Consider the following 288,358-nt stretch of genomic DNA (forward strand, 5'->3'; position numbering starts at 1 on the left):
TAGATTCTATTGGTAGTATACAAAAAAAATCAACCAAAGATACTTCATTCTCGTCTGAACAACAACTGATTGGACGAGTGTGAGAATACATGTGAAAATATCGTGCAGAATTCGGCTGCCGAACCCCCCCCCCCCCCCCCCCCCCCCCAAGTGATGTGGCAGCCGAACTTCCCCTCATAATTTTCTCGTTCACCATAGTTAAAGATCAAGCCTTGAAATCTTTCATCCTCTATTCATTAGTACTCTTACATACAGACAAGCAGCAAAATTTTTTTGTATGGCGAAAATGTTCGACAGCGCGATAGAAAAAATTATAAAAAATCAACGCGATTCTTAAGTTTTTTCCATATTACATTTTATTATACTAAAAATCTTCTGGAAACTCGAATTAAAACATGAAATTTGAATGAAAAGTTCATGAAATTTTTCTAATTTTTGTGTAAAAAATGTAAAGTGGATTTTTATGGCTTTTGTTAGGCAATACGCAAGAATTTAATACACAAATAATGAACATTCACAAAATCAAAATGAAAAAGTTAAAACTTATGTGCTATCGTTTTGTCGCGTGGTGTACACCATAATTTTCACCAAGTATTGTAAAGCTGCGCGGCGCCTAAAGAAATACCTATAATTTAGAAACAGTTAAACAAATACGGCATATATATCCCAAGATTTAATGTATTTATGTATGTATGTGTGCAAGTTGCGTAAATTCAGTATATTTTCATTTCAAAGTAGGGCCAGCTAACGTAGTTAAAAATTGGTGTCAAAGCTAATGTTAAAAATACGCTACACCAAGGCCAAACCTTGGATAGAGGTAAAGATAAGGAAACAAAGATAAATATATAAGTGAAATGGTATAAAACAACTAATTACAATGGGAATTATTGGTCGAATTGGTCGATCACGTGATACTAAAAATTATAATATTTCAGCGAATATAAATAATATGTAGTGAAAATAGTTAACGCTAGTATTGACTTTGAATTTATGATTTTATTAGTTTGTTTTACATAGCTAATGCAAAGGTATGTACATACATACATTTACTTTGTAAATAACTGGCTGTAGTTCAGCACACCACTAAACGGTAGTTACATTTTAATTTTTTTTTTTAAGATGAGTGGGCCTAATAACAAATTTCCAATAAGACCAAAACTGAGGTAGTTTTACAGATTATTTCGGAATTAAACAAAAATACCTATACTTATATATACATTTACATACATTTACAAATTCTCTAATTTATGCCTGCTATCGAGTATGTTAAATTTCGTAACTACTAAGCAACTGCTGCGAAATGATATTAAAAATGTTGTTTTTGTTGTAGCAGCATAAACAATGCACATAGATGTTTGAGGAATGCTGCTGGAGTGACGGGCCGTGGTCGAATATAAATCTGGATCGTCCAGGTAATGTAGAATAGACGGTACGGATAAGTATTTAAGTAAATCCAGATCCTATAAATGTAAGCACAGGAAGCTTAGAGGAATGAAGTAAATTTTGCTAAGCACGCTACATGTATGTTCATTAAATTCGGTTCGTTTCAAGAAAATCGATATCCTCCTCTTCTACCACGCTATAAGCCATCTTCCCCTTATTTTTTCGAGCTGGGTTTTCTAAATGTGTCTCGAAGAATTCATCAACCGTATCCGTGTTCCATTTAGTTATCGAAAGTGTCTCCTGCACATTACCGCTCGCGTCCAACAACTTCACAGTCGGATCAAGGCCACGCATATATTTGATTTGCAAATTCGAATATTTCGCCGGCCTTCCACTCTTTATGAACGCTTCAATTTGTGGATAAGCACGGAACTTGCAAGTGCATACTTCAAGAATGGCTTTAGGCCAGCGCCGCTGGGCTGCCGGCAATTTATCGGGTGTACAGCACTCCTTACAATGTGATCTGCATATATACATGTGTCAATCGGCTCACTTAGTATTATTCTACAAATGTATATTTAAAGGAATATTGACCTACTTTATCGCATCTAAACCGAAATCATTTAATTTCTCACAGGACGAGCACATCAGTTGAGCTTTGATAAATCCGAGTTCACGGCAATCTTGTGATGTGAATTCTGCTAAAATGCTGCACTGAAATTTTTTTGTAGAATGAAGCATCCATATATTGCACACAATTGTTTAATACTTACAACACATACTCCTAACAATAATAGAGTATATTTAATCATTATTATAGCTTAAATACTTAATCGGAAAGCACAAAACACAAAAGACACGTACAAATTGAAATTTAGAAAACAACATAAATACTGTGCATTAAACATACCTCGCAGTTGACAGTTGCAGAATATTTCACAGGGTGCTAGAAGATTTTACTTTAAATTATAATTTGCAAGATTTATAAAAGAAAGTCGGCAACATCCAATTGGTAAGGCACATGGAAAAATGGTTAAAAAAAAAAAGAGTTTGTCTGTAAAGTCGGTTTACTGACGATAGTTTAATGTGACAACGTCTTAAGAGAATACTAATGTAACGGTTGCAATTTTCAAAACAAAATTTTAATTTTATTTGTTTGATAGATATTTTGTAGGGAGGAGTGGACGGGGGGCAACACTTGGGGACAGGGCCTCGGTAACCTGTTCACGGATGGCTCGAAGCTGGACGGTAGGGTTGGAGGAGAAGTATTCTGCAAAGAGATCCCCATCAAACTCAAATTAGGGCTACCGGACCACTGCAGTGTGTTCCAAGCAGAGGTGGCCGCAGCTAAAGAAGCAGCTGACTGGCTACTTACTTGCGTAATAACTGTTAAGAAGGTAAATATATATTTACTCCGATAGCCAAGCGGCAATTAGGGCCCTAGGCTCTATTATGGTGCATTCGAAGCTGGTCAGGGAATGCCTGACATAAAGATAATTTGGGTACCTGGTCACAGTGACTTTGCAGGAAACTGCGAAGCTGACGAGCTGGCCAGACAAGGGACCTGTGAGGTAATGTGCCCGCGAAAGGAGAGGATCAGGATCCCCTTGACAACCTGCGCTCTAATCCTGGGAGGATGGGCTTTGCACCAACTCAGCGAGCGCTAGGCAAGTACACGAACGTGTAGGGTCGCGAAGTCCTTCTGGCCATGTTTGGATAGGAGGCGTTCGAGGGATATTCTGGCGATGACAAAATCTCATGTCTCAAATTTCGTGGGCATCCTCACGGGGCACTGTCCGCGGAATTTCTTCGAGTCCTTTTTGCGTCAGCTGTATGGAGGATGAGGTGGAATCATCTCGGCACCTGCTCCTTACCTGCCCAGCTTTCAAGCATCTTGGTTCTCACTTCTTTTCTGCGCGTGCTGATATAGCAGGTGTTGATAACAAAAATCTGATGAACTTCATCAGCAGCATAAAGATGTTAACACAACCGCAGACTAGTCACCGTTCGTAGCCCACAAACACTCAACCTTCCCCATCCCTTCCCTTTCTCTCCTTTTTCCTTCACCTCTTTTTCCCCTCTTGCAATGGTATCACAAAGGATGAACCAAACTTCTTTCGTCCAAGTGCGCCCTACTCTCTGGGCAACCATCACTACCTAACCTAACCTAGATATTTTGCATGGATATAGAGAGGGAGGTAAATGGAATCACAATGAAATATGTCAAGTTACATTTACACAAACGTGAAAAATGACGAAACATTTATCAAATTCATGAAAGATATGTTCAATTTCGATTGCGCATCAAACGTTAATAAGGCAACAACACTAAGAGGCAACATCATCGATTTGACTTTTTCAAGACACTTTACACTCGAAACACTCCCTTTCATTTCCTACTTTTTCTATCATCGTGCTATTTTCAACAGAGAAATGGAGCATTAACATGCACACAGGAAGAAGGCACATGCAAATACAAATATGAACTTATATAATTACATATGCGCATATACATACATATATATGCTCACTCAAGTAGGAGAGAGCCAGATGTTGAACGTTGCCGAACGCGGGGTGGTCTTTGTCGTTCGTGCCGCGCCCTCGCTTGCAGTTCATGCAAGGTAACGGCGCATGAGCAAGATAACGACGCATTGCAGCCGGCTAAATCGAATTATAAAACGTTATCACGTCAAAAATCAACAGGAATGTTTATATTGGCCCCCGTATAAAAGATCTGAAGGAGCGATATAATTTTTTTTCTCCGTTCAAAAGTTATTAACAAAAAATATGGGTGGGGTTGAGTATATGACATGGGCAATTTTAGGCAAAATATAATGACTTATTTAATGAAACTTGGTGGAGTCGTTAGGGCGTGGTTCAGGAACAATCTTTATAACTTTCAATTATTCCGGAAATAAAAGTTTTGTAATTATTTGCCTTCAAAGTGCCCTCGGGAACTTTACTATAGATTTCCACATTGTGAAAAAATTGAGGGAATAAATGTTTGCGAATTTAACTTTCTGTGCGTGCGTTTATTTCGCAGTGTGTCTATCTACTCCCTCCGCTGGCTAACGACTGATTTTTTAAATTGTACCAGTCATTAACGCAGCGGCAAATTCGGCGAAGGACACACTGCGGTATTCATATGCAAATTCCCGCTAATTCTATATATGCGCGTTTGTACATATGTATGCGAACAAGAAACAACGAAATAGGAACTCTGCATTGACCGTTACCTATTGTGCGGACATACTAGTTGTGTACAAACACGCATACACAGAATTAGCGGGAATCAAATACATAAAGTATACAGTACAACATATATATATTTTTACAACTAATCAAGGGTTCCCAACATTTTACAAGTATCAGGGGTTCCCAATATTTTACAACTAAGCAGGGGTTTCCAACATTCCCGCCTCCGTGAATCAACCCGATTCACCATAATCAACGTCCAGAACTGCCAATTTGGAGACGGCACGGCGCTTTAATCCACTCGAGGTGCGTACGTCAGCTCGTCTGACCTCACCATCCGCTCCTGCATACAAGCGTTCCACCTTGCCTCGACCCCAGTCCCGACGAGATATATTGGGGTCGCATATGAAGACGAGGTCCTCTATCTGCAGAGGTTTTGTTCGTTGGCACCACTTAACCCGGCGTGTCAATGTCGGAAGGTATTCCGCTATCCATCGTTTCCAAAAATGGTCCCTTAGTTGTCGAGCAAGACGCCACTGTTGTCGAAGAAAGCATTTGGTTTCCAGAACTTCGCTGGCAATCGGAGTTCGCGGTGTGTTGGCTTCACCGAGAAGGAAGTCATTTGGAGTCAGCGGCTGCTCCTGGTTGACATAGATGGGCAAGTGCGTCAACGGCCGAGAATTCACAATATTTTCCGCCTCGATTAGGAAGCAGTTGAGCGTGTGCTCCCGTGGCGACGTTTCCTTCAAAGTGCATCGTAGTACTCTCTTGACGCACTGCACCAATCGTTCCCAAGCGCCCCCCTCTGCCGGGTTGAAAGGCGAGTTAAAGATCCACTCTACAACCCTTTGCGACAGCTCACCCTGCAGGCGATTGCAATCGAAGACTTCGCTGAAGCGCTTTGCTTCCATGTCAGCACCGACGAAGTTCTTCCCATTATCGGACCTCACACGTACGGGAACGCCGCGACGATTTATAAAGTTGCGCAATACGATTATACATGAGTGAGTGCTGAGGTCATGAGCCAACTCCAGATGCACAGCCCTGACTGTCAGGCACGTAAATAACGCCACCCATCTTTTTTCGTTGGCGCGGCGAACAGTTACTGTTATCGGTCCAAAGTAATCGAGGCCCGTATAGCTGAATGGCCTGACATAAGGAGTTAATCTATCAATCGGAAGAGGGCCCATCAGTGGCGATACGGCATGGATTTTTCTTAAGCGGCAAATGGCGCAATTGGCGACTATACTGCGCAGCAAACTCCTGAGACGTGGTATCCAATAAAGGCGACGTATCTCACAAATAGTGGCTTCTAGATTTTGATGATGCATTTTGACGTGGTAGTGCATGGCGACCAGATTTGAGAAACAATGCTTTGGCGGTAGTATGATAGGGCGTCTCGCGCTTATTGGGAGCCAGCTGGCAGCTTCTATGCGCCCTCGTACACGAAGAACACCATCTTCGTCTATATACGGCGAAAGTTGAATGAGCGAACTGGTGCGTGGCAGGTTGCGACCGCTTTCGATGTGTTGAAATTCTTCGGCGCATTCACCGCGTTGAACGAGGCGGCACAAACAAAGCTTTGCAGTCTCAACTTCTTTGGCAGTCAACCCATAGCCTCGGTCTGGCGGTTTACGGCGGCGGCAAACGTCAATGAATCGCAGGACCCATGCTGTCGTTCTCACCAGTTTACTGAATGTAGAGAATCGGTTGCAGTCTAGAAATGTACAGCTTACGATTGCAAGGGCGAATTTAGGACGTAGTTCCTTGTCAGCTTCCTCATGATGATTGCATGTAGAGCTCTCTGTCGGCCAATACTGCTCTTCTCGTAACAAAAATGGTGGTCCGCAGGACCAACGGGCGGATGAGCTAAAGTCGACAAAGTTATTAGCTCGAGTAGCCTCGTCAGCGACATTGTGCTCGGTAGGTAGCCATCTCCAATTTGCAGTAGTAGTTGTGGCTAATATTTCAGCGATCCGATGCTGTACAAATGGCTTATAGCGCCGATGTTCACTGCGAAGCCACTGGATCACTGTTTTGGAGTCACTCCAAATGACGCAGTCATCGATGTGCAAGGAGTGCTCCTCTCGTAGGCAATTCATCAAACGCGTACCCAATACAGCTGCCTGAAGCTCCAATCGAGGGACCGTCAATGACTTCATCGGCGCGCATTTAGTTTTGGCAGATATAAATGCGACTTCAACCTCACCGGCGGCATTAGTTGACCTCCAGTAGGCTACCGCGGCAAAGGCATCCTCGCTGGCGTCGACGAAAACATGGAGCTGCAAAACTTTAGGTTTCCCATTTCGATAATAGTATCGAGGGACGGTATATTCGGCGACCATTGGCAGTTGTTTACGCCATCCTTCCCATGCGGTGTTTACGTTGCTTGGCAGTGGCTCGTCCCACCGGATGTCATTCTTCCACACTTCCCGCATGAGGATCTTAGCGCTCACTACAAAGTTGCTAAGAAAGCCCAGTGGGTCGAAGATCGACATGACCACACTGAGAAGTTCTCGCTTCGTCGGACGGCGCTCTCCGTCCAAAACGTTGGAATCTACGTTGTTGAATCTCAGTTTAAACCCAAAGGTGTCGGTTGATGCCTGCCAAAACAAACCGAGGACTCTGTCCACCAGTACTCCTTCTTTATTTGCTATTTGACGGATATTCCCGTCACCACTAAGTGCTTCTGTCACTCTTAATGAGTTTGACGCGAAATTGCAAAGATCGAAACCGGCCATCTTATGTATTGCTCGAACTTGTTTCGTTATGTCAGCTGCTTCTTCCTCTGTGTCAAAGCTATCGACGTAGTCATCGACATAATGGTAGTCCAGTATCGATTTCACGGCTCGGGTAGCACCCTTGACTTTGTTGCCATACTCCAACGCATTGATCGTCTTCACATAATTGGCGGCACAAGGCGAACATGCTGCTCCAAAGGTCATTACGCGCATCTCATATACCTCGGGCTGTCTGGTACTATCACCTTGACGCCAAAGAAATCGTTGCGCACATCTGTCGTCACGTTGAACCAGCACCTGGTGAAACATCTCTTTGATGTCCCCACACACGCCCGTTGCTCCTTCCCGAAAGTGGAATAGTATAGCAGGCAAGGACCGATACTCTTGCGGACCCTTCATAAGCTGTGAATTAAGGGACACACCGTCCACTTCAGCAGCTGCGTCGAACACCATGCGTAACTTGCCTGGCTTATTTGGATTCTTCACGGCAAAATGAGGCAAGTACCATGTTCTGTTGCAAGTTAAAGCAGCTTCTTCTGGCGACAGCTTTCGTGCGTAGTCCTTCATGACGTAGGAACTTATGATGCGGTTATATTCAGCGGCAAATACTGTATCGCGCCTCATTTTTGCTTCAACACCCGCTAATCTTTTCAAAGCCATAGAATAGCTGACAGGTAGCTGAATGTCGGAACGTTTCCAGAGCAGACCAGTCTGGTATCTTCCTTCAACGCGGCGTGTAGTAGACTTCAATATTTCCCGAGCACGGACGTCAGCTTCACTCTCCATGATAGGCGCAGCTCGAACCCCAAAGCTTTCCGTCTCGAAGTATTCAGCAACCATATTATGAAGAGATTGATCAGTGTGGCAGTTAACGAATAAGCATGATGGCAATGATGGATCGGAGTTCATTGTTGACCCAAATACGACCCATCCTAGTTCAGTATTCGCAGCGAATGGCCCACACTTGTTTAGCTGCATTGTTGTTGACGGCAAACCGAGGTGGCAGTGGTCGAGTCCGATTAGCAGCTTTGGCTTGACTTGTGCGTATGGTTCAACTGCCAGCTTATTCAATTGGCTTTCATGGCAACGCAAATCGGCTTTATTCAGACTCTGAGAAGGCAGCTGCAAGTTTGAAACACCATAAACCCTTCGTAATTTATGTCTCTTTTGCATACCGGCACCACTCACGAGTAGATCTACCACCATGGCCGACTCCTGAGCGGCACGTCCTCCGAACCACTGTAGGTTCAAGCGTTCAGTCCGGCCACGTAGGCCGAGCTCTTCAATTAGTGTGCTATCAATCATTGTTATTGACGAACCTTCATCTAAAAGTGCGTATGTCTCAACGCGCTTTTGGTTCCCATACAGCACGACCGGCAGAATCCGAAATAATAACTTACTATTGTTATCTGTACTGCAACTAAGGACCGCTGCACCCGCATCACCTTGCTGTTCAATACGAGACGCTGGCTGCGTCCTCGTACTAATACCTGTATGTGTATCGGCAATGGAAGTACGTCGTTGGCGATCTCGAGGCCGCGGTGACTGGTTTGATGACCCATCGATTATTTTCCCAATATCGTGCAACAATTTATGATGCCACCGTTTGCACCCGTCAGTTGAACATAGTTTGCGCCGTTGGCAATTGCGCGACCCATGTCCAACGTTGAGACAAGAAAAACAAAGGTGACGTCGTTTCACCTCCTCCCACCTTTCCGGCACCGTGAGTTGACTAAACTGCGTACAATTGGCTGGCTTATGTTGGCCCTGGCAAATAGGGCAGGCTGAGTGACGTTGAGATTCGGCAGCGTGCAACACAACCCGACGCTTCGAATCTTTCGCTGCTTCCCCATCGTAAACCGTACAGATGACATTGGCAAGTTGAGTGAGCCAATCGCTAAAATGCTGGACAGTTGCGTAAGGCTGTAAAGATGACGCAAAGACTGCCCATTCGATACGCTTGCTCATGGGTAACTTTCCGACGAGCTCATCGAGGAGTGTTGGATTCACTAAATACTGCTCTCCGCCACACGCGGAACGTAAAAATGCACAAACGTTGCTAATCTTCGTCGCAAATGGTATCAACTTTACCACTGAGCTTTCCGATATCGGGGCAATTTCTCGAACATGGGCTAGCTGGCTTCGAATTAATTGCTCTGGGCGACCGAATCGGAACTTAAGTTGCTCTATGATATTGGCCACGTTGTTTGGATGGATTAGTAGCGATTTAACAGCTTCTCGGGCTTCACCCCTTAAGCACTTCTGCAGGCGTAAGTTGTTTTCAAAGCAACTGTACCCATAGACAGTGGTCGACTCGGTGTAGGCAGTAAAAAATATCGGCCAGTCCTCTGGTTTCCCGCTAAACTCCGGCAAATCTTGCAATTTCCTTGGCTGGGTTGAAAACTGCAAGGGTAAGGAGCCCACGTTAGCGGAAATTGGCACCGTTGACGGAAGACTGCTAACAAATGTGTCGCACGGAGGTAAAGTCGAGCTGCTGTACGTCCCATTTGTTGAGGATGTGTAAATAAGCGGTGAGGAACGAGTGGCGGTGTACATCTGATAACGTGTAACGTTCTGAAGTGGCGGCGGCGGCGGCGGCTGCATCGTATGCACACAGGTAGCAGCACATGTTATTAACGGCGATTGCGGCTGAAGCAACTGGATCTGTGTCATCGTCAGGCTTGATGACGGCAAGGCAGATTCGTTGGCGGAACTGTCGCTTGGTGCACTGGCTATGCTTTGCGCATCAGCGCGCTGGGCTTCGTTGGTTAACTCGTGTTCCCTTATTTTGTCTTGGGCAACTTTCAGGCTACGTTCAAGCGCGGCGATGCGTTTTTGCATAGCCTGAAACATCACTTCTTGGCGGGCGGCAGATGAAGCACGAGTGGTGACTCCCTCGGCAACGGGAGCACTTGGCAAATCCACTACACCGACGGCAGTGCCAGCATCCGACACCCTTTGCTGGTCGGGTACTGATGCAGGTGTAGTGGCCTTTGAAACTGGTGTCGCCATAGTTACCTAGGTCCTGGCTGGAACAAATGGCGAACAAATGTACTTTCGAACGGACTTGCGAAATAAAAGTTTTGTGAAAAAATTGAGGGAATAAATGTTTGCGAATTTAACTTTCTGTGCGTGCGTTTATTTCGCAGTGTGTCTATCTACTCCCTCCGCTGGCTAACGACTGATTTTTTAAATTGTACCAGTCATTAACGCAGCGGCAAATTCGGCGAAGGACACACTGCGGTATTCATATGCAAATTCCCGCTAATTCTATATATGCGCGTTTGTACATATGTATGCGAACAAGAAACAACGAAATAGGAACTCTGCATTGACCGTTACCTATTGTGCGGACATACTAGTTGTGTACAAACACGCATACACAGAATTAGCGGGAATCAAATACATAAAGTATACAGTACAACATATATATATTTTTACAACTAATCAAGGGTTCCCAACATTTTACAAGTATCAGGGGTTCCCAATATTTTACAACTAAGCAGGGGTTTCCAACACACATTATAATATATATTTTTCTCAACTTCACTTGAATTCACAAAATATGCACTCACACGCGTATTTTTACATATTTTTATGTTTGTATTCGAAATATTTCAATGAAAATTAAATGCAAATGCATTTACCAATACCAACATTTTCCAATTTTGAACTGAATATATATTATAACAATTCATTGGAATTGACATCAGTATTGTGTTGCCACATGCCTGCAAATGAAAATAAAATGAAATATTTTAGTTCAGTATTGATGATGGGGATGGGGATTATTGTATTAACCCATTTTCGGCAGCTGGTCGATTTTTCGACCACCAACTTCGGACTCCAATATCTCAGAAACTAAATGTAAATTTATTGATCAGTTTTCACAAGTTTTAAATTTGGAATTTAGTTAATTTCCAGAGCATAATTTTTTAATAAAAAAAGGTTCAGGGCAGATTTTTGTAAAAGAATGAAATTATCACTAATTTTACATGTTTTTTGTGCAGATGAAAAAATAATGAAAAACAAATAATTGTTACTAATTTATTGTGAAGAGAAAAGATGAAATTAAGAGAATCAAAAAAGTAACATATCGATATTGCAATAATTTTTACTGTTTCATGGACGTAAACTTTTAGGTAAACTTTAGTGGTCGAGAAATCGACCGCTGGCCAGGAACTGTCATGTAGGATAGAACAAAATCTAGCAATATTTTTTTCTTATTGAAAGAGATGGAAGTGATTATCTTTGTGGTATAGGAAAGGTACTACCCCTGCAGGGAAAATCACTACTAGTGAACCAAAATTCTAGTTCAGCACTAGTACCTTACCTCTAAAATCGAACCTGTCCTATATTGGATGGTACGGGACTATTAGAAAATACCTACAAATCGAACTAGTTCTCATTCGTCTAATATCGAACTAGGGCGGAACTATCCTAAAAGGGATGCAGCGGTGGAATGTTGGCATTCCGCTAAGATTTTTAGTTCTAGAGTGGCAAATTATAGAATAAAGTCACAACAGAATTATTGAATTACGACAAGGACGAGGACGAGTATGAAAACGAACAAGGAGATAAAGGTCCGTCGAACCTTCCTCGGATCAATGAAAGGGTACACGCCGTCATGAGAAGCATTGAAAACTAATTTCGGCGGTGTAAATTTTGCAAGAAACATACTATTTTTACTTGCAAAAAATGCAATATTCCTTTACATACTAAATGTTTTGATGATTATCATAAAAATTTGTAAGCTGACTTTTCTATCAATAAAACAACAAAAAAATATTTGTATTTGAAATAAAATGAAATAAATTGACTTCGAGTGCTAAATTTTTTTCATAAATGTTGCATTTTTTTTTTTTTTATAATATATTTGACGGTTTTTAGCCAGTGGTCGATTTTTCGACCAGTCCATATCTAAAACACCGATGGTCAGAATTTTTTTTTTTTAATTTTTCTTGATTATGGTCCTATAAGCACTGACTAAAAAGGAAATGGAAAAATTATGTCGAATTCTTGTAGCGGCCGAAGATGAGTTAAGGCCACCCACGTGGAAATGAGTTCTATGCAGTCGACGCTCCTGTAAAATTAAATTGTATATGTTTATATTTTCAAAAATGTTTGTCAATTTTAAACTAAAGCAACTCCAACTTTCCGCTAAATTACACAACTTTAACAATAAATTACTCAAACACTATAAGCCTCCTGAGGGTGCGGTTTTCAGTTTGAAGAGATAGATATTAGATATTATTTATATTTAATATAATATCTAAGTATATTAACTTTCGTGTGTTTAGTGATTGAATTGAACAACGTTACAAGAGTGATTTTTGTTAACAAATTTTGAAGGAAAAAAAATCCTTTCGCTCAATCTGATTATTAGTACTGGGATCCATATGTATAGATTTTCTTTTTGGGTAAATTGTTCCATGTGCCCAAAAATATATTACTGACTCAATGTTTGATTAGAAGCAAATTAAAAAAAAAAACATATGGCATATAGTGGCATATTTTTCCAATAATTATAAAAAAAATTAACCACATAACATTTTTTTGTATATAATTGTTTTATTTGAAAGAGCAAACATTCCTTTTTTTATAGAACACAATTTCATTGTGAACCATTTTTTGCACTAAAATTATCAAAGATGCCGCCAATGTGAGCGTTACAAAAAATACCAATTAGCTGCCAAATATGCCAAATGGCAGCTCATTGGTTCACAGATGTTGGTATTACATGACTTAAAATATTTCATAACATGTGCCAACTTTTCGATTGCCAATTTCATTACAGTTGACCATTAAAAGTCATCAAAAATTGTCCTGGGGCTAAGTAATAAAATTTTATTCGTTAATTTTAAATTTCATCCTGCCACAAGTAACACATATACATACATATGTATGTATTCAAGCACTCATAACCAAATGCATATGCGAGTACAATGCATTAACACATAAAGAGAGTTCAACAAAAGGCAGGTAGATCCACCACCACATCCCCAGAGTGGAGGAATAGCTTGAAAGAAAGCTCGAAGAAGTCGATTACTACCTTCCCCAAATCTCTAGTGGTTAAGGATGTTTTAAAGCATACTTTCATCGCTTTTGGCATGAAGAGGCTCCATACTACGAGTCAGGAATCGACAACGATGTGGGGCATGAGCTTTTCGTATGACCCCGTTTCAGAGGACTTAGGAAAACTCTTGAAGATAACCTCTGCTGTAGCGCACCTCTGGTGCTGAATAGCAATGTCGCCTGGAACGACGTCTACTGAAGTAATGCAGCAGCGATCAGATAAGGCAAAGACGCGAACGGCCTAGTAGCGTTGGACTTGAAGAAGGCTTTCGACACGGTCAGCTATTCCACGCTACTAGATGATATTTATAAGTCGACACTCCCGCCAGGACTGAAGTGGTCAACCAATAATTTCAGCGGTCGTCACTCGTCAGTGATTTTTCGTGACCAAACTTCGAAACAGAGGAAGATCAAGCAAGGTGTGCCGCAGGATGCTGTCCTTTCACCCTTTCTGTTCAACTTCTACATCTGGAAACTCCCCCAGCCACCAGAGGGAGTCTCCCTGGTCCAATACGCTGAAGGCTGCTCGATAAAGGCCGTCGGGCAATGACATCGATGGCCTGTGCTCCAAAGTGAACAACTACCTCACCGACCTTTCTCGCTTTTTCACTGCGAGGAATCTCCAACTTTCCCTCACTAAGTTCATTGTGACCTTTACCACCTGGACAAAGGAGGTTAAACTGCCCCTCAAGGTAAAAGTCGATGACACACCAATTCCGACTGAAAACAATCCCAAAATTTTGGGTGTAACCTTCGACAGCTTGCAATCCTTCTCTGCGCAAACAAACGCAATTGCCACTAAAGTCCAAAAGCGCAGCAAGGTCCTCAAATCGCTTGCCGGCAGCACATGGGGCAAAAACATTTGTTGCTATCGACATTTAAGACAATTGGTTGGCCGGTTCTAAACTATGCTGCGCCTGTCTGGTCACCTGGAACCAGTGACACGCAGTGGATAAAGCTTGAAATATGCCAAAACACAGCGATGGGTTGCCTCCTGATGTCCCCAATACAACACCTTCATGACGAGGCCCATATGATATCTGTCAAGGAGCATAACAAACTGCTCAGCAAGCAGTTCCTGTTGGGGTGCTACCGCAGGTTTCACCCTTGCAGACACGTGCTTGAGCCAGAGCACACTCCTAGGCACGTCAGGAGACACCTTTTAAGCTCGTTCCCACGACAATCGGTTCTACGTAACCGCAACGACCCGGATTTATATCCGGCCAAGCACTGTCACTTCAGCAGCATTCCTCGTATATGCACGGAAATGTTTATGTTGCTACAACAACAACAACACCTTTTAAGCTACGCCGACGAGATGCAGGACAAAACTAACAGACATTAAACGACATTCCTTGGGAGACCATTACCACCTTCTTAAGCTCCCGCCCACCGAATGCCGTTATTGGAGTCCAACCACCACCTACAGCAGATGAAGTGCTCCACGAAAATGCACGCAAACGATACTGAACTGAAAACTTACCTCTCTATGGTATGGACAGGAACATGGTGGGTGGGAAAGTACTGATACGACAGGGTTGGCTCTCTCCACAAATGATTTAAACAATGAGTGGCAATAAGCAGGCGCTACTTGCGACGTATTGCATCAGGACAGACACGTCTTGCACGCATGCCGCCTCCCGACGATATATCATACTTAATGGTAGTACCGGGGGATCGATACCTTGGCGGTAGGAGGTTTAGTTCGGGTTAAAGACCCACACAGACGGGATTTGGCTTTCGATGCTTTCTCCTCGTAAAAAAACACATACACATCCAATTGTATGAATATGTATGTATTACACCTGAAGAAACTCTTATCAGCACAATCGAACAAAGCGGAACTGAAAATTTTGTTGTTGTTGTAGTAAAATTTTGTAAATTTGTTGGGCCTCTGAAGTGGCAGTTTAACATTTTTTTATGGTAAAAAGTGAAGTTCGTTATTATTGTTTAATGTTCAAATATGTACACGTTTTATTCATGCTCAACTATGTATGCGTTTAAAGTGAAAATGCAACCCAGTGTCCCCATATGTAGGTATGTACCTCTCTACTGTTTTGGCCTTTAATGAAATAGAAGAATTTGAAATGTTTACTGATGCACAAAGAAATATGTTAGTATCTTATTTACCTGGAGAATAACTCAGCAACAGGTACAGGGTGTTTAATGGCAATATCGCTCTCGTTAGCCGGACTTTCATAAGCAATGATCTGAGTCGGTTTAACGCTAGCTAATTGCTCCAGTCCAGGTGTGTGATTGGGAACTTCAATAGGCGAAACTGGCTCTTCTGTCTTATCTTTGGATTGATGCTGCTGCTGCGCCGTCTGCGCATCCGCTGCCGGTTTAATGTCTAACTTATCATTATGTACTTCTGCGGGTGGAGGTATGTGAGATTCAGGAAGCTGTGCAAATTGTGAATGCAGTTCCTGATGGATTTGCTGTGAATTTTGAGTGGGTGTTTGCGACGCCTTTTCTTTAGAATCCTCATCGCTCTCGCTGCTTTCAGATGACTCACTGTCACCGACCGGACTTTCGTTTTTCTTTACGTCAACTTTATTAACATGGATTGCCTCGCTTTTTGGCGACTCTTCAGGGTGGTGGTATTTTGGCACTAAAGGTACTGGTATATCACGTTTAACTGGTGCAATTTCATGGGTATTTGGCTCCAATGACGGTGTGGTTGGTTCTTCAGGCGTAGTTTCAGGCGGCGCTTCAGCATCGTGCGGCTTCTTGTCTTCGTCATAAATGAAAGGTGCCACTCCAGCTGTAGAAGCTCCAATAAGATGTGGGTCCACTTGACGACGCTGCCGTGATTTTGGCAAATCACGTGCTGGTGCTGGTGACTGCACGTTAGTACTCAATACTGGTTTACGAGCTAATTTTATTGTATCTCTACCTTGCTCTTTTCCCCGCTTTTGACGACGATGAATAGAATCAGTTTCTTTACTATGTTTTTGGTCGGATTCCGGTGACTCGTCTTTTCCTACTTGACTTGCGGGGTGCACAGTTGGTGCAAATCGAGAAATATGATCATATGGGTCATCTTGAGCTTCTCGTTTATGCTTTATAATCTCTTTTGGATCGGTGATCTTAATGATTTTCTCATCAGGCTTAGGGTCACTTGGTACATCAGGATTGATGGGACTCGGACGCTGTAACAGTACACTATCTCCTTTGTGTTCATGCGAGGACTGTTGTGATGTTGGAGCTGCTACGCAGCATACTATCAAACTGCCTAATATAATCTATATGTTTCTAATTTTATTAGTCTCACTTTATGGCATAATAAAAAATGTACAACTTACTAATTTCCGCATCGTTTGGAACCTTTTACTGTAACCTTCGCGATATCAACGGATACTGTTTTTGTAACCAAAATGTCGTGGCTTTTATACATAAACAGAAAGTTAAAGGAAAATAATTTAAAACGGAAAACCAACAGTCAGTGGAGAAGTGAGAAAATGTTTTACACTGTCGTGATGTGTTTACTCAAATTGTTAACTTTTCAGTAATTTGCGCTAATTGAGGCATAAAGTATTTGGTTCGATAACGATGCGCATTGGAAAGGGGTAGTAAAGCATTGCTTTCGAAAAGAAAAATTAAATATCAATATGAATTCAGGCAGATTATCGTATTTGTATATTAAACTAAAATTGATATTTATATTTTGACCTAATTTTGGAGATATATATGTAAATAGTATGTCCATATATAAACGGCTTGTACACTTTTATCGCGGTTTCCCCCTTTTATAAGCAACAGTGTTAATAAGTGGAAAATTAACAATCTTCTCAATCTGTTTGCAAACGTCTGTCTATTGTGTGCATACATGTACTATATGTGAGTGCATATGCTTGTATCGTATGGACTTAAGTATTTATTGATTAACATATTTCCCCAATACCAACAATCGGTTATGTAATGAATCACCACTTAGTATGGTTTCGCTAAAAACCTTTCCGAATGCCTAATTCAACATTTCAGGTCCGCCGTTGGATGTACGCAAAAGTATACATAAATATTAGGGTGGCATAATTTGACTGAAAAGAAAGAATGATCGTATAGAAAATTATCTAAAGCATGCAGAGCAATATCATAAGTACATTTAACTTCAGGCAAATGCACCAAGTTTTATTTTATAATTTCAAAGCTTATTTTAAATTCAATATGAAAAAATGTTCCCATAAAGTACAATGCAAAAAACAAGCAAAACAAATAAACAACTGGGAAAAAGTCGGCCCAAATTGGTTTATATATTTAATGGTATTAATAATTTGCTCACATCATTTTAACTATAAAGCCGTTGGCATCTCCAAGCGAAGTGGTATACGATTGAAGTCTCGTTCCCACGACAGTCGGTTCTACGTTACCGGAACGACCCGAATTTATATCCGGCCAGGGACTGTCACTCCAGCAGCACTCTCTGCACGTGTATGGGGAATGTTTATGCTGCTACAACAACAACAACAACGATTGAAGTCTGTCATACGCGGACTGAAAATATGCTAACGCCTTAATGTGCATACATAAATACATATATTTGAAAATTTACTTTGCGAGCTTTAAGATATGTACATGTACACAAATGAATTAATTAGTTTGTTGATCTGACCATATTAATTAACAAAATCAACTATATACTATACTATATAAGAGTAAATGATTGGCGCCTACACCCTTTTTTGTGCTAGGCCGGGCCCCTCCTCCTATTTATGGTGTGCGTCTTGGTGTTGTTGCTCAAATGAAGGGACCTACAGTTTTAAGCCGATACTGACGTCAGATATGTTTTTAAGAGGACCTGTTTCATGGCAGAAATATTCTCGGACGTTTGCTATTGTCTGCCGTAGGGTGACCGCTAGTAGAAAAAATTTTTTCTATCATTTTGGTGTTTCATGCACGAGATTTGAGCCTACGCACCACCAAAAAAAATTTATTTTTGTCAGAATTGTGAATGCTAATTCCTAATAATAATTCCATAGCAAACATAGACGCAAACATATAAATTCGTACTATTATTGGAGTTCTGACTAAAGTCATTTATTTAATATTCCATAAATATATCTGTAATAGTTGAGTATATACAACGATATGTAATACGTACGTAACTTAGCAAGTTTTTTTATTAATTCATAAATTATATTGCAATTATTCATGCTTACGGATTAAGTATTTGGAACTAACTAATATAACTCTTTACCTCATCCCTCAATCGAACTAACTAATTTTTTCTCCATTTTCCAATTAAATATGCTATAAACGAATACCTGTAGTATAATTTTCTTTAAGGTATTTGCAAATTGTCGAAGATTTTCATTGAGTAGGAAAATACGAACGTTCCAAATTTGACTAGCTTTCCTTCATTTCCTGAGCTTCTTCGCTATAGCTAATTTGACTGCCTCCAAAGTGGAGGTTGGTCTCAAACACTGGTACTGACTGGAATTCGCCATCTTTTAAATTGCTTTGTGCCGATTGCTCCACTGTCTCGGAGCCTAACGCTGTTGCTTTGGCCTTGGCAAGAAGTGGTTTAATAAGTAAACTCTTTAAGCTGTAATCTGTTACGTTGAGCTCAAGCTCTGCAATATCCACCGACTTCTCTATTTCATATACATTAGTATTTACCATATCCACGAACTGCTCCAGCTTATCGATACGTTTACATAGATTGTGAAAATGATCACTAAATGCAATTATGCCACCAACGTGATTTTCTAAAATATTGTTATTTTCGGCGCGTACCTGCAAAACAATCCGTTTGTTTACATATTTAGTTGTTTACAAATAAAAATGAAGGTCACTTACGCTTGAAAGCAATGTTTCGAATTCATCAAGTCGTGTTAACATATCCTCGATATTTATACAAATCGGATTAATCTGCGCATATACAAGCGAGTTAGGTAAAATTGGGAGTTGGGTATATACAATTATGCTAGGAAAACTATTAAAATCATTCCAATTCTCACCTCACGATCTAAATCTATGCTTTGCAAAATTTTTGCATAGTCCTCCGCTGCACGTTCAACCATATTTTCCTTTTTCTTTGTCAACAAATATTCCTGCTTGCATCAATATCAAATAGTCAGCTGTTTGCCTTTGAGCTGTGTTTCGTTATCTTTTGCAGTGCATGCATTTTTTTACTATCTAAACATATCTAACCTACAACCCTGCAGGCATACTTATAACAGACAATACATAGCCAACGAAAACTTTTTAGGGCTAATGAAAAACATTATATTATAGCATAAATAACTCGTTAATTATTACATATCGTAAACTGTCAGTTAAAAAATGTAACAGCCAATTTTTCATTTTGACGAAGTGTTCATCGTGGCAACACAATTGAAATGAGCGAAAAAAATTGGCCGACGGTATTTTGCTTTTCGCCACTTTATTAGCATACAGTTTCTTCGAAACCGTATTAAAAATGGATTACAGCTGAAGGTACATATTTTTAATGTGAAGATTTGTTTGTGCGTTGTCGCTTTTAAAAATTTGCTGAACTCCCGTCATCACATGCGGACGCGGATCGCAATCAAATCATCCCACACGATATAATGCAAATAGTGACCTCCATCGCATACCTCATGTAATAAATCGCAGAGCTTATGGCAAAAGATTTATTGCATACAAAGAACTGCCACTTTGGTGCTTTGACATCTATAGGCTTCTTCTTTTTGCCAAGCGTTAGCAAATGGCGAATATATAACGCCACTGCTATCTGGCTGCTACAGCTGCTATAAATGAACACATATTGGCAACGCGGAAATAGGGCTGTCTTAAATAACATGCGTTTGTATGATAGTGAGTTATAGCAGTCTAATGAGGTATGACCATAGTCCTAGCGGCGTATCTTGCTTGATAACTTTGTTGTGGCTTTCGCATACAAATTTTTCGCTAAGTTTACCAGGCATAAAAATAGCGAGCGGGGAAATAGTGAATAGAAGAGCCCTTTCATTTGTACGAAATTTTCGCAGTGGCAACATATATAAGAATGTAATTTCTGTAGTGTACCCAATGGCCGATATTTCGACCTAAAAGATTTTTTGTGTCCCAATGGCAGCATAAAATCACAAGAGAAATTAAAAAAGAAAATTTGAATAAAGAATTGTTTTTTTTTTGTTTTGATTCCACTAGCCCGTTAAACAGTTTTATCGCATAAAGGCCACAAATAGATTGATTTGTCGACATTTTTTGATTAATTTTTCACTTTAATCCAAAAGTTGTTTTTCCTTTTTTTAAGCAGCTTTTTGAAATTTTTAGATGAATTTTTTTCTATTTATTTGGCCTCTAAATTGTTAAATTACTTTTATATCACTTTGAACTGTCAATTTTTGTTCACAGATTTTGACAATCAATCAAAATTATGCTTGATCTGCGCGACCAATTTCAGCTTGATTCGCAATATCTGATTGCCAGTGGAGATGCACCGTAAGTGAAAGCGATTGTTTCATTTTTTGACATTTTTGTTTCTTCATCGATCAGACTGCAAGTAGTTTCTGTACGAAAAAGTTAATTTTCATCCGTTTATTTGTTGAAAGTGAATTGAAAAAAACAACGGTATTTAATCGAAAATGAGTAATTACCGAGGCATTGGCGGTGGTGGTTTTCCATATAAAGTTAACCAAAATCGTAATGCCGGTGCATCTATGAATGCTGTGCCGCCACCATTATCGCTCAATAGTCGTGGACATCAACGGGGTGGTGCCAGCGTTCGCGGTGCCGCAGGCTTCTTAGGGGCTACCAAGCACGGATATACATCACTGGACTCAGTAAGCCAATTTACTGCATCCCAGAATTTTGTCGGCAAACGGAAAGCTCATACTGAAGATGAATATTTTGATGATGACGAGGACCAAACACCTGAGCGTGCGTACATTCCAGCTCCTGGTTCACCGGGATATGTACAGAATAACAAGGCAGATAGCGAATCTGATGAAGATCCCCTTGATCAATTTATGGCCGGCATTGAACAGCAAGTGCAAAAGGAAAAAGTGCGCAAAGAGCATGCTGTTGTTTCGCCAGTGGAAGAGCTTGCCGGCACTAGGAACACAAAAGGTGTTCGTGGAGATATAGACGATGAAGATGACGAGGAAAGTTATTATCGTTATATGGAAGAAAATCCCAATGCCGGTCTAAGAGACGATGGTTCTGATGTTGAAATAGACTATGACGAAGACGGTAATCCAATAGCACCTCCCAAGAAGAAAGATATTGATCCTCTACCTCCAATATACCACTCTGAGATTGAATATGAACCTTTCGAAAAGAACTTCTATACACCACATGAGGAAATTGCAAACCTCTCGGAAGAGCAGGTGCGGGAATTGCGCAAAACGCTTGGCGTAAAAGTAACTGGACCGGAACCACCAAAGCCAGTGTCCTCGTTTGCGCATTTCGGATTCGACGAGAGTCTAATGAAAGCAATACGTCGAGCTGAATATACCCAACCAACACCTATACAAGCACAGGCGGTACCAACGGCACTTGCTGGACGAGATATTATAGGTATTGCAAAGACAGGTTCGGGTAAAACAGCAGCCTTTGTCTGGCCAATGCTTGTACACATAATGGATCAGCGGGAATTACGGCAAGGCGATGGACCCATTGGACTGATTTTAGCGCCGACGCGTGAGCTGTCCCTGCAAATATACAATGAAGCTAAGAAGTTTGGCAAAGTATATAACATTAACGTAGTATGTTGCTACGGAGGTGGTTCGAAATGGGAACAGAGTAAAGCACTTGAGCAGGGTGCAGAGATTGTAGTGGCCACTCCAGGTAGAATGATCGACATGGTAAAGATTAAAGCAACGAATTTGCGGAGGGTAACGTTTTTAGTTCTTGACGAGGCAGATCGCATGTTCCACATGGGCTTTGAGCCACAGGTTTGATTTAAAATATTTCGCTTAATTTTTATAAGCTACATTAATGTTTCTTAACAGGTGCGCTCTATTTGTAATCATGTGCGTCCCGATCGTCAAACTCTGCTCTTCTCTGCCACTTTCAAAAAGCGTATCGAACGGTTGGCGCGTGATGTGCTTACAGATCCAGTGCGCATCGTGCAAGGTGACCTAAATGAAGCCAATCAAGATATTACTCAATATGTTTATGTATTTCCCAATCCACTTCAAAAGTGGAACTGGCTACTTTGTCATTTGGTAAAATTCCTTTCCGAAGGCAGTGTGTTGGTGTTTGTTACGAAAAAAGCTGATGCCGAGACCGCGGCAAATAACCTCATGCTAAAAGAGTACAATTGTTTACTTCTACATGGCGACTTAGATCAGGCTGATCGTAATAAGGTCATAACACAATTTAAGAAGAAGGAATGCGATATACTAGTAGCCACGGATGTGGCTGCGCGTGGTCTTGATATACCACATATTCGCAACGTTATAAATTATGATATCGCACGCGATATTGATACTCATACACATCGCATAGGTCGAACTGGGCGCGCCGGTGAAAAGGGTACTGCATATACTCTGGTCACGGATAAGGACAAAGAATTTGCCGGCCATTTGGTGCGCAACTTAGAAGGTGCCGATCAGAAAGTACCCGATGATTTAATGGAATTGGCAATGAAGAGTTCATGGTTTCGAAGTTCGCGTTTCAAACAGGGGAAGGGCAAAAAAATTGCCATTGGTGGTACCGGTTTGGGCTATCGTGAACGCAGTGGAGCTAATAGTAGCAGTATAAAGTCAAATTCATCAAACGAAAACTCATCGTTTGCATCGATAAGCAAATCTCTATCAGCTGCTGGTCCAGCAACCGATCGTTATGCGGCTATGCGCGAAGCATACAAGGCCCAATACATGTCCCAATTTCGCGCCTCCAGTGATCGCACCTGGGAGAAAACAGTGCCAGAGACCGGCGTGTTTGCGGCGCCCGCACCTATATTGCCAGCATCACAGCCAACATCCAGTGGAGCAGGTGGCGCCGACGAAAGTGGCAAACCACGAAAGAAGAAGAGTCGTTGGGATTAGATAGAAGCGGCACAATTCTCGTCACCATGTAGCAGCGAGATGCCTGGATGGCGTCATTTAGAAATAAGTTTGTGCATTTTAAAATTAATTATGCATTGATGCGTACATTAAAATTATATGGCACATTGAAGTTTCACGCATATTTTATATTGACTTAAACTACGTTTAAATAATTTTGCACTTTTACATAAGAAAATTAAAACAAAATTAACAGAGGCACAGATACATATGCCCACATGCATAGCTGTAATTTAAAGGCTTACTCATTATGTGTTGACATGTTGTTTCTGCAAAATTTTAAAAATGTAAATACATACATACATATATATGAATATAAACATATAAACTTAGTATAAGATTTGATTGATGATTTGAAGATAATGAATAAATGCCAATTGTTCAACGGAACTAAATTCTGCATACAGTTTTAACCGTATCCGGTTTAGAGCTTAGCTATATTTTATGTTGTAGTAGCAGCATTCACGTATCCTAGATATATACGAGGAATGCTGCTTAAGTGACAGTCTCTGGCCGGATCTAAATCTTGGTCGCTCCGATTACGTAGAAGCGACTGTCGTGGCAACGAGCTATATTTAATAGTGGCGGCCGCCGTAGCCAAAAGGGTTGGTGCGTGGCAAACCTTCGGTTGTGTTTTCCCCATGAAAAAACACCATTTGTCGTTCGAAAACCATTTGTGGAACAAAAACAAGACGCACACCACAAATGGGAGGAGGAGCTCTGCAAAACATCTAACAGAGGGGTACGCGCCAAATATTTATTTATTTTTTAAACTTAGTACCTACAAAGATTTGCAGATGAAGAATAAATGTCAATTGTTCAACGGAACTAAATCCTCCAGATTTTTAAACAAACTGTTTTACTGTACCTCGTTTAGAGCTTAGCTATATTAAATAGTGTTTTATTTTCTCCGAGAAAATGTGGCTCCAATATAAAGTAGACATTACGAAAATATGGTATTGCTATATGCCCTGTGAAGACGGGTGCGTGTCATTATTCTGTTTTACAAAATTCTGGATGACAAAATTCTGTAAATTGCCAAAAAATTCTGCCGAAGGCCACCCACGCGAAAAGAAGTTCTACGCAAAAATACTGTGGATTCTATCGAAACTGAAAAAAAAAAAATTATTATTATTATTTTTTATTTAATATCTCGAATAATAATAAAAAATAATAATAATAATCAATTAAATAATTACATTACCTCTTTAACATTGTTAACATTGTATTTTAATACAGAATTTTGTAATACAGAATTTTGAAAGCAGAATTTTAGAAAGCAGAATTTAAAAAAAGCAGAAATTTTAAAAAGCAGAATTTTGTTTTTAGAATTTTGTACAGACAGAATTTCGACACCAACCCGTGAAGACGTTTCGTATTTTATATAGGAATGGAAAATTGTTTATGCACACATATTTATAAATTACACGGTGCTACAAAATAAAAAAAATCGAAAGAACTCTTCAAGTGATATAGTGCACGTTTTAGGTCAAGACCAGTATAACACAAAACTGTGTTTAGAAAATTCAAAACACCCTCAAATTTTTTATTTATTGTTAAAAAACCGATTTATGGTGTTTTTGATGAAGTAAAAATATTATACATAACTAACCCATTTTTCAACCGAGTTTTTATTTCAATATGGTCTTGGGAAGGGGACTGTATGTGCGTTATGAATGTATATAATTCTAAGATTGAACGATTGATGTTCAAAAGAAATTTTCAGTAAAAAGCTCTGTTTTTTGCAATTTTTCCACGTTTTTTTCAATGTAATGCAATTTTTCGGCCACTATTCTCCAACGGGCACTACAAATATATACATATTTTTAAACTGCAATAAAATGTGCTCGAAATAAGCTATTTTTCATCTTCATGCATTGAAAACTGTAAAAGTTACGATTTTTTGAAGTGAAAACTTCTTTAGAATCGTTGGGAGTGATTTGAGACTCGATGAAACGAAAAAGCGACACCAAAAAGAAGAAGAAAAAAGATATACGTATATATATGTATGTATAGAAAATGCTTCATTACCAAGCACACAGAAGGATGGCATAAGCAAATTTAAATTTGTGAATTTATATATGTATGTATATATGCGGATATATCGCTCATTTGCTGCAACGTCGTCATAACTCAAAAATCGCAAAATTTTAGTTAACATCACTAATATATCGGAAATAATATGTTTGATCAACTGACAAAGTATTATATCCGAAGTTTTAACATTTCACGCAGCATCGCGATAGATGCCTTTCGCTCTAATTACATATCCTATAGCGTCGTATTAGCAACAACGTATTATCTCAGTTGTGCGTCGGTTTTTATGTGGTTAACATCGTGAAGTTCTCTAGAAAAGTGTCATATTTCGTTTTGTGACAATATTAATAAAAGGTAAATTCACTTTTATATCTCTTTCTCTATCGTGTATATTGCATTATTTTAAGATATGACGTTGTGCATGTGAAAATTTGAGTGAATTCCTGTAGTGTTTTTGAGTGTTATGACGTTTTTGCAGAAAATAATAATTTTTATTTCAGTACTATTTTGTCTTGAAACACTATTACAAATAAGATGTATTAGTGAAGCAATAGTGTATTAAAGAACTATTCACTGTTATGACATTCTTGCACTAAATATTTTTTAAGTATAAATTATTTGCTATGAATCATTTCCATTTATGTCAGTATTGTTGTCATTTTCAGTCAAAAAATAATGGAAACTAATTCTCGATCCGCCAAAATGGTGGGAATGGCTTTAAAAAAACATGATGGAAAGGGTAAAGAATGCCAGATAAAAAGTACATCAACAGTGAATTTTGTTGAAATGAAATCAGACTCATTAAGCTCGAGCTCATTTTCTGAGGATGATGATGATTCCGTATGTGATACCACATAAATTCCACCCGATATTGTCAGTAAGAGTAACAGTCACTGCGAACCAAATTCAACATCAGACAGTTCTGAGGCTAACACAACCGGTGTCGAAACTCCGATGATTTTAACGAGTCCACGAAAACGAATTCAAGGTGGCAAATAATATCATTAAAAAGAAATGAAGGATATTACAATGACAAGAGCATTTTATACAAAACCTCAGATAGCGGACCGCAAAAAAAAAGATCTGCTGGAATTGATACAGAAAAATCACATTCCTAAGTATTATAGATCTTTTTACGAGCAATTGTAATCCTTATTCAATTCATTTTTTTATTTAAAATGAATATTATTTTTTACGTGAATGCTTCTTTATTTTTGTACCTGAAGTAATATGTTAATTTTTATGTTACAATAAAATATGCAATGAATGCAATAAATTTTATTTAATATCCATATTTTTTTTCTCTTATAATGTTTAGTAAGGTGCAAATATAATACAGTCACAAGTCAGAATTTGCAATAGGTTTTCAGCTATAAAACTTTTTGTTATTTGCAGTAACGTCACAATTTTAATTATGTCAGACCATAAAACCTATTTTTGCAGCAACAACGTCATAAGAAAAACTCGGAGTACTTTTGAAGCTACAGAAAAAAGTCCATTATACATTTCAACCTTTAATTTACATATACGTCTTAACCAGATGCTATTTCAGCAAATTTGGGCATAATCTTCTTTTCATATACAATTTTAATATATGTATATAAAACCATTTAAAAACTGAAAATGCGTCTCCTGTAAAATCACAATTTTTGAGTTATGACGACGTTGCAGCAAATGAGCGATATGTATATATGTTGTGTGTATGTACATATGTGCCGCGCCACAGAAAAACATACGGTAAAATTTCTCAAGAAATCCAGCGCGCATTCATAGGCACAGCGCACATTCATAGGCACAGCATTGCATGTACAGTAGGGCGGGTCGATTTAAAAATCGCTCATTGCTCTATGAAAATCGTATTTTAGGGATCAAAATAAGAAACTTTGCCGAAGGAACCATACCTCTAAAACGAATTCTGATGTCCCCCAATTTAAAAATATCACCATTTTTGGCCTTTACATGAAAAAATCAGCTAAATGGCTATGTTTTTTCTTTATTTTTATTTATTTATAATATTATCTATTTTTTCTCTTAAGAAATTTATTTAGTCAGAACATATGTAAATGAATGAATGTGAGTTATAGAAAAGAAACTAAAAAGTTCGACCCATATTGGGGGACATCAGAAATCGTTTTAGAGGTATGGTTCCTTCGGCAAAATTTCTTATTCTGATCCCTAGAATATGATTTTCACAGAGCAATGGGCGATTTTTTTGCCTTCCCACAAATCGACCCGGCCTAATGTACAGTAACCTTGAACAGGCAGCTGCCGTTGTCGAGCATTTAGAAACATATATTTACATACATATATGGGTGCAAACATATTTACGGAGCCGCGGGCACTCGACTTGACAAAAATTGAATATTGGCAAATAATTCTACGCGAAATATTCCAATATTGACTATTCTCGAATTGTCGAGAAAATTAGCATATGGGCAGCTCGTTTTATGAATAAAAGTACTTGCTCTTAGAACTATGAGCTCGAATTTATAAATCAATTTTTTGATGATGAGTTTTTGTTGCACAGTACAATAGTTGAAACTGTTCGGCGCCGCCGCGACTGTTCAGCGCTATGGCAACTAGGATGATGGCCGCTACGCCTGCGCCTATTCATGCATTTTGTTCTTGTAGTCGCTAGGCATAGAATTTTAGCTTTGGACGACATACGCATTTACAGGAATAAAGTGGCCACAGGCCACTGTGTGTGCGGTTGTATGTAGATGCATATGTGTATATTAATAAGCATTGTTTTGCTGGAAGTTCAGAACACAAATATGTATGTACGTACATAGGCTAGGCCATAGTATAGCACACATACATATGTATAAAAAATTCAAACCAAGCGTCCTACGAATGTTTGCGTGTATGTTAGTACGTCTGTGTATTATACGCGTTACGACGCTCATAATAGCAACCGCGTGTGCTGTATTGCGTCCGTATTTTTATATTCGTAAATATTTTCATTTTTAAATATTTACCGCAATTATGCCGAAAAATAATGCAGAAAAGTGTCGTGAATACCGACAGAAAAAAAACAACAATTGACGCGGTATTTCAAAGATATGTTGACCACATCGAAACCAAAGCATTTGTATCATATTGTAGCTATCATAAGCCACTCGTATCATTTGTTGAAATTGAAAACATTGAGGATGAATAATAATAAAATGAAGAAAATAAAATATGAACTTTATAGCAATATTATAATGAACCTATAATTATCCCGCCCCTAATGCTGCTTTCGTCTCATTCTCTCTCAGTTTGTTTTACGGAAGGTTTCACTTCTATCGCGTCTAACCGTTAGACTGGTATTTTTTTTTTAAGTTTTTTTCCACATTTTTTAAAATCCAGCTGTAACGAAACTGCGAGAGAATACCGCATGACCGATGGTGCTTTACTGCTCATTGTGGCTAATTTTGAAAGACAGCAATAAGTTTGTTGATAAAAAGCATCGTTTGGAATTCGCAAAAAGTATGGCCGTGATTGAAGGATATAACCTTCTTTTTGAACGCACATACATTGAAAGTCAGTGGTTTGATCCTGAATATGTTTGCTCAATGTGCACTACTACAATTAAAAAATGGAAATATGAAAAACACGACACGCGGCTTTTACCGATAACGATTCCGATGGTTTGGCATTATCAGAAGATCCACAAGCAGGAAGATTGCTACTTTTGTCAGATTAACGTCACAGGTCATCACTACAAAACTCGTGACCGTATAAAGTATGCGAATGTTACAACTATTTATCTCCAAACCAGTTTTACGAAAAATCCAAGACGAGCAAATTTCAACAAAGAAGACAGAAAATTCTTCTGAATCTAGTGACAGAAATTTAAATGCAGATAGTGTAGATAGACCTTATATTCCAATTGGAGCAACTTTAAATGAACGCCATTTAGTATCAAATGAAGACTTTCGTGATCTTGTACGAGATTTAGGACTATCGTCAAGACAAACAGAAATTCTCGGGTCCAGATTAAAGCAGTGGAATCTTGTGGAAAATGGATTCAAAGCGACATTTGCACGAGACAAGGATGTAACATTCTTTGAACAACTTTTCAAAGCTGACGATGTCGACCATAAACGTGTACCTATATTGCACGGACCCAGATGAATTGTTTTTCTGCCTCAATCACGCACACCGACCAGATTGACCCCTCTCCCACTGGACCCATCCCGTCGAAACAGTATGTTTCCTGGGCCTACCTCTAGATGAGCTAGACGAAGACGACCGGTGATATGCCCGACCCTGGCGGGGCTACTATTACTGTTAACAAACAAACAAACCAGATTGGATAGGTTGACATTGCAAACTAATCAAAATGGCTTCCTTTTGCAATGCAGAAAAGCAGCACAATGGGTTCGATTGTCTCACATTGTGTACGGTTGGATTGATTTCGATAACATTAGGTTAGGTAAGGTTTAGTTAGGTAATACTAAGTCAGATTCATAATCCGGATAAGTCAGAAAATTGCAGAAGTAAGTCAGCAAATTGCGTTAATTTTTGCATTATTTTTTTTTTTGACGTTATAATATTCTCCTACGGATGCATTGGGTGTGCTCCTGAACATACCACCGCTTCCAATTCTAATTGAAAGGGAAGCTCGCTCGAGTGCCTTAAGACTAAAAGGTATATCTGAACTTAAAAGTGGGGATATGAAAGGACATTTAAAGATCTTAGAAGACTTCCTACATAGTCCCATTCTTCATAGGGATGATATACTATCACCCGAACCAATACTCTTCAGGAACTTCCAAGTTATAATTAATGAACGAACAGACTGGAGAATTAACTCTATCACTTTCAAACCTGGCTCCCAGCTATGGTTTACTGATGGGTCCAAATTGGAAAATGGTAGAACAGGGGCAGGAATCAATGGACCCAAATTCAAAAAATCGATTCCGATGGGATCGTACCCAACAATATTCCAGGCAGAAATACATGCCATTGAAATATGTGTGAGAGAATGCCTTAGAAGGAAAATGAGAGGTACTCACATCTACATACTTTCAGATAGCCAAACGGCTCTAAAAGCCCTTCTATCAATGGTAAATGATTGCCTAAACCTCCTAAACACGTTAGGAAACCTCAACATAGTAACACTATGTTGGATTCCGGGACATGAAGGACAGGAGGGAAATGAAATGGCTGACGGCCTTGCGAAATAAGGAGCAAATATGCAACTTACTGGTCCTGAGCCTTTCTGTGGACTGACAAAAGGCCACATTAATGAATTCCTTAAGAAATGGGAAGAAAACTTGCCGCACACTGGCTAAACTGTGCCGGTCAGCGTCAAGCCAAACTATTCCTATGTCCCAACAAAGGAATATCTGACAAACTTCTCTCACTAAACAGAGTAGATCTGCGTCTTTTAACCGGATACCTTACAGGTCACTGCAGCCTGAGGTACCATCTAAATAATATTGGTCTATCCGAGCCCAATGTCTGCCGCTTTTGCGAAATGGACATAGAAAGCTCAGAACATGTGCTTTATGAATGTCCTGCGTTGGGCAGACAAAGACTTCACCACCTTGGTGGTATCGTAGTATCTCCATGCAATCTTTGGAACAACAAACCCAAAACTGTGCTAAAATTTCTAAAAAGCCTAAAACTCTAGGGTTTCAAAATAGGCCTTTCACAATAGATCAGCTCTGGTCGCAGTGCGTAAAAAGGCCTTCTAATAATAATAATAATATTCTCCTACGGTCTCTGTTCAACTCGAGAATGTTCTGTTGTTATTTTATTTCTACAAAAACGTTCTTCACTTGGAAAATTTCTTATCAATTTTGATGAGCATTATGCTTGCTAGATTCGGAGTGGACACAGGTATGAGTAAATATACTTAATTATACACGTATTTCGCGAATAATAACAGAGAACCGCAATCAATTTGCAAATACGAAAGTAATGAACAAAACTTTCAGTTTATGATTTTTCAAAAAAATCCGTTACTTTGACACATTTTGATCGATTTTTGAAATTAAATGCTTTTTACATTCGGAAAAGACGCAGCTTAAGACTTTCTACTAATAAATAAACCCTTCATTTCAATATTATCGACAACATCTAGTTAAACTCGCAAAAATTGGAAAAATTGACTATAATTTAAGCTTTGTGTTGAAAAATCAGTGGTTAGTTTTGCTTAGCGTGAAAAATAAAAGACATACGTCAGAAGGACTAACATTTACCTCAACAAAACTGTTTCAAGATTAGAAATCGGGTAATTTGCCTGGTCAGAGTATGAAAGTTTGAAAAAAGAAAACGAAAATTTGACAGAGACAAGAAAACACCATAAGATAGTTTTTACTTACCCTTCTCTGATAACAAAAATACACAACCGCATTTTGAGTACTTATTTTTCGTAATTCTTTTATTCTCTTTCCAAACTTATATCGGCTCGTATTCTCCGCAATAATCAACACGTGCAACTGATCATCACTCACTTATGCTAAAATTTAAATTATGCTTGTATATTTATTTTAAATATGTACACAATTTTTTTTTTTGTTTTTATATTTTTATTTATCTCTTATTTTGCCATTACTTCCTTTGCTTAACCAGTAATTTTGTTTTCCTCTTTTTAACATAAATTTTGTAAATCGGCATTTTGCTCGAAATCTGTGCATTTTTATTTAGAATAAAAATCACATTTTCGCATTTTATTAACTTGCTTTTAATTAAATTTAATTTAATCTTTAATTTTTTTTTTTTGGATTTTTATAGTTTTTTATTTGTATATATTTTTTAATGTTTATTCTTTTAATTTGCTGCTACATACATTCATATCCGGAATTGTTTTTATAAAGCAGATATTAAACGTGCTAAGTTTGATGTAGCCATATTTAAACCAAATAATAATTGTAGCTAAAATTATTTGATTTATTTTTTCATATTTTTTTATGCAATTGCTATTCATTTTTTTTTTACTTTATTTTACAAGTACATTGAAACCACTACTAAATTTTTAGTTAAATCTTTTGAGTGCATTTTTGTTACTTAATTTTTATTTTATATTCTATATGTTTATGTATATTTTTTTTAATTATATTTTTTTATATAATATTTGAATCTCCGATTAAACGTCATCTTGCTCCGTGTCAGGAAAAAAGCTAAGATTTATTTAACTACAGTAGATAAATTAAGTATGCATCCATACATACAGCGTTTTTGTTTTTCATTGTGAGTTGAATTTTTTTTACTACTATTTGCAAAGCATATTTTTTGGCTTTTTCTCATTGATTTTAGTGTGAAATCTGATGCGTTTAGTACAACGAAAGGCTAAGAGTTTTTATTAACAAAATTGTAAGTCCAATATTTCTGCATGTTAAAACTGTAAAATATTTTAATATATTCTAAAAACTAAATAAAGGTATATATAATATATTAATATTTCACTTTTTAATGAGTGGAACTTGTGAAAAACGCGCTTTTAAATATAGCCTTATTGCCAATATATTTTGATAAATTCGGATTATGAGTTATCAACAATTTTCAAAATACTTTGTGTAGTATCAAAAATGAAAAAAAAACGCTTCCTTGCTAATTAGCAAAGGCTGACGAAGTTAGAAAGGATTTGCGAGAACGTTTTGCCGAATTAGTAGCTTACCAAATACTAAAATAAGTTGTTTTTTTTTAAATAAAACTGAGAGGTATGTGTCCAAATTGTGCAATTAAATACAAAACTGAGCTGTAACTGCATAAAATTTACTTTTCGAAAATCGTTCAATGGCTTTTACAGTCAAAGTCACTACCGAAGTAAATATTTTTGTGTCAGCCTAAAAATGTCACAAGGACAATCTAAACAAGGTGAAGCTACTGCATCTGCTGACTGCGATTTGCTGCTTTGACTGTCAAAGTGCTCTGTTTATTTGTTATTGCTGTGGTTGTTTACATGCTGTTCGAAACTTTTACATGCAAACCGCCAAATACATGCAATTGTTGCTGTAGCGACTTCACCTTTCATAGATTCGCCTTGATTTGGAGTATCATGCAAATTTTTAGCTTTGTTAATTACGCTGCCCAATTCTATGAACATTGTTTGCCCTGTGTTTTTCTTTATTCTGCATTACAAGTTGCCAATTGGAGTTGAAAATTAATTTAACATTTTTTTAATGGTTTTGTTTTTTTTGTTTTTGTCCTTAACTGCTTACAACGTCTTCTATACTTTGTGCCAGTTTCATTATCGGTAGCGAACAGGTGTCTATGAATGGTCAGTGTTTAGGCAAAAAATAAGTGGAAATGAAAAGAAAAATCACATTTTTTGTTGTTGTTTTTAATACTTTTTTATTTTTGTGTACTTTGTATCAATTTCAATTCTCTTTTTATGTATGCCATCATTTTTTCACACAAAACTATTAATTATTTACAATATTTCGGTTTACTTTTTCATCAAATACACACACAAATACAGGCATGTATGTATGTAAATGGTTTTTAAATACTTTAAACATACTATTTAAGATTTATTACATATTTAGTTTTACTTTGTCACTATAATTTTACTGTTTAATATTTTCTTATGTCATAAATATTTATATATTTTTTTTTCTTTTTAACACCTTAAAATGTTAATTCCATATTGTTTGCATACTTTTTGTTGATGTAGGGATTTTATGATTTTTAAAATTTTTATTTAATTTTTGTTTTTAAATTTTCTTTACTTTAGTTAAATTTTAAAGTTAAATTAAAATAAATTTATATATGTAAGTATGTATGTATATATTATTTATACTTAAGTATAGGATTTTAAGATTTTAGCAATAAAGTTCTCATGTATATATGTATGTGTGAATGCATGTGTGTTTTTGTTATCCTATGCGTGTTCTCTTGGATACTTGTACCTACATATGCGAACACATGCATGCATAACTAAGTATGTTTATGTATGTGTGCATGCAAGTGATGTGTTTATTTGTATACAGATTTTTGTAAGTATGAATGTTTATATCCTTTATGTATATATACACGTTTAATGCTAGAATTAATTAAAAAATATTTATTAAAATTACGCAACAATTAAGCTTTACTTTTTGTGTTTCTTGTTTTTTTGTCACCCACTTTCTCTCTCTCACGCACATGCTCACGATATTTAGAAATTTACTGTAATTAAGCTTACACACATTTAATAAATACAATGCATACATATGTATGTATGTATACATACACACACATTCAAGTATTTATGCATGTAAATGTATTATATATGCCATTCTGCATGGGGTTTGCATATGCATGTTTTTTTTAATATTATTTTATTATACAAGTAAATTAATCAGTTTTTAATAGTTATTTTTATTTTTATTTCTATTTCCTTCTTTTTTTAATTTTACTTTAATACTTTGCACAGTAGAAACATTAAAAAATGGTTGCATTCATCACTTTTCTTCTTCAGCATTTTTTTCATTTTTTGTGTTTGCATACTTTGTTTACAAAAAATATTTAACTCGCCAAAGTTTTCATTGTTTTTGGAGTGTAAAACGATAAAAAAATGTAAAATATTTATTGAATTTATTCAAAAACTATACTTGCACGCGTATGAATATAAAAAATTAAAAACTTAACGCAATCAAAATATCAATTATTTTTTTTTGTTTAAAAAAAATAACTTCGTTTTCGTTGACCTTCGTGCTGTATCAAACTATTTATGTATGTTTGCAAGCCAATGTTTATAAAGCGCTGAATTTTGTACATGTGGAAAATATAACGAAAAAATAATAATATTTTTGTGTATCCTTTACAGTTTAAAATCACATTTCATTGTTTTTGAAAATCGATAACATTAATTGATGCGCGCGAGTTAGCGTTTAATTAAATTTTATGCTTTTGTGTTTAACTACACACCAAAGCGCTCATTGTTGCAGTTGCCAGTGCAAGCTTTATCTCGAATGAAAGCTATTATGACTGAAGCTTTCACAATCTGTGTGCAATTTATACGTATTCTTTATATTTGTATTTCTGTTTGTGTGAGTATGTATGTAAATAGCATCGGAAATTTGGCAAAATTGTGCAGATCCGCTACAACGATCGAACCGAAGTCCTTTCACATACACACATACATATGCAAGTTCGAAGAAACTTTGTAAAATCTTGTTCTGCTCTTAACTTTGCTAACACATTAATAATACTAAGTATATATGTATGTATGATATATACAGCTCAAAAAGTACTACACTATATAAATATTTTTACAAGTGCTTCTGCAGATTTTGACTATTTGTTGGTTCTTTACAATGGATTTTCTGGTGTTTGTTGATTTGAATGATGCCAATGCTGATTATGATGAGATGAGCAGAATGCCTAATGGTCGTGTGATTTTAGAGTTTGTATTGTAAATACATACGCAGACTAAGCGCATTTCTGTCAACTGTTGTCTACTTTATTTGATTAAACTTTGATTTTCACGAAAAAATGTTCAAACATGTTGACTTGGCATAAATTACAGCATTTTTCGTATGCTTCAATTTTGGATTTGTTTGCTCTATTATTTTATTTCGTAGAATCATAAAAGGCTGCTATTCATTACACTTTTGCTTACAATATGGCCAAATGCTTTTGTAACATTTTTGATTATCAACGAAAGTAGACATGCCACGAATTAGTCCGATTTATTTTTTCCTCTATTTTGGATACCCTGTTGATTTTGTGCAGCGGTATGTATTAGTATCGTATTTGATGCTTGCGAGAATAGAGCATTCGCATCCATTTAACGCTTTCGCTTGAGGGTTTGCTTTGTTTTTGTTGTGGTTTCCATTTTATATTTACAATAACTCTTGCAACAGATTATCTCAATCGAATAGTGTTGAAAGTATATCGTCATTATTGTTGTTGTTGCTGGAGCCGCTAGATGGGGGCGTATTCAGATCTGGTTGCGGGTCCAAGTATGAAAGAATTTCCATGGGATCAACATCTGGTAGAAGCTGTAAGAGTAGAATAATAATGAAGAAGGAATTAGTATATAGAATTTTGAAGTAATATTAGGCAACATTTACTTTCGTAATTCTTAAAAGGAAATTTTCATAATCCAAAATCTCATATCAATTCAATGAACGAAACTTCTGTAACTTAACGATCATAAAACTATTGTGAATTGTAGACATCTGACGTAGGCGAATAGAATCATAGGCATATGCTGCCGCTCAGACATGCAAATATAATTTTTTTTGTTTCTGAAATGCTCTTAAATAAACTATGGAACACTGTAGAACCCTTGGTGCAACTTTAAACAATATTTAATTTGAGGCTAAAATACTATCCATGGGCAATTATGAGTTCTTATAAGAAGGCGAAATAAGCATTTATCCCTTTTCAATTTAACTCAACTGAACATTCCAATATTCTGCGCTGCATTCACGACCACTTCGACTTCCTCGCAACAGCATATTTCTCAGACGAAGCTCTAGATGGCCAACCGACTCACTTTCTATGTGATTTTTTTTTACACAATTTTGAAATAACTTACTCATTTTCGTTCTTAGACGAATCTCAAAATAAAAAATTATGTCTTATTAAATAAATTTTTTTCATCTAACAGCAATAAGTACATTTTAGAGCTAACTAAACATAGTTTGCGCATTATTACGGATGGCTCCAGGACCGAGCACGGCGCCGGCTCTGGAGTCTACGTGGAATCCATCGGGACAAAAATGCCCTTTGCTCTTTGAATGCATGGACGCATTGGAATGAATCAAACGGAGGTGTATACTGTTGAAAAAGCGATAAAATTTGTTGTAGAAAACAGATGGAGAGGTGGATCTATATGTGTCTGCAGCGACAGCCAAGCTGCGCTCATGACCTTAGACAGCCCCCCAACCACATCAGGGGTAGTCGAGTCCTGTAAATCCAGGCTGAACTCTGTCGGTAGACATAATAGCCTGATGCTAACATGGGTTCCGGGACACGTGGATAACGAGACCTCTGACTCCTTAGCTAAGAAGGGCCAAAGAAGTTGGCCTCAGAGCCCTATCTGCCACTCCCTACTACAGCCATCGGAGCCACGGTTAGCAAATGGGTTACTACAACCCAGAAGCGAGCTTGGCAGGCTTAAGAGATGCTGCTCTGTCATGTCCGACCACTATCGCAAATCTTCCTGTCATCAATCAGAAGGAACTGCAGACAGCTGGTTGGACTGATGACGGGCCACTTTCTGTGGGCGAAGCACATTGAAAAGGTAGGTATCTCAGATAGTGTACTCTGCACAGCTTGTGAAGAGGAGGATGAGACGGCGGACCACTTCCTGTGCGTCTGCCTCGCCTTCGCTCGAATCAGGTTTGAGGAAGCGACCACCTTGGCTCCGTGGCACCACAAGATCGACTCAGATTTCTTCGGAGGTCAGGTCGATTTAAGGAAATTTAAAGGGAATCCGAGTGCAGTACAAGGGACTTAATTGTGTCTGAGTGCTGCACTTGCTAGTTCTCCCGACAAAAAAAGCGTCTAGCTGAATAGCATGTATTGTACAAGGTGGCGCAAAATTAATCATCCAATTTGGTTTGGAGTGATGGGAATATTTATTTGACCTATAAACTGTATACTGCAGCTGTCTACTTCACAAGTGTCAAAGTGGGATGGGCATATACATAGTTTCTGACATATATCGCACCCTAAATACAAAAGGGTCACAACTCAAAATGTACCATTTGCTCAAATATGAATGAGACGTTATCAATAAAACGGTCCGCGGATGACATATGGCAAAAATAAATTTTTTGTTTTTTGGTAGGACTGTTATAAGCTTACATGGCAAATTTCAGCGTGATATGTCACATAGTTTGTTTTCTGTGCTACTGTAAACAAGTCAAGCTCGAGTGTGGAAAATTTTGAGTTGTGAGCCTTTTGTATTTAGGGTGCGATATGTATACTGATGATAGCATTTTTGGTCCAGTCCGTGCACGCTTGTTATCAAGTAGCGCTGATTGATTTTGTGTTCTAATTTCAATTTGAATTTTTATATTTTTTGTACTCATGGATTGAATTATCACCGGTCATTGGAATTTGTTTTGTAAAAAAATGAATTGTTCTTGTTTTATAAATACCTATGTAATAAAATATATAAATGTAATATGGATTTCATTATTACTTCCTTTGCGCGGTTTTTTTGAATAATTGTTTTTTAGAGTTTTTTATCTTAAGCGATTTTTTAAAGTATATCCCCAAATATACCATGTGTCGCATGTACTTTTTTCACGATTTTTTTGCACGCATTTCTAAGAAACATATCTACCTTGTAAAAACTGAGTTGGTGTACGAACTATAAGTGGAATAAAAGCTACACTTACATTCAAATCCCCAGCACCATCATTGTTGTCCATATTCAATTCCGCATTCAAATCCGTTTCATTGAGATTCGACAGGCCATTGGGCTGGGAGTTTATTAGCGAATTTATGATTTGCTCTTGCTGCGATTGCTGGACTGACTGTTGTGTATGCTGTTGTTGTTGGTGCTGCTGCTGATGTGATTCACTCGCAGCACCTCGATTGGATGCTGGCCCGCCGGGTTGTCCGGGTGTGCCAGGTGTTTGTGGTGAGGAGTTCGAAATATTCGCATTAGGTGTTGAGGGTTCATTATGGGCCGAACTTACACTTGGCGGACCACCGGGTGTCATCGGATGCATTGGTGTGTGCGGCGTGTGTGGCATCTGGTGAAACGAAATCAGAGGGTTAGTATTTATGAGTCAAATAGTGGCATAGAGCAGATTTGTTGAAGTATTTTGATATTTTTGTAATACCATACTCACCTGATCTGTTAAGCTCTTTTCCATGGCGTTAAGCTGGTCAAGAGAATTGCCAGTATCACTTGTATGCTGGTCAGTAACGCCCACATCTCCACCACTATACATATCAAATGGACTGCGACTGTAAAATTATTTAAATATTAGGCTTTAGTATGTCTTCGATCGTTTTGTAGAATAACTTACATTTGGCCAGCGCCAGGTACATTAGGCGTGCCTGCATTCATGTCATGTTGCATGTAGGGACTCATCGCCTGCGAGTTGTCCCATGGTGACATCACTTTTGATTGATCGTCGAAGGTGTTTTCCTGTTTAATACTCGGCACACTGGGACCTCCCATCTGACCGGCCATTTGTCCTACCAGCTGGCCACCCATTTGGCTTGGCATTTGATTACCCATTTGACTTGACATTTGCCCTGGCATCTGACTTCCCATCTGGCCTATCTGACCCTGCATCTGACCTCCCATTTGTCCTGGCATCTGTGCCCCAATTTGGCCTGGCATTTGTGGACCAATTTGCCCCGCCATCTGTCCGCCCATTTGATTCGGTGTTTGACCGACCATTTGACCTGGCATCTGTCCTGGCACTTGACCCACCATTTGTCCCGACATTGGACTGGGCATTTGTGTAGACATCGCGCTAAGCGGTGAGCCTTGATGCATACCTTGCGCCGCACGCCAATTACCGCTCGAATCGATGATTACCTCATCTACATCTGTGCCACTCAGTTTATCCAAAATTACCCAGATATACTGATCGATTTCTAGGCTTTCAGTCAGCGCAGGTTTGCTGAAAAGCAGGCAAATTTGGTAAATTAATGTTTGAAAACAAAAAACATACTCATAAATGAAATAGCCTTTAAAGCACCCATATGAATACTTACTTGCATTCTGGACACCGCCAGGCGCCACGTTCGCAATTCATAAGCAGATATGCTTCCAGATCGAAACACTGGATGTGCTTGCATTCGTGCCCTCGCGCAGGCATTCGTATTCGAGACTTCATGATCGGGCATTTCAATGAGATCTTGGTGCACTTGGTTGCTTCCATATTGCCAGCACCGGTTTCTAGTGGAACGCTGGTTGTTGCACATACCATGAAATTGCGTTTGATTTTGGCAACACAATGGTCCACGGGTAAACAGTTGCGTTTGTGCAGACTCTGCAAAACATGCCGCACGGAGGGTCGATGGACTAGCTGCAGCACGAACAAGTGGGACTGAAATGGAGAAGATGGACAATGAGGCTTGTATGCGTATAACTCGGGAGATTACGAGTATAGTATTGGAGTAAATATTAGTTTGAAAAGCAAAATATGTCCAATACATACACAACAGCAGGAACTAGCGGTAAGTTGCAGAGTATTGCGTCCGGGTTGACACACCGCTTTCAAATATAGCGGTCGCAATGCTTGACCCGTTTTCTCGGAGCGTTCGATCGTGAGAGGTGTGGCATTGGCTGATACCGTTACTGTATGCGGCCAATTTGTGTTCATCTGCCGGTCATCTTGGTGGAAGCATTTCAACTGCAGCTCAAGATCGGAGCTGAAATCGAACAAATACAATAATAATTGGATGATTAGATTTGAAGGGCCACAGAGAACATAATGTACTTTTGGGCGGGAGTGGTTGAGCTGCTTACTTACCGACACATGAGCGTATTGTAGACATTCTGCTTTAAGTGAAATACGTGATTGCTGACGGAGAGATTGTGCAGCAAGCGGAACGGTGGAAGTATGATGCCATCACGTACTGGGAATGTCAGTCGCATCTCATCACCTACAAGTTAATAGATATAGATGTATGCGCGGGGGAAAGACAAAGAGGAAAAGTTTTGCGTTAGAAAACCTCGCTTTATCAGTAGTTAGAATATGGAGCCTATATAGACTTACAGTTGTCCATAATTGGTTTGATGTCTGGATTCGGACTGATGTATGGAACGCTGCAGGCAGGTGTTAATGGCGGCGTTGGATTACCAGGAACTGGGCTGTGTTGGTAATTTTGCTGGAAACTACACAGGGAAAACAGAATTCCATAAAACTTTATAAATTTGCAAGGCAATAACTGGATAAAAAGATATTTGGTAGTTTGACGTACAACTACACAATGGACTGGATGGAAGGTTTACAAAGGTTGAGGATATGAGTGCTAACAGAAATGAAATATCATAATGTCAATTGGTATACACTCACCCTTGATTCTGGTACATCGCACCGGTGTTCGTTAAGGAACCCGGACCAGCCGGACCCATGCCACCACCACCGCCACCACCATTTACGCCTGGATAATATTGATTTTGTTGATGCGCCATTGCGGCACTGTAAGCTCCTGGACCCTGTGGCATACCACGTTGCATTGCACTCACACCACCAGGGCCCATACCACCAGGTCCCATACCTCCTGGACCCATACCACCAGGACCCATACTACTTGGACACATGCCACCAGGACCCATGCCGCCTGGACCCATACTACCAGGACCCATACCGCTGGGTCCCATACCGCCGCCCGGACCCATGCCGACCGGAGCCATAGCATTAGCTCTGGCATAGCCGACCATTGGGCCGCCACGGCCATAGGCGCCCGCTTGCATAGGCACCGGTACACCGCCACCAGCTTGCGGGTGCATCTGTGGACCATAATGTTGCATGCTCATTTGCTGAGGAACATTCTGTAATGACGGATTGCCCATGGAAGCGTAATTGCCGCGTTTCTGCACCGCATGCATCTGTGGCGTGGGATATGGCGCACTACGACGTGCATAACCGCCATTCGCCATGCCTTGCATCTTGGCCATAGGGCCAAGGCCGTTCATTGCCTGTTGTTGCTGTTGGGGTGTAAGCTGTGGGCCGGCACCCATAGTCATATTCTGCATCTGGTTCATAGGATTCATCTGAAACGAGAACAGTTTTTTTAATTTTTTATAATTGAAAAAAAAAAAAACAAAATCAAATAAAAACTAAATTATGATCGCTTTTCCGTTTCTTGTGCTGCGGCAGGACATTCGCGAGGCACGCATATAGCTGCACTATTTTGCATTGCATCTGCACTTTTTGACAAATTCGTGAAATCATAATATCTTTGGGCGCTTAAGATGTTGCGTCAGGGGACTCAGAGGTGGCCACTATCGAAATTAAATTGAGATGTGGGTTCAAGAAATCGCTAGCGTTATTATATAGCTAACTTAAAATTGTATGCATAACAAGTAAGATATTCTTTTACGTTAAGTTAAGAGCAGCACATTTTTTGAAAAATATTGCAGGTGCTTGCAACCTTCATGGGAAGTGCTTCTTTTTAATTAACCATAAGGGCCACAGTGAAAATACCTCTTGCCCAGAATCAAATGTGAACTAAGTAGTTGATGCTTTGTGAAATTTCGAAAATACTGAGGACGAAGCATTGACGCGCAATATTTTCAAAGAGATGGGTGACATATAGGCTCCTTATGTAAGCAAAGGGGCAGAAAGAAGTATATAAATCTTCGGCTTATGCTGTTTTAAACTGAACTGTGAAAACCTGGTATTGAGTAGACGGTTTGAACAACATATACCCAACAAAAGAACTCAAAATTTTCAAATTTAATTAATTTTTATGTTTTTTTGGCAATGGCTAATGCGGCGGGTGGTATCAGCTATACTTTGCTAGAAATTTCTTAAAAGAACTGATGCTCTATTTTTACACTTATTATATAATATTTCCGATAAACGCTAGTCAAACCAAGGCTATGGCTGTGTGTGTTTGTAGAAGTGAGAGGTGCTGCCTTCAAAAGAAAAGGTCTTACGCTAAACAGCTGGCGTTTGGAGCATACATATGTACATACATACATACATACATATATATGCACTGTTTCTATAGCATCACCAGTCTTTTCTTTGTCAATAGCCTCACCTCGTAAGCCTCATAATACATAGTTCGTCTCTCTACTTACTCCTACAGAGGATGGATATCGGTTAAAACTATCATTAATTTTTGTATGCTGAAGGAACTCTAACGCTGCTTTCTATTTCGCTTACATATTTACTATGTACATATTTCTATGTATTTCTGTGTATTTACAATTGCATAGCTTCGTAGCTGATGTAACGATCTATTTATGAAGCAGCCGATTTCAATACAATTAAATTGTAATATGCATATGTGTGTATGCGTGTATGTTTTGCATTGTGTGCCACATAACCTTCGCTGTCCGACTAATGTGTCACCGCAAATCATGCTGCTCATCAGTGGCACTTCAAAGGCGCAGCAAGTGCGCATGTGCACACGTTTTTTGCTATTTCCTCTTATTTTTTATTTTGTATTTCTTTTCAAAACAGTTGCGATTTATTTTCCCTTTTTTATTAAATGTGATTATTTTTCACTATATTTTGCTTTGGCTTGCTGCTGGCGATACTTTTATTCAGCTGTAAATATCTAACTTCATACTCTTGCATTTTATATATGTGTGTGTATGTATGTATAGCTTCTGCCCGTTTGCTTTCTCTAAGTATACATATGCATATGTAAAAAATAAATAAAGTTACATGTTGTTGTTGTTTTTGCAATGATTTAAATGTTTTTATTTAATTATTTTCGCTTTTGTACGTCCAGTGGTTGCGTGTCGTTGCATTCACCAACAGCCCGTCATGTGGCATTTAAAACAATTAAATTTGTTATTGAAATTACAAATGAAAATGAAGAAAAAAAAAACACAGACGTAAGTAAAAAACAATGGACAAAAAAGAAAATACAAAAAAAAAGACGAAAAAATAAGTAAAATTGAATGCCTAAAAATGCCCAGCTGAGAAAAAAATGCAACTTTGCACTACTGTAAGTACGACATGCGATTTGTAGGCAATCATTGCGCTTCAAATGCAATCAATACAGCGCAGTTATAAGCAAAAATACGAGTATATGCATACATATAAAAAAAATTAAAATAAACAATATACGAGGAATTGTTATAAACGTGAACTTTTTGCTGTTGATACACAAGTAATTTGCATACACTTGTAAAAATATGCATTTGTGTGTAAAAAATCAATGCGACAGTTGAAGCGTCTGAAGTTCAGCTTATGGCAAATGCACTTCGCACTCATCGGACGTTTTTACAAAGTGACAATAATAGACTATGTAAATGTTGGCACAGGCGGTGAGAAGTATGCGTACTATATGCGTACAAAGGTGCATACATACATGTGCACATAAACATATACTGTGGGGTGGTATGATTATATATGTATACAAATATATGTATATAATAGGCGCGTACACCCTCTTTGGGTGTTTGGCCGAGCTCCTCCTTCTATTTGTGATGAGCTCCCCCTCCTATTGTTATCTTGATGTTGTTGCACAAATGGGTATGATTAGGTAAATGAATTAAGAAAAATGTTTAATGAATCTTTATACATTAGTTTGGGGAAAAGGAAATCCATTATTTTTGCGCAAATGGTTTCGAACTATTTTATGGTCGATCCTCATTCAATATTTTACAATAACTTTTGCTGTATTAGAAAGCGTAAACCTTTCAATCAATTGTGGAATGCAACTTAATTTAAGTGCAGGTCTGCATTAGTTCATCCGGCTGAATAGGCTTCTTAATAAGCTTAATCGTTTCTGAATTTTCCAGTTAAAAATAAATATCTGACTACAGCCTACAAGCAAAAGTTTTGCAGGGACTAATTACAGCTTCAAGGCGGCCAACGATTACTTAAACTAGTGGCCAAAAGGTTCAGCGTTACTCGTATGACCCAATTTTAATGGTTGAGCGCACGGTGCTTATTTTTTCGTTTACTGAATACCGATTTTTCTTTACTTCAACTTTTTTTTACTCTAACTTACCAATTGCTGCTAAATATTGTTAAAGAGTTAAACAAAAGACGGGGAAAAAATGAAAATGCAGCAGCAGCATTTCGGTGCAAAGGAGCTATAGATACATCTAGAAAGCATTTCACGACACACTGTGGTGTGTCTCAAGCTGCTAACAAGTTGTAATAATAATCGATGCTATATTTTTCGTTATCGTGCAGAATATATCAATTAACGTTCATAGGATTATATTCCGCCTTTGATGTGTATGTGTGTGTATATTTATATATATATATGTGTGTGTGTGTATTATATATATCAAATAGCTGTATAGGAGCTTGGGAACTTAAAATGATAAAACAAAATAGAAACATCGTTGAAAACAACAATTTGTTGTAGAAAACAAATATATTGGTAGCTAATTTCATGGGATTTATTTATTGAATATGATATCCTGCATTCTTATGAACAAAAAATACCGGAAATGTTTAATTTAACCGAACCGCGCCCGTGGGAACCTGTCCATATTTTTTTCTTATGTTGGTAGGACTGTAAGACACACTTCTGTCACTATTTATCCGTTTTGAAGCGTTTGAGAGATGCTGTGCGTCGCTAACAACTGGAAATGTGGGCGAACAATTCTTCGATTTTGCATGATGATAACGCGCCATCGCACCGAGCCCAAATTGTGCTGGATTATTTGACCAAACACCAAGTAAATACCATCGTGCAAGCACCGAATTCACCTGATATGGCCCCGTGTGACGTCTATTTGTTTCCCAAGTTGAAGTTACCACTTCGTGGAAGGAGCTTTCAGTCGATAGAGGAGATCAAAGCGAATGCGATGAAGGTGCTGAATCTCATCTCTTCGTCGGCCTACTAGGGGTACATGGAGGGGGCATATTTTGAAGGAGATAAAATAAATTTGCCTGAAATTTAACTCTATTTTGTTTTATTTAAACATTCCCGGCACTTTCTGATTATAGGGTATATCCCCCGCAGGTACGAGTTACATGGTCCAATGGATCGGTCCCGTATGGCGTGAATGGCGGCTTGAATATTGCAATAAATCCATTGTTAAGCGCGCTGTATGGCGCCGTCTTGTTGAAACCAAATGGCGTTGGTGTTTAGCTGATTTATTTTTGGGAACAAAAATTCAGTCAGCATGGCTCGATAACACCAGTTAACCATAACGACAGCTCCTTCCTCATTTGGAAAGAAATAAGGAGCGATGATGCTGCCAGTGCTCTATGTACTCCGCGAAAAGATTTATTTTTTTTTTTTGACAAAGTAAATTTCCATAATCTTGAAGCGTCGTTCTGGCGTTAAACGATTCATGTTGACTTGCCAAGCCCTACTGAATAGAAATTTCAACAGAGTTCACCATTCTCAGCTGTCAAATCAGAGTTATCGATATCGATAGTTCTCATGTAGCTAAAAAAACACCCGATATGTATTATATATGGGCCAATTAAACTTAGTTACAAACGCTCCTATAAATCGTAAAAACCGCCTTGAATTTACAGAATTTACAAATTTGTTGTATATTTTTGTTTGTATATTAACTACTATTTTTACGACGATTACTAAAATCACTTTATTGGCTTCATTTCTTAGCTTTTGCATTCACGTGTTATTAATGTGAAACAATTGAAAATTTGCCGCTTGTGCTTTGTTCACTTTAAATCGGTCTATAATTTGTATATGTAAATGGAGGCACATACATATGTATGTTGGAGTATATATAGATAGAGTACAATACATATACATATGCAAGCGCATGCAAAGTGTCGTGATATTTGTCCAGGGTGGCACCGCCGTCAGCTAATGCAGCCACTCACACTCATTAGTCAGTCAGTCAGTCGAAATGAGTGTCAACAATATTAATGTTAAATAAAATAAATATAATGACAGCAATTATTCATCTAATTTTACATCAAAAAAAACCAAAAAAAAAATATATATATATAATATAAACGCAGAATTTTCAGGTGCTAACAAACAAATAACGAAAAGAAATATTTATATGTACGAGTACATCTCCAAAGCCCAGCATGCAGTGCCTGTGGCTTTGTTTAGAATCGACTAATGATTGCATTGGATTGTGCAACTAAATGCCTGAATGTGCATACACGATTGCATACTATTATCACGGATGTACGGGTGTTTGACCAGTTTGTAGTTATATTTATGTAAAGTTTATGCCATTGTTTTAAGTTATGTCTAAATGTATTTCCAATCATATGTTTCCAGATGTAGCTATAATATTCGATGATGGGAACTATTTTGATGTCGTTTTTTGTTTTTGGTTATGACTTCATTGGCGATGCCTCACGGCGCTTTGTATAGTGATACTTGTGTTTTATTTTAATTTATTGTGTCATTGAACATTTTAATTATGAATTGAGGTGTCGAAGTTGTCAATAATGAGTTGATTGAAGTCATCAGCAGCAGCAAGTTATGGGCTAAGCTAAGCAATTGAACTAAACGCAAAAATGCAGTAAAGCTGAGAATTAAGTAGAAAAATTTTGAGATAAGTGGCGATAAGTGTTTACGTGGTTAAACATGTGAAGGATACGTATGCATTAATGCACACTTATGAGATTATGCGACTGAGCAAAATAAGTTTTTGATCAGATGTTGACTAAACGGTTAGTTTATGCTGCATTATTTTCACCAAGAAGCGATGAACAAACGCGTTCCTTATATTTTTAACTTAAAAGCTAATAAAAATGTTAGAAACGAACTTTGCATTAAGTAAAATTTTCAAGCTTTGAAAAAAAGCCTTTTTTTGGGACATCAATCAAAATATTTAGATTTATTAATATTTTTAACGTTATTCTAACGTTAACAATAATTCCCGATCTGTATATTGGCTTTATGGGGCTAGGTGTAGTCGGAATTCTCAAATAATTCAATTTTTTAGCATTTTCTTAAAGTATGACATCTTATAAATTTTGTGTAAAAATTTGAAGTGAATCCGTCGAATACTTTTCGAGTTATTCAACAATTAACAAAGGGCGCTCGGGCGCTCCGGAGCGAAAGTGGCAGATAAGCGCGCTAACGATAACACTCGAGAAGGTAGAATGCTACGTAGGCAACAGCAAATCGATATTTTGGAAGCTGCTATGACGGCTGAAGAACTATTATATGGTCCAGGAATAGATGGCACAGTGTAAGTAAATAAATAATTCGTATAAGTTATGTAAACTTTAAATGAGTTTTTCTCAAAACTAAGTTTTTTGAACTGGTGATCAGTGTAACTTAAAAACCGCTTGGCAGATTTCAATTAAATGTATACTGCTTCTGAAAAACATAGAAAACGTGTACCTAATCGAAGGATTTTCTTTTTAAACAATTTTTTTGAGCAATTAATTGTCGGTTTTTTTCTCGAAAATCTCAAAAATATTTCCTATTTCCTGACACCGCCACATCGTTAATTTCGATAAATATGCTTCGATCAGGCACAAGATTATCTATTAATAAAACTAATTTCTCTTGTCCGATTGATTTTAAATGAATCTCCAAGGACTTGTGATGATCACCGCAAGGGACTTCTAGAGAAACGGGCTCCACACAAACAGCGATAACTTTTACAATTATTAATTTTTTTTCGAAATTTTGCTAAAGTCAAGTCAAAACATGATTGTTTTAATGCTATGTTTTTATTTTTGTAAAATAAAGCAACTGACTAGCAAAAATATTTTTTGAAAATCATCATTTTTGGGCCTCTGACTACTCCTAACTCCTTATGTAGCTTTCCACTTCAAAAACATCTATTGAAACGTGATGCCTATAATTTTCACAGGCAACAAGATAGTTGTTCCTAGGTCCTTTGGTCCTAACATCTAAGCTTAGAATGAGTTTGCCTACTTTTGATTAAAAGCTTACCATAAAGTTTGAGCAAGCTTCGGCCAAAGAGCTTTCAAAAATTTCACTAAAAAGTACGTCTATTCTAGATATTGGCTTTGAGTTTATAATGAAAATATTAGTCCAATGGGCTCGAGGGACTACAATTGAAGATGCTGAGGACCTGCAATTTGTTCGCATATTCGTTCAGCAATACTCTCCTTCAATGAAACATTTTACGATAGTTTATAAAGAGCGGTTTAATCAACATTGGTATGAAGGCTCAAAGGAACTCCAATTTTGTGTTTAAAAATGAAAATTAGTATTAAGTATCCGTTTCATTACTTTCCGAAGAATCATCGGTTATAGTCAATGATGACAAACTATTTCGGTAAAATTTCGCTCAAACATTGAGAAAAATCTTTTAACTACCTATAAAGCTTAAAAAATTGCCTAAAGTATTTAAAACATATTTTTCAGTAGAAAAAAAGTAACATTCATACATATATACATACACATAGGTTTTTTGTTTTCTTTTTGAAAATAGCTTAACGCCATTGCTTTTAGAGACGTTGAAAATTGGTTCTAAACACTGCAATTCTTCGAAAATGCTATGAAACTGAAACGTAAAATTTTACAAAAAATTGTAACTTTTAAAAAACACAAACACTTTTCTTTTTTATACTCTTCCACCCAGCGAACTTATTTTGATAATATTTCTTTGCATTCATAACTGGCGTTAATACTTCCTTTCCTTGTTCACTCCTCTCGGGAGCATAGGGCTTTGACAAGACTCAGTCTTGCGTTGGTTTCGTTAATCTGTTTTTGATTACTAACAGGGTAGGTGATTAGCCAGTCGCTATCAGTCCTAAGTAGTGGGAATGCCCACCTGTCGCTGCTTAGGAACAACGCTTTCTTACTGCTTGGAGCGCCATCTGTGTCTCACACTTTTCTGGCAGAAGGATCGCACAGATGGTTGAGGACTTCGCTAAAGAGGTGTGTGTGTGATGGAAAGGATAATGTTTTGGGTTTGAGCAATTTTTTATTTAGAAACAAGGAAAGTAGGAAAATATGGAAAAGTGCGAGGACCGTGCTTTAAGTGGGATTCGAACCCATAACCTCTGGGATGGCAGGCTAGTGCACTACGCTAGACTACCGTAAATATTATGATATTAGCGTTAAAATGAATTTACATCTGCATTCCAAAATTTTTTGAAAGGAATTTTCGTGTACTTATATTAAAAAAAATCGTACTCTAAAAAATGTCTCGAATGCAACTCGATTGTAAAACTATTCGCTCTACTTTCTATTAAAACTCAAAAACTTAAAGTTGCGCCTAAAAGATACAACAAAATTTTGAAAACTATTTACATATTCGCATACAGCTCCACATTCATGTTTAAATTCTTATTCATCTCAAATAACTTCATAACTAAATGTTTCGCTTTAATTCTCATTTAATCTACTCCAATCGACCGAAATATGTATGTATGTGTAAGCACATATAAAGTCAATTTCTAGGCTCTTTCAAAGCTAGTACAAAACGACACATCTAGTCTGCCAATTCAGTTGATTGATTTTCATTTGGGCCCATTCAACAGAGACCTTGATGAAATATTATACTGCAGCAGCCGACAGGTCAGGACTGAATACTTTGTTTGATGCGCATTGAAGGATAACGAAAAGAGTTTCTCTCAAAAAAAAAAAAAACAAAAAAAAAATTGAATTAAAATCTGCGCGTATGTATACTCGTATATTCACTGCAGCAACGTTGTAGTAATCCCCATATCCGGCGCTTATTTGATCTCAATGCACACTCATTTGTCCTTGAAACTCGAAAAGGTCAAAGAGACATTTTTTTGTTGAAAATAATTTTACTTACTTGATGCCGAGATGGCGCAACACTGGGATTGCCGCTGGGACCACCACCACCGCCACCGCCATTATACGCATTCACATGACCCATTTGCATGTTGGAAGCGGCATTCATGCCAACATTTGGATTACTGGCCACTTGAGAGCCACCACCAATGCCACCCGTGCTATTCATATTGGTGGCACTTGGGCTGCCACTGCCAGCAGCGCCGATGTTGCCATTCAAGTAAAGGTTCTGCACGTTGCCACCATGCATTTGATTGGCACTCATCTACAAAATGAAATTATTAAAAAGAGAAAGTGGTGGTGAATCTCGGTTTATAAAGGGGTGAATATAAGTTTATTAATTATTAATTAATATATACACCTATATAAGTATGCGTGTTTTCTTGTGCAAATAGCATAAAAATTGTTAATTTGCCTCGCGATTAAGAAAAAAGAATTTTTGTTTTTTTTGAATTTCGAAAGGCCTCCGCTGATCAATATTTTTCATCGGAAGTCATGATATTCTTTTGCTTTGAACTTAACTTGAAATTACACGTGAAATTATGCGATTGTTTTGTTTTCGGAAACTACAGCCGATTTGATTTACGCTTGACCATCATTCGGTTGAATGCGGTTGCGATGCCTGTGAAACTATGAAAATTTCCCTATTATAACGAACACTCTTCCCCTCAAAATTTTCAAAAAATGGTTTCATACCTACTAAGACCTAAAGTTACATAGGAAGACCATGCCCATAATGTAGGTGCCTAACGCCCAAAAGTAAACTTTAAATGTGTAACGGAAAGTCTCAAAAAAGGAAACATGACATACTTTTAGGAGCATACTATTGTATCTAAGCAAAATATTTACTGTGTATTTGTATGACCACGGCCATTTCATTCACAGGACAAATAAAAATAGTAACGCTATTTTCAGAATGCATGCGCGCCTAAAAGAACGTAATGTTTTTTCGGTTGCAGGCCTGAAACTATACTGTTTACAGTGACGTTGTTTGTTGTTTACTATTTGTTATGCCCGCGCGCTCTTGTGCACAAGGCTATTATAATTTCGTTCAAATAACGGTTGTATGTAACAGCATAAAGGATTCAATATATATGTAGATATACAGTTAGAGACTAAAGTTTGAATACATCCTTCGAATCTGGAGTTTAAAGAAAAGTACGCGATTTATCACAATTGTAAGTATGCAGTTTTATTTCATTTCATGAATGATAGAAAACAAAAATAAATAAATAGTTTCTTGGCCACAATCATAACAGTATAAAAAACAAAAAAGTTCAATGCTTTAAATGGGAGAAATCGGCCAATAACCACGCTCATCTCCTGTATAACCGTAATTTTCGTACTTGATATGTGTACTACAAATAAAGCAAAATTACAAAATTACACAAAATTAGTACATGCCAAAAATCCAAAAATTAAATATGTTGAGAGAGAAATGTTTGGGAATGGACGGCACCACACACCCTTTTTCAGGTAAATGAGTATATCTCGGCTAACGACTTAATAAAACTCGCTTAAATCGGGTCACGTATTGGATCCGACATAAATGCCATTGAGCTCGGGTAACAACCACGCCTACTTTTTATACGTCAAGACTACATTTCCGTCCGCCCGTGTAATGTTCTGAGTTATAACTCTTATTGTCTTGATTCCAAAAATCGAATAAAATTTGTTTAAAAGGTGAGCGAGTATATAAACTTCGGTCCGGCCCGAATTTAGCACTTCCTTACTTTTTTTCATATATGTACCTTCTCAATTCTATTGCTGTTTCTACTTTTATTTTCATTTTTCTTTTCCAATTACGTTGACTCTCGCACACTCACCTGCCCATATCCACTGCCCATTCCACTCATATTATCCATCTGTTGTTGCTGCTGCAGACCACCACCGTTAGCCGTGACCATATTACTATAGTTGCCGTAGCCGGTTGTTGTGAATTCGGAATTTGGGCCGAATGTATTCTTTAGTGTGCGCAAAGTGTCTAGCTCGCCCATGGAATATGTGCCGATGGGTGCGATGCCATTCTGTGTGGGCGTATTATATACGGTGGGATAGTTGCCGTATGTGTTGTTCTGCTGAGCGGATTGTTGCTGCTGTTGAATGTGTTGCTGCTGCTGCTGCTGTTGTTGTACTTGCTGCTGCTGTTGTTGCGTTTGTACGTCGGGTAGTTGTGGTGATATTTGGCTCCCGGAGGCTGGCGCCCTCGAGGAGCCGGCGCCGGCGTTCATTTCATCATTTTTTCTGCAAAGCAAAGAGAAATAAAAGGCAAAAAACGTTAGAAATTCATTGAAGTACAATATGCGGTAAATACTTTGGAGTTAAATATACTTAATAAGTACTTCAATTATAACGTATAATACAGGAATAACTAGTGTGGCACGCATTCTACTTTTTTCCCTAAATTTAATTCGTTTAAAAGAGTCGCATATATTTATATTCGGTACCCAAATTTGGTTAGCTTAGTGAATAGTTATATATGAATTTTAGAATTTGTTTTTTATTTACAACTGAATCTCATTCGCATTTTTATGATGATTTGCATGAAAAAGTATTAAAAAAATGACAAAATTAAAAAGCTTAGAGAAACTGCCCGTTACGCTCAGCCGTTAATAAAATACCCATTATACGTCTTAATCTGTGCTTCACTTTGGCAAATGTGCTGAGAATAAGCCAGATAAAATTTATTTATATTACATTAAAAAGTAACCGCAATAAATGCATGCACGTAGCAAAGTGCACTTAGAGGTCTTCGTATTTCCGCTGAACCAAAATATATTTGGCATTTTTTCTACCTAACAACCTACCCTATAGATGAGCACGTACAGTGGCGGTCAAAGTAATAGCAGCGCGCCGTATTTCCAAGTTTAGACTATTTATTAATTTTTTTAAATTCTTCTTATAATTCATACACCCTCCTAACTATCCCACCACTACCTCTCCCCACTCTCTCCTTTCATCCCATCGGCTTTCTCTTTCACCGCACCTCCTTCATAATGGTATCACAAAGGACGAATCCGTTTTTCTTCGTCCCATGTGTGCTCATTCCTTGGGCAACCATTTCAACCTCACCTATAATTCATAACATAAAGTTTCAAAATTTGTAGGAACTTCAAAAAATCTAAAAATTTTCATAAAATTTGTAAACTTTTCAGTCTGAATTTTTAAAATACTGGTGGGTGTGCAATTTTGCAACCCATTCAGTTTTGCCATGATAGCATCCGGCAAACTTGAAGTTTTTAAAATTTGCTCTTCATTTGTGAAAAGTTTCTTTTTTGATGGTGTTTCTTTCATATACAAAAAAATTGAATTATATGGAAGAAAATTCGTTACATGATTTTTGTTGTACTACGAACTATATTTTTATAAAAAAAATTAATATAAATAAATAAAAAATAAACAAGTCATTATTTTGACCGCCACTGTACACCCATAAATTAAATATCTTGCACAAATTTACTATGCAAATTATAAAAAAAAGGCAAACTAATATTAGCATACAGGAAGCAAGTGTTTGAGAAAATGTTGGCTTCTCTGTAGGAAATTCTCAACCTAGGGCTGAAGATGTTTCATCTACGCTGACTGAAAGCATTATGAAGTTGTGAATAGCTGTCAATGAACGGGATCCGGATACAAATTTTGCACGCAAATGCAACAACAATAACGTGATCTTGCTTGAGATTTTGCTAGATTTATTAACCGCTCTCTTTGTTTTGGTTTTCATCATTGATTTGGCAGCACAGACTTTGATAATTGGCCGCACTGACGAGCGAATGCCTACATAAACACAAAGTTAGATGAAGTAAATTAGAAAAGATAATTTTCATGTATAAGGCGGCTTTTAATACGACGTTATTAGGCAGAAGTAATTACGGCAAATTGATAACCTTTGAATTGATTAGCTCTTGAAAAACGCCGATTTTTCAAAGAAACAATAATACATTTTTCGAACGACTATTGTGTTTTTCAGACCTCAACTTCTTTTTCTTTTCTGCACTGTTTTTCTGTTGAAGCTTTATGTAAACTAATATAGTAAAAGTCGAAAGTGACATCAAACGTTTTTTTCCAATTGGGTAGCTTTGAATACTTAACCTCTTCATATTGAGCACAGCAGCCTGACAAATGGCAATTCAACTATATCATCCATCCACTAGTTCATCATCACTGACTTCATACATGACACTGTCATCGATAAAGATTTTCCTAGTACACATGCACTCATACAAGGGTGATTATTATTGGTGCAGAATACGCTCTGTTCTGACGTAAACTTTTGAAGTCATTAAGTTGAGTAAGTCAATGTAAGATTATATTTACATGAAAACTATTTTAAGGCACAATTTATTTAAAGAAGCGGGTTAAAAGTAGCTCAGATTGTTTTAAATAGCCGAATGCTCAGTACAAAGTTGTATTTTTAGAGCTGTGGTATTATGCACAAATGAGACACAAGCGCATTCCTACTTACTGACACTAAAGGCGAATCTTGCTTATTTAGCCATTTTCGATGACATGGCGTTAAATGTTTCCTATGTAGAAGTATTTCTACTGCAATATTAAGGTAAAATATTTTTAGATCAGAATACTCAGGTTATGTGGCTGTTAAAGTCCGCTTGTGGATACATATACAGAAGTTATAGAGGTATATACGCTTATGCGTTTACTAAAAGGCAAAAATAAAAAAAAACAGCAGCTAAAATTAAGGTGCGTACACACACGCGCGACTATCAGGCCTCTGTATACCACCTGTCTTTCGCTGCCTTCCTACGCTGTGCACTTACATGCGTACTATATACCTGAGCTGGTGCCTAAAAATGTGGTGCATTCATAGCAAGTATGAAAAAAATTCCTACCACTCACATGAGTATAATTTTACGCGTTTTTTAGCTCGCAGTTGCGGCGCTGTTAACTTTTTTTCCTGTTTTTTGGCCTCTATATTTTTATCTCAAGGATGAGTTATCGCATGCCATTGCTGGAGCAGAGAGGTAAAGGTGAATGCAAGAAGTTAGCCAGAGGCAGCAAAAAGTTAGAGAAGGCATCGAAAAACAAGACACAAAAAAAAAATGAAATAAAAGGTTAAGAAAACAAAGTAAAAAGGCGTTCAGCAAAGTGTACATACACGTGAATGCACACACGATATACACACGGAGGTATGTGGCTACATAAATGGCGCGTGTAACTGTTGACAATGCAAACAAGTGGAGAAGCGGAACCAAAGCCAACCGTGTCTTTTCGTATATTGTACATACAATATATACTGCAATAAATTCAGCATAAATTAATGCATATACATACACACATACGTACATATATGCATCACATATGTATGAGTGTTCGAGTGAGTCTGTGTTTCGCGACTAAGCAAGACACAAAATTGTTGGCAGGCTTGAACTTGTCGTTGCATTCATTTTTGTATGCACTCTCTTATTGCCGCCGAACACATGTCCATATGTACCTCTATGTATATTTATTTATGACAAATATGTACAAAAATATGTAAGCGTATAAGTGACTGCGCAAAGGTGCACACACAGGAAGTTCATGCTCCTCTTATGGATTATGCATGTGGATCAGCGCCAAACAACAGAAAGCAGTTGCTCCCAAAAACAAAATAAATAAATAAATGAAAAACAAAAAAACCAAAAAATGGCAGCTGCAAAATGCGTCTGGATTACAGGAAAAGGTGTTTTTTTCTACTTGGTATTGCAGTGCATTATATAATTAAAGCATTTTTTGATGATACACCGAAACTCATTCAAAGCAATATTAAAATTCTTATACACAAGCACAGTTTCCATAAAAATTCAAACAAAAACTTTGAATTTAAAAATAAAAATAAAATACAATATTAAAAAATGTGTTATATATTAAACTTTGTCGTGAATTTCATATGAACAAATCACTCCCACAATCTACAAAACAATACACGAAACAGTTTAGGAAATTTACGCTGGCCCTGCGATTCTTAGTGCATTTTCTTCAAAAAAAAAATTTCCCCTCGTTATATGGCAACATTAAGAAAATTTTGAATATGAAGAAAAAGAAAAAATGTAACCTTCCACAAAATATTTATTAAATATAATAAAATTTTACTATTTATTACCGCTTGTTTGTTAAAATTCAAAGTTTTGCACAACTAGCTGGAAATTGCTCACCACCACGTATAGTAAGGGGAAAGAAAGTTATGCACTTTTTCTGGTCAGAGTGCAATATTCTGAGGGAGCAACCTTTTAAATATGCTAAGAAAATAACCTTTTACGGCTCTGGTGAAGGCCACAATAATTGCAACATTAGTGCGAAAAGAAAACGGTATACATTTTTTTAGCTAAACGAATGCCTCTAACTTTTTTGTTTAGTAATACGAGTATAACTGCTTTCAAAACAAGCTAATTTCATTTTATGCAGCAGAAAAATAAAGTTAAAGAGGTTTGTTTTTTGATACAAATGTTTGATTGTGATATGTTTTAGGATGTTTGCAGATAAAATTGCATTCATGATTTTTGAATTTTTTTTTGTTATTTGGGAAGAAAGCAGTGCACCTATAATTGAAACTAATTATTTTAACGTTAGCGGAAATGGATCAATGGACAAAATGAGCTTAAAACGGGTGTAAAAAATTGAAAAAAATACTAAGCGTGTTTGCTGTGTAAACTATGTACACCACTTTCATTTTGTCTTTTTTTGCAAATTTTTATTGTAAATGGCCTTGATGCAACTAGTCCGAAACTAGTTTCAAACGGGCTAATTGATAAACTAGACTCAATGGAACTTGTATACAGCAAACAGTAGGCTAACAGTTGATATCCCTGAAGGTATGCTACAAATTGGCGATGCTCGCATTCATACATATACCATATATGATACATATGTATGTTTGCACGCGTGTTAGTATGTACATTACGATTAGCCCACGCACCAAATGTACGCAAAAAATTCCTTTTTGTGCTACGAGACTAGGGTTTATATTTTTGTTTTCGTTTCTCTTGTCCTCTTACAGACTTTGACCTATTTAATTTTTTATATTTTTTTCGAGCTTCATGGCTGTGAATTGAGTTGCTACAATAAATGTCAAATCCATATGTACCTACATACCATATCCTCGCCAACTTAACAGCATGTAAATGCTTTCATAACAAATAAAAAAATAGCGGTGAAAAGGTCAACAGAAATGGCTATTTAAGGAGAACGTTTGGTAGCAGCCAATTCCTTCTACTGTGGCGTTATAATTTCTATGTTACTTAAGTTTTTCTTGTTCATGCGCTCATCAAAATAGTTCAAGCGCCAACGGCAGCAGATGGAAAATTAAAAAGTCAGTCTGTCAGCCAGTGAGTAAGTCAGTCAGCCAGTCAGTCAGTTTGTTGTTTTGTTGGAGACACCTTGACATAATTTGAACATTTCTATGTGGATATATGTATGTATGTATGGCCGTTTGAGTGTGAGCAGAGGGCGTTCATAAATGGCTCAGTGCCATATTGAAGTGTGGCAGCGAACGCATAATAAATACATACATACATACAAATTTATACGGATATGTGCGGTGGTGTAGACTTGTCGCAAAGGTCATAAGGACATCGATAGCTTTCGTTGCGCTTGTGTTGGCATTGCTGTTGCCATTGTTTTTGTGTTTTATTGATTTAAGTTGTATAAAACTAACGCCTAAGATAGTGCTCACACTGTGGAACAAACTGACATTGCATAGCACTCTTTATACAAACAAAGACATACGTACATATATAAACTTTTGAAAATCCTTTTTCCACCGCTGACATACATACATACAACTAAACCACTAATTCTGTAACAGTATTGCATTTCGAAATATTTTCCACATTTATTACAAATGGCTTACATTTCCATAAACGATAGTGTAAAAATATTTTACAATAGCAGAAACTCTTCCGTTTCCTGTTACACACTATGAACGCAGCAAGACAAAGCGTAGAAATAAGTTCAGTCTTTTAAGCTGTCTTCAGTAATTCTATTATACTTATATAGTGTACGTGTTGTGTGCATGTGTGAACACAGCTTCATGAGAAATTTGTTCAATTAAAAAAAAACACAACAGACAGAGAGCGACTTAGTTAGAGAGTGGGAAGCGCAATGAATATGCCAATGAACATAAATACACATACACCTACACCTACATTTGCATATTAATTAATACTTGCATGCTTTGACTCGGCGTGATCAACTGGTAGCAATATAGCAGCTTGATTTCTATACACACACCCACAAGCATATGCAGACACGTTATATGTATGCACATCCATATGTACGTATACATAAACGTAGAAAGCCAGACAAGCTACTGCGCAAAGACTGATAACTGCTGTTTGTACATATGTATGTGCACCTATACTTTAGATACTTTGAAAAAAATATATACGTACTTTGATATAAGTATTGCGAGCACACAGTAGGAGGCGGAGCAGAGTGGGTGGTAAAAAAGACGACGACAGTTTGATGCGTTAAACGCAGCAAGTGTTCCAGCACGTATATTTGTACACAGAGTGGATGTGTGCACAAACAAGCATGTGTATTTAGTTTAACGGTATTCTAGACTGATATGAGCTTCTGGTTATATATTGGTTGACATCACTATCTGCTGGAAGCTTTGTTTAAAATAACTGGGTTTATTCAGAAACCACTTCACTTTTCAATAAACGGTGCTTTTACGTACTTCTACGTATTATATAAATATGTATGTATATATGTTTATGCACATCTGGTTAGAAAAAGTAAATATAGCATATGCGCATATGGATTTAGCAGTGTCCATGGAAAAATGCACCTTTGCACTGGATTGTAGTTAATACTTAGACATTAGAAAGCTCGCAAGGTAAGTGGCTATGGGCTAATTGCTATAGGTATTAGCAGCGCACGTTGTTGGTTTTTTTGCAATCTTGTTCCTTTTTTCACTGTTGAACTCTTTGCAGTAATTAAAAAGGGATGAGATAGTGATTACTAAGTCAATGAAGGTGTTTAAGATGTCAAATAGAAAGTGGAATAATCGAAATATTTCAATAATTCTAAGCGACTTTAAGTTATCAAATTTTGTATGTATGTTTGCAAACTGCAGCTGCATAATATAATTGATATAAGACGCCATTTGCTAAAATTATACATAATTCTTCCGATAGGGTGATTAATTTTGCGCCACCTTGTATAGGTTCATAGTGGCCATGAAGGTGCACTAAGTATTTGATTGATCAAATAGTGTCTGTGAGCTTTTAAAAAAGAAACTATCTAAAATTATCTAAATCCGTACTAAAATCCACTAATAGTACAGATTTTTCTATGATTTCATATACGGAGTGGATCGGCGCTGTATAATCGAAGTACAGGTACACAATCACCGAAGATCTCTCGTAAAAATGTGAGTTAGAAGACATGCCACTCTAAACCTCATGCCTTAATGATTATGTGGTTGTATCATAGATGTTATTAATAGCACCGCAATAAAGATTTCTTGTACCTTGCAAGCTTACTGGTCTACTTTTATAATCAACGGACTGTTTAACCGACTGTGTGTGTGGCACCGTTCTGCAAAAACCAAAGGTTATCTGCAAACATTTTTGGGAACGAAAATTCGTCAATTATAATATTTATTACTCAATATCGGTCGATGATGAGTATATTTTTTCAGTATTTGAAGAAGTATAACCAGTTTATGCTGGCGGCCTGTATCCCGCTATGGATGTATTTACTATATACGAGTACACTAACTTATTAACACATCACCTCAACTCAACGCAAGCGGCGATAACGAGGCGAAACAAATCACAGAATACCGACAAAATATTCTTACGGGTGTTTGTTGGCATAGCTGGCGAATTAATTTAATGTATGTATATATAGACACATGAATGCACATACATTGGCACAAAATACGAACAAATAAAGAAAAACTAATGAACAGAGTGTATTAAATGAGAGCAATGAGGTTGTGGCTTGGTGAGACGATAAACGATCGCAAACGGACAAGTAAATTTAAGCGGTGATTTTGCCATATACAAATATACATACATACCAACATATTTACATATGTATGTATGTGCGCGCTGACGGCTGACTGTGTATGAGCTAAAGGTAAAAATAATTAAGCATAATAAAAGCAATAAGAAAGCTAGCAAAACTAGCGAAACATTTATGTCCAGATACATACACACATATGCAAATAAAAAGTAAGCACATGCATACATATATACATATTTATGTAGCAGAATATCGCAAAAATAACTGAAAAAAGATGCTATGCAATAAACGCAAAATGGGAACAAGAAACTCATAGGTACATAAATATATACTTTTTGCATTTAAATGCTTCTAGGTAAGTATGTTTGCCTATGAAAAGTACGCACAGCAATTGCACGAGCTTGCAAAAAGAACCAACTGAATAAATGAGAGCAATACAACGTGGACTAAGGCAACCACGGCAACGGCGTTGTGTGAGCGACGTTGTGAATGTCGTATAAGCAACAACAATGACACGGAGAATGGCTACTAAAATGGTGACGAAAAATAATAATAAAACTGCCAATTGTTTCGAGTCGGTATTAAAACAATGAAAGCGATGGGGACGTATTTAGACATATATACATACATACATACGTACATATATACATTCGTATGAACAAAAAATATAGAAAAATAAGGCCGGAAAAAGTGTAGAATGGCGTCAACAAAGTATTGCGTACAACCAACAACAACGTAACTACAACTACAGTATGGTATTTAAAAAGAAGAAGCAAAATTGTTGAAAAAAAATTACTTTAAGTAACTGTTAGTCACTTAGCAAGGCAAAATAAGCGCATATTTGTCGCTTAATACGAAAATCAACAGCAAACAGTCTTTAACAGACCTTTTGTAGGGAATAACAGTTGTTCCAGAAGAGTAGTGAATGAGCGCAATGAGAGCATAAGTAAGTGCACCAACAAAAGGGGGAAAATGGATTACAAGTAGCGGCAACCACTGAAAGATGGAGAAAAACAAAAGCAAAACACAAGCACAAATATATGTATGTATGTACGTATGTGCATATGCATAGAAGTAAGCACAACCGTTTTTAGCAGTCAACCACAAATAGAGCAGCTGTGCGCTGTAAAATTAAAAATGCAGCATATAGAAAAAGGAAAGAAACGAAGTAAAATATTTTCATAATTTCGCAAATAAAAAATTAAGTACTCATATGAAAAGTCGAGAAAAATTGTTCATAAGAAAATATATATGAATAAGTTTATGTAGCAACAACAGCGACTAATAAGGGCAATGAAGCAAGCAAGCAAGGCTTGGCTGCTCCGTTGACTATGATGACGGCCACCCGTTTCAGCCGTTCTCTTGCATCTATGCCCGCGCTTAAGTATAATAGTAAAAATATGAACTACGTAGTATTTTTCATGAAAGCTTTTATGATTGTACTTTCGGAAGCTGCTCGAAATTCAATTCAAGCTTCATAATACCGCTATGAACCGCATTAAGCTGAATGCTGATGTTTAAGTGCAAGTATATATGTATGTACAAATATACATATTTATGGACGAATACATATTGTATAATACTATGTACGACAACAGCAGTGATATGGCTTAAATGAGTACCAGCAGCAGCAGAATTTTTATTAGAGTTATTTAGAATTTAATATTTGTTTCGGGAGAGTACTTAATCGGACATCAGAAAAATAATTTTATATTCATAAATCAAATGTAAAATAAAAAGCGTTTAGCACTCTTGAATAGTTGTTGTTTTAAATATTTCAACTGCGCCAAAAGGCGAATTAATAGTAGGTATGTGTGTATATATGTACATACCCACATAAATTCATTGCTAGATACTAGGCTGTGTAAAAAATATCTGATAGGGTGATCCAATGCATATAGTTAATTTTTTTTGTCAATGAAGAATAACTTTAATGGTTAAATCAAATGCCTACTAAACTGATTCAAAGGAGTGAGTTGAATAGTTTTGGAATTTTTATTTGTCATTTCATGGATATCCTCGTTTGACTTAATAATAATTCTTTTAAGCGCCGTTTCTTATTTCATCAATGAGGTGAGCTTTACTAGCCGAGCTGATAGCTTAAATTGTGCTAACACATTTTCCGGTTTCTCAACTGCCTGACAAAAATAAAGATCAGATACAAATTTGAAAGCAGTGTTTGATGTTTGTCTTTGCGATAAGCTTCTTCATGACCGAACACTTTTTTTAGAAATTAGCGCGGCGTGCTAGAGAAATGCCAGAAAAAATTGTAATTTTTACTAAAAGCACAACCAGTTTATATTATGTATATAAATATACAAAATCTTCATACATGCATATTTTACATAAAATGATTTAAAGCTTTAACTGCGATTACACAAATCTAGTAAGTGGTCTTGCATAAAAAAAATACCTTCAATTTTTTTCCCTCGACACAATCACTTTTTCAAAAGCTTTTTGAAAATTAATTTTGTTATCAAAGCCAAACAATTCAGAAAGTTTTTAATTTTTCTTTTAAATATCTAAAATATATAAATTAGTTTTGTTGCAAACAATTTTAATTTAATTTTTTTTATTTATTGTAACTTTTAATTTAATTAATTGGTGCGTTCACAATTTTGTTTGTCTATTTGTCGATTTACAAGAAGTATCTGGCGGAAATATTTGTTGTTGGAATTTTAAAAATTATTTTCAAAATTCACCTTTCAAACATTTCTAAAAAAATTCAGTTATCTATTTGAGTTTTTGGGAATTTAAAAGTTTTTAAATCTTTAATTAACAAAAAAACCTTTGGAGATACATTTCGTTGATAGAAAAAATTGTAGAATTGTGTTTACCATTTATTTTGCAGAGATTTTCGAAAAACGTGGTTCAGTCATGGAATTAAACATTTTTTTTTAATTTACACAAAATCTGCTTAGACACCTTTTTAATTTTGTTTTGGAAAAATAAGTTTTCGGAAACTTCCAAACAAAAAAATGTAATTCCATTTTCATTTGCGCTTTGTAATATTAAAAAAAATTGTATCATTCAATTTATAGTTCGTTTTTCATATTAAACAAAATTTATCGTTTTTTTTTAAATAAATTATTGTTCTGTGGCTTAGCGCTTTAAGTATCTATATTTGCGTATGCATTTCCATATATATAGGTATGTATACGTATTCAAGTAGATATGACTTATTTGGTCATGGGCACTTGCGTACGTTTGATCATTTTGGTGATCGATTTGTTCTGTGCTTTTTTTTGCATCACATTACCATATTATTTTATAGCCGACGAGTAAACACGTACAAAGTCGCTGACAAACATACACTTTGCATGTGCGTTTATGTGTGGCAGTTTATAAGCGACATAAGTGAATGCCCGCTTGGCCAGGAGTTATAATAGAGGTGAGTGTGCGCACAAGCGCTTGCCACATTGGCCTCAAATGACCTCACTAAGTAAAAAAAAAAAAACAAAAAAAGAAAAAAAATGCCACTAGCTTTGCAACAAAAATAAGCATTGAAAATATTTAAAATATTTAACAGCATTTAATATTATTTATTGTAGATAATATAGAGAAAAGAAATTATTAGTTGGCAAAACATGCATGCTTTTCTGTTTTAATTAGTTATAATTCTCATTTGTTTGTCTTAGCTGAGTAGTTATCGCGTAATTACACGACTTTGGTTTGGACAATCACAGTATTCTCATTTGATTGGTTGCACATACTCGTTCATGCAAAAGCCCCCATTGAATGATTTACTGTTCCACTGTCTTATTGCATGGCATACCGAATGACCAACTTATAAGGTAAGTTGTTATTTTTATATCTACACTAATTATTTTATATAATTTCTGCCATTTCATTTTTTTATTTGTTTTATTTATATTTGTTCTGCTGTGGTCTTCTTGCAATGCAACTGCGCTCAGATGCAAGCGCTTGTCAGCTTTTCTCCAGTCTGATTTGAGGAATTGCCTTGCACGCTTTTAGGCGCAATTAAGTTGTAGATCGTTCGCACAACGTAACGCACGCAGCACAAATAATTACTCAGAAACTACACACTTATACATTTGAGGGTAAATCAGAACTAATTCTTCTTTACAATTCTATTTTAGAAGACTTCTTACTGCTGAAAATGCGATTCAGTCTGAAAGGGATTGCAGTTTTATCAAGGGGCCCTGAATAAATTTTGTGTAAATTATAATTGTAAAACTTTTATGGTGTTTAAAACATTTTAAGCATTTTGTTAATGTTATGAAAAAAATACAGCTATTTAGAACAAAATTTACAAATTTAACCTTAACCTTACATGCACATAATCGTATATGGGAATTTTGTTAGCAGAAAGAGTTTACTCTACCTGTTCATGTGAATCTTTTATCTTCAAAAGGTTTATGTAGTTGATCGCATCAAGCACTCATACCAAGCTATCAGAAATTTATATTTTCGTGGAAAATTGCTTGATGCTTGAAAAGAACAAAGGCACATTTAATTAAAAAAAATGTTCGCAGCCAATAATTTGCCAGCAAGAAAAACAGCTGACTGTAAATTATTCGCCTTTAAGAATTTAGAAGTTTAAAATAATAAAAAAAGAAAAACGTGATTAAATAAGCATACTTTTTGTCAACTATCTTCAATAAATTGTCCCATTGAGTTTCTTTCTAATCGTTACGTAGTTTCCTTGCATATTTTATTCTTCGTGTACGAAGCCTGTTGAGTTTCAATGCTGGACAATAAGTACGAAAACATATCTGCTTTCATGCAATATATGATTTATCTTCCATTTTCCCATCTAAACAGTAAAATGAGCATTATTTTCCGGATGGTTAAAGTTTTCCAAACTTTGAAGTGCTCTTTAAGTCTATTTGTTTTTTCAACTGCTTAACACAGATAAATTTATTAGCTCCACAACTATGAATAGCCAAGATCACTATTTTGTTTAACAACTTCGAAGGCTGGTAATGTCTGTGAACAAAACCAGCTGTTATTTATTTACATAACCTTGAGTGATTTCGTTTCACTTAACTCTGCGCATTAAACATAACTATAAACTTTAAAGGTACAAGTGTTAAAAAAGGTTTGGAGATAACGAAAATATATTTATCGATAAGGGGAGCTAGAATTTGAGCGGTTAATTGAGAGATCGACGCGTAGTAAATTTTTAAATGAATGCACTTGAAATCACTGGAATGTTTAGTTGCTAAATTTGCCAACTACTCTGAGTAATTTAATATTAGTTTAGAATCGGGTTATTTGATAGGGGAGAGGATTTTCTAGGCATTTTTATACTCGGAAATGTTAAGTATTAGTTTAAATTATTCAACAAAGAACGTCACAAGATACATAGACATGCACTACTATATGTATACCATATTTATAAAAAAAAAGCAAAAATTTATTATTTACTTTAGGCACATTCACACATACATACACACGTACGATACGTATTCTGCACGAAAACAGGAATAATAAATCAATTTTCAAAGATTTACCTCGCTTAAGCGTTTTATTTGAGGGCGTAAATAAAAAGTCACAAAAAAAAAAACAATTAATAAAATATTTTTTTTAAACATTCATACGTTTGTGTGTGCATAAATGGTTTGACCATTGCTGGAGAATCATTAACATAAACAAAAACGGCGATCGCATAGATTGACGAATAGCCGAGCCGACAAATCACCGCATTGACAAATATGTGTAAGTGCACACATACAAACATACACAGAGGCTAATACATGTAGATCATGCGAGTGTACAGATCATCGGTTAAATAAACAATCAGTCAGTTAGTCAGTCAGTCAGTCAGTCAGTCAGTCACTGACTAAGTAGAATAGCTGTCAGCGCTTCAATGTCAAATTGTGAGCTGACTTCGAGCCGCTAACATTTAAATCTATACATGTGCGCATGTATGTATCATTTGAATATGCTAGCATGTATATAAATAAATATTTTTGATTTGAAAATAAGTATGCATGTAAGTGTATTTGTGCGCAAATTCATATGTACGCCCGGCCGATCGCTAGGCGTACGTGATCGCACATTTGATTGCTGCTGTTGCTACTGCGCCATATTAAGTATAAACAAATTCACCTTAAATAAAAATTGCTAAAACAACAAAAATCAAAGCTAAGCGTATGTTAGCAGTAGCAAATAGAGTACTTCGTAGCAAAAATAGCGTAAATCTTCTACATACATACATATGTATGTATATGCATGTACATTCATGTGTACAGTTGCGATCATAAAAATACGGCAAACAAAAAAGTGCAGTTTTTGTTGCATTCAGTTTTTATCTATGTGTATGTGATAATATTTTTTTGATATGTGTATGTGATATTATTTTTAAGAGGTGTTATTTTGTTATTCAAAGAAATATGCTATTTTTCAATATAAATGAGCGGATAAAGAGGAAGGTATGATGTTAATAGTGGAAAATAACATCAGGCAAATGACCACCACGACCACGCTTACAGTACAATATCCTTTTCATGAAATTTTCCATAACCTAATTCCAAAGTGGCTGCCCTATGTCCTCGATAGCCTCACGAATTCCATCTTTGAGCTCTTGAATCGACCCTGTGCTGTTGGCGTAGACCTTCTCTTTCACATGACCCCAAAGAAAAAAGTCACCAGGTGTTAAGTCACAATATCTCAGTAGCCAATTGTGATCCCCTCTTCGAGAGATAATACGGTCCGGAAACTTTTCCCATAAAAGATCAATGGATCAATGGCCGTCTTGTTGAAAATAAACGCTGTCCAGATCAGTACCATCCAATTCCGGCCACAAAAAATCTGGCATGAACGTTGTAATAAATCGATTGTGAAGCACGCTGTATGACCCTGTTGTTGGAACCGAATGTCACCGATGTTTAGCTGATTAATTTTTGGAAATACAAATTCATTCAGCATGGCACAGCAGCGGCAGCTCCTTCCTCATTTCGAAATATGTAAATAAGGAACGGTGATGACTTTCGTGAATGATTGAATAAAATTTCTCCGTTTGACTTCCGCATTTCCGCTATATCAAATCTTTTGAAGGATTTGATTTGAATCAAACTTTCAGATCTTCTCTTAGAAAATCGTGCCTTCAAGATGTGGCAAAGTTTGTCTTTGAAGTTGAGGTTATAACCAGGTCGGCATATTGCCCAAATCCCAATTTCTGACAAATAGTTTTTACCTTCCTATAGAAAAGAAAGGAGTCAATTAAACGAATTTTCAAAATCGTTTACCTAGATATCTATTATTTTGGAACAATGGCAATCATCGTTAATAACTTTTTAAGAAAATTACTATAGGTTTTGATCAATTCTAGTCAAAGGTCGGTGATGTTTGATTCGATGCAAACGTTTTCGGGCATTATCTCTGCCAAGAGTAGCTTTTGGTAGGACTCGGAGCATTTTACCAGTTTTTGTACTAGACAATCTCAATTTTCGGTAGTATTTAAATCTATTTGTAAAATGCATGCCTTCCAGACAGCGCTACTCCCTCGCGCTGGTATTTAAAGGGTTCAAACGTAAGGCGGGTGCGGAATTTTATGTCTGCAACTGTATATATATGCATTGTACATATACACTAATATACATAAAAACTTAAATTTACGTAAATTTGTACTTGGACGCATACTTGTGCCACACACACACACATGCTTGAGTACAGCAAAGTGCGAATGTAGAGAAATTTTTTCAAGAATAATAGTGAAGCTGACAAAAAATTCAAATATTTTAATAGTAACCGTATGTTTTTATATAACACGTGCGGTATACATATAGTACATACATGCCATATATATGTATGCATTCATTTAAAATACAGTGAAACTTCGATTTAATGAACCTTGATGAGTCTTTTGAAAAAAAAAAACTCGTTGTTGGTTAGAGACCCGTGAGCAAAAGCCTTTATACAACCAAGTGCAATCTGGTGAGTGCATTTTACCAGTTTTGTTTTAATTGCTGTCAAAACGAGTTATCCTGTGAAGCGCAAGTCAATTTGCCTACGCGACAAAAATTGATAATACAAAATAAAATTGATAGTAATCATAGTAAAAAATAAAAAAGTGTATGTTTTTCTTTACTTTTTGAGCTGGAAAAAAACAAAAAATAAATAAATAGTACTCAAAAATAAGTTTTTCGAAATTTTATGATTTTCTTTGCATCGAGGTTTTGATATTCCATAAATATAAGAAAACTATAGATACAACAAATTATTTGTTCTTATCTAGAAATGCAACAGCTCTAATTTACTAGGGAATTTATACACTTTTTTTTGTTTTTCAGTGCAGTAGATGCTATACTAAAAATGGGAAAAGTGAAAAAAAATTATAATAAAATTTATTTGACTAAATATAAAGAATTAGTTGTTCACAAGGGCAAGTCTACGATTATTTTTCAACTATAAAAAATTTCTATTCGGTTCACTGTTTGACAAAATCTTTGTTTTAATACACTGAAGAAGTATCGAAAGGAGTTTAATCTTAGAATACTGAAGCTCCGCAAAATAACGAGCATACGCAAAACTTTGTCTGTCGCTGAACCCTCCCATTCACGATTTCCATCAACTTGATGCCTGCTAAACTGCAATAAATTTTCCTTAATTTGAATCTCATATTCCTTGTCAACATATTAAACAAAAAAAAAATATATAAATAACTTTTTCTAACTAATTAGAATTTTTGCCCCTGCGCTGATCAAACATCTACTCGTACGTTTACGGCTATTTATATTATACAAAAACACCAAAACGCGAACTAATAACAGCGTCGCTGATGCTTTCATTTGCAAAAAAGGTGTTCACGCCGACGTCTGTTCATATCACAACATTTTTGCATTCTTCTTATTTACAGGAAACATACCTAATATCGCATACATACACAGGTAGTACATTTTTTGATTAGATATAAATTTCTTCATTGATTAGATAAATTTTAGTTAGAGGCAAAGTGGTATACGAAAATATGTACACATCTATGCATGTAGGTATATATATATGTATGTATATTTGCATGTGCCTATACTCGCATGCGATGTTTGTATGTATGTTTGCAGACGCAAATAACAGGCGCTTGCATTTGCACGTACGAGGCAAGTTGTGCCTACATATAAATATATATAAAGAATATAATTTAGTTATTGTTACTTAGCACAGGTCATTATTACATTTACAGTCGGACAAATTTTTACAAAAACAAAACAAACAACAACAAAACTAAACCGAAATTAGAAAGAAAAAACGGCAAATAGCAAATAATAAAATATACTATTGAGTCGAGCAATGGCAGAAACCTTTTTCTCGCTGATAAGTTAATATGGCAGAGAAAATAATTTTACAACTAAACAAATACAAACGGCGAAGTGGCTATCGTTTCAATGGCGACAAATGCACTGAGCGCAAATTTACGTAGTTATACATACGGATGAATGCTCAGCCTGTAGTAAAATGCACGAGTTGCAAACTACCTCACAACTGGTTGCGTCACAGACCCTACTAGTCAGGCAACTATCATTTTTCGGTGTCCTACGAAATGCCAATTGTCATATTTCAATCAGAAATAAGCCAGTTTCATACCAATTCAAAATAGACACAAAAATGCTAGTCCAATATTGGATCAAAGCCACGAATTTGAGATTGAAAAGGGTGATTTAAAAATAAAATAAATTCATGAATACACAAAATAAAAACCTTTTTTTTAAGTAGAATTTAAAATACCAACCAACTTTTATTTAGCAGCCTTAGATTTAGCAAAAATATTGGTAAAATAAAAGCATAAATATTTCAAAATTGGTATCATTTGAAAGACTAAATAAAACATTTTTCATTAAATGTTATCAAAAATATTTTTTTTAATTTTCTCAATGCCATTAAATAGGTTTTTTTTACGAAGCGATGGTATGTACAATTTTATACTGAATACATATAGGTGGAATTAAGTATGTATTCGTTTTAGTGGTATACAACCCAAATACCAAGGCGGCGCAAATTAATCATCCTACTACAAAAAATGATTTTCAGTGCTGGGAATCTGCATTTTGACCTTTGACCGCTCCACTGCTTGCCTGTTTGTATACTGCAGCTGTCTAATTCGTAAAAGTGAGCTAAAAGGTTTCGGTGAAATAAAATAGCCGTGAATAAATCGTTTAAATCGATTATGATACAAATCGCGTCTCCGTCGAACTAGTTATATTTCAGTCAGTTGTAAACTAGTCATTTTTTCGGACTAGTTTGGTGTTTCACTGCAGGGCATACATAAAAATATGTACATATGTATGCTTGTATGGGGTTACATGTATGCGCATATATATACACCATATGCAAGCCATTTATTTTAATTCGCTTACGAAAGTAAAAAATAATTGTGGTTTAATGTTTGTTTTTTGTTCCTTTTGCTCCTGTATTTAGATTTCTGGAAAACAGATTTATATTTGAATGCTCGCCCTATTACTGGTGCAAGATTTAGGAAGCAAAAGCAAGTGGCATATTAAAAAAAGGAAAAGGCAACTTGTAACTGAGATAATAGATTTGTTTAGGGAAATACAGCAAGTGACGTGTTTAAATCAAACTGGCTGTACAGAGTGTGTTTTCTCATAAATTTTATTTTAAAAATTAATTTACTTAAATTCAGACTAAGTATAAAGAAAGTATTAGAATTTTGTTTGTACTAAAAAAGTGAAAATTAATTTAACATGCAAGAGTCCCAGGCAAAAACTCAACATCAAAAATAATATTTAAGCAATAAATGTAAATAAGCAATAAATGTAAATAACCAATAAATGTAAAGCAATAAATGAAAAGTAAGATTGTCTGTACATTTATAGAAAACCAAATTGTATTGAAAATTAATTGCGAAAATTTAAGAATTCGTTTAAGGCCACAAAAAATTAAAAAAAAATTTATTAAAAAGATTGGAATCTTAAATTTGATTTGAATTTATAAAAATTTACTTGCAATTCAAAAATACATAAATAAAATAAATAAAAAAATAAACTAAAATAAAATAAAATAAAATAAAATAAAATAAAATAAAATAAAATAAAATAAAATAAAATAAAATAAAATAAAATAAAATAAAATAAAATAAAATAAAATAAAATAAAATAAAATAAAATAAAATAAAATAAAATAACCAAAGGCAATAATCGAAAATGCAAATTTTAAACTGTACTGGGACAGATTTATATCCACAGATCAAACAGCAGCTGCCAACAAACCTGACATTATCTTGTTCGACAAGACAAATAAAACGATCGAAGTAATCGATATAGCGGTGCCCCTTAATCGCAACATCCAAAGCACATACTCCACCAAAGTATCGAAGTATGCTGCTTTGGCCATAGAACTGAAACAGATGTACAAAGCGAGGGAAGTGAATATAATTCCAATAATTATATCGTCCACTGGATTAGTGCCTAAGCATTTAATAAAAAACTTGAAGAAATATGACTGCCAACATCTTTTAGAAGACATGCAGAAGTCGACCATACTGGACACATGTGCAATAGTTCGTAGATTTTTAAATATTTAAGCAATAGCAATCGCATGGGCGTAGAACTTGGACTACGCTCCACCAGAGCACAATCCCTTGAAAATTTTATCCGGGATGTGTAATCTCCGGCAATAGCCGAGATGGATTAAGCTCAAAAAAATAAAATAAAATAAAATAAAATAAAAAAACAAGTAAATAAATAAAATAAAATAAAATAAAATAAAATAAATAAATGAAATAAATAAATAAAATAAAAAATATTAGAAAACAATTTTACAAATAGAAAAAATTTAGTCAATATTGAATTGTTACGTCCAAATTACTATAACAAATTAGTTATTTAGTCAATCATATATGTATGTTTATGTAAGCTCGTAAACACGAGCCCCTCAACAAATAAAACTTGTTACTCATACGCAGTGGCGCCCTAAGTGTTGCAGCAGTGTTAGCAGATAAACAATTGAATATCACAAAATACGTTCCAAAGGTGTGCATGTATGTGGACGTGTGCTAACAGGAAAATATTTACTTATTTTTGTGTAAGCGGAAAAATATTGCGTGATTAATTGCGACGCAAATCAAACAAATTGGACAAAATTTCGTATAATCGTAGTAGAAAAATTTATTTGTATACTATTCTACTGCATAACGAAGATACTACGAGAACAGCGAACAATACACAGTGAGTGAGACAGAGACCGAGTGGCTACCTACACACATACATATATATAAGATATGTACAGTACAATTCCTCTTAACCGGTCACCTCGGGACTGCATACCTGGCCGGTTGCCGTTTTGGCCGGTTAATCCGAAGTGTACTTGTATTATATATTTTATACATACATATAAAAAAATGGAGAAGCATTTTTTACATATTTATGTATTTCATATTTACATATGTTAATGTGTTACATCAATAAAATATAAGTGTAATAATTATTTTTTGAAAAAGTCTGTGGTTTTCTTCTGTTTTTTAACCTTCAGTGAATTTCTGAATGCGACATCCCTCCATTTTCTAATCAGCAAAACGTCTAATGCTGTTGACTCATGTTGCTGCTTTCTCCTCTTCAACGTCACTACTCTCATCATCTTCCTCTTGTTCTTTGTTTGCTAAATCTATGATTTCGTCATCATTCAAAAATTAATTTTCAAGGTGTTCGTCACGGTTTATCATCCAATTTTCCACATCTTCTGCCTGTAATGATTCGTTACCCGATAACTTTTGAAGGTCTTGTAAAGTAGATTTGTTTTCTTCTTCTTCAGTCCCTGCAATATTCGAGATCACAATTAGATTCTCAACATCTGGCCAAAGTTTTCTCGAAGACTTAACAAACGTTGAAGAGGGCATTTCTTGAAATGCTGTAGCTAACATATAGATAACGTCCTTGATATTGATCTTTTTGATGACTTCTAAAAGACCTTTGTCTTCACTCTCCGAATGTTGCAGAATTTCAGAAAAAAGTTTACGCCTGTATCGTCTTTTTAAGCTTTCGATCACTCCTTAGTCCATTGGTTGCACTAAGCTTGTCACATTAGGAGGCAGATAAACTAATTGTATGTCATCTATTGGAGCATTATCTAACACAGAAATTGCTTTAAGAGGCAAGTTTACACTTTTTAAATGTTTTTTAACTTTTGGAACAAACTCCAAATTAAAGCACTCTTTAAACAAGTCTGAATTCATCCACGCTGATTTTTGTGACTTATAATAAACCGGAAGGGAAGATGGATTCAAATTTTTGAATGCCCGTGGTTTAGCAGACTTGCCAATAACGAAAAGAGGAATTTTATGAGTCGCTGCTGCATTCGAACAAACGGCCACTGTAATACGTTCTTTGTTCTTTTTGAAGCCAGAGGCAGACTGTTCATGACTGCCTAGAAAAGTTGTTTCTTGTTTAATGTTTAGCCCGGTCTCGTCCATATTAGAGACTTGTTCTGGAGATAATTCCTCTGTTTTAACCATTTCACCCAACTTAGTCTTTCATTCTGTCGCACCAGAAGTATCAGCAGACATTTTTCTCCACTTACATGTGTGAAATGAATTCCGTGTCGCTTCTTCCATCGATTAAGCCAACCATCACTTGCCACAAAGTCACCTCCAATATTAATCTTCTGGTGGATAGCCAAAGCTTTTTCTTTCAAAATTGGGCCGCCAATCAGTGTACCTCTTCGACGTTCCTGAAGAAACCAGATCCACAAAGCTTCATCGATGGCCTCGCAAATCGGTTTTTTTTCTCGTACAACGGCTACCCAGATTTCTATCAGATTCCATTTTCGAGCAAAACTCCTCAATGGAACGCCTATCTCTTCGCCAGTCATTTACAGTGCTTTTTCTAACATTAAATTCTGCACATATTTTCGCTACGGATTCACCATTATCAATCCGCCTTAGCACTTTTAAACATGTATCCATCGAAACCACAATTCGTTTGCGCTTTGCACTCATTGTTAAGGAAAGAACTATGTTATGTCCGTACCCACAGCAAAAACAAACCAAATTGATCAAAAAGAGAAACGACAAAATCCTATCTAACATCGTTTATAGTTTACTTGGCTGGGATCTCCCCGTAATATCGGGGGAATCCCAGCCGCATCGCCTCGCCGGTGAATTTCTTGGAAAATATTGCATTGCGCTCGGCTGTTGTAAACAGGCCGGTTAATCCGTCGACCGGTTAATGCGAAGCCGGTTAAGAGGAATTATACTGTAGTAATAAAGCAATAGCGTTGTCACGCCAGTAACTGCCTCATATGCGCATAGGAATATTAGAATACATACACAGCGATATGTATGCAATTATGGAAAATTATGTTAAGTAGACAATTTACTATTGTTTGAATAATAATAATAAATAAATATGGATATTTTTTGTATAGTTGCACTAAACACGCGTTAGTGTTTATCTGTCAACTTAAGCAACTGCCATTCCGCAATTTACATCCGTTCAACTAAAAACGCGCTGGCTCCCAACTGACTCGAGATGCGGCCGAATACTTTGAAGTGCAATACTAGTATTCAATCTGCATTAAATTTGGTTCGATTGTGAAATGTGTGTGTGGCAACCCTTACTCACAACAAAGCCTCATCGAAAGCACTTTTTATGTGTACACACTTTTATAGAAATAATCACATACTCAAACACTTAGGGAAATAATTTAGATTGTATGCAAAACTTTATTCCTTTGAAGGGATCTAAGTAAAAATAGTGAAAACAAAAGTAATAAATAATACACCGTAAAAAGCAAACACGCCACTGAAAAGCGTCAAAGCATAAGCAAACAATCGCACACATAAAACTAGAAAAGAATTAGCGACAAAGGGGAAAACAAAAAAGGAGCTAAAATTTGAGGGAAGTGCGAAATCATTTGCAGTGGGTGTAAATCCGGCGCGCACGTGCATTTATGTATATCATAATTATGCAAGCACGTGGCCAACATCATTGCTAGGATCTAGTGTTGACATGGCAGGTAATTGTTTTCTTGATCGAAACTCAATCGATGCAAAGTTATCCTAAAAGATACCGAGAGGTAGTGGAACAACTGAGAGTAGAAGGATTGCGGCAAGTCCGTGAGAAATAGATGTAGTTTAGGATTATGCAAATTTATTTGATTACTTTTAAGAACGTAAATATAGCGCAGGAGGATGCGTTTGCGAAAATCTTCTTAGTGCATTGAGACTTGGCAAGTTTTGACAATTTATTTGCTTCCAATTTAGTTTTCAAAATTTTCTTACGAAAATATAGATTATTTTACTACGAAAAACATATAAATCTAATTTTCAAACATTGTGCAAAATAAAAAAAAAATTCGAAACATTTTAATTAAAAACACAAACTTGTTAAGCAGAATTTTTAGAAAAATTTGGAGTATGCAGGATTATAGCCCATTACATTTTGATATAATAAAGTGCAAACTTAAAGAGACGAGTTGAGTTTTGACAATTTTTTTCTGAAGGTATTGGAGGTTCTTTCCCATTTAAGAAATACATCGAACATTCGTTATATGGAGAAAACTCATAAAAATGTCTATTCGAGTCTGTGTCAGAAAAAAAGAACCGCGATTATTCATGAAGTACAAAACTACGAGCCGCAATTACTCAGTAAACCTTGTAGCCTCCACCGTTGTCGAGTATAACCTGGCATCTTCTCGGCATGCTTCGAACCAGCTTTTCTGCGTAGCTCGTCGGCAAAGAGGACCAGATTTTGCGAACTTGCAAGAGTTTTTCTAAATCGTGAACTGGCTTTTTGGCAAGATGCGTTTTCATATTTCCCCGCTCATTTTAAATAGGGTTGGCGTCTGGGGACTGAGAAGGCTATTCCATTACTGTGGCGCTATATTCTTGTTTTGTTGTTTTTCAATGTGTTTTTCTGAGAGCAGTGGTTTTGGTGATGTGGGGCGGTAGGATATGTTCACCTCATTCAGTCGATATCCGATGGTGTTGATACTCACATCTATTCCCTTTTTATCAACAACTGATCGTGATTGACTTAATCACAAAGAAGGGTCTCGCTTAAAAAGTTGGACGATCACTTTATCCTACTTTTTTGTCGTCACTCGCTTCAAGCCGCGTTCGGAAAAGTCATCAAACTTTTTGGTCACTTTATACCGCTGATTCCACATCACAACAAAATTTCTTGATTTTTTAATCACTTTTGCAGCCGCGGCGGGAGTTAAATTGGGCCCTTTCGAATGCGTGCCCGCCTCAAAACGCTTCGCTTACTTCATACTAATTTTTGTTTGACTGCGTTTAGGGGAACGTTTCGACGACACTAACCTGAGTTAGCACTGGCATCGTAGCCCTTGAGTGGGACTATTACGCAGCAAAAAGCGGATCGAAATATATCTTGGAGTTACAAGAAAAAAAAAAAAAACGGTTATTTTGTTCTGACACCCACTGTATGTAAATATACAAAGTGTATTAAAAAAAACAGCCATTCGTTTTTTTGTACTTGTAATGAAATTCGCAGCATATTGTGATGATTCAAGTACTCTAAATTTATTGCCAAGACCGATTTATTGACATTATTGATCTGCGCAAACCTTTGGTTAATATTTAACGCGAGGTTTATGAGTTAGTCTTTGACAGGCTTGGGCATTTTGCACTACCACTAATTTTTTAGTTTAATTCATCGCTAGTTAGTGGTGTGTTAACCGCCTCCTAGCAGACGGTTTATGATAAAATCATTTGGCTCCAAATGTTTTTTAAAGCTTAGCCGAAGTTCTCAAATACTGTCACCAATCTATCAATTGCTAAAGCTTAGTTAATATCTATCCGAAGTTTGTGGAAAAAATATATAATGAAAAAAGTAACTATTTTATACTGAAAATGTGCTAATAGCTATGTGTATGCGTGTATTAGCAAAAAAACGAAAAGGCTGCTAATCAGTTCGAATATAAATTATTACTATTCTTTTTCATTTCAATGTGAAACTACTATAAATTGAATTGTTTATTTAAATTTAAGCTCTCATTATCTCCAGTATCACAATTCTTTTTGTTCAGTATACTTTTGCCATTTTTTTTATTTCTAGCTTGAATGAATTATGTACCACTATGGCAGCACGTGTAGTTTTTAATGTGCAAATAGATAAACTTAGCGGAAACATTATCTTTCACACACACGCATCCGCACTCAAACATCCATATGTACCTGCATATGTATGTCAGTTTAATTTGCTTTCGTACTTGTTTGTCATTCAGTCTACGCTTTAGTTGCTAATGTACTTTTCTGTAGCTGAAAAAATCCCCTCGAAATCTTTTAAATTTGGTGAGGGTTGAAAATGTTTATTTATATCGAGTTGCTGTTGCCTACAATTAAACTGAACTTCCTGCAGTCTCGCATCAATTTGTTAAAAAAAAGCCTTCTAGCGTAGTAATTGTAAACGGCTTCAACACCAAATAACCAAGGCACAAATCTTTCTTTTGTTAAACACGCATTCGCAACTTTATTAACGCACAATTGTGATTATCCGATTGCTGTGTGGCATTTTGAAAAGTGTGTGAAAAAAATAAGGTGCTACTAACCAGGGATGGATGTTGATGTGGCACGTTTTGCTTGTCAGTGCCGGCAGTCAAAAAACTTATACGCGTACATTAACTACTTTTACGCCAACGGTGATGATGGTGGTGGGAGGCTGTTGCTTGGCGTTTGCATACTGAAACATCTTTCAAAAAAACTAAGCTGCAGTTCATTAATAGTCTATAGAAGTTAAAATGAAAGGCTGAGGGGCTTCTAATAAAAAACGTGTCAAATCGAAAGTTTCAACCCCGTGGCTTGGCTAATATTGAATTAGAGAAGATTTGTGCACGTCATGGTGAATTGTTGATGCATACGTCAAATGGTGGGTGGGACAAGCCGGATGTGTGGACTTTGAAGTTTAGAAGTTGAGAATTGAAAAGATCTTCATACATATAAATAGCTATAAATTTATTTTTTATTTCTATTTATTTTTAATTGAAACGTGACAAAAATCTAGCTTAACTCTTCATTGGATTACATCTAGCAAAGCTAACAAGTAATATTTCATTTATTTATTTATGAAACGTACTAACAAAGTTTTATATTTATTAATTTATTGTTGTAAGTGTGTTTATAAGAGACTTAGCTTATGTTAAGTATATTTGACTGATCTGAGTAGATCTCACATTGACCACAACGGCCCGTAGTGTTACCAGACGAGATTTATAACACAGGGGAAAAATATTACTTACCTTCATATTTATATATATATATAATCGGCGCGTTTTCTCTGTGAATTCCGAATGGTAATCACGCACCAACCTATTCGGCTACGGCGGCCACCAATAATATTTGCTACCATAATTTTAGATCATTTGCTATCAAGAAATTCGTTTTATAGAGTTGTATCATACATTTTCCAATTATTGGAATTTTTCTATATTACAAAAACTTTCAGAGAACTTTGGCATCTTACCAAGTACAGAATGAAGCTTCAAGCTGCAAGCTATTACAATCTAATTGGCTTACTTCAAACGCTCGTGTTAGATAACTCCTGGTAAATAATTTACATTTGTTCCACCTCGGTTTCAAATTAAATTGTGAATTTTGGTTCTTCGAGATTTGAAAGTGTAAAAAGTAAAATCCAAAAAACACTCAGGTTGATAAAAGAAACATTTTAAATCCGAAAATTATTTATTTTTCCCCCAAGAAGAGATTAAAAGCATGGAAATGGCAAAGAGCTCCATTAGGTTCTCAAGATTGCAGACACTAAAATAGTCTTATCGTTATTATCCGAAGCAGTCATTGAAATTTTCGCTTGGCGTAGACGAATGGTGCGAATGGGCTATCATTTGGGACTACCCAGGTTCGAATTTTTAGTTAAAAACGAAAATTTTCCAATTAAAAAATATTAACTCTAATAAAAAATAGTATATTAGTTAATATGGTGACTGACTATGCATCTAATAAATATTATATTATCGAATGAAATTTCCTACGCAATTTCTAAAGTTGGTAGCCAGTGCAGGAGGCATCTACATACTTTCATAAGATCACCTGCTGAATTGCTTCTGTATTTTTTCTACTCTTAAGGGTAGAGAGGATCCGGAATAGAGATTATCCCAAATAATACTTGTAGTATTCCATTGAAGAGGACATCACAAAAGAAAAGTATAGACTTTTAAGAGCAAACAGGTCCTCAAGTTCAGTTGAGTTTCTTATTACAAATTCAAGCAGCGAACTAAATTTGGTAATCACAAATTTAAATACGTAAATACGTGAGAGAGACGAATTGCCGATTGCATTCTCATCATTGCAACTACTAACATGCACACATATTTCAACATTAAGACCCAAATAGTTGATCTTGCGCCACGTCTTCAACATCGATAAATCACTCTGAAGTCTAATGCATTCTGCTGATCACTTCTCGCTACGAAATATTTTCAAGACAGGACGAGCCTGAGATGAAATCAGGGATATCATTAGCAAATATTAGGAGAAGTAATGGGTCTACGTGATTTTGCCCTGAGGTAGAATCAATTAACTGAATTAGTGCTGTTTATGCCAGCGAAATCAGCTCTATCAGTCAGATAAGAAGCGAACCACTTGAGGACATCTGCGACAGTCGCTTCTACGTTACCGAAACGACCCGGATTTATATCCGGCCAAGGACTGTCACTCCAGCAGCATTCCCCGTATGTAAGTATGGGGAATGTTTATGCTGTTACACCAACAACAACAACAGGACATCTGCATGAAACCTCATCTGATCAAGCGTATTAAGTATGAAGTTCTGGTTAACTGTATCAAAAACTTTTGCGAACTCAGCAAATATCTCACCGCACGGCTTATCACAAAGCGTTTTAGGGTTATGATGAGATATTTAGTTATGACTTAAAGTTCACAGGACGAGTTGGATTTGGAATAAGGAGTTAACAAAAGTGGATTATTAACATAAAATAGGTTTTTGGTTGCAATTCAATACAAAAAAATAAAAATAGTTGGATGCTAAATGTTTTATTTATATTATATAAACTGATTTTATCACTGTATTTTGTTTTTTTTTTTGCTTAAACTAACGCTCTTCATCTCGAAACAATGCGTTTGAAAATATCGATGAAAAGAAAAATAAAATGAAATTTTATTTACTTGCGAAAACCAATAATGACAGCAGTCAATGACACTGCCACTTTATATTGCCCTCCTATTTGTTTATTTCGTTATAATTTTTGCAATGTGTACCCGTACAAATTGCAATTTCGTATTTAAAAATTTTCCACTTTCCAAGTAGTCAACCAGAGTAATACTATGCGATATATTTGAGTGCGATGATTGATGCAAATAAATATTTGTTTTCCTTTGTTGCTGCGCGCTGTACTGTTGTTATAGTTTCGCGCTTGAATGGCGTTATGCCATCAGCGACCGACAATATCAACAGCCACCACCACACTACTACTATGGCCACATTTCACCTCATCAACCGGCCAAGTGTTTGGCGAACGCTCTTAATTGTTGGTTTTGAATTTTATTTTTATATTTTCCTTTATAATTTCGATTTCGATTTGTATATACCATATTGAACATACATAGTACATACAAATAAACGTAGGTACGTATGTGCTTGACGTGCGTCTGGAAATCAAATGCGCTCGTAGTTGGTGATGGCGCTTTGCCAATTGAAACGAGCTGCAGTCGATAATGATGATGATGATGCAAGCACCAATAGACGCATTGAAGAATGGTGCTGTGTTAATATTTTCTTAATACTCTTTAATACTGGTGCTGTTAGTTCTCATGCTTAGTTAGTGCTTGTGTCAACAATAAGCATAAAAAATCGCCCGCTCTGAAAACCAACATCAATAAGCAAAGCTTCAGCAAAATCACCGCCATTGCTTGAATACCCATTAACGTACATACATAAGCGGGGTACTCATTCTTTGCTTCAACCTCATACTCGCACCCAAATAATTCTTCCAGTTTGCCCGCATCAACGCACAGCTCTCATAACCATATTTAACTCACAACAACCCAGTTAGCCCACTGCCGCCTGTTGTCTGCTGACAGCCTTTGCTTTTGACGCGCTTTTGCCGCTTCAGTTGCTTACGGCTTTCACACCATTAAATGAAATTAAAGTCAAACCTCTATCGGCGCGTTTGAGTAAATAGAAAATGGGAAAAAATTACCATCACAAATAACAAAAACAATGCAAAGCTCAAATGTTCGCAGCAAATCAGATGTGAAAACAAAAATGTAGAGAAAAGCAGAAATATAATTTTATAGAGCGGATAATGCGCCATATTTGTACACTACCACCAACAACAACACCACAAATCATTCTGACAATTGCCTTATCTCAGCACCATCCCCTCAGTCAACCCTCAAATGAATACACACACACACATATACAATATATACGATGTATGTATGTATGAATGTGCATATATTTATATGTAAGAGGCGAAAATGAACACGTAACAGCCGACAATTGCACGAGCTAACGTCGTTCATGCACCCCACACACATAATACCATTGCAAAGCACGAGAGGGACTTTGCTGTGCCTGTCCGCCGATCGTTTCATGCCCCCTTTCGTCAGCTCAATCAGCCATGTAACCACTCAACCGCCCCAAACTGCCGCCTAATATTGTTTTGCGTTTGTTTTTCCGTTCCTCCTTTCTTAATGAATGCATGCATGTGTTTATGCATGTGCGTATGTGTATGAGTATTATGCCTAGCCAATATCATTCACATTCGCTTTTGCAATTACGCAAATATATGAACATGCATACATTCACACATACATACGTAAGTACTCGTATTATTTCCATTGGCCTTCACATCGCAAGTAGATTTTATGAGTATGAGTATATGTGGGTACATGTGTAAGCTCTAGTGAATGTGTATTAATATTTTCTCCACCGTCCACGTGCATCTCTTCGCGTGCATGTATGTGTTTGTCGTTGACTTGCTGGGGTATATTGTTTTCGCATTAATTTTTCCGCCCTCGTGATGTGTGATGCGGAGTAATGCATTTGGTGTTTTTTACGAATTTTATTTACTTAACTTTCGTCGCAACGTACGACTGACTGTCAACGTCGGCAAATAAATAATGTACAAGCATACATACTCGTATATAGGTATATGTGTGAATGTACTTATACTTACAAAAAGTTAAAATTTAGTAAAGCTTTCAGTTACATATGATTTGTTGAAAAACGAACTAGTACCTGTTACGAACTATCAAACAGGGAAGAAGCGGCACAAAAAACCCCATTTATAGGTGGAATAAAAAATTCTTGCTCAACTTTATTTTGCATGAAATGAAATATTGATTAAAATAAGCGACTATGTTTAAGAATTTCACTGTTTGCAATGTATATGTTGGTACATATGTAGTTTTTTTGCACGAAACTACTCGTATATTGAAGAAGAATTGTGCTTGCAAAGTTTACCATTGATTTTCTATGACTGAAATGACGTTTTAAAATCCTATAGTCTTGATTGTGAAACCTTTTGCACCTATACAAGATGTACTCAATTTTTTCACTTGATCTTCAAAAAAAAAAAAAAAACAATACGAAGAAAGTTTTCAGAAATAATAACTATTTCCATCATACAATTTTTCTTATATCTTATCGTACCATAGCATGCGAACCCCCGCCGCCCCGACTAGCACCAGTAGTGGGCACAAATCTTTATTCAACCCAGTCTAGTCTAGTCTCATGCATTTTTTGTGTATTAAAGCTATTCAGAGGCGGCATCTTTTATTTGAGACAAAATTTGTGGCACTTAATTTGATTTTGAAATAATTTCGAAGTCGGCCCAAAATCGATTATTTCATAAAAAATGGTTTTCCTACAATACTTTTTGTTTAATTATTTTGTCTCAAATTACTTAAAAATATTATAATAAAAAAACATTTGCATAAAAAATACGCGACATTTTCAATGTAATTTTTTTGAGGTATTTTCAACAAGGTTGATGTTAAGCAAGAATATGTTGTAACAAAGCCATAAAATATAAAAAATTTCCTTCCTGTTAATGATGGAACACAACTTCATTCATATGGCTGCCTCGGCTAGCCATGCACCATCCCATACGATCGGTCCAATTTTTCAACACATTTTCGATTATATGCGGCTGTATTTCAGCTATGACATCGCGTATGTTGGTCTTCAGTGCATCAATTGTTGCTGGTTTGTTGGCATAACACTGGTCTTTGACGGCACCCCAAAGATAATAATCCAACGGCGTCAAATCGCAGCTCCGAGGCGGCCAAACGATATCAGAATTTCGGCTGATAATGCGATCTTCGAAGACAGTGCGCAAATACGCTTCATTCGGTGCTTTTCTTCTTCCCATTGCCGTACGTAATTTGTGTGACAAAATTCTAGCCGTAGGCTGCCAAGGATAACCGAAAGGAACAAAATTCTGATGAGTAAAAATAATATTAGTTTGTCTTGACTCTATGCCTTCTTATTTGCATGCATTTTGAAGTAATAATGTTTAACTGTCGAAATGAAACCCCAAAGTTTCTTTCAAAGGAGGGTTATGATGTGGGCGGTAACTGGAAGGCTCAAATTTATTTTGCGCCCCCAAAAATGAACTTCATTATTTACAAAGAAGTGTAAGAAGACGCTCTCCTCTCAAATCTCTCTTCTTAATACTTAGAAACTTGGTAAATTTGATGGCAAAAATGACTTTTTAACTGGTTAAAAAAAGGAAAATCAATAAACTATTAAATAAATTATTTTTATTACTTCTCCTAAGCGTGTATAAACGAATTGTCAGTGCTTTTAAAAATAATTTCTTCAAACAAGTTTGTACTCGCCCTAACCACTGATTCGTACCACTACGATTTCTTTGCATACACACGCCGTTGCAAAATTATGAATTCACCACTATTTTCTTTTATAAAAATATAGTTCGTATTACAACAAAAAATGTATAACGTTTCAAACTACAATTTATAAAAAGTTTTGAAAATTTCCTCAAAAATTTTAAGTTTTAATCAAAATTTCTAGAATTTTTCTGAGTATGTAAAAATGTAATTGGGTTTTAGCCTACGTTTCAAAGTGCGATTTATTTTAGACAATTTTTTTCTTCCATATAAAATATCGGGTTTTTTCCAGTTGCATAAGAAGTATCGATATAGATAACAGTGGTTTGACAGCTGAGAATGGCTAGTTGTGTTTGCATTTCTATTTAGTAAGATTTGGCAAGTCATCATAATCAAATTAAAATTTACTTTGACAAAAAATAAATCTGTTTGCGAAGTTCATACAGCGAAGTGTTGAAGAAAACGCTGAAATATCGATTCGTCGTCGTTCCTAACTCGTTGACCTTTGTACTTCGACTACGTGGAGAATTTTACGTTCGGATATTGGCTTGGTTGGTTGGTTGGTCTAAGTGGTGATTCGTCCAGAACCCAACCAGCGCTTCCGCACCATTTTGTTACCACCTCCTCGTTACCCACTTGCTTGCCAGTTATATGCAGCATCGCGGTTCAGGAACCTTGTCAGGTTGTTGACACCTAAACCAGACAGTTGTTCGAGACTCTCGAATAGTGAATTGCCTAGGGCAGGGCATTCGCGGAGGAAATGGAAGATTGTTTCCTTTTTCTCCGGTTGCTTTCAGACTGGCTTACGTGCCTTTTGATAGGCTCGTGCAAGCATTGAAGTCAAATCACCATCATTTGCGTGGCATTTTTGCTGGTTGCGCTGATTTAAATTTACTATACAGATTTATTAGAAAGTGTTGGAAATATTGGACTGATCGAATGATCCACGTAACTCATAGTCGCGATGGACAGATGGTGGATCTCACATTCAAAAAATAAATGCCATGAAATTAACTACCAGATTTCACAAATATTTCTATTGTGTATTATCATTTTGTGTTCTCAAGCTCATAAGAAAACACCCGACACTAGGTCGAGCTCTTCTATATGTATACAAGTTTTTGTGTTTCATTTTCTGTTTTTCACAGATTTAACAGGAAATTAGTAAAGAGTTAGAAATAAATCCGATAGGGTTTCATGTCCTAAACTCAGTCCAACCAATAATTAAAACTTTGTGGAATTAAACATTTTTGCATTCCAATTACAAAACGGATTTGCCACGAAAATTCCTTTTTGTTCATGCGTACGTATGGACTGGACCAGCACACATATGCATGTATCTATGTACATATAACTATAAGTATACGCATATTCTTAATCTAATTTATATGTATATTAGCATTTTGCCTATTCACTTTGTATAACTGTTTGTGACATTGACTTTTATTTGTTTAACGTGCGCTATGCTTCTTTGCTTCCCTTGAGCACCTTCCCCCCTCCATGTACATACTATGCAGTAAAGGCAACCCACATCAATTATTTGTTTGGTCATCCTGTCAACGACAGCAGGCAATAGCCAGGGACCAACAACAAATCACACAGAAACGGATAAAGGGAAGCGCGTGTGCGTATGCATCAAAAAGAAGGCAGACCTCACTGTATCTGTCGGTTTGGGTGTCCAAAATGTTTGTATAATGTAATTAAAGTAAAAAAAAAAAAAAGTTGTTTGAAAAAGTACGGAGGAGTCAAGCACTTTTATCATCAGTGGCTGATGAAAGCCAGCGAAAACATGCAATGCATAGCACAAACATACTTACAGCCATGCATGAGTGCACAAATACATGTAAACGCATACATAGGCATAGGCATGTACGAAAATCTCATAAATATTTTGTTGTATTGCATGCATACATACATATGTATATCTATATATGTATTATATATCTATACATATGTACATATAAGCGCGCTATATGCGTTTGCTTACTTTGTTATGAGTCGCTTTATGAAATAAATCTTTGGATATTTGTTTTTTACTTTTAATTGCTGAAAAATATATTATATTTTCTTTGTTAATAAATATGCAAACATTAAACAGAATATCCGAAAAAATGCAGCAAATTGGTCGGATTCGTGGCCATTAGCGCGTGCTGCATATTTCACAGGAAATTTATGCGGCGTTTAAAATTTTTCTAAAACATTCTAATTAAAAAAGATTCAACATATGTAAGTATGCAATATTAATGTATTTTTTGCCACACAATGCCGGCATTTGATTCTTGTTGTTTGTACATTTTGCCTTTTGGAAAGTCACTTTTGGTTGCGGCTACTGTAGATAAGCACCTCACCTCATTTCGCAGTATGTTTTCAGCCAAATACTTTTTTCACGCTTTCCATTGTTAATTTTTAGTAGACTTTTCTGACACCAAAAATAAATTTAAAAACAAAGCTTCAGAAAAAATATGGTATATACTATGCATGCACATACACATGCACATCAGTACTCTAGAAATTGTTAACTGGCTTGCAGGCGCAAATATTTGTGGTTTTGTACTTACATATATACACATATGTATATACAATAAAATGTAAATTTTTTTCATTTCTGCCATCACAGCCAAAGTCATAATTTCACAAATTTTCTTATTTTCCTTTTTTTAATTTCATTAGTTTTTGTTTTCTTTGTAAAACAAAACTGTTGCGCCAGTAAAAATGGCATAGCGCACACGCACACACGCAATACATGTGAAATTGAAAGAGAAAAGCAAAATTTTATTACCATTTTATGTGCATACCTATGTATGAATGTATGTACATTTCACTATTTAGAAAAAATAGTTTTGATAACAAAAACTAGTGAAACTTAGATAGTAAAACAGCCAAAGCGAAAACATTTGGGGAAAAAGAAAATTAAATTAAAAATAATAACCGTAAAAACGAATACTTTCGCGCTTAACAAAATCGCCCATTTTATCGTTGCGCCAACATCAGTTGACACACCCCCTTTCAGTTAACGGCAAACAAAGCGGCGATTTGGTATTATTTGATTATTCTGTACAATTTTGTATTTCATGTATGTGTGTATGTAAGCCCATATGTAACGGAAAAGCGTTTTGGCAGTGAAAATGTGTGGCATGCTTAAGTTAGCCGTAGAATAAATAAATAACACTGGGTTAAAAAAATATTAATTATTACTTTTTATGATACTTAAACCAAGAACCAGACCATCAAATTCCTATGTACGAGATGGCGCAAATAAATAATACATTTTTGGTTTTTAATAACTTTTTCATTAAATAAGAAAGAAAGATTTGGAGAGATGTTAATTTTTATTTTGACCTTTACGCGCTCCATTGCTTTTCGGTTTGTATGATGCAGCTGTGTGGTTCCCAAGTGTCAAATATGAGTGATGTACGCATACACTATCAATTTTGCGATGGGGTGATTAATTTTGCGCCATCTTGTGAAATCAGTTGCTAAATCCGCAAATCCACATTTCCCATTCTTATTGCTTACAAGAAATCAGCAAGTAACGATTTAAATTGAAGAAGAAAAGGTGGATCACAAAAATTTTCTAATATTGAGAGTAAACGATAACCGATCAAAGCAAGTTATATAGTATATCAATTGAAAAGTATTTAAATTTACTATCTTTTGCTTTATTATATCATTTGGCTTATATTCGCATAACATAACGTTTAGATAACGTTTGTGCGTAACAGCATAAAGAAATCGAGGTAAGAAAAGCCATAAAGAAAGTCTTCACTCGAGAAGTTTTGAAGACGAGCCAGAGAATTACATGCATACATATTTATTTACTTCTTTTCAATATGAAAATTTCGCTCAGCCTTGAAAAAGAAAGTCCCTGTTCCCAAATACTTTAAGAAGTCTCGGAATTGAGGCGACATCCCCACATCTGTCACCACTGCTACAATCTGCGCACAAAATTTGCAACCAAGCAAAAAGTCTCCCAATGCATAGAAAAAAGAAGTCAAATACAGAAAACATAAAAAAATTAAATCCAGTGCCAGAAAAATGGGCAACAAAAACACAAAGGAAATATTGCAAACAACAAAAGAAGTATTGCACAGAGAGAATTCAATCATACATCTGTGCAGTGGCAAACTAATCAAACCACTCAGCGACCGATCAACTGGTATAACAATCTACCCCTAAAAGGAAAAACAACAATGGAAATGAAAGATAAAAGTGAAAAACGGAAGAGAAGAAGAAGAAGAAAAAAAAATTCCAAATGCTGCAATCGAGCATTCGCAACAACTGACAACTGCAGGCTTAAAGTAGTTGCTGTCGGAGTCGAGTCCTTCACCGGTCACAAAGCAGAAACATAACGGAATAGAATCGAGCAGCAGCCAAAACGTTGATACGTCAATAAAACAATGCCGACAAAAGGAGCACAAACTGCAAGCACACACACACGCACATGCCGAAACATAGCCATGTTTGTGTGTTGATTTACAAAGCGAAAATCTTTAACTGGTCAATAAATTCGTTTGCCAGTTGGTTTTGCCATACCCGCATACATACACACACACATGCATATATTGTATTGCATTTGGAGTTGTATTTGTAGGCAGAGTATATATATTTATGTAGGCGCAACATGCTGCAAGCCATGAAGCATGCAACATATTTGCAAGTTTTAAGGGAAGGAAACCATTGACGGCTTTTTTTCATCACAGATTTGAATGGCTCATGGATATTTGCTTTTTTTTTCAATTTTTTCCAAAACCTTTTTTCTCCTTTGCAATTTATGCACACCAAAAAACAGCTATAACAATAAAATAGCAACAACAAAAACAACAAACCAAACGAAAAACAGCCCTCACGGCAGCTCGATAGCAAGGCAACAATGCAAATAAAAATCGTTCAATCCATATCCGGATGCAATTGAGTTGTTGAGTTGAGTTATGGCGGGGCGAGTGGGTGTGTGGGCGCGGAGTTGTGCCGTAGCTTGACATCATTTGGGCTTTGTATTGTAAGCCATTGCCGTAATGCTGTTGTTGTTGCTGCTGCACCACCGCAGCATAAGCTTTGCTTGCACATACGCGGCGACTGTTCCTACCACTCCAGCGACGAAATGGTGTATGTGTTATGCCGTGTTGTTGTTTTTTGTACCAACTTGCGACAATTTCCGGTTTTTCTATGGCGAGTAAGTGAAGTGCGAGTATGTATGCAAAAAAAAAGTGAAATGGAATGGTAGAAAAAAATGGAAATTTTTTGCTTTTTACATTTTTGTCATAAAACAAAATGGGTTTGAGGTAGTACTTTTGGTTTGATTTTTATTTGGGAAGTGCCTTACATTGCAGTCGCGCAAAATGTGCAAAAACGTTGCCCCCTTCGAAGTTTATTGGAAATGTATAGCATCGCTGGGCACTTTTTTTGTGTTTTGATTTTTTTTTGTTGAATAAAAGAGTATTTGCGCGATTTTATGCGCTTTTGCATTTTCGTTTCGCTGATTTTTTGTTTTGCTCTCAGAGGAAGGTAGAAAAATCGGAAATGAATTAAATTGAAAAAATTGAGAATTATAAAAATGGATAAACAAAAATGGAAATGCAAAAAAAATTTTAATATTTTCGTACAATGCCGTAACTTGCAGTAAAGTGCTTTGCAAGTAAAAGATAATAAGTCGTGAAAAAATGTGTTTCTTCAGAGCTAAAAATGCTTAAAAATTAGTTGAAAGGCACTAAACAAATGAATATTTCGATATCGCTTTAAAATATTTGCGACGGTTAGTACGAGAATGAAACGAGTGGCGCGCTAACAACTAATATCTTTGGTATGAAGAAAACCCACACGATGCTCACTATCACTTCATCTGCCCCCAGCTTATCGAACGCCGCAATTCTTCTCTCTCTGGGAGGCGATGGTCCGCGCGTTTTCTGGTCCTATCACTGGATGATCACGAAGACAACTCACAGTGCAGCTCCAAACTGAGTCGAAACTTATTAAGTCTGCTACAACTACAACAATAACTGACGTACTTTATTGAACTGAGCCCAAATCGCTAACGAGGTTACTGCATCAATCATTAGCATAGAACAGATAGTTCGTATTTGCTAGGCGGTTAATTTATCAACCAAAATGTTAAGATAATCTGTGCTAAATCTGCCACATTTGTATTATATGAAACATTTTTGTTTCTTTTCCTGTTATTTCTATAGTATTTTTTGATTATTTCTTTTCACTTTACGTTTTTTCATAACAAGTAAGTTTCGCAGTAAGCTGAAAAATCCGGCTGCAGGCAATAGAGAGCTTTTGTGGATTTTCTATTTATTGCATGCAAATGTTATACACATACAAATTCATATTTTTACACGCTCATACATTCGTAAGCTAATGTATTGTTGCCTGTTTTTCAATAGCCTCTCAATTTTGGTGTTAAGATAGTTGGAAGAGGATTTGGTATGCTTGTGAAGTACACTCACGTGAGTATAATTGTTGAAACCACAAGTTAATTGAATAAATATAAAATAGTCCTCAAAAGAGGTGTTTTTTTAATCAACATAGTTTTAAATAAATTGTCAAGCAAAACCAATTTTAAAAATTAAGTTCTCAAAATAATTGTTTCATTTAACTTCTGTGTTGGCAGCTCCTATACCGTTGAATTTTAAAAGGTCCGTTGAATTTTAAGGGGTCCCGGTGGTCTAGAATTTTTAATAAATCGATTTTTTTTATGATATTTCAAAAGTATAGGCTTTTAAGAATATACAGTAAAATTTTTGGAAGTATATTCCCAGTATTTTTTATTATTCTACAGCCTTTTTAGCAGGTAGAGTCAGATTCGTCACGCGGCGGCATCAATGGTTGCATTTAAATGGTCCAAACCTTAAACTCAATTATCTCAAAACTACTTTTTTCGGCCTGGAGTTGTCAAAAAAAAAAAAAAATAATAATAATAATTAATTTCACAACAACAATGGTTATCGCCCATACTAGTATCATATTATTATTTCAATTATTTCAATTTGATTAAAAAACTGAAAATAACCGATTTTTAGAGTGTCAAATTCAAAACCGCGCCAATCAGCCATTTCATCAATCTTTTTTATTCTAGTGCGGGACATAGCTACAGTCATACCATTTAATTTTTTGTTTGGATTATTGTGTTTCAGATAAATAGAAGAGCCAATATTGTCGTCCAGTTCCAATTTTTCGCGAGGGTCAACTTCAGCGCCATTTTTAAAACTATTAAAATTAAAAAAAAAACAATTTTTTCTCATTTTTGTATGTAAAAGAAGTTAAATAAAAAGCCTAAAAAATTGTAATATCGTTTTTCATATTTTTTATTGTAAGAAAAAAAAACCCTGAAAATACCCTAAATTTTTGAGCTCTAGACTACCGGGACCCTTTAAGTGCAAAAATCAAAAGAACGAAAACTAACAACAGAAAAACCATGAAAGCTTCCATTTGTTATTTAATGACAAATTTTACATATTGATTTTCTTCTAACTTCATGTCGCATGTGGTTCTCAATCATTCATGCACTTGTGCGCCCATTCATAACTGGAAAAGGAATTTTAGATAGGCAAATGTATATATGTTTTTTCGTATGTACGTAGATACGAAAAGTAACGATAGATTAGCACAGCATATGGACTATCGAAGCTTTGAAAGCCGCAAGCAGATAACAAACACCACGAATATACAAGCAAAATACTAAAATACTATACAAATACAAATATAGACGTGTATCATAGGTTTATATACATGCAAAGTAGTGTTGCGTCCATGCATTTGTATGTTTGTGTGCATGAAATGCCAGACTATTTGACAGGAAGCGAATTTTTGAGCTTAAAATAGAAAAGAGTTTAAGCAATCGACAAGAAAATTATGTATGCCGATGTATCGACCGCCATATGTGAGTGGATTTGTAGGTGATCAGCACTCGGTTGGCGCTGGTTCGAAATCCACTCTGTACATGAAATAGAAATTATGGAAACTATTTTATATAAAAATGGGCACATCGCGACAGTGATTGTGGAGGCAGAGATAATAAATATCAAGATATTTCCTAAAGTTATTAAGATTAACGGGCGTCGGACCCATTTGAAAGTACTACCAAAAATCTGTTTACTTTGATTCCGTTGATAAAATTAAGCTTAAAACATAAATGCGTCTATTATCTGAGTTGATTTTTCGGAAAAAAAAATTATAAAAACTAGTTTCATTTTTGTTAAAAAAAACTCATGCAAATCTTAATATTTTGGCGGTAGACTTAAAACTTAATAAATTTTGTAGTTCCACTGCAAAAACCGAACTTTTTTATAGCGAATCACGCTAATGCACATATGTTGTTGGTATGCCAGTTTTTGCTAGAAATATTTAAAATTTTACTGATGTTCAACATAGATTTTTTTTAGACAGCCCATAGACAGAGTGCCATAGTTTACTGTACCACAGCGTATGCAGCATGTACATACATATGAATCTATGTATGAGCGCATAGTAAAATTGTTTTGGATTTTTTCACATTCAAACTTTTCACTTCTCGTTCATCGAATTGTATTTGCATGTTCCCAATATTTCATATAACAGCGCCACAAGTAAAAAAGCAACCGAAAAAAATTGAATGTTGAGGAGCGGCAACAGCCAGCAAGGACCTCAAACCAATTCATACGAACATTTTTTTGAAGTGTAGCTGTTGCCTGGCCGCAACATAAGCTAAGCTATATGGTTTATTGCTGCCACTCACATACGCACGTATGTTGTATTGAATTACAAACAACAATTTTGTTTGTAGCTTTTCTCTACACCCTTGCACTATTGACCACAATTTTCATTCAAATGCTACCGCAGTACTGGTTTGAAGGGCAGCTTGAAATTTCTCCACCATCGTTATCGAGTCACCCTTCTTTGTGGCTTCAGCAATCCACTTGCTTTTTCTTTGCACACTTATGCTCAAAAACATATACATACATATATGAAGACATACATATATGCACATACTTGACTGGATTCGTAAGCATTATTGGTTGATTTATTTACAAATATTGGCTTTTATTAGACTTTGGCCTGCCATGAAATTTGTGTCCTTTAAATGTAAAGCGCCATAGAGTTTTCTTTGATTTATGTGAAAGTGTGTGTGCTAGTGCGTCTCAACTTATGTTCTTATGCATTACTTCAGCTAAGTGGGCATACATATAAATACACATATGCACATACATACATACGTATATTACACATACGAGTACATGAGTATATTACACATACAAGTAAATTATCCAAACATTTGGGTTGTAATTAAGTTGAAGTTTTGCTTCGGTTGCCTGGGGTTAAAATTGATTTCGAATATACGTTCACATATGTATGTGTGTATACTTTGTTCTGCTCAACCGATTAACATATTTTCAGTGCCCAGAACACAAACAACGTCTCTTCCTTGTAAAACAATGTCAACAGCTGGTTACGAGTGCGTATAAATTAATAATTCATTTGGCTTTAGACACATAAGTAAGTTGGCATACTTACGTATGGGTATAAGTATAATGCAATGTCGGGACTTCATAAGAGAGTGTTTAAGAATAATCAAAGTGGAAAATTTATATTTAGGTTAAAAAATTAAAATTTTATGAAATTCTTTTTTGGGGGTAAATTAAATTTGTAAAAAATTTAAAGATAAACTGAAAGTTTTATATGAAATATTTAGACACTTTCACAAGGGCTTTGCACAACTAACTGCAAATGGCCAGGTATTATGGTATGTCATTTATAAATTATGATGGCAATTGTATAGTTGTTCATTTTGCTGCTATATTACCAAGCTAAAAGAGAGGAATAAGACATTTGGGTTAAAAAAAGATTCTGATGAAATCTAAAAAAGGAATAATCATTTTTTAAGAATTTATTATATGTATATTGAATGTTTGAGAATAAAAGACAAAATCAAATCCTACATTTAACGTCAACTTAAATGAAATTTGAATTTGAACCAAAAAAAAAATCGGAATGAGATTCGGCTAAATTTCTAGTCTAATAATAGTTAAAAAATCAAAAACTGTTTTCTATGCTTCTAATATAGATTATTTCTTTGGGTATTACAGATTATTTTTATATTAGAGCATTATACCAGTTTATACAACTTTTTTGACCAGTCTCCGTTTTAATATATTATTTTATTAATACAATTTTTTTGGAATAATTCCTCGAGTTTTTATTTATATTTAGACGAGTTTCAATTAAATTTAAACAAAATATGCATAACATTTAAATTTTAATAATAAAAGTGAGGAGATCGTCGCTTATTCATTTTTTTCTGCATACACAATTTTTTGTTGTAGGTTACACCGCGATTTAGATTTCAATTAATTTAAATTTCAATTTCTTTGAAATGAATCGAAAAAGTTTCTTTAAAATTGAAATTAATTGAAATTGGCCTAAATCGTGGTGTAAGCCACAATAAAAATTTATCGAGTTATTTTCTTTCCATGCATTGCTATTTTAAATTCGACCAATTATTAGACCAGCTTAAATCAACTTGTGAGGCATGGGCATTTCCCATATATAGGGGTTTTTAGACCATTTTAGACCAATTTCAGTTGCATGTGAAAAGAGAAAAAATATTTAAAACTTCGACGCTGGTAATTTTCATCACTTCTGGTAAAATTTGAATAATGCATTTCAATTAAACGCTAGCAAAAATATGTAATTAGTCGAAAAATACGCAGTTAAAGAAAATATTTCAATTTATCACCAAGCATAATAATCGTAATGTGGTAATAGTTTTGGAGTGCCCCTGGCTTATGAATATTTAATTTTCTTCTACTGCGGTGTTTAGACTATACCTTCTTTTCGACCAATTTATTATTTAGTTAAGTTGGAACAAAAAAAGGCTTACAAATTTAATACTGCCATTTTATTAACCTCTTTCTAGCAGCACTTTTAATTCATTTTCAACATTCTCATTCTCTCCATCTATCTATCTCGTTCTCAATCGCCTACATACATATTTTTTGTAGAAAAGTTTTATTGCAATTAACAGTTTTAATAGCGCCGCAATATTAAAAGTATTCAACGAGCAACCTCAGGCGTTAATCACATTTTGTAGGTATGCAAATTTAAGCTTTTCAAGTCGCCATTCAATGCAAAATGGCCACTACGCAACGAGCCAATGTTTTACTTGCAAATATCAATCGAAATATATGTACTTACATATGCAGTCGTCCATTAAGAACGCTCGTATTTGTACTATGTATGCCATGTATTGTGTTTTCAAAGCAGTACCCAGCAACAACTTCCGCGAAAGCGACAGTTAGCCAAGAAATATTCTAATTTTATATATTTTTTTATTACACCAATGGACATTTCACGGCTATTTAAATATTTGGTATTTAATGGCGTCTCACATCTTGCAATACACGTTCGAGCACTTTTGTTAAGAAAAATAACAAATTATTACTAAATTATAATTTCATAGTATTGATTACGTGATTTAAGAGATGCCCTGCTGCGTTCCTTATGTAACAGACTAACTTGCGCATGTCAGCTGACAGTTGAGTGCATAGAATACTATACACAAGAGGGCAACATACATGTATATGTATGTATTTATTACAAAAGGCAGTAGTACAGTGTTACAGTGCGTATACGTAACTAAATGTTTGATGCAAAAGCAAAAATGTCGATTGAAGCTTCGAGTTATGCGAATGCTTAGATAAGTATTCCTGTGATAATGCAACAAAAATAAATAGCTTCAAAAATTTAGAAGCTGTTGTGTGATGGATAATGGTTGGCATAATTTGCACTCAATGCGCGTTAGAATTTTTCGTTCAAAACGGATTTATTATTGCTTGAAGTGGCGCATGGTAATAAAATATTATATTTGTGTACATGTGAAATGTGAATGTGAATGCGAATGTGAGTGCCATTGAAGTGCGATATAATGCTTGCACGGGGAGCGATAAAGCGACAAGTGCACTTAGTGTGGGAGTGAATGCTGTCGAATTGAGGAGGGAAAATGACGATGTAATTGTTGCTAATTTCAAATAAGGTAATCGATAAAGGAATGCGAAATATACTCATACAAATTGTTGCTACTTATTTACAGGCATATTGAATGCAAGCTTTATAGCGGCCACTGTAGCTGAGTGTATTTTTATGAGCCATATTGGCGGTTAGTTAGTTGAATGTGGCTTCGAATCCTCCGAGACCTACACTACGCAGGTATCTATAATAATATACAATATTTTCGAAAAAAAAAATTTGGCTACAATGGCAAATCGCTCCCAGTGCACTGAAATGCAAGAGCAAGATTACCTGTTTGCTGGTACCGGGTTCAATGCTTACTTTCGATATGTAAACTCAAATGATTGAAGAATTTTTTTTTGTAAACCTTTCATCTCGCATGTATGTATTATATGTAAAGCGCTTTCCAATAGGTGTGGCGCCTGCCAAATGTCTGTGATTTGGTTACTGTTGCTACGTCACCACAGAAAATTATACGGTTGAGCAGTCATCATTTATCATCAAAGCGAGTGCTTATTATTGAGATGTACGGAGGGTTATGGTTAGTGTGTATGAGGTTGGCTCTGCAATGTGTCTCCCTTTACTTGGCCACATCTGTTTTAATTAGTTTACAATTATTTTTATCTACCTGAAACCCATTGCTTCGGCTGACCTATTTGCTCAATCGAAAAGTGAATTACTCATTAAGTTTCACACGATAATGCCAGAATATCGTAAATACTATTTACTGTAAAAATCAGTGGGAGTTTTTATAACATCTAATTGCCACCATAACTGTATATTGCTCCATTCAAATAATGACAAATTTCATTTATTAATGGCACTAGAATTCCTCAGAAGTTTCGAAAAATCAAGGCAAAGTATTAATAATAAAATGTTTTTGCATTTAACGGCAAAGCGTTGAATTTGAATAGACATTTGAAATTGAGGAAAAAATAAAAAGAGAGAAAATATGTTTTTATGTGCAAGGTTGTTATAATTTTGTTCATTAGCGTTAGTGACAAAGGACAACACAAGAAAATTTTTAGTTTTGACTATTTTTTTGTTGTTTTTAAATGTTTCTTATTTTTTTATAAAAGTATAGCTCATTGTCTAACAAAAAAAATATAAATCGAAGATTCAAATTTCATATGAAAATTCGAAAAATTCCACAAATTTTTCATCCATGGTTTTCAACTAGAATTTTTAGAAAAATGTTTGGTATGCAGTTTTGCAGATCATTAAGTTTTAGCTTAACAAAGTGCAAATCTGAAGTTGCTAAAAAATCTCATTAACTCTTTATAAATTTGCTTGCTGACGTGTTACGCATTTCCTCCATAGGACAAACCACGAAACTTGGAAAACGTATTGCTTCCCACCTCATTTAGATGCGTCGTAAATATTATTGAGATCGAATAAAAACCACGTACACTTTTCATATGTTAAGACAAAGTATCCGTCGGTCCATATAGTATTAAAATCTATAACTCTCTATATAACTATAGCTATAACTTTAACTCCATTAAAATGTGCGTGGGCATATAAAATTTGATCCGGAGCGAATTTACTTTACTTTACTTTTTTACTTGTTTGGCCTTTTTCCTATTTTTTTTCATTTTTTTTTTCATATAAATAACTGAAGCTATAAAATGCCTGTGTACTGTACGAATATATGTATCTATGTGTCTGTAATTGCGCTGATAAGATAATGCAGTATGAATCAAAGAGAACGTGAATTTAACAGAAACTAAACAGCAATAATTGGTAACTTTAACTACGACTACAACACCAACCCATTGAAGGTTGAAATAAATACCTACAAATACAGGTGAAATATACGTAAAATATGGGGTATGGTAAGAATCTACATATTTATGTATTGCATAACGGCAATGACAACACGTAGCTGCTATACACAAAAATATACGAGTACGAGTATATAATTGCTCTCAGTTTGTTTGCCTTTAACAGTACTTTCCCATTTACATATACATAAGGCGATAGCTGATACGAGTGCGCGAGCCAAATCTTTATCGAATTAATTTCATAATTATTATTAGTAGCAATATTTAGTAGCGGAACAATAGCCAGTGCTTGAAATGATGAAAACGTTTAGGAATTTGCAGTGATATGATTAAAAGTGTATATAAATCAGAGAATAGATTAAAATATTGCAAAACACAAACAACACAAATTAACTTTACTCAGAGAGCAGAGCATAATGAGAGTAAAGGGAGACTAAAAATGAAAATTAAAATGATTGAGCTTTCTTGCGGAAGAGCGAATGTGTAAGCTTCCAGAATTTAGCTAATTTCTGCTAACTGTGTTTTAGGTTACAGCTATTAAGATGCTGATGGGGTTTTTATTACAATCTATGCAGAATTAGGAAACGAATGTTGCCACGTCTTAAAAAAAAAAAAGAATTCTAGTAGTCAGGTTCATCGCTTTTTAGGTGTTTAGGCAAGTTTTGTGATGTGTATTTAGATACTGTCGTAAAAATGCAGAACTCCTTCTATGAATGGCGTTTATGAGAAGTTTTATTCCAGACAAAAATTCTCTCGGCGGATTGACATTGCCCGTTGAGAGATGACTGCTATTGGAAAGCACTTTTTCAATCATTTCACATTTCATGTTCACACTGTGACTAAAATATAAGACTAAAATATAAGACCAACCGAAAGTATTGAATGGGCGTCAAAATCTATTCCTATGCTAAAGGCAAAAAAAAAAAAACGAAATTAATTTTTTGCATCAGCATTACCGCCATCAATACTGGAACATTATCTAGCATCCAGCCTTCAACATCCCAAAAAACCATTAGTCACGATTTTTTGGTAATCATATAACAAACGGAAGAAAAATTGTCAGTTTAAAATTAATACAATATTTACAGGCTGTTTCTAATGCCGCAAGACAGTGAAATGCTACGCGCACGTAAAAACTCCAGTAAAGAAGAGACAAGCAATTATTATTTCAATAAATAAGTAATGATCCCAGGAAGCAGGCAGGATGATCTAAATTTGTCTCTTAGAATGTCTTCAAAAATTCCGGAATCCCTGGATGGTCTTTTAAAATCTCGGTATCCCAGGTATCAAATTGAGGTCAACTGTAACTGACTGTTTTAATAAATGTGCTGATTATTGAAGTAAACACACACTTTGTAAAGCTTTCACGCCGCTGAAAGCACACTTACAGCAAAAAAGCTCTCTCTGCACTGAGAAACATTCAAGTGAGTTTGACAATGCATTAACTTTGTTATTGCTGATATTAAGTCAGCGGATTTCTTTTACTCAGAAATTTACGATTTAAAAATTTCTAAAATTGAGTGCGATGAAAAGTGGTATTTACAAAAAAAAAAAAAATACAAAATATACTTTCCAAATTAGTGCTAAAAATGTTTTTATATTCACGCATGTTTGGCAGAGCAGCGCGATTTTCAACACTTACTGTGAAATTTTCTTAGAAAAGGCAAATATGTATTTCAGTATTGTATTTCTAGGATTTCAATTTGAAAAAGGTATACTTTTTATTAGAAATATTGAAACCATATTTTGCAAATCGTACGATTTCCATAAAATATCTCTTTCTTCTCTTTCGGCTCGTTGAATTGCATGGAATGCTTCTTTTTCTTCCCATCTAATGCAAGTTTTCTTCAGTGATGAGAATTTTGTTTCTCGTTCTTTCAATACAAACACGCAAGATTTGATTGCTTTGGCTTTGTAAATACATTTTCTTATGCAATAACATTCAAAGTGCCTACACCCGCAACCAATGCACTACTTTTCAATCTCATTCCACGAGTTGGAGTTCCACATTTTTCATTTCAATTTCAAATGTTGCCTCCCACCAATACCAGTCCAACCAACCATTCGCCCGCAACAACCGTTATTATAGCGCCCCACCGATTTTAGTTAATCAATAACAGTTGGGTGTTGCTATTTAGTCAAACGTAGTTGACAATGTTGCTATTACTTCTTATGATTTTACTGTTTGTTCTTTAAGGTCTTATTTTTGTTATTGCTGCTGGCTTATTATTCGTTCAGCTACTTTGCTGTGCTTTTTTCTCGTTGTTGTCATTGACATTAACATATTTTCATTTGTTTGCATTCTAAGAATTGCGTCCGCATTCCAAAAAAAAAATTGCTATCTCATTTGTAAAACTGCTTATAGGAACGTACCTATGCTTATTTGTGTATGTATGCACTTTCATACCTAGAGATATACATACAAGTACACAAATACTGGGCTTGTTTTGATGCTGTTTTTCCTTGTTATCTAGGCGTGTGTTGTGTATTTTAGTCGCTTACATTTTTTATTGTCACAGAGTGGAAACTGCTGTTGCCTTTGGAGTGGAATTCCATGGCTTTTAAATTCTAAGCTTACTTCCCAGCTGATATCACACTACGCCAGACCTTCGTGCTTTTGAATCATTCTGACTGCTGGCATAGCATATCAGATTTATCAAATTTACGTTTTTAGCAAAAAGCCAAAATTCGAGGCTTTCATAGTACCTATCAGAAGTTTTTAAAAGGTACTACAAAAAATCTGAAAAAAACTGAAGAATTGCTTTGCTATAGTTTAGTCAATAACTCTTGATCGCATGTATGTATGTATGTATAACTCTATATTATATGTAGAATATTATTTATGCGAGCACAAACTCTGCAATTTCCTTTGTGAATACCCTGTATTTACCTCCACATTATTACTTAAACACCGCCAAATCACCTCACCGGTGTTCTGCTTGAACTGGTGCTATGACAAGTACAAAGATAGCAGTAATTAACTGGGTTGTTAAAGTAAGTTCAAAGCTTATCACATGGTTTCTTAACTACATACATACACCTGTGTTCGAAAAAATAGGAGCGAAAAATAGTAACAAGTTTTAGCTATTAATTTTCGTATTCAATTTTTTATAGTGCTTTAGTCTGTCGAATAGTAGAACAAAAACCACATAACTTGAAACTACAATTTTGCACAAAAGTCACAAAAATTTAGCAATTTCAAAAGATATATATTTATGTTATAAAGGGTGGTAAAATTTCAAGGGCCGGTGTTGAATGTGAACCACACCTAAACGTCAACGACACCGTTGGACTTCTTTCTTTGGGGATTTGAAAGAAAAGGTGTACGTCGATAAGTCAGGAATAATTCAAGAGCCAAAGGAGGAGATAATTCGACACATTAACGGCATAGAACCTCAATTATGCTTCAGTGTCATCGAAAATTTGGACCATCAGATGGAGGTATGCCGCCGAGGCCGCGGCAGCTATTTGGCCAATATTTTGTTTCATACGTAATTGAGCCATACCAATATTATCATAATAAAGAGAAATGGTAATCATTTTCTAACAAATTGTATTTTATTCAAAATCAACACCGGTCCTTGAAACCTAACCACCCTTTATAATATATAGATATATATCAAAATGCCCAACTTTTTTGCAGAATTTCTATAAAAATTCTGGGTATGCAATTCTATGGCTCATTCAACGTTACAAGAAAGTGCATTGAATTTTGAATTTTTGTTTTAAGCATTTTTTCCATATAAAAGACTTCCGAGCATGCGCTTCCCAATGGAAAAAAATTTTCAGCAGCGTGTGCAAAATTGTTTTTAAAAAATCAACGCGACTTCAAAGAGAAACTTCAAGTTCACACTTTATGGAATGGTCTATAAAACGACATACCCGAAAGTTTTCTAAGGATTCTAATTAAAAGTTCAACATTTTGATGGAATTTTTTTAACATTTTTTTCAATTTTTGTAAATTTCTCACAAAGTTGGGAACTTTGAGTTGTATGGGTTTTGTTGTAAACTTTTATTAAAATATAAAAAGAATTAAATACGAGAAAAAAGTTGACACTTTGTTGTTCGTTGTGCTTCTATAATTTTGAACGCAGGTGTATATGCATGCGTTTTTGCTTAACATTCCAAAGCTTCACAATTACGGTTTTGTTTTTTAAGTAGAAGCGCCTACAGCGATATGAAAATGTATCAGGCCGATATACCATAATTGAGGCACCGCAAGCGTGAAGGGCATTCCACAGATGCACATATATATAATATATTGTAAGTAAGTCAATAAATACAAAAACAAAAAATATAGCGAATACATACACATGTATATGCAAGTATCCACCTTCAGTTATACATATGGACTCATAAGTTAATTTCATTTGGTTCCACGAGCTGTGACTCCTTGTTCTGCACGAGTTTCTACTATCTTCAAATGTACCGAGCGACGAAATTAGTTATCATTGGTGACGGGCGTTGATTTTTTCTCGTGCACATTGTCTATAAGTACTCGCACATACATACATATTGATAAACATTTTAGTTAGCTAACCAATGGTTGTCGATCACACATCTACGCCGCAAGTCGCTCACGTAAGGGAATATAAATCAAACAATTTGTCTAAGCTTATCTTGCTTGCATAGTCGCTTCGCTTAGATAGCGCAATCAATAGATATCAAATATTTGGTTAAAGCTTTACAACTTAATATACTTACAAAAAAACAAAAAAAGTTAGATGAGGACATATGATTTTTATTAATACGATTATAAGTAATATATATATTTTAATTTCCATATAGTAGATGTTGAGTGCTGCTTATTTGATTGGATAACCAGTTTCAAGTGGGTTTAGTACGAGTAGCTGACTGATTATTTGACCAACAACTTATCGATTGCGATTAGATCGGTTGGCATTTTACGTGCAAACTTACTTGTGAGTATATACGGATGTGCGCACATTAAAGTGTGTCGATCGATTGGCCAACTCTTGATGTATTTATAGGATGCAACATATTTACAGATTGGGCTGATAAAGATATTGAGGGGAATATGTCAACAATAAATTAGAAAAACTATATTTATATATTTCTTTAAAAGTCTACGCTTAATTGGCCATAAAACCCCTTTTTAACTGAATGCCCGTTGCGTATAATTGGCAGAAAAGTGATTGGATTAGAACTTGAAATCATTTTCAACTTGTATACTATGTATGTACGTTGTTGCTGCGCGATTACCGTGCATGAAACACCAAAATTCTAGAAAAAGTTTTTTCTAATAGCGGTCGCCCCTCAGCAGGCAATGGCAAACCTCCGAGTGTATTTCTGCCGTGAAAAAGCTCCTCATAAAAAACTATTTGCCGTTCGGAGTCGACTAAAACTATGGGTCCCTCCATTTGTCAAACAAAAACAAGACGCAAAGCACAAATAAGAGGACGAACAAAATTTCCTAATCCATATATTTAATACTTGTAAGTGTTAAAAATTGTAGGGGCTTATTCGTTTAATTAAAATATTGAAATGTGCTCAGGCTAAATGGTAGCAATATTTACTGCACTAGATTTCATCGTTAAGTTTGAGTCATCATATGGTGAAAAAAAAGCTTTCGTTACTTTTAAGCCCGAGCTTTCACCTGCAAAAGCTTTTCAACGTCATTAAGCTTTTAAGTCTTCATAAGGTGAAAAAAAGCTTTCGTTACTTTTAAGCCCAAGCTTTCACGTGCAAAAGCTTTTAAACGTTGTCTATGTGCTCAGCTCATTGATAAATGTCAATCCTAATACTTCAAGATATTGTTTTGGTAAGGTATTGTTTAACGAAAAAATAAACTGAAATGTGACAAACGTTTTTTGGGCAAAAAACAAAACAAAACACACACACAACTAATCACTTAAGCTTTGTGATTATTGCTTTCTTTTGATGAAAACCGCAAAGTTTATTAGTTAAATCCTCGAATGTTATGAATTTACTGATTTACTTAGCCTCTAAAGCTTCCATTAGCATATAAGAAACTTTGGTTTTTAGCTTTGTACAGCAAGTTCCGTTCTGAAGGACTTACCGAAATAAGAATATCATAAATTTGGCAGCTCGACATGTAAATTTCTATGTGAGTGAAGGCAGCATTCACCAATGTGTCAATCTTGTTGTCGTCAAGAACTTTTTGAGACAAAAGCTTGAGTAGCCAAACCACAATGAAACAATTTATACATCACTTCAATTCGAGCGAACTAAGCATAAAAGCTTGGAAGATACACTTGAGAAAGTAGATATTTTTGCAGAGATTTCAAATTTTGCGTAAGTACTCGTAGCAGTCAAAAATATATCTTGTCTTTTACTTAAAACCCTTTACAGATAAATATCACATATATACATACATATGAGGATCAACAATATGAGTCAACGTTCTTAATAAAAAGTCGGAGGCTTTTAAAGTGCCTTTTGAGTCCCATTTAGAATACCTTACGCATGAAAACTACGCGTTGAACGACAACATCCCCCAATGTCCAATGAATAAACTATTGATTTAATTACGCTTTAATCACTTTAATAGTTTGATGACTTGCACACGCTTATGCAATCGAATCTAAATAGAATCGGAAGCAAATGCGTACACAAGTCATGCGGCAATAGTACTTGAACTAAAAGTCAAGCAAGTTATAAATGTTTCTGACTTGATCCCCTTCAAAACGCCTATGGGGTTACGCTGGCATCAGAATGCCCATAAAATTAACCACCAACCTAATTCATGGAATCCAACTGTGATTACGTGACTTTGCGTCATAAGGAACTCCGCATGTACATATGTATCTATGTGGTATGTATTTATGTATAGCTTTGATGATCAACACATCTGTCAAACCTGTCACATATCATCAACACTACAAAAAGGGGCTAAATAAATGAACCAGCATGTGTTTTTCGAACTTTTTAGTATGATTACTAGGAATAAGTCCCCGATGCTAAAACTTAGCCGCATACATGGATACATATGGTAATATATCAGGCATACATATCAAACGAAGTTACAAATAAAAATGGTGGTTGTTTTGCTTTTGAAAATTTAATTAAATTATTTAATCGAGAAATATTTACTAGCAAACATTTATATATCGATGATGAATGGTTAGGTATGTTGAAATTGTTAGTGAGGCGTTGTAGAAAAAGTCCCATTAAAATATTTAATCGAGAAATTTAGTATATTAAAGATGTGTTTACACCTAACCAAAAAAAAAAAAAATATGAAAATTTTTATATTTATTAGTAGAAATCTCAGTATTTCATTACATTAACAGAAACAAATATTTGTATGATTGTGCCGCTTGTAATATTATGAAGTGTATAAGACATGTATAAAATAACTCTGTGAACTGAGTGTGAAAGGATGTGTTTGGGCTAATGAAAATATGATTTGTATTATGAAATTATGCAAGGAAGTGTTTATTAACAGGATTTCTTTACATACCAAAGCAAACAAAAAAATGATAGCGGTGTGACCTGAAGTCTTTTTCAAGCAAATCTTACGCAGTATCAAATAATGAATTTCGTTTGCGCAAACAGTAATAAGCGAAAAATTGTATACTAATATTTTTGGAATATGTGGATTCAACATTAAGTAGTCTTATAATACGAGTATGTCTCAGAACAAAAAAAGGGAAAAAGGAATGCCGTTATGTTAGGATATGTTCACACTTATACAAAAATAGCATTGAGTTATAATTTTTTTTAACTAAAATTAAATTACTAATGCATTCACTTGAAACTGTGAACAGGCTTCTTAAAATCATAGTACAACAGCATGTTTTAAATAATTGAGCAATGAAAAATATTTCATTTTATTAAATTAGTAATTTTTTGTCTTAACACAATTCATTTTGTTGTAATGTGCTGTAAATTAAATATGATATTCCTTAAACCCTTTGCAACACTTTTTACGAACAGTTCACACGGATTACAAAAACAACAACTATAATTTAGAAAAGTTACAAACAAAAATAATTGAATCAATTACCAAAAAAAACAATTCTGAACGCAAAATTTGTGCAGCCCTCAAGTACGAACACTGCCTAACATCAGCTTAGTCTATTAATGTAAAATGTTTTACCTCCACAATTGAGTGAAAATTATATACGCATATTTTTCGCGGTCCACTGTCAAACCAAATATTTAATACAATTGCCGAAGCAAAGGCGTAAAGGTGGTAGAAATTAAATTATTACGAGTTTTGTGTGTGTGCGTTGCATACACACATATATGTATGTATGCATGCACTTATGCATAATTTAACCCTGTTGCACTATGGGTAAAATGTTCCACTTTTTTGGGTCAAAAACCGAATTTTCAAGTTATTAAAAATGCAACACTGCGAGTAATTTTGCATTGCACGCACTCTACTAAGCCTAAAATACAAATTATTTTTGCTTTATAATGGGTGATATACTCGTATATCTAAAAATTATAAAAAATATTTATGGCTGGCAATGACAGCTGCCGTCCATAAAATGAAAAATAAAGCTTCACCGATTGGAGTTTTTGGAGAAAATCCAGTAGGATCGAGGTGTACATTTTATAAAGCGGTCAGATTAAGTCATGCATGAAAAATAAATCATATAAATAATTGAAAGGACGTTTTTGCTAGGCCCTTGGATACTTCGGATTCTTTAATTTTGAGCATTAGTTTCAATAAACGACACGGATGATTCTGACATTGCTCATACCCAACGCATTTAATATAAATTTAATACAAAATTGATAGCTTAAAAAATGCACTTTTCAAATATTTATATATAAACGAGACAGGTGCACAATTTGTTTTATTGTCAAGCATCTCCGAAATCAATATTAGAAAATATGAACTCAGTCTTGAAACATGGAAAAGTGGTATACTTGTCAATTGTTATTTTTTATTGACCAAATTTTGAAATTTTCATATATGTATTTATACAATTACATATATTTCACGCAAAATTTCAATTTTGATAACATATTTTACAACAAAAAAAGGTAGTTTTACCCATAGTGCCTTGTGGCCATAATAACTCGATACCGATTGCTTTTGACTAAGTGAATAACGGAGTGTTACAGGGTGTTACATATGTAACGCATCGCAGTTCAAGCGCCCCTCATTATGGCGGTGGTTGACGCATAGCTGGAGGGTTGAAATTTGTTATTTGATGTTTTTATTAAATGCGCAAAATATATACTACACACGTATTAATTTAATGGGGTTGACAGGGCTGTTGTTTAATAGTATGAATATAACAATATGCATTTGAACAGCTAAAAAAGCGATATACTCATTCTTCGCACGAGTTGGTATAATCATAAAAAGTAATAATAACTGAAAATCATATTAATCAGTAAATACATAGCACAAATTGCATTTAAAAAGTAAAACACCATTATAAGGGGTATACACCCAACACAAAGGGGTAGGATATGCAAGAGAGCGTTTCTAGAGAGTATGAGAGTGGAGAGCGCTGACGAAGAGTCCATAGTGAGTGCGGTTGAAAGAAAGAGCATGAGTGTGTGGTTAACAGGGTCGTTAGTATAAGTAGAGTGTCAGATAGAGGGAGGCATTCGGATGTTTGGGCAACAGGAATTCACAGAGAGTGAGTGTGAGAAGGTCGTTACCGTGTAATATGCTGGATATGTCAAAAATGTAGCTTGCTACCTAAAGTGTGATGGGAATTTGTGTGGCTTGTACACGAGCTAATGCTTTTAACGCGGAAAATACTTTGATATGCTGCTCTTCACAAACGGCCACAAACTGTGAAGGCAAATGCATGTCAGCGAATAGAGCTATGTATGTACATATGTATGTGCATATGTGGGTAGCTACGAGCGCTGAGTTTGAAATGACTCTTATGATAGATTACCCCTTATGTTACATATGTATATATGTGTATGCAGTTATTTGCTTTTTTGACAAAACGGCATCTTAGACGGCGTGCCCGACACCACAATACGTCAGCGTGTAATACTTATGCGACTTACCCATTGCTTGATTGTTGAAAGCATTTGACTGCTATTGAAGGGTTGAAGTTATGGTATTTTCTTTGTACATTTTATTTTCCGCCACTTTTTCTCCGTTTGCTATCCGAACCGAAGGATTCCCTTCTTGAAGTGTTCTCAAAAAGTACCTGCCGTATGTCAGCTAGCCTGAAGACAAGCTTAGGAAAAAATTGTGGAGTAAAAACGCGCTGTCTAAATACTTGACTGTGCTACTCAGCCGGGATTTCCGGGCTTCTCTTGAATTATGGGCAATTGTTAACATTGTCCGCATTGTTGGGATTCATATTGATATACCCTCACTGTATTGTTGTGCTCCTTGCTGCTGCTACTGCTATTGTTGCCATTGCGCGCTGCTTACTTTGTGGCAAGTGATGCCTAATAGTTGATGTATGTATGTATGACGTTGTTTGTATTGTGGTGGTGGTGGTGGTTATGAGGTATATATGCATGCATGCACGTATGTATGTATATACATACATATATTGACGGATTCACAGCCGTGACGGCTGTGAGAATTTCCCGTGTGAAACAAGTCAATATTAGTGTTGTGAAGGCTTCTTTTCGCGGATAACGCTGCATTACGGTTTAGGTGTTTGCTGTTTTTTTTGTCGTGAATATTTAACTATTTGCTTACATAGGTAAATATGTAGGCATGTATGTCGGTAGGTAGCTAGCGTTTACTCGCATCATTTGTTAATGTATTTTTTGGAAATAATTGATGGCAAAAAGGTAACATCAACTCAATACAATTTAATGTCAAACAAGATTAGGGGTAGGTGAAGGGCAACTGCTTGCCGAATTCTGAAATGTTTCTTAACTCAGTAGGAGTTTCCAGTACATTCAGCAGCACCGTACTTGACAAGTATAACACATTACAAATAGGTGAATTTTACAAGGCATTGATTTGATAAGCGGCGGATTCATAGTCAGTTATAAACTAGTTCCATACTAGTGCATGTGGGATTAGTGTTTTTGACACTAGTTGGGAAACTAGTTTAGTTTTACAAACTTTTTTCTTACAACTGTTGATATAAGCAAGCATTTATATGTACATGTATTACATGCCTTTTCCTCACTCCACAGCGCAGCACTGAAGCGCTAAATATCCGATGCTGATTTATTTGTTTGCCTGCTCAGGTAAGTCTGCATGGGTACATACATATGTAAGTTCAGATAAACAATGCATGCACGCTTTGTACTGGCTAAAGGCATGCAAAGTTAATTGAGGCTGTACCTTTCCCATTTTTCATTTCTGAACCTTTGGTTTATTCTTTAATATTATTCGAGTTTTTTTTTCTAGTGTTCGCACATATTGAACGTGCGTATGTGCGTACAAATATACGCGCATGTACATTGTATTTAAGATGGTAACTTTAAGGTTCGCATATTTTCACATTTCATTTAAACTATTTCAATTGAAGGGTGAAGCAATTTTGTATTCGTTTTAGAAGCATTTATGCAGATATCTAGGAATGTAAGCGTGTTTATGTGTATGTGCATATGCTTATAAGTATATTCAAAGGGGCTGTGTGAACTTTGCTTCATTAAGGCTAGCTTTTTATTGTCTGCGTACTTCTTGCTTTGTCAGTGTTTGCTTTGAGGTTTGCGATAGAAATCAGCGGTTTTTAAGTGTTATAAGCAGACAAAAAGTCGCATAATTCTCACATAATTGTTGTGCGCATTTAAACGAACCAGAAGCAAGGCTTGATACACATACGCACACATTAATATATGCTATACATACATTTGTAGGCAAATGTTAATTTTATTTTGCTTTGTTTCGTCAAGCCATTGGCTGCGAGTTGATTTTGAGAGAAATTGTGGCTTCTACGTGATTTCAGATTTGTTTTGTTTTTTGTTGATAAGAAGGAAGTACAGTAGTCATGAATTTTTAAAGAATTTTTTTTACATTCTAAATTTGCTAGATATGTATGTATATGCACATATACCCACTTATGCAAGGTCAAGTTTGAAATAGATAAGTGAAATATTTCAATACATTTCGAAACAAATGCCAGCTAGTCACTTGCTCAGTCTTTGCCGATATAAGTGAAATGGTTGAAGTGCCAGTCTGGCACTACTCAAGTAGCACCTAGGCGCCGTTTTGATAGGCCGATATAGAAACTTGAGATTATCAGCAAAGGATCTGCCAGTTCGTGAAGTTGTTCCCTACATATGTATCTGTTCACCCAACTTGAAGTCACTGGATTAAGACTGCTTTCCAAACAGTTTCAATGGGAGAAAAGTTAAAAAAAAACAAAACCCACAAAGATACTTGTGAAAATATTTTTTTATTATTAAACAGCTGAAGAATAGCTACGTCATATCAACGTATGGGTGAGTAAAATACGGCAATACGAATAGCTAATTTCGTCAATTAGCAGCCCACAAACAGCGTACCTACTCAGCCCAAAATATATCCACATATACACTTACAGAAAGGGAAATGCCACGATTGGAAGCGTTAGTGTGCGTGTATGCGCAGTAGCACACCTGCCCTTTGGGTATGATCCTTTCCTATACGCCTGCATACGCACGTGCTAATACGCTTGCGCAGCTGTTTTTCGTTGTTGCATATGTCAGCAGCAAGGAGTTCGTTTAGTGAATTGAAAATGTTCACGAAAATCGAGGAAGCAAAAATGACTCCCTATAAGTTGAGCACGAGCGTAAATTGTTAAAGCGATTATAAAACAAAATAAGAAAAAGACTTTTAAATATATTAATTGTTAACTGGTTTATTTGAAACTAGTTTACAACTAGTTTTTATAAAGTGAGTTTAAAGAAAACTTAAAGGTCTTTAAATTATGTAGTTTATAACTTTTTATTGTAAGTATTAATAGTGCTATTAATTTGTAATTTTTACCATTCAAAGCAATTCTGTTGATTAGTTAAAGGAAGGTGATTCCAAACGATAGATTAAATATTTACAATTCAAAGATGTTTTTAAAATGCCACTTTTACACTTGAAAATAGTGAACAATTTAAAAAATACAGACGTATTTGGTTTAAAATATCACATCTGGTTGCTTTGGGATGAGTTGCGCACCTAGTCCATTTTACACTAGTTGCAAACTGGTTGTGTAAAATGAGTTTTAATGTTATGCATATCATTGGGCCGTCCTTCTACTTGTTTTAAAGTAGTAATATTTGTAAATTTAAAAATAGATTAATATTTTTTACTATTTAATTAATTATTGTTTATGCAAGTACTCACATATGTATGTATGTAGGAGTATGTACATAGATCTAGAGTAAGTACATAGATCAATGAGTACAAATATGTATGTATGTTTGTAAGCGCATATGTATCAAAAACCCGTTTGAACCATGAAAATTGAAACGCTTCAAAACAAAATTGTATCTAACACTACGTACACATACATACATGCATAAACGCATACATAGGAAGCAAAACCAAAATAAAATAAAAAATACAGAGAAAAACTAAGCAGTTGTTCTGTCACAGTACAATGACCGCAACACCAATGCTATTTATTTGTCTATTCCAGCTCTACAAACCTCGAGATCTTTCAAGTAGCTGGATGGAAGCGAAAAACGAGCGAAGAAAATGAGTGTGGGCAGTAAATACCAGATGCGCAGATGCGCAGATACGCCAACAAGCGAATAATAATAAGAAATAAGCATAAAAATAAAAAAAAAAACAACAAAAATACAACATCATCATTTTCTTCAAAAAGACCCAGATAACGGCGAACTTCCAAAAACCGAAATATATGTACATATGTACATACATACATACCTACATAAACCAAAAAATTACTGGCTCATGAAATTTCTACACTGACAAGCAGCATTCTTATCCATTCACTTATTATGTATCTTCTCAATTTTCTTTTTTATGCACCTTTTTTATTTTGGGTCTTGGGAAAAATATTTTGCTTGGCCAAAATGTCCAGCAGGCACGAAGTTGATGGATATATACTTATTTACAGGTATGCACATATGTACCTACCTAGACATATATTCGTATATATGTAAATATGTATACATACATATATATAAACTATAGAAAATAAAGAAACAAAGCTGACATACCAGAGCAGCAGCAAAAGCAGAAGATGTCAAAACAGCATCAAAGAGCAGAGCAGAGATGTTGAAAGAAGTTACAAAATTATACAAAATGCATGAATGATCTTTGCTTACACCCTTTGCGCTGTTGATGCACAGATGCAAGCAACTATAAATATGCAAGTATGTATACTTCCTCATATGTATATGTTCCTTTACCTATGCATCTTCTATAGAAGAAAAAACTATGAATAACGAGGTTCTTCAAAATACATCAATACATACGACCATTTGAATGTCCAAAAAAAGAATCCAACTATTCTATTTGTATGTGTATGGTTTCTAAAGATATGCCTGAGATAGCATAAAGACGCTGCATGCGCACATACATACAAACATCCATGCAAAAGACTGCAATGATTGTTGCTCGATGTAAACTATACAGTAAGCGAGGCGCTCACTCAAAGAAAGCGGTGTGATACGACATTCGGAGAGAGTGGTGACTCGCAAGCAGAGTGATACTTGTATGTAAGTATGTGTACATGTTGATCGACATGGGAGCACAGCAGCGATGCCTAAACATGGAAAATGCTCACAAACAAACAAAACTGCATACATATTTACATATAAATATATATGCATGCACATAAATACTAGAGTACATAATAAGTGAATGATCTGCCAATCGGTCGTTTCATTTGCGAGATCGCGGCTTCAGCTGCCTTTAAGCAAAGCATGAGAAAAACTAAAAGAAAGTGCCAGCCAAATGAATTGTAGGGCGAGCACTGAAATAACCACGACACAATAGAAATTGAATAAACACAATAATAACAACTAAAAAACAAGTAACACAAACAATTCTTTCACTCAATTCAAAGAGCACAGAACAGCACAACATTTTCTCGCTGCTAGCCTTAATTGTAAGGCGCGGAGGGTTAGAGTGAGGGTAGTGAAAATTTTTCTTCATCTCTGCTCTGACGGCAACCAAGGGGAAATTTGCAGAAGACTCTTTTGATAGCAATGGAAAATGCTGAAGTATGTGTATATTTTGAGTATACGAGTATGCATGAATATGCGGGTATAATATGCACAAATTGAGCAAAAGTGCAGCATGAACGGTAAATGATGCTAAACATGTTGTTTAGGGTCTCTTATTCAAAAATGTTGGTAACTTATTGTAAATGTTGGTTTGATTGATTTTTAGAATACATGCACTAGGGGAAAGTAATGAAAAAACATTTTTTTCTTATTGAAAGAGAGATACATATACATATGAACTTTAAGGAGATCATGAGCAAGACGAATATTTGACAGGAGCCGCTAAGCTAAGCCGTGCCTTCTGGGTTGAGACAGTCTTCGAAAGGAATACAATCCCATTAACACAAAATACAGAAATAAGAAATTATCACAATTTGCAAAACGCAAAGATGTAACCAATATCAAACCGCTAATCGGTTCTGAGCGAACTTGAAGGAATCCGTTGGTTTGCTGGCGTAATAAGAGAGATGACAGCGGTTTGTTTACAGCAAAGGTGAGCAAACACTAAGACTGTGTTGTCAAATAAAAAAAATCAACGCAGCCACCTCCCATGTTACTTCGTGGCGGTCGAATGATTAGAAGAGCGTAAGAATATGTTTGAAATGAGTGGGCAAAATTCTGCTGTCAAGTCCTCTATGAGCAGCCAAATTTGATTTGCTTTAACAATTTTGATTTGGATGGTAAAATTTTGTATCGTTCTTGGCAAAAAATGGTATGAATTTGTTGGATGAGCGAAATCCTTTTACTAATTAGTAGACTATTAATAGGTACCAATAAATGGGCAAAGAGTTTAGCTTGACACTTGGGTGATAAATAGCTGCAGATCTCTAACGATATCAGTTTGAATGACACCAACAAGTGCTCACTTACGACGATGCCTTAATATAATATGTAGATGAACGACGTATGCAGGCACAATGTCAATCTCACGGGTCATTGGCATATTGAAATTTCTGTCTAGGGACTCGTAATATGATTTAATAAGGAATATTCTGATAAGAAAGTGAACACTTAATGAAGTTACAAGCAGCCAGATGTTCATAACATCTTTTTCTTGCAATTTTAATAACCAAAGAGGTTGTTGGTACCAGTAATAGGCTACGTGATGACAATTTCAACAATTAGTATTTGGTGTAAAATAAAATATTAGGCGATTATAGCTCACATAATTGTTTATTAAATATTTCTCTTGTTTCTTTTCGATACATTTTTTTCGGCTTAGTAAGCAACTAACAGATTTTGTGACCCCCTTACGGGTGTTTTTAATTTTAAATAACTTTTCTGTTTTTGGCTTGCAACTCACCAGCGCTATCACTCACTCATACATACGTACGTGCATATGTGTGTATGTTTATTTTCTAGGTGAATTACATTACAGTTTTATAGATATGTAAGCACATATAAAGGTATATTTGACCTAAAAAGTTATCACACATCGTTGTTTTGCACACTATACGAGGAAAAAAAAACCAATTCAGTAGATAAGCTTGGTTGGCGTTACATTTTTCGTTTTTTTGTTTTGTTATCAATTCAATACGCGGCACAGTGCCACAACAAGCGCATTGATGACACTAAAAAAAGCCATTTTCGTACTTACATAACTACGTATGTATGTGCCCATGTATGTACATAAATTTGTATAACAGTCTGCCTGAATGAAGGCGTGTGTGCAAAATAACAAGCGTGATATGACAAAAAAAAAAGGAAAAGCCCGATAAAAAATATTTTTCTAAAATCTATTATCTTGCAACATAGCTTTAGAAGGCTGATGGGTGGGAGGAAGACCAAGAAACGTGATAGAAGATTTTGTTTTAGATAATTTCGGTTACAAACGAGTGATATTGGATTTTCTTATTTTGTGTGTAACGCTAAAACTGGAACTCCATACCGCCAGGGCTTTCAGCGGTTTATTTAGCTATAAGAGTTGCTAGCGTCTGCCCCGCCTGGTATAGATTTTGGCCTTACATAGTTTTGAAAATTTATTTGTTATTTTTTATTACTTTAATTTTCTAAAAATTTAATGCTTATCTTTATTTGTGCATATGTATTTGCTTCGCGTACATAGAATAACATTTGCTTTGCTTTGTTTTCGCTGAAATTGCTTAATCAAAGTTTTAGCAAATACAAACAGACGTAGAACTTGCGAAATTTCACCAAATAAAAATATACAAACATTTTGCATTGCTCACACATATGAGGTGTGTTCAAAAAGTATCGAGAATTTTGAATTTCCGCAGGTTACATATATTCGAATTTCGATTTTTTTGTGGCGATATGTTGGTACTCATGTGTCTCACTCATACCGACGAGTTCGGCCATTTTGAATGTTCAGTTAATTGTTGCCTGCTGCTTTGCTTGCTCGTCTTCGATTTTTACCTATTCAAAAAGATGGATCAAAGAACCTCTATCAAATTTTGTGGAAAAAACGAAATAAAGTGCGCGGATGCATTCTGAATGTTGACTGTGCAACGTTCATCGGTGGTACAAAATGTTCTCAGAAGGTCGAGAAGATGTGAACGACGAAAAGCGTGCCGAACGCCCGAGCATTTCAACAACAGACAAAAACATTGATGAAGTGAAGAAAATTGTAGCGACCAATCGTCGAATCATCGTTAGAGAAGTTGCTGACGACCTAGACATATCGATTGGCTCATGCCATTCCATTTTTTTCAATGATTTGTGCATGAGACGGGTCGCCGCAAAATTCGTACCAAAACTGCTCAATTTCGACCAAAAGCAGCATCGCATGAACTTTGCTAATGAGATGCTGGACTCTGTCCGCAACGGCCCAAATTTGCTCCAGAGGGTCATAACTGGTGACGAAGCGTGGGTATATGGTTATGACGTGGAAATCAAAGCTCAATCACCTCAATGGAAGCCACCGTATTCCCCAGATCTGGCCACCTGTGACTTCTTTTTGTTCCCGAAACCGAAGAGGCCCATGAAAGGACGACGCTACGCTACGATTGATGAGATAAAGATGGCATTGAAGGAGGAGCTGAACACGATAAAAAAAATGATTTTTTGAAGTGCTTCGAAGATTGGAAGAAACGTTGGCACAAGCGCATAATATCTCATGGCGATCACTTTCAAGGGGACAAAATAGTTATTAATGAATAAATAAATAATTTTTGAAAAAAACACAAAATTCGTGATACTTTTTGAACACACCTCGTATATATGCACATATATGTATGTATATACATAAAAATATTTTTCAAACTGCTACACCCCGCTATTTGAATGGTAATAATAATTATTATTTTTGTTATTATTAATATTCATTATTAGAATAATATAAAATATTATTGCAGATGGCGCCAAATTAATAATCCATTTTTGTTGTTGAATTACTTTTTTACTAAATAAGAAAGTGAGTGATATTTTGAGTGATGAAAATCTTGATCGTTATGCGTTCTGTCTGCTTATGCGCTCTACTGCTGCCAAGTCCACAGTTGCCAATTGCAAACATTATAAATCTTCCCATAAAGTGATTAAATTTGCGCCAGCTTTTCTATATAAATATTTATATATGTACATATATACATTGTAGAATAATTAAAACTAACACAGTTAACGTAAGAGGCGATTGACTACCTATAAAAATAACCATTTATCTAAATTTCCTATATTTTCAAATATTAACGCTGTGATTACTGTTTTTAATATAGTTCACTATGGCTCTTTCTTTACTGCTATATAACATAAATAATTTGAATAACATTCAATTAACGTCCACTAAAAACCCGACTCTCTAGAATCCAAATGCAAAATGTTGCTTTAAAAAGCAGAGTACGACCACTCGCAACATTTTGCCACCCATACTCATCCGCGCATGAATCGCTCTTCTCTGTTCCCCTTTCCTTCCCTCTTATCCTAAGGGTAAATAGGTTTCTAAGTCTTGTGAAACCGTTAGCATAGAAAATTTTTGAAAATATGCTTGAATGTCGTTTAGCAGCTCCTCTCCGCCTTTAGCCCTTTTCACTTTCTTTCCATTCGACTTCTTCATTCCACAAATATCAACAAAGCGTGTGCAAGTACAAGAACAATGCTTTGTAGTTTTTGTGTTTCATATGTAGGTCACTGACTCTGACTGCATGTTGCCAACTACAAAATTTTGTACAGCCAAATTTTGTTGGGGGCTAAATCACGAAATATTTGAAACCACCAAGAAATTTTTTGCAACCTAGTTAATTTGTATTATTTGATGTTGGTTTATGAAGTTGTGTAACTAAAAGTTGCACTAAAATATGTACGTAGAACAATACATTTTTCTTAATACAGGTAATATAAAAGGTCGAGTAAATCAGCAAAACTAATTTGAAGGAAAAGTCAAGTGCTTGTCATGGGTGAAGGCAAAATAAGATGTCCATGTGTAAGTATTGCAAAGCGACTAAGAAAATAGAGAAAAATCAGCAACACAAAAAAAGCAAATCTAGTATTGACACGGAACATTACCTATATAGCAACATTCACCCTTTGATACTCAACTGCTCTCCGGTACTTTATTTTTTTAGTATTTGGGTTTTTGATAGTTTATGACATTCAGCAGTGCTAGATAATTTTGATAGCGCAATATTCTTTCTCTCTATCTCTCGCGCTCTCTCACTTAATCAGTTTCTCAACTCTAGATGAACTTTTCTTTGGTCACATTTGATGGGCGTTGCTTTCATGACTGTCGACTTTCTGACGCCTTTTGTTTTTTCTATCTGGCATCTTTTTCCCCCAAATCTCAACCCTTACTTTTGCCAATCTCCCTAAGTTTATATCTATCATTTTAGTTCTAATTGTTGTTTTCTCTATGAAAATGTACTATCTGGAGCTCTGTTTCGAGTTGGCTCCCTAATTCATTTCGTTCTTTCCGCCGAAGCGCTTTTTCTTGTGCTTACTTTGGCTTTGCTCATATCGCTGTTCTTGAGATTGATGGGCTAGCATTCGGCTGTTTAGCTCGACTTGTTGCGTTTGCTGTGATATTACTTTCTTTAACCCTTTCGGTCCGAACGGGACTTATATGTCCCGGCAATGTTTGAAGATACCTACAATTTTGATGGGACAAAAGACTTTTATTTCACCCATTCCAACTATTAAACATATAAAATAATTTGTATTTCAGTTAGCGGCTTTCCGTACCGAAAGGGTTAAAACCATAGTTTCAAACATTTCATACTGCCTAGATGAACGCTGATCTTCCGATTAGGTTTGTGGTTTTTGCCTTAACATTTTTTTTTGTGTTGCTATATTTCCCAGCATTGCATTCTGTTTTCTTTACCCATATCGTTTTTTTAAATGTGATGCTATTCCGCGCTTAAACTCTCTTTTTTTGGGTGTGTCGTGAGAATATTTTCGCTAAGACTTTGTTGCCTAACTGCTGAACATGCCGGGATGATAGTTGGCGTTTTAACTCCGCTTTGTTGGAAGACTTTGTATTTGGATTTTGTATGGACATGGTTGTTCCTGCTGGGAGGATCACGGGCTTTTTAGGCCTCTTTGTTGTGTTTTCTGTCACATCATTTTCTCTGAAACTCTGTTTTCAAACATTTGATCCACCTTAAATGATCGTTCCTCCATTATTGTATTGTTGTTTCTTCAGCGTGAGTTTACTTTGCATTTAGGGATATTTTGTTTTTATGGAGCAGCTCTTTTTACTAGTACCATCTATTTTAGATTTTGGGTTCTGTGATGTTGCAGCCTTCGAACTTGAACCATATATTTATGTCTCCAATCTTCTTCAAATAATCAGATGCTATTTTGGAGCCTCTCCATCTAATGTTTTCTGGTGGTCGTTTTTCATTTGTCATTTTACTTTCTGACTTGTCTTGAAAGTGTTTCAGAAATTGTGGTGCTTCTGCCTGTGCCATAGCAACACTGGCGTATGTAGAAATAATTTGGAGTCATTCACATATGGCGAATTTTCAGTTAAAGTAACGAGAGCGATTCTGTGTGGTATTTGGGGTCTGCTTTCATGTTGGAAGCTCTTGGCTTGTACACGCAAACTCTTCTTTCTGGAAGTTCGTCCATTTATTCATCTGCTTTTATGTTTTCTTATTTGCCCTTTCGTATGTGCAAGTATCTCCAGATCTACTTCAAAATACAGGCTTGGTGGCCTTGGTGCAAACCTGAAGTCCTTATTGCTGATTTGATGCTATTTCGATGTGCTTTCTTCTTTGCTCTGTAGCAAAGTGAACTTTGTGTTTTCTAACTTTCGCAGTGAGAGCAAATCTTTTTGCTCGATATTTTTAGCAGATCATCAAATTTCCTTTTATTCTGCGTTACATGCGTTTTAATTGGCTTTTGATGCTTTTGTTTCCCAACTTGTTGAGGCGACATACTTTCTGCTACCTTTACCTGCTACATGATTCCATTTTAGTGTAACTATTCTCGGCTAAGAGAAAGTGCTTTTGTTTCTATATTTTTTTTTCTGTTTTTGCCTCTTTCTTTTGAAGTTGGATAAATTCTTGCTTTATTGCCTTCATGCAGACCTTTTATGCGCTTATCTGTGTTAATGCGACTAAGAAAGGGTACAAGTGCTGTGCACCTACACTCATCAGATGCTCTGTCAAAATAATGAAATTTTTGTGAAGCCTTAGAATCTGTTTTCGTACAGCCATGCGACTCATTATATAAATAGGCTTTGATTTGCCGCATTGGTTTTGGCTACCTTGGCATTTCAATGTAGCTTTCCTCGTTTTTCAATTGTGATTTTTTACAAGCATATTGAGACTCATCGTCAATAGACGTTTCTATTTAAATTAGTTCTTGATTGTGCTGGGGAAGCTTTTCTTCAGTTGGCTTGAACTTTTTACCAACCGCTGATTCAACTAAGTTTGAACTGCTTGGTGATTCCATTTCATTTTTGGATTTTATCAAATTTGGACTTCTTTCGACTGTACTTGGTTTAGTAATTCCAGAACTTCGTTCTCTTAACTCAACCACACTGCGTTTTTTTCCCAAACGCCGGCAATTTTCAGACGTACATGGCATAAGATTTTGATGGGTTGTTTAGCCTCTTTTTTATTGAGATTCTGGGCATTCACAAGTATTTTTATCACAATGTGCATTTCTCGACTTATTAGATGCTTTACATAGGGGACTATTATTTCTTTGAATTGCTTGCATTGCCTTGTCATCTGTGCTGAACTTGGTAGCAATACTTTTTTTAGCTACTTTACGTATTTATTTTTTATGGAGAACGGTAATTTTTGAAAATTAAGTAATTTAAAGATTTAGTATCCATAGAAATATTCAACGGACATGCTAGCTGTCTGGACTATTATTAATACAGTAATGAAAAGTGCCTTTAAAAATGCTTTTTAAATAAAATATAAGCCCTCAACTTTGCTAAATATGGGAAAAAACAAATTAATGCAAGCCGAAAAATTCAAAATACTCTTATAAGCTACACAGTTAAAAATTTCAAAAAAAAAAAAACAAAAATATTAAAATAATAATAATTTAAAACAAAAGTTTTAAAACTTTTTTATTATTTTTGCAATAATAAAAGAAATAGTTTCTGTTATATAAACGCAATAAATTTAAAAATAAATAAAACAAATTTTAAATTCTAATTTTGTTTAATTTTTCACGACAACAACAAACAATAAAAAAATCATGTTTCCACTCAAAGTTGAAGTTGAAAAAAAATTAGGTAAACAAATTTTAATTTCATAGTTTTGGTATCTTCTCACTTAGTACATACAAACACTTTAATGATCACAACGAATAACAACAAATAAATAAATTTTTGAATTGAATCTAAAACCAATACAGTTTTTCTTAATTGTAAGAGAAATTTGTATTTTTTTTTAAACACAAAAAAAAGCAAATATTTCGGGCCAAATTAAAAATAATTAAAAAGTATACACACAACAACAACAATATACATACACTTAGAAATGCATTTTTGTAACAATTTGAACGGAAGAAAATTAGCAACAGTCACAAATTAGCTTAAAAACAGCTACAAAAATTATGTAAATTTATATTTTCCATTTTCACCAAATATGCAAATATTTCGGTAGAATTAGTTAGTTTGTTTTATTTTGTGTACACTAACCATTAAAAGCATTTTACTATTTATTATATGTTTAGGTTTTGAATTCAATAAATGAATATTTTTTACCTAAATTTCACTTAACAAATCCATGGATGGAGATTAAATGCAATTGTTGTTGTTGTTGTTGCTTTGCAAATATTAGCAGCTGCGGCAGTGCTGAATGGCGTTTGTTGTGACTGTTTGTAATGGTTTGTTGTTGCAATACTAAATTTTGTTGTTGTTGTTGTTTTTTTTGAGTTGAATGTTAATTCCGTGTGTGCAGAATTTGTTTATTTTTGCTTGGAACAGTAAGGCAAATTTGCTAGATTTTTCCACTGCAACGATTCATATACACACACGTACACGTAACGGTTGTTGCACCAAATGTCTGTAAAAGTACCTACTTTGAAACTTTTAAATTTCTTTTTGCAAAATTTTGAAGTAGAGCAAATTTTTGCACAGTTATTTGCTGCTATGTTTAGCTACGATTTTACGATTTGTGTTCTTGAATATTTTTTGTTGGAAAATATTTTTTTAATTTCTATCTTTAATGGAAATTTAATTATTTATTTATACGTACGATTGGATTATATTTTTATCTGAACTTACTTTTTGGAATTACGTTTCGTTGTTTGTTTCGAAAACATGGGAATTTTGTCAACAATCAGTTGCATCGCTCGAAAAACCACACATTAACACTGACCTTCTCGCGGCCGCTTGCACTCCACTTCGTTTCCTGATGTTTGTTTTTTTGTTTTCTTTTTCTTTTGAGTTTAACTTATTAATTGAAATTAAATTGTATGCATGTTCGCATTTATGTCCACCAGAGACTTTCAGTACAAAATGTTTTCAATTATTTTCTACTTTCAACAAACTTTCTGCTTGCCTTGCTTCACTATGCATTGACAATTCAGTTAATTAGTTAGGAATATTTGTTGTTGCTACTAATTTAATTATTTAGGGTTTTTTTGCAATAATACTGTTTAAGTGAAGAAAAATTCTTTAAATTACTTTTGTATTGAGGAACTTTTTGCTTAAGCAATTTAGTAAGATTTCATTTACTTTTTGAATTAAATATTTTTTCGTGCTTTCCATGCGCGTCACTATGTTGCACAATTTTGCGTAATAGATGTGCGCTTATATTTTTGTTGTTGTCTTGTGGTTAATGCTGTTTACATTTATCGCTTATCGGCCGCTGTTGTTGTTGCTGCTCTGCTGGCTCAAGTCGGCTTGCACGTGTTCTTTTGTTGATAGTATGGGTGCGAGTGTGTGTGGTCGCTCGACGTTGCGGCGGTGCGTGTGTGCGTGCGCGCTTGCTTTTATTGAGGAATTCTTGCATCTAGCAACTGCATTTACCGCATAAACGCTCCATATGCAGGGCCCGACACAGTTCTTGTTTTTGCTGCTGCACAAAGTCACAAAGGTTTAAGAAAGTTTAGCGTAATTTTATTTCATTTCATTTGGCGTTGAAAACGTTATGGGAGCCACAGTTTTTAAAAATTTATTTTTCAAGTTGCAGCTTGCTTTTAAAATTTAGTTAATCAAATTTTATTTGTTCACAATTTTTCTAATTTTTTTTAATGAGTTTCGTCTACATTTTACAATCGTAATTTTTTTATGCTTGCGTCGCAACAATTTCTTGCGGTTTTGCATTAGAATTTGCCACAATTTAATTGAAATTGTTTGTTTTCAATCGCAGTTTTGCATAATTTTTGGTTTTGCCACAATTTTATTATTTTAATTTTTGCCTGGAACGACACTTTGCTTTTGTTAGTTTAAATCAATTTAATGCTGTAATAACATTTTCAATTCCAGCTAACATTTCTTGTTGCCTTGAAAAGCAGTTATCATAAAACTGACTTCCTCTTATCAGCTGTGTGCGTTATTTATTATTTTTAGTTTACAATTTGTTTTTGCTGCGCACTTTTTGCCACACGTGCTTTTGTATTTTTTTTTTTATATTTTTACTACGTTTTGCGAAAAAATCAAAAAATTTAGTTTTGCAACTTTTTCGTAATCTTTAGTGAAATATTTGTTCCCTTTTTTAGCACAAAATTGCGTCCGGCACTGGTTTCTGCATTTTACTGTTACTATACTGTTGTTACTATGTATATTTTGCAAGACGAGCACTTTTATTGCACTGCTCCAAACTTTTTTGGGTTTTCTCTCGTAACATTTGTTGCCTTTCGCCAAACAAATTTCACCGCTGTCACTTGATAGACAAACAGTCCGCCAGCCGTATTTGCTTGCTTATGTACAATTCACTCGACACGAACCGTTAATGCAGTTAATCCAATTTTTTTTGTTGTGAAAACCAAACTTTCACAAATTAGTTTTGTTAATGTTTGGTTTTATTTTGGTCTGCCACTTTTTACTGCACAGAAATTTATGTTATTTATTTTTTGCAAGTTTCCAATTTCTTGTAAATTTTTCGCTTATCACTCGCTTTACTTAATGTTGCTACAGTTTTGTTCACTTAATATTCCAAAATTCTTTTCTACAGCTGTCACACGCTAGATAACCACTTTTAAATGAATTATTTTATAAAGAATGGAATTGGTTTTGTCAACTTCTTTCAATTGATTTTTATCAACACTTGTTATTGTTGTTGTATTAATTTTTGTTTTATCAGTCGAACGCCGTTAATCCAATGTGTTGGCGTTGACAGAAAATTTTAATTGTTCTGTTTAATAATTTAATTATAAAAATATTTTTACATAAATTAATTTAATTTTTGTTATTGATTTGTATCCAATATTTCTTTAAATGTTTGCGTGCTTTTACTTTTCGCGTCATCCACTATATAATTACTGGTTGTTGAATGCAAATTACTGCTTGAATCTTATGTTTTGTTATTTATTGCCGCGTCGCGCGTACGTTCAAGAAAACATGACGACATTTGACAGCAACCAGAAAGGAACTAAACTTCAATTTGCGGCCGAACTGCCAACGACAGCACAAAACTCGAAACTAAAAACTGCTTCAGCTAAATGGCTCGCTTGGCCGTAGTACTGCCTGTGCTGTTGCTTGCTTGTTCGTTCGGTTTGATTATTCGTTGTCAGCCGCACCGCTGCGCTACGGCAGTGGCTGGCTGGCTGCCTGCCTGCCTGCTGCTACCAATTTTACATGAATCTATGTATGTGTAAGTATGCCCAATATGCTGTGGTGTGGGGTGCTACGTTCATTTTCTCGCCTCGACAGTGCTCGGCTCAATTTGAATTTGCTACCAGCCGTCGAACTTGTTCGCAAATGTGTTCATGTATGTGCGCTTGTGTGTAAACGTACATTGAGTTCAGTACTCGGCTCTGCCGGCGCATCTCCGCTCACTGGTCGTCCTCGCTACCGGAGAGCGGGCGAGAAGCAGATATAAAAAATTTCGAAAAAATAATTATGTGTAAGAGAGCATCGCCTCACATTTTGTTGCTGTTTTCAGTTTGTACATTTCGGCTTTGTTTGGCCTCTGTGTATCTCACAGATATCCAGCGGGCACATACACACACATGCATGCGGTTATTTTACCTTTCCATTAAACCCACTCAAATATATGTGAATACGCACACAAGCGCGTTCAATAAGATTTCGTTCATTCATATGAAAATGTGTGCGGCAAGGTTTGCGAGCGCAAAGCGACCGAACCACCGCAATGTAATGCAAGTGTGCTCTGTCTATATGTGGTATTTGTGTGTTCGTATATATGTATGCATGTAGATACATATATACGTATGTATTTCTCATGTGAAATGTTCGTTGGCCCTGTGACGGTGACGGTGGCGGTAGCACGACCAACATTCAGCTACAATACAATACAAAGTACTAACTACGTCAGTGTTCGCTGCCCGCGTCAACCGCGCAGCCCATAACCGAACATTGCTCGTGCGCCGGCCACCCTTCGACCGCTGCTGCAGACGCTTTCGCGCGTGTATTCGCTTGCCCGCCAAACACCACCTTGCCTTGCACCTTCGCTCGAACGTCGTCGCGTTTAGCTGCTCATAATTTTTTCGCTGGCTTATTCGATTGTTTTATGAGATAATGTTGTTGCTGTTTTGCGTTTTCACTTTGCTGTACTGAATTTATGAAATAATTTTTGGTTTTGCTGCTGTCAGCGGGGCCGCTCATTCTCTTACAACCTTTACATCACCGCCAGCAGCAGAATTGACTGCACTCATTTCTTTGTTGTGTTATGATAGCGAGGCGTGTTGTTTTTGCTGTTGCCTTAAAAGTTGTTGCTTGAGTTTGTTGTGCTGCTGCTGCTTGTTCTGCTTCTGCTCATTCTTCTTTGCCTCTGCTACGCCGGTTATGTTGATTTTTATACCCGTCCGCTTTTCTGCACAAGGGCATTATAAATTTGTTCACTTAACAGCAAAAAGGAATCATGTATGTACATATATAGGCCAGATATATATCCTTTACAAGTTTTAAGTGGTATTGTAAGACTTTTGTTGCTTTTCGGACTTTTGGGCATTTTTTTCGGTACATAATTATGGTGTCAACTGCGGATGTTGAAGTCAACACAGTGCTGCTAATATCAGATGTCAACAAACGGTGTAACCTTGGACTAAGAATGCTTTTCTGAGACGCACCAGCTGATACAGGAAATTACGGCTAATTTTATGAAAAGCCCTTTGTGTTATACCTTGTCAAATGCTTGGGCAACGTCAAGAAAGATTGCGCGATTGGTAATGCTACTAACTTTTTCAATAGTCTCATGTTTCATACGAAATCCAAGTTAATGTGCTGATATTAAGTCATTAAGTAGATGCCATATGATGACGGCTGCGTAGCATCTTCTTCTGATCCGGCTATCATATAATTTTAACTTTCAAAAAAAACAAAAACAAAACACGTTGTCATAAAAAAATTAAACATTCTCAAAATCGGTAAAAATTGTAAATTCAAAAAAGAAATACGAGTGAACATTTTTGGAAAGTGGGCGGCTCCATACATCGGTAAAAACTTCATAATACTCGCTTCAATTTAGAACACGTACTACTCCCCTCCTCATTTCTGTAGATCCGACATAAACATAATAGAGATCGGATGAAAACTACGCCCACTCGTTTTTGATGCTTGGCCGAGCGCCTGCTCCTATTCTCCACAAATTGAGTGACCTATACAGTTTTACGCCGCCTCCGAATGGCAGATGACTTTCTTATGAGGAGCTTTTCATAGAGATTTGCCATTGCCTGCCGAGGGGCGACTACCACAAAAAAACTTTTTCTTTCAATTGGTTTTTGGTGCCCGGGGTTTTGAACCTGTGCATTTGTGAATGGCAACCACGCACCCCAACCCATTTGGCGTTATAGTTAAGTCCGTGTATTTGTCTGATGTTGTCAGCTATAACTCTCATTGTCAATGAGTTTGTTTGATCTCAACAAGCCCAGCACGTACTATATATAAAGTTCAGATCGGACCGAATTTAGAGCTTCCTTACTTGTGTTGGAAGTGTTTTGTTTTTGGCTTCATTGATTTTTTTGCGTTTTTTCTTTTGAACTTTTTATGTTCTGCTTCTTTGCCTTTGTTGGCCATCGCGCACTCTTTCGACTGTTGTCGGTCGGTTCGCACGGGCGTCGCTTCAGCAGTATTTCTCAGTCATCAAGCCTGCTCTAGCACCCACTGCTCCAAGCACGCTTCCTTATCGTCTTTCAGCTGAAATTGTTCGTTTATGTAGCGTGCGTATGTGAGTCCATACTTTTTGTTGCTTATCTGAATCGCTTCTTCAAACGTGTTTGTACATATTACATACATGTATGTATATATGTATGTACTATAATATAGTTATACAAAGTATGTATGTGTGTACACCGCCTCTTCCATTTGTCACCGCTCCTGTCGACGCTACTGTCGCTGGGTTTCCTGTCGCTCTAAATTTTTCACGTGCTCTCACTATTCTCTTTCTCTCTCTCCTTCATGCTCTTTATTGCGCGCAATCATCCTCTCTCCGTTCATCAGTAGCAGGCAAGACACTTCCATTTTTGCTTAATGCAATAATTACACATGCATATGTCAATTTGTTTGGGTTTTATTTTTGACACATTAAATGGCTCTCACACACATTCCCTCTTGCAGTTCCTTCAGTTTTGGTGCCTTTCCACTCTCTCTCTTTAAACTTTAATTTCCTAACATTTTTTTTCTCAGATAAAATTCTTTGGCTGTAATGCTTACTATTTTTGGCATTTATGCATACGTTTCCCCCTTCGCCCTCTTTTGGCATTTCTCCTACAATACTTTGGTTATATTTTTCGTCAGCATTTTTGTGGCACATTGTTGCCACACTTTGTTTTTATTGTTTTTCTTAGGTTGTGTTGTAAGTTGTTAGCTTTGTTGGTTTATACGTTTGGTTTAATGGCGCTCATACTTTGTTACAATAAATACATGTGCATGAACCTATACGTATGGCCGCTAGTGTGTGCGCATGCATGTGTGCATTTGTCAAGTTATATATGTATATGTGCGTATGTGTGTGTGCGCATTTGAATAAAATTAAATGTTGATTTACGCTTTTTAAGTGGCAAACTGACAGGGTGGCATGTTAAGTAGCGTTTGGCGTTGATAGGGGCGGATTTTTAGCATAATATGGAAGAGGTTGTTGTTGTTGCTATTGTTGTGTTTATTGGTATTTTGAAGTGTATGAGAATATTGCTTTACACGCAAAATTTGATACAGTCCCATTTTAGTGGTGTGTATAAACTAAGTGCGAAAGCCAAGTTAATGATTAATAAGTGAACTTTTAGGGGCAGTTTTGTGGCATTGGTGTACTGATTGGCGTTAAGGGATTTCTCGTTTAATGTTTGAGGAACATTTTTGGTTAAATTTAATATGCAGCCAGTTGAATCATGCTTTGGTAATGATCAAATAATTCAGTAAAGGGTAATTACTTAGTTGCAGTTGCAATACGAAACAAGATTCTTCACGGATAAGAGAGTAGATAAGTTACCATACACAGTCCATTCCGTTTTATGCAACTTAAACTCATCTCATCGGGAGAATGAGATCGGCCAAATACACAGAAAGGTTGTATGCGCCAATTATTTACTGACTTGTCGAGGTAAAGCATCAATTAAGGAATGCTCAACAAACAAGACATGCGCTAAGATTTCGAAACGTATTGTGCTACTTGAATATCTCATGAAAAAACAGGATTTCTCCTTAAAAAAAAGGTTCGCTTTGCACAAATTTAGGTCTACTCCTTACTAATTATAATCTACCACAATGCAAATCGGAAAATTCGTATATGCGGGGCGATTATTTTACGCATGCATAATTTATATATACGCGGTTTGCTAAAAAAATAAGGTGAATTTTCACATTTCGCGGACTACGTACATTCGACTTTCGATTATTATTATTTTTATGTTGCTTTGTTTCCTCGTCTCGGAGATATGCTCACGGTTTTGGTAATATATTGTAGCATGTGTAGTTTGTTTGTGAGAGGCATAAATAAGACAAGTGTTTTGCGGGTTCGGCGATTTTCTGCTAGTGTACTAACATAAAAAAAAAACAATAATCGAAAGTCGAATGTACGTAGTCCACGAAATTTGAACATTCACGTTATTTCTTGAGCGAACCTCATATATTATATAGTTGGCGCTTACACCCTTTTTAGCTTTCATGCTTTTAGCTTTTTCATGGCAAAAATACACGCGGAGGTTTGCATTGCCTGCCGAAGACCGACTGCTATTAGGAAAAACTTTTTCTTCATTTTGGTGTTTCACAGAGATTTGAACCTACGTTCTACGAATTACGAATGGTAGTCACTCACAAAAAATTAATTAAATAAATCAAAATGGGATGATTAATTTTGCGCCACCTTGTGAGGGGTGTTTTTTTAAGAGCTTGAGAAAGGGTATGAACATAATCTATTTGATAGTTGTTCGAAGCTAACAATAGGTTAATAGTGGATGCTTACCATTTCAATTCAACCGGGCTATTTGGGTCATGTTCGTCGATTTCGATGTAACTCAAATATGTTGCTCTCTAGTCAAAATATTGAGACATGTATTTTTTTGTTCGCCCGAAAAAATTTTTTTTTCAAGATTTATCGGCAATTTTGTTCTTCGGCTCAAAATCGATTGTTTTTCATTATATAAGAATTTTTTTTTTAATGCTCATAACTTAGTCAAAAACGAATCGATTTTAATAATAATGGGTTCAAAATGAGCGTCATTATTTACACGAACGACTTCATGTAGAAGCAATTGCAAAAAAGTAATTGAAATTTTTTTATTTTTCAAAAAACAAAAAGTGTGAAACAGGTTTTTTACTCAAAAATTCATTACTCAAAAACAACTCATTTTAGCTACTGGGCATTCAGCTCAATTGAAGTTTGAGGTGTCCTCTTGATTTGGAAAAAGTTATAAAAAAAACAAAAATACGCTTTTGGAAATATTGAATTTCGAAAAAATTTCATTTTTTTTCTTTTTTGCTAAATAAAAAATTTTCAACTACTTCTGTGCAATTGTTTCTACATTAAGTCGCTCGTGTAAGTAATGATGATCATTTTGAACCCAGAATTATTAAAATCGGTTCATTTTTGACTAAGTTATGAGCATTAAAAAAAAAAAATTTTCTTATATTATATAATTAAAAAAAATCGATTTTGAGCCGAAAAACAAAATTGCCGATAATTCTTGAAAAAAATTTTTTTCGGGCGAACAAAAAAATACGTGTCTCATTATTTTGACAAGCGAGCAACATATTTGAGTTACATCGAAATCGACGAACATGACCCGAATAGCCCGGTTGAATTGAAATGGAAAGCATCAGTGCGTACAAGTATTTTTAGTTCGAATCACGTCAGGAATATTTTTTAAATATAAATTTTTGATGTTGAAGTGAGTTTGGATAGTGTTTTAAGCAATAAGAGGTAGAAGGTTTTGAAAGTTGTTTGATGTATATTAGTTTGTATGACCGATACAAATTTGCTTAATACATCATATGAGAGAATACTAAGTGGAGATCAATTAAAAAAAACAAGAATATGAACTTATTTATGTATGTATGTAGAGTACAGCGGATACTAACCTTAAGGATATGTGTATTTTTCCCTATTTTAATTTTCGTATATTTTAAATGGTCAATGGTTCATAAGATTTATAAATCAAGCATACGAGGTGTGTTCAAAAAGTATCGCGAATTTTGTGTCGTTTAAAAAATTATTTATTTATTTATTCATTAATATTATATCTATTTTGTCCCCTTCAAAGTAGTTCCCATGAGATATTATGCACTTGTGCCAACGTTTTTTCCAATCTTCTGGACCAGTTTTGGAACGAATTTTGCGGCGACCCGTCTCATGCCCAAATCATTGAAAAAAATCGAATGGCATGAGCCAATCGATATGTCTAGGTCGTCAGCAACTTCTCTAACGGTGATGCGACGATTGGCCGCTACCATTTTCTTCACTTCATCAATTTTTTGCCTGTTATTGAAGTGCTTGGGCGTCCGGTACGCTTTTCGTACGGGAGATTGATGCAGGTAAACTTTCTCAACATAATGGTGTTTTATGTGAAAGTCTTCTTGCTTAATCATCGCTCTTAACCACAGTACCTGACATGATCAGGATACTAGGAGGGAATTTTCCAATGCGCGCATAAAATTTTTAGGTAGTTCGAGCTCAAGTATTGCACGCTATTATTGAACATAGCAACTAAAACATGTACCCTCAATTAAAAACAAAGAAAATAAATGTTTATATTTATAAGATCTCAATTTTTGCTTTTTAATTTGGGGACATCGCCAATCGAGGGCCGGCAGCCAAAGTGCCGTGATATCATTTAATAATTGTATTTAACAGCTGCTGCTTGTCATCAATGTGGTAAATCTAAACATTCATAAAATCTAAATATGAACACTCCGAATATTGTCGACGTCGGGCGCTCATAAATGAAAAAGGCAATATGCAGGTAGCCCACGATATAGATAATACAAATAGTAGCGCCTACCGAAAAGGGCTACCTTATTTTTGACGAATTTGACAATTAAGCGTCGTCAGTACAGAAATGCAATCAACCTTTATGTGCAAATGTATGCGCTATGCTGACAACAATTCAGCAGGTGTGACCCATATCAGACCGTTAACTGGTTCTCAGCGATTTTGAAGCAATCAGCTGATTTGCTGACGCAACCGAGATTATCACAGTGGTTTGTTTACGACAGAGGTCGGCAAAAGCAGAAATTGTGCTGGCTATGTACAAATAAATTCATGAAAATATTTTCCATGATGGAAAGAATACCGTTACTTTGCTCTTAGCAAATTTGACAATGAGTGACGTCGTATTAGCACCAGTATGGCCAGATTACCATTTTCGTAACTTTATTTATCATATTTTTGTTATTTAGTCTCGGAGTTTTAGTTCTTTCTTCATGGCATTTTTCTAGCCTGTTCAAATTAAAATGTACTGTTTTAAATTTTGTTAAATATAATTTTTTTTTAATAAGTTGAATAATTCACTCAGTTTTATTCAGCTTTACTTTTTTTAACATCTGGTCGCATTGCCCGCGATTGCAATTGTTGTTGGTTTTCTTCTCCTTTCAGCAGTCAAATCTCTCTCTTGCTACTGCAGTGTTGCCTAGCTTTGCATATAAAAACGCACTAAAATGCCCATTTAAAGAAAATAAAACACCAAATTTTTATTGAATTACCTAAAGAACTTTGTGTGCGTGACAAATTGTCTTTAAAATGTACGTTTTTTTTTAAATAAATGTGTTATGGTTATGTTACAACTTAATTTATGAGTTTTTTGTACAGAGAAACTCTTTTGTTAAGAGCACGACTCCTTTGCTTTATTTGAGGTTATGTAACAAGATAAGGTACTCTTTTTGTAAAAATTTCGTTATGGCTTTTTCAGTATTTTATGTTATTTTGTTGTCTATTTTAACTATGTCTAAGCCTCTTGATGCCCAAGGTCCCTCTAAGGATTGAGGTCCGATTACACCTCTATGGTTTTAATTCGCATTCAGTAAATTCAAACGCTTTTTAAAATATGTAAAACGGCTTTTAATGTTAAGAAGAGTTGAGAAAAGAAATTTAATATTCTTGCATAACCTTAAAAGGAGGAAACAATTAAACTTTCACTTTTAAAATACCAAATTTAATAAGAACCAACAAATTTTCATTAAAACTAAAATCTTCTCAGAGTGACCTTTTTATCTCAACTCATTTGTTCAATAATACAGTTTTTTTATAACTTACAGTTTCGGTAGTTATAAATTAAAAAAACAGAAACAAACACCAAACTTAAACATTTTTGCATTTTGGGTATAAAAAAGGACTTTCCATGTACTTTTGCTAATTCTTCCTCTTCTTTTTATGTGTTTACTTCCTGTAGTTACGTCACGACGCAATCTTGTATCACATCATTCTTGCGGCTTGCCCGTTCGCGATCACTCACAACAGCTTATCGCGCGATGGAGAGAATACCAAAAGTGGCGACATCCGAGAGTTATTCTTCTCTCAGTGAATTTGAAAAATCAGCTCATTTGCTGTCATTACATTGTAATTGAATATTTATTTTCGTTTTATTGTTGTATTGTTGTAGAGTTTTTAATTTTCATTGTTGTTCACGAGCGTATTTCCCCTACAACGCCGTTCTCTTTCGCGTTTATTCAACAACATTGTCATCTATCACAACGTCATCATCACAATGTTGTCATCTATCATTCTTGAGCTTATCTCGAAACATTTTCAAGGACGTTGTATATTAAATGTATTTTCGCGTTTGTTTTTGTTATGAACTTTGTTATACCGGAAGCATTTATGTACATATGTAAGTACAATTTAGCAGCAATAATAAGGTAATAATTACGCCTTGGTTTTCCTATGACCTTGCCAAGACGACAGAAAGGTACCTGTGTGCAATGAGTCTGTTTTGCCTGAAGCAGATTGCAACATTGCAGTGTCAAAATACTTATGTTTGCTTAAATATTTTCCACTAATATGTATTTAGTATGTTTTCAAAATAACTATGAAATGTGGTCTATACATGATTTTTGCCGTTTTAGAGTCGTAGCAGGTAGGTTTACTTTGTTTTGTTTTCAAACTGCAATTTGCAAATGCAAAGATGCGTGGTTATCTAGGGATTCCTCTGAAAACCAGAGGCTTCATAAACATTTTCTTCGTCAATTGGCATGTGGGACGGGTACAAAATTGCTATGGTATAACAATTAGCATTCACAATTCTAGCTGTTGATTTCTGTATTTGAAAATGACTACTTTGCAAAATTCTGTTTTAGAAATTCTCAGAACCCTACGGGTAATGCGAATAAGTGCACGTTCTCAGAATTTTTGCTACAGACGGTTATATTTAGGGCAGTATTAAATTTTAGGGCGGCCGCCGTAGCTGAATGGGTTGGTGCGTGATTACCTTTCGGAATTCACAGAGAGAACGTTGGTTCGAATCTCGGTGGAACCGAAATTAATAAAAACATTTTTCTAATAGCGGTCGCCCTTCGGCAGGCAATGGCAAACCTCCGAGTGTATTTCTGCCATGAAAAAGCTTCTCATAAAAATATCTGCCGTTCGGGGTCGGCTTGAAACTGTAGGCCCCTCCATTTGTGGAACAACATCAAGGCGCACACCACAAATAGGAGGAGGAGCTCAGCCAAACACCGAAAAAAGGGTGTACGCGCCAATTATATATATATATATATTAAAAAAATTGCTAGTGCTAATTTTATGAACAGTTCACATTGGTTTTGTACAGAGGAACTGGACAGTGTATGATTCTCCACATACTACAGGGTCCGGCACTCAAAGTGTTACCAACTTCAGAGGCATTAGCTGTCTGTTAGATGGCTAAATGACAGCGTAGAGTGTTGTTTACAAGCTTTGCCGAGAGTAAACGCGAAAAAAGATAATCAGTAATGGATTTCAAACGTTATTTGTGATTGCATTACATTTGGCTGGAAAATCACAACCAGCGATTGTTCATGAGCTCGAGCAGCTTAAAGTAAATAAAGTTTTTGTTTATTGCACCATTTCTCGTTACAATGATACTGGTAGCATCGCGAAACGTCATCAAACTTCAAGGAGGTGGTCATCAAAAGACCGCAACGAGAAATGGTTCAAAAAGTGAAGACTTGAGCGAAATCCCCGACGAAATGCCAATCAAATGGCGAAAGAACTGAAAATATCCGACCATAGCGTCCGCGGCATACTAAAAAATTCTCTCAAAGTCAAGCCTGACAAGACCCAAAAGGCGTATGATATCACACCAAAGCAGCAACAAGTTAGACTTGAGCAATTCGTAAACTCCCAAAACGATAGAATTTATTTCACTGACCGTTTATACGAGAATTTGAGTCATCGATTGGCCGCAGGTAATGGTTTGGGCCGCTGCAACCGCAGATGGGCGCTCTCTAATCGTTTTCACCGAGCCTTGCGTCAAGTAAATGCGAAATATTATCGGGGAACTATTCCGGCGCCGCTGTTGATTCTTATAAAATTTGATATTTTGAAAGTGTAAATTTAATTACGATAGGCGCCTTCTCATTATTTTTTCCATCATGCTTTTAATTATTGCCCGTAATTTCATTTTTGTACAATCACGTAGACAAGCCGCTTAAATAATAAAGTAAAATTATTTTTAAGGATTTTATTAAAATACTCGTGGGCGTCTCCTAACGAAAAAGCGCGTTCGCCCACTTATTTTCAATAGAATATGCGTGCCCCTCTTGCAGTTTTTGAGAATTTTTTCACAAATTCGAAAATATTCAGAATAATTGAAGAAGCCCGATGTCTGCCAAGTTACAACCGAATAAAGGCGAAATTTAAGGTGCTTAGCTACCAACAAACATACAAATGACCGTAATGATACTCAAATCATGTATTGTTCAAATAGGGTTTTTATTATACTCCTATTCATACAATTTTAAGTAAATAAAGGGTTGTTTTTCTTTTTGATTGGCGCGTTAACCGCTTGCGCGATTTCGACCGAGTTTAAAAAACCGAGGCAGTCGTTTCTTTCTCGTGCTAGCCGGCGCCAAATAAAAGATACCTACCTGCACATTTTTTAAATTATTTCCTTTTATTATATCTGGGGTTGCATACTTTTCAAAGAATCATTCAGGTTTGGAAGCAATTGAAATTATGGGGATCGATTGCTCTAGAGCGTATGTCATCGATGAACTCAAAAACTACTGGACCGATTATTATAAAAATTGGTATATATGTGTATTTTTCCACGGAGAAGGTTTGTAGAATATGCTCATTGATGTCACTCGCCACCAGGTGGCGCTGCAGAGTAGCAACTTTTGGTCCGTTCAACTGATTGTCATAAAACTTAGTATGACCATGTATTTTTACACAGAGGAAACGTAGCAACGCGAGCCGGGTATAGCTAGTATTAAATAAAACTTAATTTCAATAAATATCTTAAAAAAGTGTTGAGGTTGTCAGGGTTGGGCTTGTGGAGGTTCATAGGCTTTGTATTGGGTAGAGAACTTTTTTATTGTTTGAAAATTGACATTTTTCTAAAATGTGGTAAATCTTGGTTAGGGACCTATTTCAGTATCTGCATATATTGGTAGTGTTTTTATCTATTCAATTCTGGTTTGTCAAAGTGCTGTTTCCTAATCTTATTCTACTAGTTCTACTAGGTCCATTCTTGTTAGTTATGAGTTGTGGTCGATTTAGGAGATTTCGTTCATAGTTAATTTTTGTGGGCTTATTATTTTATACCAAGTGATAGGTTTTTCGTATGATCTATTTTGGTTAAGTCTAAAAAGTTTTTTGATGTAGCGCTGCATATCGCTATCTAACTGATATGGACGGATCTCAAGGCCTCGTTTGCAGTTAGATTGGCTAGTTTTTTGCCTCTAGTGTGTACGTGGTGTGGTACGCAGGCAAGTTTTACTTTATTTTTATCCTTTTTAAATCAATTTCTCACGCTGTCTGCATAAATGTTATTACTTTTTGGCTTTTTATGGCTTTGAGAGATGAAAGTGGGTCTGTGGCGATTGCAAATTTACCTGGACTATAGCTGACAAGTAGATGGCAATGATTTTTAACATCTCAAAGGCTTAAGAGTGATGTATGGAATTTCTTTACATCACATTTTCCAAAAATAGTGGACTTTTATAAAAACTTCTAATGTTTCTGGTTGAAGGCTCAGTATTTCGACTCGAATATTTTCCTTCAGCTGTCTAATAGTCTCTGGTTTACTAAGATACACTTTGTCTTTTAAATATCCCCATAAAAAGAAGTCAGGCGCAGTAAAATCTGGCGAACGAGGTGGCCAAGGGAAATCTGAATTTTTGGAAATCAGACGTTCGCCAAAAATTTCACGCAGCAGGTCCATAGTTTGCCTAGCAATATGCGCAGTTGCTCCATCTTGTTGAAACCACAAATTAGGATACTGCTCCGCCATTAGCCGCAAAGGGGTTTCAATCAATTTAAGAAGCTCCTGAAATCGATTCGGGCGTTTCATCCTCATTATTCGAAGAAATATTGACCGATAACTCTAGTAGCCATAACACCGTACTAAACTGTACATTTAGGTGGGTGCAACTGATGTTGGTGTGTTGCCCTTGGATTTTTAGAGCCCCACAATCTACAGTTTTGTTTGTTGACATGAAGGCTGTGGGAGCTGATCTGGAATTAAAATGTTGCCGATATTTACGCTGCGTTAAAACAATTGATCGTTGACAAGAATAGAAAAACTCGATAACTTTAACACGTTGTGTGGTACTGTAGGGTTCCATAATAAATTTCCAACAATTCAATTATAACCTACAAAAAGAGAAAAATAAATATGTCAAAAAATAAAAAAAGTTATTTGTGCTTAACATTAGTAGCCCTTATTTGGCCCACCCTGTTCTTATTCCTTTTTACGCGTTTTGTGGACTGTCTGGCTGGTATCTAAAGGGTTTAATGCCTTAAGATAAAACATATAATGACTACCAATTTGTTGTGTGGCTTAAATTACTGTATGCTTTTGTGGAACTATGTTAAGAGTTTTCTTTATTGTTATTATTATTATTATTTTTTGAAATATTTTTTTCTAAATTTCTTTATTTATGTTTATCCAAATAAAATGCCAATGTAATAACGGCCTGCTTAAGGCTATTAAAAATTTATTTTTTTATTAAAAAGGTAGTAGCCATTTAAATATCACCTTACACAGAATGTGCCATAAAATTAATTTGATAAAATATAAACACTTCAAAAGTCAAATGTTTGATTAACTTATATATTCATATAGTACTTCAAAAAATGTAAATCATATAAATAAAACATTTATTAATTACCTACTTAATTATCGCTCAATTACTTAAAAGCGCATCGAATTACCTTAACACTACCAACAAAATAAAATAACACAAAGAAATCAAGATACACAATCTACACCACTCGTATAACACCACACACAATGGGAAGCCAAACAGAGTAGAGTAGAGTGGAGTGGAGTAGAGTAGAGCCACTCAACACAACATTAAACATTATTTATCGCCTCTTTTGTATGCGCGTTGATATGCGACGGACAGGCCAACAAACCGAGCAGATCTGTGCCTACTTGTAGTTGGCATGTTAGCATCAAGATAGGCAGACAAACAGGCTGAAAGGCAAGGTAAGCAAGCATTCACAGTTACACACATAGGCATTCAGGCGTTCAGTCATTCATCGAGAGTATTCAAACTAAAAGGCGAACAAACCGATGTCAAAAAAAAAAACGCCCGAAAGCCAAGCAGAGAACATTTGAAAACCGAGTCTGTATATATTCCATTTTTATATGTATGAGTGCATGTACATGTGTGCGCCCTTTTTCAAATTAATATACAAAAACCAAAACCGAAAAAATTTAACATCAATATCAAAAATCAAAAAAATGAGCTCACGCGCCTCAAAAGCCATCCATCCATGCACCTAACCAATCCAGTAACCAACCAACCTACGAAATACTCAAAAATTAAATCTGCTCTCACTCTCTTTGTCAGCACTGCTATGACCATATCTGACCCGCATCATATGCATATACATACATATACACATGCAGCTCGTGTGTATAGCCTGTCCACAATTGAATATCTTTTTTCCGCTTTAGTTTAATTCTCCTTTAATAATAACATTAAACAATTTAATCTGTAAGTATATCAGTTGCTAACACCAACATTAACAGCAATACCAGCAACAACAATGGGAACACACACACACACATGTATAAAATGTGTACAAATACATACACATATCGAAGAGTTAAGGTGAGTGAATGTATGCATATATGGTTTGTGCTCCTTACGGCATATTGTTGGTGGAATAGTGTTGTTTTTGCAGTTGCTGCCTACCACTGCTGTGTCACACCGAAGTATCATCAGACTGATCGGATACAAAACCAAAAGTGCACAAAAATCCACTCCCAATTTATCACTCAATTAGCACGCAAAAATGTAGTAAATTTACTACCATTTGACATGAAGAGTCACACAGTCAGTCAGTTAGTTGGCGTATAAAAGCCGCCAGCAAAAATAAAATGCAATAAAAAATAATACTAAGCAAAATATGTTGTGTGTTTAATTCATAAGTGTGTGAAAGACAGATAGAAAGAGCCAGAGAGAGGGAGAGAGATAGAGGGAGCGAGTGATAGAGATAAAATGGTACGAATGAGCACATTTCACAGAAAATACACATCTCTACTCTCTACTCAGAAAAATCCGTTCGAACTCTCTCTCACCAACTCTTAATGCTTCTTATCAGACGCGTGTGGCTAGAGTTGGAACATGTCAAGCTTCTCGCTTATTTTACGTTTTATTTTAGCCTCACACATACGAAAGAACCTCTAAAAATTTAGATGATATGCGACCAGCTTCATGCTATTTTTCGAATGCCCTGAATGAAATTTTTACAAGCAGGAGAGTATATGAGCGATTTTGCGATTTAGTGGTGGTAGTGTGATAGTAAAATAGTAGTTTAATTTTGGTACTGAAAGAGTACTTAGAAGGTAGTAGATGTGTAGGATTGTAGCAAATAAAGTACTGAGAGTGTAGTAACTTTTGTAAAAAGTACTGAGTAAGTTTACTAAATATATATAATAGAGAGCGGAGTCCCCATACCACACAAGTTGACAACGCTGCCAGAGTATGCCAGAACACAAACAAAATTAAATTCTCTGGTGTTCTATCACCAATACTTGCTCACACCTTAACAACAGCAACAGAAGCAGCTGTTCTTCACCACTGCTGCTGGTTAAGGTGGCGCTCACCTAGGCAGCTACGCGTGAGCCAAACGATTATCGGCCACAAAAGGCAGATGTGCGCTTTACGTGCAAACATAAGTTGAGACGTACATACAAAAATATGCACATTCATATACATATATACAATTTGTTTGCCTGTCGGTGCTCTCGTGCTTATATTTGTTTTCACTGTAGTGCGGGAGTGTAGCGCATGGAGGTTCCTCAACTGTTCTCTATAAATGAGTTTACATGCATGCTGCTCTCTTTCCGCTTCCTTCCTGCCCTAAAATACTATTGCAGCACTCAACATACTTTAGTGCACATACGCACATACATACGCACAGACATTTATTACTTTAGCTGCTGTGCGACGATTGTTGCAGTTTTGTTCGCCTGTGGGGTGGAAATTATGTTTTATTATTTGTCGCTTGAATTGTTTGTTCTCTGGGTCGAGTGTTTTGACTTGGTCCTTATAGTTGAGTCCTGCGCATCGCAGTGAGCTCTGGCAAATGTATAAATGCTACTGTTGTTGTTATTCCAGTTACTGTCAGCTTATCATCCGCTCTTTAGCCTCCTTAACTCGCAGTAATAGAACCGCCCAACGCCTTTGTTCTGCTTCAAATAAAAAAACAAAAAAAAGAAACAAAAATTGGAATTGTTTTTGTAAAAAGAAAATCGCTGTTGCAGGATGACTCGAGCATATCATGCGCGACAGCTGTTGGTTTTATTTTTCTTGATATCTCTCAGCCATTGCCATGATTTCGTTGATGAAAATGTGATGTTCGCTGAAGGAGGTGAGGATTGTACAGCAAATGTGTATGTACATACCATACATTTATATATACATACGTTTATGCAGGTATGTACGTATACACATTAGGGCAGCCCGATTTCATTCTGACTCTCAAAACGGGTTCGAAGGGCTTGATTAAGTCAATCATTTACATAATATGACGTACCCAAAGATAGATTCCAATAGAGTTCGCCGTCTATGTTGACATGTAGCTATATAAACTACATATGAATATCGGTTGTTACTGTACGTGGAACCATCAAATGGAGAGCATTTAAACAAAGTTACAGAGTTTGTCATATCAGGAGGTGAGCTTTTGTTCAAGGCGTCTATATTATGCTACTGCAGACTGGTCACCATTAATAAAGGTTCCCTCCTTGGCCGCGGTGGTTCACTGTGTGGCTCCGGAAAGATTTCGCCAGTCTGATCCATGGTGGAATAAATTTAGGAAGTATGGCCAAGAGCAGACCTTTAACCAGCTCTCCACGAATTTGAAATTACACCGGTTTGTTTACAAAAAAACTGAGAGCGAGTTGGTGATATACGAAAAAATCAACACGGTTTTCACTCATGTTGCTTCGCTGCCCTCTAAACAACGACTGATTGGACGAGTTTGTCAAATGAGCGGGCAGAATTCGGCTGCCGAGTACCCCTTGATGTGGCAGCCGACGTTATGGCGAACTCTTGTTTTCGACAGTGACTACGCTTTTGATTTATGACTTGGACTTCGGATATCTCGTGGTTGCGGCATTCTGCCACTTGCGTATGTTGGCGTAAAACTTAATAGAAATGGCTGGAGAGCATTTTTGACCCGTATAATTCTAGAAGCCTCCGGAGGTGTATTTGAGGGGACTTCGACACTTACCATCATCTCTGGTGAGGTTGGAATCGATTTTCAAAACTCTCACGGGGAGCATTAGCGGGAGTTCGTTTACGTCAGAAAGGGCACCGTCAGCCATGTCAGGCCTACAGTTCGCTGATAGTGCATCTGTTACTTTAATTTCAAGCCACATATACCTGGCCACAGGGACATTGTAGGAAAATGCGATATAAGACCAGTATGGGGCTACCACTGCTACGTGAGTATTGAGGTATCCTTCACTACTTGTGGTCTGCTCCTGGAAAGGTGAACATCGCAACCAACCCAGTGAGTGCTGGGGAAAGAACTCCGGCTTGTCATTTCACGGGGTCCTTCCGCTTACACCTCGATGAGAGGGGCTGAAGTAAGCTCTGGATACTAATCTCTCTTACCTCTCTACTATATGGGTATTCTAATCGGGTGTGAGTCCCTTTTGTGGCAGCTGTCTGTTTTGGAGAGACTAAGCTCTAGGGATCTTGGCGCTCTCTGTTTTGCTAAGTTTGCGAAAAAGGCAGATTTTGATATTACAAGAAGCGATTACCGCAACCGCAAATGGTCATTGTTCAGCCACTCATCCTTAACTTTTCTCCACTTCAATGGCACCACAATGGATGATTTTCAAGTTTTCGTTTAAGTGAGCCCTTTTGGACTGAACTCTTGGACTGTCTTCCAATCAAATATTTCTTCTTCTTTTCTCATTCATATATGAAGGCAGGTGCAGAATCTTATCCCCACCCTAATACTTGTTTTTATCGAGGCATATATGGATTTTTTTTGTTTTGTTGCTGCTGTGGGTGGTGATAGCGCCATCCATGCTGACTATTAGATTTTTGTATTACTGTATCATTTCGGGATGCTGCTGAATTGAAATTCGCGCTCCACTGTTTGATTTCATGTATGCGTGACAAAAATAAACAAAAAAAAAAAAACGTCGGTTCTACCAAAACTTTAACCCTCACTTGGAGTTTCTCAGGGGGCAACCTTCATCCTCACTGCTGCGCATTTTTTATTAACTGCTCACGCGTGCTTTCATATCCTGCGCCTTTTCATTTTATTTAGTACATTTATCTGATCTTTGATTTTGTTTTGTTTTCAGATTTTATTAAAAAAATTTCACTCAGTTCTCAGTGCTGATGCAGCTACTGTTTTCTTTTTTCTGTTTTTGTTGCTACATACAAATGTTTTAATACCAATATCAACACCACCAAACACACAAATTCAGAAGCAGTGGCTACAGCGAGTAGAGTGGAGATAGCACATCCCTTTTGCCTTTGGCAGGAAGAAATCGCTTTCGCCCTATGATGTGATTTTCTGAGTATCCGAGTGCGTACATATGTACATATCCAATGTAGGTATGTTGCTACTTCAGAATGCCGCATAAATATGGAAAATATTCGGTCGTACCCTAGGGGTTGCTCTGACGGTACTATACATACGTATGCATAGCTACATACAAAGATGCATGTGCGTGTGTACCTACGAATTTGATTTTACAGCAAATACAGTAAATGTTTGCAAATTTTATTTTTTTGGGGATGTTGGTGTTGGGTGACTTTTAAAACCGTGGGGTTCCCCTTGTTTCTGAGTTCGAAATGTGCGAATTCGATTTCTTTTTTAAGAGTTTGCACGATGTATTTTTATGCTAGGGTATCAGTCGTATACTTGAGGGAAAAGTACAAACGGAGTTGCTTTTAAAATGCTATTGATTTTATTCAAAATAAATATATTTACATATACATATATGTATGTATACAGTGGTGGTGCAGAAAATAACACCATGGCCATGGACTTTGAAAATAACTTTTAGGTCAAATAATATTTGAGCAGGAAAACGGGCGACGTGAAACGTGAGAGCCATTGCGTGGGCGTTATGAAGTTCGGAACGTTGTTTTTTAACCATTCTTGGCTCACTCGAGCTTTGTGAGATGGTGCCGAGTTCTGTTGAAATGTCCACGGTCTGCCACCGAAATGTTTGTCTGCCCACGACTTCAAAGCAACCTTCAGAATACTTTCCCGATGATATTTCGCATTTACTTTGAAGTCAGGCTTGATGAAAACGATTGGAGAGCGCCCATCTGCGGTTACAGCAGCCCAAACCATTACCTGTGGCGGGTGCTGCCTCCTAGTGGCCAATAGATTACTCAAATTCTCTTATGAACGGTCAGGCAAATAAACCCTATCGTTTTGGGAGTTTACCTATTGCTCAATTTGAAAAAATTTTCACAGCTTTCGGTCAAGCGAAGCAGCTCCTTTGCTCTCTCAAGTCTGACTTGTTGCTGCTTTGGTGTGGCATCATCCGCCTTTTAGATCTTGTCAGGCTTGACTTTGAGATAATTTTTTAGTATGCGGCGGACGTTACGGTCAGATATTTTCAGTTCTGTCGCCATGTGATTGGCACTTCGTCGGGTATTTCGCTCAAATCGCTTCTTCACTTTTTGAACCATTTCGCGTGACTTTACAGTCTTTTGATGAGCACCTCCATGACGTTTCGCGATGCTACCAGTATCATTGTAACGAGTAATGGTGCGATAAATAGAAACTTTATTTACTTTAAGGTGCTCGAACTCACGAACAATCGCTGGTTGTGATTTTCCAGCCAAATATAATGCAATCACAGTATTACGTTTGGGTCCATTACTGATTTTCTTTCTTCGCGTTTAGTCTCGGCATTTTGCTCCCGCTTCTAAACAACACTCTGGACTGTCATTTAGCCAACCGACTGACAGCTGATGCTGCGCGAGCGGTCTGAAGTTGGTTATACTTCGAGTGCCGGACCCTGTATAGAGATGTAGAGGATATCCACTTCCTTCCAAACTTCCTGTTGAAATGTACCGGATTTAGAAGGTTGTAAATTAGATTTTTGGTTAATCTTTTCTAGGGACAGTTTCTAAGTAGGAGCTAATTGAATTCACCAAATGATTGGGAAAAGATTAGAAATTATATTAGTATTTAGTAAAGAAAATTTCCGAAAAATTAAAGAAGTAAGTAGCGTACGCTGAAGATTCTTAAGCAATTGTTTACTGGCAATTTTAGATTGAGAGTTATTTGAAATTTAAAATTATTTAATTACTCAAAAAAAAAAAACATTTTTAAAAAACTAATTCAATACCTAAGACTAAATATAATTCAAGTTTTGTGATCAAGTAGATGTACCAATCGCAAATAATTTTATATAAATAAATTTAAATAAGTGCTACAATAAAAATTCCCAACATATAAAAAAATAAATATTGAGCGGGAGCAAATTAATATCGACATTGACTCATCCATACATGCATATATCTACATATACATACACACATTGATTTGTCAAGCCAGAATGAATTACATTAAACAAGGCAAATTGAAGGGCAACTAAAGAGCGACAACATAAGAAGCATAAAATCACTGTTACCGAAGCTCAACACCCAAATCAATTATTGTATGAGAATGAAAATGGCAAACACGCTGCCACACGCACGCACACACAGCTAAATAAGGCAAAACAGGAGGTAGTATTGTAATCCACCAGAGAGCGCAAAGTATGAGATAAAGTGTGAGTAGGGGAGAGAGTGTAAATGTGAAAACCAAAAAGGGCGGTTAGACAATCCGGTTATCACGGAATTGAGCCAAACATATAAGAATGTGTAATTGCTTGAAACGAGAATAGAGGAGAATACTAGTGGTGAGCAGAAGGATATATGACCATGCGAAGTGAGATGATAAGGTTTATGACCCCCACACTTTACTCATAAGGTGCTGAAGGGACAAAATATGCTATGCGCAGTAAGCGATGACACAAACACAGTTAGTTAGTTAGTTATTCATGTGCTGCATTACAAGCTCCTTGCAGGATATACATACATATGTACATATGTTGGGATGAAAGTTTGCACATGGATTGAGTGCCACAATAAGACTAAAGCGGACACAATAAGAAACTTTTGCGGCATTCTGATACCCTGCTGACAAAGCTAAGAAGCAGCGAGTGCAGAACAGGCAAATAAGCTATGGAATGAAGTTGTAATTGAGCGATATGAGTATATTTGTATGTATTGCGCTTACACCAAGAGAAATTTGGACTTAAGCAACAACACAAGAACTCTGGCGCAAATCAGATTAAATGAAGTTAGCTGCTTTACCAAAGGAGCAACAAAGTGGCAAACTAATTTTTATTGTTGCAGTTGACAACCGAAGTATGTTGCATATTTGTGCAGTCAGTCGGTGGGTGATATTTACATGAACTTAAAATTAGGTGCCAAATATAATACTTTAACTTAATATTGGAACATTTTTTTTAAATATTATTGCACTCTTACAGATCATTTACAGGTCTTAAGGGCTGCAGAAAAGAAAGTAATAAATAAAAAGAGCGTAACAAATTAAAGTGATGGCATAAAGGGCAACTAAGTATTATTTTTTGTTAATAAGGTTTTTTTATTCACAAATTTTTCTTTTTTTAGTGATATTTGATAGGTGCCCACCACTTGAGTTGTAGCAAATTTCGGCTTTTTATAGGTAGGTGAGGTAGGTGAAATGGTTGAAGTGCCAGTTTGGCACTCCTCAATTAGCACTGAATCGCAGTTTTGACAGATATCTACAGCCAGCTAGAGCTGTTGATATAATGGCGAAGATTGATTGGATTTAGGTTGGCGCACTGCCCAAGGCTGTCGAAGAAAGGAGCTCCCAGTGACCTTAGTCGTCTAGCTGTCAAACCCGGACATTTATTTAGAGAAAGTGCTCTACAGTCTCTTTCTCTGAAAGGTCCCCACAGCTTTTGCAATGGGGGTTAAATGGTAACTCTAGCTTTTCTGCGAGTGTGCCGATCTTCCAGCGTACCGGTAAACGCAGCTACGAGTTTGAAAATTGAATAGCGAGGAGTCCAAAGGACTTTCGGAGCCCTTCGTATATCGTATAGGAGCCAAAGGGTTTTCGAAATAGCACATGAAGAAATGGAGTTCCACCTTTTCTGCGCTTTCCTGAGAAATAACTTGTGGAGTTCCCCTTCAACAACTATCAGGGGGATGCCGATGACCGGGTAGGAGGTCGGCATTCCTATCGTGAAGGTTTCAGGCGTTATGTTGTTACCTTTTTAGCTCATTTCGTAAGTTTTGAAGATTTGGGCTCTCAAGTCGGGCCCAACCAAAATGCTTTAATACTAAAATCAAACTATACACAACACTGCTTCTGAAAATCTCCATAATCTTGCGCGAATCACATAGCATCTAACTACAATTCCACCTTATCCAATTTCGGCATTAAGAACTCAATTAACATAGTGAGCGTTACCCCATTTTCATCACATCTTCTAAAAAATATTTCTCAATAACTGTTGCGAGTAAACAGCGCAACATATGGCAAAATTTTGTGAATGGAGTAGTCTCATGAAGAGCACGAGGCTGCCCAAAATTGTTTTTTTTTTTATTTCTTTACATCTCCAGAGATGTAGAAAAGCGCCTGGCATTCATTATCTTTTGGTAGCAGATTTTGAATTTTATATAGAAACATCGTCAATTAACCCAAATCAACCACTTAGGTTGCGCGTTTCCATGCCAATGTTTATGGCTCTAATTTGCTGTTTTAGGCGCTTATATCACGAGCTTTAAGCAAAATTCGACGCAATGAGAACTGACAACGACAACGTGAAATCTATTTTTGGCGCATTTCATACCGGTTCTTCGACCGGCCGCTGGAAAATGATAATTATTATGCATATTTCTTTTAATAAGAAGCCGACCCAAACATGTAAATTGAAGCGTTCCGCATTGTCCGCAAGAACTGTATTCACAGCATTGGAGGGTACCCGGCATTGGGAAACATTGACTTCTTTTGTTGAATGTAAATTTTAACAATTTGGGAGCGCTCGCGTGGCGTGTACTGTTCCATGGCAAAAATCTGCTTGGACTGACGCTTCCAACGCGGTATGTCATTAAGCGATCTGACGTCTCTGTCAAAAGATAAAGGGTTGCCAGATAGAGCATGTGCTCCCATTACAGCAGCCTTTGGGGCATTTATTATATTCAAGAAAATATTTCAAATCAATCAAAAATCTATTTGTGTGACGAAATGACGAATGTGGCGAATAACCGCTGACTCATTACACCCAAATTTGATGGACTATAAAACTGCATTTTTCTAAAAATTCTAACCAAAATTGAATTTTAAATTTGTATGAAATTTTTTTGAATTTTTTTTAATATAAGTTTGAGACATTTATTTACTGTAGTCTGAAAAGTATTTTTATAAAAAAGTAAATAAATAGCCAATATTGCTAATTTGGTGTTGTTTTATAATTATGATTATCTGTATAATATTTATTCGTAGTGAAATGAAAATAACAATTTTTCTTTTACACAAACTGCTAGAAGCAGAGTTAGCCAATAGAAAATAATTGCAAACATAGTAAATATAATTCATACTTACATATGGATAGGTACTGTTATGAGCGGCTTGATATGAAACGAAAATATGAGCAGCCTGAGAGGAGAATTAAGCAAAATGTACGAAAAATATTTACATATGTACAACATATATTTATGAACTTTTCCTTCTCATTACTGTCTAGTTACCAGCGAATCCAAGCAACTCACTCTCCAACGCTCAACACAGTTTGGCGCACTTCTAGACCAAACTGTCTCACATGGGTGTATACAGTGGGCGGAGAGAGAAGAGCTAAAATCAGATTTTACTTAGTTTACACTAACTGGCTGATTGGCTAACTGGTAGTTGTGAGAAGTCAAAACAACAGTGACAAACAAAATCACGAATGAGAAACGAAACGAACAAATGGCATGAATCCCAATAACAAATGAATAGAAATTGTATATGAATAGAAAAGAAAAGCCGAAACGAAATTACAATAAAAATAGCATTGAGTATTCGCGGAGAAATCGTTGGATTAGCGCTTATAATCGGTGCGATGGGACGAAATATACGAAAAAAACGAGAACTCACCTATTGTAATACGAATGTACATAGGTATGCATGTGTTTGCTCTGTGCATAGTAATATTTACTTTGCGAAATTTATTTGCAAAAAAAAACAAAACCACACGAACAAAAAAACAACTGTTACGAGTATATAAAGCGACAAATGCCTAGCAACAATTGCAATTAGAACTCGTAAGAACAGCTGCAAAAAACAACAAACTGCAACAGGCACAAGGAGAAATGCAATAATATATGCATGCAAGAGCCCAGCAGGGAAATGCACTAGTTTGATATTGGTGCACTTTTTTTTAGTGACTGCGTAACCTTGGCTAGAAGCAGGAAATAAGTAGCTAGCCGCCATTTAGCAGATCAATCGTTGATAGTGCAAGTCCTCAAAGGCGATAAGCACCAAAGTATGAGGTTAAGTTCATAGGTTTATTCCACGGCCCAGATGCCTTTAGTGAGCCATATCTCACGAAGTATACATTTCATCAGATTATGCTATACAACGTTTTACAACTGATATTATGAATTACAACAACTATGCGTTTAGTGATGTTAGTTGTGTGCTACACCGTTCCAGAATAGAGTAAAAAGCAGAAAATTCTATACATTTATGGCGCCAGCAGATGTGCCATATTCCTATATGAACTACGGCCGCTTGAAAATCGATCGAAGCGTCACTACCTAAGGAGGTAGTTTTCACTGGTTCGCTCAGCGTATTTGAATATAATTCGAGGAGTTATGGGAGTCTCATTATGATTCTATCAGGGATTACTAAGCATAGTCTAAACTATTAATAAAAAAATAATGTTGATCAAAAAAAAAACCTTAATTTTTTTTCCAAAAAGAAATATTTTTAGAATGTACATTTAAATCTAGGGAAAGTTAAAAAATATACAGGGTCCGGTACTCGAAGTGTAACCAATTGAAAAGACCATAAATTTAGTTTGGAAAAGTTATTTTACTCAATTTAAAGTAAAAAATGTGTGAAAATAATACAAAATTAAGAATCCATTTACTTTTTCTTGATATGACCACCTCCCGTCTTGACTATGGCCTTGAGATGGTCCAGAAACGAGTCCCAAGTTGTTGTGACTTGCTGGTGTTTTGACCCACTCGCGGACAATGGCTTTGTCCAGCACCACGAGACTGGTGGATCTTTTAGTTCGGACCCTGCCCTCCAATATGGCGCAAAGTAAATAATCAATCGGATTCGCATCTGGTGAATTTTAGAGCCATTGTGTGGACGTTATGAAGTTCGGAACGTTGTTTTTTAGCCATTCTTGGTTCACGCGAGCTTTGTGAGATGGTGCCGAGTCCTGTTGAAACACCCATGGTCTATTTTCGAAATGTTTGTTTGCCTACGACTTCAAAGCAACCTCCAAAATACTTTCCTGATAATATTTCTCATTTACCTTGACGCCAAAGCTCGATGATAACATTTGCAGAGCGCTCATCTGCGGTTTCAGCGGGGCAAACCATTAGCTGTGGTGGGCATTGCCTCCTGGTGGTCAATCGATGACTCAAATTCTCGTATGAACGGTCGGTAAAATAATCCCTATCGTTTTGAGAGTTTACGAATTGCTCCATTTGAAAAATTTTTCATCAGAAAACACAATGTACGGAAGTTGACCGCTTTCTGCAAAGCGAAGCAAGTAAAGTCTGACTTGTTGCTGCTTTGGTGTGAGATCATACGCATTTTGGATCTTGTAAGGCTTGACTTTGAGATAATTTTTCAGTATGCAATGGATGCTACGGTGAGATATTATCAGTTCTTTCGCCATTCGATTGGCACTTCGTCAGGGATTTCGCTCAAGTCCCTTCTTAACTTTTTGAACCATTTCACGTGACGTTGTAGTCTTTTGATGACCTCCTTCATGACGTTTCGCGATGCTCTCAGTATCCTTGCAAGGAGTCATGGTGCGATAAACAAAAACTTTATTTACTTTTAGGTATTCGTGCTAACGAACAATCGCTGGTTGTGATTTTCCAGCCAAATATAGAGCAATCCAACCATTGCGTTTGGAATCCATTACTGATTTTCTTTCTTTGCGTTTACTCTCGGAAAAATGATTCCACACGCTTATAGACAATACTCTGGACTGCCATTTAGCCAAATAACTGATAGCTGATGCCCGTAAATCAGCTACGCGAGCGATCTGAGGTTGCTTATACTTCGAGTGCCGGACCCTGTAGAAAAACAAAAGCAATGCTCGAATGTTCTGAAAAAATTATAGCGACTTATAGCGACAGGGTCACATAAAGATACTCAAAAAACGTGATCCAAACGTAAAACAATCAGAGAAGACAATTGCTTAAATTTTGCCAAAGAAAACGTAAATTGGTCAACGGAAAAATGGAGAAAAATTTGGAGAATGGATAAAACTTAAGTGGTTTTCTTTGGAGGTACTGGCTCTAGGCAGTATGTCTATCTTCCGGCAAATGTTGAACATAATTCCGAATACACGGTCAAAACAGTCATGACATCATATGGCGGTGCGAAAGTGATGGCATGGGAAGTTTTTCTTATAGTGACGTTGGACCAATCCACTTGATAAAATAAAGAATGGATCAGCAGGTGTATGTGAAGATTTTAAAAAATGTTATTCTGCCATACGCTGACTGGTATATGCCATTGAAGTGGTTGTTCTAGCAAGATAATGATTAAAAACACATAGGTAAATTTGTCAAGTAGGGGGAGAAAATCTATGAAAGGATATAAAAAAGAGTTTGCCGATCGCAGGCCATCTATCTCCAGATCTATGGAACACAGTCCAAGAACAGAGGATTATTGAGTTTTTGTATTCAAATATTTTTTTTCCTTAATATTAATAAAAAAAAGTTCATATATTTTGTATATATGCATTCTGTCACTATGGATAAAAATATCGAACAAAGAATCTGTCTTAAATTTTGTGTTTTGAACGGGATTTCGTGTGCCGAATCGTTGAAAATGTTGCAAAAAGCCTATGGCGAGAGTGCTTTATCAAAAACACGGGTCTACGAGTTGTATACGATTTTTGCAGAGGGCTAAGAAGTCGTGGAAGATTTGCCCCGATCTGGTCGCCCATTAACGTCTCCAACGGTTGAAAACGTCGCCAAAGGCAAGGAAATGGTGCTGGAAAACCATCATTCAAGTTTGAGGGAGGTAGCTCGTTACCTTAGCGTGTCTCACAATTTGCAAAATTGTACACTATCAATCGGGCATGCGACAGTTAAATTTCTTTCAAAAAATTCATCAGAAGAAGGTGGCTGAAGACATGCTTGAGCAAGTGAATTCGGACCCAACGTTTATCCAGCGCATCTTCGCATCATAACAGGTGATGAGATGTTGGTATATGAGTTTGCCATGCAAAACAGTCAACAAGCGGCTGAATGGCGTTGTCCACATGAATAGAAACCCAAAAAAACCACGTCAAAGTCGGTCAAAAGTGAAAAGTGAAAGTCATGCTACTCGTGTTCTTTGATTGTCATGGTGTTGTGCACTCGGAATTCATTCCAAATGGTTCTACGGTAAATAAAGAATATTATTTGAAAGTTATGCCACGTTTGAGAGAGAATGTGTGTAGGTAACGGCCCAATTTGTGGAAAGAAAATTCATGAATCTTGCACCATGATAACGCACCGTCTCACAAGGCTCATATTGTGAAGACTTTTTTGGGCAAAAACTCGACAAATATGTGACTGTGACTTTTCCATTTCCCATAACTTAAATTTCCACTTCGTTTTGAGTCGCTAGAGGCGAGATTTCACTGGAGGAGCTTAAGAAGATCTCTTCAAATGCGTTTGAAAGGTGCTTTGATGACTGGACTAATCGTTGGCATAGGTGTATTGCCTCGAATGGAGCCCATTTTGAATTGAAGGTGACAAAATAAATTATACTTTTTTCACAGAACGTACATAATTGCGATTGCACCCTTTATGGGTGTTTGGCCGAAATCTTTCTTCTATGTGCTGCCTACGTTTTTAAGGTTGTTCCACAAATGGAGGCACCTGCAGTTATAAGTCGATGTTGAATGACAGATATGTTTTATGTAGAGTTTATTCAAGGCCCACCCACAATAATTGAATTAAGAAAATAATGGTTTTTCACAAATGACAAAAAAAAAAATTTCATAAAACAAAAATAATTTTAAATTATGTTTTAATCTATAAAATAAAAAGAGTATAAAAACGCTGAAAACATAAGAAGATATTTGGCTAAAAAAAACTCCATACCAAAATTTTCAATGTTGAATAAATCTTAAAATTGTATATAATTTTTAGTGTACTATTTATTTTATTTAAGCCTACAATTAAACAAAATTCTCAGAAAAATTGGAGGCTACGTTTAACGTACGGAGAATGTCATACTGTAGCAAGAAGCGGTATATTTTTTTAGAGTTACAGAACTCCGTTCCCAAGAGGTTGATTCCGAATTCGTTCAAAAAACGACGTTTTTCCAATCGTGTGATGGCGAAATTTCTTTATTCTCCACAAATTTAGAGCACAATTTATTATTAACGAAGGATTTGTCGAATTTCTGCTCCAACATTTTTTTTGTTTAATTGGAGAGGCCTACATTGGGTTTTCTGCGAAGCTTCATGCACTCGAAGGTTCATTATTGGCTGTCGAGATGTAAATACCATTAAAAATCACTTTTCTACCACTTTATGCCTCATCGTCACAATAGGCTTCGAACCTGTGATTAATCAAGCGCATAGTAGCCGATGTAATATGGAGCGAGATAAAATTATGTTTATATGTTGTTATCATTATGTTGTAGATATGTATGTATGTATAAACACTTTTATTGACGTATCGAAATATTCACATTTACTTCGTTCAATCAGAAACTTGTCTGGCCAACAGAAAATCACTCCTCTCCCTTCCCCCTTCCCACATGCTGCTTGTACATACATATGTATACATTTATGTGCATATTTCTTTCCTTCAAGCAAACACCCTTTCCTATCACCAAATATAGTTTCACAAGCCACACTTGTATCCATTTAGCCATCCATCCATTCACTCAATCGCTGGCGCACAAACACATTCCCATATGCACAGCCATATGCACATATGCACGTACATATATATGTAGGCAGACATGTAAGTTCATACGTAAGTAAGTAAAACGTAAGCATAGTAATATTTTATTGAAATTATTTTTCTGTAGCCACATTTTACGATTTATTTTTTCAACGCTCTTTGCTCACACTCTGCTTTCTTCACTATGACTATTCTACTACATACTCACATACATATGTATGTACATATATTATATTATTTGTTCGCCTAAAGTGCAAACATAACTACAAATGTGGATGTATGTGTAATTATGTATGTTTCTGTGCGCGCCTCTACATTTTATACGAGTATTTTGTTTTTGCCACTTTTCTTTCACTACTATTTCATTTATATATCACACGTGTATTTTGTTTTTGTTGTTTTCTATGCGCACATGGCTCCGCCAACACCATGGCGTGCGCACTCCTCACTCTCTTCCAGGCGAAAAAACTCATACTTATACGGCTAGTTTCGCTTATATTTGTTTTTATTGCACTTGTTATTTTTATTATTGCCGCTATTGTTGCTGTTGTTATTGTTTTGCTGCCGTTGTGTGGGCCTCGTGGGGTCGGTGCGGTTGATTTTCTGACTCTCTGCCTCATTGCCTCGCTGGCGAGCTGCTAGGCGATTGTGCGCGGTCCTTACACCGCCCATTGCGCCGCTTTTCGTTGCTTTTTCACTGAGCAAGTAGCTCGATAAGTGAACGTTCGCGAGTTCATACTTACTTATGCATACATGCATATAGTACCTACATACCTACATACATATACGTTTATGCATTCATATTGGTAGATACTGAATATGCATATATGTATGTACGTGCATATGCTTGTATATTTGTCGAAGTATCTGAGTATCTGTTGGATAAATATGGGGTTAAATTTTTTTTCGTTAGCTCTGTGTAGTAGTTGTTGTTGCTCATTTGCTGGTAGTTCGTATGCTTGTTATTTGATTTTGCTTTGCGCGATTGTTGCCGGCCGATTATTACTGTTGCTGTTGCCATTGTTGTTATTGTTGTCTGTGAAAATGCGGTCGGGTCGTCATCATTATCACCGTCAATGCTGCCGTCGCACAACATTGCTGCTGCGCTGTGTGCTGCTTATGCTATTTTATTGCTTGTAGCATTGTTGTTGGTGGCGTGCTGCTGCTGCTGCTGCTGTCGTTGTTACTGTTTATATGTTGCTGCCGTTTCACTATTGTAGCATAGTTTTGCTTTGCTTTTGTTGCAAGTTTTTTATTGTTGCCTATAAATAGTACATATTTACGTACATATAATACATACATACCTACACACATACAGACAAACTATAAGTATGTTGCTGACACTCGTTGCTATCACTGCTAATGTTGTTTTGGTTTAATTTTGTTATTGTAAGCTAATGCTTTCTATTGCTTTTGTGCTGCTTTAGCTTTGTCTCATTCTCTGTGTGTACGTGTGTGCGTTTTTTATGAGTATTTTTTGTTTTTTGTTTAAATTGTCCATTTTTGCCTACTTTTCATTAATTCCAAAATTGCTTATTGTTTATATTTTGTTTTTGTTTTTGTGTGTTTTATATGTATGAGTTCGTTTTCACGTTTTCTTGTTTTCCGCGTCTATTCGTTGTGGCTTTCTGCTATTTCATCTTAAAATAAACAATTCCGCGCTTCGCGTTGCATATCGGCTTGTATATTGTAAATGCCACAAATCGTCGAGAGGTAATAATTGAGTAGCACTTAGCCGTCCTCGCCTTTCCTCATTATAGCATTTTCCAATAATCCGCAGCTTATTGTGTTTACATTAAGTTTTTATTAAAAAAAAAATCATTTACTTTTCAAATGAATTTTATTTGTGATTGACTTTAATGAGGTTTATGTGAAAATTGTGAATTCAAATTTCTTCTAATATTAATTTTTGCAGAGAAAAAATGTAAGGTCATGATGCAGCCTTATTGATTTTATTACTCGCGGCCGTCGTAGCCGAATGGGTTGGTGCGTGACTACCGTTCGTGCAACACCAAAACTAAGAAAAATTTGTTTTTAATAGCTGTCGCCCCTCGGCAGGCAATGGCAAACCTCTGAGTGTATTACTGCCATGAAAAAGCTCCTCATAAAAAAAGATATTTGCCGTTCGGTGTCGGTTTAAAACTGTAGGTCCCTCCATTTGGGGAACAACATCAAGACGCACGCCAAAAATAGGAGGAGGAGCTCGGCCAAACCCCCAAAAAGGGTGTATGTGCCAATTAAAAAAATCCTGGAGATTGCATCTGGAAAAGTTAGGAATACACTTTTGACTACTAAGTCGCTTAGTACCGTTTTCTCAAACAACCTCTAACACTACAGATCACTTAAACATATTTTCGTGCTTTCAAACGCTTTTTAAGCTTTGAGCTGATATATCGGATGATCAGATAATAATTACAATAATTTTATTGTACAATTATTATATTTCAGCGGCAGTTAAAGTTACCAACAACATCCACAAAAAATAAAGATACAAAAACGTTTATCATTTCATCGTGCGTCGTTTCATGCTAGCCAAACGTGCGGAAATTATAATAAAATATTATCAAAATCTCAGCTCGGCTTTAAATACGGCTGCCCGGACTTTGACCAACAAATCATCTTCTGGAATGTAACCCATTTTTGGTTCACCAAAAGAAAGTGTGTTAAAGTAAAATTGCTGTTATTGGAGTGCACTCAATTCGCCCAAGCCACAATTTATCCACTGCTTAGTTCTTTATCTTATTTCTTTCGAAACACCTTTACAGTCAATAGTCTTCCATGCAGCGCGATTTTAATCGACTTTCTATGGCCAGAGCTTAAATGTTTGAGTTGCAGTTGCAAAAAGACGGCACTTAATGCCCTACAATCAGTCCAACGCTCGAAGTTGTGAAGGATAAATTTGCGGGCGGGACCATCTTACGGCTCATTAATTAGCTGCCATAAATCAGTCTACGCTAACAAGTCGGCCACTTCGGACGAGTTTGAGACCAATGGTCGATATGCTGTTGCCTAAATTGGACCTAGCACTGATTTACTTGTTCTTATCTAGTCGAGTCACCCCTTATTTTTCAGAATCCGTCTTGCGATTGGGATACGTGCAATAGCAGACAGGTTCGACACACTCTCTAATGATGCAAGTGCTTCGGATTTTCCATAGCGACGATAACGATAACGATAACTTGAGGATTCCTCGCGATGTGGGCAAATATAAAGATCGCAGCGTTTCACATCAACTCAATTTCAAAGCGCAACTTTGACCTTTTGAGCTCGTGTTGCAAAAATGCTTAGAAACAATTTTTGTTTTAAATCGTGGATGCAAAATTTATGATTATTGGAAGCGAATTTACTGGGGAAGTCAAGGTTTGCCGTATCTTTAATAGAGGAATAGACATTCTATAAAACTAAATGAATAGAAAATATGTACATATGCAAATGCTCAGCAGGCCACTCTAACATCAGCTTAAATGAATTTGGTAATTTCATAAAAGATAAATTTTATTAATACCAGCAAATATTAAGAAAGTTTCGACTACACCGCGAAATTTGGCTACTTTAAATAATTGATATCAACATACATCTGTATGTATGTGATTATAAAAAAAACATTTATGTGCACTTCGTACTAAGCAATCGTATTTTTCCGACAATCCATTTAATTTTTAACTTACAAAAGTTCATATTGAGTACAATGGAAATTTTATTAACTGATTTAATAACATTACCACCATTTATCCAATACAAATTGGCTGCCTTGCCGCTTACATCGCACATATATGTGTATGTATGTACAGTGTATAAAATATTTATATACACATATGTATGTGTGTGTACCTATATGAACGACATCAACGCGATCATAAATTCATCAACTTGATACTCGCCAACGTCGTCGAATGTACGAGCTTGCAGAAACATACATAGATATATTTACACATATTTGTGCACCTATATGTACATATAATTGAATCTCTACATTCATACTTGTGCAATTATACAGATTAGGGTGGTTCAATTCGTGTTAGAGAAAGGAGCGGGTATAAAAAAAAGCACTGACAGTCGCCGTTCCATGAAACGAATTAAGTACCAAGTTGTTCGATAAGAGAGGGCATTGCTACATTCTACAATGAAAAAAATCAAGTATCGTGCAGTGATTGAATTTTTATTTTTGGAAGGTTTAAAAGCACTCGGAAATTTATGAACGAATGCTGAAAGTGTATAAGAACTTTTCGCCATCAATCAGTACAGTAGAAAGATGGGTTGTTGAAACTAAATCGTATTGAAAAATCGTCAAGTGACTGAAAGAGATTTAATACAATAAAAGCCCTAGTCATGTTGTTGTTATTGTTGTTGTAGCAGTAAGAGGATGAACGTCAGTGTAGAGTGCAGGATGAACGATATGAAGAGTTACCTATTCAAAACACCATAACTTTTTTGTGTGAAATTAGTTTTTATTGATTTCAAAGACAAAAGTGTTCAAAAATGATTACAATTTTAACATATATTCACTTTAGCTCGATATGACCACCTTTTGCCTTGACTATAGCCTTTAAACTTGGTTTCGTATAATCGCTTTTTTCAGCGCATCCATACTGGCATATTTTTTAGTCCTCACCTTGCTCTCCAAAATGGACCAGATGGAATAGTCCATCGGATTTGCGTCTGGCGAATTCGGAAGCCTTGTGTGGACGAAATGAAGTGTGAAACATGATTTTTTAACCATTCTTGGTTCACACGAGCTTTATGAGAACGTGCCGAGACCCGTTGGAATGTCCATGGTGTACGACCGAAATGTTTGCGTGTCCATTTTCCCGTTAATAAGTCGCATTCACTTTGACACCAGGCTCGATAAAAACGATTGGGGAGCGTCCATCAGCGGTCACTGCGGCCCAAACCATTACTTGCGATGGGAAATTGCTTCGAGTGGCCATACGTAGGCTCAAATTCTCGTATGAGCGTTCGGTCAAGTAAACACGATCGCTTTGAGTGTTTATGAACTGCTCAATTGAGACATTTTTTTCATCAGAAAACACAATCTTAGGAAATTCGCCACGTTCGTGGAAGCGCAACAACTCCTTTGCTCTTTCGCACCGAACTTTTTTTTGCTGGGGTGAAAGATCGTCTGCTTTTTGGAACTTGTAAGCCTTGACCTTGAGCGCATTTTTCAATATGTGTCGAATGCTGTCTTGCGATATTTTCAGTTCTTTGGCCATTTTTCTTCCACTTCGACGTGGTTTTCGTTCAAGGCATGCCTTCACTTTCCGAACCATTTCTGGTGTTGTTGCGGTTTTTTTTGGTCCACCTCCATAGCGTTTTGCAATGCTACCAGTATAATGTAATGGTTTATAGTGCGATACACAAATATTTTATTCACTTTGAGGTGACTGAGCTCACGAACAATGGCAATCACACTATTACGTTTGAATTCCATCACAGAAAAAAAATTCAACAAAACTGAGACGCAAATGCTTTTGATGGCTTATAAACAATATATTGAACTGTCATTAGAACAATTTTGACGTTGATGTCGTGAGCTGTTTTACAGATACTAGCAGTGTGAACTGCTTTTCATATCGTTCACCCTGTACATCATCGGTCGTCTTTGTCAGGCTCATCTAAAGATAGGCCCAGGAAAGATGCTGTTTCGACAGGTTGGGTCCAGACGGAGCATGAGACGGGCATGTGAAAAGGTGGTTAGTGCCGTGTGGGGTGCCTTCACATGCCGGACATAAGTGTGGTATGTCGGGGTCAATTCTGGATAAATAGGAGTTTAACCTGCAACAATATCCAGAAAGTAATTGTGCCATTGTTACGCGGGTCTCACAGGGAAGCTGGAGCTCCTCATCTGCAATGGGTGGTGGTTCGACTCCGATTACGGCATTCACTGGGCGGGAGCTTATGAAGGTGGTAACAGTCTCCCGGTGAATGTCGTTTAATGTCTGTCTAAACACTGACCGGTCCAATAGGTCTCTCTTTGTTTTGTCCCATATCTCGTCGGCGTAGTGTAGTAGGTGTCTCCTGACGTGCCTGGAGAACGGCTCTGGCTCAAGCAGGTATCTGCAAGGGTGAAACCTACGGGAGCAACCTAACAGGAACTGCTTGCTGAGCAATTTGTTATGCTCCTTAACAAGTAGCATATTGGCCTCGTTGTGAAGGTGGGGACATCAGGAGGCAGCCGTCGCTGTCCGAATGGCAGTGTTTTGGCTTGTCTGGAGCTTTACCACCTGCGTGTCACTAGTTCCAGGCGACCAGATAGACAGACGACCGATAGCAACAATTCTTTGTCTTTGCACCAAGTGCTGCCGGCAAGCGATTTGAGGACCTTGTTGCGATTTTGGGCTTTAGTGGCAATTGCGGTTGTGTGCGCAGAGAGGGAGAGCAAACGGTCGAAGGTTACACCCAAAATTTTGGAATTGTTTACCGTTGGAATTGGTGTGTCATCGACTTTTACTTTGAGAGGCAGTTTGACCTCCTTTGTCCAGGTGGTAAAGAGGGTCGCCGTGGACTTAGTGGGGGAAAGTTGGAGATTCCTCGCGGTGAAAAAGCGAGAAAGGTTGGTGGGGTAGTTGTTCACTATGGAGCAGGCCATCGATGTCATTGCCCGACAACATTATCGTGCAGTCGTCAGCGTATGTAACCAGGGAGACTCCCTCTGGTGGCTGGGGAAGTTTCGAGATGTAGAAGTTGAACAGCAAGGGTGAAAGGACACCACCCTGCGGAACCCCTTGCTTAATCTTCCTCTGTTTAGATGTGTGGTCACGAAAAATCACTGACGGGTGACGACCGCTCAGCTGGATGGCGGACCACCTCTTCAGCCTTGGCGGGAGTGTCGACTGATAAATGTCATCTAGTAGCGTGGAATGGCTGACTGTGTCGAAAGCCTTCTTCAAGTCCAACACTACTAGGACAGTCCTCTCACAGGGGGGTTTTGGTTAAGCCCGTGGTTTATCTGGGCGTTTATGACGGTGAGTGCAGTAGGGGTGCTATGCACTCGACGGAAACCATGGTGATGTGGGGCTGGGGCCAGACGTTTCGTAAAGACTGGGAGTAGGAGGGCTTCAAGTGTCTTCACTACTGGGGAAAGGAAACTTATCGGGCGATAAGATTCCCCTTGGTTGGCGGGTTTTACAGGTTTCAGTAGTGGGACCACTCTCCCTGCTTTCCACTTGTCAGGGATGATGAGAGTGGCCAAGGACAGATTGAAGTCCTTTGTGAGAAATCCTACTCCTAAAGGTCCCAAGTGCTCATTGGACAGTGTAAGCAATATTTTGATTGAAGTATTGGGTTTCAGAAAGCTGTGTGCACAATGGTGCCGCTTTCACTAACAATGGAACAAAAACACATTCGAATGCGACTTCCTCAGCAACATTTTGAGTCTTTTCGAAACGATAAATTGGATTTCGTGCTCCGATTCAGCACTAGGAATGCCACTGGAAATCTATCACCATCAAAACAGAAGGTTATAGAGTGGGGTGAACCTGGCTCTTGGACTCCGAAACGAGTTCGTGTTTTTGTAGCAACTAGTCGATAAGAACAATTGTTTATTGGTTTCAGAATAAATAAATAAATAAAAATGCCTTTGAAGTTACTGGTGATAGATCGGATTTTTGAGTTATTATTGAAAATTTAAATTTGAAACTACTTTCAGTATGTTTCATGTGCGTAAAAATAGTTTAGTGTTCATTGCCCTTAGAATGCCATACGGTTAGGCACCCATATCAAGCCGCCCTAATGTCGTTTATGTGCGCCTGGCGAAATGATTGTACATTGGCCTCCTCGCCTCGGCAATTGGTTGATCGTGGCGATCAGTGGCGGTAGTAAGTAGCTGCAGCAGCAACATGGAATGCGACAACTACAACAACAACCAGCTTATTGCTCGCGCCGCAGCCAATGCCTAGCAGTTGTTGATGCTGTTGCTGCTGCTGCTGGCATTGCCGCCGCCTGCAGTTGCATCGCTAGAGTTCAATTCTATTTTGAGCACTAAATCGTCTGTGGTATGGTATAGATTGCTTTTCTATACTCATCTTCATTCCAGCTATGACGTTTCAACTGGCTGTTCAGTTGGTTTTTATTATCATTATTTTGCTCTGTGCTTTTGCGCTTACCATTATTAAATGATTTTTATTTTTCCCATTATTATTTCTCTTACTTTTCGAATACGTTTAGTTTGTTTACTTTTTATTTACATTCAAAAAATTTGCGCCGTTTTTATTTTCGTTGCTCCCTTTGCGTTACATACAAGTGTGTATTTATGTATGTATATGTATGTGTGTATATGTGTTCATGCATTGCACTTTGTGTGTAGCTTGTTTGGCCGTTTTGCTTTCGCTTGATTTGATTGCCCACAGCCACTAAGCGCGCAGTAGAGATTTCTCAGCTCAGAGGTTTCTCGACGTTGACGATTTTTAAGTCGCGATTATTATCGGCGGCGACATAATCATCATCGGCCAACAACAATAGCAACACCGTCATTGACATCATCAGCAAAGGCAGCGAGTGCGGCAGCACCAGTAGTCAAAGCAACAACAAAAACAACAACATTATTATCAACTCTGATTTTATAAAGCATTTCATTTTTTTTCAGTAAATTTTTTTTTCTTTTTGCTTCGTTTTATTTTCAATTTCGTATTTGATTTTCTTTTTGTTTTTGTGCACCTCGCTGTCGGTCGCGCCAGTCACTGTCGACGCGCTTGTTGTCAGTTTTGTTGCTGCTCTCGTTCGTGTTTTGTTTTACGTGTGTATGTATGTATGCATTTACATATAAATACAAATGTGTTGTTGTTGTTGTTTTTGTTGTCACTGTATCTGCTCGCCATTGCCGCCCGTCGTCGGTCGGTAATCATACCCAGTTGTATGTATGTACATTTATATTATTTTTTGTAGACGTTTTATTTTTGTGTATCTATGGAATGTAAGCATTTCGACGCCCCCTCTTCTCCGCCGGCGACCCAACATCGTACGCACAGATTATGCGTATGTGCATGCCGCCATACAAAGCCGTCTATATGTAAGATATTTCTCGCTTGATTTTGTATCTCTTGTTGTTTGCATATAAACAAGATGCCCTGTAAGGCCAGAAAAATTGACCACCAGAATACCAACAAATAATTTGAATATAGAGAACTTTGTGGTAACAGAGAGTTTCAATTGGGCAGACCCGTGCGCACGGGGAATCGATATGAAAAAATAGGCACTGCAACAAAAGTTGGATCCCTCCCTGAGGGTCTGCGCACGGGTCTGCAATTGGGGGACCATATAAACCCGACAAATTGGGGTTTTATTCTAGGTTAGGTATTATATGCATCAAAAATCGGAATTGGGCATTTTAAATAGTAGAAATAAATCACCAAACTCTCTGTTCGACAGATGCCTCAGACCAATTCTTTGTTGATTTACATAAGATACTAGCAAACCCGGCCCGCTTCGCTGGGCAAAGACACGGCGGGTCCACGTTTTGACATATATTTCGAGACCCTAGTCATCAATAGGTATGAAAATTACCCCGTATTAAAGCACTTATCAACAGCTTTCATTTGATACCCATATTGTACATACACAACCAAAGGTTACCCGGGTCCACGTTTTGACCTATATCTCGAGACCCTAGTCACGGAACGGTATGAAAAATAGTCTATACTATAGAAATCATTAACAGCTTCCATTTGCTACCCATATTGTACATATACGTCCGAAGGTTACCCGGGTCCACGTTTTGACCTATATCTCGAGACCCTATCTACCAATAGGTATTCAAACTATACGGAAACCATCTTCAATACCTACTTAACAATGTGTGTAAGTTTGGTTTAATTCGGTTTAAAGACACGGCGGGTCCTCGTTTTGGCATATATTTCGAGACCCTAGTCATCAATAGGTATGAAAATTAACCCGTATTAAAGCACTTAACCACATCTTTCATTTGATATCCATATTGTATAAGCATATTCTAGGGTCCACGTTTTGGTCTCTATCTCGAGACCCTAGTCACGGAGCGGATGGAAATACTCTGAACTAAAGCATTCACCAACAGCTTCCATTTGATACCCATATTGTACATACACATCCCCAGGTTACCCGGGTCCACGTTTTGACCTATATCTCGAGACCGTATCTACCAATAGGTATCCAAACTATACGGAAACCATCTTCAATACCTCCTTAACAATGTGTGTAAGTTTGGTTTAATTCGGTGCAAAGACACGGCGGGTCCACGTTTTGGCATATATTTCGAAACCTTAGTGATCAATAGGTATGAAAATGACCCCGTATTAAAGTACTTATCAACAGCTTTCATTTGATACCCATATTGTACATACACAACCAAAGGTTACCCGGGTCCACGTTTTGACCATTTTCCCGGCAATTATTCGAATTTTTCTCACCTTTTAAACCTTCCCTAGACCTCCACGAATAATTCAAGACCAAGGTAAGATAAATCCGTTCAGCCGTTCTCGAGTTTTAAGCGAATATAGGGACAGATTTTCACATTTATATATATAGATGAAACGATAAAAATAGAACTCATTTATTACTCGTACTGCTGGTTACTGCTCATTTACTTCATTTCTTTTAACACTAAATAAAAAGCTCCTAATCCTCTAACAGGCAAAATTGAGATCCTGCAGGAAAAACCCTGATCAGTTTTTTTTAGAATAAGAGGGGCGGAAAAATATAAAAAAAGTCGTTATCCAATGTTTTTTGGTTTTTTTTTTCCACACTTGGGCGTTTTTCCATGTGCTGCGCCTGGACGACCAGCAGAGCCATTGTTAGCAGAAGGCATAAAAGAAGCAACAATATTTTTTCAGAACCCAAGGAACTTCAATAATTTCCCTGCTTTCGCCGATTTATTTGAGTCATTAGCTTTTCGAATCCAGTCGCCGATACAGAATCTATGCATTTGTTGCAGCCATATCATCGAAATGGTAAAAAAAGTCGTGTCAACGGGTTTCGAGTTTTAGCTTAGCTTTCCGTTACGCTCCAAAACCATTTATTAAGTCCACTCCTCCCGTATTATTGTTGCATTTCCGTACAATTTCCCCAAACCGAAATTTATGTGCTATTTTATTTTTCGATTGTAGCGCATTACTGGTTGCTGATATTTTCTGAGAAAGCGGCTCGACTTGTGTGTCCCACAATAAAAGAAACTTTGTCTTGCTTAAAAAAATAACCGAAAATTTGCGTTAGTGTTTCAAGATTCTGGTGGTTTTAGATTTCAGTTTTTAGATTTCAGGCTTCTGTCTGGTGGTAGATTTCATGCATTCATGCAATACCAAAAATTTGTTTCACCACAGTATGTTGGAAAATGCGTTTGAATTTTTGAAGATAGTTCGTTCCGTGATCTGTAAATCCCATTTATCTTATACGTGAAGAGAATTGTTTGGTTTTAGTGAAAAATTCATAGGTACCTGCTCCTTTAAATTCTTCAGAAGAAGGGATGTCAGAAGGGCCAGAAATTTCAAGTTGGGCATTGAGAACGAGGCCCTTTTTGTTGGCTTTATTGCTGTAGTAATGTAGTGTAGTGCTGTGGACTATTTATAGACAAATCAGAGGAATAAATGAGCTAGACTATTATTTCATTTCTCGCAGGCATGCTAAGATATTTTTTGTCTTCCTGATAGATTGTTTCGGGACAATATTCGGATCTTCCAACTCATCATCATAATTAGAATCTTCATCATCTTCATCTAACTCGACTGATTCCATTAACTCCAGTAATTCTTCTTCGCTCAACGTACTTAAGTTAAATTTTCTGCTATTTCTACACTTCATTGCTTCAAAATTAAAAAAAAATTAATGGGCAGGAAAATACCACAAAAGACGTAATAAAACGAAATGCCGTAGTTTAGAAAATATTAACACGTGGTGGCGGGTAAAGTAGCTGACAGTCAGCGTTAAACACCAAATATTCAAAGAAAATTACGGAAACCCCCATGTAGCAGTTCCAAAAACTAACATCGAACTAAAAACAACATGTCGAACACGAGCTTCCGCTGAGACAGTGAGCAGAGTACTCAGGATTAACAAAATCCAAAGTGCGGGATGGAAAGAGTTCGTGCCAACGGGCCAAACCGCCAATGCAATTTTCTATCTTGGCGTTTTGAAGCGTTTGTTGCATCGCATTCATCGAATTGACCCTGAATACCGCGAAGGAGGAAGCTGGCGCATATTGCATGTTCATGCACCATCTCATCGATCCACTCGTGTGACTGATTTGTTGACTAGAAACCGCATTTTAGCCATCAATCACTCACCGTATTCGCCTGATATTGCTCTGATATGACTTCTCCCTATTCGGAAAATTGCATTTGGCCATGAAAGAAAAACGTTTTGCATCCGTAGAGACCATCCAAACGGCTGGTACCGACATCCTGAAGGATTATTCCGGTAAATGACCTGAAACACTCTTTCGAAAAGCTTTTAAATCGCGCAAAACAGTGTATCGAGACCAGAGGGCACTATTTTGAATAAATAAATTCGAAGTTATCGGAACAAAGCTCCTGTCGTTTGTATTTTAGTTCAGTCTTGTTTATATTGGACTTCAGCTTGTAGAATAAGTAAAAAGAGTACCTGGCGCTAAGTTAACCATACGTCACAAGCAGGCCAGTTTGACATTTGCAGAAAAGTACCAATTTTGGGAAGATGAATGGGAAAGAGTAAGTTTTTCCGATGAAAAAAAGTGGAAGAAAAAGTAGGAGATGGCTCATAATTTCGAAAGGGTTTCTGTCATGGTTCGGGCAGCCATTAATGTTAAGGGCAAAACACCTATTTGTCCATAAAAATGAATAGTGTAAAGTATATTTCTTTGGCGGTACAGACTAGGCCCATTGTACTGCACTCGGGTTCCCTTTTTAATTTTCTTTAAATCTACTCGACCTCCGAAGAAATCTGAGTAGATCCTGTAGTGTCAAGGAGCCTCAAGCCTGATTCGAAAGTATATAGGATTTCTAGACGAAGTACTTATTACATTTTTTGATGATTATTTCATATTTCCAAAGCAACAAAAGAGTTCTTGGCAATACAATTTGAGAATGGCTTGCCTGCAGCTCTGACCTTAACACAATCGAAAATGTATGGCTAATACTTTCTCAATTTCTCAAACGGTTTTAAAAAATGGAAGACAGCTTGTTAGCGCTAAAACCCTGTCGAATGATCAAAAATTTATAAAAAAAAGTTTAATAAAAAACTGAATCAAGTCGATGGCTTGACGACTTCAATAAATTATAATCAAAGGAGGATCCAACACGAAATACTATGCTCCAATTCATAAATTAACCCCAGTAATCATATTTATTTATTTTAAATATTATATAAAAACTTTTGTGTTATACTTTTACGTTTCATAGATTTTGCTTTTTTTAATAATTAATTGAATCTGGATATTTTTCTAACATTTATCAAGGGTGCCTTTTATATTTCGGGATTAGAGAACAAAAACAAATTTTGATCATCGAAAATCACTTTATTGATTTTCAAAATATTCTCCATAAAGATCTATACACTTTTGCATGCGTTTGAACCAATTGTCGAAGCACTTTTGCCACTCTGAATGAGGTACCTCCAAAACATGCATTCTGAATGCCGCAACCGCTTCTTCAGGTATCGAAAAACGTTGAGCTCTCAGTTTCTTTTTTACGTACGGGAATAAAAAGAAGTCATTCGGTGCCAAGTCAGGACTATACGGCGGATGACCCATTAATTCGATGTTTTGGGTGCTCAAAAATGCAGTTGTTTGAGCCGATGTGTTAGAGCTCCCATTGTCCTGGTGAAGAGTGATCCGTCTTTGGCGATTGGTTTTCCTAATTTCTTGGAAGACAACTGGTAAACAAATGGTTGTGTACCACTCAGAATTTACAGTGCTGCGTTGTTCTAGTAGTACGGTTGCGACATGTCCAGTTTTTCTGAAAAAACAGGCGACCATTTGCTTGGAAGTGCTTCGTGGACGAACAACTTTTGTTGGATTTGGCTCATCTTGAAACACCCATACAGTGGACTGCTGTTTATTTTCGGGCTCATACGCGTAAATCCATGATTCCTTACCTGTCACGATGTCATAGACGTGTTTCGAAGCCCCGCGATCGTATTTTTTGAGCATTTCCTTCGACCAATCGACACGACCCTTTTTTTGAGCGATTGACAAATTGTGTGGGATCCAAAGCGAACAAATTTTTTTGACAGTCAAATGTTTATGCAATATTGAATGTATGCTGGTCCCACTAATGCCTAAGATTGTCTCAATCTCACGATAGGTCACATGACGATCTTGCAATATCAGTTCGCGCACAGCATCAATGGTTTTCGGAACAACAACTGATTTTGGACGACCTTCTCGAAATTCGTCTTGGAGTGAACTACGACCACGATTGAATTCACCATACCACCGATAAACACCGGTCCTTGATGGAGCTTCATCGCCAAAAAATGAATTCCATGCAATGTTGCTGAGTTAATCCACGTCGAAAGTTGTAAAATCATTGAAAGTTGTACATATAATCGCACGAAAATGTTCACTACTTAATTCCATTTTTGGACCAAGATGAATCCTTTAAGTTACTGTAAACAACACAAATAGCGCTGGTATTTCAAAACGTTCTGAGTACGTAAAAGCCAAAAAATGTCAAACTTTGCCATACAAGCTGTCAATTGCCAGATTGCAACACCAGGGTTGCCAAATCCTGCCAAATAAAAGGCACCCCTCGTAAAAGTTTGAATATTAAAAACATAAAATGTCTGTCCTAAACTGATAATAAAAATAAAATAAGAAATTTAATTGGCGTTATAATTTTTTCGAGCCAACTGGCTAAAATCATTTAAGAATCATTCCGGAGGTACAAAATGTAGGTACAAAAGCTTAATAATTCACTTAGAAACGTGCACATTTGTATACTATTTTCCTACTTGGCGTGCACATATATTTATATGTACATATATATGTATGTATGTATGTTTGTACGTAGGCATGCACTTATTTGTTTCAACGCTACGTGTTCATTTACTTATTGTCGAAACAGTTTTTGTCTTCATTTCATTTCGAATCATTTTCTTTCACATTCAAAGCTGTACTATAGTAGGGGCACTTAGTTGTTGTTGATATTTGAATTCTGCTTCATTTTCTCGCTTTGTTAGCCACCCGCAGCTACTCCACCATTGCCTCATCCTTCACCTGTGCTCCATTGGTGCTCTAGCTGTTTTGATTGTGGCATAATTTCTCGCTTCGATTTTTTTTAAATTTTTTGTTTTTGTTTTTTTAACGATGCTTGCTGTGCGCTTCTGGTGTTGTTATCGCTTTTGCTTTTCACTCGTCCAAACGAATTGTGGTGAGTGTGCCGTTCATCTTGTACGTACACAAATTTTACACCCATACACACTTTGGCATATTCGTAGATTTGATGATTGTATTCGCGCTTGTTTTGGTATTTTAAGGTATTCACATATTTCGTCGATTTTTCTTAAGCGTTCCATGTGCGCCCTCACTTCACATCATCTTTACGCCTAGCCATGCGACGCCATCACCATTACCATCACTGCGTTCATACGATTATTTTGTACTTGTGTGTTTGTGTGTACGTACATATGTATGCGTGTAGGCCCATAGATAGCCGCAAAAAGGGGGAACGCAATCAGTTTGCAATTGTTTTTGTCATTATTGCCAGATTTGTAATGTTGTGTGCTCTGCGGCGATGGCTGCATGAATTATTAGATGTATTGAGAAATTTTCAGTCTTTAAGTTTCAATTTTCTTAGCGCTACTTAAGCTCTTTTGACGTGTATCATGGGGCGGTTGATATGTATGACTGTTTGTGTGTGCCAAATTTGAGCTATTTTTAATTTGAACGTATTGAGCTGAAAATTTCGATTTCAGATTTTTAAGTACAATAAATGAGTGCACAAATTTACCAAATATTGTATAACATATGTTCGTACGTATGTATGTACATATCTATATTCACCTACACACATGTATGAATACGTATGTGTGTCTTTTGTTGGCATTTGTAGCTTTTTGAAAAATGTTTTCTAAACAAAATATTAATTTTATATTAATTACCTTCATATGTACTCGCTTATTGCGCTTATTATTGTCTACAAGTGTGAGCTGGCGAATTGAAATTTTCACACTGAATGAATTTCACTTCGGTGAATGGCATGAAAACACATTTGATGTGTGTGGAATTCAAATTTTCAAGCATTTTTTTTTTGTTTGCTATTATATTTTTAAATATTGTGTTTAATATACTTGAACGATTTTGAAAATAGAAAATTATACAGATGTTAGAAATTTTGTTAGTTTCTGAAAATCAGAATTTTTCATTTCTTTGGCAAATAGCAACCTAAATTTTATATTTAAAATTTCTTGTATTACAATGAAATGTTGCGACTGCTTTTTTTTAATATTTTGAGGTAGATACGAGAAAACATTTCCGGTTAAAATTGAAACAATAATAAATTACAAAATTAGGGGCAATTAAGGTATCTGCTTCAACTGGAACTTCTTAATAAGTTATAAAATATAAGAATATTAAATTACAGGTCAGTCCATAAGTTCGTGCGTTTTTTAAAGCTGGTTTCAAAATTAATAAAAAAAGATGTTTAAAGTATTTATTAATCAATAATATATTTTCCTTCATTATTTACAATGTCTTCCCAACGTTTATGCAAATTTTTAATTCCCTGCTCAAAAAATTATTCGTCATTGGAGCCAAAATACGCTTCGATATCCCTTTTTATAGCTTCTTTTGAGGAGTAGGTAGTTCTTGTTACTCATATGGGATTGAAGTCCACGGAAAAGGTGATAATCACAAGGTGCAATATCTGGAGAGTAAGGTGGATGCGGCATTAGCTCCCATCCGAGCTCGTTCAGCTGGCCTATTGTTTGCCTTGCGGTATGAGGCCTTGTGTTGCCGTGGTGAAACAAAACGTTGCGTCTATTCACTAAAGATGGTCGATTTTTTTTAAGTGCCCATTCAGGTTTGATAGCTGATGGGAATAATAATCAGCAGTTATCGTCAACAATACCAGCCATATCCCACCAAATAGACAGGAAAATCTTCTTGGGGTGAAGGCCATCTCTAGGGGTCGGTTCTGGTGTTTCATCTTTATCTAAGCATTAGCGTTTGCGTACAGGATTAGTGTAAAGGACCCATTTTTCATCACCAGTAAAGATACGGTTCAAATAAAAATCATTTTCAAGCCGTTGCAGCCGCTGAGAACACATATTCACTCTCTGCTGAAGGTTGGCGACGGAAAGTCTGTGCGGAACCCATTTTGCCAGCTTTGAAACCTTTCTCAACTGAACCAGGTGCCTGTGAACTGTTCCATGCGATGAATTTAACCTCTGAGCTATCATATCACTGTTAAATTTGGCTCAGCTTCCACGAGTTCGAGCAAGGCGTCGGAGGTAAAGATTTCAGGACGACCAGCGCCCGAGGCATTCTCCACGTCGTAGTTACCTTTTCGGAATTTTGAAAACCACTTTTGCGCAGTCCTTACACTCACGGTATCCTCTCGGTGAACAGTGCTTATTTCTGCAGCAGCAGTTGTTCCATTTTTACCACTTTTATAAAAAAATACAAAATGTGCCTCTTATACGCGTTCGAAGATTCCATTTTTTTTTTTTTTTTAATTAAAATCACTTGTTGAATGCACCATATATCAAAGAAAATATAAATTGTTCCGTTATATTCCGCGAATAATTTTTTGTATGCAAAAATCGTACAAAAGTGAAATTATGGGTAAAATACGCATGAACTTATGGACTGACCTGATATTTCACTTTATTGATGTTTTCATCAGTTTTCGTTGTCGACATCCTCGATTTGTCATCCTTGAAGGACTCACTAGGTCTTATGAAGCGTTCATGCCACGCTTAACTGGCTCTTTTCTTTAGAGTATCGTTACCAACATTTCTGAGGGAAAATTTCAAATCCATTTTTAACATTGTAAAACATCGAAAACACGTGCAGAAGTAGATTTACCCAAGACGTCGTAACTTGTATAAATGTCAAGCAATGCCGATAACATTTTAGGAGGAATATTAATCACAGAAGTGGCGACCTAACTAAGAAAAAAACATAACTCAAATCAGTTGACTTAGAGCGTCCAGTGAAAATGTGTTATGAAATCAAAGTAAAATGTAGTACAGCGTGAGCCTCGTCACTCTTAGAGCATAACCCACACCACTGAGACATGACACGATGAATAAATATTCAAAGGTAGTGACAAAGAGAGAGCTTAGACCCAAAGGTGTAGAACGTGGCTTTGCTCAGTATTTCTAGTGGGTGAAAAAAAAAATACACGTCTAGCGGTTCGCGGACTTCGATTGCAATCAGAAAAGTGTGTGCTAAAAGCCAATTACATTATTCAAAGTGATATTGGACCCCAACATGAACGAATGCCACGCGAACATGAGATATAGCCATAATAATATTCTCACACCCTAATCTACTGTAGCAGATTACTAATTTATGCAGAGCTTAACTTATCAAAACAGAATTTAAAATGTGTGTAGATACGTATGTATGTGTCGGTGTACTGTGTATGAATTATCAGGAATATTAGATATTAGCAGTAGCATGTCATCCTTAGATTTACATATGCATGCATTCTAGTGCACCTACATACATATGTTTGTGTACCTAACTGTGGTTGCACTTAATACACTTCACGTGTTGGGAGGCACAAATGAATTGAAATGCTTATCGACCATACACTGCCCACTCGCAGCCATTTGTGCACATTGCGCATTTGTATGTACCCAGATATGTACGCTCATTTCTAAATACATACCTACATTTATTTGTGTTATACATAAAAGCACTTACCTACATAGCACTGCAAGCATACGCTTCAAACAAACGCAGCTGCAATGATGACCTCCAACCAGCGCCACCAGCCGCTAAAAGCAGAACTTCAATCTGAACTGACAATCGACCACATCATCGGTTAGCATCTAGATGCGTACATAAGTATGTATGTATGTATGTATAAGTGCATGCTAGAGAAGTCAATCGTGGTGCATTGTATATCCCAAAAATCCCGGTAATTTTGAAATATTGAATTGAAAGGAGTGTTATTACAAAATTTGGCAACAAGAAAGCTTTTAAATTTCCAATAAACATCTTTCAATTTACTTATATAAATAATGTAAATTGATTTTAATCAAAAAAGTTGATTTAAGAAACTCAGTCGTATTAAATAAGGGTACAGAGTAGAAGAAATATGCTTAGATGTTTTATTTTTGCATAGTTTTGTCTAATGATTTTTTTTATAATTATTTTTACTTTCAAAAGTACCTTGCATTTGCATTCTTATTTGTGATACGTGCGTTTTACTGTAAGATTTGGTTGGGGGAAAAAGAAGTCAATTATTTTGTCGGTAGATGGATGCGCTAATCGATATCTCATAAAGCATCGATCAAACAATTTAAGGTAGTAGTCTGGTCAAATACTTGTTTTTTATAGATATCACTGAATAACAACCCAAAAATATCGCGTTTGATGATTACATTTTCTAAAGCAGTTTTTCATGCTGATTACTAATCTGAAAACCGTTTTTCTCTATCACGTCAGGTTTTTAAGATATTAACATAAACATACATTTTTTAATCCCTTATTGTTACGAATGAATAAGAAAATAGAGTTTAGTTTACTAAGTTAATAACATATTTGCTATTTTTTTTCAGTGAAAACAATGGCGTCTAGAGGCTGCATCAATTCACCAGACTTGTTTTGTTATGTGATATTATATATATTTTTTTTTTATATTGTTTTATATTTTGCAAGTCTACAGCCAAGAAATTCAAACCAAACTAACTTTTAATTTAAGGAACTTTACGTTATACCTATGTATTTTACAAGTGTATTACATCTTAAACTATGTGTATTTATGTTAAGTAGTACTCTATTCAGCGATATATGCTCAACTGTGACTTGCCTGCGAGTTGTTTGCTTTGATACAATATTAAACATATATAAATGGTCAATGCCAAATATCTCAACAACGGTGGGTGATAGAGACAAACGGTTTCTATATTTGTAATCAGCATGTCTTACTTGTCTTAAAACAAGTGTTGGTTTCCAAGATATTTTCCGAAAGTTTTTTTTTGTTGATCAGTGTATTTTTTAGGATTTAGTGTGTTATGTGTATGTTATTATTGACATCAAATAGTATACAAAAACGTAGTGTTGTGACACCAAAGTAAGCATGTTAAAAAAAAAGATACGTGGCCTGTCAATAGGATTTTTACTCTTCATTCTGGCAGGTGCTGCAATGGGAAAATTTTGTTGAATAATAACAAAATGGTAGACTTTTGAAAAAAGGTATGTTGCCAGAATGACAAGCCTACAGAATAATAATCAGTTTAACTTTTTCGTTTCAGGTACCCTCAAGAGCCAAAATCCTGTTGACAGTCCCCCTATCTTTTTTTAAGACGCTTGTTTTGGTGCCACACTACTACAAAAAAAAAAAAAATACCAGTCTAACGGTTAGACGCGATAGAAGTGAAACCTTCCGTAAAACAAACTGAGAGAGAATAAGACGAAAGCAGCATTCGGAGCGGGATAATTATAGGTTCATTATAATATTGCTATAAAGTTCATATTTTATTTTCTTCATTTTATTATTATTCATCCTCAATGTTTTCAATTTCAACAAATGATACGAGTGGCTTATGATAGCTAAAATATGATACAAATGCTTTGGTTTCGATGTTGTCAACATATCTTTGAAATACCGCGTCAATGGTTGTTTTTGATCGTGTTGTCGATTCAGTGCGATTGTTACACATTTTTAAATTGAATGTTGTATTGAGAACGTCAATTAAAGGAACCGCTGTGTCCAATGCAAAATTTACGTTAAAATCGCCACTTAAAATCATTGGAACTTTATTGTAATCTTTTCTAAGTATCCGCGATACTTCTGGTGTATACTTTATTAAATTTTCGTGAATGAATTCCGTGATGCTATTTATTGATTTTTTTTCTGTCGATACTCACGACACTTTTCTGTATTATTTTTCGGCATAATTGCGGTAAATATTTAAAAATGAAAATATTTACGAATATAAAAAAAATACACACGCGGTTGCTATTATGAGCGTCCCCAGCAAAACCTGCGTGACCGAAACTCTAACACAATTACATTTTTTTGAATGTTACAAACACATATGCACGCAGGTTTTGCTGGGGCGTGACCGAAACTCTAACACAATTACACATATGCACTCGTATTTGTTTGAAAATCGACTTTTTTTTTTGGTTCTCCGTCACCTTTGGAAAATGTGTAAACAGTAAGCAAACTTTATTCATATATTTTTCCTCATTTTTGCATCAGTAAAATAAAACAAACGCCGTAGCCGAATGGGTTGGTGCGTGACTACTATTCAGAATTCACAGAGAGAACGTCAGTTCGAATCTCGGTGAAAACACCAAAATTAAGGAAAACTATTTTTCTAATAGCGCTCACCCCTCAGCAGGCAATGGCAAAACACCGAGTGTATTTCTGCCATGAAAAAAAGCTCCTCATAAACATATCATAAAATAAAATAAAATAACTGTATAAAAAAATTTTTTTTCTTGTGATTCGAACCAAGAATTTTGGATCGGAAGCTCACATTGCTAGCCGCTCGGCTATCGCGCCATGCTGTCGGCGCTGGCCTAAAAGTTATTTAGTTCGTCGCTACGTTTATATGTAATATTCGTAGCCAAGAGTGTCGCTTTTTTCGTTTCACTTTTTCTCAAATCACTCCCAACGATTCTAAAGAAGTTTTCAGTTCAAAAATCATATGCAGCATCGTACACGTGGTAGAAGTGAAACTTCTGTGTGTGAATGAGTGTGAATAAGAGAGAGAGAGAGAGAAAGAGAGAGAAAGAGCGAGGATAGAAAGAGAAGGAGACAGGGATAATTTCAAAAGAAATACAACAGTATAAAATTTGTGTAACCAAAATTCGATTTTATTAACTATATATGCATTATGCTATCATCTGTTGGTGGTTCAATTGGTAATACTGATATAATTGGTTTGTGATAGCTGAAATATGAAATATATGTACGTGATTCAATATTTTCTAGATAACGTGTGAAAATTGCATCTAGTGTAGTTCCGGATTTTGTTGTTGATTCCTTAGGGTTCTTGTATATCTGCAAACCGAATGTTTCTCGAAGAAATTGAATCAACGGCAAAGAATCATTGAATCCGAAATTTATGTTGAAATCTCCCCCGAGAATCAATGGAATTTTGTTTTCGTCTCTTCCAAGTGCACTTGCACCTGCTTGGCTGTAAACCAGTAGTGAGCGGTGAATGAAATATATTATGTCATCAAGATTTTGGTTCGGTGAGATATAGATGGTGGCTATGACAATAGTTTTTCCATTCAGCGTTTGACATTCTGCAATGCAAACAACGCCAACTGGTGTGACTGTTGATGAATATGACTGAGACGGCCTTGCAGTCATTTCCATGTTTGGTGTGACGATATTTACGCTATCATATTGATTGTGGTACATTGCCATACCGCCAGCTCTAACATTTAGTCGCTTATATTTGATGACGCAATTGAAATTTGGTATCCTAATATCCTCGTTATCGTTTAACCAAGTTTCGGACAAAAGTACTATACTCGATTTGCGGATGACAGAGTCTGTTAAATCTGCGGAATGTGCTCGTAGGCTCTGACAATTAAGAGTATATACAAATAGCTCTCTTCTCTGAGTCATGAAATCGATTATTTGTTTATCCACAGTTTCCAGTCTATTTAACGATAGTCTCCGGAATTCATCTTGTAAATGAGACATCAGTCAGTAGCTCGTCGACCATGGTAGAATCTAAAATCATTTCCGTTCGTTATAACCCACAAGCCTTCAATACAAGTGACTCGTGATAAAGCAACGTAAACTAATGATTGCGAATGTTTTTTATCATATTCGTAAACAACTTTAGAATACGTGCTTCCCTGAGACTTGTGAATGGTCGTCGCACAAGCACAAACTAATGGTAAATGTAATCGTTTAGCGATAATCGTTTTGTTGTTGTTAAGCGGGATTGTTGATGTGCGTCGTCCGATTGGTACTCCTGTTTTACTGATATTATGCGCTGCAACATGACCAGCAACTTTTTTTCTCTGTCGCGTAACATTATGATGTATAGCTCTCCTTCTCTTTCTCTCTATGTTATATATATGTATATTCTGTCTTACAACGAAGCCTATGTCTTAGGTATAGAAAATGTATAGCTCTCTTTCTCCTCCTCTCTACGTTGTATCTTTTTTCTCTCTCGCGTAACGAAATCTCTAAACGTTACATTTTTTCCAATTCACTCTCCATTCTCGCTCAAATATCAGACCGCCGCTAAAGAAGTTTCACTTCAAAAATATTTTTGTATTCTATTTGATGTCAATAATAACATACTATATTATAAAAACGAAATGATCGCATTTTATTTTCTTAAAGCTTATGTTCGTTGTCAAGATGGTATTTCACACTTAAAAAAATTCTTGTGCTGTTGTTTGTCTGTTCCATTCAGCTGTCAGTTACAGGGTGTTATTAACAATGGAAGCCAGCAAAGAGAAAATTCGATACATTTTACAGATTTTCTTTGATAAAGACGAAAATGCGTGTCATACCACTGAAATTGTGAGTGGTGAATGGTGTGAATGGTGTTGTTTATGGTGCCGATACTGTAACAGCTAATTACGTGGAATTTTGTTGATTCCGTTTAAAAATATTTGATGTTCAAGAAAATATCGAATATGTAGAAAATGTTGATAAAATCACAGAAATAGGCGAAGATGACCAGCAATCCGTAGGTTCACCCAGAAGCTAAAGATAGACCACAAAAAAATTTTAATTGATTTGTGCAAAAATTTTACGCAAAAATAACGAATTTCTTTTCTCCAAACTAATATTGTAACTTTTATATTAAAATTTAAATGGTTTTACCATAGTTTGCTTAAATGCTATCAATTAGTGCATTTTTTCTTGTATTAAAAAAACGAAGTTCTATTTATGATGAGTGTCGAAATTTCGGGATTACATTAATTTATAACTATACCATTTTCCGCTAATATTGGCATCCCTAGCACATGCATACGCACATACATATATGGTACTTATGTATGAAGGTATATGCTTGAAGCTCTGTATGGGATTGCATAGCAGCCTTTGCCACCACGACGTCCAATAACACTGACCGATGCTAATGCAAACTCATACATACACACCTATATCAATGTTGCACATAATCTTGCACCAACGCTACCGCAGCAAAAGCAACTCATCTCATTGCGCCAAGTCAAGGATGCGCACACACTTTGAAGCACCGCTTCTCGCCTTTATGCGCCCACCCAGTCAACACGCAAATTGTTGTATGCAAACATGTAATGACCAAATATATGTATGTTTGTGTGTATATATTTATATGTGCATGTATTTGTATGCAACCAAGCGTGAACCACATCCACACCACTGGTTGTTGTTATTTTTCGCTTTTGCGATTACCGTTTATTGTCGCTTTGCGCACTTGGTTGTGTTGTTGCATTTGCCAAATGTTTTTGGGTGGCAATGCTGCTGCTGATGCGGTTCGTTAACGTTAGCTATTGTCCATTTGAGTGGCTTTGGCATGCTTTGATTGAGATCAAGATCTTATCAGCGCACTTATGTTGCGCCAACAACAACAGTTTGTTTTACATACAAGTTTATTGATTTGGAAAATCTCTGGTGAAATTTTTACGGCAACGGAATCTTAATCCTATTACTATTCTATCAATTCATTATTTCTTTTATTTTCACTCTCCACCAGATAGAATAGGAAATTCGACTCGTATCGAAACATTGAGTGCCGGTCCAAAAGCGCAATCGCAAACATTTAAGGAAACACTCGATTGCGCTGTTCAAATGCTAAAGTAAGGAGGAATTGGGCTAGGCCTGTTTTGTCCAGATTAGAGACAGGATAACTGCTTCTACTAAGGGTTGCACATCGTTGCAGTTTAGTGCATTTTTTTAAGGTTATTTGGACCTTGAAACGTGGCTTGATGTCTGATATTTAAAGGACTAGCTTCTTTTTACGCAGCGAAAGCCAGATGCCAAACTTTGCTGGGGTATCCCCTTCAAGATTTGTTTGCAGTATCACCACTTATTCGTTTCTTCGATTGAGGGTAAGCCTACATGTTTTTACAGCCAAAAAAATTAGACACCTATTTTCTTAAATGTTTTAAATTTATTGGAATGGGAATAAGCTTCCGAAGTTACGAATTATTTAAATAATTAAATAATACATGATATTATGTGAAGTATGTGCCATTGGAAGACACAACTTTACTCCATCTTCGAGTTCTTTCGACTTGATCCATTCATTGAGCCAGTTTATGATGCTCTCGTAAGAAGTGAACCGCTCTCCAATAAGGGCAGACTGCATTGATCGGAACAGATGGTAATCCGAAAGCGCAGCGTCTGGACCATTCCTATCGCGTGCAAACGTTTACCGATGGTGGATCTGTCAACAGCCAACTCTTTAGATATATCATCAAGGGTTCGACATGCGTCTTCATCCAATGATTGTTGTAGTTGAGTATCTTCGAATTTGTTTGGTGCCTCTTCGCGATCTTTATCACTCGCGTCGAAGTTGCCACTTTTTAAAAGTTGTATTTGATGGCGCAAGATTACCGTAAATATTTATCAATATACGACACGTTTCAGCTGCACTTTTCTTTAAAAGGTAATAGTGAAGCATGACTTCCCGCAAATGCTGTTTTTTCGGGACGAACGTAGACATATTTGACGTCGGATAAAAAACGACCTTTGCTCTTCAAACGAATGTCAACTACTGAGATCGAGGCCTCACATATACATTTTCAAACCACCAGTATATTACTAGAGCGAACGCAAAAATAGTATTATATAATATAATATTATATATTATTTAATATAATATATCCACCGCCTTGAAAATCACCATTGAATTCCCATTGGAAAATGCACTTTTCCTTTTTTAAACACTTTCTTTTTACAATTGCCCAAAAAATAATCACGCGGGTTCTGAATCAATGTTCGAGTAAATTTCAATGAAATTGTACATATAAATATAAAGGGTTTTTCAATAAGGGCGGGTAGATGTTAAAATGGAATAAAATGGCGTTTGCTGTGTGGCACGTAGCGCCGTCCTGCTGGAACCACATGTCGTCTAGGTCCATATGGTTCAATATGGGCCATAAGAAATTGGAAGGGCCACCACGTCTACCGAAAAATGGGCGCAATGCGCGCAACGTTTGCGTTATTGAACACTCATTTTGATAATAAAGTTGTATCATTTGAACGTGCTGTTCACTCGTGTAACTTGCCATGATGATTTGGCATAAACAACTGAATAATAAACAAAAGATTTTATAGATGTCACCAAAACAAAATGGCTGCCACAGGGCGCCAAAATCGACCCACGCCAATTGAAAAACCCTATATAATTGGCACTTACTTACACTTTTTGGGTGTTGAGCCGAGCTCCTCCTCCTATTTGTGAAGTGCGTTTTGATGTTATTCCACAAATGGAGGGACCAATAGTTTTACGCATCGAATGGTTTTTTATGAGGAGCTTTTTCATGGCAGAAATACACTCGGAGATGTACCATTGTCTGTCGAGGAGCGACCGCTATTAGAAATACTTTTTTCATTATTTGATATTCGTGCCAGTGGTTTCAAGCCCGTGCACCTCCGAATGGTAGTAAAAAAAAAAATTAATGTGAAGATTGTTTACTGAAGCCTAAAAAATAAAGGAAGTTACTATGTCATACCCCGACAGATACGTAAATATGTATGTATATAGTCTTCAAGGTATACACTTTTTTTGTTAGTATTTTTGCGTCCAATCGACAGATTGGCAGGTAAGCAAGATTTAAACGCATTCGCCGTTTGCATCTCCTCAGCCAACTGAAAGAAACTGCATATCAGCTCGACTCGAAAGTGATATATACGCTTATATATATATATATATATATATTTATATATATATATACATATATATATATATATATGTATATGTTATTATGTGTGTAATTTTTATTGCAGACTTCCTTCCACCATTGCACACAAAATCTACACCATCGGAGTTGTTATGGCGAGATGAGTTGTTGCTGTGGCTGTTATTATTTTATTTTAAATCTTTTTGTAGCAGTCTGCTTATTGTTTATTTTGCCGATTTTCCGGTCGACGCATGGGAAGGTATTCGAATCTCAAATACATACATAGGTATAGGCGTCTAGGTGCATACATACATACATATGCTCGTAGGTATAGGCTTCACAGTGGCAGGGACACACAACAACAAAGGCGACAGCGTTATTCGCATCATTGGCCGCATCAGCATCAGCACTGCAATGGGCTGAGCAATCTCAGTCAGCCATTTGGCATCCTGTTGCAGTCCGTAAGAACAACCACCATCACCAGGAGAAGCAGCGGAGTCTGTATTTTGCCTACAAAGCCCTACATACATTTGTATGTATGAATGTATGTATGTATATATGTGTTCTTTATTTTGTATATGCTTGGCAAAATGCACCTTCGATACCTTTTCCGTTCGTTATGAAACCTTCTTACTCTGCCTTGTTAGCTGCCAGCTTCCTACATCAGCAACACATTCCTTCCATCATCATACAATTTTATTGTTGTTTATTAGGTTCGCATATTAAATGGAAATCTTCTTGATTTGTTGCGTGTGATCGTTGAGAATTTACCTACCCACATACAAATATACATATAGACTATGTGCATGTGTATATGCGTTTATGCGCACTTACAACTCTAAAAATCGGTGGCCTTCCCGATAGCTGACAGCGACCGGTCGATTAACTGGTTTTATATGTACTTGTACTGTTGTGTTGTTGTTGTGGTTTGTAAAGCGTTTAGGTCGGTTGAGGTTGTTGCCGTGGCTGTTGGCCCTTCGATTGCCTCATTTCTTCGTCGTTTTTCTTCTTCGTCTTTTTGTTTTGATTACCTTTCCGTGGCTGTAGTTGTTCTCCAAGGGACTGTTTCTTTGTAGTTATTTTTGTTGTTATTTTTATTGTTTTTATTGCCGATTTTGTCGCTTATGTTGTCGTCGTTCGCGCCATCCTCATATCGAGTATCGCGCATTTGTGGTAAATATCTGTGCGCGATCAATTTGTGTACCTCATTTGTGGCAACAACCATAACGTCAACACGGACTGCAAACAACAAAAACAATATCGAAAGAAGAGGTAGTGTAGCTACAACAATAACCAAAGCGACCGACTGCCTCTCGACATCCAACAGCACCCGTTTCATTTACTCAGGCATTTTACGTTGACCTTATTGCCACGGTTGATATTGTTTTCATTATAGTCGTTTTGGTTGTTGTGATGCCTTATTTGCTTGTCTTTGTTATTGTTGTTGTTATTGCCTTTGTTCCCATAGCTCTTTAACATACAACAACTTTATTTGTTGTTGCTACTCATTTGAGTCTCGGCCTTTCTTTCGTCTTCTCAAATACCGTCACTGTACTCTGCTATGTCGTGCAAGATTTATGGGCTGTGTTCTACAGTTCGTTTCGTCGTCGTCATCATCTTCATAATCATCGTCACCGTCATCGTCATCATCTCGATTCCATTCAACTTGTCTCGTGATTTTCAGTTGACGCTATTTTGACTGTGCTGTCGCTGCTGTTATGCTTTAAGTTATGTTGTTACTCATTTGGTTGTTGTTACTCGTGTTCCTTGTCTGTTGTTGTTCCTTGAGTCAACTGTTAATTGTGAAAATTATAGTGTTGAGAAATAAGTGAAGTGTTTGGAAATTGGATTTAAATTATGTTTTCACAAATAGTTTGATGCGTCATTTGAGGCGTCTGTTAGTGTGCTAAAGAGAGCGAACGAGATCGCTCCCACAGTCAAGTAATGGAGTAGGAATTTAAGAGAGCAATACATACAATACTCTGTTTTTACTTACATGTATGTATGTATGTATGAATGTATTTTTGTACACATTCTGAGGTTGATATCTTTTTTGGCTTATCTGATGAACTGCTGTGCCTGTTGGCATGAGTGTGGAATTTCGTAGCGTTTACTGTTGTTATTGCCGCTGATTGTTCGCCAGCTTGAGTGGATAAATTAGTGTACCCACGCTGTGGGAAATCGACAAATTATAAATGTGCCTCGACGTTTGTGTGGATTTTATATATTAAGTGGTAGTTAATAGCAAGAACCGGGTGATTCAATAGGGCCACGTATTTTCTTTTATACATACATAAATAAAACACAAAAAATTTGCCAAAATAATTTGTTTTATCTCATCATATCTTTTAGTCCATAGCAATTAAGTATGAAATCCACAAATCCTCCACAATTTCTTTGGTAACACAGAATGCACGTATCAAAATTTTCAAGGACTTTTTGACATATTTCGGACTGTAAATGATTTATAACGCCGTTTTCGTTCCGATTTCATTCTTCAGCTCAGGAATTGTCTCAAGTTTATTAGTATAGACCATAATTTTCGCGTATCTTTAGAGAAAGGAGCTCAATACTGATAAATAGCAAGATCCCGTCTGCGAATTTATCTCGTTGTGAGATAATGCGTGCTTGGAACTTCGTTCGCAATGGGGACATTGTTTTAATGCAAGTAACGCCGTCCACGTATTGTCCAAGCCCATGTTATCTAATTCAGGTCATAAACATTTTGTTAGCATATCACGATAACGTTCACCGTTCAGGGGAGCAGCGTTATCGGAATGATTTTCGAGCAAGTACAGTACTATTACTTCACCCGTCCAAACTACATCTGGATTTTAAGTGCTCCAAATGCGGCAGTTTTGCTTGTTTAGGTGAAATCCGTGGAGTGAAAAATTCACGCAATGCGCGAAAAACAACTTTTTTCATAAAACGTTTAGATCACTTTTACGTGTTGTTAAACTGAGTATTACTCGATGACTAAACTTGTCAAAGACCGTAGAACAAATTGTCCGAAAAAAGAAAGTGGGCATACATATCACAAATAATTGTTGTCAAAGATCTGAATCACCCTATAGATCCACACATATGTATGTATGTATATTCACTTGATGCAAACACATTTAGTGGGCGTGGAAATTTTGTTTGTATGGGAATAGGAAAATTTTATTACTATTAATTGATTTTAAGAGCATTTAGAACAAGTTTGTATATATAGTGAGTTGTCCTCTTCCAACAACTTTACTCATACATATGCACATGGCACATATACATATAAATATATCTACATATGTATATAAGATATTTATATCCAGGGCTTTTTATTGACCAGTTGGCTGGGGTGAAGCTCGCAAAGTGCACGATTAAGATTCCTTTTGCTGTGAGCTGACCTTCCTATGAAGACTCCGAAAAGGATTCTGAAGAAGTTTATCCGCCGGAGAAAATAGTCTTCTTAATATATATCTGTATGTATGTATGTATTTATGAGAAAAGTGCTAAGATGAGTGATTTCAGCGTCCCAGAAAGCTTCCTCAGAATACAGGCAAAGATTCCGTGCGGACTTCTCTAGAAATGATTGACATTGCAAGATTTTTTCTCTAAGAGTTTTATAGACCGTTTCAAATCCTGCATCGCGTGGGAAAATTTACAGGAAGGAAAACCATCTACAGCCATCCAACTGTCTCAGGCTTTCCCTAAAAGGCACACTAAGGAGCCTCAAGCGCCAGCCGCCAGACCCGGACACAGCCCTTTTTTGCAAATACCAGTCTCTTTCTCTGCAGCATACCCCACGGCGTCTGTAATGGGGGTTGTATGGAAGCCCAAGCTTTTCCGAATGGGCGATCAGGGAACCGTGTAACCAGTAAACACCGCTATGAGTTTGGAAATTGAATGGCGGGGAATCCCCAGCACTGTCGTACTGAGACCAAACTATTTTTCAGATAGCCCACGATAATATAGAACTTCAACTGTCTTGCGATTTTTTAAGAAAGAAATTGTTCAACGGTCAAGGGGACCCCAATGTCTGAGGTGGGGGCAACTGAAACCGATTCTGTCAACCCCTTCCTGGCAAGCTCATTGAACATTTTATTCGTCTCTATGTTTCTACGCCCTGGAACCTAGATAACAGAAATGATTCCAGCGTGTTCGAGACGTTTGATCTCCTCATTGAACAGAAGAGAGATGTAACATGGCGACGATAGCACCTTGACTGCAGCTTGACTATCGGAAAAGATAGTCCAAGGAGGGATTTCTACGCATTTTGCATGCCTGCAGGGTGTATAAGCTTAAATCCGCTGATTGCTCGTAGATGGCGTTAGTGAGCATATCAAGTTACCATAGAAGTGCCATATTTTTTTTTGCATGGGTTCGACACCTGTTTACATCAATCACTGCACATCATCAGTGATTTCATACAGCAACAGACTTTTTTCCTTGCCAAAAAAAGAGCCTATGTGGGAAGCTCTACTTTTTTTGCTTTAATTTGAAGAAATCGGCTGCCGAATCGCATCGAATGCTTGTGGAGGCCTATGGTGACAGTGCATTATCGGAAACAACTTGCAGAGAGTGGCTTCGTCGGTTCAAAGACAGCCATTTTGACTTGAGTGACAAGAAGCGTGAAAATCGGCCCAGAAAAGTTGAGGACCATGAATTGCAGGCTCTTTTGGATGAGGACGATACCCAATCGCAAAAAATGCTTGCCGAGTAGTTAGGTGTCACTCAACCAGCCATTTCCGTGCGTTTACGTGCCATGGGAAAGGTCCAAAAAGTCGGAAAATGGGTACCCCATGAATTGAACGATAGACAGATGGAGCGACGCCAAAACATATGCGAAATCTTGCTGGCTAGGCATAAAAGAAAGTCGTTACTGCATCTTGTGGTGACTAGCGATGAAAAGTGGATATACTTTGAGAATCCTAAACGAAAAAAATCATGGGTCGATCCCGGCCAACCATCAACTTCTTCATCAAGACCTAATCGCTTTGGACGCAAGACTAAGCTGTGCGTTTGGTGGGATCAGCAGAGTGTCGTTTACTATGAGCTGTTGAAACCTGGTGAAACTGTTAATTCTCGTCGCTACCACCAACAACTCATCAAATTGCGCCGTGCTTTGCGTGAAAAAAGGCCTCGTTATGAACAAAGACATGAGAAGCTGATTTTCCTCCACGACAACGCCCCATCGCACACGTCAAGAATGGTCCAAAACTACTTGGAGACAATCAATTGGGAGGTGCTACCTCATCCCGCTTATTCACCAGACCTGGCCCCTTCGGACTATCATCTGTTTTCATCGATGGGTCACGCGCTCGCCGAACAGCACTTCGATTCGTACGAAGACGTCCGGAAATGGCTTGACGAGTGGTTCGCCTCGAAAGATGAAGAATTTTTTTGGCGTGGTATACACAAATTACCCGAGAGATGGGAAAAATGTATAGCTAGCGAGGGCAAATACTTTGAATAAATTATTTTTTTGCTTTCTATAAAAAAAGGGTTTTTTTTACTAAAAAACAGCGGATTTAAGCTTATATACCTGACTGGTGTAGGAGATTGAAATATTGGTGATTTAGAGAGAACCCCCGCTCCTACACCAGATTCCATCTTGGATCCATCGATGAAAACAGAGGTTCCTACTTTCTATATGTCTCTTCCCCCCTTCAAATCCAGCCTGCTTGGAAAGATAGTTGTAGCACAACCCTCGAAACCCAGTTTGCAGATGGAGATACTTGTACGAAGTACAGGGAAGGAAGAAGAAATCTGCCTCATGTTCTACACGCGCCAGTGAAGCCAATGCATGCAGTTCTTTCCACTCTTTCTAATTTAGTGGTTTTTTAGCCTTTACGAAACGCTACCCACCAAACTAGGTAACCATATGCCAAAATTGGCAGATTCACTAAGTTGAATAAAAATTTTGGACAAAATGGGTTTTTACCAAGATTTATTATTTCAAAATTCGGTTGAAAAAACCAAACAGCGAGATTTCCATCCTTAAAAAAATGTCTCCTGTCCATCGAGTAGGTAGAGGTTTTATAAATAATGTTTCTTTAGCTGTTTTTACAACGCTTAAAATTGTACATATACATACATCAATATATTTCGCCGTATGTATGTATGTATAGAAGTGTGTTTGTGGTTTTTGTATTTCGTTATCTCTTCATCTTCCCACTTTAGCACTGCGCACTGTTACGTCGTGCATACGCATTGCTGCGGTAAATATGTACACACATACATACATACATATGTCCGTATATACAAAAATTGGAATTTTTTCTCACACAAATCTTTCTGGAACGAATAGGTTGATTTTCAATTTGATAATTTTGAGCAAATGCACTCATCAAACGCTTTCATTTGATATTCATAAATATATGTATGTACATCCACTTAGTGCCATAAGTCTAAGCAGTGTCACAAGTAAAACGGATTTTTTTTAAGTTTTGAAACTTTGTGTTTTTATTTACAACTATACAAGAAGACTAAAATGCTTAATTCATTTTAGATCACACCATATAGCAAATATATAATAGATTTTATTTCAAACGCAAAAATGACACACTCCAACAGTCTACGCTCATTTATAAAAAATTTAAAATATTTAAAAAACTCTCAAATATGTACCAAATTTTTAATAGCTTCTTTGGTGACCACGATGTTTCACACTTCCCTTAGTCTATTGGGCACAGAGTTTACGAAATTGGGAGCCTTTCGACAGTAATCTTCTCCCACTCTTCTTAGCAACATATTTCAAGACTTCTTTCCAAGGAATTGTTTATGAAGGCTTATATCTAACGATTGGCCAGCAAGCAGTGGCAACATCTTCGGGGCCTGAGAGAGAAGAAACATTATTATTATTATTAGGCTACCGCGCACTACATCCTTAAGAGATTTATTATGCGAATTCTACTCCGGCCCCCTATTTTTTAAGGCTTTTAAAAATTTTAGCACATTCTGGGGCCTACTATTCCATAATTTATATGAATGCACGGCATTACCATCAAGGTAGTGTAACCATTTCTGCCTAGTGCAAGAGATTCATAAAAAAATGTGTTTTGAATTTTCAGTGTTCATTTCACAGAATCAAAGAAATACACCGACCTGCCTGAAGCTTAGTTTGTGTTCTTCCAAGTGGTGCCACTAACTAAACATGACCTCGATACGCGTCGGTAGTGCCATTTCTCTGACTTTGTACGAACTTTTCAAACGAACCTCGTATAGAGAGAGAACTAGAGAATGAACGAGCATCGAATTTTAAGGGAGAAGTGAGCCATTCGAAAGCCCAAATAATAAACAGCAAGAACTTTTTAAAAATACCATTTTTTTAAAATAAAAATGCAAATAAAGGCACACAAGTTTAAATATTATTTACTACAGATATTTGAATAATTTTACATCGTATCGGTATAGTAGAGCTGATCTACAGCTGCGAACAATTGTTCACTAGAAGCACTCGAAGGAATGGTAGATAGTTAGATATTTCAAAGGAATTTCAACAGAAAGAGTAGGTTTTTGTGCCAGTATTCAAAACTATAGTTAAGGAAATGTTCGGCCAAGAATTGGCTGGTGCTCAAGCCGCACCGAAACCGAACTGAATTTATGTAGCCGATCAAGGTCGAAGGCGAAGTCGAAGCTGGGTTGTTCTCTAATTATAGCTTTAAAACTATAATTTCTTATCAAAAGACTGATTCCAATGAATTTTTCAAACAGTATGTGAAAAGTAAGTGTTGGTGCGTGACTACAATCTGATAGTGCCCGGGTGAGACTATTCGGGCACCAAACGATACTTACAGAAAAAGTTTGCTCTAATACTTTCTATAAGATTTGTAAAAATTCGGCAAATTTTCATCAAGATTTTATTTTCTTACTCAGAATTTTTACAAAATCGGGTATGCAGTTTTATGGATCATTAAATTTTGGTTCAGTAAAGTGCAAGTTTCAAGTGGTTCAAAAAACGCATTGAATTTTTTAAAATTTTTCAACTCACTGTCATATACAAAAAATTTAGACTTGGCGTTCAATGGAGAAAATGCACAATACCACGTCCGAAAAAGTTTTCAAAACTCAGTGAGTTTTTTGATCTACAGTTAGTAACAGAAGTAAGTACAGGGTTGGCCATATTAAACTGACCCATTGAGTAACCCTATAACTTTTTACTGTAATTTCAGATCAGCTAATGACATACCGCGTTGGAAGCGTCAGTCGAAGGAGATTTATACCATGAAACAGTACACCCCAATAGAACGCGCTGAAATTGTTCAGCTGTACATTCAAAAAAAAAATAAAGTGAAAAGTGCGCCGTCAAAGAACGCAATCAAGCAAATGCACAAAAGATTTTTGTCTTCCGGCACTGTGGCTAATACCCGACGTCCAAATAAAAAGCGGCCAAGACGATCTAACGAAAATATCGCGGCCGTACGAGCCAGTATCGAGTCATCGCCGCGAACGTCAGGTAATCGTCGTTCTGCTCAGTTGGACATCCCTCGGACCACTCTACGACGTATCATTCGTTTGGATTTGGGGATATTCCCGTACAAAATACAACTAAATCAACAACTGTTGCCGGCCGACAAGCCTCGTCGCTTGGAATATGCCAATTTTGTCGTCCGAATGGCCCAAACTGATGAGGATTTTTGGCATCAAATCATTATGAGTGATGAGGCCCATTTCTCCTTGAACGGAACCGTAAATAAGCAAAATTGCCGTTTCTACGCCACTGAAAACCCTCAAATTATTGAAGAGGTACCTCTCCACGACCAAAAAGTTACAGTCTGGTGTGGCATTTGCGCTGATATGGTCATTGGGCCGTTCTTCTTTGAAAATGGTCAACACCAACCATTGACCGTCAATCAAGAGCGTTATCGGGCCATGATAACCGATTTTGTGATGCCGATTGTTCGTGAAAATGGTATGGAGCACTTCTGGTTTCAGCAAGATGGCGCACCACCACACACAGCACGAGCCACCGTCAACTTATTGAAGACTTTGTTCCCTGGCCGTTTGATATCAAAAAGCGGCGATTTTGACTGGCCGCCACGATCACCGGATTTGACGCCACCGGACTTTTTTCTTTGGGGCTATTTGAAATCTAAGGTTTACGTCAACAAGCCAAAGACACTAGGCGCACTTAAGGCCAATATCCGACGGGAAATAGCTGGCCAAAACTATGGAAAACGCCGAAAAACGGGCACATTACGCTATACGAGCTAAGCGCGACCACTTGCGCGATATCATATTCAAAAAGTGATGTAAACGAATCTCCTTGAACTAAATTAAATGTTTTTCACAATGAAACACAAAAAAATGTTTCTTTTTCCATATTTTTTTAATAATCACATGGGTCAGTTTAATATGGCCAACCCTGTATACACCGAACACGTTTTGAATTTTCCACCAATCGATTCCTTCATACAATCTAAGTTATAACAAAATTGTGTTTTATTTACATGAATGAAATACAAAAATCATATTTAATCCAAATACTGACAAAATTTTAAAAAGGAACAAAATTATAGCTTTTTATATTAAACTTTATAAAAATTCATGTCTCAAAAGTAAGTATACAGTTCAAACTTTTTCACGGCCATCAGATCCACAGATATTGAACTTACACTCACGACAATGTGACTTGGTTCCAAAACGTTTGGTCATATTTTTCAAGATATTTTCCGAATAAAACCCGTTTACTCCGATTAACACTACTCACGAAGGGCTTTTTCCTAACATTGCGCCAATGATAACCAGCACTATGCAAAACCCAGCGAATAGGTGGGGTGCTAAATTGTTTTCCAGTCTCATTTTCAACTTCAGATTTCAATTTGGGGGCACTTATTTTGGAGTTTGTCTTGGTTTTCCGTACGACTAAGCTTTTTCTCTGGGACTTAAGAGCGGCGGACGCCCACAACCTTCTTTATTAGTGGTGCTTCCTGCACTTTTATATTTATTCACAATCTTTTGAACTGTAGCAAAACTCCTATCTATCAAACGTCCGATTTCTCGCAATGATTTATGTTCCTTGTGATATTTTATAATCAGTTTTTTTAAGTAAAAAATGTCGCAAAAATGAATACAAAACTTGGGTTGGTTGGTTGGTTTAAGGGTGACCCCGCATCGGAGTGCCACATAGACCGCAAGTTGGGTCCGTTGTGTTGCCCTAGAGCTCATTATATTATATGACTTCCCCACATAACCGATATTTTTTATTATAGATTTTGGTCCAAAATATTGATTCGTTTCGAGAATTTAATGAGAGCTTCGATTTTCAGGCCCGAGACTACTGAAAGATTGTCAATTGTTGGAGAGCCAAGAAGAGCGAGTCGACTTCTGGCTAGGCCGGGACAACTGCACAGCAAATGCCTGCTCGATACTTCCTCATCTTCGTCCTCGCAGTATCTGCACAAGTCGTTTTGAGGAACCCCGAGCCGACGTTCGTGGGTGCCCAAAAGGCAGTGGCCGGTGATAAGAGATATTATATGCCTCAGTTCGTGTTTCGATAGACTTATAAGGGTTTTTGTCTGTTTCAGATTGTAGGATGGCCAGATTTGTCTGGTCGTAACGCAAGTAGTTTCCACTCGCCACCTCCGATCAGCAATGCTGTGAAATTCTCGTTCAATGATCATTTTACATGTTGCGAGCGGAATGTGGATTGTGGGTAAGTTACTAACATTTGATTGCGCAGCTCCAGCTCTTGCGAGCTCATCAGCTTTGCAGTTACCTTCGAATCCACTGTGCCCCTGTATCCAGACAACATGGACAGAATTCTGAACACTTATCTCGTTAAGAGATAAGAGCCAGGATCGAACCACATCTGAGTGGGTATAAGAGGAGCTGAGTGCTCGAACGGCCGCTTGACTGTCAGTGAAAAAGCGAATATCCTCAAGTGATATTCTCCTTTCTAAGATAGTTTTCGCGCATACTTCCGCTTGGAATACACTGCAGTAGTCGGGTAATCAAAATGATAGATTGATGTGAGGGGAATTGGAAAAGATTCCAATACAAAACTTAGTCCCCTAAATTTGTATACTCACTTTAATTATTTCCTTTTAATAGCTTAAGTTTTTTTGATCAATACGTAAAAATAAATGTAATGCTAACTGAACAATCGTTTGCTGTATACTAACTTTTGTGATATAAATTTCGCTGGCACCAAAGGCAAAGCAAAGCGTGGATCACGGTACCTTAAATTTACAGCTAAATTGAGGCGCATATGAAAGCTTATCCTAGTACACAATTACCATGTGTTAAATATTTTGATTACATATTAAGGAAAGTATTAGCGTCAAACAATTCCATAAATCAGGCTCCTGTATACTTATATATGTTACTAGCTGTACTTAAAACTTGTATTTTTAATAGTCTATAAAACTGAGTACCTGAAAATTTTCTAAAACTTATAAGTAAACAGTTTAATATTTTGATGAAAATTTTTCGAGTGTTCACAAATTTGATACAAAGTACGAAACTTTGCTTTACGTGATAGTTGTTATAGTATGAACTATATTTTTATAAAAAATGACCGAAATTACGAAATGAATAAATAGTTAAATCGTATCTAAATGTGGTGTAAACTTTATTTTAACGCTGACTGTATATGAACATACGAGTATAAGTGCCGAAACCCAGAAGTTGAAAGCCCATTTGTTCAAAAGGTATAGCAGCTACCAGCTTTGCGTCCCCAATTTAGGTGGTGCATGCAGATTTAAAGAGCTTCATCAAATTTATTAGGTGAACAAAATAAGCCAACAGTCAATAAATAGGGTCTTTGGCCTCACCTTAAGCTAGTTAATAAATTAGATTTGAAAAAAACTCACTTCGTTTTTTTAAATATTGTTGTACTGAGTGCTGAATTTGGAAAGTCCTTCGTTCTCATAAGCCAGTTTTGCCTTTGGCTGTAGAGCCATTTTTATTTCTTACGCACACACAATTTTTGCGGCCACATTCTCCTTACAGTTTCATAAAATAATTACCTAAAGTTAAGCGCAAAAACGGATTGTTGATACAAATCTTAGCTAGCGGCAACGATTTCTTAAGATTGCCGTTGTACCACGTAGAATATCCACCCTACTTTTCGGCTGAGCGCACTCACGTCAACTTGACTAATTTAAATGCATAAATACTGTGACACGTACATTATCACACACAGAGCAGTGCTGATGGCGACGTAATACGTCAGTAATAATCTAAATCGAATGACTTCTTGTTAATTTGTTTAACAACATTAAATCACTTTAAAAGGTCACGCAGAAAATTTATAAAGCATTCCTACAAAGTTATAGCTTTGCGTACATACAATCACACAGAAATACAATGAGTGAATGCTTAACCACACAACCGGTGAATAGAAAAGCTGCAAATGTACGCACAAAATCAAGGACAAACCGGAAAATACGCATTTAGATGCGAATCCAACCGAATTTAACTTCGCACACTCGCACTCGCACTCGCCTGGGGTATGCGTGCACATATACATACTCGTATATGTATGACTGTGTGTATGTGTGATACATGTTTTCATGAATGTCATAGCTTCTGGCGATCTTTCATTGTAGGCAATACAAGGTAGCATGCTGCGCACAAGTTTTATTAGCATAACCTTAGGCGTTCAAGCCGTTGCTACAGCGTTTTAAAGTTTCGTAAAGGCAACTACTACAACAATAACATTAACAACAACTACAGCCAGCAGAGCAACTCGAAGCAATCAATTTTTGTAAGACACGAGTTAGCCCATAAGTTCACTCACACATTCACCTATGTACATATAAGTACGTCACTAGCAAATACATATACACGTGCGTATGCGCTTAAATTTATAATGAAATCCTAACAACCGACAAACAATAAGCGTTGATGACGCAGTGACGCATTGGCCGACGACATCACAAAAAAAAAAATCAACTGTTTGACTGACTGTCAGTCAGCTACAACAGGCAGGCGGGGTGGATGCGTACATTTTGGTATAACTGAGGGCACCAAGTAAAAAGATAGATGAAAGGATGTTGGCTAGGATATATTAAGGTTGGTATGTGCCGGCGTGTGTGTGCGACTGGTTGGCCGGTCGATTGGATTTTTGAGGGCACGATTTGGTTGTAAGCATGTACAAGTATGTGTATATGAACAATGGCAAAAGCAAATCGACGATAGACGAGTGAATTGAATGTTTGTGCGATGATGCGGGGTAGATTTCATCACACTGCATTGCAAAACGCACTTACATACATACAAGCATGTTTATACTTGTATGCGCACATAAAAAAGAAGGCATCGCAAAAGTGAAATTTCTGGAAGTGTCGACGACGCACGTGTACAAAAAACTCAATCACACGCAGTATTACTGAGCTACAAATGCCTCCTTTTAAGCAATTTTAGATATCACAGCGATAGCAGTAAACTCCCTTATGGGGTAAAAATTAAAGACGGAGCTAAAAAGACCTTAGTTATCAGCATTTAGTAATGCATTTAAAAGAGCTTTGATGTGCAGAATAGAAAATGTATTTCTATTTGAGTTATATCGGGTGTTTTTATAGTATGAGAACTATCTATATCGATATAGATATGGCTTGACAGCTGAGAATGGCAAATTATGTTGACTTTTCTGTACAGTTAAGTTTGGCAAGTCATCATGAATCTCTTAACGCCAGAACAACGCTTCCAATTTATGGAAATTTACTATCAAGAAATATATCGGTTCCATAGAGCACTGGCAGCCTCATCGCTCCTTATTTCTTTCGAAATGCGGAAGGAGCTACTGTTGCGGTGAATGGCGAGAGCTACCGAGCCATGCTGAATGAATTTCTGTTTCCAAAAATTGGCCAGCTAAACACCGACGAGATGTATTTCCAACAAGTTGGCGTCACTCGCCAAACAGAGCGCTTAACAATCGATTTATCGCCATACGGCCAGATTTGTTGAAATAACTAGTCAAAAAATTGAATGGACTATGTAACTTGTAAAACCTTCATTCCTATATTTTTTCTGTTTTATAATCCCGTTTTAAGATATCAAGCTTTTAAAAAACACCCCTTACTACTGGAGTTGTTTGGCAGTTCTTAAACGCATAGCGCGAATGTCTCGGAAGCGTAAAATATTCAGTGGAAACCTTATTCCTCGGCTTCACGAATCTGGCAGTTTGTACAGGGTACGGCACTCGAAGTGTTAAAAAGGCCATATATTTAGTTAGGAAAATTACTTTTGTTCATTTCAAAGTAAAAAATGTGTGAAAACAATACAAAACTGAGAATCGATTTACTTTTGCTCGGTATGACCACCTTTTGCCTTGACTATGGCCTTAAGACGGTCCAGAAACGAATCGCAAGCTGCCCGAATGTAACTTGCAGGTGAATCTTTTAGTTCGGACCTTTCTCTCCAAAACGGCCTAAAGAGAATAATCCATCGGATTCGCGATTGGTGAATTTGAAAGCCATTGAGTGGACGTTATGAAGTTCGCCATTCTTGGTTCACCCGATCTTTGTGAGACGGTGCCAAGTGCTGTTGAAACATCCATGGTCTGCCACTGAAGTATTTGTCTGCACACGCCTTCAAAGCAACCACTAGAATACTTTCCCGATAATATTTTACATTTCCCTTGACGCCAGGCTTGATGAAAACGATTTGAGAGCACCCGTCTGCGGTTACGGCAGCCCAAACCATTACCTGTGGCGGGTGTTGCCTCGTGGTGGTCAATCGATGACTCACATTCTTGTATGAAGGGTCGGTGAAACAAACCCTATTGTTTAGGGAGTTTACGAATTGTTCAATTTGAAAAATTCGCTCGACAGTAAACACAATGTTCGGAAATTGACTGCTTTCGGCCAAGCGAAGCAACTCCTTCGCTCTTTGTCTAGTCTGACTTTTTGTTGGTTTGGTGTGAGATCAAATCAAGACCCTTTTGGATCTTGTAGGGCTTGACTTTGAGATCATTTTTTAGTATGTAGCGGATGCTACGGTCAGATATTTTCAGTACTTTCGCCATTTGATTGGCACTTCGTCGGCCTTAGAATAAATGAAGGCAAAACTAAATATCTGAAGGTGTCCCGCAGCAAAGAAAGACGAATAATGACAGCAAACAAAGCATATTACGCCCACACAAAATTGCTGAAGTCCGAACTGCTCACACGTGAATGTAAACTCCGCCTCTACCAGTCAATAATACTACCGGTACTGTCCTATGGCTCCGAGTGCTTGACATTGACAAGCAAAGACGAAAGTAGCTTAAGAGTTTTCGAACGAAAAGTACTCCGAAGGGTGTTTGGCCCCATACGCTGAACGATGGAACGTACCGAATACGCTACAACGATGAGTTGCTAAACTTATGCCAGGGAGAAGACGTCGTGAAATACATTATATCCCAAAGGCTTCGATGGTTAGGGTACACTGTGCGCATGGAAGACAGCCGCCCCTAAAAATCTTTTTTATCAACGAATTGTCTAATGATCCGAGCCCGAGGACGTCCAAGGTTAACCTGGCCATAGGCGACCTGAAAAAGCTACGGTCAGATATTTTCAGTACTTTCGCCATTTGATTGGCACTTCGTCTGGGATTTCGCTCAAATCGCTTCCTCACTTTTTGAACCATTTGACATGGATCAGCATCAGCTGCGCGAGCGGTCTGAAGTTCGTTACACTTCGAGTGCTGGACCCTGTAAAACGACAGACTTGCCTGGTTATCCTACCCGTCAAAAGTGATCATATGCAGCGCTTAATATTCAGTATTTTAACTACTTCTTCATCCACCTATTTAGATATGCACCGATCTATCTAACTCAGACTAATAGCATAGAAGTGGCTTAAGTATATTCAGCTTCAAATAGTTTTTGAAAAGTCAGCAGCTCCTCGTCTTTCAGTGAGAAAAATCGTATTGTCAATCCGTCAGCAAGTTGCTTAATATAAAGAAAATATGAAACTAGTCAAACTTGAATAAGTATAACTCATACCTCGCGTGAATATAATAGAAATAATCAGATGGAATTTTTTAAGAAATATTTCCTTTAACCGATATATAATACATATTTGCATTTGGCTTTGCAAGTTCTAGTTTATACCTCCCATGTAAAGATGTATTTTGGGGTTTTCATATTGATAAACTTATCGAAATATATAAGGCTGCAATAGTGAAAGATTACAATTAAGTATCTTACAACTAAATGGTGGTTGAGAAATACCCAGAAAATGCGCATCCGGAAGAACTATTTAGCACCATTTGAAGTTTTTGCTCAAAATAAATTTTACTTAATATGCTTTAGTAATATTTTATGGGACGCTTTCGAAAAGCTGGATCGGTGTTTTTCTTTTCAACCTTAAAAAACACGCAATGGTGTCATGAAAGAAGAGACCAATTAATTTGGGTGTAATTGATTTGCAGGTTACATTTTTTATTTCCGCTTTTATAAGAGAAACCTTTACGTCCTGGTGGATTTGGGAATTCGTCACGTATCCCGAAGCGCTTACCAGCGTGCGTAGAGTCTAGGACTGAAAACGTTGCAGAATTTCCAAGTTTGAATTTGATGCCGAACAATTTTCCTGTTTTTGGTCGAGCACTGTTTGTATTGTTTTTACGAGTCTATGGATCTGCTCAGTTGCTAAATGCTCTTTCCTGAAACCGAACTGATGCATTGGAATTATTTGTGTGCATTCAAAATAACAGCCATTACACGTTTAAGGAAAACTTTTTCAACAACTTTTGACAGAACTGGTAGAAGGCTGATAGGACGATAAGATTTCACTTCATCGCCTGGTTTTTCAAGTGTGAGCACCATTTCAATTTCTGGCGCTTTCCATTCAGGTTGCAAGATATTTCTGGTTAAGCAGGAATTGAACAAATCAGTATGAAATCATAGGGTTCAGCAGGTAGTTTTTCGAGAATCTCGGCTGAGATGCGATCATACCCTAGTGCCTTGTGATCTCTTAGGTTTTTAATGGTGCTATTTGACTTTTGGCGAATATCTTCATCGGCAGCTTCATTTGGTGGGGTTTGTTTAGAAAGTCAGCAATAGTTGCGCCACAATAAGGATTAGCTTCAGTATCGCGTGGAGTAAAAGTAACTTTTAGGTGTTCGGCAAAAAGCTCTGACTTCTCAATTGAAGTTTTCGCACAGTAGTCATCATTTTTATGAAGTGGTGGGCGGTACTCTGTCGTAGTGCTTACTTTTTTATTGACCTTTCACAAGTAATAACGGGGGAGATGTGTTGGGTGTAAGCCCCTGTCTCAACACCTTGCCATGTTTCTCTTTCAATAACATATTTATTTCGTTTGATAATTTGTTAAAACGGCTTTTATCTTCAGACGAACTTGCTTCCATACTTCTCCTGCTTGATGTTTTTATTTAAGTTTGCCTCTTAGCCAGTTACCGTTGTTGGGGCTCTTCTGCATATGAGGCCTCAAAAGTGTGGAGAATGATCACGATGCTGCTTGGATGCATCTTGCTTCTCGCTTTTAGGAGCCAGGTGTCGACGTCAAAATTATTTTAAAATGAGTTCCACTTATACGACTGTTGTAAAATTGGCAGTTTTGAGTTATGTTTTCGAAGTTTTCATTTATGGCAGCGATCACTAGCGAATGGTTTCCTAAAGCTTTATTTACAGGTTATCTGCAGGTATGACATACCTTTAGCGACCCAAAAATCCACGAGATCAGGAACCTTTTTTGGGCCTGACGACCATTAAGTCGGTTCTCCGGTTGAGATGGCTTTCAAGTTCATGGATGTCGTTGCAATGTGCCATTTACCTCCATTTGTTGTTGTAAGGCGAGAACCCCATAGTGTATTTTTTGTATTAGTGACACCAATTGTTTCAAGATACTCAAAAAAAGTTTCCTGCGACTATAAAAGTTTCTCGGATTTTCTCGATTTTTTCTAAACCCTTTTTCTAAGTACATCAAATTTCAAAGAAAGTACATCAAATTTCGAAAAGATATTATCATAAAACCTTTTACTCAAAAGGTTGCGGGTTTCATAAATGTTTACGATAAAATGTATATATTTCCGGCCTTTTTTGTAAACATGAAGCAGTTGGTTTTTGAATCGAATTATGCAGGACTTCCTTTTTTTAATGCAAATAATGTCGAAAATTTTTTAGGTAAAAAGGGTCAACCGAAAACGAAAGTTGAAAGCAAGTGATTGAGCGATTGAAAAGTAAAAGGAAAAAAAACTTTTCGACAATGAAATGTATTTCGTTGCCCTTTCCGCAAAAAACCTTTTCCAGCTACAATACAATTGGCAAATAAAGTTCAATATAAAATCTATATAATTCACAACTCGTCAAAAAGACGACGTGCCGATATTCGCATGCGACTGTATGTGTGTGTATTTGTGTGTTTTACTCAAAGGATTATAATGCATTTGTATGCCTTGCGATATATTTAACCCTTTGTGCTGCAAATCGATTTCGATTGAAATACATATACAACGACGAATACATGCCAGGAGGAACATAAAGACACTTTCACATATAAATATAGTATATATATACCCCATATTGTTATTTTATGAAGGTTGCTGTGCCTATATTTTGGGCCTGCGAGCGCTTCACGTAGCCATATACCCATACATCAGCATGTGCATATGCAACTCTTATACCTATAGATGAACACAGCAGCACAGAGTTCACGCCGGATATGCCCAGCGCATATTTTCCAAGAATCAGGAAGAAGTAAAAGCATAAGGAGTAGAAGCAGTAAGGGTCGGCTGGCAAGTGGATTTCCGGCGAGAGGCGAATGGAAGCCAAGCTGTTTGTCTTCGATGTCGTTGAGGTGGCATCAGTAATGGCAACGGCAAAATCAACAACAACGGTTATTTCACGGCAATATTTTTTTAAGTCTATCCCAGAAACGATAATGGCATGCAAGAAAGACGACAGGCAATCAGACAGTACGTGCAACATCAAAAGGGTTAAGCGCAACCCTTCAATTCATGCGGCCAAGATGATAGCAACCTTTTCGTGGCGTAATATATTTTATTTAATATTTTTTTTTTTATTATTCATCCTTTGCCTCAAACACCCTTTTTCATGTCATAACTCTCAATCCGAGTAAAGTAATTGTGATGTTGTGGTGGTTGAGTTTGCCGTTACAATTCAATGAAGTGAATGTATGGGTATTAGTATTGCGAGTAGGTGTGGGCGTACTGGCAGAATTGGCGAATGCATAAGCGCCTTTGTATACACAAACATTTGTATGTAGTAAATGTTCTGCTTTATTTGCCTACACTCGTATGATGGAAAATATTAAAATGCTTTCCGGTAGTGATGGCGAAATTAAATTGATTTTATCATATGTCCTCTGAAGGACATATGCAAACAGGCATATTACTTACAGATTGGTAAGCATTGCGGAAAACACGCGACTATTAGGGTGATAAATATTGAAGAAAAATATGGAAAGGTCTAACATTCTAAAGCTTGAGTTGACTGAGCTTTTTCATCGGCGAAAATATGGGCTTGCAAAGGTTGCATTTCCCTCAGTTCGAGTTTCTACGTACAGTTGCGGGCAGAAAAAAGCAAACATCTAAAAAGTTGTTATTTCTAAATTTTTTTATTGCTTTAATTTTTAAGGAGCGATAGAAATGTTCTAACTTCGTGTAATATATCTTTCCAAAGCAACACTTTTTGTATCTACATATGTGACTTCACTTACATATATACATACATATGTAGGTCGCCATAGGTCGTTTATGAAAAGTTATGTTGCTATTCTCTGGCGATTACTGTTATATTTAAGTATATTGGGTTCAGCTGCTAAGCCCTAAAATATAATTCCAAATCATCCAGCTGTGACCCTGTCCAACCTTTCACAGGCCCTCCTTCTTACATATGACTTACAGTGGGATCCAAACCAAGTTAAGGGGTTATATATAATGTTAGAAGCCCGAAAAAAGCGAAATTTCCCATTTTTTTCTGTGAAAACTTTTAAATTTATTGATCTAAAAATTTATACACATCTTATGTTATCTTTTAACTATATTTTAGTATTTTATTAGTAAAAATATTTATTTGGAAAGGAGCTACAGCTGATCTCCGGGTGCCGCTCTCAAAAACGATGTTTTGCGGTAATCACTATATCTCTGAATCGGATACTCTGAAATTAAAAACCCAAACAGATTTCGTTAAAGTAATGTTAAATCTAGTAATTAATCGAAGGAATAAGCAAAATAAATTTTGTTGACAAAATGACGGTTTCTCAAAAAAAAAAAAATCGATTTTTGACCAAAATTTCGGCCTAAAATGTTAAATATTTATCGGCTAGATTCAATTCAATTAATTACTGAAAAATATATTTAAGAATCTTGTGTTAAATTTTGAGACTAACCGGTTTTGCCGTTTTCAAATAATGTTGGTTACCGACTTTGAAAAAACCATTATGAGAAAAACGCGTTTGAAGTTTGAGAAGCACTTTACAAGCTCTCTGAAACGCCTTTTCAAATTTGCGTATAACTTCGAAAATATTCACCGTAACGATATTAAATTTTCTATGTGTTTTCTTAAATATTATATATGTATGTAAAAAAAGAGAATTTAATTATAAAAATGTACCATATTACAGGGTTTTTTTTTCAAAAGAAAATGAATATTCAGCTCTCGTGCTCCACTGCGACTTTCCGCTTCAACTGTCCGCCCACTGCTGCTTTTAACGCCAAAAACTGTTTATCTCTATCGCTGTATCAAAACGTATACTCCATCTTACATGTATGTACATTAAAAAAAAAATAAAAAAAAACTACAATATGTTTTGAAAATTCTAACTGTCGTGCGGCTTGGGCCGTATCTTGAAAGCTATGCACATATGTATTTTATTACAGACGCTTTCTGTGAACTTTCAGGTAATACCGTCAGCTGTGATGAATTTATTTCAAACGTTCCAAACCGCAAGCCTCTCTAGATTCACACTTTCTAGCGCATCCCCGGTCGGTTCTCCTCTTAACACAATATTTATACTAAAACAGGTGCTCAATCGCTGAATTCTATACTCGTAACTGTTGAAAATTCTAGACCACCGGGACGCCTTAAGTCCGCTACTAGATGTAATAACACACAGCTCTTCTCATTTTTATTCTTCTTCTTCAGTTTCAGATTCGTGCCATTCTTATCTTCTCATATCTTATCTTCTCAGTTTTGTTATCTATAACATTGCTCTGCTCTGAAAAGTGCAACAAATCTCTCATTTCCTTACCACTTCTTTGTCTTCCTAGCTAACCTGAGTTCGGCTAGTAAACCTTAGTTTTTTGAAGTTTTTATTATATTGATTTTATTTCTAGAATCATGATGACGTTATAGACTGAGTCTTGGGCTCACTCGTCCTAAGTGCCTCCGACTTGGACAAAGACAATTGTAGACGTACTTCTACAAGTGCAACCTATTCAGATATACATAAATTTCTTACTGCCTCAAGAATGTGAAGTCTTTGCATGCATGACCTCGACCCGAGGAAAGTTTACAAATAAGAATTTGACGAATACGAAAAGTAACGATTCTAAATTTTGTTTTAGGGCTGTAGGTACAAATTCCCCCTACAAGATGCGCACTGCGGGCGTCGTCAAACGGTAAAGAGAAATCATCTCCAAATTCTAAGCGAACTCCATCAGCTTCATCAACCCTAAGCGACGTAAAACTGACCTTGTCAGACAGTAAGCAGTTTATTGCAATGCCATCGTCCTAAATGCGACTCAACCTTGAAAGCAAGTACTCAAAAATTTTTGAAAACTTAGGAATATTAAATGACAGTCCTCTAATTAAAAGGACTTCATCTCAAAATGTGTCGAGAACGAGCTGAAAAAGAAAGATACCGAACAATTTTTGAAGAAATTTGTTGAAAGTTCGGGTATCTCATGTTCATCTTGTAAGCATCTGCGTATTTTAACTTTCAGTAAAAGGGCAAATGGCCGATGTGATATTGAAATTCGCATGTGAGATAACCAGACAAATGTGGCTAAAGGCCAATGTAAGTAGATATTTGCCGCTAATTAACATATACTTTTATATATATTTATATACATATATTTTTCCTTAGCCAATCTCTGCGATATCCCGACAAGCAGAAAATGGATCTGCACTCGCCGACATTCTGAAAAACGGCAGCCAGCCTAATCCAAAGCTAATTATTCATCTTCCACGCCGGCTATTGTGGCCGCATGGGTTGGTGCGTGATTACCATTCGCCTTAAGTGCCCAGGCTCAAGTCTCTGGGTATGAAGCATAAAATTATAGAAAACGTTTTTTTCTAATAGCTGTAGCTCCTCGGCAGGTGATGGCAAGTCTCCAGGTGTATTTTTACTATGAAAAGACACTGCCGTTCGTAACTGGCTTAAAAGTTTAGGTTCCTTCATTTGTGGAACAACATCAAGACGCACACCAAATTAGGAAGAGGGGCTGGACCAAACACCCAATAAAGGGTGTAAGCGTCTTTATATACATATTATATACAAACTTATATATGAATTCTCATCTCCAACTAAGCGTTCTTCAATCTATTGGGCGAATGGAAATTAACTTTTTTCAAGCAAAAAGCATCCACTCGTGAATGTCTAATCATAGACTAAATTTGCATCGAAGTTAACAAAAAATGACAGTTCGAATTCCAAACTATAGATGGATCGGAGGTGAAGCAGAAGCGGTGGTGGAAGACTCGCCTGCTTTTAATTCGATTCGTTAAATTTACCCTTGAAAGACTAGCGGCCGTAAGCTCGATAGATTTCGCCTTGAGATTCGGGAAAATCATACTCTGCAAGTTTACCCAAAAATTGCTTCCTGTTCCAGTGTTTGCAATTTGTGCCGAATCAAGCAAAATTTTTTAGTTCTTCGGGATATTTCCTTATTATATTGTGTGAAGTGAAGAACGATTAAAGAATAGTGGGATATTCAAGCCTGATCGAAATGATTTGAAAATCAAACACTTACTTTTTTTCTTTTGTATATTTTTTCAGTTCTGAGTAAGATGTAATCCAATAGTTTCACTTCGAGGATTCAATTTGTTTAAAAATACGTTGTGATTAAAGTCTGTTGCAATTCCTTCAAGTTGGAGATCTAACGCTTTAAACAGGAACCCAGTATCCCCTATTTATTTACAGCCATCTCCCATCTCACAAAGGACTCATCAGCGGATTTTATTGCTGATATTGCCCCTTATTGTGATTTTTTTTCCACTCTCCCCACGTACACATTTCCTCTCGCGGTTTTAAATTTAGGTACCAATATTTTTCTTGCCTTGGATACACAATACGAACTGTTTTTACAATAATTTGTGACAAAAAAAACATTAAATAAAAAAATCAATCCACCCTAAATCCTGAATTTCATTATTTTGGGGAGTATGTCGATTGAACAAAGGCAAGCGTTTGTTAGCAAAGTAACTTCTCATACCTACTTAATAAAATTTCTGACAGCATTAAGGTTTGCAAAATTCACTCACATACATACGTACACACAAGACGGGTACATGGTAACTTGGATACATATCAAGTTATGATATAAATACAGAAAGGATTTGTTATAAAAAATCGCATCATTGGTTGAAAGGGTGACCAAGAGTGATGGATTGATTTTTTAGCTGACTTGAAAAAGTGGTTGGTTTTTATTTCGAATTAAATTTCCTTTCGCTTTTTGGGATTTTTTGTCCTTTTGAATTGCTTCCTATTTGTGCACTTACTCGCCCATTGTTATATTTAAACAGGGTACAAACTTCTTAAGCCACCCACATTTTTATAAATGCGTATAATATCCAATACTACCATTTTGCTGGTTTTAAAATTTCTCAGTGCTGAAAGTGAAAGGTTCGTTAAATCGCAATCCTTTTTCTCCTTATTTATTTCTTTTAGTTTTGTTTGTGGCCTTAAATACCGTTTGTGGGGCGAAAGTGTACTTTGATGACCACTCTGACTTTTCTAAATAAATAGTCTTCGTTATTTGAAAGAAAAATTGACCCTTTTGAAGCAAAAAAAAAGAGAGGGACACAATTTTACTTATGCTTTACGCCGCACGAAATGGAAAAGGGTTAAAGTTTAAGAAGGGAATAGGTTGAGTTTTTCAAGAATGTAAGTATGTATTGGATAATCAAAATCGCTTGAAGGCATGAACAATCGGAAACATTACTAGAGGTATCTCTTATTTGCTTTCCTATGTGGCTTTGCTTTCCATTTGTGGAGCAACATCAAAAGGCACGCCACAAGTGGGAGACGCAAGAGCTCGACCAAACACATAACAGAAGCGCTAATTATTTATTATTTATTTATTTATATATGTATATGTGGCTGTAGCAAAGTAGAAAGTAGACCTTCCTTAGTTGTTCCAATGACTTCTGGTTTCCTCACAAAACTGGGAGTGGTGGAGAGGCACTGCCTAAACCGCATGACTTCTGAGGTTGAGACCTACATAAAAATTTGGACCACGAAGACGTCTTAGCCTTTTTTACTTACATATTTAATGAAATTAATGAAACTGTAGCCATAAGAGTCCCACTGGTCTGCATTTCTATTAAAATTCGCTATTTAAAAACTGTTTTGGCTGTCTGGCTATCCAAAGTAGCCTGAGCTCCTTGATGCACCACTTTTTTTTTCTGTCGGGACAGATTAGCAAGTACAGCACTCAGACACAATTAAGTCCACTCGGATTCCTTTTTTAATTATTTTTTAAATCTACTCGACCTCCGAAGAAATTTGAGTAGATCTTGTGGTGCCAAGGAGCCAAGGTGGTCGCTTCTTAACACATCAGTGCCAAAGACCTCAAGCCTGGTTCGAGCGAATGCTGGACAGACGCACAGAAAGTGGTCCGCCGTCTCATCCTCCTCTCCTGAGATGCCATGTGCTTCACCCATAGAAAATGGCCCGTCATCAGTCCAACCAGCTGCCTACAGTCCCCTTTGCTTAGTTACAGGAGGAACTGCGACACTCGGTCGGATATGAGAGGTAACATCAGTTTTGTCCATATGCAGTCTCTCTTAGCCTGCCAATCGCGCTTGTGGGCTAGAGTAACCCGTTTGCTACCGTGGCTTTGATGGCTACAGAAGGGAGGGGCAGAACGGGCTTCGGGCCAAGGAAGTTGGAAAGTTTTGCCAATCCTGGCAAATATTTTTCTCACATGCATGGCACTGCGCATTTTTTAAACTTGTTCTCGCATAGTATTTCCTTTAATGAATTCACCATTTTACCATACATACTTTGCTTCGCTCATAGCAGAGATGTCCCGGTTTTTTGTTTTTGTTTTTTGGAAAATACAGTTATGTACCAGATCGGCGAAACTATTGACTGATGCCCTCAATTTTAATGCACAGATGGTTTGGAAAAAGAGTTCCAAGTTCCTTTGAAATATGTTAATATTAGCTCGAGTCATCACAGACGGACAGGTAAGGGCTAAATTTACTGCTCTTGTCAATCCAGCTCTTTGGTATATATACATATATACATATGTCTATATCTATATCGTTTTCTTTGTGCTGATACATGCCACCGTCATGTGAATGAAATTATAATATCCTTGGCCACAAGTGCGCGGGTATAAAAAGATCTCTAAATCCGTATTTTCAAGAATCTGTGCATGCAAATCAAAGTACCCATAGTTTCATTTATAAACCAATTAAATTACATATATATACAAAATTCGCATATCTGATTAAGTGAATTGATTTAAATTAACTTTAAATTTGACACACAAGACTGAAAACCAACTTCCAGCAAATGTATAATACAAAAACGTGCGTACATAAATGTATGATGTAAACATATTTAAACCCTGACACCGTATCTGGCAACCGCAGTAATAAATTTCCCAAATAGCAAAGCAATAGTCCTGTCAATTGGGGAGTGAGTGCACAAGGGATCGAAAAGTATAAAATATCCGGTTTCTCAGCTAGCAGCTAATCAATGCAATTTCGGAAATTCGATATGCTCATCAAGGCATAGAATGGCATATGAATGCTAATGCGCACTGACGTTATTCGAATATTCTATGTATTTATGTATACAGACCCACATGTAAGTACTTACATAACTACATGCCAAATTGGCTGCTTGGGCGCACAAACGGACTGACTATTCAAGTTGGTGGCCAATATAGTGAATGAAAATTTATACTCCAATATGATAGCAAGCATACAAACATACATTTCTAAGTAAAGTGTTGGAAAAAAATAGAAATGACTTACTTAATTTTTAATTTAAAGTAGCAATGCCGGAGTGGAGAATATAAGGAAAGTTGTGTACATGCCTGTACTGCTCATTCTGTTTTACATAATCAGTTGTTGAGCTGATTATCTCTATTACCTTCCACGGTTGCTTTAACTTAACCGAACAGTTTTGACTATTCGCATTTAATTGCAGAAGAGCAACAAGGATTCAGACGGAATATATTGACAGTAGTTGCCATTTTTATCTTGCCCCAATTCGTCGAAAAGACTATTGAATATAAAAAAAACAATTTTTTATGTTTTATAGACCTGATAAAAGCATTTGGTAAGGTTTTGGTTAAAGATTTAATTACAGCGTCCATCACTCGAAGTGTAACCAACTTCATACCGCTCGCGCAGCGGATGCACTGCATCAGCTGTCTGTTAGAGGCTAAATGACAGTCCAGATTATTGTTTACAAGCGCGTGGAAGGGTCACGTGAAATGGTTCAATAAGTGAAGAAGCGACTTGAGCGAAATCCCCGACAAAGAGCCAATCAAATGACGAAATAATTGTAAATATCTGACCATAGCATCCGCCGCATACTCAAAAATGATCTCAAAGTCAAGCCTTACAAGATCCAAAAGGTGCATGGTCTCACATCAAAGCAGCAACAAGTCAGACTTGACAAATTGAACAATTCGTAATTTTCAAATTGAGCAATTCGTAAACTCCCAAAACGATAGGGTTTATTTGATTGACCGTTCATACGAGAATTTGAGTCATCGATTGTACACCAGGAGGTAATGCCAACACCAAGTAATGGTTTTGGGCCGCTGTAACTGCAGATGAGCGCTCTGCAAATGTTATCAGCGAGCTTGGCGTCAAGGTAAATGCTAAATATTATCGGTAAAGTATTCTGGAGGTTGCTTTGAAGCCGTGGACAAACAAACATTTCGGTTACAGACCATGGACGTTTCAACAGAACTCGGCACCGCCTTAACAACCGCGCTGCCTTTTCCAAACTGGATAAAAAAGCAAAGCGAGTGGATCCGATAGTGAACGATGACAAAACGAAGTAGCTCCTGTCATCAAACAAACAGTCGTCGCACTCGCATATCGGCACCTACGTCACTGTTTACAGCTATGACTTCGAGGTTGTAAAAGACTTCGTGTATTTGGGAACAAGCATTAACACCGATAACAATGTCAGCCTTAAAATCCAACGTAGAATCTCTTTTGCCAGCAAGTATCACTTTGGACTAAGTAGGTAATTGAGTAGTAAAGTCCTCTCTCGGCGAACAAAACTAACACTCTACAAAGCTCTCATCATGCTCGTCATACCGTATGGTGTAGAAGTTTGGACGATGACAATATCCGACGAGGCTGCACTTGGTGTGTTCGAGAGAAAGATTCTGCGAAAGATTTTTGGACCTTTGCACGTTGGCGACGGCGAATATCGGAGGCGATGGAAGGATGAGCTGTATGAGCTTTACGATGACATAGACATATCACAGCGAATAAAAATCCAGCGGCTTCGTTGGCTAGGTCATGGCAACCGAGTGGGTACAAACACTCCAGCTCTGAAAGTATTCGACGCGGTACCAGCTTGTGATAGCAGAGGGAGAGGAAAACTTATTGATGAATTCAGTTTTTCGTTAATAAATCGACCTTACACACCCATGGCGTAAGCAAATCAAATGTTTTTTCAAACTCACCGAGAGCCGATTAACGGTGTGATATTGGCCATATTCTTTTACCCTTGGTTTTTTTCATTACAATTAATGAATAAAAACCTAGGTAATCTATCATCATAGCTTTTCACCATGCATCTAAAGACGAAGAATTGGAGACATTTTTTCACTGGAGATTCTTCTCTTCTCCTTAATTGGCGCTATAACCGCTTACGCGATTTTGGCCGAGTTTAACAAAGCGCGCCAGTCCTTTCTTTCTCGTGCTAACCGGCGCCAGTTGGACACACCAAGTGAAGCCAAGTCTTTCTCCACCTGATCCTTCCAACGCAGAGGAGGCCTTCCTCTTCCTCTGCTACCACCAGCTGGTACGGCATCAAATACTTTCAGAGTCGGAGAGTTTGTATCCATTCGGACGACATGACCTAGCCAACGAAGCCGCTGGATCTTTATTCGCTGCGCTATGTCTATGTCGTCGTAAAGCTCATACAGCTCATCCTTCCATCGCCTCCGCTATTCGCCGTCGCCAACGTGCAAAGGTCCAAAAATCTTTCGCAGAATCTTTCTCTCGAACACACCAAGTGCCGCTTCATCGGATGTTGTCATCATCCAAGCTTCTGCGCCATACGTTAGGACGGGCATGATGAGAACCTTGTGGAGTGTTAGTTTTTTTCTCCGATAGAGGACTTTACTAATCATTTGTGAACTTAGTCCAAAGTAGCACTTGTTGGCAAGAGAGATTCTACGTTGGATTTCAATGCTGACATTGTTATCGTTGTTAATACTGGTTCCCAAATACACGAATTCTTTTACAACCACGAAATTATAACTGGAGACTCTACCAAATGTAAAAAGACTTTTCAAAGAAGTCGGAAGTAATAAATATAAACAGCCAAGCGTTTGAATGATTTGATATTTTTAATAAATCAAAGAAACTGAATGGTATATGAAGCGTGACGATTTCGAAATACTACTTTGCATGCCAGAAATGCTTCTTAAGCACCGCAAAACAATAATTTCTTTACGAATGATAACTGGGGATGAAGAATGGTTCCATTGTGGGAACCTTAAACGCAGGAAATTTTCTGTGACAAATAGTAAAATAGTAAATAGTATATAAATAGTTTTCACAGCGGTGAACGAGAGTCACCTCTCGCGTTCCGGCATTAAATCATGTGGTAAGAGAGACTCACCTCGAGTGAAAAGGGTTAATAAAATTTGTGGGTTATTAATATTATTGGAACATTTTGAATTTGAATGGTTAATGAAAGTGAGTTTGAAAATCTGAAGAAAGTAACTGTTTCTATTATTTTCCCAACGCTGCTTATACATGCACATACACTATTGTACGAGTATGTAGTCATACATACATATACATATTCACGCTTATGTGTCCATTTGATATGCACAGGAAGTGGGGAAATAGGTATTAGCGCAGGAAATATGCCCAAATAGCACAATAAACATATACATACATATATGTACCTATATGTATGTAGGTAAGTGTGTGTGGGTTAGTATATATGTGTTCATATAATATGTGAATATACATATATACATATACATATGGACGTTCATATAGGGCAATTTCAATATGATATTGCATACGCATTGTTTATACATCCACACAATTTCCAAAATAGTTTAACATCTCCATTATGTAGAGTAACAATAATGGCGCAGCTTAGGTTGGTTATTGCAAGAAATTGTGGTTCCACTAGCATAACTAACACAGAGAAAGATATTGGGTGCAATTGCAAGCAACTATTGCCGAAAGGCTTCAAATTGATATACTCGATAAATGGATGCACACGAATGGATGTGCGTGCATACCCTGTAAGAAAATTCTTAAGTTGCTAGGCAAGTTCCTAACTGGCAAATGGTGGTATTTCGAAAAGTGTGAAACAGTTGGGATAACGGCAATGTGTCCAATTGAAAATATTTGTATGTTCATAGTTTAAATAACTGGATCCCAATGGATCTGCACAGGTCAAGATCTATTCGATTGCCGAACTATGTTGTGTTTCTTGAAGAAAGTATTTCATGTACGGGAAGCTTGTAACCTTTTGTAGGCTTTAGAGCGCTGCCAATAGGTAGAAAAGATAAAGAAATTTTGGTTCCATAGCAGTTTTTTCGAGCTTTGCTTAAACCGAAGTCTTGTCAACGGTTCGAGCTCGTCGACATAGCTTTATTTACAGATGAGACATTCGTAATATTTTAATAGCGGATTATCTGGCACAAAATCGAAGTTTATAGTTTTCCCGTAGTAGAAGGCAAATTTAGATTCTGTTAGCAATCCTGCTGGGTTCGTGCTCTTCCTGTAAAATAGCACAACGTACGAACTCTGTACTCATTCGGCGTATTGTAAATAACTGCTCAGTGGTCGATTTTCCAGGTCTAAAGCCACATTGATAAGATCCAATCTGTTGGTTGGTGATTGGCTTCAACTTTTTACACAATACGCTCGCTAGAGCCTTATAGGTGATATTTAGAAGACTAATAAGCGGTCGCCGTCGCCGAATGGATTGGTACGTGACTACTATTCGGAATTCAGAGAGAACGGAGGTTCGAATATCGACGTAAGATCAAAAATTAAGAGAAAGTTTTTTTTCTAATAGCGGTCGCCCCTTCGCAGGCAATGGCAAACCTCCGAGTGTATTTCTGCCATGAAAAGCTCCTCATAAAAATATCTGCCGTTCGGAGTCGGTTTGAAACTGTAGGTCCCTCCATTTGTGGAACAACATCAAGAGGAGGAGCCCGGCCAAACACTCAAAAAGGGTGTATATATACATATATGAATTGGGTAGAGCATACTTACATACATAGATTCCAATCGGCGGGCATGCTTACATCCAACTACAATTTGCATAGGAGCTGATGCATGCACCTTAAGAGCTTCTCGCCGGCGGACTTACGAGCTATCACTGGATGTTATACGGAACATTACAGTCTTCGTTATTACGTCAAGAAGCTGAAGATGGAATTAGTAGAAACAATACTGTGTTTGCTCACAGGATGATGCAAGTCCATGCTCTGCGATTGTACAGCTCCCGCAAGATGAAGACTTGTACACCTAAGTGGTGCGATGTGGAAAAAAATGCTTGAGGGAATACTCAAATTTATCAGCAGCCTTCAATTATAGGGTTACAGTCAAAAATAATAGACAACATCAGAGATCGACGTGCGTTATGGTTGAATAATACCAATGAAATACTTGGTGCTTGAGAAGAATTAAATATGCATTTCAGCTCAAATTACAAATTTTGAGACAAACACTTTACTATTAAGCTGTCATCCTATCGGGAGATTTATACTTTTTGCAATTGACGCCGAACGTCAATCATACTTGACACTTGTGAACTCGTCAGGCTTAGTATACAAACAGACAACCAATGAAGTGCGTAAAGGTCAAAACAAAAATTTTCATCACTCAAAATTATGTATATAAATTGTTATTAAAAAAAAAAAAATTGGTAGATTAATTTTGCGCTACCTTTAATTTTAGAGAAGCTAAATAAATTTTAGAAAAAGAAATAATAAATACACGGGCGGTTGTCATAGCGGAATGCATTGCTGCGTGACTACTATTTGGAAGGACACAGGTTCGAAACTCGGGGCATGAAAAAGTCATTTCTAATAGCGGTCGCTCCTCGGTAGACAATGGAAAACCCCGAGTGTATTTCTGCCATGAAAAAAGCTCTTCACAAAAAAGCCATCTCTTTTGTGTCGGCTTAAAGTTGTAGGTCACAACGTCAAGGCGCACACCACGTTTTTGCTGCGGATGGCCAAACCTTGTAATCTATCATACTCGTCTCATCACACACGAGCTTTGAAGGTTCGAGTTTTGGGGAAAAAGTAGGTATCAAAAGTGCAAAAAAATGGCGAGTGTTAGGTAATTTTTAAATGAGTTTTCCGGCAGCTAAGTATGAGCAAGCAGTACTGAAAAGTGTAAGATTAAATTTTTCATTAGAAAATTGTGCTAAACATTCATTTTTAGGTCGAAAACTATCAACAAGAGTGCTCGAGAGTTACTCGTAAACAAAATGCAAGAAAATACTGGAATCGCGAGAAGATTTTATAAAGGCTGCTAACTAGAAGGGAGGTTAAATCAGCTGAAGTTCTTAACATTGTACAAGGCAATATGAAGTCAAATACTTCATTTCCTTGTGTTTGCTAATGGATTTGTTAAATTTTCTAATTCATATTTTATTCAAACAGAACGGTGAACAGAAAACCACTTAAATTTTTCTGAATTAAACAATTTTTTTTTTTTGAATTCTTTTTAATTTATTTTTCTGAATTTTTTTTTAAATTTATTTGAAAACTGTCATAGCTTAAGTCCTTTTTTTGAACCAGTTTTTCAGATTTTACTGCTACATATCACTACTTTTTTCCGACCAGTTTTCGGGTTAAAGGGTTTTCCAATAACAGGTGTTATCTATCGCTATCGAGAGATGATTAACAATTTTTTATGGCCGGAATTAAATGGTATTGATCTGAACAACGTTTATTTTCAATAAGATGGCGCTACGTGCCACGTAAGCAACGAAACCATTGATCTTTTATGGGAAAAGTTTCAGGACCGTGTTATTTCTCGAAGAGGTGATCACAATTGGCTACCGAGATATTGTGATTTAACACCTTGTGATATTTTTCTTTGGGACCACGTGAGAGAAAAGGTCTACGCCAACAGCACAGGGTCGATTCAAGACCTCAAAGATGGAATTCGTGAGGCTATCGAGGACATAGGGCAGCCACTTTGCTATTCGGGTATGGAAAATTTCATGAAAAGGATATTGTCCTGTAAGCGTGGTCATGGTGGCCATTTGCCTGATGTTATTTTCCACTATGAACGACATATCTTCCTCTTTATAATGAAATAAACATCCGAACATTTATATTAAAAAATTTGAAAATCAAAATAACACCTCTTATTGGAAAACCCTTTAGCTTTCACGTGAGGCAAATTGTTTGTGGGTGTGTGCACCTGTTGTTGGTAGTTTATTAACTTACACAGTATTCGTCATAAGAACACGAATTTGTTAGCAATAATAATATTTTCTGTATAAAAAATTTTAATATACATATCTATAAAGTAGATTCTAAAAAATACGATAATGACATGAAAGAAAAGTTTTATTAATTTTTATGCTTATTTTTTATTGAATTTATTCAAAGTTTTCTCCACTTTTCAGCCGATTCGATAGTGTGCGTTTTTTTTGGGGTGGCAACTCCTTATGTTGCTACTCCTTGGATTTGAAATGGATGCTATATAGAGCACAACCATATATTTCTTCTTTCTTTTTTCAGCGACCCGATCTATTTTTTTTACTGAGAGTGAATTGATCAAAGAAATGCCGCATCTTGCCCTCTCTCCGTTTGATATACATACACTTCGAGCACAAAAGCTCAAAGCTATACTAAACTTTACAATAGGCGAAACGTCAAATTGCATTTTCTTAGATTTGTTTTTAGATATCCAAGAAGTTTTGGAAAATACCCTTTACGGCTCTTTACGCATCTCCTTAATAAGGAATGCGCGTGTGCATCAGTTACTGAACGTTATTAACTATTTATTTTTGCTGCAGGGCAGACGAGTGTAAGACATGTTTAGCGTCTACTTACACATGTATTTAGCTCAAATATTTATTCAACAACTGTTACATTATTCAGCAAAATAAAGCTGATATTTAACCAAAGGACGAACGAGTCTATCAAGATAGACACATACCTACATGTGTAAGTATATTTACTTAAAGGCACATACATATGTATGCATGTGTATTTGCGCATTACCCCGCATCTCCTGCTAAGCATTGCGTACCCCGTAAGTAGTTATGTGTTTTCTGAAACTGCTGTTTATTTCTTTTTTCGATCTATTTATTGTTATTAATTTTTGGGATAAAATTCGGTTTTCATTAAAGCTGCTACAAAGTGCTCCCTTCGTAAATGAGCGCAAATAAACAATAAAAATAGAATTGAAGATAAAAATAAAAATGCCGAAAACTTCCATAAATGAGTGTAGTGACGTGGTGGTAAATGCACGCAAACCGAACACCCGAATTGGGGGTGATTGTGCCAGCATCAATGAAATCAATAAGGAAATACTAAATGGATACTTTGTATAGAAAAGGAAAGCCAGAAGTTGTTGCAAATCATGAGAAGAATAGTTGGATGTAGTTGGATAATTTTATAGAGCCCAAATGGAAGGGGAAATTTGTATTATAGATAATGGGTGTAGCAATATGGGATTTTAGCGCTACTTAATAAAGGGAGTTTCACTTATTTTATATTATAATTATTTCCAATGTAAAGGGGCATTAAGTTCTCAACTCGGATAGGTACTGTCCAATATAAATTTCCATACCTCCATACCAAAAAAATTATAACACAGCCGTACAAGAGCTTCACTCTCATCTTTAAGTTAGGAAGATCTTTATCTACGTTGGGAACTGCGTAAGACCTATGAGCAATATATGACCTGGGGTTTAAGCGAAGAAAAACTTGGGAGAAAGCGGTGCGGAGTTCGGTAGAGTCTATACGAATAAACTGCTACTCTACTTTACTTTTTGTCATATTTATCCGTTTATATTGGTGTAGAAAACAAACTAACAGGCAGTCAGCAAATAAAAGTTATAAACTGAACGATCTTCATAATGACATGAACATAATAAAGTTTATAAGGTTAAAACTGCGTTTACCACGCCATATGTATGAACGACGATGATCCCACGACAGTCGGTTCTACGTAACCGGAACGACCCGGGTTTATATCCGGCCAAGGGCAGCCACTTCAACAGCATTCCTTGTATATGCATGGGAAATATTTATGCTGCTACAACAACAACAACAACAACGATAATCCGATATAAAAATCCTTCGACCAAGTTCAGAAGAGATTGCCTGTACGTGCATGGCAAGGATAATATATTACCAGGAATCGACAACCTCACCGAACCGTTAAGTATCCAGTTAAGGTTTATGAGTTGGGCTGCTTCGTCAAAAAAGGATTTGGCCATTCATTTGTGTTTACCGCCAATTTGAATGCGGTTTTGATGAATAAAACTTACCAAAAAGCGTTATGCAACATTTAACGCAGCATTTAGTAAATATTATAAGCCCATACAGAGAAGTTTGTTGAAGCCGAATCGGTCAAATAGTCTTCAAGTTATGCCGGTCATGCTGCTATTGGCCAGACTGCGCATTTACTTTACTCTGCATCGCCTCTGTAAAATCAAAATGTTCTCAATTATTGTATTCAACTTCAATATTCAGTTGATTAGAATACCTCAAGCGAGTTACGTATAGGCCTTGCCAAACTTTGGAGATGTGTTATTACTACTTCTCATATTGAAACACCCTTACATGGATGATGCGAACAACCACACTGGGTTCAATGCTGCCATAATAATAAAATAATACCAACCAAATAATGCGCAGTAAAAGTAGCAACAAAGAAAGCCAAATCGGGGAAATTTTATTGACAGCAAGAACAATGCTGGGTCGCAAAAACGGCTCGATCTTCGTACAAACATATCAAACGCGTCAAAATTTTCAGGCACTGTCTGATTTTCGTTGCATAATAGTATTTTATTTTTCAATTTTCATACAGGACATGATTGTGAAATAGAAATATTTGATGCTTAAGCATATACGCACATACATACATACATACATACACGCATACATACATATATGTTGTATGTATTTATATAACATCTCAGATGCGGCTACCGTCAATAGAGAATTATTGCAATGCTTGTTGCTGTTGTGGTTTTTGTTTGTGATGCTGTCGGTGTTAGTGGTAGTGACGGTTGATGACTCCCGCGAGATTAGTCATACATACTTACCGCATAAGGATGCTCCACAGATTGTGCAAACATGAAACGAGAGCAACTGACAAGCATAAAAATAAAATACGCGCATGCACTTCATACCTACAAAAACATATCCGCATATCCACTGGGTACTACCACTTCTTCTACACTCGCGCGTGTGTATGTGTATGTTTGTATGTACGTACATAAAAATATGTTGAAAATTATTAAGTACGTCTTGAAGTAACAAAATGTATGCAACGTTACTGAGCGTATTGCCGGGGCAAAAATGAATGTTGCACATATGTACATACATGTTCATACATGCATACATACATATGTATGTACATCAGAGATGGAGGGAAAGTAGAAGCAAAGAAGAAAATTCTATCTGCTCGACAATTCAATTGACACGTGCAGCATTTTTACCATCAAAGTGCCGTAAAACTGGCGTTGAATTTATGTATGAGTATGTCCTACTCCATACACCATACACAAACATATACATACATATATAGATATTAAAAAACACATCTATGGTTGCATGTATGTACATACATACACATGACGCATTTCTTGCCCTTTCCCTTGTACTTTGAACAGTTGGGGCATCTACAGGAGTGGTGGCTCTGAAGGTATTAAAGCAAAGATCTAGCAGACGCCGCACACAAAAGAAAAGATATATGTACATATGTATGTACTTATTTACGTTTGATTACATACACATACATACATACACAAATATGTATATATGTTTGTATATGCATCTGCTTGCTTTGAAATTTCCATATGCGCACGTGTGTATTTTTATGAAAATTTTCCTCCGTCACAGGATACGCCGCCACCACGGAATATGTGGCTGAACATCCACAAAGATTAAGCTACACTTAGGAGCCTATACTCGTGTACATGCATGCGTGTATTTATGATAGGTATTGTAGATATTAAAGAGCAAAATACACTACACAACCGGCTGGCCAAACTGACTTCACATCTATTTTCTTCATTTCCCCTTACACTACACGAGGATGACTCCTTCAAACTTGAGTTTATTTCCGGCAAGCGATGAGTGTAGGCAGTGAGTATGCGGCGGCTTTGCTGATTTTCTTTCGCTAATTTCTTATTTTAGGCAGATGATTTAATGGATTTCATATGACTCTCAAAGATATTAAAGCCCTTGGAGTCATTTAGAAAACGGAACACTTTCTTATAATAATCAGCTCGCTAGCAATTCGATTGAATATGCACACAAAATATTTCTTAAATTAGCTATTCGCTCTTAAAATTTCGTTGAACCCATACTTCCAATACTTCTCGCCTATTGCTTGTTCCATGTTTACATGGCGGTGAAAAAAGTGAAATGAAAATTCACATGCAATCCGCTCCACAGTGTGTGGTGAAAAGAATTTGAACCGATTGTTATGATTTATTGCGTGTTTATGGTCCGTTTAAGCAACTGGCAATACTAGAACAAAAAAAGCTGTTAACGAACTAGAATATGTAGTGATAATCCGCTCTTTTCGAAGGTAGATTTATTAATCATTTCGAAGATTACACAATTCTTACAACTAAGTTAATATATAATATATGAGCTTAAAAACTAATAGTGAGAGTCAAATTGTAAATTGTTGTTGTTGTTATGCAACAAAAAGAAAGAGTACGTAGGTAGGTGAATTGGTTGAAGTGCCGGCCTGGCACTCTTCAAGTAGCACTAAAGCGTCGTTTTGATACCATTATGAAACCTTCAACAGGCAGATATCTACAGCCAGCCAGACCTGCTGATATAATGGAGGAGATTGATTGGATTTAGGTTGGCGCACTGCCCCAGGCTGTCGAAGAAAGGAGCTCCCAGTGACCTTAGTCGTCTAGCTGTCAAACCCGGACATTTACAGAGAAAATGCTCTACAGTCTTTTTCTCTGAAAGGTACCCACAGCTTCTGCACTGTGGGTTAAATGGTAACCCTAGCTTTTCCGCGTGTGTGCTCATCGTCCAGTGACCGGAAAACATAGCTACGAGTTTGAAAATTGAATGGCGAGGAGTCCAACGGACTTTCTGAGTCCTTCGTATATTGTATTGGGGCCTAGGGGTTTTCGAAATAGCACATGAAGAGATGGAGCTCCATCTTTTCTGCGCTTTCCCGGAAATAATTTGTGCTGTTCCTCTTTAACAAAAGGTTTTATATCCTCCTTACAGTAGCAAAGACTTCTGCTTGAAGTATTCGGCAGTTTAAATGAGATAGATAAATTTGCTGATTTAGAGAAAACCCCTGCTCCGATGCCCGATTCCATCTTGGAGCCGCCAGTGAAGACAGAGGTGCAAGCCTCGGTACAGATCCTCTCCTCGATCCAATCCTGTCTATTTGGAAAGATTGCTCTAGCACGACCCTCAAATTCTAGCTTGCGGATAGAGAGATCTGATTGAAGTTCTGAGAAATGCGGTGTTAACTGCCCGAAAATGCTACCATGTCCCTTGAGAGATTGTCTCCAGAGGCCAATCTCCTTTAACCTGATTGCACTTTGAGATGCGAAGGAAAATTACGGAAAAGTCGATGGGAAGTAAGTGCAAAAGGACATCCAGGGCAGCACTTGGGCAAGTTTTACATGTTCCGGTGATGCCAATGCATGCAGTCCTTTGCACCCCAGTTTAGTGATATCATAGCCCTTCCAAAGAGATTCCCACCAAACCAGGCATCCATACGTTAAAAGATGAGTTAGTAAGGATCAAATTAAGAAAATTGAAGAAGAGATGTGAGAATATGCGAAGGAGAGGTAAGTATGAGTATGTGGGTAAAGATACATAGGAGGCAAACATTTCGCACTAAAAGTAACGAGTTACTGCAACATTGTCTTCCAATTCGCTCAAATTTTGTACATGAACAAATTCATGCTCAAACCGATGAAAATGGACTTGAAACATTTTCGATATTTTTCTTAGACGTTATGGAGGTTGTAAAAATCAAAAAAGTCCTTAACAAGAAAAGCTCTTAAAACTTTATATGTTTTAGTTAAAATTTTCTGATCATATTTGTGTAAATGGGGCATTTTCCTGGAAGGGTTGTGAGACTGACAATGTTTCAGTTGGATTATCTGCATAATATTTCCCACCAAATATTTTGTTAAAAGGTACTATTTTTAAATTTTCAACTTTTCGTCATGAATTTCATCTATGAAAATTTTGTTGGTTCCATTTTTTTGGGTCCGTTTTGCAAGAGGTTGCTTACAATTGTATCAGTGTGTGGTGTGAAATTTTGTTACAAATGCCACAATTTTATCATACACCATATTAGCGGCTTTATCAAGCTTCAACTTGTCGGCCAGAAAATCTAAAAATTTCGTTTGTTCTTCAAACGAACTTACATCCGGCTCGACAGACTATAGAGAAAACACTATCGAATATTTAAAAAAAAAAGCATCAAAAAATATTAAAAGCTGTATAAGTTATCGTGCAGACCGTCCCGGAAAAAGTAGTTTCAAGAAAAACGAGTTTAAACTTTCAAGTGCATTTCGCTCGAGGTCGCGCGCCTCAAACGATCCACAGCTACCTGTGCGCATCAAACTCTCGTCGGGCAGTTACATTTTCTACCATAACTTTGTATCTATGGGGAAGTTTTACAATCGACTTCCTCTCAAATACGCCTAAAACTATAAAGAATGATAATCTGTAAAAAAATCGATTTTTTTGAAAATTCTGGACGTAAGTAACTCCTTAAACGGCTTATTAAAACGAACACATGAATTTTTGCCCGATTTGACGAACCGATTGTATAGTGCATAGTGCGCTTAATATACATACATACATATATATATATCTTATATACATATTTAATTCCGCATTTTCTTGTTTTATTTTCCTTTTCGTCCTTTTGTTTGTTGAATATGCTCATATGCTCATAATGCCAGCCATAAAGTAGGAGTACACAACAGAAGTAGCGAAAAAGCATTAAAATAAAGGGTGCCAATTTGTATAAGGCTAATAGAGATAGGACTCCTACTTCCCCGACTGTACACATACAAATGTACATAATTATATAAACATATCTGGAAACAAGGACATTCCAGTTGAATGGACGTACGAGGATCCATCAGTAAGTGCTTATAACTTTGAAAAAAATAGCGAACAAATTGAGCATCTCTCTAATTATTCATCATCCAAACTATTTCAAGTCATCTTGCAAAAGAACACATCCTAAGTTTCTGATCTGATATATGGTATCAAATAATTTGGTGCGAAAGCCATGATGCATACGAGCATATTCGTAGAAATTCAGAAAGTGAATTTTGTTCTTCTTCCAAACAGTTTTCTGACTAATTTTCAATTCCTGAACAATGGATTAATAGCTAATATATTTGTCCGCCTCGACGATTTCCATGATTTCAGCAACACTTTTGAAGATTGGCCTCGCCTTCGACGTACATATCGATTGGGATGGAAGCATTAGATACGCAGCTTTGCTATTGCCTTCGATATTATATTCGGTTCACAAAGATCACACATTTATTTGGCGCTTGCTTTGACTTTTCACCTTTGTCGCAGTGGTACGTTTTTTTTACTTCCATTTTGGAATGGCGTAACACACGAATAGCTTCAAAATCCAAAAACCAATCTAAGAAAATATTCAGACCCTTTTACTCCACCCAATACGTATATAAAGGCGGCCGTCGTAGCATGACTACCATTCGGGAGTGTTTAGGTTCTCCATGCAACAGCAAAAAAAGAATAAGAAAAAGATTTTTCTAATAGCGGTCGCCACTCGACAGATAATGGGAAACCTCCGAGTGTACTTCTGCCATGAAAAATGCTCTTTATAAAAAAAAAATTTGCCGTTCGGAGTCGGCTTAAAATTGTAGGTCTCTCCATTTGTGAAACAACTAAAAGGAGGAGAGCTCTGCCAAACCCCTGACAGAAGTGTACGCTCCAATTACAACAATTATATATTTTTGAATACGTATGTATATAAAAAGAATGACGATTCCGGGAGCTGCAACTTTTTTAAGAAGAATTCAGGGATTTTCAATATGTGCAATTTTTTACGAAGCATGTGAAATGGAGACTGCAAATTCCCTTATATGTCAGAAAACTTCTATGTGAAAATACGACATGTTTTAGAGTTTTTTTTTAAAGGTGAAAATGCAAGACAAGCAGGTAAAAGAGAGTAAGATTCATGGTTCTGACACTGTAACAGTCAGCCAATAATAACACAGGCCTGCAAAATCTCGCTTTTTTACAGCTTCTAAAACCGCTATGGGTGTTTCCCGAAGGTTTTTTTATGCTGAAAACGAATATGACCTTAAAAATGCTCCAGCACGTCAGGATTTTTGGCAGTTTGAGGTTAAATAGTCAAAAAATGCAGATTTTGGCCATTTTTTAAATTTTTTTTGAGCAAGGTAAATTTTTTTTTTTTTAATTTTCCATAACGGCATAGCAAAGTACTACTCTTTAGCTTTAAGGTCCTTTTTTAAAAATATGTTTACGATTAATATAAAAAAAGTTATTCTATTTTGAATTGGAGACTTTTAGATATGCAAATTCAACCTTTCTAACTCTCTAACGCCCCTGTAAAGGGCGAATTCAAAATAGTATAACTTTTTTTATATTAAACACAAAAATATTTTTAAAAATGGATTTTAAAGCTGAAGAGTAGTACTTTGCGCTGCCGTTGTGGAAAATTAGAAAAAAACTTTACCTTGCTCAAAAAAAAATTAAAAAATGGCCAAAATCTGCATTTTTTGACTATTTAACCTCAAATTGCCAAAAATCCTGACGTACTGGAGCATTTTCAAGGTCATATTCGTTTTCAGCATAAAAAAACCTTCACGAAACACCCATAGCCGTTGTTTTCCTGTGTAATTCGTTTAAAACTCTCTGCCAAAGACCGGATGAAAAAAGAAGCTCAGAGTGTGGGTACCAAACAAAGTAACGCAAGAAACTTTATGAACTCAACAGGTAATCGAGTACTGTTTTATGTACTATTTAATAATATTACTCTTTAAGTTTTCGGGGTCAAGGCAAGATCCCACATTTCTCACCTTGCTACACCAACAACTCCATTTATGTGGATAAGCTTCTTTAGTTCAGATTCCTCTTCTTTTTTCATAAAATCTACTACTCGAAAGTTTCAAGGTACCTTGCCCTCAGAATAATTTCCACGTGGTCAGGGAGAAATTCTAAACTTCTCGCTGCTGGATACAAAACACTAACTTCAGAAAGACAATTCTTGGTGCATGTGACTCGACTTCACAAAATTTAGAATCTATAAGTTGCATGGACACATTTTGATGCGAACGAGTATTAGCACTAAGACAGATAATAATAATTCGTAAGTAACTTTTCTCATTTCTTCAAATGTTAACTTTATGCGTTTTTCTTTGTAGCCCCAAATATTATATCTATGTATGTAACCTTTGTCATGAAAATTGTAACCTGCTGCGTCTAGCATTGATAATTACATATGTATAATATTTAGCCTTGCTGTGTTAGGATTGAATCATTAAGTAAATAAATAAAATAAATATAGCGATGCACATATGGTGAGCTTCCAGCTGCCAGTATGAAGCTGGTTTAGTGAAATCTTATAAGTTGCTGTTTATCATGACTTTTTTTAAGGTCTCATCAAAATAGCCTTGATTTATTTGCAACTACACCGATCAGTAGCGACAGTTACTCAACGAACCACACACCCTGTATATGTATGCACCAGGAATAAAGTATCACCAGGAAGTTAATGTTTAGGATGTTTAAAGAACTCTGACATAACCCTCGCTTCTGCTGCTACTTCTCTACTGCTGCTACTACGCTAGTCGGTACCATGAAAATACCAAACCTACCAAACCCATAAACACATATGCATGTACATATACATGCGTACATACATATATACATACATATGTATGTGCATATAAGTCGTACTTGATTCATATGAATTTCCGCTGCAATACTCATACACTCTGCCCCCTTACAAAAAGTCATTGAGAAGGAAGAAAAGAGCGATAAAAAAAATAGAAAAAAAAAAAAAATGAATAAAGAAAAAAATCTGAAATATTAGTACTTTTAAACTGGTTTCAGTTCAACTCAAAGGAGCAAATCCTCATACATTTAAATAAATGAAGAAAAAATAAATGAATAAATATACAAAAAATACCAACGAAGCGTACAGTTGCGAGATTATCCACATACATATTTATGTATGTACACACAAGAGAGTGGCGGTGGCGGTGGTGGCGACAACGACAATGGTAAAGTCGTCAAAAACGGAAACCGGAAGAAATTTTCAGTTCAACATTCGACAAGGCTGCGCCAAGTCTGTAGATTCACGCGCCAAGAAGGTAAGTGAGGAGTGAGTTTCGTGGCTGATTGTCGTGCTTAGTATTTGTATTTGTGTTTTTATTCTTATTTTTATTTTTATTTGTTGTTCGTCTACGACAAACTGGCTGACTGACTGTCGCCGTCTGCTGTTGAGGGCTGTCAGCGTACATTTATAACAACACATAGATTTTTCTGTACATTTGCACACATACATTCATACATACAGACATGTGAATGTATGTGCATTTAACCTTAAACAGTCGTTGTGTCTCTCTGACTTTTATTTCTGTTGATGCTTCCTGCTTCCTCAGTTAATCGCCCATTCAACCGTTGGACTCACGTTTTACTAAGGCTTTTCGACTGACTTTTCTTGGTTGTGGTTGAAGTACTTCGTTTTGTATGCTATTGTGCGCAATAAACCTACGAATGCAGGATATTTATCTGTATTCTTTATTTAATTTTCTTGGCTTCAAACGAGAAGTATGACATAAGTTACCCTTTATTAGGTTGTTGACTTAAGTGACACAACAAAATAAAATTCTTTTCAAGATTTTCTTTTGAAACCCATTTTATAACAATTTTTTAAGTTAAATATCTTATTATGGTATGCTTCTTGATTGGCTCCATCAAAACATAAAACAGTTGTTTTGTCTCGAAGCTGAAATGAGGCTAACCCTTCGCAAAGCTTACCCAAGAATCCACTTGAATCTTTCAATGCTGATGGCTTGTGACTTGTCGGTCTTAAGTCATTCATAGAACTCAACACTACAATGTCTGCCTTCCTACATAGACGTTTTTAGCCTCATATGGAATACATACTCGTATGTCTGTATATATAGGTCAAGTAAAAAGTTGTGAGCAGGTACTCACTTTAGCTCGACGATTAGCCAATTTAATTCGATATGCGTATTTGGCTTCTATAACTTTAGTTCGATTTCAAGAAATTTTGAAGTAAGTTTAGAAAAAAAATTGACCAGCTCATTTTCACAAATCTTTGTTTTGTACCACCAACGCGGAAATGCTTGAAAAGGCAATAAACACTTGGCGCCACTTCTGAACTGGATACATAGAACCTCACGTCGAAGCTATCGGAGATTTCGGCGCGTCATTAAAGATATGTTGTTTACAGTAAATACAGCAGTCTTTTTTTCAATTCTGACCGCTTTTGGTCGATCGCTTGCTTAGATCTGGCCATTTGGATAGGTCCGAATTGTATGTTTGACTCTTTGGAAGAAGTTCATTGGAACTATCCTCTGTGATTCACTTTCAATTGCATCAAACATACAGAAAACCCCTTTGTTCGTTAATTCGGGTTTGGAACAAGAACTCGGTGATTTGATAACGAAATTTTTCGGCGGTGGTTTTTCAACGTATGTAAACCATTTTTCATCGTCTATTATCATCCGTTACAAAAATGGATCGACATCGCTACGCTTCAGCAAAAATATTCGGCGCCATTCGATCCAATAGTTATCTGCCCGATTTTCGAAGCATAAGCAATGTGATGAGTAATAACATAGCGCATCGGCTCCTCAACTTCCAAGATTTCCATGCCATTTTTGGCGATTGACCTACCAGAACGTGTCTTATCTTCGTCGTTCATATTACCAGAACGGAAACATTAGAACTACTACTTTGATGTTACATTAAATACTATATTGAGTCCGTAAGTTTCCGTTTTTTTGGGCTGCTTGCTCCGATTTTTCACCTTGGTCGTAGTGGTACTGTAGAATCCATCGCAATTTTTTGTTTTACATTTATTTTGGAGCGCTGTAACACACAACTAAGCACCAAGAATAAAACTCTTTCATTCCCATGGCAGCCGGTTCTATGTCACCGCAATGACTTGGGCTTTTCCCGACCAAGGGCTGCCGCCCCAGTAAAGTGGCTCTGCCTAGTGTACCGCACCCCACCCCCAATCTATCGTCACAGGAGCAATCCTATATATGTAGCATGTTTGCTCCAAATACTTCTCTTCAGGGCTGGTATCGAACCCAACCCTCGACCAGAAGTATTCTATTGCTGCATATGCCACAAACGGTTCCACCCGAATTCTACCTCGGTTATGTGCAATAAGTGCAACGGGTGGTGCTATCTCAAGACACACAAGTATATGACCACGTGTTGCTCCCGCCGCCAGGCGTCCCCTGCCTCACCGGCTTCATCGGCCAATGTGCCGGCACTTCAAACTGCCGGCACTAATCAAACCTCAAAGGTTTGGAGCCCACAGATGCAACACAACTCCCTCTCTGACCCACAACCCTACTCATCCAATTTGGTAAAATTACGTTCTGAATACTGTAGCAGGTTAAACTTCTACCTATCCAGAATCGACCCCGACATATTAAACATATGTCCGGCAGGTGAAGGCATCTCGCACGACACTAACCACCTTTTCGAATGCCTCATCAAACCCACTCATCTAACACCCGTCTCCCTCTGGACCCAACCTGTTGAAACTGCAAGTTTCCTGGGCCTACCGTTAGGTGAGCTAGACGAAGATGACCGGTAATTACACTACAACACTTTCTGAGAAAGGCAACTACTTATGTCGCGCAACATCGACCTTCTACAAGTGTTTTTTGGTCGATCACGACTTCTCCTCCCTTGCGGGTTCAAGTTCAGTGTCATTCTCCTGATGCTATCTGGTGGTTTTCTGAACGTGTGATAGGTCATCGCCACTTTCTGCAGGGTCTTGCTTTACGCCTGCGTTGGTAGTGAATGGATCGCTGATATCGCCTTTGTGAAGCACTGCTAGTTCGGAGTTCTCGTAGAGGGCTTTATCTTAGCGAGAATTCCCTTTCTATTCAGTACCAGACATATTGAGTCTCGTTTGGTAGTGTCGATTGCCTTCTGAAAGTCTACGAACAGCATGCAGAGCGGGGAGCGCCACTCAACTGATTTTTCTACTATAATCCGAAGTGGGTTGGCTTGGTCAACACAAATTCGGTGAGGGTGAAAACCCGTTTGCGTTCGATATCTTTGAGCCTGCTCTGTACGATCGCGGCTGCAATTTTGAAGATGGTGTTATGTAGGGTTAATCCTCGCCAGTTGCTGCAGTCATGCAGGGGTGCCTTTCTTGGGCAGCTTCACGATGATCCTTTTTGTCCAGGACAGAGGCAGATTTTCATTGCTCCAGACGGTGGTGATGTGGGAATGAAGAATTTCCGCTGATATTTGCGGGTCGGTAATCATTAGTTCAGGCTGTACGCCATCTTCGCCCGCAGTTTTGTTGAGCTCCACCTTCTTAATTCCATCCTTAATCTCCGCTAGGCTGGGGCAGGATGTTGTTATTGCATTGCTGGTGGTTGCGCTGCCCCTTCAAAGCTAAGTATATTGCTAAGAGCAATGTTGCTAGTTACTTCAAAGTGTTTCTTCTCTTACATAGCTCTAAAGAGATAATGGGTTTGTGATATCCATTTATAAGCTAGTTCCTGGGGAATTCGCTCAATAATATTATCTGCCTTATATTGATTTTCCAGAAAAAGAATTATTGAAGTTTGCTTATTCCGATTCAAGATGGTTATGAAAAAAGGGCGTCTGACTTTTGCCTTGTGCTAAATCCCATTGAAAAATTTGCACTTAGCTTCTGTTTCGCCTATGGAAGTGCTTTACGAAAAGTTAGACTGGAATACATTTTATTTTGGTCCATGAAAGCTTAAACAGAAGCTTCCCGGAATTGCTAAAATGCAGTTAAAGCAGGTCTGGTGATAAACGCGAGGTTTCATTAAGAGCATATAGACGGTAGTGGATAATGAAGGCTAGAGGTGACATGGGAATTAAAAAAACAGATTTGACACAGAAAATAAAACTTGCCCAATGTGTAAACACAGCTCATTTCCTTGCGCGCTGCCGTATATTAAGAAATTTTACCTTAAATGTTACACGACTGATTGAGATTTTCAATAGGGAAAATAATCGTTGGGATAAACTTTTACGTTACGTTAAATATGCCTTTAGATACAGAGATTACTTAAGAAACGTGTTTTACTGGTTTTAAAAACCGAAAACCGGATAATTGTTTTGCACGAAAAAAGATCGACAGACGGCTCATGCCATTGTCTTTAAATTATTGTAAATATTTCTTCTTAATACTAGAACAAGTAGTTATCAAAATGTTGTATATTTTACTTTTATTTGCAATGAATACTATTACTACTATAAAGGGTTGCAGCCTTGAAAGTAAATTGCGCTATATGCCAACTGGTATTGAAATTTTTCAGTCATACATATGTACATAAATTATATTTACACATTCGTCCTCCCAAACAAGAGTAGAATTACTATGTAATTATGTTTCATAGTTAAAGATATGAAGAGGTTAAGCCAGGTGCGCAGCGAGGATTTTTTTCGGGAGGAGTTGTGTACAAAATCCTCTTAATGTTCTAGGAAAAGGAATTTATAATAAACATTTTTTTTAGAAAACTAATCAAATCCAAATTCCATTAGAATAAATAAAGACATTTACTAGCGTGATTGTTTTCAAATTTTTTTTTTAATTCTTTTTACCATTGGAATTTGACTTTAGAACTTCTTCCTTTTGATTTGCACGATAAGAGCTTACGGGAGTTTGGCCGAGTTTAACCAGTTGAGCACTCCAAGTGAAGCCAAGTCCTTCTCCTCCTTTTCAACGCAGAGGAGGTCTTGCTCTTCCTCTGTTGAATTGAAGAAGGATGGTGTTAACTACTCTTCCACCACTACCTCAACCTTCAAGGCTGGAGGAGGGAGGAATTTGATGAAGATGTACTAGATGGTCGCAAAGTGAAGGACGTCATCACTTTGGATGGCAAAAATTGGTGCAACAACAGCAGGGTGACGTAACCTCAAACATTATTCCTGAATTCACTGGCTCCGTACTAATGACTATTCTCACCATCAATGACGTGAATTCCGTAAGAGCCTACAGGGCTGTATAAATGCGCAGTGCACTACATGTGAAGTTCAAAAGAACAGGAACCAAAGGCTAAAGTAATTGAAAATAAAAATTGCCACTTCTTGCGATAAACTAGTGATTGAAAAATTTGCTATCTTACAGCTTAAATTGCACTTTATATAACTGCATATATATATTTTGGAATATGAATATCCCAATTTTGTTTATGATTGATTATTTGCTGATTTTTATTTTATTAATGTATAAAACAAAGTAATTAAAGAAGGTGCCCGACGAGTTTTATTACGAAAAAAAAATGTCCTGACCTTTGGTGGATTATCATTCCGCCATTTAAATAATAGCTAAAAATAGGTAATTTACGAAACTTGCGGGCTTCAGTGTGCTTCAATGGTGTGAAGTCTTGAAATTTTATCTTCAAACTATTTTGCATACTTGTATATGTTACTTTTTCTTCAATTTTCGCAAGTTATGGCAAGAGTTGCTAGAATAGTTAGTGAATTATAGATGATCGCCAGTGTATATTTTCGCTACAGTTTGATGGCTTTGAAAACGATTTTTGGCCTTTCCTCGAACTTCAGAGTATATTGCAAATTATTTTATCCCAAATATTTAATTCCGCCTCCAACCTCCTTTCTTCTGCATTATAAAAAATATGAACTTTTTTTTAATTTGCCTTAAGGGGACAGATACCTATAAAATTTCGAAAAAAAATTTTTTTCATAAAATGTTAATATAATAAAAAAAAAATTATATAATAAAAAAAAAATTTTAGAAGGTAAATTTAAGTATTTCTTATATTTTAGAACGTCAACCTTGACGACTCTTTTCTTTGCGTTCGAGCGCTGGGAGAGGTAGAATTTTCATGTATTCAAACTTTAGACCCGTTTTCTCAAAACTATATTTTTCGAATTGGCGTACACGATAACTCGAAAAGTTATTGACCGATTTCCCTGAAATTTTGCACACATCCTTTTTATGATATTACTTTCTATGTGCATTTCCAATTTTATAAATAAAATAAAATAAAAATAATTCTTTCGAAGCAAAAATTGTAGGAAAATTCGCTCCAAAATTCATTTTTTAAGCATTTTTTTCGCGATTTTTTTTTAATTTTTTTTTAATTTATATATATAGAAGTTATAACATTAATAAATAAACAATTTTTTGGTTTTTGTAGTCAGGTCACTGACGCCGGTGCTACAATGCTCGCCGATTGAGAAGCTCCGCTGCGACCTTCGTGGAAGAATTGAGTGTACATCCGTCATTTTAAATGATTAAAATAAAAAAAAATTATATTATTTTAATGTATAAATAAACTGTATGCCAATTTTGAAAAAAATATATTGCCTTCTTCACTTTAAATAATTTTAATGAAAATCAGGGAAAATATGGCCGTGACATGACAGGTATCTGTCACCTTAAAATTATTGGCTAGCGAAGTGTTATCGGGTAAAAGTTTTTGGAAGGGATATATTTGTATGTTTCAAAAAACTAGCTACTTGGTTTCAACTAAGCGAATATACAGTGAAATACGACAATGAGCTTCAAGGCTTACTGTTTCAGAATTCGTAAGGATTCGTTTTTCTCAAACAAAGCTTGCTTCTTAGTATTCCTGTATAATTTTTATATTCAACTAGGCATTATTTCTTAGATGTTTTACAACCATTACTAGTCGATGATGCGAGAACACAAAGATAAACAGCATAATTTCCATGTTTTGGCCGTTTGTTTTTATATTTGTAGAGTAACATTTTTTATCAATATTTTTATTTTTTTTGTCGTACTTTGAACCTCACACCATGCTCCCCCATTGTTTGCGCGCCTCTGCTGGCGAAGTAAATTGGTAAAGGGAATTCACTAGCTTCTCTTTTGCAAATTAATATTAACCAGCTGCTTACATGGAGAATAGTAATGAGAAAATGCGCGCTGTTTTAATACCATCATTTATTAAGTCAAACGCTTATTTTACGATCCTAATGAAACCTTACACAATTGGCTTTCAGCTGTAGGTAAATTTGGAGGAGAATCATATAATACTTTATCTTGGTTATTTTGATACTGACGCGCATAAAAGTATTATATTAAAGATTTTGTTAAACTTTGTAGTGATAAATTGATTATTATGTTTTACTGTATTATTTTTACATCACATTGAGGCACTGAAATGTATATTTTCATATATCCATTTTAGTGTTTTTTCATTGTCAATAGATAGATATGTATATTATCGTCTTGCTTAGAAAAAAAAGTAATTAATTCAATAATTGCTGATTCAAACTGCTATTTGTTTAATGCAATTTTCAATCATTTAATTTTCGAGTTTATGTCAAAACATTTTTTTGGCCGAACTTCATAGATGTAATAATCACAGCTTGACGACAATGACAACAGTGACATTGGCATAATTGAACGGCGGGCGGCCCATATATTTCACACACACATATGCAAATGTATGTTATGCACGCATCCCTGTAAAAAATATGCGGCTTATCTGTAAAAAGAGTATTCTGCGATTAGTCTCCATGGGGTGCAATTGGGATTAATTCAACAATTTCGAATCACAGCTCTGATGAAAACGTAAAAAAACACTCCACTCACACCAGAGGACAATAGTACAAATGTGTGGCTACACAGCCTGATATTCGAATGCACTGTTTCGAATCTGCTCTCCGGCAAGTGAATTTTTCGAATCAAATACAATCTTGCAATATTTGAAGAAAAAAATAAATAAAAAATTACAAACTATTTAGAACGGAAAAAATAATCAATAAATTTGTTTGTCTGCGTTAAGGTTTGAACTCAAGACGACAAATGTCAGACAAGAAGTGGGGTAATTCACCCACCGGTTATTGTAATGCTAACAGTACAAGTAAATACGTCATAGATATAACTTTCAAATATCGAGAACGACTAGCCTCACTTTATACTAAGGCGAATTGAATACTGAAGGGGGCGTCTTCCCATAACAGTTACCGTAATTTTTCGCGATTATGACAAATCTGACATCAGGCCCCTTTCCAATTACATGTTTGTGAAAATTCAGTAAATGGCTTCGTAATATTGTGATTTGTGAGATTTAAACCAAAACAAAAAAAAAAAAAAAAACAAATGAAAATGAAAACCCGTTTGTTAAATTGTGAAAACACGAATTATAAAAATGCAGCTCTTTTGCGTTTTTATGCGGAAGACGCTGTGGCAAGAAGGTGTGTATAATTTCTTTGGTAGCTTCTATTGCTTGCCTACTGTTTCTTTTCACTAATAAGTAATTCCTCTTCCTTTCGTGTGTTTATTCATGTAGCCTGACGACCCAGCGAATTCGGAAAGTGCAACTTTGTATTTTATTATCCTTGACTTCATACCCATTCGGGTACAATTCATCTCTTTTTACGACATGGTCAAACAAGAGAGAACAGTCATTCCATATAAAGAGAGGAAAAGTGGCAGCAGTCGCATTTTTGCAGGGATTTGTATGCACACAGCATCCAGTACGATGCGTGTGATACTTACAAGGATTTCCTTTTATATTATATTTGGGGACTTTACCACACCACGTGTAATTCGATGTTTTTATCAAAAAGCTTGGTATTTTTTAACACAAACTTACATATAATGTTTTCACTTACAAGCTTTATTTACTCTTTTTTCAGTGAGTTTCAAAACTCATTCATCCATCTAATTTCCAAGGAAGGAATTAACTCGTAAAAATTTTCGCTACAATTAGCTTACTTCGACTATTGGCGTTCAATCACGACACTTAGCCACTCTGAAACGCTGGTACAACGATTTCCAATACTCTACCCCAAAGCAAATGATTGCCTGATTGTAGAGAAAACCTGCTCATATCACAGCTATACTTCTAGAGAAACTTAAAACGGTCAGTTCAGAGTGATACACAACCATTTCTTTGCCAGAAGTTTTTGGAGAATTAAGGAAAATCAACCGTGACCAAGCCAATGCCAACGCTCATGTATCGGCCAACAGAAGGAACTTTTAAGCACTCCAAAAATTTAATTAATGTGTCATCCGTCTTTCAGCCCTAACTTGGCGCCTAATGATTTCTTTTTCTTCTCTAACACCAAAAATAGAAAGCGTGCTCAACATTTTCCGACGTTTGAAGAAGTTGTTGAAGTCGTTAAACAGCTCGTTTTGGAGGTATTCACTTCTGAGTGGCAAAAGTGCTTTAAAAATTGGTTCAAGCAAATGCAGAAGTACTTATATATTGACATCCAAAGAGAATATTTTTAAAACAATGAGGACATTTACATTATTATTTTCCTGTGTTTTCATTATTGGGCGCAAAATATAAAGGCAACTCGCGTTCACTGCGAAGAAAATTAACTTCTATGGTTCTAGTGAAAACAACCCACCATTTAGCAGGTGAGTCTGCCCAGACATTTTTGTCCAAAGTTGAGCTATTTTAACCCATTCGAACCATATGCTGTCTGAATGACTTGTACACTTACCAGCAGCGTTCCTTTTATTGTTTTGTTTGACGAACTGTAATGATAACGGTAATTATGTGTGTATTCACAAAGTTTATTCAAACAATATCTAATTTAAGAACCATTTTCAAAGTTATTTGTAAAAGACAGCAGTAAAGTTGGTGGAACATGTTTTTAGAAATCAGGAAAACATCTTTAAATATAATTTTTTTTTTAATTTACATAACAGAAAATGTTAATTTTGTATGCAAATGAAATTACTTGTAGCAAACGTTAAACATAAAGATACCCCCCAGATTCGACAGCTGGGGCTTTGTTAGCCTTAAGAGTTCCCTAGAGCGTCCCCGATGAGCCAAATATCGAAGTATTCGGATGCAATCGAGAGAGAAGCCAGGCATTCCCCGACCAATCTCGAGTGCACAAACAACAAACAACGAGCCCAAGGCCCTAATTGCCGCTTGGCTATCGGATTAAATATTTACTTCCTTAACGGTAATTACCGAGGTAAGCAACCCATCCATTGATTCCTTATTTGCGGATACCTCCGCTTGGAAAGCACGACAGTGGTCCGGAAGCCTGAATTTGAGTTTGATGGGAACCCTTCCGTCCAACTTCGAACCACCCGTGAACATGTTTGCCATGCTATGCCGCCAAATGTTACACCCCGCCCACTCATCCCGTGAGCGCATATGAGTGGAAAAGGTCCGCTCGGACGTAGCGTGGGTGTACAGTGATCCAGCACCATGAGAATGAACAATATTTTTATGAATGCTAGGGTGTCCGTAACTTAAGTCTAGCTTATGGCCCGAACACCTTAGTCTGATTGCGCCGCGTGCAGCGGTAGTCTTTGTAGCATTGTTGAAAGAAAATGTCAGGAATCTCAATTTGTTCCCCATTGCCGCATCTTAAAGGGAATGAGAAATTCTAAGAGATTCATAATTTCTTCTGGGTAGGTCTCTGAGTGAGCATATTAGAATTCTTATTGATTAATGGACAGGACCCTAAAGGTTAAGATATTTATCTTGATAAGATGGCAGTCGCTGGAAAGGGATTGCAGGCTCAAGGATTTTAGATTATTCGAAATACGACACTTTCCAAAATAGTTGTTGTATTATAAAGTAAGATTACGATTGATAATATTTTGAAGGTTCAGCAGAAACATCTATTCTGGTCGCAGTGAGAGCACTTTTCTTTTATAATAGGCCCATTGTAATCGAGTAAATTACTCTTTGAGTACCATTCACCGGGTTGTGTGCACACGAAATATTAAATAATAGCAAAAGTTGTTAGCCTTTTCATTTTGGACTATGCTACTAATACGATGTGAAGACAAAATTTTCCTACTTTTAACGTAATTAGCGAAGTGCTTCTTAATTGGCGAAAAGAATATTAGCTTCAACCAGCGATTTGTCTCATTAGTTGTGGTCATCTTTGAAAGGAAGTTGCCGAATCAATTAATGGACGTTTGGGCATGCGTTTTATCAGAACTTAACATCGAGAGTTATTCGCTTTTTCGCCATTTTGCTGTAACGGCATATACGTAGGCGGTGAATCAAATCTGTGTTAAATTTTTAAATTGAAACTGTCAACCACGAAACGATGCAGACAGTCAGTCAACCAGTCTGGGATTCAACAGCTAACAGCAGCAAAAGAGTCTGCTAACAGACGAACTTTACCACCACCAGTGGCAACAAACTCCAGTTGAACATTCGCCAAAAAACATACACACACATACAGTGGGCTTCAAAGAAAATGGTTTAGACAATTTTATATGTTTTCAAATTGTATTCTGTTCGTTTGTTTATATATACATATAATTTGCGCGTACACCCTTTTTGGATTTTTGACCGAGCTCACCCTCCTATTTGTGGCGTGCGTCTTAATGTTGTTCCACAAATGGAGGGACCTACAGTTTCAGGCCGACCCCGAACTGCAGATATTTTTATAAGGAGCTTTTTCATGGCAGAAATACACTCGGTGGTTTGCCATTGTCTGCCGAGGGGCGACCGCTATTAGAAAAATATTTTTCTTAATTTTGGTGTTTCATCGAGATTCGTGTCCACATTCTCCGCACGAACACATTCGGCTACGGCGGCCGAACCATTACTGACATTTATTTTTTTAAGATAATCCATCAAATGTTGGCGGCAACTGCGCCGTAAATCGGCCATCCGTAAATACCCATTTTGAAAGACTTCTCGTGAATAACTGTAGTAATTAATGTTGGCTTCAAATACCTCAATCTAAGTTTGTTCATCCACAAAGCATTTAGATTTTACATACATTCACAAATAAAAGTCTTGGAGGACAATCCACTGGTCCGAAAAGTTAGATAAATTTCTCACCGAAACGACGACGCCGTAAATCTATCGTTTGGCCAGTAGCGGTGTCTTGTTGGGACCAAATGTTGTGGGGATTACGGGCTTCGATTTCCGATTTCCGGCATAAACAGGTAGTTTATCATAGCGCGATAGCGTTCGCCATTCTCTGTTACATTGGCGTCAGTCTCGTCTTTGAAGAAATATAAGCCGATGATTCCTACAGCTCAAAGGCCGCATCAAACGGGGGTTTTCAAAGGATATAATAGCTGTTCGTGAATGGCTTTGGGTTGCTCTTGAGCCCAAATATTACAATTTTGCTTATTGATATAGCCATTAAAACTTAGGCCGGTTTTCTACACCATGAGTTGACCTGAGCGCGCGATGAACACTTTTCACGGATCTTCGGTTTCCGTAATACAACTGTACGATTTGTAAACTTTGTTGAGGCGTGAGTATTTTCATGATGAAATGTCAATGAATAAGTAATGCATTTGGTTTGACAGTACTTTTGCATGATCTGTTAAGAAAGCCTATTGATCCTATAATCTGATCACCCGCAATAAATATTTTTATTTAGTTCATAGTTCATATAGGCCTATATTGATACAAACATTTTTTTTGCGCAGACTTCAACTAAATTTATTTAAAAATTTAAAATTCCAAAATTTTTAATTACATTACGATTGGTAGACACTTTTAGTTTGCACGATATTACATTCATTCTCAGTCAACTAGTGCTCCCATGAAACACCAGATAGTGATTTCAAAGGATTCTGTGACGCCTAGATGCCAGTACTGAATAATTTCTAGACGGCACCTTTTTCATCTTGCTTTTGATGTATGACAAATACGATAGAACAACGCGTTAAAATTTTTAAAACTTATAATGAAAAAGGTCGATCTGTAAGAACAATATTTGGCAAAATCCGGGATTTTTTGGTGGAAATAATCACCCGAATGAGCCGACAATTCAAAGGTTGGTGAAAAAAGTTCGAGAAATGGGTTTTGTCGAGTATAGAAAAAGTGATTTCAAAGGATTCTGTCGTAATTACAACAAAAAAATATAGCTTTTTTCTCTAACACCTAGTTTTCTATGTTTTATAGATTGGTTAAAAACAAACATACTATTAATATGCGTTCTGTTAACAAAAACAAAGAGTAATAAAGTAACCATCCAACGGAAGCAATTGGAAAAAAATAAAAAACACGACGTCTTCTAAAAACTTGGTAAACTATGCTGATGATAGAAGGACGATAGGAGCATGATATGTTAGTGTTTAAGAATGAAAGTGCTACCAAGCTGCACAACAATAAAAAAATATAGAAGAAATTTAAACATATTGGAATGGAATGTTGTATATACTAATGCCACATACTTTTAATTATCTCAGTCGATTTTTAGTCGGCTATTATGCAGCTTTTACCTCGACCTGACTAAAAATAGTATTACAAAACAATTTGACTCTACGCTTCCAATATATGGAAGTATGTTACTAATTCAAGGGCAGTAGGGTATGTTATTTGTTTTTCGCTTTTAGAGTACGAGTGAGTCCCAATTTACACACAGAGACATCTGGAAGGAAGACACTGGAAATTCTCTTTTGATATTTCATTCGTGGTCACACGAGCAACATTGTTTTCGGCAACATTCGTTGGTTTTGACGTTTACTTCTTTAAGGGGTCTCGGTGGTCTAGTGCTAGAAAATTTAGGGTATTATCATGCATTTTTTTTTAATAAAAAATGATAAACGAGATTTAAATTTTCTAATATTTTTATTTAATTTCATTTACATATAAAAATTAAACAAAAATACTTTTTTTTTTTATTTTAAAAAACTATGTTTTAATTTTAATAATTTAAAAAATGGCGCTAAAGTTGACCCTCCCGAAATATTGGACCTGGACGGTTTTGTCCATTTTGGCTCTTCTATTTATCTGAAACACAAAAACCAATAAAATTATTAATCAGTATGACCGTAGCTATGTCTTGTACTAGAAGAAAAAAAATTGTCAAAATGGCGGGGTTTTGAATATGACACTCTAAAAATCGTTTTTTCAGTTTTTTAATAAAAAAACGAAATAAATGAAAAAATAATATGATTCCAGTACGGCTGGAACAACATATTAAAATTTCAGACGATTCAGTTGAACAGATTTTTCTTTTTTTGACAACACCAGGTCGTTTTGAGGTAAATGAGTTTAAAGTTTGAGGTACAGGATCGTGCGGACCGCTCTCCACCTAGTTAATGGGCTGTAGAAGCTATAATATTAGGAGCTTCCGCATGAAAATTTCACAGTATATTCTCAAGATACTATACCACTGTGGGGGGTAAAAAAATAGTCGATTTTGGGAATTGTTTTTTGTAAGTAGGAATGATTATTCGAGAATCGGGAAAAAAGCAGTTTATTATATATGTATAATATTAAACTATGTTGATGTAAATTTTTATTAACAAATATTGAAAATTGACAAATTTATGTAAATAAAAAACGAGTAAAAAAAAATTACGTCATCTGGTGGCAGCGATACAGCAATGAATAATCCTCTGAAATCAAAAACCCAAAAATTGTATTAATCTACATAATAGTGGCTATCGTTGTACGTAGTCGCTTTTTTTTGTTTTTGTCAAAATGGTGGTGATTTAAATTTCGAGGTGTTTTTCACCATTTTTTTGATTTTCAACAGGCCCAAAAAAATAGTTATTTTCAAAATTTTGAAAATCGGCTACGTACAACGATAGCCAATGCGATAACACAAATTTTGAACAAAAAAATTTAAATCGGTTCATTAGTCTTCGAGAAATCGTTGCCACCGTATCAAAAAAAGTCGTTTCGAGAAAAACGCGTTTGAAATAAAGCATCGTATCGTGCGCTACGGGGCCGAACCGACGGGCGCTCACTTAGGTACACATAGAATCGGGAATTTCGCTTTGAAATTTTTACCACATTTTCTTGAGTAGCTACTAACAATTTGTGCAAAAAACTAAAATCGATTCTTTTGAATTTTCACAGTGGCGTTCCCCCTTAAGTTTGACAATACGAATATAAAGCACAAAGCGGCTACCAGTACGGGGGGGAAAACCCTTTCTCATTCACGTTCGTCCTTCTTCCACAAATAAAATGTTTCCCTTCCAAATGTTTCCCTGCGTGAATCGGGACTAACACGCACTTCGGTCTTGAAGATTAGAAACATGTTAGCAACGAATGTTGAAACTTTAGCTGAGATTATGTCATATGAAGAGCAAGATTTCAGTAGCAAACCGCATCAGAAGAATTCAAAAGACTACAATTGGTAATAATTTTGTGATCGTAATAAAATAATTGCATTCTGGTCATTAAACAAAGATGATGACTTCTCAGTCACGACTAACACAATTTTTTTTAGTTCCTGTCATGGATAACAAGAAATTATTGCAGCAATTTGACCTCCCATCAATTGAACAAAATAGTCAAAAATCATTGCATTACTTAACATCTCTGCTGTCACGACATAATAAATTAACAGAAACAGTAAGTATTAAAAAAATAGATGTACGATTTTCGGTGCTCCTCACTGTATTTATTACAGCTATCCATATACACATATATACGGCTTTATGTGAATATATACAACGCTTTTCATTATAAATATATGCATAATGCACGCCACATGAATTTTTATATACGTATTTTTCGCCTTCCCATTAGAAACCACCCGCCGCTAGCTTGATTTGATGATGCGTTTTCAGCCACTGCCAAGTTCATAATTTTGCAATCACCATAACCACTCATAAATAAGCGCATACACATACATATGTACAGCTACATACTACCACTACTACCACATACATACCTGCTGTACATGTGTTATGCTATAAAGTTATGAGCAAATATAAAAATGTATGCATTCTTATATTGAAAAGCTATTCATATCTAAACATATACCTACATATGTATGTATGTAAAACTGTGTGTCTGTCCATCTGTGCTTTCCAACTCTTACATGATTGTGTTAATATATGTGTTTAACCCTTAAATCTACGCCACTTAGCTATTGTTGCTCACACGCTGTGAGGGGTTAAGCAGCTCACACCCTCGATTGCTCACCCATTCACCCATACAGATGATCATCATTACTTTACCGCTATTACCGCTATTGCCGATTTTATTTGCTTTATTTTGCCTCTTTTTGTGTTCCTCGTAGATTTTTCTGGGGTAATAAATAATGAAAATTGCAGTTTGGTGAATGCACAACAAATCGAAAATAATCACACAAATGTGTGTAGCTAAATCAAATCGGTTTCAGTCTGCCTTTTTGTACCGTATTTTGATTTATATAAAAATTAAATAATCTATTACTTGAAATGTCTCTTCACATTGAACACGCCATAAATAATAAATGAGATTAGGTATCAAATATATCAATGTTGAAAAGTCAAAGTGTAACTAACCATCATATGAGAGTCTTTTGAACATTAATAACGACAATTTAGAATGGGAGGAACGAGGCGGTATTCTGCCATATATGGCTGGGCTGGTTGACAAATTACGACAAATTACTCATCAAAGATTTATTATGATACATTTTGATTGACTTTAAAAAGTGTTGCCGTTGGAAGAAATGGTTTCGACCAGAGATTTCTTAGCTGCTGCTGGTGGCAGAAATCTCTAAGGCTATGAATTCCTTAATGGCGCAACGGTACGGTGTCTTGGGGTGAAAAATAAAATAAAGGGTTTTCCAAAAGTGACGCCTAGATGCCAGTACTAAATAATTTCTAGATGGTACCTTTTTTTCAGCTCGCCTTTGACGTTTGACAAAGCGTTAAAATTATTGAAACTTATTATGAAAATGGTCGATCTTGTTCTTACAATATTTGTCAAAATTGGGGATTTTTCGGTGGAAATAATCACCCGAATGAGCCGACAATTCAAAGGTTGGTGAAAAAAGTTCGAGAAATGGGTTTTGTCGAGTATAGAAAAAGGACTAACAAGCCAAAAACGTGACCTTCTGTTGGGAATATTGCTGCTGTAACGTAAAATGTTGCTAAACAGCCTTCAATATCGGTTTCTCGACGTTCTCAACAATTGGGCATTCATAAGTCAATTGTTCGGCAGATTTTATCTTTAGACGTGCTCGTGGTGGGCATTTAAATGATGTAATTTTTCACATATAATTGTTACTGAAATCTGAAAGAGTCTGACATTTTACATGCTTTTCTTCAAAAGATCTAGGCGTAAGTAGAAGTAATGAAATACTGACTGTTTTCTTGTTTTAAAACCCTTTTTGATATGCAAACGTTTTTTCAAGATCTAAGGCCAAGCTTGCAATACTAATTGCAGGCTCTGTAAGGTCAGAGTTCTTTTTTCAGTTCAAATGATTATCATTCATACGAGTGTATATTGCGGAGGGCCTGACATTTACAAAAGATAATCTATATTTTCTATATTTTCCTCGCTTGCCAAATATTAAATAGTTTTGAAAGCTTCAATCGTTTCAGCTTTATTCATATAAACTCTGGTTATGATAAGACCTCATAGAAAATGAATAAGTAAATGCCAAACCATTAACATCAGTTCAAAAATAAAACGTTAATACGATCGGTAATATATAGCGAAGAACTCAACTCAAAACCAACAGTCCAGAATTGACAAGTCTTTATACTCTTAATCTGCTCTATACATCATTTGTTCGTTCTAATATAGAATACGCATCTTTCATGTTGAAGCCTTTTCATACCTGCCATATAATTCCTTCGATTTCAAGCCTCTATACCCTCAACATATTCTAGATGCCTGTTTATCAATTTGTAGTCCCTGCAGTCTCGGCGATCTATTTTGCCTTTATATTTAGATTTTTTCCATATTGGTTGCATAAGAATGCAAGTATGCAGAAATGCACCCATCACGAGAACTCTGATAGAATTCAATACTATCTGCAAACCTTTTAAGTGTGACTTTGCTTCCTCTAAAAACTCTTTCAGTAAACTTCTTAATTAATCACTCTCGGGCACACACAAAGGTAGTGAAAGACTGTTTCTTTAGATTCTTCATGATTTCAGCTTCCACATCTATCGTTGTATGCCATCCCATCTTCCTTCCAAAGGCCAGTGGCCGGTTATTGTCGACGTGATTTTGAATATGTCTGCTCGTGGCTTTCTTAACAACTCGTTAGTTCTGGATTTGTGAAAAATTGAACCACGTTTGCTGGTATTCATGTCAGTTCATCTGTCAACGGCCTGCTTCTGGAATAGCGAGACGATTTGCCTTTTAAGCACTCCTTAGGGATAGCCTATTTCCACTGCTTCGGGATCATTATAGTATGCCCCTTGTTTTGCCAGTTTATCAGCATTCTCATTTCCTTCTATATCCCTATGACCAGGTGCCCAGATGAGAGTGAGATCTGTAGTGCGCGCTAATGCATTAAGTTCTCATTTGCATTTCCTGACGATTTTTGAACTGATCTTCTTGTTAATTGGCGCGATAACCGCTTACGCGATTTTGGCCAAATTTAACAAAGCGTGCCTGTCGTTTCTTCCTCGTGCTAACCGGCGCCAATTGGACATACTAAGTGAAGCCAAGTCTTTCTCCATCTGATCTTTCCAATGCCTTTCTCTTCCTCTGCCAACACCAGCTGGTAGTTGTGCCTCTTCAAGATCAGGTTAAAGAGGTCACACGACCGAGTCACCCTGTCTGAAACCTCGACTCGGAGAGGCCCTCTCAATTCTGACGGCGCTGCTGGTATTGAGCAACGCCAGCTTGCATACCCGTATTAGTTATGGTTAAATTTCTGTCCGTCTATTTGAGGCTACAAACTTTAACTTTCATTATCTACGAGCTTGTTTGATTCCAGACTGAATGCCGCACTTCCTTACTTATTTTATTGAAATATTCTAATTGGTGGCCGATTAGAACATTATGAATTCATAAAGCGTAAATAAGATTAAGAATGTTAAGTTAGAATACCTGCATGCACAGACGTATGCCAGAATACCTGTATGCACATACAGTAAAATACTCAATTTTGCAATATGCACAGCTTTATATTTACATTCAGACACATGTACAAACTAAATGCATACTTATTTGTCTACATGCGATCACATACCTACATACTACACTAAGCAAAATAGCTATTGGGATACTGAATACAAATATTTTTCAATAAAATAATAGTAAGAGGCTAAATATTTTTACCTTTCGGTAAGAGGCAAGAAAACAAACGTAAGGATAAAATATATTAAAGGATTTATTTCAGTTTTTATTGTAAAAACTCAATTATTTTGAAGGGCGTAAAAGGAATATCAATATTAAATTAAATATTAATAAAACAAAATATAAAAAAAATAATTAATATATTTGAATACTTCCCGTTAATTATTCGCCGTGACACCGAATTAACGAGTGTCTGAAGGACACCAAAGTCGATAGGCTATTAAACTGGCGTTCGCTTTTATAAACTTGCTTGCTGAGACTGTTCCAGAGGTTCTCCATTAGATTTAGATCTGAACTAATTGCGCCACTCCAGCACAGCAATATTTTTCGACTCGAAATACTCCTTTGTAACACTCTAGATTGGAGTATATTCCTGTTGATACGTCCAAGACACATTGTGAAATTCTTCGGCAAATTTTCTGCATAAGAGAGTCCCGTGGAAGTTTCGGGAGCGACGCATTCATCTCTCCAATACTTGAATTAAATTTTTAATAATAATAAGTTTGAATACTATGTAAGATTACATGTTTTTCCATCGCTGAATGGTGGATTGACATTCATCAACCCAGAATTTATGATTATCGACAATGTCGAATCTAGCTGCATTGTGGCGTGTTATAAGATTCAGTTTAGCTAATCTATTTTGATATATTAAATCCGAATCTTCACTCAAAATTTGCTGTATTTTTCTCTTCGTAAGATTGAAGCTGATTAACTTAACTTTTAAACATTTAAAAATTGTGAAATGTGTTTAAAAATATCACGCAATCGTCACAACAAGAAATATTGGCGAAAATCTTAACGAAAGCACTTGTCCCTTATGACTATTTCCTTCAAGAAACTCAAATTTCAAGCAACTTTCAAACGTAACGAGACTTGAAGCAAAAGGCAAAATAATCTAAAACTTCGTGCACACTTTTAAATATTTCCACATTATAAGGCAACTCAATAAAATAGGTATTATGCAAGAATTGTAGAAGAAATATTATGAAGTTCGTTTGTCCCATTTGACTATTTTGCTAAGTGTAGTCCAGGTATGTAAGCACTGAGTTATTGATACATTGACATTTAGGTGCGAAAAGTGTCAGCGCTCAAATAACAATTGAAGCTATAAAATATGCGAATGTAAGATTTATACTTTCCTATAAAGTCAATCAAATGTGCAGGCAAAACAAAAACAAAAATGATTTTAGTAACTGCATACTGCGGAACATAATACTCATATGTATCTATGTATGTATAAAAATCAAGAAGAATACAAAAAGAGCCACAGAACTACAGTGGAATTCCAAGCGCGTAATTTAGTTAATTAAGTCATTTCAATCAAAGTAACCAGAAATTCATAAAAGCAAACGGATTTAAGGTGGAGAGAAAACGGCGCGCCAACTGCAATAACTGAAATAGTGGAAGTATTTATGCATACGAATTGCAATAATGACAAGGAATGTATGCAAAGAAACAAAAAAATAAATAAAGAATTAAGAAAAAAAAAATTACAAAAGCTACAGCAACAATTGCAAGTAAATGTTGCAAGAAATTTTGCAAAATAGAGTGAAATATACAATTGAAATGAAATGACTTGGCAGCGGACAAACGAATTGACAGGCGAGCAATCGACAGGCAGAGCTGCGGCGGGTGTTAATCAGTTGCAAATGTGTTTGAATAGATCACATACAAATGTACAAGTGTATGTATACGTATATGTAAGTAGTTGGAATAAAAATATTTGCATTTCACAATAGCAATGGGTAGCAACAGCCAACCTCGACTCAGTTCCGAATGTAAAGAAATGCATACCCTGCACAGAATATCGCCAGTAATGAAGAGGTTTCACTACGATGCTAAATTCAGGAACAGGGATAGGTTCGTTTATGTCAATAACGTATTATAATGAATAAAAAGGTTTAAATTCTTAAGTTTGTTGTTCTACTGACTTATTTTTACAACTTTTTCTTCTTACGAAATTTTTACATCCATTAGTTGAGACCGTAATCCACCCATTATTATTTCTTTAATTTAAGAATTTTGCCTTTCGGATAGCTGAAAGTACATAGTAGTTTTTAAAATAGTTTGCCGAACAGTTTCCATACAAAATTATTACTTTCTAATGGTGTGAAGTAGAAAAAACTTAGTGAAATGTCGTAAACTCAAAACTTTATTTAACATTTATTTTTTAACTGTCAAGACTTGTTTCAGAGTAAAACGATGATTTGTAATAACTGGCATACAGAAAAACATCTAACCCTTGAACTAACATTTAAAAAAATGGATGTACTAGCAAAAAAAAAAATTTAAATCAGATATTTCGAAAGCGCTAAAGTTTTGGGCATCATGCCATGTAGATAAATTAATCAGGTATTATCTAAAAATATTACCCGCAAGTATCTGGGACCAGGCCACAGAGATATACCAGGGAACTGTAGGGCAGACCAACTTGCAAGAGAAGGTACCTGTATGCCACACATAAGTAATTTTATGAAGATACCTCTCGCAACTTGTAAGCTTCTCATTAAGGACGCACTAATCAATTCTGCAAATCAAAGATAGATTAGCACTAACACCTGTGAAATTGCTAGGCAAACATGACCAAGGCTAAAGTTACGTCTGTCCAAGAGTATTATACAACTGAGTAGACTTCAAATCAGGACCTTAGTACTGGCCCTCACAGGACATTGTCTCTTAGGAAATCATGCAAGGAGATTAGGCGTTTACACGCATGATTTCTGTCGTAGCTAGAGATATGAGGAGGAATTGGAAACAATTCAACACCTTTTTTGCACATGCCCGGCTCTAGCCAGAAGCAGAAACCGATTTTTAAAATCCTACTTCTTAACGAATATAGATAATCTATACACTTTAGGTATCAACAACCTTTTACGCTTTGTTAAAAGCTCAGGATGGTTCAATATGGAGAGGGAAAAGTAGTCCAGCCCCCGCGCTCACAACGGACCCATTTCGTGGTCTAAGTGGCATCGTTGTCTCTATGTGCGATGCGGCTGCCAAACCTAACCTAACCTATCTGGCAACACTTTTGAAAAGTATTCCCCTAAATGTAGACAAAAGTGAAATATTTACATATTTTTTCAAATAAAAACTTGTACGGAATTCGGAGACGAAATGGAGATATATTTATATTAATATTAAGGGTGATCTGATTCGAGGTACTTTTTCCAATAGGGGTTTTTTGACAGATCATGCGTGACTACTATCAAATTAAATACATACTTTTTTTCAGTATTCTTTGAAATTTCATCATGGAAAGACTTAAGCCTCAACAACGTTTACAAATCGTACAATTGTATTAAGAAAATCGATGCTCTGAGAAAAGTGTTCATCGCACGCTCAGACCAACTTATGGTGTACATAACCGATCAGGGATAAGGTCTATTTTTGGCTTAATGGCAAGCAGAAATTGCCATAAGGAACCCGAAACCATTAAAGAACAGCCACTACATCCGTTGAAAATAACCGTTTTGTGCGGCACATGGACTGCAGGAATCATCGGCCCATATTTCTTGAAAGATGAGGGTGACACCAATAGTGAACGGCGAACGCTATCGCGTCATGATAAAAGACTTGAAATTGAAGCCCCTGAATTCTACAACATTTTCTTCCAACAAAACGGCACTACATTCCATACAACCCGTGAAACAATGGATTTACTGCGTCCTCGTTTCGATGATCAATTTATCTCTCGGTTCGGTCCAGTGGATTGGCCACCAAGGTCACATAATTTCTCACCCTTGACATTTATTTGTGGAGGTATGTAAACTTTAAATGCTTTGTGGATTAACCAGCTTCGAGTGAGGCATTGGAAGCCATCATAACTATAGGTATTCACGACATACTGACCGACCGAAGTCTTGCAGCGAGTCATTCAAAATTGGTGTTTACGGATGGCCGAGTTACGGCACAGTTGCGGCAAAAATTTGAAAGGTATTATCTTTAAAAAATAAATGTCATTAATGGTTCTACTCAAAAATATTTAAGATTGCCAAATCAATATGAATTTTCGTGGTTTTATTTCAATTTAAACCCGATATCTTTAAATTTTTTCTGCCTTTAGTAGTGTATAAAATATTATATACAAACCAACCATAAGATTTGGTGTTTTTATTTATTTATTATCCTTATGGTGTTTTAATATTGCTGGTTTTTTAGCAAGATTCTGAATTAAAAAGTTGAAATGTTGATGAACATTTTTAAATTCGTTAAAGTTTCTTGACTTTCGTACAAAGTTTGGTGCTTTGATTTTTTTTTATACCATACGCTATATTTTTATAAAAAATTAGCACAAGCTAAAATGTACATGTACAAGTGTATGTGTAATGGTTTCGCTGAAGCGTTATCGAGATTGAGAAGCATTGTCGTCTTCGAACTGCTGGCATCTTTTCGTACTCGCGTGCACTTATTGGTTGCATGTAGCAGGGGAAACGAATCAATACAGATATAGGCAAACGTTGAAGAGAATTCCATAGTGGTGCCGTCCGCAACCGATACTCTGTTCTTGGTGAACACATTTTGACATTTGAGTGACATCTGCGTAGAAAATAAACAAACCTTTGTGTGCCAAGTGTTTTGTTCGTGAATCAATAATTGAATACTTCGATTACACTGTGCGACAGCAATTTTTGGACCCAAACCAAACCAATTGCAAATGAAAGTACTCATATATAGTAGAATAGTAAAACCCCAACTGGGTTTTGGTCTATCGGGTCACACTTTTTTTACAGTGTATTAAAGTTTCGCAATATTGATCAAATGCCATATTAAATAATATGGTAAATCCTGTACAAATAATGATTTTTTTTTAATTTCGTCTCAGAAGGCTTTTGGTAAAATTCATTGATACATTTTTTTGTATAACATTTTAACCCGTTGAATCCCACCGTTTTATGACTTCTTAAACTGAGTGTTAAACGGTTAATATGTTCTAAAAAGATTAATTGGAAAATTTTACTAGGGGTTATCAAAGACATGTATGGGTTAAACGTACTTGAAAAACATGTAACAACTTCGACTGCCACGTCAAATTCGGCCAAGGATGATAGATTATCGGGTTTGGTCCAAGAATGATAGAGTAAGAGATTACGCATTCTGAACTCTCTATGGCGACAGGTTCCAAGAATATACCAACAAAAGGAAGTGGAATTTCTTGTTTGTGAAGGGGAAGAGTGAGCGAAACACAATATGGGCGGTGACTGTGTAGATTTTTTCGCATAGGTTCCGAGTATATAAATACGAATAAAAGGAAGGGGAATTCCTTGTTTCTAAAGGGGAAGAGTGAGCGAAAGCAATACATAGACACCAATGGGCGGTGACTATGCGGATTTTTTTCGCAAATCGACAAACTAATTTCAGTTTTTTTTTCATGCAAAAAACGCTATCACGACCCCGATGACGTCAGCCAATCAGCTAATTCTTTCAAATTCGCTGAGAGCCGGTTAACAGTCTGAGCTTGACCACACCTTCTGAATTATTTTCTGCTTGCTTTCTCTAATTTTGCCTCTTATTTTTGTTGGTTTAGTTTTTGTGCTGACGGTGTGCAATCTTATATTTCCTTCTCGATGTAGACATACATACTATATGTAAATATGTATACCAGAAGGCTCAAAATAATGACATTAGACGGATTAGCCATGTTTGTCTGTCTGAGTAAGAGCGAATATATTTGAATGAAATTTGGTACGCATATTACTCCTAATTCGGGGTAGGTTGCCATTGAAAATCGGCGAAATCGGTCAATAACCATGCCCACGTCCCATATAACGGAAAAATAAAAAAAAATGCCTATGTCAAAAATGCAGCAAATTACTATAGTTTGGTAAACCCAAAATAAAAAAAAAAACAATTACGACGTAAGTAAAGTTTTGAAAAAATGGGCATTTCCGTGCCTACGTACGTAAGTAAATGCGTGTTACTCTCTAACAATTTGTCATTGTTGTTGTTGCAGCAGTTCATCAAGCTCTGCCAGTGCGGTATAGTCACCGATCGCCTAGCTCATCTAGCGGTAGGCCCAGAAAATATGCCCTTTCGGCGAGTTGTAGCCAGAGGCAGAGGGGTGCTAGGCGATTGGGTTTAAGAGGGCACGTGAATAGGTGGTTGGTATCATGCGGAGCACCTTCTCACATCGGACATATATATGTATATATATTGAGTATGTCGGAGTGGATTCTAGATAAGCAGGAGCTTAACCTTTAATATCCAAAGACAATCGGCGGTCGCCGTAGTTGAATGCGTTGATGATTAACTACCTTTCGGGTTTCGAATCTATGTGCGTGAAGCAACGAAATTACAGAAAAAATTGTTTCTAATAGCGGTCATCCCTCGGCACGCAATTGCAAATTTTCGAGTGTATTTCTTCCACGAAAAAAACGCCTTATGAAAACTATTTCCCGATCGGAGTCGGCTTAAAATTAAAGGCCTCTGCACTTGTGGAACAACATCAAGACGCACCAAACACCCGAAAAGGGTGTAAAAGGCAATTATGTATAAGTATATATCATAATTGAGCCAAATTTACGCAGATCTCACTAGACAGCTAAAGCTCTTCGTCCGCCATGTGTTGAAGTTGGACTGCGATGACGGCATGCGGAGGTCTTGAGCTTAGGAAGGTTGTAAGAGATTCCCGATGAATGTCGTTTAATGCTTATCTATATGCTGTCTGATCCAGTGGTTGTAGTCATGACTGGTCCTGGATCTCGTCAGTGTAGTCGAAGAGATATCTGCTGGCTCGCCTGGGATCGGCAATAGTTTCCTATTTGGTCTCCATTTCATTTAAATCCATCTTAAATATTATTGAGATGTGATAAAATCCACGTCTACTTTTTATATGTTAAGACTAAGTGTTCGTTCGTTCTCCTGATGCTATAAGCTATAACTCTTAAAGTATATGAGTTTGTTTGATTTCAAGAATTAACAGTCATTCCAAATTAAGTTTCTAAAATATGCACGGATGTTTTGAGGTCTGTCCGGACCGAAATTAGTCTAGTTGTTTGCTTTTGTAAGTGTTTGGACGTGAAAGTAGCGTAGCATTGTCTATTGTCAATCATTTCGGACTCACGTTTAATATATGTATGTATGTATGTATGCATGTATGTATAAAATCTTTTTTTCGAAAATTAAAGTATTCAGCCAAAAATACGTACCTATGCGCCTCGAAAATACGAGTACGCGAAACTAAAGGTTTTATTTAATTTCAACAGTTTGCAAACTTTATTAGCAGTTTTTAACTTTGGAGTTGGCTTCATGAGTAAAAGTTGGCTTTATTCAACTATATATGTATACATATATACATATGTATGTACGTAGCTACGATAAAGTGCACTTCTAATTAAAGCGAGCTGTAACTTATTTAGAGCGACTTCAACTTGACTTGCTCATGCGTCGTAGTATTTAATTAATTTAAATTTAACTACTTTACGATACTGAAGGTTTGAAATAAGGAATGTATTGAATGTATTGTGTGGAAAACAATACCATTTCAGACACAATAGGGTTATGCTTATCTGATTTTATATGTATGTCGGTATGCACATATGACAACATACTCGTATACGAGTATAGATGAGCTGTCATAGGCGGTGAAATGCCATTTACTTGCACTATACCCACAGATTCAATAAGTAAACAAAGAGAGCGAGAGCCACACATCCATGGATTCTACTTAAATTCCTAAACATTTATGTACATATATGTGTATGTATGTATGTGTATTTATTTACTTGTATATAAAAATAAGCAAAATTCACGGCAACAACAGAAATAGGAGCAGAAAAACCTATAAAAATAAAAATTATTATTACAATTGCAACGTGCGTGTATAGATGGAATACCCTCGTCCGTACATGTACCCCCACCAGCAATCACACCCTCACACATGTAAAGTGTACGAGCACACACACATGCATGCCATTAAAGTTGGCAATAGCAGATGATGAGCTGGTGCTTGTGCCACTAAGCAGCTACGCGTGAGGTTAGCGCAACTGGCGGTGGCGAGAAATTATGGCACCAAGAAAATTGAATTGAAATGAAATGAAAATCAATCGGAAAATTATTTATACGCTTGAGTATAGTAGCTAATATTATTGGGACGAATGAGGCGAGCATTGGATGGGATAGTGAGCGCGCAGGCCATTTGTGATAGTGTACGTGTATACATACACTATATGATTGTAAGTATGTATGATTGCAAAGTACTTGTGCACACGGGAAAGCTAGTGAGGGAGGGAGTGAGTGAATGAGTGGGTGAGTTTGTACTGTCGATTGGATGAGTTGTGCTGTGGATTGCATTATTAATTAACTTCTGCTGCTGCATGCACAAACACACACAAATAATTGTACTTATACGTACCTAAGTATATAAGCGCTCGTAAAGAAATTCATAAATAAATGCAATACTTATACGCACATGTATACATACTAGAAATTACGAGTGTTTGCTCACATTCAGACGTGCGATGCTCATTTTTATTATTAACTATTCAGGCAGGTCGACACTCAATCGAGCACAGCATTTCAAAGTGGCCGCCAATGGTGATTTCATAAATTTCTAGGCGATTTCCTGCTTACGTAATTATATACGGATATATAGAAAAACACACATATGTACACACATATGTATGTCAGGGATAGCCATTTATCACCACCTAATATATGGAAACAAGTTCCTGCCTTCCGGGTAGGAAACAAATGAACAGTTACTTAACTCGATCCATTTACGCTTGTATGTAAACTAGGGCGTTCTAGAATGTATAAATATTAGTGTAATTCATTAACGATTCCGTAGAACAAACATGTAACGTAAACGAAAATGAAGCTCGGCATAGTTGAGAACTTTTAAGTAGCTGTTGTGGGACAAGCTCAAGGGAAAGTATCAGGAGAGGCTCTCTGTACCTAACTAATGTCGCAGGTCTGGCTATATCAAAGACACATACATATGTTGATAGCCTAAAGGTTGTGAGTTTTAAAGCGTTTTTAATGTGGTGAATATTTATTTAAATACAGCCGCCGTAGCCGAATTGATTGGTGCCCGGGTATGAAAAAAAATTATAGAAAAAGGTTTTTCTAATAGCGGTCGCCCCTCGAGACAATGGCAAATTACCGGCCCATGAAAAGCTTCTCATAAAAAACCATATGCCATTCGCAGTTTGAATAAAACTGTAGGCCCGTTCACTTGTGGAAAAATAACATTCGCAGACCAAAAATAGAAGGAGATGTTTGACCTGATTCTTAACGAACAATGGACGCGCCGATTAGGTATATACATTAAAGCTCTTAATAAAAAGCATTGCTAAAAAGAAATTTCAGCTTCGAATACCCCGTATTTGGTTCTACGGCGTCTTTTTAAGTCGCGTCTTTTTTTAAATAATTTGAGTTCGATTTCGCTCGAAAACGGCATACAAATAATTAAAATCCACTCAGAAAGTGGCAGATCTGCGAAAATTCGGTAACAGAATAAAAGTTCACCGAGGCGGAAGTTCGTTTAACATTTTACTGCATGAATTAATAAAGCGTAAAAAAAAAATATTTCAAGACATATTAAAAGAAAAATAATGAAAAAGTTTTATATTTTGGTTATTTTTTTACGGATACATATGTAGAACTAGTTGTAAAGTGTACAAAAAGGTTGAAAAGACGAAAAATTTTTATCGGTCTAGAAAGATGAGTATATCGACTCCATGAAAGGATTTTTGTTTGGTAAAAAAAATTTACGTTGTACCCTGTTATCGTTTTTTGAAAATGAATCACTCGCACTTCAATTCTGCTTTTTCGCCCACTTGCACAAAAGTGAGGTGCTAAAGGTTTTTGGCTTAAAATAATTTGATTTATTTTACAATATTTAATTTGGAAAAACATTAAATCACAACTACAATACCATATATGGGTCAACATTCGATAAAGGATTAAGACACCAGAGGTTGTCATTCTCTCTCTATTTCGAAGCTACCCAATAACCAAAGGGAGGTTCAATGATCTCTTAGACTTATGATTGCTCGACATTGGCATCCGGGAATGGTATTGATGTCTTTTGTTCAAATGAACGATTATCTCTTCAAACTTTCTCGCTTTTTTCTCGATTATTTACAGCATGAAACCTAAGACTCGCAGGTTAAAGGACTGGATGTATTCTTTATACTGCTGTACTTTTTCATTTTCACATATCTATCTATCTATCAAATTCATCACACAAATAAACGGCTCATAAGTCTCACCTTCGAAGGAATATGTTGCCTTCCATGAGCATATTCGTTATCCTTTTGATGTACAGGTTGATTAAAAAATATTGAAAATAAAAATGAAAGAATGTTAATTTAATTCAATATAATTTTCCTTTCCACAAGCTGCTTCTTTAAAGTCTCCATCTGCTAGCCGCCAATATAATTTTTGTTCAAGAGATACAGATATTTTAAGTCGCTAAGTTTAAATTTTAGCCAAGACCGAGATATGGCACTTTATGAGTCTTAATGATGACTGCAAAAGTTTCACTCGGCTTTGATATGAAATTAAAATATTTTACAGCAATCGCTTAATGCCTGCATACTGTTTTCTGCTTATTTTTCAGAAATTTCTACAAAATATGCAAAATACTCCTCTCAGAATGAAAAATATTGGTGTGCCATCAACCTTTGAAAATACGCTATTTGTACAGGGGCTCACTCTAAGACCCACTAATGTTAATCAGAAATAACTTTTTTATTTTTGACATATTTATTTTTCTCTTTTTGTAGGTTATAATTGAATTGTTGGAAATTTATTATGGAACCCTACAGTAAAACACAACGCGTTAAAATTATCGAGTTTTTCTATTCTTACACAATTAGACACATTAATTGAATTTTTAAATAATGTTTTGATGCCGGATGAAGCGCATTTCCATTTAAATGGTTATGTCAACAAACAAAACTGTAGATTGGTGGGCTCTAAAAATCCAAGGGCAACACACCAACATCAGTTGCACCCATCTAAATGTATTGTTTGGTGCGGTGTTATGGCCACTAGAGTTATCGGTCCATATTTCTTCGAAAATGAGGATGAAATGCCGGAATCGATTTCAGGAGCTTCTTAAATTGATTGAAACCCCTTTGCGGCTAATGGCGGAGCAGTATCCTAATCTGTGATTTCAACAAGATGGAGCAACTTACTGCTAGGCAAACTATGGACCTTAGTATGGACATTAGTAGGTCTTATTTCGCCCACCCTGTAGAAGCAGCCTCTGGTGCTGGTTGTATTAAGGGGTCCCGATGATCTTGAATCGAAAATTAAGAGCATTTTCTTGATTTTTTTATTTACAATAGAAAAATGAAAAATGATATTTAAATTTTTTACGCTTTTTATTTAACTTCTTTTACATACAAGACTAAAAAAAAAATTTATTTTTTAATTTTAATGATTTTAAAATAGGCGTTGAAGTAAACCCTCCCGAAAAATTGGACCTGGACTGTCTTTCAGTGTTTAAATAAAAAAAAAAAATAATTGAAATCATAACATGATTCTAGTACGGACGATAGCCACTGATGTTGTGTACAACATATTAAAATTTCAGCCGATTCCGTTAAATAGTTTTTTGTTTTTTTTTTGTTTGAGTTTAAAGTTTGAGGTACAGGAGCACGCGGACCGCTCTGTACCTAGTTAATGCGCTGGCGCGTACACCCTTTTTGGGTGTTTGGCCGAGCTCCTTCTCCTATTTGTGGTGTGCGTCTTGATGTTGTCCCACAAATGGAGGGACCTACAGTTTCAAACCGACTCCGAACGGCAGATATTTTTATGACGAGCTTTTTCATAGCAAAAATACACTCGCAGGCTTGCCATTGCCTGCCGAGGGGCGACCACTATTAGAAAAATCGTTTTCCTTTTCATTTTGGTGTTTCACAGAGATTCGAACCTACGTTCTTCCTATGAATTCCGAATGATAGTCACGCACCAACCCATTCTGCTACGGCGGCCGCCCTGTAGAACCTATAATATTGGGAATTTCCGCATGAAAATGTCGCAGTATATTCTTAAGACACTATACGTTCGAAAAATCGAAAAACAAAAAATCGGGTTTTTGAAATTTCTAGATCACCGGGTCCCCTTAATCGAGTAATATAATAATTTATAATTACAAATAAATAAATAAATAAATAAGTAAAAATAAAAAGCAACCCAAACTGGTCTTTGAGAATGTACTCTGGGAATGCCCTAAAATAAGCCAAGCATAACTTTAATCCAGGTGTAGTCTTCACAGCGGCAATGCTACATTAAGATAGTTTGGTAGGTTGATAGAAATCTTCATAAACACATCCAAATTCTCGTAAAAATGTACATGCATACATATGTATGTGTGCACAACATACACATATATAGATGAATGACTGCATGTACATACATACGCACACATACATAAATCCATTTGTGTTGGCGTTTATTATTATTGTGTTGGCGCTATTTATGATCCTGTCTGCAGTTAAGCAGGCGTCCAGTCATGACTTGACAAACCTTTATATCCATTCACTACTACACGTACACATATTGACGGTAAGTCCACCTTCAACAACAGCAACATTGCAGCGCAAGCCCTTTGGCTTTGACAAACTCTTAAGTAAACAGCAGTGTGCAAGATGTACTATGTAGAATTGTGCGAATATGTATGGATAACGGTGAATATGCTTATGCGGAAATATAACAGTGCGGCTATTTATTGCGGTTGCAACAATATAACTTTGGACACTAACTTGCACCCAAGCGCATAGATATACGCATAGACATACGCATACCTCACAAAGGCGCGACAGTTTGACAGCTCGACAGCCATTGCGGCTGGACGACTGGTTGGCGGATCGACGGGGTGTCGTCGGTCATTTGCTTTTTAATTAATTTGGCTCGGTTTGGCTTGTGGAAGTGCTAGTCACTTTCATGAGATATATTTACAGCTGAGTTCACAATAATAGCAGCGTAACGTAACGAATGCTCGATAGTTTTTATATACGGAATAAAAATGTCAAAAGTTAACGTGATTCGTGGGCAGTTTCAAACCTGTAATATTATACAGCTTCAGTTTGAGGAAAAGTAAACCCGTAATTTTTGCGAAAAATATTTGCGCAAGTGTTTTAAAACTGTTTTACGGTCGATCTTTAGCTCCTGGGTGATGCGACGACTATTAACATGTCGACTACTGACAACTTCGATTATTTCTGATATCGAAATTTTCTTTAACATCAAAAATGCCTGAACGGAATCGACGAAACCGAAAATTGCGCGTAATTAGCTGTTACATTGCGTCGTTCGCCCTCCCTATCGGAAAAAAGTTGAAGCGCACCTATTGAAAAACGCTATACATACATATATATGCGCACTCAAGTAGGAGAGAGCCAGATGTTGAACGTTGCCGAACGCGGGGCCGATTGTCGTTCGTTCCGCGCTATCGCTTGCAGTTCAAGCAAGGCAATGACGCATGAGCAAGGTAACGACGATTGAGCAAGATAACAACGCATTTTTTCGTGCGTGCAGCCGGCTAAATCGAATTATAAGACGTTATCACGTCAAAAAAGATCGATTTTTTGAAAATTCTAGACCACCGGGACCCCTTAATCGACTCTCCTCATTATCTCTAGCCTTGGCATAAATGTAAGTACTCATACATATGCCCCTATTTATGTCGATTCCTTTCCTTTCCATACAAATTTTGATATACCAAATGAAATATTTTTCACCTCAAATCGTGAGATATTTTGCGCAATACTGTACCTATGTCACATGTGTGAGTATGTGCGCATGTATGATCCCAGCAAGCAACAGAAAATATATTCTCGAACGTTTGATAAACGCTTCGTCCTCAAGTAGAGTATCAGCGCTGCTGATCATTTGATATAAACCAATTTCTCAAAGCTCATTTGCCAGCTTGTGCTGAAGCTTAGAAATATTTGAGAAATAATTTACAACTTTCAGGAACCACTTATATTTTCCTTGGAATTTTTTTGCGAATATAAAACTTTTACACAAAATTTTATGTAAATATTGAATTATAAGATGTTTGATATTTTGGTTCGAAATTTTTTTTTCAGAATCTCTATCCAAATGATAAAAAAGTTTTTTCTAAAAAGCTCCGGGTGCATTTCTGTCATAAAAAAGCCTTTATAAAAAAGCATCTGTCATTTGGAAGCATAAATCTGTATGCCCCTTCATTTGTGGAATAACATCCAGGCGTACACAGGCGTACAGAGGAGCTCAGCCAAGCACCAAATAAAAAGTGTTTATATACCAATTAAATATTTACATATAAGTATATGTACATATCTATTGTTTCTGAGTACATAAATGTACTTTTTGTTTAACTTGTAAGTTTTCTTACCTTCTTAAAAGGCGAAAATGGAAATAATTTTAATCTTAATTAATCTTTTTTGAAGTTTATATAATTAATTTTCGCTCCACATGAATAATTTACTGAAGAGATCGAATAAAATAAGCAAGAAATAAAAAAGTTAAATTTAAAAACTAGATTACTCATTTGATACCAATGGGAGAAAACCCTTTGCGGTCAAGTGGCAAATAATAATTTCTCCCCTTCATCACTAAGAAAAGCTCCATGTAAAGAATTGCCTTCTAAGTAAAGAACACTATAATCCGCGTTTTCAGATGTTTTTGAAAATCGAAGGTGAAGGTTTGAGAAAGCTATTTCAGGTGGAAAACGCAGCCAGCAAGCTACAAGAAGCTGTTAACCTTACAGCGAGATGGGCTAACAGATGGAGAATAAAGCTAAACAAAAGCAAGTCCGCACATGAAAAAACGCTACTTACAAGTGAATATTCATCGATGCGCCGATAGTCCCATACGTCGACGAGGCCAAATATTTCAGCAGAACACTCACTTGATGCCAGACTACGCTGGAAAGCTCATGTAAAGAAAAAACAAGAAGAGCTTGACTTGAAAGTAAATAAACTATATCACCTCATTGGCAGGCCTCAAGCTTAAAATCCGCAACAAATTACTTATTTACAAACAAACACTAAGACCGGTTTCGTCTTATGGTATACAATATAAAATATAAGACCAACTGTGACTGAAATAACGAAGCAAATTGTCATAGCTCACAAACATCGACTGAAAATTCATGTCAACTATGCAGCTTCCAGCTTACATCCGTTGGATTTTTCTCGAAGACGCACAACGGAGATGGAGAGCAAATAGTGATTATATTGTGAAATGCTTCTTAAAACAAGTTAAATTATTAAATGAAAAATGCTTTATATGTAAATGGTGGTCAATTCAGAGATATTGGACTTTAATTGAAATAAAAGAACGAAAATTCAAATTGATTAGGCAGTATTTATTATTTTTGTGTAGAATCATTCACGACATTTATTTTTTAAAGATAATCCTTTTCAAATTCCACCCGTAATCATCAATTTTGAATGATTCGTTGGAGGACTTCGGTCGGTATCTCGTGAATAACTGTGGAAATTAATGTTGGCTTCCAATACCTCAATCGAAGCTGATTTATCCACAAAGCATTTAGGCTTTACATACCGCCTCAAATAAAAGCCCAAAGGTGTGATATCACACGCTTTTGGTGGTTAGTTCACAGGTCCGAGACGAAAGATAAATTCCTCACCGAAACGACGACGCACAGTGCGGCCGATTCCCGAAAAGCTGGCCAAAACTCAAAAAAATTAAGTAATTGATTCAAAATTTCTTACTCGGGGGTTGTCGGGGTCGCTGATTACGAATTTGATCTTAAAATTTTGAAAATCCACCCCCTTCCACCCCTATTGGCCACCCCCTCACGTGAAATAGTGTATATTCTAGAACATAATCAAGATGCATGTTAATTTACAGGGTGGCTGATGAAAGCCGCTACCAAAAAAAAAATTGAATAACTTTTTTTCTTTTTAAGTTATCTGTTCCATTTTTGTTTTAATTTGCAGATTGATCTTTAAAATTTATTAAAATGGATAACTGGGACACGCAAACAAGAATTTGGATAGTCCGCCGCTATCACGCACTGGAGTCCGTAGTTTTGGTACAGAGAGAGTACAGGCGGATGTTTGGCGGCGATCCCCCGAGCAGATGGACCATAATGAGACTGGTGAATAATTTTGCTGAGCAAGGAACAGTCGCAAGAAGGCCTTATCATCGAAACCCACCAGTTCGGACGGAGGAAACGATCGCTGCTGTAGCTGCAGCTATACAAAGCAATCCAAGGGTTTCAACAAGAAGCTTATCTGCTCAACTTGGTGTCAGCCGACAGTCTTTGCAAACAATAATGCACAAAGATTTAGACTTATTTCCCTACAAAATTCAAATGGTTAACAAACTGAATGCAGCAGACTTGCCGATTCGCTTGGAATTTTGCCAGAAGATCCTGCAAATGGTGGAAGAAGACCAAAACATGTTAACTGCCTTTTCATGTCTGATGAGGCCCATTTCGATTTAAACGGTAATGTGAACAAACAAAATTGTCGAATATGGAGTACTTCTAACCCACAGATACTCCACGAGACGGAATTGCATCCTCTTCGGTGTGCGGTTTCTTCACCCTGTATTGTCGGGCCTTATTTTTTTGAAGAAAATGGTCACACCGTTACGGTTACTGGAGACCGTTATTTGAAAATGCTGAAAGAATTTTTCTATCCAGAACTACGCCGAAAGAGAATTCCTTTCAACTCTGTGTGGTTTCAACAAGATGGGGCAACGTCTCACATAGCCCAGACTGTTATGACAGAGTTGCGACGAAAATTTCCCAATAAACTGATTTCAAGAAACTCCGAATTTCGTCGGCCCCCCAGGTCGCCTGACCTTACTGCACCTGACTTTTCCTTGTGGGGTTTATGTAAACAAGAAGTTTATAAAACAAAGCCAACAAATTTGGATGAACTAAAACAATCCATTCGGGCAACAATTGCGGCTATTCCTGTCGCAACTCTCAAAGCAGCAATGAACAACTTTTTACTAAGATGCCGCACTTGTGTCAACGAGCATGGGGGGCATTTAAATTCAATTATTTTTAAAACTAGTTAAGCTACATTTAATAAAATCAACCGCCTCAAAGTCAATGTCGAAAAAACGAAAGCGCTGCATCTCTAGAACACCATATCGGAACCACTGATAGTGGGTAAACAACAGTTCGAAATCGTTGACAAATTCTGTTACCATGGCTGCATGGTCACCGAGGATGTTGGTTCTGAGGTGGATCATATTTCGGCATTCTCGCTCTATTGTGGCAAAACAGCAGTATCAGCCTTCACACCAAGCTGCACATCGTCAACTCGAACGTCAAATCCGCTCTATTATATGGTTGCACCACCTAGGAAGTAACTGCGAAGATCAGGAAGCGCCTGCAAATGCTCATAAATCGCTGCCTCCGCCGCATTTTGGGAATTTTCTGGTCTCGGACAATAACCAACGCCGAGTTGTTGAGGCAAGTTAACCAGGTCGATGTTGCATTAAAAGTCAAAAAGAGGAAATGGCAATGAATTGGCCACACGCTAGGGAAAAAAGACGACAAAGTCGCCAAACAAGCGCTACGCTGGAAGGCATTTCAACAAACTGGTAGAGGCATTGACAGACCACGTGCAACCTGGTGGCGCTCAGCAGAAGCTGAAATGAAGTCTCCTGAATTATCGTGGATCGAACGAAGATATATAGCACCAAACCGTGTCCATTGGCGACGATGAGTAGTTGACGCCCTATGCTCCAAATAGGAGTGAAAGGATCGCATATATACATATATATATATATATAGGTGGCGCAAAAGTAACCTTGCGATGTTTTTTGCCTGTAATTTAAAAAAAAAATGAAAAACTTTGATTCTTCTTGTGGATTATTTTTATGTGGTCTTTTAATTCTTTTTACATCAAGTCGAGAATATGATGTCATGTAAATGGCCGCCGCCACAGTCGATTGTCATTTGAACCCTTTTTATGGCATTTTCCATCACTTTGGCCAAAACTTCCGGCGATAGGTCCTCACATTCTTCACGAATATTGTCTTTAAGAGCTGCAAGAGTCTGAGGCTTGTTGATATAAGCCCGCGACTTCAAAAAGCCCCACAAAAAGAAGTCTGGAGCGGTCAAATCAGGCGATATTGCTGGCCAGTGCAAATCGCCAAAACGGGAGATTAGGCGCCCGGGAAATGCATCCTTCAGCATATCGGTTGTGGTACGTGTAGTGTGTGCCGTTGCACCGTCCGGTTGGAACCACATGTTTTCCAATCCCAATTCATCAAGTTGCGGCAAAAAGAACTCGTTGGTTATTGCTCTGTAGCGCTCACCATTCACAGTAACCGTTTGGCCCGGGACGTCTTCGAAGAAAAAAGGTCCGATGACTCCTCCAGCGAAAACAGTACACCATACAGTGACTTTGAGCGGGTGTAATGGCTCTTCGTGGGTTACACGCGAATTTTCAGTGCCCCAGAAGTGTAAATTTTGCTTATTTACGTACCCGCTAAGATGGAAATGGGCCTCATCACTCATGATTATTTTTGATGAAAAATCATCTTCCTCTTGGTGGTGATTAAGGATGGCTTGAGCGTATGTTAGACGCGATTGGCGGTTAGCAGCTAACAGCTGATGCACCGTCTGGACTTTTTAGGGACACATCTTCAAATCTTGTACCAAAATTCGCTGTAAAGACCGTCGACTGATACCCATTTGCGTGGCACGTCGTCTGGTCGATGTCGACGGCGCTTCCATGACATCCTCGGCTACAGCAGCAATATTCTCTGCAGAACGGCTACTCCGAGGTCTACCACGCCTGGCAGCATCTCGTGTTGTGCCAGTCTCTTCGAGGCGAGCGGCTAAACGTCGCAGTGTTTCACCAGTAGGCGTTGGACGGCGAGGAAATCTGCGACGAAATTCACGTTGAGCTAAAGTCACCGACCGATTATTGGTCAAATATATAGTCAGCAATATTCCGCGTTCTAGAGCAGTGTAGCGTAACATTGTTTATTAACGTGTATTTCGCATGTGTTTACTACACAAATGTCAAAATGTCAAATGTCAGAACTGACATTAGGGGCCAATCGCAAAATGTATAGCATTTTCTGATAGGAGGATTACTTCAGCGCCATCTGTTATATATTCACAGTAGTCACGCGCGATCTGTCAAAAAAACTCCATTGGAAAAAGTACGTCCAATCTGATCACACGTTACTGGGAGCAATTGTACAACGTTGAAAAAAAAAAAAATGAATGCGAATCGTTGTTCCAAAAAAAAAACACATGCAGCTCATGTTGATATCAAACAAAAAGGTTTGTTGGGTTTACAAAATTGTGATTATGCATATTGGCCTGTACTATTATCTGACTGTCCATTAGAATTTATGATAGTAGGCGTGTGAGTGCGTTTTGCGCCACATAACTGGCTGTTTGGGTAACTAAATGTCTCCACCACATCCCCTAACCATACCTCAATTCCAGATTATTCATGCACAAAAGCATGTTTACATTAGTCACTACATACTCACACACATACAGACGTGCGTGCATTTATGTAGTCCAATGTATTTATAAGCATTCAGGTGTACGTGTGCGTGTATCTATTACAGTTTATTATTTAACAGGTTTTGTAGGTTGGACCTTTACTAATAATTGCATTATATACTGGCGATTCTACAACAGTCGAGTAGCTATTAAACATACGTATGCATGCTTGACAAATTTATATGTATGTATATCTCAGCGTGCATTTACATGAGTAAAGTGCGAGTACATATGCACCTACCTATACATACCTACCTGCTCGTACAATCAATTCGTTGGCAAATAAAATGTGCAATTTATGACTCCGATCAACTAATGCGGACACGCTAAGGAAGTACTCAGGCGCACTTAACTATTTGTGCCCATACGTACCGTAAATATGTATGTATGTAGGTGTAAGTATGTACATATATGGATGTAAGCATGCACTTAAATGCAAAGCCAACGCCTGCGGACTTTGTAGCACAATTTCACAAGGAAGCACTCGGTATCTGTGTACTTACTCACACATTTCTTCGCAACTTGTCTATCGCTGCTTTGGCTGTTCTAAAAGAACAGCGCTTGCGCGTGTGTGTTTAGGTATGTATGTGTTTCTTTTCACATGCTGCCTATTTGCTCTTGTAACAAAGTTACGGTTCGATTTTTATGATCGAGAAGCCAAAGTTTTATACTCAACGCATACACAGACACGCGCGTGTGTGTAATCAGCAAGCGCGTGGGTTTATTGACATCGATTTGTCGGGGAATTGGCTTTAATGCACTAAAAGTACGCACATAATTATATGCACGTAAGCATACATATTTATGTATATACAGGAGCGTGCACACGAAATGAATGTTTGTATATATTAATGCATTTCTAATACATTGTGGTTTTATGGAAACTCAAATTCCTCGCTCACTTTTTTGATTGCAATAAAATTTTTAGGACCCTATAATGTATTAGCTTAGGTATGTGTATGTGCATACATATGTAGCATACTGAACTCCTGTCTATATACGTGTATACCTATGCAATGGTAAAGGGTTTTCCAATAGGTGCGCAGAAGTATGACAGAGTGTAGCGGACGTCTTAATAAAGTTACAGCTGTTAAATTAGGCGAGAAGTCTGATTCAGTCTCGACATTTAACCATAACTTGAAGGTTCAGTCTATCCAATAGAAGCATGGCAAGCAAAATTCAAACTTAGAGTTCCCTTGTGAGAAATTTGCAAAGCGTACGTTGTTTTTACAAAATTAGTTCCAAATATGAAAAACGATTTGCGGCATTGTTCCGATCTACACACCTTAAAGGCCCAAAAATGTTACGTGCCCTTGCAACAAAATATTTGAATAACTCGAGGACGTTCATAAATAAATGGGTGCACTGGTATACGGAAGTAAAAAACACTGGCGACTCTGCCGGACGAGACCGAAAAACAATACCTCTCCTAAGCCAAATTAGAAGATCATTGATTTGTATGTGACAAAGGTGAGCTTATCGTTGCGTGAAGCTGAAGCAGTTTTAAGGAAAAGTGGTGTTAATGTATCCAGAGACACGATTCCAGGACGTTTATATGCAAAAGAGCTCAAATACCGAAGCTTATTGAAAAATCCGCTGCTCTCATAATTGCACTTTAAAAAACTACTTGCATGGGCAGAATTGGTTAAACGCAAATTCACGGGTGAATCTTTCCTTTGGGCGAATAGTTGCCTACGGCGGGCTTGGTGGTGCACTGCTGATAATCGACAGCTTCAAAGAACAGTTGAGCATTCAGTTAAGGTTTATGTTTTGGGCTGCTTCGCCAAAAAGGTATTAGGCTGTTCATTTGTGTTTACCACCAATTCGAATGAAGTTCTAATGAACAAAATTTACCAAAAAGCATTATTACTGTCACCTGCGAAGATGTTTGGAAGAACTAGACAACCTTGGATTTTACAAGAAGAAGCCGAAGATGTGTAGAGTGGAAACAGCAAAACTAGATTGAAGTGTTGGATTGGCCTTCAGAGTCACCTTAGTTACTTTTAAAAATGTTTAGGAATAGTTAGAAAAAACTTAAGAGACTACAAATAAGGACGCTAAAAATATTATTGAGGAAAATTCGGCTGATTTGGAGCCGATTACATCTACAATGTGCGCAGAAATTAAACAAAGTATGACTCGAATATGTGAATGCATTATACTTAATAGGGATGCGTAGGGGTATGATCAGGAAGTACCGGGAATGTTTAAATAAAAATAAAACGAGTTAAATTTCAGGCAAATTTATTTTATCTCCTTCAAAATACGACCCGTCTGAAGCAACACACATGTGCCAACGTTTAACCCAGTCTTCCATGTACCCCTGGTAGGCCGTCGAGGGGTGGCCTTCAACTCCTTCGTTGCATTCTCTTTGATCTCCTCTATCGACAGAAATCTCCTTCCACGAAGTGGTAACTTCAACTTGGGAAAAAAAAGAAGTCGCACGGGGCCATATCAGGTGAATACGGTGCTTGCACGATGGTATTTACTTGGTGTTTGGTCAAATAATCCAACACAATTTGGGCACGGTGCGATGGCGCGTTATCATCATGCAAAATCCAAGAATTTATTTGCCCACATGAATTGTTTCCGGCCGTTTGCGACGTACAGCATCTGTCAAACGCTTCAAAATGGATAAATAATATTCTTTATTGACTGTCTGGCCCGATGGAAGGTACCCATGGTGCACTACGCCATGGCAATCGAAGAAAACAGTCAACATCACCTTCCCGGTACTTCTTGATCATAGAGTATACTTTATTGAATACGTTTCCCATACAATGAAGTTTGCTAGAATCGAATTACTCAAACAATTTCCAAGTTATGGCGGTAATTTCTGTTAGACTTAGAGCAACGAAAACCCAAGATTGAATAATCCCTAGCCACCAATGACAGTGACATTTACTGGCCACAGAGTTTTTTTGACTTAATATCTATTTTCTGTAGGATTTATGTAACATCACTGAACCATAGATGCTTGGAGCCAACATAACTCGCGTTCTTCATGCAGTTGGGTCCCATTTATGAGAAAATGGCACACAAAAGTGATCTCATAGAAGCTGCGTGCGCTATCTTCCTGATATTATATTCCATATATAATTTCCTTTATGTGCAAATGCAAGTATAAATACAATTTCCTTTTGTGGCAATATTACTTAAACAAATTTATTTTACTTAGTTTCAATATTGGAGCGCACTTAATGGAGAACCCTGCACGCAAATGAACGTGTTGAGAAATGGCACAAATATCAATAGAAAATCCATTAAATACAAACAGTTTTCATATCCTACATTGAAATGAAATTTCATACGTTCGACTAACTATGTATTTATGTGTAAAGATATGTCCAGGGTGACGAGTTGATTCCATTTAGCCCACTTCATATGTCTGCTTTGATAGTTCCGTAATGTAACTGCGTGACATTACTGCAATTATTTGCTTCACTCATTTGACATTTGTCGTGCGAGTATAAAGTACTTTTGCATAAGGATATTATAACTTTGTATATGGCAGTATAAATGAATCGAGATAAATTTAGCCAGACCTATATATGCTTAGATTGATGAGAGCAGAAATACATTTCAATGAAACCTGGTGCATGTATAGCTCTTTGTTCAGGGTAGGTTGGCATTGATAATGGGCGTAATCGATCAATAACCATGCCCTCCTCTCACATAAAGGTAAAATAGAAAAGAAACTCGAGGAAAAGTTTAGAAATTTTTGCGAAACTCGGCAAGGACACTTGCATTGATACCTGGTGAGGCTCTGTTCAAAATCGGCGAAATCGTACTATAACCACGCCCACCTCGCATATAAAGTCTATTTCCAAAAAAGCAAAAAAAGGTGCTATTTCTATTATAATTTAAGTTAAATTGCTCACAAAAATAAATTAAGTAAGTAAGTAAATTAATGTCAATCCTAATTGGAAAAGGCATGTTGACGCAACTTTGTCTAAAGCAGCAAAAGCTCTATTGATTTGCGCACGTCTAGCAAAAAAATTCTGGAGCTGTAGCCCAAGAATCATGAGATGAAAGTACATCGTGATAATAAAAGCCAATGATAGCATATGGAGGGGTTGGTTAGGCATCTCAGCCGTTCTCTTGACACTGTGGGCAGCGCTAACTGAGATTCAGCGTTTAGCATGCGTGTGCATCACGGGGGCTATACGGACCTACCCTAGAGCGCAATGAAGGTGCTAATCGAGCTTACATCGCTTCATATAGTTATTCAGCAATAAGCCAAGCGTACCCTGTTGAATATTACTCGGGAAGGCTTCGGTAAAGGAATCCAGCTTTACCATCTTGCGAGATTAAGGCCTCACTGGTCCTCGAGTGTTCCGAGAAACTTAATATGTTAGAAATGCATAAACGCATCTGGCTGGTAACGAAGTGGCGGTCGCATTGGCGCGAGAGGCTGCATCCTCTTCATTAATAGGACCCGAGCCCTTTCTTACTATGGGAGTGAACATAATCAAAGAGAAGCTTAGGAGTGAAGAGCTAAGGCCAAGGGAGCTTAGCTAGCGCCAAACTATGGAGCTACACCAGTCAAATTCCTACTAGGGGATACAACCAAAAATGATTTTAAAAACTCATTAAAACTCTAATAACTCTGCCCAGAATGCTGACGGGCATTTGCACAGGCCATTGCAGACAGCGCAATCGTCTGCACATGATCGAGATATGGCCCACTGACTCTTGTCGTTTCTGTGACCAACAGCGCAGAGAAGATTAAGATAATTTTCAGTCAGAATAAACGCTCACACGCTCAGTTCAACCCAGCTCCATCTTAAGTTTAATAAAGGAACTTGGTCTGGATGAGGAACTGTGATGAGTAGAGGGCACAAAAAACTATGAGTTCGAAGTGCAAACCTCAAATAAATCTAAATCTAATCTAAGTAAAATTTATAAAAATAGGCGGCCCCATGCCCACTTTAGCTGGATAAGGACTTAATGAAACTTGCCTAAGGTAGGTAAACGATTCTCCATCAATGTTATAGAGATCGGATCCAAACCATGCCCACATTTTATACGTTAAATCTAAATTATAGATCATCTTAGTTTTTCTTCCTATATTCAAGATTTCTATTGAACAAGCAAGAACGACTGATTCCTTACGTCTTCGATCTGATCTCGACAGGCTTAAGGCCTGGTGCGTGAAAAATCGACTTTTGCTTAACATTAATAATATTTTTATTGCAGTTTTTCCATAAATTTTCATTCAGTAAGTTTTACTGATAAAATTTCAAGTACTCAACTAAGGTTTGTTGACGCGAAATATTTTTCGATTCAAATAATTAGTTTGAAGTCCACATAAATAATACAAACTCTTACTCCATGACGCATTTGCGTGTCGGAACAGTTCAGATTCTTTGGATGCGTAGACGCTTCATTAGATATCGGAGATCCGCCGAGGCCTAATATGTGAATATAATCGAGCGCATCGATTTATAGTTTTAGCACAGAGATTTTTAAATTTCTCCCAGCCATTGTGACACTCTCTTTTGGAACACACACTAATATCGCTCGTTTAGTGGAAAAATGACAAAGTTTAAAAAATCACGGCTTAAAAGTCTACAATTTCCTTAAGTTCAAGGAAAGAAACACTTTCATCTTATGAAATGCTATGAACATAACGACATGATAAACATGACAAACAGCATAAAAAGGCGGCCACTCATGGTTTGGTGCGGGATCGCCATTCGGGAATGCGTAGGTTCGAATTTCCGCGCATGCAACAGCAAAATGAAAAGGTTTCTTTCTAATTGCGGTCGTCCCTCGGCATGCAATGGCAAACTTCCGACTGTATTTTTGTCATGGAAAAGCTCCTCATAAAAAAACATTTGCTGTTTGGAGTCGGCTTAAGGTAGGTTTTTTGATATGTGGAACAATATCAAGACGCCACAAACAGGAGGAGGAGCTCGGCCAAACACCTAACATAAGTGTGCGCGCCAAATATCAATTTTTTTTATAAAAAGGAGCTGATATATTAGTAACTTCTGCATACTTGTTTAAGTGAGTAAGTAAATGTTGATTTTCTTTATAGCTTCGAACATAAAAAATAGACAAACTTGTTCTAACTGCAGTGGTCAGTGGAAGCCCTCCAAGTGCGTTTCTTCCACAAACAATCTTCTCATACACCTGTCTTCTTTTCTTGGTCAAATACCAAGCCGCCCACCCCCTCAAATTAGGGGAAAAACTTGGCATAAATTAGTTAAAGGGATGTAAGACGTATGATGATATTATTATTAGTGAGTATCAATGAGAAAAGAGGAATATAAACGTAATGAACGTTAATATGGATATTCATCTATATATACTTCTATATATGTATGTGTGGGGTTTACATAAGCCCTTAGGGTGGTGAATTATTTCCACACAAGTGAGCATCACACATCTCAACCAATTACTCTTACTAGTTCAGCTTCTGTCTTTAGGCTAATTTTACGATACTATATATAAGTACATAAATGTGCTTAGCAAAACATATGTCTGATATGTACAATTATGTATCGATATGTAGATATGGTGTATCAATTCTCTGGCAATAACGACCAGATGCACGGTACAAATTACAGAAATTAATACTTACATATAAATAAGCAACGATACAATATAAGCAAAATAGGCTGAACAATAATATAATGAACAAATAGTACAAAAATAAGCATGTCTAAATACAAACGTAACAAAAACAAGTAAGGAAGTGCTGAATTCGGTCTGGACGGAACTTTTCATACCCGCGCATATTTTAGTAAAATTTCATTTGTGCTGGTTGGTAATTTTTGGAACCAAACAAGCCCGTAGATACAAAGAGTAATAGCTTGTAATATTAGACTTTTCGATGCATAGCGGACTAATTTAGACTTCACCACCAGATGAACGACGGCATAAAACGCATTTGTGAAATTGAGTACGTAACCAATTGGAATAGAAAACGGCGGAAAGAATGGAACCAACATGCTAAAAAATGCTCTCAGGTGGACGCGTGAAATCAGCCATGTTTGAAAGACTCACCACAACTAGACGGCCAGGAAGAGCTCATAGAAAATGTCCTAAGTGTTGGACATCCGAATATCAATACTGGTTATATTCTAAAACTTATACAAGGTGAAGTCCAAAATAAACAAAACTGAGCTGAAATAGAGACGACAGGAGTTTTGTTCCGATAACTTCGAGTTTATTTATTCAAAATAGTGCCCTCTGGCCTCGATACACTGTCTTGCGCGATATAAAAGCTTTTCGAAAGAGTGTTTCAGGTCACTGACCGGAATGTCCTTCAGGATGTCAGTACAAGCCTTTTGGATGGACTCAACGGACGCAAAACGTTTTCCTTTCATGGTCAAATGCAATTTTCCGAAAAGGTAGAAGGCATATCAGAGCCATATCAGGTGAATACGGTGAGGATTGCTGGTTAAAGAGCAATTTCTAGTCAAAAAATCTGTCACAAGAGTGGATCAATGAGATGGTGCATTATCATGCAATAAGCGCCAGCTTCCTCCTTTGCGGTACTCTGTGCACATTCGACGAATACGATACAACAAACGCTTCAAAGCTTCTTGTGGACAATTCCCTTAAAATGGTAAAAACGAATGAGCATCGACTTGATTTTTGACTTGTCCAAACACGATTTCTTGGGTGGTGGCTCATCTGGGGCCTTCCATTCGGCACTTTGACGCTTAGTTTCAGGTTCATGTTAGAAACACCACGTTTCATCACCAGTTACAATGTTGTAAAGTAAGTTCTCGTCTTTTCTCGCCTCTTTAATGAGGTCTCTCGAATGTTGAATTCTGAGCAATTTTGCGTCTCAGTCAACGTGATCGGAATGAAATGTGCACAGATCTTTCGTAGGCCCACATGATGACTTAAAATGCGATAAGTCGCTGTTTTGGAGATATTCAACTCCGATTCCATGACTTTCAACAATGATTTCGGTTCATTAATGACGAACAATTTCGATGGAATTTTCGGTGATTACTGATTTTGAGCGGACCGTCTGTTCATTGTCATTTATGTGTATCATCTCTGAAACATGTAACCTACTCATGAAATATGCCACGAGATAGACAATCATCGTCATAAACTTTTTCGATCAATTCAAATGTTTCGGTAATCGTTTTACCGATTTTAAAACAAAATTTGATATTAGTTCTTTGGTCGAAACTCATTTTTGTACCGATGACATAAACATACTGGCACTTTGGATGCAATAACTTCGCTTCCACTGAACCGAATGTCACCAAGCTTTTAGTGGAAGTCAGCTAGGGATGTAATTTCCTACGCACTAACTCATTAAAAAGATGGTGCCATCAATAACATTTTAATGACGGCAGTCTCGTTTATTTTGTACTTTACCGTGTATAGATTTTTAATTTATGTATTGTAAATGTAATTTACTGTAAGATTTATTTATAGCTAATCGACTATTCCTAAATGTAGTTTTTGAACAGGAAATAGTCCTAAATAAAAGATGAAAAAGAGGAGAACATCACTTGGATGGAAAGTTAGCTTTAACAAGCGAAAATTTATCCGGTTTCAAAAATATTAATGTGGGTTTTAAATGAGGTCGGGAGCAATACGTATACCTAGCTTGAGCAAGTTTTGAGAGGGGATTAATTTTTGCGAGCTCGTCATTTGTACTAAAGAGTAACTTCAGTTCACTCCTAGCAGATACATCACGTTTTCTCCCTTTTGAAAATTGCTGTGGTATGAGAGGTGGCCGTGGTTGTTGATCACTTTCGACCAGTTTTGGTACCAATTTATCTTAAATGAAGTATTTCATTGAAATATATTAGCTTTTGTAGATGAGATAGGCATGTTATGTGCCGATGATTATGCATGATTGGGCCATGGAGTGCCAGTCATACAGTTTCACAAACGTATAACCTTGATCTAAGTACTACTCGTATATAGGTGGGCGTGGTTATTGACCGATTTGACCCATTTTTAATATCAATCTAATCTTGTACCATACGCGCAGACGGATGGACTTGACTAAATCTAACTCCTCTCATCTTTTCGAGCCATTTGGCTTGTACTTATATATGCTTACATCTATTCCTTATGCTGTTGCATTGAACCGTTATGTGATCAAGATTATAATACCCTTGCACACAAGTGCGCACGGGCATAACGAGAGGACAACGTGAAGGCAGAGGGAGATAAAAAAATTAATTTACTAATTGATGAGTCCCTGATCCCAATACGCAAATACCCGCGAATCATATTCAAGTTGAGTTCACATACACGTGTATGTGTATGTGTATGTTTGTACATATGAATACATTCAGTTGGGTTACTTTGCGTCGAATGGCATTGCGTTACGTTGAAATTCAATTACAAAAAAAAAAATAATTCAAATGTAGCAAATAATAGCAAAACCATACTGTGTAATAATGAAAAAATCCAACAAAATATGTAAGTAGAAGAAAATCAAAAACAAAGTGTGGACAAAATTAAGAGTGCGGCAACAAAGTACAACCGTAGCGGTCATAACGACAGGCCGATTGGCAGACTGGCTGACTGTCTGACTGGCTAAATAAACAGCAAGTAGGTGCGAGCACGCACTTATATTCATACGTATGGGAGCATTAGGGTGGGCTAATTTGTATGGAATCATTTTTAGAGGCATTGATTCTAGCAAATTTGGATTTTACATAAAAGTATAACAAAAAAATACGTTAGGGCATAGTTCTAAAGTAAACTTCGAAGTGAAACTTGCACTCACAATTAAACCACTTTACCTTTTTGCAATACTTGCACTATTTTTCATGTTAAAGTTTTTTTTTGTAAATTAAAAAAAAAAAAATCATTGTATAACAGAGACCTTTTCAATCAAACTACTAAACTATGTACAAAATCCGGTTGAGTTTGAAATACGCGAACGGAAGTGAAAATGGTTTACAACCCGAAAACCTGGCAGAATGCCCCTAGACTGGAATTCGCAAGGCTCTCGCCGAAGAGGACGGCCGAAGGGAATATGGAGACAAAGCCTGTATGACGAATTTACATCATCTGACTCATTGAGTCGCAGATAAAGTCAAAAGCTGCAAATCGACCCCAAAGGAATTTATTTGAATCGGCATGAATTTTGAATAATATTGTAGTAACAATAATAATGTACAAAATTCACAAAAGTTTAACAAATTTGATGAAATTCTCATAATATTGGGTTGGCAACTAAGTAATGAATTTTTAGGTTTGCAGACGTAGTACAAATGTAAAACACAATTTGTTATTTGATAGTTGGCAATTCAGCTGTCAATCAATAAAAAAAGTTGTTTGATCGGTTGCGTAGTTTTCGTTTGGCGTTCTTTGAAAAATGGAAAATGTAAAGGAACATTTTCGTGATATTTTGCTTTTTTATTTCCGCAAAGGGAAAAACGCATCGCAAGCTCATAAAAAATTATGTGCTGTTTTTGGTGATGAAACCTTGAAAGAATGGCAGTGTCAAAATTGATCTGCCAAATTTCGTTCTGGTGATTTTTCACTTAAAGATAAAAAAGCTCTGGTCATCTAATTGAAGTTGATGACGCCCTAACCAAAGCAATAATCGATTCGTATCGTCACAATACAACACGTGAGTATGCAGAGAAGCTTCATGTATCAGATACATGCATTGAAAATCACTTAGAACAACTTGGCTATGTTCAAAAACTCGATACATGGGTTCCTCACGAACTGAAAGGAATGCATTCAACGCAACGCATTAACAGCTGCGATTTGCTGAAGAAACGTAATGAAAATGATCCATTTTTAAACCGACTGATAATTGGCGATGAAAAATCGGTTGCTTACAACAATATCAAGCGGAAAAGATCGTGGCCAGTTGAACTAACCCCATCAACATCAAAAGCTGATATTCATCAAAAGCAGGTTTTGTTATCAGTTTGGTGGGATTACAAAGGAATTGTCTACTTTGTGCTCTTACCACCCAACCGAACGATCAATTCTGATGTCTACATTGAACAACTAATTAAATTAAAAAATGCAGTTGAAGGACAGCGGCCCGAATTGACAAATCGAAAAAGTATTGTATTCCATCATGACAATGCAAGGCCACGCACATCTTTGGCCACTCGGCAAAAATTATTGGAGCTTGGTTGGGATGTGTTGCCACATTCACCATAAAGTCTTGACCTTTCACCATCTGATTACTTTTGGTTTCGATCTTTACAAAACTCCTTGAATGGTAAAAATTTCAATAATGATGATGATGCCAAATCGTACCTGATTCAGCTTTTTGCTAATAAAAATCAGAAGTTTTATGAACGTGGGATTATGATGCTGCCTGAAATATGGCGAAAGGTCATTGATCAAAATGGGCAATACGTTGAATTTGAATTTGAAAAGGTCGAACCAAGTCGAGGGGAAGGAGAAAAGTATCAGAGAAAGAGATAGGAAAGAATAGGGACAGAGATAGAGATAGTTAGTCCTGTGAGAATTTTCTAGATTCTTTGGCAAATCTGTAAATATCCTCCAGTTTTAGAGAACGAATATTACTCATTCTCATGACAAAAAATCTCAATTACTTAGTTGCCAACCCAATAATACTAAATTTTTAATCAGAGTCTTCAGAAAAATTCGCTTTAAATTTTAGTAAAATAAGAGGTAAAGTCGCTTAAAAATTATATTGATTTTTCATAAGTTTGTTTGCAAATTATGTTGAGTTACAGTTTATGTCAGGAACCGTGATTGTTCATGAAGTATAAAAGATATGTGTTTAAAATTTGTTTACATAAAATATGTACAAAACTACGAGTCCCAATTACACAATAAACCTTGTAGTCTCCATTGTTGTCGAGCATAGCCTGGCATCTCTTCATGCTTTGAACCAGCTTTTCTGCGTAGCTCGTCGACAAAGAAGACTAGATTTTGCGAACTTGACGCAGGAGTTGCTTTAAATCATGGACTGGTCTTCCGGCAAGATGCGTTTTCATAGTTCCCTACACATTTTCAATGGGGTTGGTGTCTGGGGACTGGAAAGGACAGTCCAGTACCGTGACGCCATTTGCTTGTTTTGTTGTTTCTCAATGTGTTTCTCTGAGAGCAGTGGTTGTGATGATGTGGGACGGTAGGATACGTTCACCTCCTTCAGTCGTCGTGCGATGGTGTTGATACTCACATCTTTTCCCTTTTTAGCAAGAATTTTGCGTGCTTAGCGTACTCGCAAAGAAAGGTCCCGCTTAGAAAGTTGGACGACAACTTTAAACTGACCCGCCCTAGTAAATATGTATGTGTTTATTTATGTAATTTCATATAATATGTGTACATTCGCATATATATGTATGTATATACATATACATGTATGCATGTAAGTGTATTAATATGTAAACTTCTCAGGCGCGGTCAATCGTTCACACAGTAGTGGCATTTCGTCATTCAGTCCCCTAGACTGCGCAGTGACTTAAATCTAACACCCGCACTTGGAATTGGAACTGACAGCGCTCCAAATTTACAGTACCCACTCAGCGGGGCCAGCAGCGGCGGTGGGGGCGGCGTACACATAACGACAAGATGGTGGTATAGAGGCAGAGGTATGTGCTCGGTACATCACATCACATTCCATGAATGAGCGAGTGAATGGACTGACAAGCAGTCGAACGGGTAAAATGATTATGCGAACAATATATAAGTATGTATGTACCTACGTATGAACTTGCCGCTCACCGCAACTGATCAACAATGCTGCATATTTATATATATAAGCAATGTATATACATAAACGTTTGTATGTATTGGACTGAAACTGGCCGCAGGCAGCTTTGATTGGGGGCATAAGATACACATACATACATATGTACATAAATATCGCTGCTTCCGGCACCTCTCTACATTGTCTTGCGTCTTGCTGACAACCACCACCACCCTATTAATGCCTTATTCATTTATTGTTTCGACTACTGTACCAAAACGTCAATGCATAATTTTTATGACCTCTAAGTTTGTATACAATTTCCTCTTCTATTGAAATAATTTGTTAAGTGGATAATCTTCTAATTGTTTTGCTTGAAACGAGAGATGAGATAAGATGTGACTTTATTAAACTAAAATGCGACGTGTTCAGCTTAGTGCAATTTAATGGCGGAAATGCAGCTCAGAAAATTGAAAAACAAAAATTTGTTTTCTTGTATGCCTGATTCTTTACTGCTGTAATGGAAACAGGCTAGCCCTTTTACGACTTTTAATGTATACATAAACATATGTAACTTAAAAAAGAGTCATTGATGCATTGTTCCTTTCTTCACTGATGTAATGTAGGAAATCTAATGAAATTATAATACTTTTTCTAATGAAGTTAACTTTATTCAATCACGTAAATATTAAAAAAAAATAAGTTTCATTTGAAATGGTCACCATTTCCTTTTACACAAACCTTTAAACGATTAGGCCATTCAGCTATAGTAGCACGCACGTTTTCCATGGTTATTCACACCGCTACTCGATCCAAAGATTTTTTGAAACTTTCTAAACTTATGTGAGGTTTTCGGTGGCCTATGCACGCCAACTCTGACCACAAACTGTGGTCCAATGGATTCACATTTTTATTTCCAGACGGCCAACCTTCTTCGACTATGAACTCAGGAAATTTTGTTTTAGCAACTGCTGGCTGGTTTTTTCCTTATGGGCTGAAGCAAAGTCTTGTGGAAGATACAACGCTCTCCAATGAAGAGAGTACCGCTCAACCACTTCATCACACTACTACTTCTCATCCTATCTATCAGACATCCTCTTGGTACGCTTTTGCCTCGGTCTTAATCCCTTTTTCGCAGAAATGAAGGGATGTTACGCCTTTACAAGACACTCCGCGGCAAAACATAACAGAGGCCACACTGAGCCCTTGGAACAACAGAAGCCTTTAGAGGATTTAGCATAGATTTGTAATTTTTCTCATCTGTCGAGAGAATATTTCCTTGGCCATTGACCGCGTGCCACCGAAGAAGCTGCTTGCATTTGCCGAGCCTTATTTTCTTCCAGCGCGTTGTCAAAAGATGTTCAGTTGAGCTACGGAAGGCTTTAATTAGTCTTGACATGGATCTGGTATATGACTGATATATTCACTTCCCTGTACATGATTTCCTGCTTTCTAAGAAGATTTCTTTCTTATTCTCTCTTCTCGACTTTTATGGCTGCACTGCTTCGAACCACACGAGGACGATCACTTCTTTTTCTGTCTGTCACCTCAGACGTTTAAAAAAACCATTGATCGTACGGTAAAGTATTTTCGGAATATTAAGTTTTTTCAGCAATTCGTAAATCTTCACTTGCGCTTTCATTACACTTTCGTAATGCAATCTCTGCCATGCGATTTTCCATAGCTCCCTACTCCTTTGTTAACAAGCAAAATTTGCCACGAGACTGAGTATAATTTATGAGGCAATGCATACGAACAAAAGCTAAAATAACGGACCTCTTTTCTATGAATCTGCTCTCGCCGTAAGCATTGTAAAATTTGTCACAGAATTTATGGCAGAACTAAGTAAAGGGTTTTCCAATAACAGGTGTTATGTTGGAATGGATTGCGCTATCGAGAGATAATTAACGATTATGGCCGGAGTTGGATGGTATTGATCCGGACAACGTGTATTTTCAACAAGATGGCACTACTTGCCACACAAGCAACGAAACCAATGATGTTTTACGGGAAAAGTTTCCGGACCATGTTCTCTCTCGAAGAGGTAATCACAATTGACCACCGAGATCTTGTGATTTAACACGTTGTGACTTTTTTCTTTGGTGTCACGTGAAAGAGAAGGTCTACGCCAACAGCCCAGGGTCGGTTCAAGACCTCAAAGATGGAATTCGTGAGGCTATCGAGGACATAGGGCAGCCACTTTGGAATTCGGTTATGGAAATTTTCATGAAAAGGATATTGTCCTGTAAGCGTGGTCGTGGTGGTCATTTGTCTGATGTTATTTTCTACTATTAACGTCATACCTTCCTCTTTATAATGAAATAAACATCCGAACATTTATATTAAGAAATAGGATTTTTCTTTGAATATCAAAATAACACCTCTTATTCGAAGGCCCCATATATATATATATATTTAATTGGCGCTTAAACCCTTCTTGTGTGTTTGGCCAAGCCTCTCCTCCTATTTGTGTCGTGCGTCTTGTTGTTGTTTCACAAATTGCAGGATCTTCAGTTGAAACCCAACTCCGAACGGCAGATATTTTTTCATGAGGAGCTTTTTCATGGCAGAAATACACTCGGAAGTTTGCCATTGCCTGCCGAGGGGCGACCGCTATTAAAACAAAACTTTTTCTTAGTTTTGGTGTTTCACGAACGGTACTCACGCACCAACCCATTCGGCTACGGCGGCCGCTGTTTTTTCCTATTCGCTGTTATTTATTTTCATTATTTCTAGATGTTTTATACCTATATAGTACAATATAATTAAAACCGCCTAATTGACGGGTTTTCGTAAAAACAGGCTTAGAAATAATAGAATAAAGGTGTTCCATAGAAGATATGTAGAAACATGTGTGTATTCACTGCATTATGTAATTATTTAAAACAATATTTGCTTTTTCAGGATTTTTGTATCAAAACGCCGTCAAAATTAGGGGTTCCGTAAATCAATTGTTAAACTATCAACTATAGGGTGGGCCATGTAAAATTTGCTTTTGGAATCGGCTATACAAAAAAAACTAATCAAAGCCGAGTGTCAAGCTGAATCTGCATATGTGTTTGGTGTTAGGAGGGCATTGTGGCAATGGCAAATGCTTGAGTACCACGATCAACAAGGAGATACATTGCACAGCTACATCACGTAAATGAGGCTATTCCACTGAAAAGACCTGATCGACACGGTCAAACGTACTCCTTCACTACAACGTCAAGCACATGTTGCACAAGTCGTCAAAGTCGCTCGAATGGCAGGTCCTTCAGCTTCCGCCGTATTCACCGGACCTTGCACCAATCGATTACCAACTTTTCCGCTCCCTGTTAAACCATATGAAGGGCATTACCTTCGATAACAAAGAGGCCCTTAAATACTATCTCAACAACTTCTTCGACACCAGACCAAGTAATTTTTTGTGGAACGGCATCAACCAACGGCATTGGTCGAGAGGTATGAAGAGGTTGCAAACAGTAACGGTGAATATATAATTGATTAACTTATTGATATAAGTACTGTTTTTTGTTTAAATAAAAGTCTTTGGTAAAAACGCTACGAACTTATTCCCCTTTGCTTAATTTTCAAAAAGTACACACGGTTTGTTGAAGTTACATTTTTGGATGCACACTCTGGCAAGTTGGCTAACATTAAGTTTTGTTTTTAACTTCATAATTTTTTTTATATACGATCAAATGGTTTAATAATGGAATGATCAGTAACACATTCACCTACTGAAACTCGTGATCGCCATAGACTTCAAAAAACTGTGCACACATTTTTTAACAATCAGGCAAGGACTTTACTAAAACTTATAAAATTGGAATGGAGGATCTAAAAAACTTCTACCCAAATCAGCTGCAGGTGACAATGCTTTGTCTCACCGATGGACGTTAGTGACTGCTTTTTAAATTAAAATCGGAATTATCCGTCAACACTTTCCTATATTCGCCTGATTTGACACATTGCATATTCTACACAGTTAACTCTGTGTTGATCTGAGTAGTTTTACCTAAATATACCACGTCTTCTTCTTTGAGTGCGGTACTTCTCGCTTTAGAGAAAATCACTATAGCCTTAGTCTTTGTTTGTGATAAGATTTTTTTAATGAAAGACGTTGAGCAGACCTGAGCCCGTTCAAGTTATAAAAGATTTCCAGCACTATTTTGCACCATAGAAGATTCGCATTCGGGGCGTTGCTGGGATAGAGAGGTGGTGTACGTTGAAGGTGATATTCGTAATAAGTAAATATGTATGTATGAGTTCAGAATAAAACGTTTTACAGCCACACCTATATGATTACATATTTGCCACAGCTGATGCGATACAATTTTTAGTTTAATGGCCACATAGAAATTGTATCTCATTTTATATGATTAACTTGTGATTGCTTCAAAAAAGGTTACAACAGTACTCTTCAGAAGTAAAGTTTTTCCATGTGTCAACTTACATAAATGATATGGATGAGCGATATGAGCTGAGAATCAAAGGATGCTACAGAAAAAGAATATTTGATTTAGAGGTGAAAAATCGTGAAAACAGTGTGGCAAAACTCTTAAAGTTGGGTAAAAAGTTCATGCTCTATCGGATAAACGATGCAAACTTTGGTAGTGAAAGATGGCAGGATATAAAAGATAATTGTAAACTAAAAATGTTTTTGAGAAACCTTAATATTATGTATATTATACTCGTATGTGGAAGTTTGTATCACCTTGACCGCAAGAAAACTGTTCATGAGGTTCGATTTTTGACTCTTTTCTCCACGTGTTGATCCAGATTGTGTGTTGGTGGGCTCTGTTAAAAAATTTAATTTAATGTAAATAATAAGTTCAAGCAAAAATTACAATACAGGTATTAAATGAAAAACGGGTTGAACGAGAATAATTTCGAAAAATATTTTTGAACAGGGTTGCCACCTGCTTGGAAATTTAAGTCCAAGTAAAAATAACTGAATAAATGAAATTTGACGGTATGAGTGTCAGAGAAATGAGGGTAGGAAAATATGCAATTCGTATATATTTTGGAATGGGGTTGCCACCTGTTAATTTTTTTTTAAGCAAAGCAAATTTTAAAAAATATATTTGCAGTCCTGTTTAAAAGAGTTTTTAATTTATTTTAATTAATAAGTTTACTGAAACGCTAATTTTGGGCGCCAAACGAAAGAGGGATGAAAAAAATTTATTTAGAATATATTTTTGGATATCTTTTGCCACCAGTTTGAAAACTCAATTAGACAAAATGTGCTCACTAATGAATGCTGTTCGGCGGGCTCCAAAATTACTCAAATCTTCATATGTGTTTAGTATAAAATAAATATGGAATTTAGAGGAATTATTAAGTTATCAGTTTCTAACTAACTAACGGTAATATATTGCAAAATAAGTATGCGGAAAATGACACTTTTTTCTATGTTTTTCTTAAATACATCAATGTTTTCGTCTGTTGTTGAAGTGCTCGCTCGTCCGGCACGCTTTTCATCTTCTCGGCCTTCTGAGAACATTTAGTACCACCGATAAACGTTGCTTTGGTCCAAAGTAGCTTCTCCGTATGACACAGTCAACATTCGGAATGCATCCGCGCACTTAATTTCGTTTTTCACACAAAATTTGATTCAGGTTCTTTGGTCCATCTTTTTGAATAGGTAAAAATCGAAGACGAGCAAGCAAAGCAGCGGTCAATAATTAACTGAACATTCAAAATGGCTGAACTCGTCGGGATGAGTGAGAGACATGAGTACCAACATATCGCCACAAAAAAATCGAAATTCGAATATACGTAATCTGTGAAAATTCAAAACTTTGTGAACACACTTCGTACGTATGTATGTATATGCGTATGTATATGTGCATAAAGGTATGTACAGGGCCCGCCATCTATCGTTACGGATTTAAACTAGATATTATTTGAAGAATGGTAACACTTAGCTGTCATCTGATTTGACAGAAAATTAGTTTTATTCTTCCGCTGAACGAAAATGGTTGTGTATACGCTCAAAGAACGCTGGGAAATATTGCGACATTACTTTGAAAATCATAGTCATGTTGCAGAATGTGTACGAAAATTACGTACGGCAATGAGAAGAAGAAAAGCACAGAATGAAGCGTATGTGCGCTACTCTACCTCGGAGCTGCGATTTGGCGCCGTTGGATTATTATCTTTGGGGTGCCGTCAAAGACCAGTGTTATGCCAACAAACCAGCAACAATTGATGGACTGAAGGCCAACATACGCGATGTCATAGCTGAAATACAGCCGCATACAATCGAAAATGTGTTGAAAAATTGGACCGATCGTATGGGATGGTGCATGGCTAGCCGAGGCAGCCATATGAATGAAGTTGTGTTCCATCATTAACCGGAAGGATTGTACTTCAAAATAAAAAAAAAGAGTTTGGAAAAATATTTAGTAGTTTCTTTTTTATAGCATTTTTAATTCCGTAAAGTTATATGGCGGACCCTATATAAGTAGAAATTTGTACTTACTATACGCTTTGTTTATCTGTTTTGCCAATAGTTTGTTAATGTTTTATTATTTTTTCTCGTATGTTATTTCGTTTTTCATTTTGTTGTGTACTTAATTTAAAAATTGAAAATTATTCCGCGCATATACTGGTCTTTCCATTTCATTATTTCAATCGCATAGGTATATACATCCATATTTAAACGTCGCAATGAAATCATTTAATTCGAAATCACCACCCGCAACAGCCAACGGGAAATTCGCTCTTGGGCATCGCAGCCGTTCAGTAAGCTATTTGATGCGTCATTTGCAGCTCTTTACCTCTGTATGTACTATTGCGCATACTTATGCAATTTATATGCGAATGTATGTACGTGCATACAGATACTTGCATCCGTTGTGCTACTAATTATAACATACTTACATTTTTCTATATGCACATCTGTATATACCTATGTATTTATGCATACCAATGTTTGTGTGTACGCGGCGTATCGCAACATACTCATGCACACGTACTTGTGTTCATTGTATTTTTGCTCGATCTCTGTTCTTGGCAGAAATCTTCAATTAAACTTTATAGACTCTATTATTATTGCCCCTCAGTTTCTTCTGTGGTTGGTCAAACGCCGAGTAGCGAAAGGGCGATTGCTTGCTCTTTGAGCAGTTGACAGCGCGGCAGCTGTGTAGCTTTGTTACTGTGATTGGTTTTAATTTTTAAATAAACATTTTATCTTAGTAATTTGCTCAATGCCTTGCTGTGTTGTCATGGTGATTCGGTTTTCTTGTTGTTTTTTCGCTATAGCAGTGCTCGAAGTGGCAGTCAGCATGGCGTATAAGTGACTTTTTCATCTTCTTTTTGTATTCACAGAAACTGGCACCGAAAACTTCCCAAAAGTTGTTGTCTCTTTTTTATGTATGTTGTTTTCTGGTTTTTTCTTTACTGTATGTATTTTTTAGATATAGCTATTTTTTTTAAATATAACTATCTAATAAATAAAAAATAAACGCACATTAACGTTAATTAACACATTTCAAAAAAAATGATTTATAGAAAATGCTTGTGCTAAAATAAAAATCAATTATTCAAATTAGTTGCTACCTATTCGGAATATTTTTTTATTATTGAAAGTTAGTTCGAATATTAGTAGGACTTTATTTAAAATGTGCTGCAACGCGAGCCCTGAGGGATCGCTACCGAGAGCTCAAAAGGAAGAGAGACGTATTATCAGAATGATGAAACGAGGGACTGAAATATGTGAGTGCGAGGAGCTTGAGCTGCTTGTCAATAGGAAAAGTGGCCGAAAATTCTATCAGAAAGTTCGACGGCTTACAGAAGGTTACAAGGGGCGATTTTCTGTAAGAACAAAGACGGGATCTGTTGACTGACATATAGATCCTGCTAAATAGTGACAGCTGCGCATGTCACAGAGAATGTAAAGATCCCGATACTCCAATCTTTGACGACGGAATTGTCATTCCCCTACCCGACCATGACGAGGTGTGAATAGCGATAACGCGACTAAAGAACAACAAAGCCGCGGGCGCCGACTGACTGCGAGCTGAACTATTCAAACATGTCGGCGTGGAGCTGGTAAGATGCATGCATCAGCTTCTATGCAAAATATGGTCGGATGAAAGCATGCCTATCGATTGGAATTTAAGTGTGATCTGCTCAATCCATAAGAAGGGTGATACTGAATCTGTGCCAATTACCGCGGGATTAGTCTTCTAAATATCGGCTATAAGGTTCTAACGAGCCTAATCTGGCCATTCGTCAACCAACTGATTGGACCGTCAGAATTGGAAAGGATTTCTCTGAGCCACCGTCTGATATCAAAGGAGGTTTCAGACAAGATGACTCTCTGTCGTATGCCTTCTTTAACCTGATGCTGAAAAAAATTGTGCGAGTCGCAGAACTTAATCGCTCAGTCACAATTTTTTATAAGAGTGACATCATGACCAAACTGGATAAAGAAGCAAAGCGAAGGGATATGGTGGTAAGCGAGGACAAAACGAAGTACCTTCAGTCATCAAACAACATTCAGTGCACTCGCGTATAGGCACCCACGTCACTGTTGAAAGTTATGATTTCGAGGTTGTAAAAGACTTCGTATATTTAGGAACCAGCATCAACACCGATAACAATGGGAACCTAGAAATCCAACGTAGAATCTCTCTTGCCAACAAGTGCTACTTTGGACTAAGTAGGCCATTGAGTAGTAAAGTCCTCCCTCGACGACGAAAATAACACTATACAAGGCTCTCATCATGCCCGTCCTAATGTATGGCGCAGAAGCTTGGACGATGACAATATCCGATGAAGCGACCCTTGGAGTGTTCGAGAGAAATATTCTGCGGAAGATTTTTTATCGCAGGCGATGGAACGATAAGCTAGATGAGCTTTACGACGACATAGACATAGCACAGGGAATAAAGATCCAATGGCTGCGCTGGCTGGGTCATGTCGTCCGAATGGATACAAACGCTCCGGCTCTGAAAGTATTCGATGCGGTACCAGCTGGTGGGGGCAAAGGAAGAGGAAGGCCTCCTCCGCGTTGGAAAGATCAGGTGGAGAAGGACTTGGTTTCACTTTGTGTGTCCAATTGGCGCCGGTTAGCACGAGAAAGAAACGACTGGCGCGCTTTGTTAAACTCGGCCAAAATCGCATAAGTGGTCCTATCGTGAAGCACAGTAACTTCACTTATAGTAGTTTACTTTTAGCGGTATGCAATAGGAATTGCGCTAATAATACTATAAAACGTGGAAACGTGTTGAGTATCAACATTAATAAATACATTTCAATTCTGTATGAAAAATTGCTGTTTCATTCTGAAGCCAACATACCTGCTGTATGGATTTTCCAACAATACAACGATCCGAAACATATCACACTGCAGAACAAACATTTTATGGAAGAAAATACGAGAACATTATTAGAAGGACTTTTATGCAGTTCGCAACACAACTATTTCGATTAAAATTTCAAGAAGAAGCTCAAACGAGAAACTTCGCATATACAATTACAGTGGTTCAAATACCGATGGATTTCAGTGAGAAAGTAAGAAATGAAATGAGCCGCAAAAAACTGCGAAGTGAAGCGCAAAAAAAAAAAGCGAAAAGCAAGGACCTATAACCTAGTCTTAAGGCTGATCCTTGAAATATTTGTATAAACTAGGTTGGGTTCAATCAAGAACGATCGAAGTATAACGCATTAGAAGTAGATAATACACAGCGCAAATTTTGAGTTATTACTAAATCGATTTTCCATATCGCCGACTTGATCACACTAGTTTACAGAAAAAAATCCAAGATATAGACTATCCAACATAAAACCGGTCGTTCAGGCCGAAATTTAAACGCCTTTGTTCTCTTAAGGAATTTTTTTTTTTAAATATTGTCCAACAATGGGATCAGAATAAAAAAAGAAGTGGATCTAGAAATGTTTATATTCCTACATTGTTTTATTTTGTACATTTTCTAACCCAAATAAGTGATATAACAAATCAAAGATACTCTTTCGTGCTTGCTTAATTTTTCATTCAACATTAAGCACCTGTATAAATCAAATTTAATAGTAAAACCAACTAAAGATATGGCAAAATTATATAAGTATCAAAATATATATAAGTATCATATATATATAGTTGGCGCTTTTTGAGTGTTTAGCCGAGCTCCTCTTCTTATTTGTGGCGTGCGTCTTCATGTTAATACAGATACAGATACAGGGAACCGAACGGCAGATACAGGGAATCAAAAAGTATTGGCATTATCGAAAAATCAAAGTTCTCAGTGTTATAACTTTTCTTCTAATGAAAGTATAAAGAAATAGAAAACGGTATTTTCTAAATGTGTTTATTTTCACGTATCTGAACAAAAAAAAAATAATATCGACATAGGATTGAAAGATAAAATAAAGCACAAATTCACATCTAAAAAGTATTGGCACATATTTTATGTTAGCTTATGCTTTTGCAATTAGTGATAAAATTGTATTTAAAAAAAATCCTATCGCGAAATTGGCAAACTTGTCGATAAATCATGGTCCAGCGTTCAAAACATCGTTAAACATTATTGCAATACTGGCAAAATAGCTCCGGAGAGCAGATTTGGCCGTCCAAAAAAATTAACCGAACGACAGGAGCGAATTGTGGTGTCCACGGTGGCATAAAATCCAAAAACTTCGGCTGTCAAATTGTGCGAAACCCTGCAAAACTCATTCGAAACCAATTTCAAGCCCAAAACTGTTCAGAATACCCTATATAAAGCTGGGTATCATGGCCGGATTCCTCGACGCAAGCCCTTCATTTCGAAGGTAAATAAGAAAAAGAGGCTAGAATTTGCTATACAGAATTTAAATAAGCCCTACGCTTTTTGGAACACTACCATATTTACCTAGTGATGAATTAAAATTCAATTTATTTGGGTCTGATGGAGCACAAAAGATTTGGCGAAAGCCAAAACAAAGAACTTCAAGAGAACAACCTTAACCCACAGTTAAACACGGTGGAAGAAATGTGATGGTTTGGGGGTGTTTCGCGGCATCTGGTGTCGGAAAGCTCGTGTTCATAGATGAGACAATGAATAAGCAAGTGTATCGCGACATTTTTAAAAAAAAATTTAAGTCCAAGTGTGGAAAAACTGGGCCCTAATGGGACCACTTGACAATTTCAACAAGATAATGAGCCAAAACATTCGTCTTATCTTGTACAGTAGTGATTGATATACCATCGCAAACAGCTTAAAACACCGCCCAAATCACCGAACTTAAATCCTATTGAGCATATGTGGCATCTTCTGGAACGGAAGATACGATCTCCCCACATAACGTCAAAGGATTCTCTAAAAGAGGCAATAATTGCTGAATGCAATAAAATAACACCTTCTGAAATTTCAAATCTGGTAAATAGTATGAAGAGAGGTTTGCAGACCGCTATTCAGTCTAAAGGAGGACCCACAAAGTATTAGCGCGTTACAGCTGTAATGGAGCAAGCTGATTATGTTACCTGTGCCAATACTTTTTTGATGTGAATTTGTGCCTTATTTTACCTTTCAAGGTTGGGGTTGTAAGACTAAGTCGAAAATAATTTTTTTTGGTCATATACGTAATACAGGGTGGCTGATGAATTTTGCTACATTAAGAAACTCAAATAACATTTTTTTAGTGTATGGAATTCATTTATTTTTTTTTTCAAGTTGAAGGTCATTAAATTTTATTAAATGTAGCTTAACTAGTTTTAAAAATAATTGAATTTAAATGCCCCCCATGCTCGTTGACACAAGTGCGGCATCTTAGTAAAAAGTTGTTCATTGCTGCTTTGAGAGTTGCGACAGGAATAGCCGCAATTGTTGCCCGAATGGATTGTTTTAGTTCATCCAAATTTGTTGGCTTTGTTTTATAAACTTCTTGTTTACATAAACCCCACAAGAAAAAGTCATGTGCAGTAAGGTCAGGTGACCTGGGGGGCCAACGAAATTCGGAGTTTCTTGAAATCAGTTTATTGGGAAATTTTCGTCGCAACTCTGTCATAACAGTGTGGGCTATGTGAGACGTTGCCCCATCTTGTTGAAACCACACAGAGTTGAAAGGAATTCTCTTTCGGCGTAGTTCTGGATAGAAAAATTCTTTCAGCATTTTCAAATAACGGTCTCCAGTAACCGTAACGGCGTGACCATTTTCTTCAAAAAAATAAGGCCCGACAATACAGCGTGAAGAAACCGCACACCACACTGTCACGCGAAGAGGATGCAATTCCGTCTCGTGGAGTATCTGTGGGTTAGAAGTACTCCACATTCGACAATTTTGTTTGTTCACATTGCCGTTTAAATCGAAATGGGCCTCATCAGACATGAAAAGGCAGTTTAACATGTTTTGGTCTTCTTCCACCATTTGCAGGATCTTCTGGCAAAATTCAAAGCGAATCGGCAAGTCTGCTGCATTCAGTTTGTTAACCATTTGAATTTTGTAGGGAAATAAGTCTAAATCTTTGTGCATTATTGTTTGCAAAGACTGTCGGCTGACACCAAGTTGAGCAGATAAGCTTCTTGTTGAAACCCTTGGATTGCTTTGTATAGCTGCAGCTACAGCAGCGATCGTTTCCTCCGTCCGAACTGGTGGGTTTCGATGATAAGGCCTTCTTGCGACTGTTCCTTGCTCAGCAAAATTATTCACCAGTCTCATTATGGTCCATCTGCTCGGGGGATCGCCGCCAAACATCCGCCTGTGTTCTCTCTGTACCAAAACTACGGACTCCAGTGCGTGATAGCGGCGGACTATCCAAATTCTTGTTTGCGTGTCCCAGTTATCCATTTTAATAAATTTTAAAGATCAATCTGCAAATTAAAACAAAAATGGAACAGATAACTTAAAAAGCAAAAAAGTTATTCAATTTTTTTTTGGTAGCGGCTTTCATCAGCCACCCTGTAAATAAATACATTTAGCAAATACCGTTTTCTATTTTTTTATGCTTTCATTAGAAGAAAAGTTAAAACACTGAAAACTTTGATTATTTGAATATGCCAATACTTTTTTGACTCACTGTATTTTTTATGAGGGGCTTTTTAATGACAGAAATACACTCGGTGGTTTACCATTAGGAGCGACCACGATTAGACACAAATGATTCTTCATTTTGCCGTTTCAAGAAAATTCGAAATTTAATTTAGTTAATGAAAAAATTAGTATATACATACATATATTCTCATCTGAATAACTTTTATATATCTTTGAGGATGATTTGTCATTTAAATATATTGTTTTCAAGATGTGTTAGATTTAAAAAATGTGTAAAAGAAGATTTGGAAAGTTGTTTTCTTTTTAATTTCTTCCAACATTTATCGACAATTTTCATCCTTTTTCAAAAAAAGAAAAATTCTGTACGTTTATAAATAAAGTGTATTTTAAAAGCGACGCCTAGATGTCAGAAGTGAATATTTCCTAAACGTTACAACTATTGAAAGAGTGTGATGGTTCCCCGTCACATCTGACTCGACAGCAGAACTCTTTCCGCTCATTTCACGTATTCACCCACTCATCCAATTAGTCGTTGTTCAGACGGCAACGAACTAATGCAGGGTGGTTGAGCTGATTTTTTGCGTATATCTCTAACACAGCTCAGTTTTTTTCGTATGGAAACCGCTGTCATAACTCGGTTACGTAATCGCTGAGAGCCGGTTAAGAATTTGATGGTGGACACACCTTTGCATTCTGTACGTAGTGTGTCATACCGTTATATGTCTTAAACGTTAGACGACTAAAAATATATATTCTTAGAGGGTTCTCAAGGTACCGTATAAGTCATATATTTCAAAATTATTGGTTGCCAAAAATATTTGGTTTCACTGCTATAACCGACATAAAGGAATACGACACTTACGAAATGGGAATCATCCACAACTGTTAACAAAAATAAAAGAACAATGGCAAGTAGTCTACCCTGTATTATTTAAAGTTTTTGAATATTTTTTTGTTTTACTTTCAATTCAATTCTTTTCAGTTGATTTTATTGAAATGTGTTATTTACAAAATTCTATTTCTATACATTTTAAATTTCGGATTTTCCAATATTTCCAATTTTTGGCACAAATTTGTTGATGGAAAATTACTTGAGTGCCTTGTGATTTTTAATTTGTGTGAATTTTCGTTTAGTTAACAATTTGTTGATTTTCATTTTACGATCGCCACCAAACAGCTATACTACAACTCGCTCGACCATCAAGTCACAAACAAACACACTTACACACATATACATATACATACATACGCGCATGGACATGTGTGCAGACTAGAAAAGCATGCTTTTGATTTTATTATTTTGTGGTGCTTTGATTACTGTCCAAATTTAATTGTATTTTGTGTACAACTATTTGCATGAAAATGTGAAAAATATATACACAATTTTTCTTATGAAAATATTAACATAAATATAAAGGCATCTGGTTTTATTGAAGTGTGTTTTGTTAATTTCCCAAAAGGAATTCAAAAATTCACACCGCATTTATATGTGTATGTTTAGATGAAAGTATTTGGGATGTTAATATTTATTAGCGAAAAATTTGGAGCTCGGGATTTTGGGACTCTGCCCGTATTCATGTTGGGGATCATAACTTTTTTCAATAATTGTATGCATGAAAAATATTT

General features: G+C 36.8%; 6 protein-coding genes across 9 annotated transcripts; 1 reads left to right on the forward strand and 5 right to left on the reverse strand.

Moving 5' to 3' along the window:
- Positions 1–976: 976 nt before the first annotated feature.
- LOC129242622 (selenoprotein F) lies at positions 977–2,266 on the reverse strand. 2 transcript variants are annotated; one of them, XM_054879376.1, is made up of 3 exons: positions 2,157–2,266; positions 1,982–2,097; positions 977–1,906 (listed from the first exon to the last, which is right to left on the reverse strand). In XM_054879376.1, exons 1-3 carry the CDS (start codon positions 2,193–2,195, stop codon positions 1,531–1,533), a joined length of 531 nt encoding a protein of 176 aa, XP_054735351.1. In that variant the 5' UTR covers positions 2,196–2,266; the 3' UTR covers positions 977–1,530. The 2 variants fall into 2 exon arrangements, with proteins under 2 accessions (XP_054735351.1, XP_054735352.1); XM_054879377.1 differs by having other exon boundaries at positions 1,982–2,092; positions 2,157–2,250.
- Positions 2,267–4,811: 2,545 nt separating this feature from the next.
- LOC129242075 (uncharacterized) lies at positions 4,812–10,331 on the reverse strand. Its single transcript, XM_054878634.1, has one exon. It carries the CDS (start codon positions 10,329–10,331, stop codon positions 4,812–4,814), a length of 5,520 nt encoding a protein of 1,839 aa, XP_054734609.1.
- Positions 10,332–15,056: 4,725 nt separating this feature from the next.
- Positions 15,057–16,806, reverse strand: LOC129241098 (uncharacterized). 2 transcript variants are annotated; one of them, XM_054877259.1, is made up of 4 exons: positions 16,700–16,806; positions 16,291–16,639; positions 15,525–16,230; positions 15,057–15,456 (listed from the first exon to the last, which is right to left on the reverse strand). In XM_054877259.1, the coding sequence occupies exons 1-4, from the start codon at positions 16,709–16,711 to the stop codon at positions 15,444–15,446; spliced, it is 1,080 nt and encodes a 359-aa protein (XP_054733234.1). In that variant the 5' UTR covers positions 16,712–16,806; the 3' UTR covers positions 15,057–15,443. The 2 variants fall into 2 exon arrangements, with proteins under 2 accessions (XP_054733234.1, XP_054733233.1); XM_054877258.1 differs by having other exon boundaries at positions 15,525–16,639.
- A 1,677-nt stretch (positions 16,807–18,483) lies between these two features.
- Positions 18,484–19,460, reverse strand: LOC129241197 (biogenesis of lysosome-related organelles complex 1 subunit 4). Its single transcript, XM_054877410.1, has 3 exons — positions 19,355–19,460; positions 19,194–19,265; positions 18,484–19,130 (listed from the first exon to the last, which is right to left on the reverse strand). The coding sequence occupies exons 1-3, from the start codon at positions 19,415–19,417 to the stop codon at positions 18,741–18,743; spliced, it is 525 nt and encodes a 174-aa protein (XP_054733385.1). The 5' UTR covers positions 19,418–19,460; the 3' UTR covers positions 18,484–18,740.
- Positions 19,461–20,690: 1,230 nt separating this feature from the next.
- On the forward strand, positions 20,691–23,737 carry LOC129241548 (ATP-dependent RNA helicase DDX42). Its single transcript, XM_054877944.1, has 2 exons — positions 20,691–22,273; positions 22,331–23,737. The coding sequence occupies exons 1-2, from the start codon at positions 20,963–20,965 to the stop codon at positions 23,369–23,371; spliced, it is 2,352 nt and encodes a 783-aa protein (XP_054733919.1). The 5' UTR covers positions 20,691–20,962; the 3' UTR covers positions 23,372–23,737.
- Positions 23,738–32,843: 9,106 nt separating this feature from the next.
- On the reverse strand, positions 32,844–124,257 carry LOC129240213 (zinc finger MIZ domain-containing protein 2). Of its 2 annotated transcripts, none has more exons than XM_054875860.1 (12): positions 121,872–124,257; positions 52,498–52,915; positions 50,673–50,936; positions 41,350–42,050; positions 41,050–41,168; positions 40,804–40,936; positions 40,489–40,702; positions 40,043–40,377; positions 39,343–39,948; positions 39,163–39,280; positions 38,704–39,063; positions 32,844–36,348 (listed from the first exon to the last, which is right to left on the reverse strand). In XM_054875860.1, exons 1-12 carry the CDS (start codon positions 121,934–121,936, stop codon positions 36,217–36,219), a joined length of 3,465 nt encoding a protein of 1,154 aa, XP_054731835.1. In that variant the 5' UTR covers positions 121,937–124,257; the 3' UTR covers positions 32,844–36,216. The 2 variants fall into 2 exon arrangements, with proteins under 2 accessions (XP_054731835.1, XP_054731836.1); XM_054875861.1 differs by lacking the exon at positions 121,872–124,257 and adding an exon at positions 121,350–121,763.
- Between the last annotated feature and the right edge of the window lie 164,101 nt (positions 124,258–288,358).

The sequence above is a fragment of the Anastrepha obliqua genome, chromosome 3, assembly GCF_027943255.1.
Source record: "Anastrepha obliqua isolate idAnaObli1 chromosome 3, idAnaObli1_1.0, whole genome shotgun sequence".
Taxonomy (NCBI): domain Eukaryota; kingdom Metazoa; phylum Arthropoda; class Insecta; order Diptera; family Tephritidae; genus Anastrepha; species Anastrepha obliqua.

Bases quoted from the DNA above. Each gene is read 5' to 3' on its own strand.
- LOC129241197 (XM_054877410.1), bottom strand. From the start codon at position 19,417: ATGGTTGAACGTGCAGCGGAGGACTATGCAAAAATTTTGCAAAGCATA. The intron at 19,266-19,354 runs GTGAGAATTGGA...GTATATGCGCAG, and splicing joins GCATAGATTTAGATCGTGAG to ATTAATCCGATTTGTATAAA. The intron at 19,131-19,193 runs GTAAGTGACCTT...ATTGTTTTGCAG, and splicing joins TCGAAACATTGCTTTCAAGC to GTACGCGCCGAAAATAACAA.
- LOC129242622 (XM_054879376.1), bottom strand. From the start codon at position 2,195: ATGATTAAATATACTCTATTATTGTTAGGAGTATGTGTT. The intron at 2,098-2,156 runs GTAAGTATTAAA...AAAAAATTTCAG, and splicing joins TATTGTTAGGAGTATGTGTT to TGCAGCATTTTAGCAGAATT. The intron at 1,907-1,981 runs GTAGGTCAATAT...GTATATATGCAG, and splicing joins TTCGGTTTAGATGCGATAAA to ATCACATTGTAAGGAGTGCT.
- LOC129241548 (XM_054877944.1), top strand. From the start codon at position 20,963: ATGAGTAATTACCGAGGCATTGGCGGTGGTGGTTTTCCATATAAAGTT. The intron at 22,274-22,330 runs GTTTGATTTAAA...GTTTCTTAACAG, and splicing joins ACATGGGCTTTGAGCCACAG to GTGCGCTCTATTTGTAATCA.
- LOC129240213 (XM_054875860.1), bottom strand. From the start codon at position 121,936: ATGCAACTGATTGTTGACAAAATTCCCATGTTTTCGAAACAAACAACG. The intron at 40,378-40,488 runs GTATGTATTGGA...TCTCCATTTCAG, and splicing joins CCGCTAGTTCCTGCTGTTGT to TCCCACTTGTTCGTGCTGCA. The intron at 36,349-38,703 runs GTAAGTGTAGCT...CTACTCTTACAG, and splicing joins ATGGTGCTGGGGATTTGAAT to CTTCTACCAGATGTTGATCC.
- LOC129242075 (XM_054878634.1), bottom strand. From the start codon at position 10,331: ATGGCGACACCAGTTTCAAAGGCCACTACACCTGCATCAGTACCCGAC.